Genomic DNA, 288,358 nt, shown 5'->3' with positions numbered 1-288,358 from the left:
TCATGACCCAATTTTCAGACCTCACTATTATCGGCCCCCTTTCCATAAGAGAAGCCTAATATTAGGGAGCTTTGACGAAAGCTCAATTTCTCTTCGAAAGTTCGTTTTGCAAACACCTCCTCTTCAGGGAAGAGAGGAGTATTTCCCAATTCCCATTCAGGTAAGGGCCAAGCCTGAGTCTCTCTTTTTGGGGAAAAAGAGAGGAGAATTTTCGTCGCGAATGTGTTGAGCCAGATTTCAAATACTCACTTTCACCAAGGATTTCAAGAAAATTTTGTCAAATTTGTCAATCAATTGTTGATTTCAGAATATTTATTACACTAATCTCTATCTCAATTTACCTTCAGCATCACTTCCAAAAGAGTGAAGCTTTTGCGAAAAGGGATTCAAACCTCAAATTCTTTCTATTGGCCGACCGAAAGGATGAAGGATAAGTCCTCGATATGGCCAGAAAAGAAGATTCAATGTTATTGAAAACCATAGATGATCGATATTGATCGCAGTCGATGGCACATCTTTAAAGGCTATTCTTGCAAGGATGAGGCAGTAGAAATATCTGAGCGCTAGAAAAGAGAGCATTTACCCAAGCCCCGTTTCCTCAAAATCACCTAAGCCGCAATTAAATATCCGCAAAAGGAATCTCTCACCTGTCGTCAAGATGAAGGCGAATTAGGCGAGTAGACCCCCGGGGCCAAAGAAGATTCGAAACATCTCCAAGATGACGGAGTTTGTGACGGATCCTTCCAGGGAAAGTCCAAAGCACTGTCGAGATGAAGGCAGATGCGATGAACCTCTCGACAATCCCTAAAAGATATTTAATTTCAGCTATCGCCCAAAGATCTCCGAACCCATCATCCAAGAAGGATCGAAACATCTCCAAGTCGGAGTTTGTGACGTACCCTTCCCAAAAGAGAGAAAGAGAGGAAAAAGAAAGAGAGAAAAAGTAAGAGCATCTCCAAAATGAAGGAGAATATAGCCAAAAAAACTCACAGAGAGCCAAAAGAGTGCAGCAAGATTGTCATGAGAGAAGCCCCCGTGATATCAAACTGCCAGATTTATCAAGAATCCTCTTTAACCTTGTGAAATTCTATTATCAATACTCTTTCATCAATTGCTTTCATAACATCAAATTCTCTTTCCTGCTCATATCAAGGAAATTGATAGCTTCCTTGAAGAAGGTCAATTGCGAGCAATTTGGATTTCAAATCTCGATTCTACGAAGTGAACCTTGCTTGGAGGTAATGCTTTGGGTAGAAGAGAAAGAATATCTTTGCAAAAATGTGCAACATTTTCAAAAATTTTGAATCAACAACATAATTCCCAACATTTTGACAATATTTTCTAGCTATCCTAACGTAAAGTGAGAGCTTGATGTCTGTTTTCAATGCATCCTGACACCAATTTTTTAAATCCCTCCTAAGGACTTGATTCCTTCCCTTCTTTGAGAGCATGAACTCTCAGATTGCACACTTCCCTGTGTCCCCACTGTCCCACCATAGACAGTCCCATTTTGGTTCGAGGTCAAACCACTGATCATTTCCCGCAAAAGGCAATTTCAAAAGCTGATTTTAGTCTCAGCAATGAGACGCCCAAAACCAATCCCTTTTCAAAGCTTTAGGGACCCCATTTTCCTTCCTTTTGCAAAACCCCTGTCGGATTTACTGTGCAAAATCCGAAGGTTCCATCATGGTCTCTTCCTTCGAGGATTCCATTTCATTTTTCCGCCCAATCAGGATAAGGGTACAAACCTGAGCCTCCATCGAAGAGGTATTTCATTTTCTGCCCGATCAGGATAAGGGTACAAACCTGAGCCTCATTCAAAGAGGTATTTCATTTTCCGCCCGATCAGGATAAGGGTACAAACCTGAGTCTCATTCAAAGAGGTATTTCATTTTCCGCCCAATCAGGATAAGGGTACAAACCTGAGCCTCCATCGAAGAGGTATTTCATTTTCCGCCCGATCAGGATAAGGGTACAAACCTGAGCCTCATTCAAAGAGGTATTTCATTTTCCGCCCGATCAGGATAAGGGTATAAACCTGAGCCTCATTCAAAGATGTATTTCATCTTCCACCAAATCAGGTTAAGGGTACCAACCTGAGTCTCATTTCAATGAGATATTTCATTCCCCCAATCAGGTTAAGGGTCAAACCTGAGCTTCGTTCCATGCGAGGTATTTTTGTCCCATGCAGGTTAAGGGCAAAAACCTGAACTTCGCTCTCATGGAGCAAATCTTTCCTCTTCATTCTTCGCTTCATATCTACCATCATCTTCGGGCTAATTTCATCACACCCAGTCAGATCCTTCTAACTGAGGCATTTATATATATATAGCCCAAATTTGGTGTGTTTTCTTTGCCACTAAGCTCGGCCACGAGCCGGCTTAGTAGCAAAGAGGGGCATCTGTAAACACCCCAAATTTTCACTCACCTCCCTGACATTTTCACCAAACACCATCATCCAGCCTTTGAAATCGTCGGAGGGCAAAATGGTCATTTTCTGAGCCCGGACCTTGCAAAAGTCCAAATTTCATCTGGAACTCTCAAAATCTCTCTATTTTTATCTCAGATGTTCAAAATTTTATTCCTGACAGGCGACAGGCATCTCCAAGTCTTGGTTCAAGATTCTATTGCATAAGACATGACATTGCATATCATTGCATGAGCATTTCAAATCACTGCACTGCATAGCATGTCATTTCGAGGTCCAGAACTCTTGATTTCAAAATTTTCAATCCAGATTAGAATTTCAACTATTTTTAAAATCGATTTCAAAACCCTGGGTCTTCAAAATTATCAATTCTTCCCATTTTACCCCCAGGGCTCTGAATTTCAAAATATTTCCTCAGGAATACAATCTGGATAATTTTCAATAAATTTCTACTCAGATTTTGCCTTTTGTCAGCTATTTCAAATATCTCCCTTTTACAAAATCGCCCTACAGGGGCCAACTCTCTCCAAAAAATTCTGTTTTACCAATTAGGCCAAATTTTATGAAAATTCCAAAAAGAGGTTGTTGTTTTGTCCTTATTTCAATAAAGAAGCAATGTGGGACCCACATTGAGGTGGTGTCACACAAGCTTTTCTTTTGAAAATTTGAATTTTGAAAAACCCAAAAATATAGGAGCCTTGTCCCCTGGATTGATGCCACTTGTCCTTTCTCTGTCCTCCCATTTACCTGCCATGTGTCAGCATAGGGTTCACCTAGAATTGACGCCACATGTGTCATTTCAAAGAACACCAGGAGATGCCAAGTGTCATAGGTTGTCCTGTCTAGAAAAGTGGAGTTTGTCTCCTCTGAGGTGGCACCACTTGAAGTGTGTTTCCTACAGGTGACACGTGTCAACCCCTCCTTCCTTCTAGAAAAGTAGCCTGACACATGTCCTCTCCCTATTTTTTTCAGAAAAGTAGGAGACATTTGTCACTCCTAAATTCCTACAAAAAAGGTAGGCTTGTCTCCTCTGAGGTGGCGCCATCTGGAGTGTCTCCTGCAGAGGACATATGGCAAGCTCTCATTTCCTCAGAAAAAGCAAGTGCCATGTGTCATTTTCTGCTTTCTTCAGAAAAGCTAGAATTCAAATATTCAAAAATCCCCATAGGTGGCGAAAATCAAGAACTCCTACCTTTTTCATCCTGTCTGAGATGGCGCCACATGGCTTGGCCCACCTTCTCTCCCCTCTGCCACGTGTCATTCTCTGCTTCTTTCAGAAAAAGTAGATGACACATGTCTTCTCCCTACTTCTTTCAGAAAAGTAGGAGACACATGTCACTTCTGGCTTTCTTCAGAAAAAGCAAACCATTCAAAATTCAAACAAGGCACTAGGTGGCAAAAATCCTGAGCTCTGATTTTTCCAGATGGCCTGAGATGGCGCCACATGTCCCTTTCCCTCCTTTTCCTCCCTCTTGCCATATGGCATTGTAGGAGCCACCCTGAGGTGGCGCCACATGTCCATCCTCCATTCCTCTAGGGCCAACCTCCATTTGAATTTCAAACTTCCCCCTGAGGTGGCGCCATTTGAGAAAGCCTCTCCAGACAGCTGACACTTGTCCGCCACATGTCCAGATCTCCTTTCTCCAGAAAAGGTAGAATTCAAATTCCTCTGAGGTGGCGCCTTCTGAGCCCACTGCTCTGACCTTCTGACATGTGTCAAACACCTTTTGAGGTGGCACCATTCCAGGACTCCACTTGGCTCCATTTTATTTTTTATTTTATTTTTAATAAAGGTAGCCCACCATGAGGTGGCGCCACCTGAAGACTCCCTACAAAAAGTGAATTTGAAATTCAAACTCCAAGAGAGCACCCTCTGAGGTGGCGCCTCCTGGGAGTTCCCTGCAGAGAGAATCAAGCAAACTTTTGAAAAATTCCAAATTCCCCCTGTTGAGGTGTCTCACCCACAAAATTTCCATTTTTTATTTTTCTCAAAAAATCAAAATAGCCTTTTGAGGTGGCGCCACCTGAGGGCTCTTTGCAGAAGACAAATTCGAATTTCAAACCCCTCAGATGACACCCCCTGAGATGGCACCACATGGAGGGCTCAGATCCAGCCTGTTTGAAATTCAAATTTTTTTCAGAAAATCTATAAAAACAAGGCTCCATGTCCATCAGAGGAAGATCATTTTTTTTTAGCTCTTGTGAACTTGGAAAATCCGACCTAGCTTTCCTAACATCTGATTTTGAACCTTGGAAATCGTGCCCCCTTTGGCGCATTGAAGAAGGTGGAGTAAAGTTCGTGCCGTGGCCAATCCGATTCCAACAAAGCTCGATTTTGGTGGACCATCCGAAGCCCGAAGCAAAGAACGAAGGAAGCTCGTGATAGCTGCCCCTTTCAAGAGCTTCTACGCTGCGTAACGAAGCAAGGTGCACTTCTTTTCCCCTTGATGTGATTCTATAATCCGAATTGGGAGTCGTTTGAAGAAAGAGCTCATCCGAGGGATGGATTGAGCTATTCTCATAAAACGACATATATAAAAATGTTTTGTTATGCTTCCTTGATGATTTTTAACATTCATATAGTTAGCTAGGTTTAATTTGCATTTTGTTTCATTCATTTAGCATATTTCATGAATTAATTAGGATTAATTTAGCCTTTATTTCAATTCTGCTTATTTTCAGTAGGTCTCTGTTTTTGTCAGTCAGTCCACACGTCATTTCATGCATTTGTTTTTTATTAAAAATCCCAACAAAATCACGGAATGCGCCCTTAGGTGTCCCTAAAATTTTGCCAAAAATTCGGAGCCATTTGAATTTGTTTACTGCGGTAAACATTCAAAATGGCAAGTCGGGTTTTGTTACCCGGGATACGTTTTGAAAATCATTTGCCGACTTGTAAAATCGAGATATCCCTCATGGGAGATCCGATTTTAGATCCGAAAGCTGTTCTGAACTCGGGAGAATGTCTAGTTTTTAATATGATTGCTCAGATTTTTCTGATTTTTTTTAATGTCTGAAAAAAATCTGAGATGTCGGTACACGTGTCAGAGCCTAATTTGGGCCTCTGAGATCTTGGATCGACTTAGGGCTATGGTTTCTCTTTGTGTGTTGCTCCAAATCCGAAACTGTAAAAAGTGAAAGTGGTGTCAGAGATGTCTTCTGTTTGAATCTAAAAGCCTGTAATTTTTAGAACAGTGTTGACTCCTTCTTCGGATTTTTCTTGTCAGCCCTCTGTTTTGCTACATTTGTCTGTCCTGTTAGTTTAGGCAGAAATAGTTATATTTTTATCTGTGTTTCCGTTGATCCAATGCCGAAGTCATAAACATGAAAGTTGTTCATGTAGGTGTCTTGCATAACTCTGATTAAGTTCATAAATTTCCATGGCCGTTTTGTATTTTTTTAGCATTTTACATCAGATTAGTGTGATTTTTACCTCTGTCAGAGTTAAATCCCTGTTATTGAACTCACCATGGCTCAAATCCCGAGGCTATAAAAACCAAAAATGTTCCATTTTGGGTCTTTTAGCAGTTTGCAAAATATCAGAAGTTTCCATGGTGTAAATCTTGCATTATCATATTAGGCATTGCATTTGGTTCGGATCCATAGGCAAAATCCATCATTTTTAGGACTTTCCTTGAATTTTAGCATTTAAAGCATATCATTTCGTGATTTTTAGCATTCTAGGTTGTTTATCAAAGTGTTTAGATGCTTCATACCGAATTTGGTGCAATTTGGAATCCATTTGAGGTTCGGATAATCCATAATACCAAAACAGGGTCCCGCAGGACCCGGATCCAAGTGAAAAACAAGCGAAAATCGTTATTTTTGATAAATTGCAAAATACCAAATTCTAATTTTACAGTCTTAATGTGTCTAGCAGCATGTCATCATATCGCTTACTGCATTTTATCATCATTTGATTCAATTTGAACTTCAAAATCTCAATTTTACCAAGTTTTCCTTCAAAAAACCCTGATTTTAAAGGTATAACTTTATAATTAGGGGTATTTTGGTTATTTTGACCACCAATTCCGAATTTCAAACTGTTTTTCACTGAATTCCCTGCATTTACATCATTTCAAAACATCAAGGAAGCATGAGAATAGGGTTTATATCCAATTAAATCCAATAATTTCATAATATTATTGGAAAATCTTGGAAAAACCCACATATTTGAGCTAACTTTATTTCAAGCTTGGCAGGGACATTCCAAAGAAGGAGTTGAAGTCTGCAAATTTCTTTTATTTCCTTTATTTAGTGATGTAATAATGTAAATTTTGGAATAAGAGATTTAATTTCCTGCTTAGACTAGGATGCATATCATATAGTTTGAATTTATGCAATATCCTGTTTCTATGATTCATGCATTTTATTTCAAAAGCACTATGGATGTTCACGAATGGCATGTGCACCAACTCTTAGGGAGTTGATAGACTCGGTGGGATCCATATTTACGGCCCTAGTCGGAATATGGACGAGACCCAGATCCATCATCTTTCTACTAGTCACATTGAGCCTACACTCTTAGGCTATCTTAAAATGCACATCATATTTCCAAAGTTTTCAAAATCATGTGCATCAAATCAACTAAATTCTGAACATATTCATGGCCATAGTCAGGATATGTGAAGGATTTATCTTGATTTAATGCATATTTTTCCAATAAATCTCTTAGAAAATCTTTTCAAAGTGCATTCATTCACTCATGTCATTTGCATCATGAAATCATTGATTTTCTCAAGATTTTCTCAAGAAAACTTCATTCTCAAGAAATCGATTTCTCAAGAAATTCTAAGGATTTTTCAAAATCGGTTTTCCAAAGACAAGTTTCTCCACAGTTTTCCCTGGAAAAAGTCATTTTTCCAAGATTTTCAAGAGAAGTGTCTTACCTTTTTCAAAGTCAAAATCGATTTTCCAAATATTCCAAGATTAAGATTCTCAGGATTTCAATTTCCCAAGCTTCAATTTTCCTTTTCCACAAGGGATTTCCAATGAATTTCCATCATTTTCCTAAGAAAATTCTCAAAGTCCAAGTTTTCCTAAGAAGTGTTTCCCTTTTCAAATGTTCACCCTTTTCTCAAGAATCACTTCTATTTTCCCAGGACTTCCAATCATTCATGATTTTCCCTTTATAAACTTTCTCGAGATTTCAAGTCTTTTCATCAGAGTTTCCTGAGAAATTGATTTTCAGCTTTTTCCTGAGAGAATCTTTTCAACTCCAAATATTTTCCAAGCATACATCATGTTTTCCCAAGCTGCATTTTCCAAAATCTCATAGCACATGCCTGAATTCTCTGTGCATCTAGGATAGAACATAACTTTGATAATTTAACTAAGTCAAGCATAGTTTTGGTCCTTGGTTCGATTACCCCTGTTAAAGGCGGCAGGAACGGTCGAACCTCGTACCGACAGGTCGAGCCCCATCCCATGGATTTTCCCGCAATTTTCAAAACGGAGGAGAGTATTTCAAAACATTTTCCAAAATCCGGTCAAGTTTGAAGCGCAAAAGCGTTTCTTCCTTTTTCTCTTCTGCAAGGAAGGGAAGACGGGGGAAAAATTTCGCGACGACAACAACTACATTGACAAAGAGCTTCTGGTGCCAAAGGAAGGAGAAGAGCAGCCTGCAGTTCCACCCGAACCATTTCCAAACCACTCAAAGAATTGAGAATGTCATAAGTTGTTCGCTTTCATCCCTTTTTTATCAGTCGCTTTATAGGGGCAAGTTAGCCCAAACTTTTGTGACTTTTTGGTTAAAATACTTGTAAATATTCAGTTTTGTTATCAACTTTTGCTTATCAATGAAATGTCAATTCTCTTTTTATCTTTGATATTCAATACTTCCTTCTTTTTGCCATACTGGAGCATTAAATTCCTTTTCTTTTTCAAAATGTAGAACAATCCTGACATCATTCATGAGAGAAATGATATTACCTATGAGGGTCTTTTAAAAATCATGAAAATTTTTCATATTTTAGTCCAAGCTCTTTCAAAGATCAACCCTCGTGTTGATCATCTTCTCCAAAAAAAAAAAAAAGGTTTTCAACCATTATATTCAAAGATCAACCCTTGTGTTGATCATATTTTCCAAAAAATTGGTTTTTGATAATTGCATTCAAAGATCAACCCTTGTGTTGATCATATTTTCCAAAAATTGGTTTCGAACCATTGCATTCAAAGATCAACCCTTGTGTTGATCATATTTTCTAAAAAAATTGGTTTCGAACCATTGCATTAAAAGATCAACCCTTGTGTTGATCATATTTTCTAAAAAAATGATTTCGAATCATTACATTCAAAGATCAACCCTTGTGTTGATCATATTTTCTAAAAAAAAAATTGATTTCGAATCATTATATTCAAAGATCAACCCTTGTGTTGATCATATTTTCTAAAAATTGGTTTCGAACCATTGCATTCAAAGATCAACCCTCGTGTTGATCATATTTTCTAAAAATTGAGTTCGAATCATTGCATTCAAAGATCAACCCTCGTGTTGATCATATTTTCTAAAAATTGGTTTTCAAATCATTGCTTCAAAAAATTAACCCTCATGATGATCTCTCGTGAATGATCCCCTTTCAAAGATCAGCTCTCGCGGTTAATCTTTCCTTCCCAAAAATGATTTTCTCATGTTCTTCTCTCGATTTAAAGATCCCACATACAGGCAGGATCAAATAAACTCTTTTTCTCAACTTTTATCAAATTTTTCATCTATCAAATCTTCTTTCAGTCTTATCAGTTTTATTCATCTTTATCAAATTTTATTAAATTGTATTCATCCATTTTTATTTCTTCTTGTCAATTCTTATTTCAAAAAATTTTACCCTTTCAGGTTAAGGGATAAACTTGATGCCTCCCTTCAATGAGGTATTCTTCTTTTCTCTTTACCCTTTCAGGATAAGGGATAAACCTGATGCCTCTTTCCCATGAGGTATTAAACCTGAAACCTCGTCCTACGAGGTCCTTCTTTCTTCAGGATAAGGGATAATCCTGAATATCTTTTAAAGCTTCCTTAATCTCTGCCAAATCTTTTCAAAATCTTTTTCTTTATCCAATTTTATCAATTTTATTTCTTTATCAAATTTTGTCAATTCTTTCGATTCTTTATCAAGCTTTTCATCAATTTTTGCCAAAATTTTATTCCTTTCCCATTCAGGATAAGGGATAATCCTGAAATCACTCATAGGAGCAACAATGCTACCTGTGAGAATTCCGTTACAAAGATAAATTCCATAAAAATTTCCTTGATTCTTCTCTTTTGTCAAATCTTCCATCAATTTCTATCTCTTCTCGTCATTTCTTTTTCAAATTTTATTTCCTCCCCAGTCAAGATAAGGCGGCAAACAGATCACATGCAAATAAATTCAGTCCTCGAGATGGTCATTCTCAATCCTAGATCCGGTCCTCGCACTGGCAAATTTTCAAAACTCAATCTTGATTAAAACTTTCTGTCAAAAACCCGAGTTTCGACTCAGGCTTCTCCTTTTTTGGATCCAATGCTAGCGTTGGAATGAATCATTTCTTTAGAAATTCGAGTTTTCACGACTCGGGTTTCTCTTTTATTTCTGAAGATCCGAGTTCCAGCTCGGGTTTTTCCTCTATTATTTCATTTGAAGTTCCGAGTTCTGAGTAGGACTTCCTTTTGAATCCAATGCTCACATTAGAACCAATCGTTGTGTCGAAGTTTTGAATTTTTCAAAATCCTCTTTTATCTTCTGATTTGAAGATCCGAGTTCCCACTCATATTTTTCCCTCTATTATTTCGTTTGAAGTTCCGAGTTCCGACTAGGACTTCCTTTTGAATCCAACGCTCGTGTTGGAACCAATCATTGCGTCGAAATTTCAAATTTTTCAAAATCAAAAATCTCTTTTATCTTTTGTTTTTGAAGATCTGAGTTTTCACTCAGCCTTTCCCCTTTCTTTCGTTTGAAGTTCTGAGTTCCGACTAGGACTTCCTTTTGAATCCAATTCTCGCGTTGGAACCAATCATTTCTTTAGAAATTCGAGTTTTCAAAACTCGGGTTTTCTCTTTTATCTTTTATTTTCTGAAGATCCGAGTTCCAGCTCAGGTTTTTCCCCTTTCTTTCGTTTGAAGTTCCGAGTTCCGACTAGGACTTCCTTTTGAATCCAATGCTCACGTTGGAACCAATCGTTGTGTCAAGAATTTGAGTTTTCCAAAAAAATTCTCTCTTATCTTTTATCTTGAACATCCGGGTTCCGACTCGGGTTCTCCCCTTTTATTTCATCTTCCTTTTAAATATACACGAGTCCCAACTTGGACTCTCTTCTTTTTCAAAAAAAAAAAAACCCAATTGCTAGGCGGGACCTTCTTCCAAAATCCAGCCTTCCGGCTAGTCCATTTCAAAATTTCAAGATTCAGGTTTATTCTTTCCCTCCTTCCCCTTCAGGTTAAGGGATAAACCTGATGCCTCTTGCTAACGAGGTATTTCTTTCCTTCCTTTCCCGTTCAGGATAAGGGGATAAATCCTGAAAACAGACCACATACAGTTAGTATGTGATGGTCCATTGAATTCAGAATTTTTCATTCCAATCTTGCTCATCTTCATAACCCAGTCCTCGCACTGGTTATTTCTCAAACTTTTCAATCATATGTTGAGCTCATTTGGAAAATTTGGTTCTCGCACCGGTAACTTTCTAAAATCAGTCTTCTGACAAAAGTCCTTCCTTCTACAAAATTCAAGTTTTTGACTTAAGCTTCCCAAAATTTGATGTATTTCCAAAAGATCCAACTTTTGTTGGTCATGTATTTCCAAAGGTTCTAACTCCTGCTGGTCATGTATTTTCAAAAAAGATTCAGCTTTTGTTGGTCAGGTATTTCAAACGTTCCAGCTTTTTGCTGGTCAGGTATTTGAAACGTTCCTGCTTTTGTTGGTCAGGTATTTCAAACGTTCCAGCTTTTGCTGGTCAGGTATTTCAAACGTTTCAGCTTTTGCTGGTCATGTATTTCAAATGTTTCAGCTTTCGCTGGTCATGTATTTCAAACATTCCAGCTTTTGCTGGTCATGTATTTCAATGGTTCCAGCTTTTGCTGGTCATGTATTTTCAAAATCAAAGATTGTAACTAAATGTCTCATCAAAATCTATATTGAGTGATTATTTCACAAAGAATTCGTGAAAACTTTGCCAATTTACTAAAAGCAATTGTTGATTCCCATAATCTACCTACACAAAAAGGATTTCCTTTGATTACCTTTGGTATTTCTTTCCAAAAAGGTGAAACTTTTTGCAAAAAGAGGTAAAATTCAAATCTTTTCCTGTTGATCAACCAAAAGGATGTAAGAAATGTCCTCGATATGATCAGTGAAAGAAATGTTCAACGATGTTGAAAAGCTAGAAGCGAATTGATATTGATGATGGCTATGGCGCATGTTTAAAAATTAGCTTTCTAGCAATCAGGCAGTGGACATATCTTGAGCTATAAAAAGAATTCACTCAACCCATGTCTTCACATTCATTTAAAGTTGCAATCAAATATCTGCAAAAGAGATCTCTCAACTGTCGTCAAGATGAAGACGAATATGCGAGCTAGACCCCCGGGGCCAAAGAAGATTCAAATCATCTCTAAGATGAAGGAGTTTGTGAAGGATCCTTCCAGGAAAAGTTCAGATCACCGTCGAGATGAAGGCGAGTGCGATGAACCTACCGACAAACCCTAAAAGATATTTGATTTCTGCTATCATCTAAAGACCTTTTTAGCCAATATCATCAATAGAATCCCTGAGATAAAAGAAGAATCAGAACATCTCCAAGATGAAAGAGTTTGTGACGTACCCTTCCTCGAAAAAGAGAGAAAAGGCAGGACATCCAAATGAAGGATGATGTGAAAAACCGAGAAAGTTCAGTGACTCAAAAAGAGTGCAAAAAGATCATCATGGGAAAACACCCAGATATCAAACTGCCAAAGTTGCCAGAAGTCATCTTTTCTGATGCAAAATTATTTTATCAATATCTCTTCACTACTTGCTTTTATGAAATTAAGAATATTTCTTCTATTCTCATATCAGGGAAATTGATAGCTTCCTTGAAGAAAATCATCAACGCTAAAATTTTAAATTTGACTCTTAAAAGACCAAAGAGTTAACCTCATTGAAGAAAATACTCTAAGTAAAAGAGGGAATATCTTTGCACATACGTGCACATTTTCAAGCGTTTGAATTAGCTATAATTTTATCTTATTGGCAAAAATTTTCTAGCTATTTTAAGAATGAAATAAACATTCAATATTTATTTTGATGCAACCTAGCGTTGTTTATATCTTTCAGAAGAGTTGTATCATTTAGTTGAAGTATCTCTTCCCGTCCCATCACGGTTTTCTCATTAAGAAATCCGTATGGTAGATCCCCACTCAGGTTAAAGGTCAAACCTGAACTTTCTGCGAAAGGCCATTGATTTCAAAAGCTATTTTAGTCTCAGCAGTGAGACGCCCCATTTCGTCCCCTTTTCAAAGCTTTAGGGAACCCTATTTTTCTCCTTTCGCAAAACCCCTCTCGGATTTGTCCATCCAAATTTCGAAGGTCCCATTATGGTTTCTCCATTTGAGAAATCCGTATGGTAGATTTTCCCCACTCAGGTTAAGGGTCAAACCTCAATTTTCTGCGAGAGTGATCATGCATATAATTCAGAGTTTATTAACATTTAAATATGCATGATTTTATAAAATAATGTTTCAAAAACCCAATTTTATGTTAGTTTTTGAGTAAATGTGCTAAAATGATTTAAAATTAGAAAATGCATGAAAAATAGTTTTATTTTACCTATTTTAGTTTTTGTAGTTGGTTTTAGTTTTTTTTAAAAATAAAAATAAAAAAATATATATAGAGAAAATAGTTTGATATTCATTTTAAGTATTTGTTTTTTTAGAAAAAGAAAAAAATATTATATAAATAAGTAGAATAGTTTTATTTTGAGTTCTTTTTAAATAAAAATAAAAATAAAAATAAAGTTTTGTTTGTAATTTTTTTGAAAAAAAAAATTCTAACAAACCGGTTTACACGGTTTGGTTTTTGATTTTTAAAAACTGAAAAAAATAATAGTAAACCGGCTGGAACCGGTTTGTGTTTTTTTTTTCAAAAAAAAAAACTGAAAAAAAATCTGTTACAAACCGGTTCAAACCGGTATGTTGTTTTTAAAAACCCCAAAAGCAGAAAAAATCGGGCGTCTCCTCACCCGGCTGAACCTTGTTCCTTTCCCCTCTTTCCCTCTCTTTTCTCTCTTCTCACCATTTTCCACCATCGCCGGTGGTTTCTGACCTCCTTCTTCCCCTTCTCCCTCTTGCTCTGTTCAAATCCAGCCGGCGGTGGTGGTGCTGCAGTCCGGCGACGGCGTGGTGTGGAGGCCGCCACTTCTTCCCTAATCCTTCCTCTGTTCACGGTAAGTTTTTCCAAAATCTTCCTCTTCTTCCTCCTTTTCTTCTTCCTCTTCTTCTTCTTCTTCTTCTTCTTCTTCTTCTTCTTCCTCCGATCTTCATTTTCTTCTTCTTTTTATTCCATTTATTTTGTGAAAAACGAAATAAAAATTGTAAAACGAGAAAAAGAAAAAAAAAATACAGTCAATAGAATCCGATATTTTCTGATTTTATTCTTCTTCTGATCTGTTTTTTTTCTTCATCTTCTTCTTCTTTTTCTTCTTCTTCAGATTACTTCTTCTTATTTTTTTTCAAATTCTTCATTCTTTTTCGTTATTCATTCAAGTTGCTGTGCCTTGTTTCATAAAATAAAAATAAAAAAAATGTGTGTAATTGTTTCCCTGTTTGTTTTCTTGTTATCTTTTCAATCGATGCTTTGTCATTTTATATTTAGTTTCTTTTCAAGTTTTATGTACACGATTTCCTGTTTGTGAATTCCTTAATTTTCTGTTTTACATATCGTAGATTTCTTTGTTTAATTTCCTATTTGATTAATTCTGTAATTTCCTGTTGCTTTTAATTTTTGAATTTCCTGCGTTTTTCCTTTGTAATATCCTGTTTGTTTTACTGTATACATTAGGTAATTTTCTGTTTTTTTTTAATTGTTTCCTTGTTTCTTTCTTTATTTTCAGCTTTGATTTTCTGAATTTTTTATTTCAAGTCATTTCCAGTTGTTGCAATTGTTAATTTCCTGTTTTTACTCATTGGTATTGTTTTTTTTCATTCTTTTCCAGTTGTAGTTTTAGTTTTGTTTTTACATTTTTCCAGTTTTCTTTTTATACTTTTAACTACTGTTTCTGTTTTCTTTCAATTCAGTGTAAATTCATGTTTTGTTTAAGTCTCTTTTGATTTCATGTTGAGTGTAAATTCAGTTCATTTTCTTGTTTTTGTTAAGTAAGCATTAGTTATTAGTCCACTAAATAGTTAGTTAATTGTTTTCTAATTAGTTAATTGTTTAGTAGATTTAATTAGAATTAGTTTTTCAATTGTAATTAGTCAATTAGATGTCTTTTATCATTTCTTTCATGTTCTAGCTTTGGTACTGCTCGTGTTTCTTTGAATTGTGCAGGATAGCACAGGAGTGGAGCGGAAGCGATTACGTGACATGAAGTACGAAGAATAAAGTCTTTTTACTTTTTAGTTTAGATTTAGGAATTTAATTGGGTTTGTAAATATTGCACTTTACGCCCTCTGCGAAGGGTATTCATTTGTTGTAATAGTTAGTTGTTTTTACCTTTTCTGAACATTTTTACATTTCAATAATTCGGCAATAAAGAATAGTTTAGATTTGTGTACTTGAATACGAAATATTCCCGTTCCCTGAGTTCGACCCGGTCTCATCCACTAGTGAGAACCGGTTTTTATTATTTGATGTCTGGTTTTCACATGTTTTTCATATAAAAATCTTTTCAAAATTACAACGATTTAAAAGAAGACATCAGAGAGGTCATTGATTTCAAAAGCTATTTCAGTCTCAGCAATGAGACGCCCCATTTCTTCCTCTTTTAAAAGCTTTAGGGAATTCTATTTTCCTCTTTTCGCAAAAACCCCTTTCGGATTTGTTCGGCCAAACTCCAAAGGTCCCATTATGATTTCTCCATTTGAGAAATTTGGATGGTAGATTTCCCACTCTGGTTAAGGGTCAAACCTGATCTTTCTGCGAAAGGCCATTGATTTCAAAAGCTATTTCAGTCTCAGCAGTGAGACGCCCCATTTCGTCCCCTTTTCATAGCTTTAGGGAACCCTATTTTCCTCCTTTCGCAAAACCCCTCTCGGATTTGTTCGTCCAAATTCCGAAGGTCCCATTATGGTTTCTCCATTTGAGAAATTCGTATGGTAGATTTCCCACTCATGTTAAGGTCAAACCTGAATTTTCTGTGAGAGGTCATTGATTTCAAAAGCTATTTCAGTCTCAGCAATGAGACGCCCCATTTCGTCCCCTTTTCAAAGATTTAGGGAACCCTATTTTCCTCCTTTCACAAAACCCCACTCGGATTTGTTCATCCAAATTCCGAAGGTCCCATTATCGTTTCTCCATTTGAGAAATCCGTATGGTAGATTTTCCCCACTCAGGTTAAGGGTCCAACCTGAATTTTCTGCGAGAGGTCATTGATTTCAAAAGCTATTTCAGTCTCAGCAATGAGACGCCCCATTTCTTCCTCTTTTCAAAGCTTTAGGGAACCCTATTTTCCTCCTTTCGCAAAACCCCTCTCGGATTTGTTCGTCCAAATTCCGAAGGTCCCATTATGGTTTCTCCATTTGAGAAATCCGTATGGTAGATTCCCCACTCAGGTTAAGGGTCAAACCTGAATTTTCTGCGAGAGGTCATTGATTTTAAAAGCCATTTCAGTCTCAACAATGAGACTTCCCATTTCTTTCACTTTTCAAAGCTTTAGGATTTCATAATTGTTTATTTATTTCAATTACTACTGGTGCGTGTATCCCTGGTATTTAAGATGTTGGGATTTCATAATTGTTTCAACTGGCTGAAATGCTACACATTATCTGTTGAAAGTTAAGATATTTCGGTCTCTGTTCCATTAGTTACTGATTAATTTTGACTAGCTTGAATGCCAAATTGGAGACCATTTTCAAGCGTACAAATAATTTGTGTCTCCTTGAGCCTGTTACCCTGGCCCAGATCAATTGTTTGGCCATGGGTTCCTTCAGATGCTTCACCCTTGTTTCTTATGAAGAAGAAGGTAAGTGGCTACTTCTCCTAGGTGATTTTAAAATCTTCCATTTATAGCTTGTAATCTGAATGTACATATTTAGCATACTCTATCTTATAGTGCCATTTAATTTTGAGCTCTCTTGTCTAATATGCAGTTTAGTCCCACATATCATTCTTCTTTCCTGAGGATTAATGTTATGTTGGTTTAACCAGTTGCATGGATAACTGTTTCGGTAACATGTTGATTGCAAGTCCTAGAATTATGTAACTCTACAGAAAGTTTCCTGTCTGGATGTATGATTTCAGGGATAACTTCGACTGGATTCTGGATCTGTGTCCTTTAAAAGGCATCATTCCAGAATATCAGTTGTATGGCTAGTTTGTTATGTTTATTGTATTACCTGGAGTGAGATCTTCGTGCTAGCTGCAATCTTATACTTGAATCAATTCAGAGATCGTTGGATATTAGCACCTCATGACTCTCTGTAACATAAAGTGGTTAAAATCAGATTCACACCTGGTTTGCTATTTTTGGCTTTCAATGCTTGATGTTTTTGGTGTAATCCTATTCTGAGGCTCACATCTCTATCATTTTGTCAGGAAAATTTGCATTTGATTCCATCATAGCCCACAACCGATCCCATTTGCTCAACTGTTTTCACACGAGTTTCTCTGGTTATGGAGAGAGGCATGTTTGATTGCAAGGCAAAGCTGGAGATAACTTGAAAGCCAATCTGTCTTCAGCTACCTTGTTTGCTTATGAATTACAGGCAAGTGGTTATTCCCTTGTAAATTCTGGTAATATCTACCCAGTCACTTTTTGCATATCCTATCACTATAGTGCGCCTCCCATTACAGCCACCCTGTACATTCACCATGCGTTACAGATTCTGTGATGGGGCATCAGTTAATTTCATTTTCCAGAGATAAATTCATAGCAACGCTTGATGGGCATCACTATTAACTGTTAAAAACTCTTTTCCTTATACTTGTAAAACAGGCGATTCCTTATTATTTAAAAGATTTTTTACTGTGGAATCATACTCCACATGCTTTCGATTTATGGTAAGCCCGTATCTGTTATAGTATTATCACAACTACATGGTTAGTGCTGTGTGAATTCATTGGGAATCCGACTGTCAAGAATGCTGGAACAAGGAGCTGCAGGTATGTATCAATTGCGAATTCCAATAAGAAATATATATCCTGGAGGTTTTGCCTCCTTGGGTATTTTCGCTGACTTTGATGTTACATTTTTTTCAATACTGCAACCCATTTGGTTTTGATTTGCTTCATAACTTCATGTTACATTAATTCCAAATATGATATTTGCGTCAACCCTGTATACTTCATTTTTTTTTGCTCCCTAATTTGAATTTAACTTATACATACCTTCTAGAATTTTCGTAAAGCATTGTCTTGTGTCTTATATTTGGTTGATTTGGTCTCTCAATTTTTAAGAAATTTGTTAGTGAATTGATGTTATGTCTTGAAGCATGAGTAATGATTAGCCTTTCCCATCTCTGCACTATTTCATATCCAAAGTATGGCTGGAGTGACTGCAATTGGTTGTTGGGGATTGTTTGCCCCTTTTCTTGCCAATGTTATATGATTATTCTCAGTTATATTCAGGAAATCTTGACAAGCCAGTGTGCCAATGAGAATCTTCAAATATATTCCTTATAACTTTCCAAATCTCACTGGAGGTGTTCGTTCTATTAAAGATTCCCATGAAGGGCCTGAACCTCCCTGAGCATTCAATGGCAATTGATGATTGAAAAGGGGGGGTTGCGTACAGATGGTTATTTAATCACCTGGATCCAGATGGTGCAAAGAAAATTCTCAAGGGAGTCCTTTGAAAATGGATTCATCAATTACTCCTTTAGTGCTGAATATCACAGTGGACTTCTTGTTTGTACAGAGGATTCATAAGGCTGACTCTTTTCCATCCACCTCCTCTGAAATTTAACATGTTCTGTTTATGAATGACTTGTTCGATCTAAGGTAAATCCCCACTTTGTAAGATTTTATCTTAAAATTCATTATGATTCATCATGAAGATATTAATTGTGCTGCTATATTGAGCCTCATCTGTTGTTTACACTGCTTACCATAGTTTCATGCTATGCCAAGGTTTCATTTGTGTGTTGGTTTGTCTTGCATATATACATTTCCACATTTAGTTAAAATACCTACTTGCAAGTTACACTGTTCACTATAGCTATGCATCCACTATTATCTGTCATATACAGCACCTGGTTGTCACATTTATCCTTCGGATATTGGTTGTGTAGTGCTCTGTAGATTATCATATTCATCTTCTCACATCACCTTGCATCTTTACTTCATAAACACCTTATATATATATATATATATATATATATATATATATATATATAGCACCATTGCAGCATAAGCCTCATCTCATTCCCATATAGATACAAGACATTATATAAACATCATTCTTGTCATTGAAATGTGAATATATGTATATACTTATTCCTCTTCACCAAGACATCCCACTTATGTATATACATATAGGTCTTTGATATGATATCTTCCGTTCACCTTGAGCTAACTTCATTTTGCAAGATTATAAATTCCCCTTTTCAAGTTAGATATTTTCCATCTCTTTAGAATTCATTCTCATAATGTAATAATTAGATGAAAATATTTACATTTCCTGTTCTAGATTAGAAGGAATGAGCATATAAACATCATTTGTTGCATCATTTTCCTTTATTTCAAAGTTTCACAAATGGGAACACCAATGACACATGCACCATTTCGTAAAAGATAATTAATCCTAAGTTGATGATTTACATCAATGGCCATAGTCAGATGTAAACAAAACTTAGAATTTTTATCTTTTATAAAATAACACTGGATCCACACTGGATCCTTTTCAAAATTCATCATATTTTCTTCAAATATTTTCCTCTTTTATCAGAGTTTAATTTAAAAATTAATTCAATATATATACTAATGGCCATAGTCAGGGTATATTGAGAGTTAATTTCATTTTAAACTCTATAAAAGCACCAAAAATGTATTTTATTCTTCACTTGAATTTAAATGTGGTTATTATATAATACATTCAATGACCATAGTCAGGGATGTATTATATCTTCAATCTCATTCTTAATTCATTTAAAGAATGAAATATGATTTTCAAAATCCAATTTCAAAATTATTTAGATTCATTCATCATTTAGGATAGAATTGCATCATATTTTCAAAATTTCCTTTTCAAAATTCCAAGTGATTCTTTTTCTTCATTTCTCAGATCAAATCTTATTTATGGATCCAAATTCAATTCTATCTCATTTCAAAAATTCAATTTCAAAGTCCAATTTGACTTTGAAAAATTCAAAATCATTTTATATTCAAATTTCAAACTTCCAATTCAATTCAAAATTCAATTTCAAAGTTCAGTTTAAACTTTGAAGTTTTTGATTCATCTTCTGATTCAAAAACAAGTTTATCTTCTTATATTTAAATTCAAAATCACAGTTTGAGATTGATTCTGAATCTCAAAGCTGGACCCTTCCTAAATTTTAAATTCAATCTGGGTTTTCAAAACCCAGATCCATCTTCGAAAGTCCCATTTGGACTTTTAGAATCTAAATCCAAAGTTAAATCCTAATCTCAACTTGGATCCAGATTTCCAAGCGTAATCTCCCCCTTTTGGATCTGAGACTTCAGATCCAATCCCCATTTAGGACCCTAGATCTAAAATTCAACCTCGTATGGGATCTCAAACTTCAGATCCAAAATCCATTTAGGATCTAGAATCCAATTCCATCTTGGATCTCAGACTTCAGATCCAAAATCTATTTTAGGATTCAGAATCCAACTTTACCTTGAATCTCAGACTTCAGATCCAAAATCCATTTTAGGATCCAGAAACCAATTCCATCTCGGATCTTAGACTTCTGATCCAATTCCATCCAGAATTCAACTTCATCATTGGAGCTCAGATTTCAGATCCAATTCCCATTTAGGATTCTAAATCCATAATTCAATCTGATCTTGGATCTCAATTCTATTTAAGATCCAAACTTTGGATTCAAATTCCATCTTGAATTACAGATTTCAAATCTAATTCTATTCCTAATTCCAACTTTTAAATCCAATTCCATTTATGATTCAGAATTCAACTTTATCTTAGATCTTAGACTTCGGATCCAATTCCACTCAGAATCCTAGAACCCGGATCCGATCCTATCTCGGATCTCAGATCCAGTTTCATCTTAGATATTGGACTTCAAATCAAAATTTCATTTTCAAAAACCAATTCCATTTCTTAATTTTATTTTGGATCTCTTAGAACTCCTTATTTCAAATTTAAAGTTAGAATTCAAATCCATTTTAAACATTCATCCAGGTTGAAAATCCTAATTCAAAATCCACTTATGACTTTGAAATTTTCTTTCTTCTCCTTTTATTTCAACTTCAAAAAAACATTCCTTTCAAAGCCCAGATGTATTTTTCCAAACTCTGATTATTCCAAAACTTGAAATTTTTAAGTTAGAAACCATTTCTTCACTCTATTCATCAGAAACACTTGGAGATTTCCAAAATCATTTTGAAAGAGCATACATCCTTACATTTGCACAAAGAATGATTCTTTGTGCATTTAGACTTAGGATAAATTCTTAGGTAATATTAAGACAAAGCAAAAGGCATGAATTCGACCCTTGGTTCGATTACCCCTGGTAAAGGCGCCAGGAACGGTCGAACCTCGTACCGACGAGCGAATCCCGTCTCCCAGTTTTCCCGCAAAATATTTCAAAACGGAGGCGAGTTATTTTCTTAAATATTTTCAAATTAAGGTCAAGTGAGACCCCGCAAAAGAGTTCCTCTTCTCTTCTTTCTTTTCTCTTCTCTCTTCTTTTCTGTCTTTTATTTTCTCCCTTCAAAAAGGAGGAAATAGGGATTAGAAAGGAAAAGAGAAGGAAGAGAACAAAAATATTACGAGAGGAAAATTTTTGCGATGATCACAATACCCGAAGAAGTAAACAAGAAGAACATAATCACTAACCAATCACATGCTGACTTACCTTGATTAGTTGCTTTGTTTTGTATATTAGAGTTGTATAATGTATTTTCTTTCCTTGTTTTCCTGGTTGTACGTATCGTAGTTGCCTTACATTGGTTATATGTTTTTTACTATCTCATCTTGATGCACCTAGCTTGTTTTGCTACTTTTGCTACTTTTGTACTTGTTGCACATTTCACATATATATGCTCATGCACACATGTACTTTGGTTGTATATTTTTAATGGTTCCATCATGATAGTTGTAGTTCTATTACGTACTTGTGATGCATATCTTAACTGCTATCATGCTTTATGTTTTCCTAAAATTGGTATATCTTGATTGGTTATCTCACCAACTCGCAAAAGTACCAACCCTATTTTATGGGGATACAGATGATGATTGATAGAGGTGTGATGATGTCGATGTGCTATGGAAGATTGGACCCACACTTTGAATTTTGGATATCTTGGTAGTGGTTTGGGGATCCTCTTGTTTTGAGAGACATTTTGTAAATGAAAGATGTATAATTTACTTTGTCTCATTTTGTAAAAACCCATTAGTAATGAAAAGTTTCTTGTTGTTGATCATTATGTAATCTACCCAAAATTTTCCAACTGATTTCCTTTATAGGTTTTTGCTTGCGTAATGTTTTAAAAAAAAAATCTTCCTAAAAATCTAAGGATTTTCCAAGTTGGGATTTTGGGGCGTTACAGTAGTAGCTTCCTAATGTTGTTCTTGTGGTTCATGCATGAATTAGCTGAGTATATACATGATGCATGTGATATCATTGTAATAGTCAGATAAATGAGGTGACCAATTAATCTTCTATAAGTGGCTGCATTTGTAACTAAATTTCCACTATGATCAAACTTCTTTTGTAGTTCCATGGGTATTTCTGACGTTTTGCTTCCAAAAAACTTGCCTCCATTAATAAATCAAAAACGTACTTCCTTTGATTAAGGAATATCCCCTGTCTTGACTGTGCCACCTCTATACCGATGAAATATCTCAACTTTCTTAGATTTTTGATGTGGAAGGTTTTGTCAAGAAGCTCTTTCAACTTTTCAATGGCCACATCATCACTTCATGATATAATAACATCATCTACACAAACTAAAATAAATATTTCCTGTCCATCATGTTTCTTGAAAAACAATGAGTAATCTGCCCGAGATTGTATGAAACCAAACTTGATATGAGTTAAAACTTTTCAAACCATTGTCTAGATGTTTGTTTCAGCCCATATAAAGATTTATTAAGTTGACATACTCGAGTTTCCCCTTGTCGATGATACCCAGGTGGCAACTTCATGTAAATTTCTTCATCAAAATCGTCAACATCTAATTGATGAAGAGACCAATTACTGTTGGCGGCAATGGATAACAAGCATCTCATAGTAATAAACTTGGCAACTGGAGCAAATGTGTCGTGATAATCCAACCCTTTTTGTTGGGTATAACCTTGCGCCACTAATCGAGCCTTGTATCGCTCTATACTCCCATCTGATGTGTATTTAATTTTATACACATATTTTGATCCTATAGCATGCTTCTTGGGAGGCAAAGGCATACGAGTCCATGTGTTATTTTCATTAAGGACTCGTAGCTTAGTGTCCATGGCAGCCTTCTATCTTTCATCCAATATGGTAGTAAGATAGTCCTTAGGTTATTCATGGGCAGAAATGGAAGCCAAGAAAACACGATGGGAGTTTGAGAATTTAGAAAAGTCTAAGAAAGAGACATGGGGTAAGAAAGAGACATGGGGTAAGAAAGAGACATGGGGTGAACATTTGAGACTTTGGAATTAGGCGACGAATGGCCATAGAGAAGGGCTTGGTAACAATTATAATTTGATAGATAAGTGGGTATGGAACGGGTCTGTTCAGACCACCGAAGCTCCAAATTAGTGTTGAGATCTTGATGACTATTATTACTAGAGTTTGAGCATGAACTCGGATCTTGAAAATCATTTTCAAAAGGATAATTTGAATGAAACATGTCCTCAATGGGTTTTGGTAAAATGACTTCATCAAATTGTATGAAAAAAATTTCAAAAAAATGTCTCCTTTAAAGGAAACACAGTTTCATGAAATACAAATCTCGACTAACAAAAATACTATTTGTTTCTAAATTGAATACCTTATACCCCTTTTGTCCAAAAGGATATCCTACAAAAATGCATTTCTTGACCTGAGTATCAAATTTATTTTTAAAACTATGACGCATAAAACATAAACAACCAAAATTTTTGAGATGGTCATATTTCGCCTTGGTGCCATAAAGGAGTTCAAGGGGTATATGGTTGTCTGAGGATGCAATGGTGGGAACTCGATTGATCAAATATGCAGCAATGAGAATTCATTTTTCCCATTTTTTTGTCGACATATTAGCTTGAAATTTAATGGCTTGAGCGATTTCCAATAAGTGACGATGCTTTCTTTCCACAATGTCATTTTGTTGGAAAGTTCTGACACATGAATGTTGATGAAAAATCCCATTTTCTCTCAAAATTTTTTGAATATCATGTGAAAAAAATTATGCTCCATTATTAGATCAGATTTGTGTCACATGTTTGTTAAATTGAACTTCTACCATTTTAATAAAATTTCTCAAAATTTCTTGCATTTGAGATTTATGTCGCATTAAATAAATTCATATTGCTTTGCTAAAATCATCGACGATGATTACAAAAAATGTGCCCCATTGAAAGATGCCACATTATAAGCTCCCCAAATATCAAAATGAACAACTTCAAAAATGCCTTGAGAATGACTTTCACTAATGGGAAAGGGCAGCAACATGAACTTGGCAAGAGGACAAATTTTACACACTTGTTTATTTTGCATCAAACCACAATCTTTAAATAAAGATTTTAAATGTAAATTAGAGACATGACCCAAACGCATATGCCATACATTCATATGATCCTTATTTACTAAGGTGGTAGCTACCACACCATCATCAAGAATATAAAGTCTCAAGCATTCTCTACCCGATTCAATCATCTCCTTCGTCTCAGGGTCCTATATTTTGCATGAGGAAGAAGAAAAGATGACATTATAATTATAAAATTGACAAAGTTTAGAGGTGGATATGAGATTTAACTTGAAGGACATAACAAATAACATATTATAAAGGGTAGGTTTTGGAGACAAAATGATTTGGCCAATATGAGACACTGAAGTGGTCGTTCCATTTGGAAGTTTGATAGGCTTGAGGCCAGTGTACTTTTTGACATTGATCATTAAAGATAAAGTGCAACACATGTGATTGGTGACTCCAGTATCTAAAATCCAACTGGTAGAATGGAAAGAAGAAAAATAAGAGATGTCAAAACCATAGATCTCGATCAAATATGATCAAGACTGGCACTCTATGCAAGCAAACTATCTTATTGACATATAAGTTTGCCAGGATTTCAAGGGATTGACTCATCTGGATGGGCAAAAAGTGAGCCAATTTGGTAAGTCTGTCCATTATTACCCAGATGGTGTTATGTTGTCTTCGGGTTTTGGGTAAACCCACCATGAAATCCATGGTAATTTTCTCTCATTTCCATTACGGGATTTTCATCTGCTGCAACATTCCACCGGGTTTCTGATGTTCGATCTTGACTTGCTGGCAAGTCAAGCACTTTGAGACATAACTGGCAAACTCAAGCCAATAAATAGAGTTATATCAAGCCATGATAGTATTGGACTCACAAAAATAAGCAATTAAAACCTAATTCACTTGACTTACCTTGTGACCTCCTATTTTTCGTCGCTCCACCAATACCTCATTGTAAGTCTCTAAACATTTTTGTACTTTTTGGCTATACGATATACTTGGACTTATCGGCTTCATCCAATAATTCTTTCTTTAATTTAGGGTCACTAGGGACCCAAAGTCGCTTTTGCATCTAGATACTGTCATTTTCTTTGAGTATGAACAATGAGTCTTCTTGTCGAGCAAGTGACTTAAGTTTCTCATATTAGGGATCCTCCTTCTGACTCTCAATGATTCTTGTAAGGATTTCAGGGCGAGCAGATAGACTGGACAACTTGATAGTTTCGCGTTTGTCATCAAACGACTTCTAATCTATAAAATCTTCCACAAATTTCCATCATTTTTCTATCAAACTGGCCAAAGTGCCACCCGCCTTGAGACTGAGAGAATCTTCTATGATGTTTGCTTTTCTCGGGTGATAGGAAATAGTAACCTCGTAGTCCTTTATGAATTCCAACCAACGCCATTACTGCATATTCAACTCATGTGATAATAGATATTTAAGGCTTTTGTAATCTATAAATACTTTAAACTGCTCTTTATATAGGTAATGTCGTAATATTTTCTGAGCAAAAACTATGGTTGCCAATTCCAGATCATGGGTCAGATAGTTTCGCTTATGGATCTTCAGTTGGCAGGATGTATATGCTATAACTTTACCATTTTTCATTAAGACTCTCCTCAACCCTGAACATGAAGCATCCGTGTACACCACAAAACCACCCTGACCAGACGACAAGGTCAATTCAGGGCAGTCGTAAGCCTCTTCTTTAGGGTTTAGAAGCCTTCCTCACACTTATCAGTTCATTCAAACTTGACTCCTCCTCTAAGGAATTTGGTCATAGGTAGGGCGATCAGTGAAAAGTCCTGAATGAACCTTCGATAATAACCTACCAAGCTGAGAAAACTTTGGATATCTCTGATATTTTTTTGTTGCTCCCAGTGCAATACAACCTCCACCTATATATTCAACACTCATTATCATGGTTCCTCAATAATTTATTATAAGAATTATATATTATTTCCAGGCATAATTATGAAAAAGTAGTTACCTTAGCTGGGTCTACTGACACTCCATCCTTCGAGATCATGTGGCCTAAGAATATAACCTTCTCAAGCCATAACTCACATTTAGAGAATTTAGCGAACAACTGATGTTCCCTAAGAGTCTCCAAAACAATCCTCAAATGACTCTGATGTTGCCCCATGTTCTCTTAATATATCAAAATATCATCAATAAAGATTATTATAAATGTATCTAGGTATGGTCTTAATACCTGATTCATCATGTTCATAAAGGTGATGGGAGCATTTATGAGTCCAAACGACATTACCACAAACTCGTAATGTTCATACCTTGTTCGGAAGGCCATCTTTGAAATATCATCATCCTTTATTCTAAGTTGGTGATACCTAGATCTAAGATCATTTTTAGAGAAAATCTTAGCCTTCTGCAATTGATCAAATAAGTCTTCAATACAAGATAGTGGATACTTGTTTTTAATAGTCGCTTGATTTAGCATATGAGAGTCTATGCATAATCTCATAGTCCCATCATCTTCTTCACAAATAGGATTGGTGCTTTCCATGGCAATACACTTGATCAAATAAAGCCCCATTCCATTAATTCTTGTAATTGTTTCTTTAACTCCTAGAGTTCCACTAGTGCAATGTGATAAGGTGCCTTGAAAATTGGTGTCATTCTAGGCACCAACTCGATATGAAAGTCCACTTTACGGTATGGAGGAAGCCCAAGCAATTCTTTCAGAAATTCATGAACTACTTCAAGTTCATTAATTGGTGTGACCTTTGGTTCTATCAAGGATACATTAACTAGAAAAACCTTACATCCTTGTCACATATATTTTTGAGCCTTCAACGCTGAAATCACTCAGTCCTTCACATTACGTCTTGAGAGCCTGAACTCTATTTTTGGCAATCCTGATCAAGTCAGCACCACTTTCCCTTGACGACATATAATGTTGGCATAATATTCATATAACCAATTCATACCCAATATGACATCATACTCAGTCATATCGAGTAGGATCAGGTCAGTAGGTAAACTCTGCCTGTCCAAAGATATTTATATGTTTGGTATATAATTTACACAAATGGAGTTATAACCAACATGACTATACACATCTAATACATGTTTTAATGGTTCAATGTTCACACCCAATTGTTTAGCTAAGTCTACGGATATAAAAGAATGTATGACACCACAATAAAAATGAACAAGTGCAGCATGACCATCAACTAACATTATACCTTGTACTAGGTTACTCTTCTCCAGATTCTCGACAGTGGTGGCATATACGCGTCTCGGCACCCTCTTATGGACATTCTGTTGTTGGTGATGTTGCTGTTGTTGAGGTGGTTATGGTTGTAGCTGCCCCCCTCTAGCGGTCCGCCTTTGCATGTCTGCTTTCTTTTTGTGACACTGACAAACATAATGACCTATCTTTCCACAGTAAAGACATGTACCTGTATCTCTAGGGCAAGGCTGCCCGTTGTGGAACCTGTTGCATTTCTGGCATGCTCGATTTTGATTCTAGTTTCGTTGTGGACAATCTCCTTTGTGCTACTTCTGCTTTTTTTGAGGGTAGTTGATGCCTCTTACCACCTTGGTACTACTGCTTGTGGCCTCTACTCTTACCCGATGACCTATTTTAATCCTTCTTGGACCTTTCTCACTCTTTATTCAATGTAGTGGCAGCTTCAATGGCGTCGTGGAAGGTCGATGCTCTACTAGTCATCACTTGATATCTCAGACCGTCCTTGAGCCCACGAATATACTTGGTCACCCTTGCCTTATCGTTGGGGAATAAGTTCGGGCAATACCTCTTTAGGGTTCGAAACTTGGTGGTATAGTCCACCAGGTTCATGCTTCCTTGTGTCAGCTCTAGAAATTCTTGTTTCTTTCGATCATGAGCATGCTGCGGAAAATATGTCTCCAGTAATGCCTTCTGAAGGACTCCTTAGAGAATAAGATTCATCCTAGCAAAATTGACCTCTCGAACTGTGTCCCACCATTTTCTTGCATCACCCTTCAGCCTATAGGTATTGAAGTTTGTTTGCCTATCTTCAGGTACAATACACGAAAGTTCAGTTTCTTCAATCCAGCTCTCAGCCATTTCTGAATCAGCCTTTCTAGAAAAGGTTGGTGGGTTGAGCTTGAGAATTTTTTTTATAGGTAACTGAGCCAGAGTTATGATATGCGCTGACAGTCGCTGCTTTCTTATTCTTGTTGCGCAATTGTGTATTCATCGCTTGAGCTAAGTCATTGAGGGCTTCCATGATGAAACCCCTCTGCTCCTACCATTTGTTGGCTGCACTCGCACTGGTATTGGCTCGATGATACATCTAGGAATCATTCCATCAAAATACATAATTTACAATCTATGAATTAATGTATATGTAGTATTTCTACAATCATTACAACTATTATATATATATATGTATATATATATATATTTATTTCTTTAAAAAAAAAACACAAGGTAAAATAAATAACTAAGGTGAATTATACTCACAAAGTGCTTGTTGGTCTGCTATATGACCATGATTCATGAACTTTTGTTCCCAGGCTCTGATACCAAAACTGTAACGACCCAAACCCGATTTTCAAGATTTTTTTTTTTTAAAAAATACAACGGACAATATCATTTCGAGCATGTCACAAGACAATCAAACCAATAACCATATTCTAATTACTAATGAAGGTTAATAAGTAATAAAGTATTAAGTTTATTATAAAAGTAGAAATATAAATAACTAAAATGTTTCAAGTTGTCCTAGAAACATCAAAAATTCTTGCATCATAGTCCCTACATCATCCTACAATCGCTCTGCATTACCTATTCATCACCTAAAATGATAAAATAATATGATCAGACAACAACTAGTCTGAGCAATAAGGCTTACTATATATGAACATATATTCAATGTAAGAAGGAAGTATGAAACTATGGATTATCAATAATTGAACTATGACATATCATGATATGATCAACTGAAAATTAAATAAAACAATCATTCTCATGTCTTAACTAACTGAATATCACAATAAACAATCAATATCAGGACCCCTTTCTAAAATATAAATAAACATACTTCATTACAAGCATGTTCGTGTACAACATATTGCAATTTCCTTATGAAGAAAGAACATAAATGATTAACTTAAGTTTCTCTTAAGTTATCCCACGGGTACTCGCAGGCTAAGACAATCATAATAGAAGAGAACACTCAGAGGTTTGTTATGTCATGTATTTTATTAACGTGAGCCAGTGGCGGAGCCAGAAATCAAGAATAGGGTGGGCATAAATGCTTAGTAAAAAATAAAAAAACTTAAAATCTAATTAAATATGCATGTTATTTAAAAAAAAAAAATATAAAACATAAACCCTAAATCTTAACGAACATCATTCATATATATAATAACTAAAAAAACCTTAAAATTAAAATCAAGCATATGAAATCAAGTTTAATGTTGATTTAAAAGAAAAAACAAAGAAATACCTAAATGCTAATTAAAAAAATAAACATAAAACCCCTAAAACCTAATGAAATATTCATGATTCGTGCTATTTAAAAACTATTAAAAAAATATTTAAAATAAACATCATTTACATATGTATATGCTAATTGGAAAAGAAAACCTTAAAATTAGTCATGTAAAATCATTCTTGATGTTGATTAAAAGTGAAAATGCAAAAATATCTAATTAAATAGTCATTTCATTTAAAAAACCAAAATCAAAGACTTAAATGCTAATTGAAAAAAAAACACAAAAAATCCTAATACCTAACTAAATATTCATGCAATTTTAAAAAATTAAATATAAAACCTAAATCCTTACAAATATCATTCGTATATGTAATAATTAAAAAAAAACTAAAATTTCAAGCTTATAACTAAAACCAAACACATGGAATCAAGTTTAATGTTGATTGAAATGAAAAAAACACAAAAATACCTAAATATTAAATTTTTTAGAGGTACATAAATGCTAATTGAAAAAAAGAGCACAAAAACCCTACAACCTAATGAAATATTCATGGGTCATGCTATTTAAAAAATAAAAACTAAATAAAAATTTTAAATCCTAAAAAGTTACCATTCACGTGTATATGTTAATTAAAAAAATTGAAAAGCTAATTAATTATTCATGCTATTCAAAGAAATAAATAAAAACCCTCAATCCTAACAAATATCATTTATAGTTTCATGCATAAGCTAATTGAAACAAAAAAATAACACAACCCTCAAAAATCTAATTAGAATCAAGCATGTGGAATCATGTCTAATGTTGATTGAAGAAAAATGCAAAAAGAACTAATAAATATCTATTTTATTAAAAAACCTAAATGGTAATTGAAAAAAAATACAAAAGTTTTAGAACATAATTATTGATATGCAACTATTTAGAAAAAATAAATAAATAACCTAAATCCTAAGTCCTAACAAACACCGTTATTAATTTTAAATGCTAATTGAAAAAACCAAAAAATCATGAAAATCTCTAACCCCAAAAAAAGTCACAAGAAGAAGTTCGGATGTCCACCATGATGAAGAGACCATTTGATGGCAGACGGTCGAGCGCAACCACGAACACAGGCCACGGCCTGAGCAAAAATTTAGAGAGAGAGAGGACTTGTGTAGTGGTGCCTCCGAACGGTGAATAGCCTGAGCCATCCTCTTGTATGGTGGTGTTTCAAGAGAGAGGTGGGGTCAAGAACGGGAGGGCAAAAAGAGAGAGGTGGGGTCGGGGGGCACATATTTGTGCCCTGGACTGTGTTTGTGCTTGGGTTTCTAGGGTGGGCGACCACCACTGGCTCCGCCACTGACGTGAGCGCCTAACTCAAATTGAAGTCCTAAGAGAGTAGTGTAATAGCCGAGAAAACCTCCCAAAAGGCCAAACAAACAGGATGCATGATGTCTTCTTTTATAATCGTTGTAATTTTGAAAAGATTTTTATATGTAAAACATGTGAAAACCAGCCATCAAATAATAAAAACCCGTTCTCACTAGTGGATGAGACCGGGTCGAACTCAGGGAACAGAAATATTTCGTATTCAAACACACAAATCTAAACTATTCTTTATTGCCGAATTATTAAATGGAAAATGTACGAGTAAAGTAAAACAACTAACTATTACAACAAATGAATACCCTTCGCAGAGGGTGTAAAAAGCGATATTTACAAACCCAGAATTAAATTCCTAAATTTTAAAATAAAAGTAAAAACAAACTTCTATCTTTATGTACTTCGTGTCACAGTTGCGCTTTAGCTCCACTCCTGTGCAATCCTACACAAATCAAAAGAACATGAGCAGTACAAGAGAAAGAAGTAGAAACTACACTAAACAAGACATACTAACTAAATGCTAAAAATTATGAAAGAACTCTAAATGATAACTAAAACTCTATTAATTTTGAATTATTTCAAGTCAATTAAGTAGTCTAATTGCAAAATGTTAAATCAAGCACATGCTAATGAATCAAATGCTACTAAACTAAATGCTAAACACTAATGTAAAGATCTAATACTAAACACCTAAGTAAACTTATGCTAACTATTTACAACTCAATAAGTCAATGCCAATTATTTCAATTAACTAACAACTTAACTAATTACCTAACTAACATCTAACATTATTACTCAAAACAATAAAAACCAGTAAAAATCAGTAAAAATCAGTAGTTAACAATCAGTAAAAATATAAAGATCAACAATTAACAATCAGTAAAAATCAAAAGAAATCAACAATCAGTGAATCACTTTGATCCAATCAGCTAGAAATCACACCAGGAATCCAATTGCTTCCAGAAAGTATTATCAGCAATAGAGATAGTAGCTTCAGCACTTAAACTGGATCCAGTTATTCATTTATACCGATCCACAACATAACAACCAATAACCGAACTTCTGTTGTAGAGCACTCCAGAAGGCAATTTCACAGCAACTATGAGGTGCCGACCAACTTTGATTGAATACCTACTAATTAATTGTGGTTAATTTTGATAAAGAGAGAACAGAAAAAAACTTTAGTTAACTCAGTTCCATTCACCAGAAATCAGGTACACGCACTGCCAAAACTCAACATTCACCGGAATAAGCTGTGATTCCGATTAACATTAATCGGATTCAAACACAAATCGTGATAGAAGATTAACAAAAAGAGGAATCACGATTATACTGAAACAAGAGATCCCAGTTGGAGACACTTCTGCAAAAGAGTTGATTCGTCCTCACGGTAAAGAAAGAGGGATTTCAGCAGTTCAAATGCATGCCAGAGTTCAAACAGATACGCCGGAGTTAGACACTCATCCATTTAATTTCCAGAACTCAGACAAATGCTCAAACATCAGATGATTGAGCAATATCACGACACTTCTCAGATGCTTCCAGACACAGCAACAATGTTGATCAAAGGTGAATTGTGACAGAGATCAAAGGTAATCCGGCTTATGCAAGGGATTCTGGCCAGCTACAAATCTTCACGGCTGGAATAAATCCAGTTCTCCGATCGATGCCAGAATTTTCAATCACAAGCATAACTTGAGCATCAATTGAGAATTCTTCTCAAATAACACTATCGATCGGGATCAGATTTCAATCAATATCAATCCAAATTTATTTTAAACACAGTAATCACTGGAAAAAAATGTGAATCGATCCAGATGATCGATCACATTTCTGTGAGATTGTGCTGACATCTGGCGGCAGATTTTAGATCAAAGGATCGATGGATTTTAGATCAAATTTCTGTAAAAATATTGAAATCCAATGGATGCACAAACTGATCAGATGATTTTTTTATTTCGAATTTTAGATTTAAGCAAACTGAAAACAATTTTTTTTCACTGTACGCACATTGCAATGCTATATGAAAATCTAAGAAAACAAACAAACAAAAGAACAAAAAAATGAAACAAAAATTATGCAGAAAATGAATCTATGAAACAATATTTACTATTTTATAACTATTGAATTAATCAGAATCCTAATCCTAATGCTTACATTTTATGAATTCAGATTACAAAATAGACTGGATCTATCGACTAATTTCATGAAATCAGATGAAAAAAACAGGAAAAGAAGAAAATTAGAATAAAAGGATAAGAAGAAGAAGAAAAGGAGGATAAGAAGAACTCATCGGAGGGGTTAGAAGAGAGGTTGGAATCCTCTCTCTTGCTTCAGCCGTTGTCAGAATTTTCCACCGGAAAGAGGATGAGAAAAAGAAGGGAAAATAGGGAGAAGGAGAAGAATAGGTAAGAAAAGGTGGAGAGGAAGGGGAAGAAGAGAGAGCTTAGGAAAGAAAGAGAAGACAATTTGGAATTCCCCCTACGTATCATATTTATAATTTTGAAAGTTTTTCCATAAGTCCATCTTATTTCAAAGAATTCCATTTTAAATCTTCAACTAAAGAAAACTTATTTGCAAAACAACTCAAAATGACTATGTTTTAGAAATTGTAAAACTAAGTCTATTTTAACTCTAATTTTTTTATGATTTTCGAAAACTAAACTACTACAATTATGTCAAACACTAAAATATGCATTAAAATGTAAAATAACACTATTTTTCATGCATTTTCTATTCTTATTTTATTTTAGCACATTTATTCGAAACTAACATAAAATTGGGTTTTTAAATCATTTTCTCATGGAATCATGCATATTTTTATATGAAATATCCCTAAAATATATGCATGATCAAATACCTCCATGCTTATGTTTTGCTAGTCCTCGATCAAACTAGAAAAATGCAAGAACTCAAAATATCACTTAACTCACTTTCGTAGGAATCACAGTTGCATTTAGCTCATGCAACAAGCCCTTTCAACCCCTGGGTTACCCCAGTGGACGAGTAAGGTCTCGTGAGGGTTTGCAGTGATGGCACCCACAAACATCTCTGTCATGTATGCATAATATTATATATTCTCATAAGCAGTAGTTAATTAAAGACTTTATTTTCACAAATATTTCCTGTTATTTCAAAATCAAAACATAATTAGAGTCTTTTATGTACCACCACAGAAAAAGAATTTCTTTCACTTTTCTAAAGATCACAATTATTTATGTTTTATTCTTAGAAATTCCAATAAAAACAAGTTATTATTTACTTATCCTCACTCGTATGTTTTCTGCACATGTTTTCTCAATCACACTTAAGCATTTGAACTTTCCTTTCTTTTTAAGCTCTTTTCTTTCTTTTTTCTTTTTTTTCTCTTTTTTCACGCTTTTTCTTTTTGCGCATTCATTCTTCTCTTATAGCTTGTGTGTGGTATGCTTTTATGCCTTGTGCAATGTCAATATCTTCTATACTTTTTCAATGCATACCAAAAGATATCAATTAAGACATAAAAGTGACTTCCTTCATTCACCTTTATAACGTGAGAGTCAAACACTTCAACTTGTATCTGTTCTCAGCTACTTAGGATCATGAAGTTTTCCACTCTCCTTTTCGAAATGGAATTCAAAAGTTTCAACTTACATCTAAGTCCCATCTACTAAGGATTGTGAAATTATCCAAACAACCTAACACATGCTCTTTTTTCTCTTTTGAGCTCATTTTTACGCTTTTGTTCATTTGCTTAGTTTTTCAAAAATACAACTGTGCATATTCATATTTATGATTCAAAATAAATTCTAACATGTATCTATCATCATTTCTCTGAAATTCGCATAAACAACCATAATTTTTAGATCCATGTCAGAAAAAAATTTCGTGGGGCTTAAAAATCCTCTAAAAACATCAGATTTGAAATAACATTCATATAAGTTCAAACTTTTTCTTTAAAAATCTACTTTTCATGAGAGATGTGTAAACATGTAAAAGAATGTAAACAAAAATATTCAAGGTGTGCAAACTACACCCTCCCCCATGCTTGAATGACACTGTCCCAGTGGCACTCCCCCATGCTTATATGAAACTAAGTGAATTCTCATGAGATGAAATAAATGAGAGAAAAGAGTAGAATGAACTGACATGAATTAAAGATGCACGTTCTATGAATGCAATGAATGCAATGTATACATGACAAAACATGAAACTCATAGAAAAAGATAGAAAAGGAAAAATAAAACCAAATAAACTCTACAAATCCTAAAAGCGAATGTAATACTGTACAGAATATGGGTTGCCTCCCATAAAGCGCTAAGTTTCACATCCCCAACCAAACGGATCTCTGGAAAAACCTTCATCGTCCATGAGATCAATGGACATGAAGTCAGGCTCAATGAGGCTCTCTATGAAAAATAGTGTCATCTGTGACACTGCGCACTGTGTTCCCATCCCGTCTACTTCTAAATGAATTGAAGTGCCTGATCCAACTCAAATCACCTATCTGATTCTCAAGTAATTTTAGGTGATCCTCTTCGAGTGATTCTTTATCCTCCTCCTGAGGTGGATCACTTAATAACCAAGCATATTCTGCTTCTACGAGGTCTTGAATGACATCAACCTCGAAAGAAGCCTCCTCAACAGCAGGCCCCATAGCAACACGAAAAATGTTCAGCCTCATCTTCCTATTTCCGAATGACACATCCATCACACCAGTGTGGCAATTAATGCACGCGTTGGCGGTAGCTAAGAAGGGGCGACCGAGAATAATAGGGGTCTGTTGTAGGTTATTAGCTCCCTTCATATCTAATATCACGAAGTCGACAAGGAAATAACAATCCTCCACCTTGACTAAAACATCTTCAAGTATCCCTCTTGGGACCTTGATCGATCTATCTGCAAGCTGAAGAGTCATAGGTGTAGGTTTCATCTCTTTCAATCCAAATTGGTAATAAAAGAAACCCAGCAAGATGTTAACACTTTCCCCAAGGTCGAGCAATGCATGCCCAACAGTGATGTTTCCTATGACACATGAGATGATAGGAGTCCCTGGGTCCTTGAGCTTAGGTGGGGTTTGGTGTTGCAATATTGCGCTCATCTGCCCAGTCAAATAAATCTTTTTCTGCACATGGGACCTCGACTTCCTTTTCTGCGTACAAAGCTCTTTGAGGAACTTTGCATATGGAGGGACTTGCTGGATAGCATCTAGTAAGGGGAGGTTTATCTGAACGTGCTTGAATATCTCAAGCATCTCTTGCATGTTCACTCCGAACTTATCTAATGCACTCGGCCTCTCTAACGCCTTAGGAAAGGGGGCTTTGGGAATGTAGGATGGTGAAGGCTCAAATGGAAGAACCTTCTCGCTTTCCTGAGGTAAAACATTAGGGACATACTGCTTCTCACTTATCTTCTCGCTTTCTTCTGCAGCCTCCCTCGCTTGGTACTGCTTCCCACTCCTAAGGGTTACTACTTGAGCCTGCTCTTGATGTGTATTTGTCAGATGCAAGCTACACATGGGTTCCTTTCCCTTAGGGTTGACAATAGGTTGGCTAGGTAGTGTCCCCTCACTTCGCTTGCTAAGCGCCTCGGCTAGCTGCCCCATTTGGGTCTCTAATTTTGCAATAGACTGGGTATGTGAGCTCAAAGCTTGCAAAATCTTATCCTCAAATGACTGACTATGCAAAGGCTCATGAGACTGGGGATGAGTATAAACAGGTTGGGCTGGGGGATTACTGGATCTCTGAAATCCAGGCGCATAACCGCCTTGATTGGGTTGACTCTAGGAAGGGTTAGGGGGTTGGATCTGTGAGTTGCGCCATGAGAAATTGAGATGGTTTCGCCAGCCCGGGTTATAAGTGTTGGAAAATGGATTGGGTGTGGGCCTAGCAAAGTTTTGCGCCATCTAAGCTTGCTCTTGGATAAACTCAGGGTACTGTGGCGCAACTGGGCACTGGAAGACATGGTGTGCAGGACTCGCACACAACGCGCACACCTGCATGGCAGGAGAGGGACCCAACAACAACTGATCTAATTTCTAGGACAATTGGTCTACCATGTTGCTCAACTCAAGGTTTATCCCTAACTCGAAAATGCCTGCCTTCTTAATGCTATCCTGTGCAGGTGCAGCCCTATCGAATCGTGAGGCTATCGCATAGTGCATCGAATTCTCGCTCAATGTCTCAAAAAGCGACCACGCTTCATCCTCACTTTTGAGCATAAGTGTGCCCCCACACGCGGCATCCACCATTTGATAGTTCTTTTCAGTAAGACCGTCATAGAAATATTGCAGCAGTTGCCAGCGAGGCACCTGGTGATGGGGACACCTGCGGAGAAGATCTTTCAATCTCTCCCAAGACTCGTGAAACTGTTCTCTCTCAATTTGAGAAAAACTAGTTATAGCTTTACGAAACTGATTCGTTTTACCAATTGGGAAGTACTTTTTAAGGAATTCGTGCTGCATTCCTTCCCAAGTAGTAATACGAACCGTCTCAAAAGATTTTAGCCAGTGCTTGGCTTTATCTTTGAGAGAGAACGGAAACAAAGTTAACCTCATAGCATCATCTCCAAAGTCGAGCAAATCTCAAGGAATTCGTTGAGATGACAATATGGGTCCTCATTGCTAAGGCTATAAAATGAAGGTAGCATTTGAATCACACTGACCTTTATCTCAAAATGGCTCGCTCCTACATCAGGTCTCGTGATGCAGGAGGCGGGAGTATACGTATTTGGCATGAAGTACTCTCTCAAAGGACAAATCAATTGATGATCGTCAGCCATTGCGTACACCTTGGAGTAGAACGGTGTAGCACATGTCCTAACTTTAGGTTTTCTACATAACTAACGCACTAAGCGGCCAAACCACGCAAACCACAAAGCGAGTAGACTAAAAACAACAAAAACTAAACAAACACCACGCAGTTACACATAACAGAGATTATGCAAAAGAAATATGAAATCTATGTGTATGGTACCAATCGTACACAGTCACCTCTAAGGGGATCCTAGTGGGTGGCCTGTGCAGAAAAGTAAGCTCAAACAATCTTCTATCTTTATGTACTTCGTGTCACAGTTGCGCTTTAGCTCCACTCCTGTGCAATTCTACACAAATCAAAAGAACACGAGCAGTACAAGAGAAAGAAGTAGAAACTACATTAAACAAGACATACTAACTAAATGCTAAAAATTATGAAAGAACTCTAAATGATAAGTAAAACTCTATTAATTTTGAATTATTTCAAGTCAATTAAGTAGTCTAATTGCAATATGTTAAATCAAGCACATGCTAATGAATCAAATGCTACTAAACTAAATGCTAAACACTAATGTAAAGATCTAATACTAAACACCTAAGTAAACTTATGCTAACTATTTACAACTCACTAAGTCAATGCTAATTATTTCAATTAACTAACAACTTAACTAATTACCTAACTAACATCTAACATTATTACTCAAAACAATAAAAACCAGTGAAAATCAGTAAAAATCAGTAGTTAACAATCAGTAAAAATATAAAGATCAACAATTAACAATCAGTAAAAATCAATAGAAATCAACAATCAGTGAATCACTTTGATCCAATCAGCTGGAAATCACACCAGGAATCCAATTGCTTCTAGAAAGTATTATCAGCAATAGAGATAGTAGCTTCAACACTTAAACTGGATCCAGTTATCCAGTTATACTGATCCACAACATAACAACCAATAACCGAACTTCTGTTGTAGAACACTCCATAAGGCAATTTCACGGCAACTATGAGGTGTCGACCAACTTTGATTAACTTTGATCAAATACCTACTGATTAATTATGGTTAACTTTGGTAAAGAGAGAACAGAAAAAAACTTTAGTTAACTCAGTTCCATTCACCAGAAATCAGGTACACGCACTGCCAAAACGCAGCATTCACCGGAATAAGCTATGATTCCGATTAACATTAATCGAGTTCAAACACAAATCATGATAGAAGATTAACAAAAAGAGGAATCACGATTATACTGAAACAAGAGATCCCAGCTAGAGACACTTCTGCAAAGGAGCTGATCCATTCTCACGGTAAAGAAAGAGGGATTTCAGCAGTTCAAATGCATGCAAGAGTTCAAACAGATACGCCGGAGTTAGACACTCATCCATTTAATTTCCAGAACTTAGACAAATGCTCAAACATCAGACGATTGAGCAATATCACGACACTGCTCAGATGCTTCCAGACACAGCAGCAATGTTGATCAAAGGTGAATCGTGACAGAGATCAAAGGTAATCCGGCTTATGCAGGGGATTCTGGCCAGCTACAAATTTTCACGGCTGGAATAAATCTAGTTCTCCGATCGATGCCAGAATTTTCAATCACAAGCGTAACTTGAGCATCAATTGAGAATTCTTCTCAAATAACACTATCGATCGGGATCAGATTTCAATCAATATCAATCCAAATTTATTTTAAACACAGTAATCACTGGAAAAAAATGTGAATCGATCGAGATGATCGATCACATTTCTGTGAGATTGTGCTGACATCTGGCGGTAGATTTTAGATCAAAGGATCGATGGATTTCAGATCAAATTTCTGTAAAAATATTGAAATCCAATGGATGCACAAACTGATGGATGATTTTTTTATTTCGAATTTTAGATTTAAGCAAACTGAAAACATTTTTTTCACTATACGCACATTGCAATGCTATATGAAAATTTAAAAAAAAAAAAAACAGAAGAACAAAAAATTGAAACAAAAATTATGCAGAAAATGAATCTATGAAACAATATTTACTGTTTTATAACTATTGAACTAATCAGAATCCTAATCCTAATGCTTACATTTTATGAATTCAAATTACAAAATAGACTAGATCTATCTACTAATTTCAGGAAATCAGATGAAAAAACATGAAAAGAAGAAAATTAGAATAAAAGGATAAGAAAAAGAAGAAAAGGAGGATAAGAAGAACTCACCCGAGGGGTTAGAAGAGAGGTTGTAATCCTCTCTCTTGCTTCAGCCGTTGTCGGAAATCTCCACCGGAAAGAGGATGAGAAAAAGAGGGGAAAATAGGGAGAAGGAGAAGAATAGGCAAGAAAAGGTGGAGAGGAAGGGGAAGAAGAGAGAGCTTAGGCAAGAAAGAGAAGACAAGTTGAAATTCCCCCTACGTATCATATTTATGATTTTGAAAGTTTTTCCATAAGTCCATCTTATTTCAAAGAATTCCATTTTAAATCTTCTCCTAAAGAAAACTTATTTGCAAAACAACTCAAAATGACTATGTTTTAGAAATTGTAAAACTAAGTCTATTTTAACTCTAACTTTTTTATGATTTTCAAAAACTAAACTACTACAATTATGTCAAACACTAAAATATGCATTAAAATGTAAAATAACACTATTTTTCATGCATTTTCTATTCTTATATTATTTTAGCACATTTACTCGAAACTAACATAAAATTGGGTTTTTAAATCATTTTCTCATAGAATCATGCATATTTTTATATGAAATATCCCTAAAATATATGCATGATCAATGCACCTTTAGCTTCTGCAGAAGAACTTAGACCTACCACCTATGACAAATTGGTAGTCTGGGTTACCTAACTATGAGGACTAGGACCAACGAGCCATTGCCCTTGAAGCTAAATAACACGTCCCCGGTGTTGTATACTACTTACCCTCTCCAAGGTAAGCTCGAGTCTGAGTGAGTTACTTATCTTATTATTTTTTTTTTGTTACCTGGCCTCTCATGGAGTTCAACATGTTTTGAACCCAATAGCTCAATGTTACAAGTACTCCCACAGGCAACAGATGATACAATCGTAGGAGCATGATCCCAGAGATTCCCACCTTAGGTAGGTAGATTGTCAATTCAAATTATTTATACCTTTCCACTCAGTGTAATCCGGTACATTTGAAGTATTGAGCACAAGTGCTTTGATGCCTTTAAACCAGTCAGGCAAACATTACAGTTATATTTATTTGTGTATTAACTTTATAAAACCTGAGGTGCCAATATAGAACCCTGTAAACACCCCAAATTTTCCTTATACATTTTCAGATACCCCCTTTCAGCAGATGCCAATCCCCTTAGAAGTCTAGCCCTAGGTCGATCCAAGTTTAGGCATCATTTCACTCTATTTCATCAGGAAAATTATCATTTTACCCCTAGGTCACCTTAGATCCTTGCTAGTCAAAGTCGACTAAGCTTATTTTTAAGTTCAGAACAGTTAGAATGTGAGTCATTTCTAGCTCATCTGAGCTCACGATGAGCGAATTCTGTTCATTTTTTACCATTTCGACTAAAATTGGTTCATTTTCTGAGAAATGAGTTCATTTTCTGAGAAATGGGTTCATTTTTAGCCCGAATTGTAGCCAATTGTATCCGAGTTAGTTTATCCCAGTCGACTCTATCTCCTTGAGTCTAGTTTGAGCTCACTAGGAGTTTAAGTGGCCCAGATCTAGTTCAATTCCACCTTCCTCAGTCTCGGAGTCCATTTTATCCCATTTCAGCTGAAATTGAGCTAAATTAAGTCAATTGAGCTAGTGTTTGAGCTTCAGATTTAGTTCATCTCAGTATTACTGATCTGTATTCCAGCTCAAACCCAGTTCATTTTCGTAACTCATTTCACTCCAGTGATCATTTCTTCAAAAATTGTATCGTTTCTCAATCATCTGATCCAGGAGTTTAGTTGAGTCAGTGTTTTGTCACTTCATTTGAGTTCTGAAACCCTAGAACCCAGTGTAAACCAGTTCAAACCCCAGTCTTCAGTGTCATTCTTTGCCCTGCAGGGGCAAAATCATTTCTCAAGATCATTTTATTTAGTTTATCAATTCTAGTTGGTACAATTGCTGATCAGGGTCCGGTACCTTAAATCCTTCATCAAGGGTTTGCATTTAGGCATATCATTTTATGTTATTTCATATCACTTCATGACATTTCATCTCATTTACAAAATCCAGCATTCTGGTTTTCCAAAACCTTCAAATCCAGATTCGATTTTAAAACTTCTCTTTCGAAATCAATTTCGAATACCTGGGTTTTAAATCAACATTTTGCCATTTGTTAACCCCCAGGATCTTTATTCCAAAACATTTCTTTTAGAAAGCGATCTGGATTAATTTTAAAACCAATTTTTAACTGATTTTAATACTCAGATGAGACCCATCTAGGTGGTGTCACTTCTGGACTCCTTCATTTCTCAAATTTCTTAAATTTTAGAGTTTTAGTTGACCTAGGACTTTGTCTTTTTACTTTTTAAACTCTTTTCAAAACTCCATTTTGGTTTTAAGCCAGAGGCAGTGTAACGCCCCGGATTTCCAAAATGAAGCTAAGTTAAAATTTTCATGAATTTCTTTTTTTTTTTCATTGCAGCGGAACTTAGAAAAGCTTTTAGCAGCGGAATAAGACGATAATGAGTCGTCAGTTTTAGAAGACCCCGAGCACGTTGCAGGTATGTGGCCAAGCAACTCATTGACCACCAAAGTGTTCCATTTTATCGAAAACCACTTGTTTATTACAACAACACTGCTTAGAAAAGCAGTATAGGTTCAATAAAAGGAAGCAGTACAACTCTGTCTAGAGAAACCCTGGAACTTGATGCCGCCTTGCTCCGCATATCGCCACGCAGGTTCAACACCTGAAATCCCCATTAAACGGGGTCAGAACCACTGATGGTCTGGTAAGTAGGCAAACACCTATCTATTCAACTCAAGTAAATGCATAGACCACTCAGGGTCGCAGTTCGTAATACGACGCTCAAGCCTCCATGACTTAGCGTATATCGCAAAAGCCTCATCAGGGCTATGAGTTGAACATCCACGCAAGTCGTCATGACTTCGCATAAGCCTCTTCAGGGCTGTGAGTTAGAATAACCTCTTAAGTCTCTACGACTTAGCCTTGACTTCCTCAGAGTCACGAATGGATGTCTAGCTCAAGCCTTTATGCTTGGCACATCCGTATCCTACGAATCTAAGGACAGCTCTCCGAGCTTCACTTAGTCGTACGGATATCAATGGGGTTCTTTCCCAATCGGTCCAGTAGTATACCGACCATGACACCTTCACAAAGGTTATGCAGGACTGACTCAACAACGTCATCCACTCATACATTCAAAGTAGCGTTGTACCTAAGCTAATGCTTTGTTTCGATAATTGCACCTCCCCCTGGGCTTAGGGGACTCATATCTGGGCGACAACGCGACGATCTGGGGGTTGATTATTCTATGTATTTTAGATACCCCAGAGGCCTGTTGACCCCATCCCCCTAGTAGGACGGTACAACATACCGGAAGAGATCCTTACTAGGTATCTGAATGCATTCTGCTACTGCAGTAGTTGGGTTCAATCCTTAGATATTTAAGGATAACCACGACCTCCATACCTCTGAGTGACGAAGGCCATCAATGAACTCTATCAGGTTCGGGTGAAATATATGTCACTCAAGGCTGCGCCATCACCGTCTTCCTCGGTGAGAAATTCTGAAAGGGGCCTGCCAGTCTTACAATTACTTGACGAACATTGCATGCCTATAGGGCAGCCTTTGAGAAGTATGTACCCGACCCCAATCAACCACACGGTTTTCACCGTGGAACAAAGGTTTTATTCATATGCATGCTTAACTCTGCTCTCGGCACTTCGGCCTTGACGAGCACTTCACCTCTTTCGGTGGAAACAACACACTCCGGCTCAGCGGCCCTTACGAGTCTGGTTGTCTGATAATTCTCAATGAGCATGCACATGACTCGATCTCTACGGATCGGCTACTCGGCGTATTTTTACGCAACGAGCTCAGGACCTTGTCAAGGCGCTACCACTACTTTGGCGCAACGGCTCTTACAAGTATGATGCCCTTGCAGGTGTCAGGGAGACGAGTCATTCTGACATCGTTCCAACAAAGGACATCATTGTGCCACTTAACTGGTTTTGGCAGCTCTTCTGCCAACCATTCTGTCAACACCTTCTCTGCTCTATCGGCAGTGGTGCGACGAACCTTTCTACATCGTAGAAGGCGTTCCATAACTGGGTAGCACTTCTGCTACGTTCTTTCTGAGCCATTCTTAGCTCCTTCAGGAATTTCAGCAGCACTTTCTCTTTTTTACGGAGAAAGCGTGCGTTTCTTTTATCCATTTCAGCGGCATCTCCCCTCTTTGGTGCGAAATCGCTACGCTTAACTCGGGAAATGGATGCGCACCGTTGTGCGTACTTTGCATCCATCAAGGTTGCAGGAACCTTGGGCCATAGCCAGGCCATACGTAATTGATTTAGTCTTTACGTAAATAGCATTTTGCCAAAAGGCGAAGCCTTTCCAATAGAGGCTTCATTCGTCAAGCAGAATCTTGTACGAGGAGCGGTAAGGGAATCGCATGGGCGATTTTAGAGTTGATTTCCATTTGAACGCTCACTTACGCGCCATATATGTAATATAAGCAGAAGCCTGTGCTTTATACAGCGGCGGCGTAAAGGAAATGCATATACTATTGTTCAGGGTGTGTAACTGAACGAAATATTCTACATATATAACAAAGCAGAAGTCTTGGCATCGTTCGACACGACGGCGTAAGTAAATGCATAATCGGAAGTGCAGTAATCGGAAGTACAGAAAGCAGGGAGCCTTGGCATCATACGACGCGACGGCAAAGGTAAATTACATGGCCTGTGCGATATAAGACGCGTCGGCAGTATCAGCATATATACACCTAGATCTGTATCCAACGATAGTTACGAGGCGAGCGAGTGAACACCAAAGTGTCCTAGAGGGCTCAACCAAGAACTAGGGTGAGATACTATTTTGAAGAACGCATATACTGCGTATTCGAACATATATATCCGACGATAGTTACGAGGCGAGCGCGTGAACACCGAAGTGTCCTAGAGGGCTCAACCAAGAACTAAAGCAAGATACTACTTCAGAAAGTATATGCTATATACAAACAATCAAATACTTGAGAGAGATGGTTTAATGAAGTGAACTTACTTCAAATCGTGGAAGAAACGGCTCCGGGTTGCTTCGTTGGCTTTGAGCCTTCCTTCGAGAGGTCAGGCTAAGTCAGATGAAGCTGACTTAGTTGAGAAAGAGGTAGAGTAGGTCAAGCTACTCAACCTAAGTGGTTTGAACCAAAAAGGGTTCGGTCCAAGTCAACTGGGTTCAGCAGGTTCGAACTCAACCCAAGTAGGCTAAGTCTGGGTTCAGAAATCCAAACCAAAAGTTGGACTAAAAAGGACTTTGACTTTGACTTCCAACCCAACTAGGTTCAAGTCAAGTCAACTGGGTTTGAGCTAGGTCAGGTGAGTTCAGACCTAGGTCAGGTGGGTTAGGACCAGGTCAGGCAGGCTCAGGCTAAGTCAGGCAGGCTCAGACCAGGTCAGGTGGGCTAGGCTAGGTAGGGGAGGTTTGGAAAAGGAGGAGAGAGAGAGGGCTAGACGATTTTTCAAAGGAGAGGGGCTCCTCTATTTATAGATTCTGAAACTTGAGCCCCAAGTTTCAGAATTTCCATTTTAGTCCATAGCTTTTTCAGAAATTCCTTTTGATCTTATCCATCTGACTGTTTGATCTTATCCATCTGACTGTTTGATCTTATCCATCTGAGATATTTCCATGAGATATTTTCGTGGGTCCCACCGGATATTTTCTGAAGAATATTTATGTGGGTCCCACCAACATTTTCGTGGGTCCCGCAAAAAAGTTGAGTTTTCGGCATTTTTTCCGAAAAATTCTGAGTAGGCCATTATCTTCGTATTTATGCAACTAAGAAAGTTGGCTCGCAGGAATCTTTTGATTTCGAGCAGAGAGGAAGTTATGATCTCTAGAGCGTTTGAGCATATATTCGTGAAGATACGAATATCCTAAGTATATCTGGGTCGCAGGAATCGGTTCGATTCGCTTTACGGTAAAAATGCTATTTTTCACTGAAGAATGCCTCAGGAATTTATTCAGAGTTATCTGAAAAATTGCGGGTCTTACATCATTACCCCCTTAAAGGAATTTCGTCCGCGAAATTCAGTTAAGAGTACTAAGTGCGTAACTCGGGATATTTCTCCCATATGTTAGATTCATAATGTTGTTCACTTAGTTCAACATCGTATTTATTTCAATCATTACGTCATATCATGATTCCTGATCAATGAGGTATGTTTCTCATATTTGAGTTCAAATTATGCTACAACCACGATAGTTTATTGAATCAATGTTCTTCCAATCGGCTATTTAACATAGCCATCTTGTGTAACTATTTCATACACACAGATCATTCTTCTAGAGATTAACCATATTGGAATAAGTCCCCTGTCAGACTACCTGGTATTGGAAACGTACCTCCTCACAGGTTCGCCTTCGTCAGACTTACCTGATATTGGATCAGTACACCCTCACAGAATCATACTAGCCAAGCTACTGGTTTTAGAACATATACACTCGCACGGAGCTGTATACCCTCACAAGCTCACTCTGGCTAGACGATCTGATCTTGAATATGTAAAACCTCACAGGACTCTCTTCTTGGGAACAATTCCTTGATGGTTTATTTTATTAAGTGACTTTTATCGTTCTAATTACGCAAACTTAATTTCTCAATCATGGGGTCTATAGCCATCAACCTTTGGGCATAAGCACTTAAGATTTTATTTTGACAAATCCAAAATTTCTTTAGAGAGCAAGGATACATATCGATCCAGATGACCGTACACAAGGTCATAAGCCACTTGTCTCAAGCATTCATTGGATCTTGTCTTTCAATCGCTTTTTACCCATTACAACTCTATCTATCAAGGTATCCAGATTCCTTGATATGGTCATCATTCGTGAGTTGTTCGGCTATCACCGCATAGACACGACCTGCCACAGGTTTCTGCTCTATTCTGGATAGTGGCAGTCGTTGTTGTTGTATTTGTTGAGAGGGTCCTCCAGATCCCATATTTCTTCGTTGAAGATCTGAGGCCTTCTTGCGGCATTCGCTTACACGATGCCCTGGTTTGCCGCAATACAGGCAACCTCCCGTATCGCGAGGACAAACCCCTCCGGGATGATCTGAGCTACACCTTGGGCATCGAAAATTAGACTGTTGGTAGAGCTGATTGGCTTCTACCATCTGTAATGGCCGCTCGGCCGGTGGAGTAAAGTTGTTGTCTTGAAAATTCCTCTTATAAAAAGGTGGTCGTGAGTCCTGGCCACCTGGTAACGTCCTCTTATTGTTCCGACCATTAACTATGGGCCTCTTTGCTATAATCACCTTAGATCGCGCCCAATCCTCGCTAATCTTTGAAGATGCTGCTACAGCAGCTTGAAAAGTCGAGGGCATACTTGTTATTACACGAGATCGCAACCCTTCTTGCAATCCATTTATATATTTATCGGCCCTTTCTTGGTCAGTATCGAATAACGTGGAGCAATATCGTTCAAGGTTTTGAAATTTAGTGGTATAGTCCATCAGACTCATAACACCTTGCTCCAATTCCAGAAACTCCATCTTCTTCTTATTTCTGGAGTGTATCGGAAAATAATTATCCAAGAAAGTTCTCCGAAAATCATCCCAAGGGATGACTTCAAGCTTAGAGAACTGGATTATCTTAGTGGTATCCCACCACTTTCGTGCATTATCCTTCAGCCTATATGTGCCGAAGTTAGTCTTTCTATCCCCTGGTACTCCCAATACCAGGAATGCACGCTCCGTCTCTTCGATCCAGCTTTCTGCGAGCTCTCGATCGGCACTACCAACGAAAACATGTGGGTCGAGTTTGAGGAACTTTTCATAAGTCACTCCTCCTAGATTCTCATTGCGAGGTGGGGCTGGTGCTTGCCTTGATTCATGAATGGTAGACACAAGCCTGTTGAGTGTTTTCAGCAGGAAGCCCTGTGTATGGGACTCCTCACTCGGCATGGTTCTCCTCGTCCTAGGAGCCATTTTATCTATTCACACAAATACACCCAAATCAGAGAAAGTATAAAATTTATACTTACAGTGCGATACCGCAAACACGACGGATCTTGAACCAGGTTTCTCAGACTCATGCTCTGATACCATTTCTGTAACGCCCCGGATTTCCAAAACGAAGCTAAGTTAAAATTTTCATGAATTTCTTTTTTTTTTCATTGCAGCGGAACTTAGAAAAGCTTTTAGCAGCGGAATAAGACGATAATGAGTCGTCAGTTTTAGAAGACCCCGAGCACGTTGCAGGTATGTGGCCAAGCAACTCATTGACCACCAAAGTGTTCCATTTTATCGAAAACCACTTGTTTATTACAACATCACTGCTTAGAAAAGCAGTATAGGTTCAATAAAAGGAAGCAGTACAACTCTGTCTAGAGAAACCCTGGAACTTGATGCCGCCTTGCTCCGCATATCGCCACGCAGGTTCAACACCTGAAATCCCCATTAAACGGGGTCAGAATCACTGATGGTCTGGTAAGTAGGCAAACACCTATCTATTCAACTCAAGTAAATGCATAGACCACTCAGGGTCGCAGTTCGTAATACGACGCTCAAGCCTCCATGACTTAGCGTATATCGCAAAAGCTTCATCAGGGCTATGAGTTGAACATCCACGCAAGTCGTCATGACTTCGCATAAGCCTCTTCAGGGCTGTGAGTTAGAATAACCTCTTAAGTCTCTACGACTTAGCCTTGACTTCCTCAGAGTCACGAATGGATGTCTAGCTCAAGCCTTTATGCTTGGCACATCCGTATCCTACGAATCTAAGGACAGCTCTCCGAGCTTCACTTAGTCGTACGGATATCAATGGGGTTCTTTCCCAATCGGTCCAGTAGTATACCGACCATGACACCTTCACAAAGGTTATGCAGGACTGACTCAACAACGTCATCCACTCATACATTCAAAGTAGCGTTGTACCTAAGCTAATGCTTTGTTTCGATAATTGCACCTCCCCTTGGGCTTAGGGGACTCATATCTGGGCGACAACGCGACGATCTGGGGGTTGATTATTCTATGTATTTTAGATACCCCAGAGGCCTGTTGACCCCATCCCCCTAGAAGGACGGTACAGCATACCGGAAGAGATCCTTACTAGGTATCCGAATGCATTCTGCTACTGCAGTAGTTGGGTTCAATCCTTAGATATTTAAGGATAACCACGACCTCCATACCTCTGAGTGACGAAGGTCATCAATGAACTCTATCAGGTTCGGGTGAAATATATGTCACTCAAGGCTGCGCCATCACCGTCTTCCTCGGTGAGAAATTCTGAAAGGGGCCTGCCGGTCTTACAATTACTTGACGAACATTGCATGCCTATAGGGCAGCCTTTGAGAAGTATGTACCCGACCCCAATCAACCACACGGTTTTCACCGTGGAACAAAGGTTTTATTCATATGCATGCTTAACTCTGCTCTCGGCACTTCGGCCTTGACGAGCACTTCACCTCTTTCGGTGGAAACAACACACTCCGGCTCAGCGGCCCTTACGAGTCTGGTTGTCTGATAATTCTCAATGAGCATGAACATGACTCGATCTCTACGGATCGGCTACTCGGCGTATTTTTACGCAACGAGCTCAGGACCTTGTCAAGGCGCTACCACTACTTTGGCGCAACGGCTCTTACAAGTATGATGCCCTTGCAGGTGTCAGGGAGACGAGTCATTCTGACATCGTTCCAACAAAGGACATCATTGTGCCACTTAACTGGTTTTGGCAGCTCTTCTGCCAACCATTCTGTCAACACCTTCTCTGCTCTATCGGCAGTGGTGCGACGAACCTTTCTACATCGTAGAAGGCGTTCCATAACTGGGTAGCACTTCTGCTACGTTCTTTCTGAGCCATTCTTAGCTCCTTCAGGAATTTCAGCAGCACTTTCTCTTTTTTACGGAGAAAGCGTGCGTTTCTTTTATCCATTTCAGCGGCATCTCCCCTCTTTGGTGCGAAATCGCTACGCTTAACTCGGGAAATGGATGCGCACCGTTGTGCGTACTTTGCATCCATCAAGGTTGCAGGAACCTTGGGCCATAGCCAGGCCATACGTAATTGATTTAGTCTTTACGTAAATAGCATTTTGCCAAAAGGCGAAGCCTTTCCAATAGGGGTTTCATTCGTCAAGCAGAATCTTGTACGAGGAGCGGTAAGGGAATCGCATGGGCGATTTTAGAGTTGATTTCCATTTGAACGCTCACTTACGCGCCATATATGTAATATAAGCAGAAGCCTGTACTTTATACAGCGGCGGCGTAAAGGAAATGCATATACTATTGTTCAGGGTGTGTAACTGAACGAAATATTCTACATATATAACAAAGCAGAAGTCTTGGCATCGTTCGACACGACGGCGTAAGTAAATGCATAATCGGAAGTGCAGTAATCGGAAGTACAGAAAGCAGGGAGCCTTGGCATCATACGACGCGACGGCAAAGGTAAATTACATGGCCTGTGCGATATAAGACGCGTCGGCAGTATCAGCAGATATACACCTAGATCTGTATCCAACGATAGTTACGAGGCGAGCGAGTGAACACCAAAGTGTCCTAGAGGGCTCAACCAAGAACTAGGGTGAGATACTATTTTGAAGAACGCATATACTGCGTATTCGAACATATATATCCGACGATAGTTACGAGGCGAGCGCGTGAACACCGAAGTGTCCTAGAGGGCTCAACCAAGAACTAAAGCAAGATACTACTTCAGAAAGTATATGCTATATACAAACAATCAAATACTTGAGAGAGATGGTTTAATGAAGCGAACTTACTTCAAATCGTGGAAGAAACGGCTCCGGGTTGCTTCGTTGGCTTTGAGCCTTCCTTCGAGAGGTCAGGCTAAGTCAGATGAAGCTGACTTAGTTGAGAAAGAGGTAGAGTAGGTCAAGCTACTCAACCTAAGTGGTTTGAACCAAAAAGGGTTCGGTCCAAGTCAACTGGGTTCAGCAGGTTCAAACTCAACCCAAGTAGGCTAAGTCTGGGTTCAGAAATCCAAACCAAAAGTTGGACTAAAAAGGACTTTGACTTTGACTTCCAACCCAACTAGGTTCAAGTCAAGTCAACTGGGTTTGAGCTAGGTCAGGTGAGTTCAGACCTAGGTCAGGTGGGTTAGGACCAGGTCAGGCAGGCTCAGGCTAAGTCAGGCAGGCTCAGACCAGGTCAGGTGGGCTCAGGTGGGCTAGGCTAGGTAGGGGAGGTTTGGAAAAGGAGGAGAGAGAGAGGGCTAGACGATTTTTCAAAGGAGAGGGGCTCCTCTATTTATAGATTCTGAAACTTGAGCCCCAAGTTTCAGAATTTCCATTTTAGTCCATAGCTTTTTCAGAAATTCCTTTTGATCTTATCCATCTGACTGTTTGATCTTATCCATCTGAGATATTTCCATGAGATATTTTCGTGGGTCCCACCGGATATTTTCTGAAGAATATTTATGTGGGTCCCACCAACATTTTCGTGGGTCTCGCAAAAAAGTTGAGTTTTCGGCATTTTTTCCGAAAAATTCTGAGTAGGCCATTATCTTCGTATTTATGCAACTAAGAAAGTTGGCTCGCAGGAATCTCTTGATTTTGAGCAGAGAGGAAGTTATGATCTCCAGAGCGTTTGAGCATATATTCGTGAAGATACGAATATCCTAAGTATATCTGGGTCGCAGGAATCGGTTCGATTCGCTTTACGGTAAAAATGCTATTTTTCACTGAAGAATGCCTCAGGAATTTATTCAGAGTTATCTGAAAAATTGCGGGTCTTACAGGCAGTCTTTTCCTTTATCCATTTCCTTCATTTTGATCAAAATCTTAGAGTCTCAATCAGACCAGGACTCTGTCCCAGAGTTTCAGTCAGATTAGAACTTTATCTTTCATCTCTATTTTTACCTATTTTCAACAAAATCAGTCAAATTCTCTCTAAAGAAATCAAAATTTTAGAGTTTCAGTCAGATTAGGACTCTATCTCAGAGTTTCAGTCGGATTAGGACTCTATCTTTCATTTCTATTTTTACCTATTTTCAAGAAAATCTTTCAAAATCTTTTGAAAGAAGTCAAAATTTTAGAGTTTTAGTCAGATCAAGACTCTCTTTCAGAGTTTCAGTTGGATCAGGACTTTAACTCTGACTTCATTCCTGAGAAAAGCTTTTAAAAACTTCTCCATTTATCTTTCAAAAAATCAAATTTCAAAATTTTAGGACTTTATTGTAGAGTTTTAAAATTCTGGGACTCTATTCTAGAGTCCCAGTTAATTAGGACTCCAACCTTGGTTTCACCTTTTCGTTTATTTTTACCAACCTTTGAGAAGACCTTTCAAAATATCTTTGTTTGCCTTTCAAAAATCAAAATTTAAGAGTTTTAAAATTCTAGGACTCTAGCTAGGAGTTTCAGTTAGTTTAGGACTCTAATTTTCTCAAATTTTATCCTTTGCTTTTATTCTCATCTGTTTCAAAAACTTTTTTTAACCTTTATTTTAACCTGTTCAAAAACTCAGATGTGGGGCCCACATACCAGACGCCACATAAGAGATATTTTTCATTCATCTAGGATTCTAAAGGACTTAGAGTTGTGATTTTCACCTTTTGTTTTAAACTCTTTTTGAAAATCTTGTTTTTAACACTTGTATTTTCAGATTTTCAAAATTATTTTTTGAAAAAACAAGTGGGGCCCACATTAGGTGGTGCCGCATTTAAAAGTATTTTGGTTAGCTTAGGATTAGCTAGTGTCCTAGTTAGGTTAGAATCAAAATCGATTTTAAAACCTCACTTTCATTTTAGAATTTTTAAACCTTGTTTTTAGTTTTTATTTAAAGCTTTAAAAAACAAATGTGGGCTCACTGTAGATGGCACCACATTTGAGAAGGTTTTAATTCAATTAGGACTCAATTAGGTTAATTAGAGTCTAATTAGAAAGGTTGAAAAGTCAAACCCAGCTGGAAAAACCGCCTACCTTAATTAAGCCAATTAACAAAGTTTTAAACCAACCAAAACACTTTCTAATTAATGTTTTGAAAAATCTATTTAAAGGAGCTCTAAGGGGGTCGACCCCCTCATTAGCACTCTCTCTCTCCTCCAGCAACCTCTCCCCCTCAAGCTCTTCCTTCCTCCATTGTTGCAGCTTCCTCAAGGTAAGTTCTTTTTCTTTTACTTTTTTTTTTATGTTTTATGCGATTTCACCATAGCCCCCCATGCATGCATTTTTTTTTTTAATTTTTTTGTTCAAATAACCATGTAAACGATTCAAGAAAGCAATCTACAGATCACCCATGATCATCTACATGTTTTTTATCCATTAAAATCATTGGTATAATGCTCATTATGCTAAACGCCAGAAAAAGATCGAGATTCGACTGTTCGATGGTCGAATCCATCTTTTAGAGGCCAAATCAAATCCCAACCATGTTTTTCCTAAATTTTTTTTATTTCACCATGCTCATGTTTGTTTTACTCATTCAAGCATCAAATCCAAATTCGTTAAGTTATTTATAAGTTTTTCTTTATTATTTTTCATGTTTAGATTAGGGTTATTCATGCTTTATCGATAATGTATGAATCTCGATTCTGGGCACGCAGGAATGACATTATTTCATGTGTGTTTTTCTGTCAATAAATCCTATTTTTTTTAGGGTTAAACCGTATATGTGCTAGTGACTTTACATAAAAAAAAAATTGGATTATTTTGAGTTCTGTAACCCTGGTTTCTGATTTTTTAACCGTGAAAATGCTACAGGCAATTGGGAACAACTTGTCGAGGTGATATCTCTCTCATCGGAGATTTGATTGACGATTCGTAAGTTACAGTGTGTTACTTATGATGTCTAGTATATCATGTAAAAGTTTTAAATTTTTCTATGGTCGTTTACTATTTTTCCTTTGCCAGAAATTAGAATCTGTTTCAAAGTGACCGTTATATATCGTTTAAGCCCTAGTTCAATTTGCATGAATCGTATTTCCCTAACTGGAGGTTCGATCAATGATTTCTAAGAAGTCATAAATTCAGCAACATGTCTAGTTTTATCAATATAATTTATATAATTTTTGAACTCTGTATGCTATTTTTAATTAAGCCAAAATCAGAACTGTATTTTTTTGGAGCCGTTATGTATTCGCCAGATTAAGCGTATATTGCCGGAACGATATCTCCCTAATCGGAGATGATTTTTCTGATATGAAAGGAAATAATTTTGTTTATCTGTCTAGTTTCTTCATATAAAATTTTACAGTTTTTCGTTATTGTTTGATACCCGATCGGGTCTAACACAGTGACAGATACATGCCTGCAGGCAAAATCACATATTTTTAGGTTTTTATTTAATTTTTATATCAAAATAATACCATAAATATATATTTTTATTGCACTTTAATTTTAGGTTTACTAGAAGTATCCATATCTATTTCTACAGATTTTGAAATTCATTTGATGTATTATTTAGTTAAATCATAAAAACACGATACCCGCGGAATCCCGATTCAACTAAAACATGGGCAAAAATTAATATTTTTATGATATTCCGAATTTCTCATGAAAATTTTTATGTTTTTAGGGTTTGATCATGTTCATAATCATACTAGGGTGCTCCACAACTGATTTGGTGCTAATTTGAATCATTTGAACCCTAAATTAAGAGTTTTACAAAAATCTTTTCTGAAAACCTTGATTTTAAGGCCACAGTCTTGTTTTCAGGGGCATTTTGGTCATTTTTCTTAAATATCCTAATTTTAAGGTTGTTTTATTTTATTATTTATTCAATTTTGCATCATCTTTTATTATGTTTATATCAAGGAAGCATGAAGAAAGGCTTATATCCGGATAAATCTAGCAATTTCTAAATATTACTAGATAAATCCAGAAAAAACCAATATATTTTCACTAACAAGTTTGCTAGTTTTGTAGGGACATTGAATATTGTAGTTTTTTATTTTATTTTATTTTTTTAAATTTATTATTGATTTAAATTATAAACTTTGAAATAAAAATTTAATTTCCTGCTTAGAATAGGGCTGCATTGCATATAGTGTATTTTTTTTAATAATGTTAATGTGTGATGGATGATGATTCATGCATATTCAAATTTATCATGGTCTACACGAATGACGCGTGCACTAGATTATAAGAACTTGATAAACTCGATGGGTTTCGTTTTTGTGACCATAGTCAAAATTCGAACAAAACTCAGATTTATCATCTTTTTTTAAGCCACAAATGGCCTACACTCTTAGGCATTTTCAGAAATCGTAGCATACTTTCCAAACTTTTCTAAGTATTTTTCCCTTTTAGAATCAAATGAGATATATTCAATACGTATTCGTGGCCATAGTCAGGGATATGTAAAGAATTTATTTTATCTAAGTTTTATAAGGCACAAAAATCTCTTTTTCAAATGATTTTCCATAAATTCTTCAAAAAATATTTTCTCAAATTGCATTCATTTATTCATCTAGGTTAGATTGCATCATAGAAGAACTTTCACAGGGCCACACGCCGATCCCTCTTGATGTATTTTCCAATTCCATCTCAGAAATCGATTTTCTTAAAATCTCTAAGTTTTTTTTTTCGAAATCGATTTCCTCATAACATCAAAATTTCTCAGAAATCGATTTTTTTTTCTTCAGAAATATTTTTCAAATGTCATTCACGATTTTCAAGTTGTCCTTTCTCCAAGTATTTTCCAAAATTTGAAGCATACATCATGTTTTCAATATGCATTTTCTAAAGTTCATAGCACATGCATGATTCTTTATGCATTTAGGAATAAAACATCGATTTAGACAAGTTGAGCAAAACAAAGCACATAATTGATTATTGGTTTGATTATTCCTGGTTATGGTGCTAGGAACAGTTGAACCTCATACCGACAGGCGAGTCCCATTCTTCGGAATTATCCTGTATTTTAAAACAGAGACGAGTTATTTTCCATTTTTTTTCAAATATCAGTTTGACTTGCAAAAGTAAAATTTTGCAATGATAACAAACTCTCACTTCCTTTTGTGTGAAATCCCTGATTTGACAACTCATGTGCCTGCATCAAATTATTTTCACACCATCTACAAATAAAGTTATAACCCATGCTTGCATGCACACGATATCTCACCCAACCCGCAGGCTCGGTTATGAGTTGGTTCTTTGAGAATTTTAGGTAAGTTTCATTCCTCAGTCAATCACACAAAAGCAACTGTATAAATTCATACCAACCGTCATTGCATAATGCATAATTCCATTCACTCAGTCTGGGAATTAACACTTTATGTGAGCAGGGCACACAAATTCAGTCCCATGCATTAGCATGTTTATAAATAGGATTTGACCATTGGCATTGTGTATGGTTTACAAGTTTTATTGGCAAGAACTTAAAGAACACACTACTCTACATTCTATGTATATTTGAAAATTTTTATAAGAACAGTTTGCAGAGACTTTTAAAAGCAAACCATACATGTAACGATACTATCATTGAAAATTTTTCCAACGGTATGCACGCAGTTTGCAGTTGTCACCGAGTGATAATTTCAGAGGAAAAACATGCAGACCCCATTTATTATGACATAGATTATGGATAATATAACGACGTCCCACAAATAAATGTTTCATCACTAATGAGCAGGACAGGAATGAACAGACTATTCACAGATTTCTACCTCCGAACTTACAAAAAAATCAACTACGCAGACATAGATTTTTAATCATGGAATCTAACATCAAAAGCACAAAATTTTACAACTATGCAATCAACGATTTCTGTCATTGACCTTATCGCAGAATTAGTTTTCTATCAATGAACTCAATACAGAATAATAATTTTCGTTATTGATCTTAAAGCAGAATTTATTTTCTGTCACTGAGTTTCTTACACAGTCATTCGATCATTGAACTTAACCCAGATATGTTTAATGGCAATATGTAAGGTTCTACATGATATCCGTTTTAATTATTTCAGGAAGCAAACAAACACAGACTTTTGTTCATGGCTTGATGCAGAAACACGCTGTTGCATACACTCAGTCCTAAATTTCTGTTTTAACATGCTTATACCCAGAGGCGGAGCTGGGGGGGGGGGGGGGGGGGGGGCAGGACTGGGCTGTAGCCCAGTCCTGCCTCCCGAAACAGTTAATTTTTTTTTTTAAAAGCCCAGTCCTAGCCCAGCCCTGATTCCATATGAAATAGTTTTTTATCCATTTTTTTAGCCCAGTCTAGTCCTAGCCCAGCCCTGACTGCAGCAAATAGTTTGATTTGTCCATATGAAATAGATTTTTATTAATAATTGTAGCCATTTTTTATTTTATCTCAAAAAAAAAATTTTTTGGGGCGCTGCCCCCGAACCCCCTACTATCACACCAAAAATTTTTTTTTTGCTACAACCCTGTTTGCCCCCCTCACATCAATCCTAGCTACGCCACTGCTTATACCTAAAATTTTCTAATGTGAACCCACAGGCACCAAATTCCATTATTGGATTCACGCAGGGGCTGATTTTAATTATTAAACCTACTTTGAAAATAATGACTAATGTAACATGCAGGTCTTGAGTTTTGTTTTACATTGAACGTTATGTAGAAAATGTCTATTGAAACATACAACCATCGACTTTTAGTCATGGAGCTAAAAGGGAGCAACATGAAAAAAATTGTTGACCTTTGTTTCTGTAGTTAAGTTAGCACAAAATACTATTAACAATGTAATTTCGCAGCTCTTTTTCAAAACTTAAACAGCAGTCATTTTTTTTTGTCCCGAACTTTAAGATAGAAGACAAATTCTGAAACATAAAAATGTAGACATCTATATTTGATATCAAAGCTAATCACAGGAAATCTATATTAATGTAAAAACGCAGAACCCTTTTTTAGAAACTGTGAAAGGGTTAGTTTAGTCATGTATTCACAACCCAGAAAGTTAAGGTCTTATCTGATTATTCAGATTTTTCAGCATTTACTTATTGTACAGCGATTAAGTAAACAGATTAAAAGAATATACAAGTATTGATGCTGTCATTGAATCAACAAAACACAGAAAATAAAGTCATACTAAATCACCAGAATGCGCAGAATCGCTAATCCATTTCATTGCCTTTTTCATATATATAGTGCAGCCTTGAGTATTAGAACATAGAGCAGCATAGAAATCCTACCTTTTTAGCTGCTTTTTTTCTCTCTGTCGTTAGTGGCGTAGCTAGGATTGATGTGAGGAGGGGGGGGGGGCAAACAGGGGTATAGCAAAAAAAAAAATTGGTGTGATAGTAAGGGGTTCGGGGGCAGCGCCCCCAGAATTTTTTTTTTGAGATAAAAAAAAATGGCTACAATTATTAATAAAAATCTATTTCATATGGACAAATCAAACTATTTGCTACTGTCAGGGCTGGGCTAGGACTGGATTGGGCTAAAAAAATGGATAAAAATCTATTTCATATGGAATCAGGGCTGGGCTAGGACTGGGCTTTTAAAAAAAAAAAAAATTTAACTGTTTCGGGAGGCAGGACTGGGCTACAGCCCAGTCCTGCCCCTCCTCAGCTCCGCCTCTGTATGTAGTCTCGATTATGTACATGAATTTGGTTATAAATATATATTTCTAACCAGCCGATCATGTACATGAATTTGATTTCATATATACAGTCAGTCGATTATGCACATGAATCTAGTTATAAATATATATTTCTGACCAACCGATCATGTACATTAATTTGATTTCATATATGTATTTAGAGCAGTCAGTAAATCATGTATATGAATCTGATTTCATATATGTATTTTCTATAGTCAGTCGATCATATACATAAATCTAATCTTAAAAACATGTATATTGTCAGTCGATTATGTGCATGAATCTAGTCATAATATATATATTTTAGTTCATTAATCATGTGCATGAACTTGAGCATATATGTATTTTTCAGTTAGTCAATTATGTGCATGAACCTGATGCATATATATGTATTTTTCAATAGTCGATCATGTGCAACTTAATGCTTATATATGTATTTTCAGTAGTCGATCATGTGCATGAATCTGTACATAAATATATATTTTTGCAATTAATCCATCATGTGCTTGAAGCTAATCATAGATATATGTTTTTTGTTAGTCGGTCATATATATATGAATCTGATCATAATATATATATATATATATATATATATATATATATATATATATATATATATATATATATATATATATATATATATATTACTGTCTGCAGATCATGTGCATGAATCCAATCATAAGTAGCTAACTTTTCTGTTAGCCGATCATGTACATGAATCCAATCATAAGTAGCTAACTTTTTTGTCAGCCGATTATGTGCATAAATATATATACTTTGCTGTCACCCGATTGTATGCATAATTATATATACTTTGTTGTCAACTGATCATATGCATGAACGTGATCATAGTCTACTGCTCATATGCATAAATTTGATCATAAGTAGATCATTTGCATGTTTGCTAATCATGTGCGTAGATCTAATCATAAGTAGATCATTGGCATGTTTGTTGATCATATGCATAAAACTAACCATAAATAAATGTTTTCATGACTGCTGGTCATATGCATAAATCTGATCTTGAGTAGATCATTTGCATGTTTGCTAATCATATGTATGAATGTGATCATATATAGATAAGTCTGCAAGCTTTCTATATACATGTGTATGTGCTTGGTTAAATGCATGTTCTCTTTTTATGTTGTGAATATGCATTGTGAACATAAATTTGTGCATCTATGCGCATTTTATATCCACTGAAATTTTGCAATGGCATGAATTATTTTTTAGATTTATTAGTGGTTGTATGTGAACCATTGTGGGGGAGCATTGTTGCTCATGTGCTATTGAAACTGTTTATGTATTGCAAAACGATTTCTGAAAATTTAATGGTTATCCAAAATTAATCACACTATTGAATTGTTTAGGCAAAGGCCCAAAATTGTTATTACATATGAATTTGCATAATTGTTCATGTGTAAAGAACTTGTTATTGATTAAAATGGTTAAAGAGACCAAACAATGTAATAATGATCTTTCTTGATGTCCCTTTTATAGTGTGGGAATCTTGAATGACGGTTGTGAGGGACCATGAGGATACTAAAACTCTGTGTGCAATTGTGTCCTCAAGAACTCGATGAGAGGTTCATATTTTTTCTCACGGTTTTAGGAAGCTTTAACTATTTTTCTTGAGGTTGTTGTTGTTGACTCAACTGTAGTTATTGGTATATCAAGAAAATGACGTTAATGATTGTGGATTTTTATTGATGTCCTAGTATTGGGTGATGATCCTTAATATTCTGATAAATGGTGAGGATTCCTGATATCAGTCGGAGAATAAGTATAAAACTCAGTGATTAAAATACAAATTATGTATTAAGCTATAACTGAGAACTGCCTTAAACCTCAGAAACTTTACCCGTTTTGAGTATCCGCGGGTTTGGAAGAAAAAGTAGAAATTAAATTTGTATGCATTTAATAGGGATATGCATGCAAAACTATTCTGATAAATAACTTAAGAAGTTATTCATGCACGTGCATTGATTCATGTATCTTTTATTGTGCAACATTAGTTTCATGCATTCCTTAATGTTTGATTTTGCATGATATTGTTGAATGCTCTAATGGTAAGTTAGTTCTGAAAAATTATTGCTTGTGATTTTCTCTTAAATTATGCTTGATTTAATTTATGTCATTTCCTTACTGCTGGATTTTTAGAAGAATTCAAACGAGGACTTTAGTTCTTACATGTTTTCTAAAACTGTTTTTCTGACACAGAGGCTCAGTGACGTGCAGGATTGGCTGGCTGGAAGACTTGAGGCTTTGTAACTTGGTGGCTTGGGTTCTGACCTGTGTGCAGGATTTCATTGAGTCAATTTTATATTTTGAACTTTTTGACTTATGGATTAAATAAATTAAGTTCAATTTATTGTTTTAAATTGACTCTATGCTTAGAATGGTTTATGAAATATATATATTAAATCTATGTTGTATCTCTAGTCCTTGGCAGGTTTTCTACAATTGTTTAAAAAAAATCATAATTTTTCGAAGGTCAGTTGGGGTCGTTACAAAGTTGATATCAAAACTTAGAATAAGATTACTTGGGGATACCAATATGTCTTTGGAAAAAATAGTTGGTATCAGAGCTAGTCTAAATCACCACCATACAGGTCATAAACTCCTACTCCAGAAGTAGTCTCTACATCCTTGGTAAGAGCTATCTTGTGAAATTTATTTTCTTACAGTCTTGAAATTTGAAAATTTTAATTTTTGACTTTATGGATAATTAAACTTAAATCAATGTGTGATGATTTAAATCATATGTTTAATATGATTGTGTTGTTGTACTAGGATCAATCCTAAAGAGGTAGGCTTGATCTAGTTGTGCAAAGTTTACTAATAAATTCTGGTTGAATTCTTTTATAGATAGTCTTGATCCACAAACTAGCAAGAGTAGAGGAACTTCTTGATGAATGCCCTCAACAGTTTGACTGAGACTATGACTACTCATATCTAGGGGTGGCAATCGGGTCGGGTTGGTGGGTCAGCATACCTCAACACAAACCCGACCCGTTTATTAAACGGGTCGACTGTGGCAAACACGAACATGACCCATTTATTAAACGGGTAACCCGACACGACACAGTTAACCCGCTTAATAAATGGGTCGGGTCGAGTAAACAGGTTGGCGAGCTGTCAGGTCAGTTTCAGGTAAGGGGGTAAACTGGTTGGCGGGTGGGTAGGGTAAACACATTGGCAGGTCGGTTGGCGGGTCAGGTCAGGTTTTGCTAAATGGGTAAACGGGTCAACGAGCCACTACCAGGCAGTGCTACAGTCCCTGTCGTCCATTTTCGTCGGGAAAGCCACCGGCTCCACCAGACGTCACCATCATCTCTGAGGCCGCGAAGCAGTCACTGAAGAGGAAGGGGCTCCACTTCCCACCCTGGCAAAAGCCTGAGTACATGCGCGCCAAATGGCTCTCCCCCTACGAGCGGACGAAGTTGAGCCAGGGCGAAGAGGAGAAGAAGGCTGCCACCACCATCGTCGTGAAACCCTCCGGACTCTCTACTGAAAGTGCACTAGGATCGAGGCAACGAGCACTAGAGGAGGGGTGAATAGTGCTTTTAAAAATTTCTGCGGAATATTGAATGATTTTGCAAATCTCAAAGCAAACACATAAAGAACACAAGATTTTATCCTGGTTCGGTCAAACCCGACCTACATCCAGCCCCCAAGCAAAACCCGCTTGAGATTTTCCACTATCAACCTTGTAAACTATAAGATCACACAGACCATAACCGGTCCCACTTTGAGTAACAATCCTACTGAAAGCAAACAACTCCTTTACACCAAGGAGTCCTTCTTTTTACACAAATAAAATAACAACTTACAATACAACCTATGAGCCTTCCTTTTGAATGCAAATGAGATGCAATTGGCTTTTGAGGTTGTTGAAACACTCTACTCACGAATTCACTATCTCTCAAAGTGATTTGAGTGAAAAACTGAAGTGAAAATATCACGTGAGTGAGAAAACAAATACTTGAATGAATAGGAGTGAAAAGCAAGAAGTAATTCAATATAATTCTATTGAATTTTATTGTTTCTCTGTGTTTTTTAGTGTAAAATGCACTCATATTTATAGTTAAAAGATTCCATACGTTGAGAGTATGAAAGGGTGTCAAAACAGTCCATTTCGAACGATCAAAACGTTTGAAAAATAAAAAGACACGCCTTTTTGAAGTTTCAGGAAAACAGCAAAATTGGTCGACTGAAACATCAGTTAGTCGACTAATAGTTAGTTATTAGTAGACTGACAGTTATCGTCGGTCGACTGATCTGTTAATCGAGCCGTTTGAAAATCTGAACTTTTGAAACTTAGTCGACTGGAGAAAAGTTAGTCGACTGATAATATCATCAGTAGACTGAAAAACCTTTTAGTCGACTGCTGCTAAAATCTTCTGAAAAACAAACATTCTGTTCGGTCGACTGATAAAAAGCATTAGTCGACTGCTGCTAAATTTTCAGAAAACACATGTTCTGTTCAGTCGACTGATAAAACCATTAGTCGACTGCTGCTAATTTTCCAGAAAGCAGACATTCTGTCCAGTCGACTGATAAAATCTTCGGTCGACTAATTTGACAAGAATGACTTTTTAGAAAATATAGCACGAAAGGATTAGTCGACTGATAAGTCTATTGGTCGACTAATAAACATGAAAATTTAAGAAAAGAGTTTTCTAAAAAGATTTTCAAAAGAGTTTCTTTTAGAAAAGTTTTTCTAAAGACTTTTAAGGTGAAATGCAACCTAAATATGCACTCTAAGTAAGGCTCTTACAAGAATCTAAGACTTTTAATGAATTAAACATTTGCACACTAGTCTTCAAGGATTCTTCACCGAATTCTTCAATTTCTTCATAGCCTTAGCTAAAATGCAGTTGATTCTACTTGCTCATCATCAAAACCTTGTACATGAAGTATCATGTATGGCTTCATTGTCGTAACAATCTCCCCCTTTTTGATGATGACAAACTTAATCAAAGATGAAGCATTTAGATGCATAGATGGAGATTTTACTCCTATCAATATGCTGCAAAACATTAAAAGTTAGCACATTTAAAGCACATATATCACATATTGATTGGTTTGCATTTCCATTAATCATTTCTTCATGCATTTAGAAATACATTCATTCAAAGCTTTCTTTTTCTCTTAATTTTGCATTTCTCATGCAAGATCTCCTGTAATGTAATTGCTATCATCTTTTTCTCAAGATCTCCCTGCAATTTCAAAGTAATGCTATCTTTATCTTTTTCTCCCCCTTTGTCAGAATCAAAAAGAGTAAGGGCAAAAATAGCATAAGCAAAATAGACTTTTAACTCGTATCTCTATTTTAAAACACGGCAAGAGAGTTTCGGCGTGTTTTGAAGATGCACCAGTCACTGCAAGAGGAGTCCGGCGTTTCAAGATCACGGCCAGAAGATTCCGGCGTCTCCCTGTTACGGTAAGAAAATCCCGGCGAAGATGGAGTCGAACGGCACTCCGAGGGTTTTTCGGAAGAGAGAGAGGCAAGAGAGAAAGAGGGGTTTAAGGGTTTCGTTTTTAAGAAAAACGAAAAGGTACGAAGTGAAACGATGCCTCATTTTTTTAAAAAAACGGGTTTTAAAAACAAATCCAAGGGGTGTCGGGTCCCTTCACTTAATTTTTTTTTTTTTAAAATTTAGTCGACTAAAACTTTATCGGTCGACTAAAAAGTGCAACTTATTCTAAAAATATCATCAGTCGACTAGAAATATATCGGTCGACTAATATGGTGCGATACATTCCAAAATATAAAACACTAGTCAACTAGAATTTTATCGGTCGACTAATATAGTGCGATTTTGAGATTTTGTTCAAAAATCAGTATTTTTATAAATCCAAAAATGAGCAAATACCTAGTTCTCTCCTAATTCTCATAAAATCTTCATTTTTAAGAGGTTTAGTGAAGATATCAGCATGTTGTTCTTTAGTGGAAATAAAATTTAACGAAATATCTCCTTTTAACACATGATCTCTTAAAAAATGATGTCTAACTTCAATATGCTTAGTTCTTGAGTGCTGAATAGGATTTTTCGAAAGATTTATAGCACTAGTGTTATCACAATAAATAGTTGTTGTGGAGTAATTCAAACCAAAATCTTTTAAGGTCTGTTTCATCTAAAGTACTTGTGAACATGCTAAACTAGCCGCTATATATTCAGCTTCAGTTGTTGAGAGTGATACTGAATTTTGTTTTTTACTAAACCAAGAGACTAAGGAATTTCCCAAGAAATGACAAGTTCCACTAGTACTCTTGCGATCAGATTTACGTCCTGCAAAATCTGCATCACTATATGAAACTAAATCAAAGGAAGATGATTTTGGGTAAAACAAACCGAAATCTGAAGTATCTTTCACATAACGAAGAATTTGTTTTACTGCAGTTAAATGAGATTTCTTTGGATAAGCTTGAAATCTTGCACACATACAAACACTAAACATAATATCAGGTCGACTAGCTTGAAATCTTGCACACATACAAACACTAAACATAATAGAGATCCGATCATACCTCTGTAGAGCTTAGTATCTACACTTTTACCATTTTCATCTTTATCAAGAGAAGTAGTTTTACTCATAGGATTCCTTCTTGATTTCGATGAGTCCATCCCAAATCTCTTGAGAAGTTCTTTTGTATACTTAGCCTGATTGATGAAGATTCCTTCTTCAGTTTGCTTTATTTGAAGTCCAAGGAAGTAGTTTAATTCGCCCATCAAGCTCATTTCAAACTCTTTCTGCATAGCCTTAGCAAATTCTTTACAAAGAGAATCATTAGTAGAACCAAATATTATGTCATCAACATAAATTTGCACAATAAGAATATCTGAATTAAAATGTTTAATAAATAAAGTGGAGTCTACCCGACCAATGGAAAAACCAGATTGTTCTAGAAAATTTCGTAGTCTTTCATACCACGTTCTTGGTGCTTGTTTGAGTCCATACAGAGCTCTTTTCAATTTGTAGACCTTTTCTGGATATTTCTCATTTTCAAAGCCTGGAGGTTGCTCTACATAAACTTCTTCATTGATGTGTCCATTTAAGAATGCACTCTTAACATCAATTTGATATAACTTGAAGTTCATGTAACTAGCAAAAGCAAGCATCATACGAATTGACTCTAATCGAGCCACTGGTGCATAGGTTTCATCAAAATCTATGCCTTCTTCTTGATTATAGCCTTGTGCCACTAGCCTTGCTTTGTTACGAATGACTTCACCATTTTCATCCAACTTATTTCGGAAGACCCATCTTGTTCCAATTATTGGATGATCCTTTGGTCTATCAACTAGATCCCAAACATCATTCCTAGTAAATTGGTTAAGTTCTTCAGACATGGCTAAAAGCCAAAATTCATCATCATATGCCTCATTGATATTCTTTGGTTCTAATTTAGATATGAAAGCAACATTTGCAATATATTTTTCTAACTGCCTTCTAGTTTGGACACCACTTTTTATTTCACCAATAACTTGTTCATGTGGATGATTAGGAACTTCTTTCCAAACCGGTTGAAGAGGAATATTTTCTTGAGAAGTACTCTCTATCAAGGGTTCTTCTTGAAGTATTGCTTCTTCTTCTTCGCTTAGAGGAATAACCTGCTCACAATTCTCATCAAATGCAACATGTAAAGATTCTTCAATAGAAGATGTTCTTTTATTGAAAATACGATATGCTTTACTTCTAGAAGAATATCCAAGAAATATTGATTCATCTGATTTTGAATCAAACTTATCAAGATTATCTTTGGTATTTAACAAGAAACATTTACTACCAAAAATTTTGAAATATGAGATCTTTGGTATACGATCATAATACAATTCAAAACATGTTTTATGTAAAATTGGTCGAATAAGAACACGATTTAAGACATAACATGTTGTATTAATTGCTTCAGCCCAAAAATATTTTGGTAAATTTTTATCTTGAAGCATGGTTCTAGCACATTCTTGCAAAGTTCTATTCTTTCTTTCAACAACTCCATTTTGTGGAGCCGCTCTAGGAAAAGCAAAGTTGTGAGAGATACCATGTAAATCACAAAACTTTAGAAAAGATTCATTTTCAAATTCACCACCATGATCACTACGAATTTTAATAATAGATGTAGATTTTTCATTTGTAATTCTTTTACAAAGTTTAGAAAATTCTGAAAAAGCATCATTTTTGCTTTTTAGAAAAATCACCCATGTAAACCGAGAATAATCATCTACTATAACAAAAGCATACTTGCTACCATTCAAACTTTGAATTCTAGATGGTCCAAATAGATCTAAATGTAAAAGTTCAAGAGGACGTTTTGTTGAAACTATATCTTTTGCTTTAAAAGAACTCTTGATTTGTTTACCCGTTTGACAAGCATCACATAAGTGATCCTTTTTATATGGTATTCTAGGTAGGCCTCTTACAAGATCATTCTTGGATAATTTTGAAATAATTTTAAAGTTAACATGTCCAAGTCTCTTATGTCATAACCATTGAATTTCATTTGAAACAATAAGACATTTTTCATTAAAAGAGGGTAATTCATCTAGATATAGTTCATACACATTGTTTCTTCTTTTACCTTTAAAAATGATCTTTTTAGATTGAAAATCAGAAATTAAGCATAAATCATTTTTAAAAGAATCATGAAAACCTTTATCACATAATTGACTAATAGATATTAAATTATGCTTTAAACCATCCACTAAAAGAACATTTTCTATCAAGGGAAATTTTGGATTACCAATATTACCAATACCTATCACTTTTCCCTTGTTATTGTCACCAAAGGTGACGGTTCCTCCATCCTTATTTTGGAGGGTGAAAAATAACTCCTGCCTTCCACTCATATGTTTGGAATAGCCGCTGTCCAATATCCATTTGCTCCTTATGTTGTGTACCTACAACAAAATCAGAAAACAGAGCATTTGACCCCTTTCTATTTTTGGGTCCATGAGAGTTAGTCTTAAAAACCCATATCCTTTTGGATTTTGGTTTCCTTTGATAATAAATATTCTTTCTATAAAAGGATTTAGAATAAACATTTCTAGAATAATCATTTCTAGATGCATTTCTATTAGAACTAGAAAGTTTAGTTTTATGAACAAAAGGTTGAGAATAATGTCTTTGATTTTTCACCACATAGTTTGGTCTATTTTGAGTATCAAAGAAGCTATATCCCAATCCGGTTTTACTAACCGAGCATCTTTGAGAACCAAGAAGTTTTTCTAGATTCTCTTGACCATTTGTGAATTTGGTCACTATAGAAAGAAGATCATTTGACTTTTCTTTAAGACTAGATATTTTCTTTTGTAAGAGATTGGTTCTAACTCCAATTTCTTTTATCTCAATTGCTTGGCAAGAATTTTCCTTCTTGAGATCTTCTATTTCTTGAAGTAACACTTTATTTTGAGAGTCAAGAGTTAAATTTTCAGTTTTTAACTCTTTATTTTTAGAACTAAGACTCTTAAATTTGGCATATAAATCATTAAATGCTTCAAATAACTCATCATAGTCAAATTGACTTACCGAATCTTCTTATGATACAAAACACATGTTGGCGACTTCTTCATTTGGTTCTTCATCGGAAGAGGAGTCACTATCATCCCAACATGATTGAAATGCCTTTTTCTTCTTGAATTGGTCCTTGGGCTTGAATTTGAGAAGAAGACAATCTTTCTTGATATGTCCTGCCTTTTTGCAGTTAAAGCACTTTACTTCATTGGGAATGGAAGAATCTGCTTTCTTTGCCTTTCTTTGATATCTTTCCTATTTGATGAATCTTCTGAATTGCCTTGTGATGAGGGCAATATCTTCATCTTCTTCAGAATTTTCTAAGTCAGAAGTAGCCTTAAAAGCAAGAGATTTCTTTTTAGGCTCTTCTTCTTGTCTGTCTTGAAGTTAGACCTTATATGCCATTAGGTTACCAACTAAGTCTTCAAGAGTGAGAGTATTGAGATCATTTGCTTCTTCAATAGCAGTGGTTTTTCTCTCCCATTCAGGAGTTAAACACCTTAGAATCTTTCTGACTAAATCCACTTGTGAATATTCTTTTCCAAGGGATTTCAAAGTGTTAGTTATATCGGTCATTCTAGTTACCATGTCCGATATAGATTCATTTTGCTTCATTTTGAACAATTCAAATTTATGAACTAAAGAAGCAATTTTAGATTCTTTTACCTTTGACGTACCTTCGTGTGTTACGAGAAGAGTATGCCAGATTTCATTAGCTGTAGAGCATTGAGAGATGCGATTGAACTCTACCTTGTCAACTCCACAATATAAGGCATTCATTGCCTTGGCATTAAGTGAATCAGTCTTCTTTTCATCATCGGTCCATCGGCTAAAATCAGTTGATGGAGTTTGGTACTTTTCTGAAACAACTCTCCAGATATCGAGATCTATGGATTGCAGGAATATTGTCATTCTTACTTTCCAGTATCCATAGTTTGTTCCGTCGAAGAGAGGAGGACGAACAGAGGAGCTTCCTTCTTTGTGCTGAGATGTTGTAGTTGCCATGCTAGATGATGGTCAAATCAAAGTAATAGCAAACCTTGCTCTGATACCAAATGAAAGTGCACTAGGATCGAGCCAACGAGCACTAGAGGGGAGGGGGTGAATAGTGCTTTTAAAAATTTCTGCGGAATATTGAATGATTTTGCGAATCTCAAAGCAAACACACAAAGAACACAAGATTTTATCCTGGTTCGGTCAAACCCGACCTACATCCAGTCCCCAAGCAAAACCCGCTTGAGATTTTCCACTATCAACTTTGTAAACTACAAGATCACACAGACCATAACCGGTCCCACTTTGAGTAACAATCCTACTGAAAGCAAACAACTCCTTTACACCAAGGAGTCCTTCTTTTTACACAAAAGAAATAACAACTTACAATACAACCTATGAGCCTTCCTTTTGAATGCAAATGAGATGCAATTGGCTTTTGAGGTTGTTGAAACACTCTACTCACGAATTCACTATCTCTCAAAGTGATTTGAGTGAAAAACTGAAGTGAAAATATCACGTGAGTGAGAAAACAAATACTTGAATGAATAGGAGTGAAAAGCAAGAAGTAATTCAATAAAATTCTATTGAATTTTATTGTTTCTCTGTGTTTTTGAGTGTAAAATGCACTCATATTTATAGTTAAAAGATTCCATACGTTGAGAGTATGAAAGGGTGTCAAAACAGTCCATTTCGAACGATCAAAACGTTTGAAAAATAAAAAGACACGCCTTTTTGAAGTTTCAGGAAAACGGCAAAATTAGTCGACTGAAACATCAGTTAGTCGACTAATAGTTAGTTATTAGTAGACTGACAGTTATCGTCGGTCGACTGATCTGTTATTCGAGCCATTTGAAAATCTGAACTTTTGAAACTTAGTCGACTGGAGAAAAGTTAGTCGACTGATAATATCATCAGTAGACTGAAAAACCTTTTAGTCGACTGCTGCTAAAATCTTCTGAAAAACAAACATTCTATTCGGTCGACTGATAAAAAGCATTAGTCGACTGCTGCTAAATTTTCAGAAAACACATGTTCTGTTCAGTCGACTGATAAAACCATTAGTCGGCTGCTGCTAATTTTCCAGAAAGCAGACATTCTGTCCAGTCAACTGATAAAATCTTCGGTCGACTAATTTGACAAGAATGACTTTTTAGAAAATATGGCGCGAAAGGATTAGTCGACTGATAAGTCTATTGGTCGACTAATAAACATGAAAATTTAAGAAAAGAGTTTTCTAAAAAGATTTTCAAAAGAGTTTCTTTTAGAAAAGTTTTTCTAAAGACTTTTAAGGTGAAATGCAACCTAAATATGCACTCTAAGTAAGGCTCTTACAAGAATCTAAGACTTTTAATGAATTAAACATTTGCACACTAGTCTTCAAGGATTCTTCATCGAATTCTTCAATCTCTTCATAGCCTTAGCTGAAATGCAGTTGATTCTACTTGCTCATCATCAAAACCTTGTACATGAAGTATCATGTATGGCTTCATTGTCGTAACATCTACCACCAGATTTTTTAATGAGTTTGAGTTGCGCTTTAGCGACAATCTCGGCCAGGGAAAGGATGCCACTGGTGGTGGTGGTCAGATGAGGGTGGTGGTAACGAAGTGGATGCCGCCGGTGATCAAGCTGAAGAGTGCCCACAAGGAATGCAAGATCGTCGCCGGATTAGCCTCCGTTCTCCGAGAGAAACCCTAAATCCCTAATCAAGTATTCAAAAGAAAAAAGGACCCAAAGGTAAATGGGTAAAAGGGTTGGCGGGTCGGGTTCGGGTAAACGGGTTGACCCGCCCGCCTAACCCGTTTATTGAACGGGTCAGATGGGTTGGCATACCCCTAACACGAACCTGACCCGTTTAATAAACAGGTTAGGTGGGTCGACCCATTTATCACACGAACCCATTTAAGCCGAATCTGAACCCGCCTAAGAAGCGGGTTAGCGGGTCGTGTCAGAAATTGCCACCCCTACTCATATCTAGTCGCATAATGTGCAACCCATGACGTGTGTACACCGTGCTTCAGTTGTGACAGTGAATACTGGTGTAGTGACATACAAAAAGTTTCTGAAGTTGGATACGCCAACTTTCTTTGGAAAGGCCGAACCTGAAGCCAATGAGGGCTGGGTCAAGGAGACTAAGTGAGTATTTTGTGTCTTACCTATGCCGAAGTATCGACATAATGATTTTGACACGTACCGTTTGAAAGGCGATGCCAAGAAATGGTGGGACACCCTACACAGGGTAAAGTACGCAATTGTTGAGACTATCTTTTGGGAGACCTTTTGAGAGGAGTTCCTAGCGGCATACTTTCCCTCCTTCGGCTGAAAAAGAATGCAATAACAGTTCCTCGAGCTGACACAGAGGAACATGAGTTTAGTAAACTACACCACCAAATTCAGGAGCTTGGAGCAGTACTAACCCAACCTTTTCGCTGATGATAAGGCTAGGGTAGTCAAGTATGTGCGAGGTTTCAAGGATGGGCTTTAGGTTCTGGTGATGACTAGTCATCCTACGACGTTCAACAATGCCATTGAGTTGGATTCCATTCTAAATGAGGAGTGAGAGTGATTCATGGGCGGGCAGTTAAAGAAAGGTGCTAACGGTAATGGTGTAGCACAGAAGAACTCACTTACGGGTGGCAATATGCAAAGAACAAAGAATAAGAGGTAGAAGGCCCAACAGGGGAACCACCAAAGTCATCCTCAATAGAGATAGCAGCAGGGGAAGACTTAGTCAGCGTGCAAGAGATGCCACAAGAGCCATTCTCTCGGCCATTGTCCTCTCTACAAGGGGGTCTGCTATCAATGTTATCAACCCAGACATGTTGTTCAGTAATGCCCGAACAAGCCAACAGTAGGCATAGAGGAAGACTAATGGGTGAGTATACACTACCACGACTACAAAGCAGAATGATCAGACCAACTTGATCAACGGTATTATCATTGTTGTCGACTATCTTGCACATGTTATGTTTGATTCGTGGGCAACCCATTCTTTTATATTCTCTTCTTTTACCAGATTGCTTGATATTATACCATCTAATTTAGAGAATGCACTAGATATTATGTCTCCGATGGGCATGTCCACTTGATATAGGAAGTACCTTACTGCAGTCCGAGTAGTCATTGAAGGACATGAGTTATCTCTCGACCTTGTCATACTCGAAATAACATTTTATGACATCATTGTGGGTATAGATTGGTTGTCTCGGCATAATGCGACTCTTTAGTGTTGGGGTAAGAAGGTCTGCTTGAAGCACCCTGATCTGTTAGCATTGGTGTTTCAGGCGACTAGGTCAGTGGGTGAGGTGAAGATCATATCTGCAATGAAGATCTTGAAGTACTGCAAGCAGGGTTGTGCGGTGAGACACCTTTTGTAAAACCTGTAAAATTTTGGTAATTATCAAAATAAATAAGTGTTAAAATTCTTTAAAATGAATATGATAGTATGATATAGATTTGATCCAAATAGATCTTGAATCCGAATAAGATCAAAATGATCTAGTAATTGGATTAAGTTAGGACGAGTGGATTCAAATCCTTGATGGATCTGAAATCCAATTTCAATTCAATTGGATCTCAATGGATCCAAATACGATCGAATCTTAATCAAGATCCAAAAATCTAGTTAGAGAGTTCAGAAGATCTAAAGTATATTTTAGATTTAACTCGAATTTGAGATCTGAATCCCAACCCGATTGCAATTGGATCTCGATGGATCGAAATATCTTGTGTTCCCTATTCGAGAATCGAAGAGCAATTAATGAAGTTTCGTAGGTGTGTAAGAAAAGTTGAGAGAATCTACTTAGGAAAGGCAAAGCTGTTTAGGGAAAATGCCAAACAAGCGTTTATCTAAATTGATTCAAACAAAACATACAACAAAATGGAATGTGGCGTAGTGGATTTGACGCAGGTTCAAATCTCACCATGCTCACATACATGTTTTTGAGAAAAACATGTTCTCTTTTTGACAAAAACACATAGAGGCTTAGACGTGCATAAATAGTTTAACAGATACACTAATTACAATGAAATAAAACTTAGAGCAATGGTGGGGTTTATTGCCCCTTTGGGGACCAACCCTGGTTTGAAACCCCCCGTGCACATGGCTTTTTTAGCACTTTGGCATTTCAAACTTAAAAACAAAATGCGAGCTAAAGCTCCTACATTTTTGCTAAATCAAAAGGTTGGTGGTAACGTGGAGAGTTACCACTTGCCAAAAGAATCTTCAAGAAGCTAAAATTTCTCCCCCTTTTCCACCATTTTAGGGGAGCCCTCACTACAAGAGTAGGAAGGGTACCACAAAAGAAAAGAAAAGTGGTTGAAAAATCAAATGTTCCATTAAAAAAGAAGGGAAACATAGGTAATGTGAGTAAGAACTTTAGAAAAATAAAGGAAAATCGTGCATGGGCTGGACGGTTTCCACCTTTCTTTCAAAATTTTTTGAAGACCTAATTAAGTGGAGTTGAAATAGGAGAGGAGCCTTTTTAGAAAATCGTGAACCACGATTTGCTCCCTCATCCTCTCTCCCTCTCTCTTTTCTCTTATCCCTCTCAAGAGCCACCATCAGACTCTCTTTCACGTTGGGAGAAACTCCAGCCAGAGATCTAAGGAAAACCCCAAAGCAAGCAGTACCAGTTTTTGTCAAAGCACGGTTCGTCGAATTAAGGTAAGGGGTATCATACCTATATGCATGTGTTCGCTGCCATGTAGTACAAGTAGGCTGCAATACTTTTCAAATATATGTGTGATGACATCCATTTCGGTTATGGTCTTAACCATGGATGACGAGAACTCGTGTCCAACTTTGAGAGTGGGTGTATTGTCTTTATTGACACACATATAAAAAAAATATATAATAATAATAATTTAAAGCATAGGAAGGTCCATGTGCTGAGATGAATGTGTAAATCCAAGAGGAATCATGGATCTGAATATTCAAGAGATCGTGAATAATTTTTGCAAGAGGTCAATCCAAATACCCAGGTGGAATCAACATCCTTATGTAGGTCAGAATTCTTTATGCATCCACCTATATGTTCTAAATATGGATATGCCTAGTTGTGCAGGTTTGATCAAGTGGCCATAGGTTAACCTAGATCTGCCATACGACAACATGTTTATGTAGATCATATCATAAATCAGCCTATGGATATACAATTTCATTTTCTCTCATACATGGACATCTATAATGGAGCATGTAAATAGTTATTTATTCATATTGTACATCCGTATGTTTATATAGCTCTAAGCACACGCCAGAATATTCATATAGATCTGATCATGAACCGGTGAATGTGTGTAAGGTTTAAGTTTCATGCATATACGTGTAATCTCAAGCATGTAAAGGTCTGATTATTCCTGTAGATCTAATTATATAGTTGTGTGTCCATATAGAATTAATTACACAGTAGTAAATTCTTGTTGATAGGTTCATAAAACAATATATTTGTGGATGCTTATAAATTCTGCAAATGCAGAGGAATGTATATATGAATATGTGAATCTGGTTTCATTATAATTCTCATGTGCAACTATCCTCATGCAAAGGTCGACATATTCATATGAATCTAGTTATTTCTGTGTATGCGAATATATATTTATTCATGTGACTCTAATTAGTTTTGTCATGTGCATATGAATACACAAATGCCTGTATATCAGTTCCCAGTGAGCAATAAATTTCTATTTGTCAGTCTAGGGCCAAGGAAGTCGGTTCTGTCAGGTCAGGTGTAATGACCTATGTTGCCATCGTCCCATACAATGAGAATTGTTAAGAAAATGTGAGTGGTATGTATAACCTGATAGTAAAGTGGCTACCTTGATATTTGCATGATTATAAACATGGTTGGGGCACGATGGTACTAATCTTTAAAACCTGATGATACTCTAGTAAGGGTCTGCCTAGCTGAGTTTGACATGACATCATTTTCCTTTGTCTGGTAACCAGATAAATCATCTGGGTGCACCACCCTGCTGGTGTGCCTATTTTTCAAGGCTGCAACAATCCTACCAGTGGCTGTCGTAACTCAGCTTGCCTTTCAAAAAAATGCAAATGTTGTTACATGCCTATGAAAAGAGTATTATATTGCTATTGAACTTAGGCAAATGATGAAAAATCATTTATGATGTTCATTTCATTTATAATATTGTATGTATCATCTTAATTCACATGTGAATGTCATGATCATGTCCAGTGTATGGACTGCATGTTGTTAAATAAATATTTTTGTTACAGTTATGGTATCAGAGCAGGATAAGAATATATGGTTCATGGCTTTCCAGCGACCCTACAAGAGCTTTGTAAGTATATAGTATTTTAATTAAGTTTTTATTGCTTGAAGAAATTGATTTGTTGCATGAATATAAAAAACCTAGATATATTACTAGGAACACTATTAAATTTATATTGTGGTCAAGTTAGATTAAAAAACTTATGATAGTTTGTATGCTCGACTAGATGGCTTGGGAAGCTAGGTGTGACGATCACCTTGATTCACTAAACAACCTAACTAAGGTTGTGACACAATAAGCTACCACAATGACAAGTCAGGATGAATAATGAAGAATCTTTAAATAGTGAACTAGAACAAATATATTATAAAACCCATGAAATTTAAGGAATTTTAAATGAATGAAAGTGAAGCATTTATGTGAAATAATAGGATTCTGTACTATGCAATACACTTTTTATGACTTGAGGGTTACAAGAACGAACCCGGTAATGAACACTAGAAAAGAGTATTTGGATCCAGACCTTAGCGAGATCCGATGATCCGATCCAGTTTGCGAGGCCAAATAAGAAAAATTTGATCGTTCCAGGATGATAGCGTGAGATCCGAAACACATTTAATGTGAGAGAGTGAAAGATTGGAACAAATGGGAGAAAAATTCACATGAAAACGGGAGAGATCCATCAACAAGGAAAACGTCTCAATAAGACATAAAGAGAATTTTTTGGCAAAAATAAACAAGTGATGATTGTAAACACCCCAAATTTTCCTCATCCATTTTCATACACATCCCTCGTATGAAGGTCAACCCTGGTAGTTCAGTGTAGGAGTCCAACCCTGAGTCTGTCTTAGAAAATTACCATTTTACCCACTTTTATTAAGAAAATTACCATTTTACCCTAGGTCATCCTAAAACTTCAGTCAGTCAGAGTCAACCAAACTCATTCTCAACCTCAGAATAGTTAGAATATCAGTCATTTCAAGCTCATCTAAGCTCACAATGAACAAACCATTTTCATTTTTTACCATTCATGCCAAAATGGGATCATTTCTTAAAAAATGAGCTCATTTCTCACTTAAATCCAAGCCAATTGTCTTCAAGTCAGTCATTCCCAGTCAGTCGTATTCCTCTGAGTCTAGCTTGATCTCACCAGGAGTTCAAGTGCTCCAGTTTCAGTTCAAAACCATCTCCAAGTGTCTAGAAACCCATTTTAGCACATTTCAACTCTTTCAGCTGAAATTGAGCTGAGCCCAGTCAGTTGAGCTAGTGTTCGAGCTTTAATTTTAGTTCATCTCAGTATTACTGATCTTTATTCCAGCTCAAACCCAGTTTTGGTCTGTAATTCACCTCACTCCAATGACCATTTCTCACCATTTCTCTAAAAATAATAGTATTTCTTGACAATTCAGTCTGGGAGTTCAGTTGAGTCAGTGACTTTTCAGTCCAGTTGAGTTCTGAAACCTTAGAATCCAGTTTATTTCAGCTCAAACTAGCTCAAACCCTAATTTTCAGTGTCACTCTGGCTCAGCAGAGACAAAAATCATTTCTTGAACCATTTTGCCCATTTATGTCAAAATTATCATTTTCTGAACTGGTACAACTGTCAATTGGGGTCTAATATCCAAATTTCTTCATCCAGGGTTAGCATTTTGCATGGCATTTCATATCATTTCTCATCATTTCAGCATATTTTATTTTATTTTCGAGATTCAGAACTCTAGTTTTATAAATTCCAATCCAGATTGAGTTTTAAAAGTTTTCATAAATCAATTTCAAACCCTGGGTTTCCAAAATTGATATTTTTACCCTCAGGTTTCTAAATTTGAAAATATTTTTTCGAGAAAATAATCTGGATTCTTTTCAAACTTGGTTTTTCAAATTCTAAACTGGATTTGCTTCGCAACGGGGTATAGAACTTCAAATTCTGAGCTTGTTTCAAAAACTGCCAAAAATAGCTCATTTCGTCCAAAATTTTTCTAAAAGACTATTCGACCCCTCTGGTCTTCAAAATGAATTTCGAAATTGAAAATGGGCCCACTCTGAGGTGGCTTATCTATTTGTATTTTCTTTTAATAAAAAAAAATAAACATTTCCTTTTACTATGTTTTTTTTTTATTTTACCATTTTTTTAATTTTATTTTTATTATTTTTATTGAAAAGTGGGACCCACAAGCGGGGTCGACCCCCCTTTCCCCCTTATTTCCTTTTCTTTCTCCCTTTCTCCTTCCTTTTCCTTCTTCTTTTCCCTTTTCCTTCTTTCTTTCTTTTCTTTTCTTTTTCTTTTTCCTTCTCTCTTCTTCTTCTTTCTTCCCTTTCTTTCCCTCTTTCTCATTCACGTATCACTCTTTCTTCCCCTTTCTTTTCTTCCTTTTTTAATCCTTTTCTTTTCTTATTTCTTCTCCTTTTCTTTCTTTCTTTCTTTTCCTCCCTTTCTTCCTCTCTTTATTACCTCCTCTTTCTATTCTCTAAGCATCCCACTGTTGAGGAATCTCTCGCTCTCTCTCGTTCTCTCAAAATTCCTTATCACCTTCTCATTAGATCTCAAAAAACCTAGGTCTATCTCTCATTAAAACCTAGGTTTGGTTTTAATTTCAACTAACAAGACACCTACGGTGGAGCCTCTCTCATTTTTCAGCCTATCTACCTCTCTCTCACTTGACGCCTAAGGCAAACCTCCACAGTTGGAGCCTCCTCTTGCCTTCCTTTGGTTCGAGCCACATCAACCAAATGGTTCCCACCATTGGTGTATCCCTTCCAACCTTCAGTAGCACCTTCGGTTGGTGCTTCCATTGCAGCCGCCCATCTCTACCAGCCACCTTCAGCAGCATCCTCAAGTTGACAGCAGCTCCATCATCACCTCGAGCTCCAAGATAACCACCTCCTTCTCCTTCAGCCAGTTCCTACCCAAGCCCAAGGCAAGGCCTCCTGCTACTGTAACCTCCTCCATGATTCCAGTATGAATGCGGTTTAAAACCGGATTCACCTAATTGCAAAGGTGATTTCATAGGGTTATAATATTGACTAAGGATGTACATGATAGAGGGATCCATCCGATGGATGGATCGGGTCCCCTAACACCATTAGCCAAAAGCAAATATAAATCATGCCCCCCCCCTATTGGATTTGTTTTATTTTTATATTTCAATGTTAAGTATTGCATTTAGGACAATTTATTATTTCATAACACTCAATATTGCCTTCATTAGTGTCTAACTTAGGATTTCATTTTTTATGCAGAGTCTAGTTATGATTTCATGTAAGATTTTTCGTTCAAAATCCAAAAAAATTCATTTGTAAATGCCTCTGTTTATTTGTGAGATCTTGCCAAAATTTTGGATCATTTGGGTTTTGGAACCCTCTCTAATAAATCGGATTCCAAACTGGGTTTTAAATTCTTTAGAATTTCCAAACCTCTCTTTAGCAGAGTTGTCAGCCCGAGATCTCCCAGAAGGACGGTCCGAATCATTCCCCAAAAAATACTGTAGCTCCCTTTTTAAACCTATTATTTTTTTGGATTTTTCTAAAAAGAACCAGTCTCTTCTAAAAATCGGATTTCATGCCCCTTGTGAAAATCTTGATTTCTGCTTGTTAGGGTCTAGACCGACACTAATCGGCTGTGACACTTCAATCCGTAGGTCGAATGTCAAAATCTTCAACAGTGGAGTTGTTCCTAGTGAACTCCTTTGTCATTTCCCAGAATCTCAGAATTTTTATGGTTCAGATTCATAGTTTTCCAGATTTTACAAATTCAGTAGCTAAATCCCTATTAGATAGATTTTATCAGAATTAGAGGTCTGAGAAACCTCTGTGTCCATCCAATGCGTAGGTCCAATGTAGAGACAATAAAAATAAGAACTGTTCCTCTGTGTGTCATGGTCATCCTCCTAAAATTTTAGAGGTTTTGGCTTCTTTTTACCATTTGTCTGCTAATTTTTGTGAAAACCTATCAATCTGCCTTAAGTCCTAGAGTCGCCGGATTTTGATCTGACTTGCCGGAGCTGTCAAGCTCTGACCATAGGTCAAAACCAAAATCTGTAAAAAACAAAAAACTTTTCCTAGCTGTCCTCTATCACCCCATAAAATTTGGAGAATTTCTATAGTAGATTAGTACCCAAAATGCAGTTTTCATTAGGTTAGATTTAGAATTTTAGGCAAAATCTTGATTTTTAAGATTTTTAATTAATTTTCATATTAAAGAAAATAAAAAAAATAGATTTTTGAGTTCCATTCTGTTTTTAGGGTTAGTCTAGATGTCCATACCAAATTTGAGCCAATTCCAAGTTCATTTGCTCTGTGTGTTAGTTAAACCTTTAAATTCAAAGGCAAAAATCAAGCGAAAATCAGGTTAAATTCAATAATTTGTGATATTTTCATAATTTTAGGGTTTTTTTCATGTAAATAAGCATATAGTATCATATTAGGGTCAATTTCAATATCATTTGCATTTCACATTCCAATTTTTTGCAAAATTTATTTCAGAAAACCCTTGCTTCAAGGCCATAGTCTTGTTATCCGGGGCATTTTGGTCATTTTGACCTCAATTTTGAAATTCCAATCTTTATATCTCTAACTTTTCATGCATATCATCATATTATGTTTCATTTTATTTCATTTGTGTTTCAAATTTCCAAATTTTATAAAAATTCTTTTAGAAAACCCTGATTTCAAGGTCATCAGGGGTATTTTGGTCATTTTTACTCTAATTTCAAATTTCCAAGTTTATTTTTGAATTTTATTACTTATTTCTTATGTTTATATCAGGGGGGTATGAGTTGGGTTTATATCTGAATAATATTCGATAATTTCCAATATTTTCGGATAAATCTAGATAAACCTACATTTCTATGCTAACATATTTTTCTAGTTTTACAAGAACATTCAAGAAGAAGACTTTTATTTATTTACTTTATTCAATTCAATGTAATATCAAAGTTGTAATATTTGGAATAAGATTTACATTTTCTGCTTAGAATAGGGCTGCATTGCATATAGTTTGATTTCTGCGAATTTCAATATTTGATATATCATTCATGCACATTTTTCCAAATCCACTATGGTTGACACGAATGACACATGCAGAAGCTCTTAGGGAGTTCACAAACTCGATGGAATTCATATTTATAGTCATAGTCAGAATACAAATGAAACCCAGATTTGTGATCTTCGTATTAGCCACATTCAGCCTACACTCTTAGGCTAACTTCAAAAATACACTGCATTTCTCAAAATTTCAAAAAGGTTTTCCCAATTCCTCAAAAAAAACTCTTTCAAATTCATATTCATTCATTTATTCAATTTGCATCCTTTTCAAACTTGTTTCCCAATTTCAATTCAGAGAAATCGATTTTCTCAAAATCTTCTAAGTCTTTCTCAGGAAGTGATTTTCTCAGAACTATGAGTTTTCAAATGATATTTCAAAATATTTCCCAAGTTCAAATTATGATTTTCTAATGTTTTAACATTCTCAATATTATTTTCAAAGTTCAAAAACCGATTTTCTCAAAGATCTGATTTTTCTGAGAATCCATTTTCCATTTCAAGTCATTTTTCAATGAACTTCTTGACTTTCCCAGAATTCTCAAATCTTTTTTAGAAATCGATTTCCTCAGAAAAGCAATCCAAATCTCAAAATCGATTTTCTCAAAGTTCAAGTTTTTCTAAGAATCCATTTTTCATTCAAGATTCATTTTCAAGGCAATTTTTGATTTTCGATGAAATTCAATGATTTTCCCAAGTATTTCTCAAGCATATTCCAAGTACATTTCAATTTTCCAAGCAAACATCATTTTTTCAAAACTTGCATTCTTTTCAAAATTCTATAGCACATGCCTGATTCTCTGTGCATTCTAGGAAAATAAAACATGATTTAGATATTTGAGTCAAGTCAAAACACACATTTGATCCTTGGTTCAATTACCCCTGGTAAAGGCGCCATGAACGATTAAACCTCGTACCGACAGACGAATCCCATTCCACGAAATTTTCTCACAAATTTTCAAAACGGAGGTGAGTAATTTTTGAAACCAATTTCAAAACTTTGGTCGAGTTTGACTCACAAAATTGTTTCTCTCTCTCGCAGAGGGAGGAAAATTTTTTTGCGATGATAACAGGTTTGGCGACCGAGATGGGACCTGTCTTTGCCTGATCAATTATGTGCTTTGACTTAGCTCAATTATCAAAATCGTGTTCTATGGAATGTCAGCTTTACTTTATGATATCATGTGAACCTCAGAGCCTAGACTTGAACCTATCTGACATGGATTGCATGTAGACTAGGCATAGTTTGGTAGGACTAATTAAGGAGAATTATTCATGCTCACTTAGACTTAGGTCTGAAATACAACACTTCTCAATCTAGGATTTGCTTGAGAACAATGTTTGCTTCTTCAAAATTTTCAAAAATCTATCTCTTTAGGATTTTAGAGCCCTCTGTTTGTCTGCATATGATCATTTTTCAAAAACCACCCCACCTATGTCTACCCGGTCTTCATGTTGCTGGGCTTTCTTTTAGAACCATAGTTCGGGACAAAGCCACACAACTTGGACACTTATTTGGGCTAACGCCCCCCTGCCACGTACCAAGAACCATAGTCCAATGTATATCGGCAGACACTCAAGGATGTTGGGAAAACACAAGCCTAGAACCGGAGATAAATTTTTATGCCATGTACTTCGGGTTCGACTCAAGTATATCGGCATAGCATGATTGGACACAACTGATCTAAGCTTAGAGTCAGGATTAGGGTCCTACAACCATTTTCAAAATTGATGCATTTAGAGTCAGCTTCTTAGCGAATGTTGTATGTGCATAATTGTTGGTGCAAGATGTAATTGAATACATTCTCCTTTATTTCTCATTTTCCTTTTATTTCTCTTTTACATCATTTTTCAAATTTCATCTATTTTTTTAACAGTTTTATCAAAACCCTAGACGAATTTCAAAAACCTCGTATTTTTCTTCAAAAAGTCCAGGTGATTTTCTTTTTCCTACCTTTCCTATGGATCTCAAATTTCCAACCTCATTTTGATCCTACCTGCAATTTTTCAAAAGACCATATATCTTTCTTCTATTTTCTCCAAATTTTCAATCTTTTTGTCTATCTGCAAAATTCTTCACCTTATTCTCTTCATACATTCCTTGATCATTGCAGTGGAAATTGTCTATCCACCTCTCTTTTTGCTCTCTTTTCAAGCCTTTTTGTGGATTATTTTTGCCAAGAGGTATCTCTTTCTTTCAAAAATGGCATTTTTCTTCGTGGTTGATGACCTCGCGTAGATAACAAGTCATATCTCGGTTGTTTATTTCCTCTCACAGAATAGCAACGCAATTGTCGTGACTCCAGCGATAACCCAATCCCTGGTAAAGGGATATCTTTCAAACTATCAACCAAATTTCAAATCTTCATCCATTGTTGTTCTTCTATTCTCTAAGTCATTGCCTTCAAGAATTTTGCCTCATTCTAATCATCCTATTTGTCTTACAGAGAGTTTTGGCATCGTAGAATGGTTCAGAACAGATCCGGGAAGAAAACAGAGTCGCCTCAGCACCCTAGTAGTGGCAGCGAGCAATAAATAAATTCACTACCATCTGCCAGGAAACAAAATCAACAAGCCAATGATGATGTTGATCCCCAGATATATGCCATATTTCAAAAGATGATGAACAAGATGATGGCAGAGCAAGTAGGGGCCTGTTTCGGCAAGATTTCTACCAAGAAAAAGATCAAGGTCCGAACATTGAAGAAACAACTAAAGATATCCAAGAAGCGTATCCAACATGAGGATACATCTGATGAAGCAGAATCAGGAGGTGACACCGATGAAGAGTGTGAGGCTCAACAAGCTTCTTAGAAGATGACTCAAGGGCAGGGGTCAGTCAATAAGCTAAAAGATCAGTATGTTAATGACTCTGACTAGTCACAACTCAAAGACGTGGTCAAAATGGTTAAGGATCTACAAGCCCACAACAAGGGCAAAAAAGTCTTCACAAGCGAAGATTTCTATGATGGTTTAGATGGAGATGACAACCTAGAAGATCTTCCCCACAAATTTGTCAAATTTGATGGGACTGACGATCCCTAGGCTCACCTGGCTATGTTCTTTGCAGAATGCAATTGATTTAAAAGAGACAATCGTGCTTTGTTTAAGTGTTTTTCTCGCAGCCTGGAGGGCACAACTGCCAAGTGGTACTCCAAGTATATCAATCCAATCAAGCTACAGGAGTTTGATAAAGTGGTCAATCTATTCATTGAGCGATTCCTTTTCAACACTGAAGCCACTGTCAACGCTGAACCATCTCTACAATACCAAGCAAAGGGATAATGAGAAAGCTAGAAACTTCATCTGCAGATGGAGAGGCACTTGTAATAAAATGAGAAATCCTATCTCAGAGGAGCATGCACTCCAGATTATTCTGAAGAATTTCTCACAGCCTTTAAGAGGTCTTATCTCCACCTCGCCTTCCAAATCTTTCATTAAGCTTACTGAACGGGTCGAGTGGCTCAAGATGCGAATGGAGAATGAGGTCTATGATGGCATCACCCTCGTCAAGAATAATCAAGATTCAAAGAAGAAGACAAATTTCACCTTCTCGGCCAATGCCGGCCGCAGTGACGACAAAAATAGCAAGGGCAACCAGACAGGCCACAAAGAAAAGTCTTCAAAGGAGAATGAAAAATTGAGTCAACAGAAAAAAAAGAAAAAGCTAGATGGTTGGAATGACGATCGCCAGTTTACTCCTCTTGAGCAGTCTCTCTATGAAATCCTTGAATATATGTTGACCAAAGAAATGGTGTAGCTCCCAAGAGCCACAGATCCTCCCACGATCATGGAAAGATTCATGGACCAGTTCTGCAAATTCCATCGGGCAGTAGGACATGATACTAACCATTGTTTTGCCTTCAAGAACAGTGTTCAGGATTGCATTGATAAGAATCTTCATGTTGAAGATGAAAAGAATGACCAGTCATCCTGATTGAGCTTTTTCCTCAAGAAGCTGACAGTGCCAGCACTTTCCCATTTCTCATCTGGCTTTATTATTTTAAAATGATGATGTAATCCCGTTTGTCTTTCCTTAATTTGTCATTTTTTCTTCAATGCATTAATAAAATTACCAATTTTTCTCATAATCTTGATGTCACATTTTGTTCTCCTCCTTTGCAAAATATTCTTTCATAAGAAGTGATCATCTTCAGAGTCCCTCCTGAATCGATCAAAAGTCAATTGCTTTGTTAACTTCGGAGAGCATTCTTCGAGCGTCAATTATCTCCCTTTTATCCAAAATTTCCTTCCCCTATTACACTATGGCATTTTTCTTGAAAATTTATTTTTTTCAAAATGTTTTGTATGCAGGCAAGATCAAACAAATCTCCCATTTTGCACGCATGTGCACCCATTTACATCATTTTGCATACATTTGCATTTGCATGCATTCATCTGCATTCATTTGCATCAATTTGCATTTGCATCAAGCTTCCCCGCTCAGGTTAAGGAATAAACCTGAATCATTTTTTCATGACTTCCTCAAAATGCTCTTCAAATTTATTTTGTCCCCATTCAGGAAAAGGGGATAATCCTGAAAGCAAACCACATACAACTGAACTATGATGGTCCATTCAAAGCCCACAAGTTGAACCCTTTGTTCTTAATCTGTGATCCTTAGCTGAACCGATGTGATCCCTAGGTTAAATCCCTATGGAATTGATAGTTCATAGGTCAAACCCCTACGGAACCGATGTGACCCTTAGGTTGAACTCCTTTGGGATTGATAGTTTGTAGGTCGAATCCTTGCCAAAACCAATGTGATTTGTAGGTTGAACGCCTGTCAAACCAATATGGTTCTTAAGTTGAACCCCTTTGTGAACCAAAAGCCCTTCTCAACCCCGGTTCTTAGGTTGAACATCTTTTGGAACTAATCTCATTGTCAAAAATTCAATTTGTAGGTTGAAGTTCTCCTGATCCACGTTCTTAGGCTGAATCACTATTGAACCCATGTTGTTCCCAGTGAACCAATGTCGTTCTCAATTGAACCAATGTCGTTCTTAGGGTGAATCCCTATTGAACCCATATTGTTCCCAGTGAACTAATGTTGTTCTCAATTGAACCAATGTCGTTCTTAGGATGAATCTTTATTGAACCCATGTTGTTCCTAGTGAACTAATGTCGTTCTCAATTGAACCAATGTCATTTTTAGGATGAATCCCTATTGAACCCATGTCGTTCCCAGTGAACAAATATCGTTCTCAATTGAACCAATATCGTTCCTAAGCTGAATCCCTATTGAACCCATGTTGTTCCTCGGGAACCAAGGCCATTCTCAATTGAACCAGTGTCATTCTTTGACTGAATCCCTACCGAACCCATGTTGTCCCTAGTAAACCAATGATGTTCTTGGTTGAACCGATTCGAGTTCTGACTCAAAATTTTTTTCCTTTAAATTCTAATTCGTGGAGTCTCTCCTTTAGGGAAAGGAGAGAAGAAATTTTGTCATGGATGCGTTAAGTCAGACTCCAACACTCGCTTTCACCAAGGATTTCAAGAACATTTTGCCAATTTATCGTCAAATGCTTAACAGCTGTATGACAGGCATACTGTAAACACCCCAATTTTTTTTTTTAAATCTTTTAAATATTCCCTTTCTGCCCCTAAATTCATTTTTTGAGCAAATGAGTCATTTCAAATCTAAATTCCAGTTCATTTCTCTATTTTTTTTGAAATTAAATTCATTTCATATGTTTAAATTGATTTCGGATTTGGATTCATTGTCCAGATCCAAATCTAAGTCTCCTTGTTCAAATCTTAAAATAAAATTACAAAAAATACCAAAAATAGTTTTTAAATAGCTCGGACAGTCCCTCCGACATCTGTGTGGATCCATCACGTTGTATTTCTCGATTCGAGTTTCAAAAACTCGAACATTTTCTAAAAACTCGGGTCCAAACCCATTTTTGAAGAAATTTTCCCGAAATAGCTTTTTAATCTCGGAAAAATTCCCTTTTTGTAAATATTTTTGCAAAAACACAAAAAAATTAGTTTTAATCTTTGTTTTCTCGTGAAACTTTAGGATTTTATCCTAAAAATACAAAAAAAAATTGAAAAATAAACTAAAAACCAAAAAAATTAGAAAATTTACGAGAAAAACAAATGAGTTTTTAAAATCATCTTTTACTAAAAACCTCATTTTAGAAAAAACACCTTTTTGAAAATCTCTTTTTGAAAGGGCCCCTTTTCGTAAACTGGTGGCTTAGGGTTTTTCCTTCGTAAGAGAGGAGAGGGCGGCGCCTTTGAGGGAGGAGAGTCTTCCTCCATGGCCGACCCCCCCATGTGCAACCTTCATCTCCAACCCTACATCACCAACGAACCGGCTCAAAGCCGATCGATCTCCAACAGCCCTTCCCTCTCGATAAAGGATTCTCGATCTCCCCTTTCCTATTTAACAAACCTTTTTTTTCCTTTAGGGCATTGCTCCTTCACCTCCCCATTGGCCTCTTCTTCTTCAATCCATTCGCTTTTCACCCCTCCATGTGCCTTATTCTTCCTCTCCTTCTCTCTTCTTCCCCTCCCCTTCCCGGAAACTGAAGATCGACCACCACTTTGAAGTTCAAGCTGCAATCTAGAGAAGCAACAACCCTTTCTCCCTATGAACTCTCCCCCTTTGAGGCTACGGAAGAAGCCTCCTTCTCTTTCCTTCTGACTTTCTACAAATAGGGAATTTGTTGATCAGTCCTAATGCAAAATATAACGATGTGGGATGGATACATCGGAAAATTTTAAGTATTCCTACCATCTTTGCTGGGATCTACATTATGAAAGCAGTTCGGGACATGACGTTGTGTCATCTGGACCCAAAGGGGAGTCTCCTGCAACAAGAATACCAAAGGCACTTCTCCTCCTTCAATTAAAGCAAATAACCAGATTGCAGTAGCAGAAGTTATCAAAGCACCACTGTCTATGCCCCTGTACCAGCCTGTTGGTCCCACATTACCTGTCGCATCACCAGCCACCACGTCACTATGAACTCAAATGGTGGGAGAATCCATTACAAAAGTTGAATGGAGATTGAGCTGGAGTTCTGCGGGCAGTTGATTGTCACCACAATTTCTGCTGGAACCAGACTGGATGGCATCTCATGATCACTCTTCTGTAACATCCCACCTATCATAATCCTTGCATATTAACGGTGAGTATTTACTTCCACTTTCCTGTTTATTCCCATTATATCCAACTCTGTGAGTTTTTATATGTCATCAAGTGCTGAGGATGAGGGTATATAGATAAAATGTTGTATCTATGAGCTCAGACCAATATATGATGGTGACTCTTTGGTAAGTCGATTTGCTTAGACTGCCCTGCTAAAATGAAATCTAGTTGCTGAGAGTAGTTGATAATATGAATTCGAATCTAAAGTGTCATCCTGTGGTATGAATCCAAGCAGCACGACAGTGCTTGATGCGTGTTCGATTCCTGATAGAGCCCACTTAATGAAATTCAAGTTGGTGAAAACCAAGCCATCAGGATATCCCCTTTGTGGTTTTGTTTTAGCAGAAAGTTCAGGAGACGTGAATTCAATCTACAGCCTGGAGACTGGATGGATACTGGTCTTCTACATATGAAAGGCATGATATTGATAACAGGTGGATGTGCTTGAGTCAGGTAAGTGAAATAAATTTTGGGACTCATGGATTCCTCCAGATGTTATCCCCAGATAGGTAAGATTCAGAATGGACATTTATCTCTTTGGTAGTTTTTTTTTTTCTTCTTTTTCTTCATTATTATAATAATTTCATAAGGATTGCCTTTATTTTATTCTATCTCTTATGAAGCTTTAGGCTTTTAATATGTTCACTATGTCAAGACTTGTAATATTTAAACTGTAGATTGTTCACAAAATATGCTTAAATATCATTGGCTGTTGGATTCAAACATACGATTGATATTGGGTTGTTGAATATGAATTGGAATTTGCATCTTGCATGTCTCATTCGATTGGTGTTGTTGGTTCAATCCGGTTCATGCCCTTGACACGGACTGTTATACTTTTTCACATAGCTGAACGACTCAATTCTGTGTCAATCAGTTCAAATCCTCCAACCGTCCCCTGTTAACATTATTCAAATCATTATCTCCTATCATAACACCTTTCCACCATCACAGACCCCAGCTATTTACACTGCCCCACTTACCACAGCCTGCATGTATAGTCGTCTCCATTACCTACTATGTGCTTCCATTAGCATTTCACCTGTACATTTTTTTTTCTCTTCCACAATTGGGTTCATCCGCATTTTCCATATAGATACCCACACATGACTTTGTCATTTTTCTACCCATTACATCCATCATTAACCGAAAAGGACCTTGGAGAAAGCAGTCTTGTCATCAAGGAAGGAGTTCCAGATCTATTACTGTCAGGAAGAGAAGAGTTGCCGAACTGATTTCATAAAAAAAAAAAAAATCGATTTCAGCTAAGGGTGGTCATGTGAAATACAATTATACAGGTTTGCAAAAACTCTTTAAGTGATCTTGCAGGTAACTCATTAGGTCATTGTGCTAGAATATATTGATTTGAGATATATATCACCATTACCTACAGCTCATTAGTTCATCTTCTCTCTCATGCTATGTGTATCTATATATATATATATGTATATATACACTTATACATATGACATCTGCATGTATATATATGTATGTAGAGGCATATACATCATATCTTCTATCTTTTCATCATTCATATCTTAATATATGAACATTTTCTTAGATATCAACATGATATGTGCCATTTTTCTTCTATTTTCATACAAATCCGTTTGTTTTGCAGAAATTAGGTAGAAAAGGGATATGTTCTTTTTCTTAGCTTAGGAGTTATAATTTCTATTTCAAATTCAGATTTATAATAGCTGGATATAATGAGAATCATCCACATTTCCTGTTTTAGATAGAATGAATGAGCATTGTTAATATCATAAATTGTTTATTTTCATGTTTCCATCTTTATTTTCCAAAATCTCACAAATGGTGAAACACGAATGGCACGTGCACCATTCCGTAAGAGGCAATTAGTCCTAAGTTGATGATTTACATCAATGGCCATAGTCAGGATGTAAACAAGACTTAGGATTTTTATCTTTTACGAAATAACATTGGACCCACACTGAATCCTCTTCAAAAATCATCATATTTTCAAATATTTCTTTCTTTTATTAGAGTTTACCTTAGAATTAATTCAATATATATACCAATGGCCATAGTCAGGGTATATTGAGAGTTAATTTCATTTTAAACTCTATAAAAGCACCAAAATGTATTTTATTCCTCACTTGAATCTAAATATAGATTATTATATAATACATCCAATGACCATAGTCAAGGATGTATTATATCTTCAATCTTATTTTAATTCATCCAAAGAATGAAATAGCTTTTCAAAATCCAATTTCAAATTCTTTAAATTCATTCATCATTTAGGATAGAACTGCATCATGTTTTCAAAAATTTCTTTTTCAAAACTCCAAGTGATGTAAATATCTTCCTCAACCTATCTTCAATTCTTATAAAATCCAATTCATCCTTTCATTTTCAAATTCAATTTCATTTTCAATCTCAAAGTTCAATTTAAACTTTGAGATTTCGAAGTCATTTTTACATTCAAATTCAAATCAGATTTCAAAGTTCAATTTGACTTTGAAATTCCAAATTTATTTTATATTCAAAACTCTAACTCAAAGTTCAATTTTAACTTTGAGACTCTTGATTCATCTTCTAAATTCCAAACTCAAACTTCAAAAATTCAAGGTCTAATTTGACTTTGAAATTCGTTTGTATATTCAAATTCTAAATTTCATTTTCCAAGTTCAATTTAAAACTTGGAAGTTCTTGATTCATCTTCTGAATTTAACTCCAAATCCATTCTAGGATCCAGGATTCAACACTCATATTGGATCTTAGACTTCAGATCCAAATTCCATTTTAGGATCCAGGACCCAATTCCACTTTTGGATCTCAGACTTCAGATCCAATTTCCTTATAGGATCCAGAACCAATTTCACCTTGGATCTCAGACTTCAGATCCAAATCCATCTTAGGATTCAAAGTCCAACTCCACATTTGGATCTCAGATTTCAGATCCACTCCATTTCAGGATCCAGGACCCAAAGTCCATCTTGGATTCTAAATCTCGGATCCCATTCTGTTTAGGATCCGGAATCCAATTCCAATTCTAGATTTCAATTCCATTTTTGGATCTAATCTGAATTCCTTAAATCCATTTCCATTCTTAAATACCATTTGATTCTCTCAGTCCATTCCAAATTTCAAAACTTCAAAAATCTAAATTCAATTCCATCTCAAGTATTCATTTCCTTTCCTAAATTCAGGTTCAAATTCAAAGTTCATTTTTTACTTTGAAACTTCATTTCCTCTCATTTCAAAGCTTCAAGTCATTCTTTCTCATTTATTCCTCCAACCCTGATTTATTTCAAAGACTCAGAACTTCTCTGATCTATCTCAAAGTTCTAAGTTAGATTCAAACCTTTCTTCACTCCCTCATCAAGTTCGTCTCAGAATACTTGGAAATTTTCAAAACACCTTTCAAAAGAAGCATACATTCTTGCATGGCACAAGCATGATTCTTTGTGCATTTAGGTTTTAGAATAGATTCTTAGATTATATTTAGGCAAAGCAAAAGGCATAGATTCGATCCTTGGTTCGATTACCCCTGGTAAAGGCGCCAGGAACGGTCGAACCTCGTATCGACGAGCGAATCCCGTCTCTCCATTTTTCCCGCAATATTTTCAAAACGGAGGCGAGTTAAATTTCTAAGTATTTTTCAAATCAAGGTCAAGTGAGACCGCGCAAAATAGTTTATCTTCTCTCTCTCTTTCTTTCTTTTCTCTTCTCCCTTTCTTTTCTTTCTTTTATTCTTCTCCCTTCAAAAGGGAGGAAAATAGAGGTTAGAAAAGGGAAAGAGAAGGAAGAGAGAGAAACTAAGAGAATAGGAAAAATTTTGCGATGATCACACATACGGTGCTGGGCATTGGTGGGATAGTGAATGTAAGGGCTACTATGCAACCAACAATTGCTGCAAAGGTGAACCGTGGCAGCTGATGAGTAGTGTAGTAGGTGACTGTTGTGCAAGTTGTAGGATCTACCAATGGTATCATGGTTGTATGTGGTAAATGAAGACAAGTGCTACAGGGGAATTTCCAGGTTTTATAACTAACAAACATGAGGTAGGGCAGTAGAAAGTGCAGATACACGCTATAATAATGGTAGGAAATGGTTGTAATGGAGGGCTGTAGCAGGAAGTCTGTGATGGTGAACAACATTAATACTAGCTGGGATGTGAAGGCGGAGACTGTACAAGCTGTGTACAGGGGATAGATAACAACGGGGGTAACATATGAGGAAAGTGAATTGTAGCCAACCGAGAGGTTACATATGTGGGTTTTATGCAAATGCTAGACTGAGGACCGCAGATATGATAGGGATGTATTTAGCGCCTGAGCGAGGAGTTGGTGCCCTGCGCTTGTGCTAAAGGTGTGGTTAAGGCTGTGGGTAAATGATGGGGGGCACTGAATAGAGATGACATGATGCAAAGTGTAGGTTGTGCATTGATGAAGGTGAAATGGACTGTGAAAATTTACAGTTAATAATGTTGTAATGTTGTTTGAGAAAGGTGACAACTATGGATGTAGTGGATTGTGTTCAGGTGAGTGATAAAATGGCCATGAAGGTTTTAATAGGGATGATTGTGGAAGATAGAAGAAGGAGGTGTCAGGATGAATGAAATGGCAATTGTTATGACAGACGATGTGCATCTGTGATAGTGAAATGCAATAGGTGGTGGAGAGTGGTGCACCTGCTAAAACTACAATCAAATAAGATATATTTCTATGGAATGCGGTGGTGTGTTGAAAAAGGTATGAAGAACACAAGTATAACAAAGATATGCCACATGATAACTTTATCATGATTGAGAATCGAGGACCTGAGGTGATTCCTCCATATTACCCTGTTTCAGATGTGAGCTTCAGTGATGTGGAATATCACTTTCTTTCTTCTGTAGGAGAGAAACATACCACATTACTGGATATCATGTTGAGAGGGAGGTCTCAAAAAGTTTCCTGGAAACACTTCAAGCATACATCAATAGATTTTTTTTTTTACATCATTATCATCTAAACAAACACATAACTCCATAGCAAGAAAGGGGCCATAATCAAATGAATTCTCTACTCTAATGAAACAAAATGGTATATTAGAAAATTTTAATACATCACCTGCAACTCGTTCCTTTGCTGAAAAGGGGATTAGTGTACATGTACTGGGAACATATATTTACCTACTTTACTGTGAGCCTTCTGCAATGACATTCTAAACAAAAGATATCAGATTTTTTTTTTTTGCAACTCTGCTTGTTGCCTTAGTGAACATGTCGAACACCCACCTCAGATCACCTTTGTTATATGGACCGTTGGTTTAGAGGACAATATGTTATCCTATCATGAACAAACCCTGGAGAATTACATCGTTGAGAGGCTCTATTCCATTATGCAGATAGTTTTCTGCATCTACGACCTTCTAGGATTTTATACAGGCCAAGAATTATGATGCTTTATAGGTGTTGGAAGGGAGTAAGTACAGTGAAATGCATTAGATCAATCAATAAAATGATGCAGAATAATAATGAAAAGAAAAGGAAAAAGATTATTCAGATGAAAGGAAAAGGCGTGTAATAGAAAATCAGTAACGCAAGTGGCATCCAACTGATATTTCCAAGACAGATCTGAAGCAAATGACAATATGGAAGCCTTCCATTGGATTAAGCAGGTTGCTTACAACAGGTCATGTGTGGCTATATTAAGCCTTTGGACCACCAATCTGACGAGTTCATTGTTTGGCACGATCCACTATGGATTATTATACAAAACTTGTTGGGAGAGGTGGATCAACATTGAGAAACTAAACAACGACTCGGGTAAGCAACGATATTTGCCATATTGTTGACAATCGAGACCATTAAATAGTGCCAAAAAAAAAAAAGAATGTAGTTGAACCAGATCTTTCTATATATAAAAAAAAACGAACTGCTAAAAGGAACTACACAATGTTACTGATGATGGGATTATCGTTCCTGAGTAAATGGATTGCCGAGTGGGTCCGCAAAACCCCAAATCGTCATTTACAGAGATGCGATTTTGGAGAATGCCTATTGCTCAAGGCGATTTCAATCATTTCAAGTTGCAAATTGCCGAGACCCACAACAGAACAATGCAAAAATTTACAAATAAGGAATGACAACAGGGGGGTTGAAATGGTAAACTAAAAAAGAAAAAAAGTGATCTATGAGGCAATATAAACAGGAATTTACTTCTATATGGATTAAGGAAGTCCTGATAAAATAAATTATGAAATTGAAAATGAAATGTTGGGATGAGGAGGTCCCGTTGATTTTGCACGAGATGGGCTGGAATTGCTATAAGCAATCCAACACCACCTATTGTGCGTTAATGGAATTGAAGACAAAAAAGACTAAAGGGGATGAGGAAGTATTTTACTTGTCTGTAATTCCGCGGAGATTCAGATTTCCTGCCTTTTGCAGAGGATTCAAGTTCTTTTAGGCAAATATAGAAGTGATGCCTTGGAGGGGAATCATTCTTCAGTTTTTATCTGTGATTCCGCTGATCGATCCTCCACTGGTTGAAGAGGAAGCACCAGAGAGGTGAAGCATCGATTGATGTTGTTCAAAGTGAAATGGCTCCCAGGTGAACGAGTGATGTCGGATGAATCAGAAGCGGGTGCCCGATTATGGATGCGGAAGAGAGAAAACCGGATGCTCGAAATGAAGAAGGGGAATGGATGCTTCGAGAAGGTGGATGAAGTCGATAATGGATATTGCGATGATGGTGGGTTGTAATGGATGCTCCAGCAGAAAAACCGATGATGGATGATCGTAGGAGGGGACTAAGTACCTCTTCTTAAAGAGCGAGTGGAAGGCTCCCGAAGGTGGTTCGTTGGAGATGAAGGATGGAGAGAGATGAGATTTGTTGGAGATTGAAGGTGGAGAGAGATGAGGGCTCCGTTGGAGATGGAGAGCGATAGAGGGAGAAACTAGTTATCGAAGGGTGGAGAGCGAGCCCGCATGAATCAGCCGTTGTAATTTTTCCTCTTTTCAAAAAGAGGTCCCCTTTTTAGGGAATTTTTATAAAAATGGTTTTAAAAATGAGGTTTTCGGCAAAATGGCTTCAGAAGCTTGAAAGTCATTTGTTTTTCTTGTAGCTTTTCTCAATTTTTTTAGTTTTTTATGTTATTTTTCCATTTTTTTGCAGTTTTTAGAATAAAATCCTAAAGTTTTACGAGAAACTAAAGGTTAAAACTAATTTTTTTGTGTTTTTATAAAATATTTAAAAAAGGAGTTTTTCTGAGAACTCAAGGCGATTTTTGAGAAAATTTCTTCAGAAAATGGATTCATGTCTGGATTTTTAAGAAATATTTGAAGTTTTACAACCTCGAACTGAGAAACATGGGGTTGGGGATCCAACAGAGTGCCAGATGAATTGCTCGAGCCATTTAGTATCATTTTTGTTATTTTTGTAATTTTAATTTGGAAAGCGGACAACAGGGCTCAGATTTGGGTTTAAAACACTGGGTTCTGACCTAGAGTTGAATTTGAATATATCAATGTGGAATTCAATCCAAAAATCTGAAGGAAGACTGAAATTTAGCTTTAAAATTGCTTTGATTTTCTCAGAAAATGGAACCGGGGGCAAAAAGGTCATCTTTGCAAATTTTTGAAAAATTTGGGGTGTTCACAGATAGGTAGAAGAGTTACGCCGATAAGAGACGTCGCGAATTGTCTTTTGATGTTGGAGACATGGTTTTTGTCAGAGTTTCATCGACAAAGAGCGTGTTTCGTTTTGGAAAGAAAGGGAAGTTGAGTCCGAGGTACGTTGGACCGTTCGAGATCGTGGCAAGGATTGGTGAAGTGGCATATCGTGTCGAGTTACCTCCACAATATGCTCACATTCACAATGTGTTTCACGTGTCGATGCTCAGGAAGTACATTCCTGACCCATCGCATATCATTCGTTACGAAGATGTGGACGTGCAGGAAGATCTGACCTTGTCAGAAAGGCATATCGAGATTATTGATCGACGAGATCAAGTTTTGCGTACCAAGACTATTCTATTAGTTAAGGTACGTTGGCAGCACCATGGCATTGAAGAATGCATATGGGAACCAGAAGCGAGCATGAGAGAGACGTATCCAGAACTTTTTGTAACCTCCTAAGAGTGATTTCGCGGATGAAATCCTTTTTAAGGAGGGGAGGATGTAAGATCCACGATTCTAATTTTGATGTATATTGTGTAATTATATGGGAATCGATGAATTCTTATGTTTTGGCAACTTCTAGAGTTTTGCTTATTTTGAGAACTGGGTTAATCACGTATATTTATGTAAAAAGAGCGATTTCAAAAAATCTAGACTGAATCAACCTCTGAAACTCTTAGGGTAAGTTTGGAATAAGGCTGTAGGGATACACCCTGAATTTGAGATCCGAACGACGAAAGAACCTCGTCAGTGCATGTGAATTATGAGTTTCGACCTAATTTTGGACCTGAAACTTAGAACGCTTAATTTCAGCGAACGAGAGGTGATTTCCTCAAGAGGCAACATCCGTTTTATGTTAATTAAGGTTATAAAGAGAACTAAATAATTTGTTGGAATTAAATTATCATTTTGATTCATTAAACAAGCATTTTCTTATGACATACATGGTATGCGGGTTTTGTTTTTGGATCCGGGGCACATAGCTGATCCAAGATCCATGGACAACCCCTATAGTGGACTTCCATGGCCATGGTTGACCAGCTGGACAAAGGCTGACCAGCTGGATGGCGATTTTGAAAAAGATCTTGCATGGATTTAAGCTTAGGTCTTCATTGGCCATGTGTCTTTCCAACACCCTCATGATGAAGCCTAGGCTCCATCATGAGGGGTGCCATTTTAAAAAAAGAGCCATGGGGCTGGCGCCCCATGGCAGGTTTGTTATAATTTCAAAAGCTTTTGAATGCTCAAAGTCGATTGGGCTTGTGGTGTGGCAGCCAAGGGCGCCCCCTTGTAAAATTTCAAACTTTTAATGGCTTTTAATGATGGCGTTTTTAAAATTCTTGCAAAGCCTTTTGGAAGAATTGACATGCATTGGTTGTTGGGGGGCGTGGAGCTCCCCAACCCTTCATCTTGGAGGGATCAAATCCCAGCCGTCCATCCCTAAAGCAACTTCTACAAAAACTTTAGAAAAAAATGGGCCCCCTCTCTAGTGGGCGATTTTTCCAAACTTTCTCTCTCCCAAATCTCCTCTCTTGTCCTCTTGTCTCCTACCTACAACCGTGGGTATCTCTTAGAGTAGAGGGCTGCTACCTATCTTCTTCTCCAAGCTGCTAAGGTGAGGAAACATCTTTCAATGCTCTCTTTATTCAACATGAAGCCAAGGTTGAGAACGCACCTATGTGTGCAAGCTCCTTCGGTGGATTAGAGTAATGAGATCTTTACAAAGTTTTTCCATGGGTTATTGTTTCGTATTGGCTCATGTGAAAGGATTTTATCTAGTCCACCATGTTTTCTTTTTTTCCTTGGATGCTTGATTCCACGTTTGGCTTCCAATACATGTTATGTCATCTTCTTACTTCTCCTTTGTTTTTGTTATTATTCTTCATTCTTGGTGAAGTCGATTTTGAAGTGGCTGTTTACCATTTCTTGTGCTGGATAAGTTGAGTTGCTGGGGCGCGCTGGATCGAGCTGGGCTCGTCCAGCATGCTCCCAGCTTATGGTGCATGCAGTGGGTACCTGCCAGTACCGTGGGAGCCTTTCAGCCGGCAACGCCCAAATGGATCAGTTCGGCGCTGTGGGTGCAACCTAGTCCCAACCAATGGGACTGGTGCTACAGCCGCGGGTAGCCTGGAACATAAGGTGCTCCAGTCTCCACCTTCCTTCTAAGGGAAAACCATGAACTTCAAAATGGAAAATATATATATATATATAGATATAAATTTTATCTTTCTTTTACCTTGTCTGTTCTCCTCTCTTTCTTTGGTCTTGTTGGATTATGTTTGCGAGTTGGGACCGGCCCATGGCAGGCGCCCAACTCCTTCCTTTCATTGGGTGTGAGCCTTAGGCTCTTGCCCTAGGTGTTTGTGTTGGCACGGTCTGGTCATATGGACCAGACCCATCAGCCGTTCACGCTGAACCGTGGAGGGGCTGGTGTTTTTCTGTTGGCCCGTGAGCCCAGCCTATGCTGCACACAAATGTTTTTTCTTTTTCTTTTTATTGTATCTTGTTTCATTATTTTCATGGGGTTTAGACCTGGCTAGGTGCAGGTCTGAACTGGGGGTTCAGACCAGCACCATAGCCTGGTTCTAACCTGCTGTGCAGCGTGAACCAGTCCAGTCGATCCCCTTGGCTAGAGCTGGGTGCACACTGCACGGGTGCGGTGCACCCCTAACTTTCGTTCTAGCCTGAGGGTGCAGACCTGAACCTCTTGGCAGCCCAGCTAGTACCTAGTGCTAGCCGCAGCTCCACCATGTTGGAGCCAGGAGCCGGCCATGAGTTGATGGACACCCTGGGTCTTTTTCCTTTCGGTTGAACCTTGTAGGGCATGGTTTGAATTGAGCAATTCAGACCTTGGCATGGTCCAGCAGCTGTCGAGTCCAAGGGACCAGGCACTCCGAGCTACCGTGTTACCCTTGTTAGGGGCTGGAATCAGCCCAACCGAACCTTTGTAGTAGTTAGACCAGAACCCTTTTTGGTGTGGATGTGGCAGCGGAATCCGATGGACCAGTCCCATATCCTAGTTGCAACCTTTTGGCAGCAAGTGTTTGGATCCAGATATGGGCACACTTGCAACCTCATTCATGCCACTATTGTGGCTATTGACCTTCTTCGCTATTAAAAATCAGTCCAAGCTTACTTAGAACCGAACCATAGTGGGTTCGGGCTAGCCTTTGATTGGCACCACACCCTTTTCGTTAGTCGGTTAAGGTTTTTGGCATAAGTATGCATGCCTCGAGTTTCAAAGAGTTCGATATATATATATATATATATATATATATATATATATATATATATATATATATATATATGTGTGTGTGTGTGTGTGTGTGTGTGTGTGTATATGTATTTTGGTGCCAATAAATATTTATGTACGTGTACATATATATGTGTGCATGTAAGGTCGTATCTTATGGAGTGCAAATGAAATGGGAAACACGTATGTAAATATATATACATATTAGTATAGTTAAGTACACACATACTTGTCAAAACACTTAAATGTTCACTTCGATATGACCGTATGAACACGCGACACTCTGGTGTCCCGTCCTTGTGTTTTCCTTAGTTGTTTCCACTTTCTGAACCAGGTGGGAGTCACATATTGTGGCTTTGTGTTCGTTTTTGGCAAATGGTTTGTTGCGGGTCCGTGGGTGCGGCATCCCGAACCGTGGACATGCCAATGTAATACCCATTAGACGAATTATTTCTGTATCACCTTCGACACGTAAGTGTGTCATGTTGCGTAAGACCCTTATGCCCTGAGTTACGTACAATGCCTAGTTAAAGAACCCCGACGAATATAATTGCAAATCCACATATTTGGAAACTTCGTTGAACTACTAGTGTAGTTGAAATATCCTAGCTTCGGGTCCGTAGGCGCGACACTCATACCGTGGAAGTAGCTAATGTTGTTCCCATAAGACGGAATATCCAAGATTCGCTTCAAACACCTAAGTGTGTTGAACCACATGTAATGGTCTTTTGTGTCACAGTTGCATCTTCCCTGCAACAGCAGCGATCCACCTTGGGAAAACCAATGTTATTCCCATTGGACAGGATGATTGGTTTCAAACACTTGAGTATGAAAATTATAGATGAATGCAATCATAACACTAAAGTATGCAATATAGTGCAGTTTAATATCATGTGATGCCTCTGTTGTTTATACTTGTGCAAAAGATAGAAACATGTGATATTCCTTCACCTTGCACTTAGCACATCCTGACACTGTTATTGAGTAGTGCGTACTCTGAGGAGATACATCACTGAGGCATTGGTAAGCGCATTAGGTGCACTTACCTTATGAAATGAAAATAAAGAAAATTGAACACCATAGGGTATGAATATTGAAATGTTTTGCTGTGGGCTCAGTTGGAGTCTTCGGGTAGTGGCATTTGTGTTGTGTGGACTCTTGTGTGATATACCCTAAACGGAAACAAAATAATATGGTGTTTTGACTGCTTTCACGAGCGGGGTGCTCCATTGGCCATGTGAGGCTGAGCACGTGGATGGGCAGGCCAAGTCCTCGTTTTGCGTACCCTACAGGGACTAGGAGGCAGATTCCTCGTTGTGAGGTATGATTGAACATGAGCCTTAAGAAAGATAAACCTGCTTCGCGCCATTCACAAAATGGTTCACCTTGGGAGAGGGTGGATGGTACAACCCTGAGTGACTTGTCATTACTACGATACGTGTTTGATAGGAGCTGTAGCGTCCTTTGGCCTCCAGTCACTCAGAGTCAGGGAGGTTGAGTTTGCCTTCTTAGGACCTCACTATTGCAGTAGTATGGATTGCAATCCTTGCCTATGGAAGTGTTTTCTCCTAGCCATGTGCTGCTCGCATGAGGTTGACTCGGTCTGCAGCTTCCCCGGTTACCACACTAGATTTGTAATAACAGACGCCGGGTGCTTGTCTCACAGAATATGAGGTTTCCTTCGTGTACCCGAAGGAGTAATCAGAAGAACTTAAAGACTAACCAATCAGCTGACTTACTGTAGTTGCTACTTCACTTGTGTTGTGGGCTTTACTCCAGTTGCTTTACTTGCTTCAGTTGTTACTTGATTACCTTGCTGCCCAGTACTTGTTATGGTTGTTACTACTTTGAACACTTAATTTACAGTTACTGTTGCTTCCTTAGTTATTAGTTGCTCAGTTAGTTGCTTTAGCCACTTGCTTTCTCTGTTGCTATAGCTTGTTGACTAGTACTTGTCACTTTGCACTTACCTGACATAGGCACTTACACTTGTTAGCTTTTCCTGCTTTTCCAGTGTAGATGGTAAATATATATACATGCTTGTGGTTGTTTCTTCACCACCTCGCAAGAGGACTGACCCCGTTTTATGGGGATGTAGGTGACGAACAGGTGTAGTGCGGATGCGATGATACACGGTGGAGGCTCGGGGGACCCACACACTTGACTGCAGTTCCTGTACCTGGTGGTTTTTGGCTTTTGGTTGTTGTTGGGATAAATTCCGGGTTTCGTACCCTTTGTACTTACATTTGTAAACTTTTTAAATTGATGGGGTGTTTCCCCTTTTTACTTCATCGTTACACTTTTGTACACACCGTTGGTTACACTGTTTTCACTTGTTGCACTTATCTGTGGTGGTCGCCCAGACTTGCGGCTTTGTTGTATTTTTTCCACAACTGCTTTCCACTGATTGTTTTTCACTTAAACCCTTTTCAAAAAAAAATTTATCGTGGAAATTCCAAGTTTTCCAAAGTCGGGGTTTTGGGCGCCACACTCTGGCTCGGCAGAGACAAAAATCTTTTCTTGAACCCGACTTACGGCAAGATTTTGGAGGCTCTCCAAAACCTGACTCGAGGCGAAGAGGCCCTGAGTGGAGCTATGCGACATTTGGCACGTAATGTGCATATGTTGGCACCTCTATGTGCCAGGTGTTTGGAAGATCACGCGGAGCAGATCTGTCCCCGTGAGTTGGCTGAGTGCCCCTACTTACTCTTCGTGGGCATGTCGTAGAGGAATGTCAGACGAAACAGAGGGATGAGCTCTGGAAGACCAATGTGGAAGACATCAAGGATGTGTCTTCGGTCTCTAGACCATTGGTTATGGAAGTGGATAGTTAGGACAGAGAAAGGCGTGGAGCGATCGATTCTTCCCAATATTCTCCTGAATCCTACCCCTATGCTGTTTCTTCAGAGTATGTGTCACTGATTCTGAGGGAAGTCCAAGAGATCTCTGACACGCCGCTGAGGAATGTTGTTTCTCCTCCACGTGTTAGGCCGAGGCGCTATGGTAGTCGGAAGGACTACAACGACTTCTACACCAACAAAACATGAATTTGTGATGTGATGTTTAGAAACACTAAGTCAGTGTTTCATTTTGCTTTGGTCGTGTTAAGTTGTTGGCAGTGTTTGTTTAACCCTATCTTGATGAAGGGTACTTCTGTAATGTCTTAGTTTCCCTATTAATAAAATATAAATTTTCCTATTTCTGAGCAATTATTGGTTGCTTACGCATAGATTTTTGCGTATTTAGATGGCATGGCGAACCAGATGTGACGATCTTATGGAGACTCTGAACAACCTTACCGAGGTTTTGGGTCGACAAGCAGAGACTATGAGGAACATGGGCGAGCACCTCCAGTAGGCTGCTCAGGGACAGGGAACACCTGCCCAGGTTCCTGTTGCAGCAGTCCCATACAAGCAGTTTATGAGCTTGAACCCTCCCTCATTTGATGGGAAGTCGTCGCCAGAAGCAGCCGAAGATTGGATCAGAGAAATAGAGCATATTTTCCGTGTGTTACAAGTCGGCGATGATCGGAAAGTAGATTTTGGGACATATCGTCTCAGGAAGGATGCAGAGAGGTGGTGGGCGACCACCTGGGAGATAAAATTCGACAACCAGCCTGTAGAGTGGGACCAGTTCGTAGAGGCGTTCTACGCAGCCTATTTTCCAGCTCACGAGAGGAGCCGAAAGATGTTGGAGTTTCTTGACCTCCAACAGGGTAGTTCTTCTCTTTCTGAATATGTCACGCGATTTCGTAGCCTAGAGAGGTTTTGTCTGCACCTATACATGACAGAAAAGGAGCGAGCTCCTAAATTTGCTCAAGGTCTTAAGCCAGTCTTACGGATGAAGGTGTACACGCGTGCACCTACGATGGTCGATGAGGCTTTAGAGACAACCTCCTTGCTTGAGTACGACTGGACCGAATCACAGAAGACTCCCGCACCACGTCAGCAACAGCAGAATCCTGGCCAAAAGAGTTGGCCAAGGAAGAGGCATTTTCAGAAGAACCATGGTGTAAGGAAGTTTCATCCTCAGTCAAAGAAGCAGCGCAACAACAACAACAACAGTAACAACCGCCAGATTCAGTATCAGAACCGTAGACCCCAATACCAACAACGCCAGCAGCCACAGCAGAAGCAGCTTACCGCGGCCAGTTATCCAAAATGTACCATAGATCATCCAGGGCGACCTTGCCACGGGACACTGGTAGATGCCTTTATTGCGGAAAGATGGGTCATTATATCCGAGTTTGTAGAAAGAAACAAGCGGATGACCAGCGCAGGAATACGCCGAGTACTTCACAGCCGACACAGCAGCGACAGCCCGCTACACAACAGCAGCAGCAACCGTATCCACCGAAGCCAGCTAACCAGAAGGTCATTGCCGGTCGAGCATACGCGGCAACAGTTGAGCAAGTGACCAAGGTAGAATTGGTCCAAGGTACGATTTCTGTAGCCGGACATAAAGCATTTACCTTGTTTAATTATGGTGCTACTCATTCGTTCACAGCAGCTAGATTTGCTCGTACCTTACCTTTGGCAGTCGAATTCTTGAATTTTCCGTTGGAGGTTCGCACTCCAACTGGAGAGCAGTCTTTTTGTGACTCGTATATCCCGAACATTGAGGTGTCAGTGGCAGGACAAAACCTGTTAGCTGACGTTATCCAGTTAGATATGACCGAGTATGATGTGATTTTGGGCATGGATTGGCTTTTCGAGTACCATGCTCAAGTCTTTTGTCGGGAAGGCAAGATCATTCTTTTTCGGCCTGATCGTCCTGTTTGGAGATAAAGCTTCCCCGACCTCTGCGCAATAGCCATATGATATCTTTTTTCAAGGCTTAGAAGTATCTGTGAAACAGGGGTACTGCTTTCTTAGTCAGTATTGCCCCAGTTGAACCTGAGATGGTTTTGATCGATGACTTGGATGTGGTCTGAGATTTTGTCGATGTGTTTCCTGAGGAGCTACCTGGGTTACCTCCGAGGCGAGAGATCGAATTTAGTATCGAGTTGATGTCTGGAACGACACCAATTTTCAAGGCACCATACCATATGGCTCCAGTGGAACTTGAAGCGTCAGTTAGAAGAACTTCTCAATCAGGGGTTTGTTCGACCTAGTGCTGTTTGTACAGAAGAAGGATGGATCCCTGAGGTTGTGCGTCGATTATCGGATGCTCAACCAGGCGACAATTAAAAACAAGTATCCTTTACCAAGGATCGAAGATCTTTTCGATCAGTTGCAGAAGGCGAAGGTTTTCTCGAAGATTGATCTCAGATCGAGCTAGCATCAGCTTCGTATCCGAGGGGATGATATTGCGAAGACAACTTTTTGAACTAGATACGGGCTGTATGAGTTCGTGGTGATGCCTTTTGGCCTCAAGAATGCGCCAGCAGCGTTCATGGATTTGATGAACCGGATCTTTCATCCATTTGTGGACTCGTTTGTGATAGTATTCATCGATGACATCTTGGTCTACTCAGAAAATCCAGAGCAACATCGAGAGCATCTGCGGATTGTTTTGAGTACTCTTCGTGAGCATCAGTTGTTCGCCAAATTCTAAGTGCGAGTTTTGGCTCAAGCGGGTCATGTTTCTTGGCCATGTGATATCGAAGGACGGAGTATCCGTCGATCTGGTGAAAGTCGAAGCAGTTCTGAGCTGAAAGCAGCCTCAGAATGTGTCTGAGATTCGTAGTTTTCTTGAATTGGCTCATTGCTATCGATGTTTTATCCAAGACTTTTTGAGGATCGCTTTACCTTTGACGAAGCTGTTACGTAAAGGTGTTAAATTCGTGTGGAACATTTCCTGTGAGGAAAGTTTCCAGATCTTGAAGACGAAGTTGACAACCTCGTCGGTGTTAGCTTTGCCCTCTGGTAGAGGTGGTTTTGTGGTGTACACAGACACCTCTGGTACCGGTTTAGGTTGTGTGCTTATGCAGCATGGCAGAGTGATTGCCTATGCCTCCAGACAGTTGAAGACTCACGAGTGAAATTATCCGACGCACAATTTAGAATTGGCAGCAGTCGTGTTTGCTTTGAAATCGTGGCGACATTACCTTTATGGGGAATCGTTTGAGGTCTTTTCAGACCACAAGAGCCTCAAGTATTTGTTCTCTCAGAAGAAGCTGAATATGAGGCAACGACGATGGCTTGAGTTTATCAAGGACTACGATTTCACGTTGTCTTATCATCCTGGTAAGGCGAACGTTGTGGCGGATGCGCTTAGCCGCAAAGCGAGTGGTGTTTTGGCTAGTCTGGTGTGGAACCAGAAGCTTATTGAAGAGTTCGTAACCTGGAAACATTTTTCTGTTGGTGATGGTTCGATCAGATTGTATGGTCTGACCATCCGATCTGAGTTTTTGCCGAAGATCGTACTAGCTCAATGGCAGCGTTCGTTTAAGAGATCGCCTTTGGGTTCCAAGCAACCCTGAGCTGAAGAGAGAAATTTTTGACGAAGCTCATATGTCGAAGTACACGATTCATCCGGGAGGAACAAAGATGTTCAAGGACTTACAACGGAAGTATTGGTGGCATGGCATAAAGCGAGAGATAGCAGCTTATGTGGCAAGGTGTTTGACTTGTCAGCAAGTCAAAGCGGAACATCAGCGTCCCGGTGGCACCTTGTAGAGGATTGAGATCCCTCAGAGGAAATGGGAGGATGTTACGATGGATTTCGTGGTAGGTTTACCACTGTCTAGGCATAAACATGATGCGATTTGGGTAGTTGTGGACAGACTCACCAAGTCTGCCCATTTCTTGCCGATCAAGATCAGTCAGTCGCTTGAAAGTTTAGCTGACTTGTACCTTAGAGAGATCGTTCAATTGCATGGTGTGTCGAGATTTATCATTTCTGATCGTGATCCCCGATTCACTTCGCGACTGTGGGGTCAGTTGTAATCTGCTTTGGGGACGAAGTTGAAGGTTAGTACAACCTTTCATCCTCGGACGGATGGACAGTCTGAGTGGGCAATTCAAACGTTAGAAGATATGATGCGTGCTTGTATGCTTGATTGGAAGGGTGAATGAGATTCACACCTATGTTTGGTAGAGTTCGCATATAACAATAGTTACCACGCTAGTATCGGGATGGCCCCGTATGAAGCGTTGTATGGTAGACCGTGTCGATCACCATCTTATTGGGACGACATAGGTGATAGATCGAGAGAAGTGTCCATTGTTCTTCAGCACTACACGCAACAGGTGCAGAAGATTCGTGAGCGGTTGAAGGCAGCACAAGATAGGTAGAAGAGTTACGCCGATAAGAGACGTCGCGAATTGTCTTTTGATGTTGGACACATGGTTTTTGTCAGAGTTTCGCCAACGAAGAGCGTTTTTCATTTTGGAAAGAAAGGGAAGTTGAGTCTGAGGTACGTTGGACCGTTCGAGATCGTGGCGAGGATTGGTGAAGTGGCATATCGTGTCGAGTTACCTCCACCATATGCTCACATTTACAATGTGTTTCACGTGTCGATGCTCAGGGAGTACATTCCTGACCCATCGCATATCATTCGTTACAAAGACATGGACGTGCAGGAAGATCTGACCTTGTCAGAAAAGCCTATAGAGATTATTGATCGATGAGATCAAGTTTTGCGTACCAAGACTATTCTGTTAGTTAAGGTACGTTGGCAACACCATGACATTGAAGAATGCACATGGGAACCAGAAGCGAGCATAAGAGAGACGTATCCAGAACTTTTTGTAACCTCCTAAGAGTGATTTCGCTGATGAAATCCTTTTAAGGAGGGGAGGATGTAAGATCCATGATTCTAATTTTGATTTATATTGTGTAATTATATGGGAATCGATGAATTCTTATGTTTTGGCAACTTCTAGAGTTTTGCTTATTTTGAGAACTGGTTAATCGCGTAATTTTATGTAAAAAGAGCGATTTCAAGAAATCCAGACTGAATCAACCTATGACACTCTTAGGGTAAGTTTGGAATAGGGCTGTAGGGATACACCCCGAATTTGAGATCCGAACGACGAAAGAACCTCATCAGTGCATGTGAATTACGAGTTTCGACCTAATTTTGGACCCGAAACTTAGAACGCTTAATTTCAGGGAACGAAAGGTGATTTCCTCAAGATGCAACATCCGTTTTATGTTAATTAGGGTTATAAAGAGAACTAAATAATTTATTGGAATTAAATTATCATTTTGATTAATTAAACAAGTATTTTCTTATGACATACATGGTATGCGGGTTTGGTTTTTGGATCCGGGGCACATAGCGGATCCAAGATCCATGGACGACCCCTATAGTGGACGTCCATGGCCATGATTGACCAGATGGATGGCTATTTTGAAAAAGATCTTGCATGGATTTAAGCTTAGGACTTCATTGGCCATGTGTCTTTCCAACACCCTCATGATGAAGCCTAGGCTCCATCAAGAGGGGCGCCATTTTCAAAAGAGAGCCATGGGGCTGGCGCCCCATGGCAGGTTTGTTATAATTTCAAAAGCTTTTGAATGCTCAAAGTCGATTGGGCTTCTGGGGTGGCAGCCAAGGGCGCCCCCTTATAAAATTTCAAACTTTTAATGGCTTTTAATGATGGCATTTTTGAAATTCTTGCAAAGCCTTTTGGAAGGCTTGACATGCATTGGTTGTTGGGGGGTGTGGAGCTCCCCAACCCTTCATCTTGGAGGGATTAAATCTCAGTCGTCCATCCCTAAAGCAACTTCTACAAAAACTTTAGAAAAAAATGGGCCCCCTCTCTAGTGGGCGATTTTTCCAAACTTTCTCTCTCCCAAATCTCCTCTCTTGTCCTCTTGTCTCCTACCTACAACCGTGGGTATCTCTTGGAGTAGAGGGCTGCTACCTATCTTCTTCTCCAAGCTGCTAAGGTGAGGAAACATCTTTCAATGCTCTCTTTATTCAACGTGAAGCCAAGGTTGAGAACGCACCTATGCGTCCGAGCTCTTTCGACGGATTAGAGTAATGAGATCTTTACAAAGTTTTTCCTTGGGTTATTGTTTTGTATTGGCTCATGTGAAAGGATTTTATCTAGTCCACCATGTCTTCTTTTTTTCCTTGGATGCATGATTCCACGTTTGGATTCCAATACATGTTATGTCATCTTCTTACTTCTCCTTTGTTTTTGTTATTATTCTTCATTCTTGGTGAAGTCAATTTTGAAGTGGTTGTTTACCTTTTCTTGTGCCGGATAAGTTGAGTTGCTGGGGCGCGCTGGATCGAGCTGGGCTCGTCCAGCATGCGCCCAGCTTATGGTACATGCAGTGGGTACCTACCAGTACCGTGGGAGCCTTTCAGCCGGCAACACCCAAATGGATCAGTTCGATGCTGTGGGTGCAACCTAGTACCAACCAATGGGACTGGTGCTACAACCGCGGGTGGTCTAGAAAATAAGGTTCTCCAGTCTCCCCCTTCCTTCTAAGGGAAAACCATGAACTTTAAAATGAAAAAAAAAAATATATAGATATAAATTTTATCTTTCTTTTACCTTGTTTGTTCTCCTCTCTTTCTTTGGTCTTGTTGGATTATGTTTGCGAGTTGGGACCGGCCCATGGCAGGCGCCCAACTCCTTCCTTTCATTGGGTGTGAGCCTTAGGCTCTTGCCCTAGGTGTTTGTGTTGGCACAGTCTGGTCCTATGGACCAGACCCATCAGCCGTTCACGCTGAACCGTGGAGGGGCTGGTGTTTTTCTGTTGGCTCGTGAGCCCAGCCTATGTTGCACACAAATGTTTTTTCTTTTTTTTTATTGTATCTTGTTTCATTAGTTTCGTGGGGTTTAGACCTGGCTAGGTGCAGGTCTGAACCGAGGGTTCAGACCAGCACCATAGTCTGGTCTGAACCTGCTGTGCAGCGTGAACCAGTCCAGTCGATCCCCTTGGCTGGAGCTGGGTGCACACTGCACGGGTGCGGTGCACCCTTAACTTTCGTTCTAGCCTAAGGGTGCAGGCATGAACCTCTTGGCAGCCCAACTAGTACCTAGTGCTAGCCGCGGATCCACCATGTTGGAGCTAGGAGCCGGCCATGAGTTGAGGGGGACCCTGGGTCTTTTTTCTTTCGGTTAAACATTGTAGGGCCTGGTTTGAACTGAGCAGTTCAGACCTTGGCATAGTCTAACAGCTGTCGGGTCCAAGGGACCAGGCACTCCAAGCTACCGTTTGACACCCCCTTTTCCTTTAGACCTGCCGGGTTACCCTTGTTAGGGGCTGGAATCAGCCCAACCGAACCTTTGTAGTAGTTAGACCAAAACCCTTTTTGGTGTGGATGTGGCAGCGGAGTCCGATGGACCAGTCCCATATCCTAGTTGCAACCTTTTGTCAGCAAGTGTTTGGATCCAGGTATGGGCACACTTGCAGCCTCGTTCATGCCACTATTGTGGCTATTGACCTTCTTCGCTATTAAAAATCAGTCCAAGCTTACATAGAACCGAACCATAGTGGGTTTGGAATAGCCTTTGATTGGCACCACACCCTTTTCGTTAGTCGGTTAAGGTTTTTGGAATAAGTATGCATGCCTCAAGTTTCAAAGAGTTTGATATATATATATATATATATATATATATATATATATATATATATATATATATATATATATATATATATATATATATATATATATATATATATATATATATGTGTGTGTGTGTGTGTGTGTGTGTGTGTGTGTGTATGTATTTTGGTGCCAATAAATATTTATGTACGTGTACATATATATGTGTGCATGTAAGGTCGTATCTTATGGAGTGCAAATGAAATGGGAAACACTTATGTAAATACATATACATATTAGTATAGCTAAGTACATACATACTTGTCAAAACACTTAAATGTTCACTTCGATATGACCGTATAGACACGCGACACTCTAGTGTCCCGTCCTTGTGTTTTCCTTAGTGGTTTCGACTTTCTAAACCAGGTGGAAGTCACATATTATGGCCCTGCGTTCGTTTTTGGCAAACGGTTTGTTGCGGGGCCGCGAGCGTGGCATCCCGAACCGTGGACATGCCAATGTAATACCCATTAGAGGGATTATTTCTGTATCACCTTCAATACGTAAGTGTGTCATGTTGCGTAAGGAAGACCCTTATGCCCTGAGTTACGTACAATGCCTAGTTAAAGAACTTGACGAATATAATTGCAAATCCACATATTTGGAAACTTCGTTGAACTACAAGTGTAGTTGAAATATCCTTGCTTCGGGTCCGCAGGCGCGGCACCCATACCGTGGAAATAGCTAATGTTGTTCTCATAAGACGGAATATCCAGGATTCGCTTCAAACACCTAAGTGTGTTGAACCACATGTAATGGTCTTTTGTGTCGGAGTTGCATCTTCCCTGTAAGAGCAACGATCCACCTTGGGAAAACCAATGTTATTCCCATTAGATAGGATGATTGGTTTCAAACCCTTAAGTATGAAAATTATAGATGAATGCAATCATAACACTAAAGTATGCAATATAGTGCAGTTTAATATCATGTGATGCCTCTGTTGTTTATACTTGTGCAAAAGATAGAAACATGTGATATTCCTTCACCTTGCACTTAGCACATCCTGACACTGTTATTGAGTAGTGCGTACTCTGAGGAGATACATCACTGAGGCATTGGTAAGCGCATTAGGTGCACTTACCTTATGAAATGAAAATAAAGAAAATTGAACACCATAGGGTATGAATATTGAAATGTTTTGCTGTGGGCTCAGTTGGAGTCTTCGGGTAGTGGCCTTTGTGTTGTGTGGACTCTTGTGTGATATACCCTAAACGGAAACAAAATAATATGGTGTTTTGACTGCTTTCACGAGCGGTGTGCTCCGTTGGCCGTATGAGGCTGAGCACGTGGATAGGTAGGCCAAGATCTCGTTTTGCGTACCCTGCATGGACCATGAGGCAGATTCCTCGTTGTGAGGTATGATTGAACATGAGCCTTAAGAATGATAAACCTGCTTCGCCCCATTCACAAAATGGTTCACCTTGGGAGAGGGTGGATGGTACAACCCTGAGTGACTTGTCGTTACTATGACACGTGTTTGACAGAATCCGTAGTGTCCTTTGGCCTCCAGTCACTCAGAGTCAGGGAGGTTGAGTTTGCCTTCTTAGGACCTCACTACTGCAGTAGTATGGATTGCAATCTTTGCCTATAAGAGTGCTTTCTCCTAGCCATGTGCTGCTCGCATGAGGTTGACTCGGTCTGTAGCTTCCCTGGTTACCACACTAGATTTATAATAACAGACGCCGGGTGCATGTCTCACAGAATGCGAGGTTTCCTTCGTGTACCCGAAGGAGTAATCAGAAGAACTTGAAGACTAACCAATCAGCTGACTTACTATAGTTGCTACTTCACTTGTGTTGTGGACTTTACTCCAGTTGCTTTACTTGCTTCAACTGTTGCTTGGTTACCTTGCTGCTAAGTACTTGTTATGGTTGTTACTACCTTGAACACTTACTTTACAGTTACTGTTGCTTCCTTAGTTATTCGCTGCTCAGTTAGTTGCTTTAGCCACTTGCTTTCTCTGTTGCTATAGCTTGTTGACTAGTACTTGTCACTTTGCACTTACCTGACACAGTCACTTACACTTGTTAGCTTTTCCAGTGTAGATGGTAAATATATATACATGCTTGTGGTTGTTTCTTCACCACCTCGCAAGAGGACTGACCCCGTTTTATGGGGATGTAGGTGACGAACAGGTGTAGTGCGGATGCGATGATACACGGTGGAGGCTCGGGGGACCCACACACTTGACTGCAGTTCCTGTACCTGGTGGTTTTTGGCTTTTGGTTGTTGTTGGGATAAATTCCGGGTTTCGTACCCTTTGTACTTACATTTGTAAACTTTTTAAATTGATGGGGTGTTTCCCCTTTTTACTTCATCGTTACACTTTTGTACACACCGTTGGTTACACTGTTTTCACTTGTTGCACTTATCTGTGGTGGTCGCCCAGACTTGCGGCTTTGTTGTCTTTTTTCCACACCTGCTTTCCGCTGATTGTTTTTCACTTAAACCCTTTTCAAAAAAAAAAATTCTCCTGGAAATTCCAAGTTTTCCAAAGTCGGGGTTTGGGGCGCCACACTCTGGCTCGACAGAGACAAAAATCTTTTCTTGAACCATTTTGCCCATTTATATCAAAATTATCAGTTTCTGAACTGGTACAACTGTCAATTGGGGTCTAATATCCAAATTTCTTCATCCAGGGTTAACATTTTGCATGGCATTTCATATCATTTCTCATCATTTCATCATATTTCATTTTATTTTCGAGATCCCAAACTCTAGTTTTATAAATTCCAGTCCACATTGAGTTTTAAAAGTTTTCAGAAATCAATTTCAAACCCTGGGTTTCCAAAATTGATATTTTTACTTTCAAGATTCTAAATTTGAAAATATTTTCCCAAGAAAACAATCTGGATTCTTTTCAAACTTGGTTTTTCAAATTCTGAACTGGATTTGCTTCGCAACAGGGTATAGAACTTTAAATTCTGAGCTCATTTCAAAAACTGCCAAAAATAACTCATTTCATTAGAAATTTTTCTAAAAGACTATTCTACCCCTCTGGTCTTCAAAATGAATTTCGAAATTGAAAATGGGCCCATTCTGAGATGACTTATTTGTTTGTATGTTCTTTTAATAAAAAAAATAAACATTTTCTTTTACTACATTTTTCTTTATTTTACCATTTTTTTATTTTTTATTTTTATTGAAAAGTGGGACCCACAAGGGGGTCGACCCCCCTTTCCCCCTTCTTTCCTTTTCTTTCTTCCTTTCTCCTTCCTTTTCCTTCTTCTTTTCTTTCCTTTCCCCTCTTTTTCTTCTTTCTTTTCTTTCTTTCCCTTTTCCTTCTTTTTTTCTTTCTTTCTTTCCTTTTCTTTTTCTTTTTCCTTCTCTCTTCTTCTTCTTTTTTCCCTTTCTTTTCCTCTTTCTCATTCATGTATCACTCTTTCTTCTCCTATCTTTTCTTCCTTTCTTCTTCATTTTCTTTCCTTCTTTCTTCTCATTTTCTTTCCTTCTTTATTTCCCTCCCTTTCTTCCTCTCTTTATTACCTCCTCTTTCTTTCTATTCTCCAAGCATCCCACTGCTGAGGAATCTCTCTCTCTCGTTCTCTCAAAATCCCTCATTCCCTTCTCATTAGCTCTAAAAAAACCTAGGTCTATCTCTCATTAAAACCTAGGTTTGGTTTTAATTTCAACTAACAAGACACCTACGGTGGAGCCTCTCTCATTTTTCAACCTATTTACCTCTCTCTCACTTGATGCCCAAGGCAAACCCCCACCATTAGAGCCTCTTCTTGCCTTCCTTTGGTTCCAGCCACTTCAACCAAATGGTTCCCACCATTGGTGTATCCTTTTCAACCTTCAGTAGCACCTTCGGTTGGTGCTTCCATTGCAGCCGCCCATCTCTACCAGCCACCTTCAGTAGCATCCTCAAGTTGACGGCAGCTCCATCATCACCTCGAGCTCCAAGATAACCACCTCCTTCTCCTTCAGCCAGTTCCTACCCAAGCCCAAGGCAAGGCCTCCTGCTACTGCAACCTCCTCCATGATTCCAGTATGAATGCGGTTTAAAACCGGATTCACATAATTGCAAAGGTGATTTCATAGGGTTATAATATTGACTAAGGTTGTACATGATAGAGGGATCCATCCAATGGATGGATCAGGTCCCCTAACACCATTAGCCAAAATCAATATAAATCATGCCCTCCCCCTCCCTTTTGAATTTGTTTTATTTTTATATTTCAATGTTAAGTATTGCATTTAGGACAATTTATTATTTCATAACACTCAATATTGCCTTCATTAGTGTCTAACTTAGGATTTCATTTTTTATGTAGAGTCTAGTTATGATTTCAGGTAAGATTTTTCGTTCAAAAATCCAAAAAAATTGATTTGTTAATGCCTCTGTTTATCTATGAGATCCTGCCAAAAGTTTGGATCAGTTTGGGTTTTAAAACCCTTTCTAGTAAATCGGATTCCAAACCGGGTTTTAAACCCTCTGGAATTTCCAAACCTATCTTTAGCAGAGTCGTCGGCCCGAGATCTCCCATATGGACAATTCAAATCATTCCCACAAAAATACTGTAGCTCTATCTTTGAACCTATTATTTTTCTGTATTTTTATAAAAGATCCAGTCTCTTCTAAAAATCAGATTTTCACCTCCCTGTGAAAATCTCGATTTCTGCTTGTCAGGGTCTAGACCGACCCTAATCGGTTGTGACGCTTCAATCCATAGGTTGGATGTCAAAACCTTCAACAGTGGATTTGTTTCTAGTGAACTCTTCTATCATATCCCAGAATTTCAAAAATTTTAGGGTTCGGATTCTTAGTTTTCCAGATTTTACAAATTCAGTATCTAAATTCTTATTAGATAGATTTTATTAGAGTTAGATGTCTAATAAACCTCTATGTCCATCAAATTTGTAGGTTCAATGTAGAGACAATCAAAAGCGGAACTGTTCCTCTGTGTTAGAGTCATCCTCCTAAAATTTTAGAGGTTTTGGCCTCTGTTTGCAATTTTTCCTTCAATTTTTGTGAAAACTTGTCAGTCTGCCTTAAGTTCTAGAGTCGCCGGATTCTGATCCGACTTGCTGGAGCTATCAAGCTCCAACCATAGATCAAAACCAAAATCTGTAAAAAAAAAAACTTTGCTTAACTGTCCTCTATCACACCATAAAATTTGGGGAATTTCTATGGTAGGTTAGTACCCATAATTCAGTTTTTATTAGGTTAGATTTAGAATTTTATGCAAAATCTTGATTTTTAGAATTTTTAATTAATTTTCATATTAAAAATATCAAAAAAATAGATTTTTGAATTTTATTCTGTTTTTAAGGTTAGTCTAGGTGTCCATACCAAATTTGAGCCAATTCCAAGTTCATTTGCTATGTGTGTTAGTTACACCTTTGAATTCAAAGGCAAAAATCAAGCGAAAATCAGGTTAAATTCAATAATTTGTGATATTTTCATAATTTTAAGGTTTTTATCATGTAAATAAGCATATAGTATCATATTAGGGTCAATTTCAATATCATTTGCATTTCACATTCAAATTTTTTGCAAAATTTATTTCAGAAAACCCTGGCTTCAAGGCCATAGTCTTGTTATCAGGGGCATTTTTGTCATTTTGACCTAAATTTTGAAATTCCAATATTTAATTCTCTAAATTTTCATGCATATCATCATATTGCATCATATTATGTTTCATTTTATTTTATTTGATTTTCAAATTTCCAAATTTTATAAAAAATATTTTAGAAAACCCTGATTTCAAGGTCATCAGGGGTATTTTAGTTATTTTTACCCCAATTTTGAATTTTCAAGTTTATTTTTGAATTTTATTACTTATTTTTTATGTTTATATCAGGGGGGTATGAGTTGGGTTTATATATGAATAATATTCGATAATTTCCAATATTTTCGGATAAATCTAGATAAACCTACATTTCTGTGCTAACATGTTTTTTTAGTTTTACAGGAACATTCAAGAAGAAGACTTTTATTTATTTACTTTATTTAATTCAATGTAATATCAAAGTTGTAATATTTGGAATAAGATTTACATTTTCTGCTTAGAATAGGACTGCATTGCATATAGAGTGATTTCTGCGAATTTCAATATCTGATGTATCATTCATGCACATTTTTTCAAATCCACTATGGTTGACATAAATGACACATGCAAAAGCTCTTAGGGAGTTCACAAACTTGGTGGAATTCGTATTTATGACCACAGTTAGAATACGAATGAAACCCAGATTTGTGATCTTCATATTAGCCACATTCAGCCTACACTCTTAGGCTAACTTCAAAAATGCATTGCATTTCTCAAAATTTCAAAGGGGTTTTCCCAATTGCTCAAAAAATTCTCTTTCAAAATCATATTCATTCATTCATTCAATTTGCATCATTTTCAAACTCATTTCCCAATTTCAATTCAGAGAAATCGATTTTCTCAAAATCTTCTAAGTCTTTCTCAGGAAGTGATTTTCTCAGAACTCTGAGTTTTTAAATGACATTTCAAAATATTTCCCAAGTTCAAATCATGATTTTCCAATGTTTTAACATTCTCAATATTATTTTCAAAGTTCAAAAATCGATTTTCTCAAAGATCTGATTTTCCTGAGAATCCATTTTTCATTTTAAAAGTCATTTTCCAATGAACTTCTTGACTTTCCCAGAATTCTCAAATCCATTTTAGAAATCAATTTCCTCAGAAAAGCAATCCAAATCTCAAAATTGATTTTCTCAAAGTTCAAGTTTTTCTGAGAATCCATTTTTCATTCAAGATTCATTTTCAAGGCAATTCCTAATTTTTGATGAAATTCAATGATTTTCTCAAGTATTTCTCAAGCATTTTTCAAGTACATTTCAATTTTCCAAGCAAACATCATCTTTTCAAAACTTGCATTCTTTTCAAAATTTCATAGTACATGCCTGATTCTCTTTGCATTCTAGGAAAATAGAACATGATTTAGATATTGAGTCAAGTCAAAGCACACATTTGATCCTTGGTTCAATTACCCCTGGTAAAGGCGCCAGAAACGGTTGAACCTTGTACCGACAGGAAGATCCCATTCCATGAAATTTTCTCACAAATTTTTAAAACGGAGGCGAGTAATTTTCAAAAACCATTTTCAAAACTTTGGTCGAGTTTGACTTGCAGAATAGTTTCTCTCTCGCAGAAGGAGGAAAAAATTTTTGCGATGACAACAATGGTGTGGTGTAGTGGTAGGATGCACGGTTGTGGGGAACTACAACCCAAGTTCAAAACCCACGGTGTGCCCACGTAGAAAAGAAAAATGTTGCCTTTTTGTATAAAACCCGGAACTGAACAAAAAGAGGTTAAATACAATTTTATCCACATACTTTGCAACGAAATGAAGGATATCACAAGTGGTGGGGTTTGTTGCCCCTTTGATGGAAGACCCCGGTTCGAAACCCCATGTGCATAAGAGTAACTTCAAATGGGCTACGTAGGAATGGTAAAAATGTAAGAGTTGGATAAGCCTACAATTTTGGCTTTTTCCACTTAACTTTAAAAAAAACTAAGGGGAATCCCATGTGACATGGAAGAAAGGTACCATTAAAGAATAAAAAATGGAAGTTAGAGAGAATTGTGCTAAAGGGAGGAGAGGGCAATTTTGAAAAAAAATAATGCACCCACCAAAAATGTGGGATAGGGTAGAGATTTGAAGTTTTGAAATTTTATAACTCCCCCTAAGTAAGAGGAGTTAAAATAGGGTAGCCCACTTTGGACGTCCCATACTCTCTCTCTCTCTCTCTCTTCCAACGTTTCCTATTCCTTCTTCTTCTCCCACCGTGAGTGTGGACCTTCATTGCTGGACATGTGGACTCCATTGTCGAAGTGGTGTGCCACTCCAACGAAGAAGAAATAGTGCAGTCGTGCCATCGTGAGACTTCAAAGAGGTAAGGGGCATTTTATTTGTGTGTGTGTGATCAGAGTTTTGTGACCCAAATGCGGTTAACACCCCATCACTTCCCTCTTGACGGTACAACCAACATGGGTAGCGTGTTCACCATCACAAGGGTTGCGAATATGGGTGTTGAACCCCTACTCATTGTAGAACCATGTAAGGAGCGTTACTTTTGTATGTAGTGTCCGATGTCTTATAGTACAACCATGCTACAACACCATCAATTTGATTCGATCAACACCATCTACATGTGCAGGAGTTTGAGGTTCCGAGGCCCGCTCATGTATGGGCTGCACCTTTTATTTTTCTACATGGTAATACCAAAGGTTCAGCCAAGGGCTTTCGCTATGGCAGATGAAAGGCCTCCATGACATCTCCTTAAGCAAACACGCAGTCTAGTGCTGGACTGTGAACCCCTCCCTCTACAATGTTCATGGTGGGGGAATACGTTGGGTATTTTGTTTTTCAAAAAAAAAAAGGAAGGGAGATCGCTGGACTCTAAGTCCAATGTTCAGCCGAATACCCACGTATTACATGGCCCTGGTCGTCCGGGAAAGTAAGGTTGAGTTTGGCCTATCAGACGTTGTCAACGTGTTGTTACTAAACCTGCCTTATGGTGTCGTGGCTGGAGCTGATATATATTACCTTGGACGGTTAGCTAGCCGTGAGCTCTTGAACAACATCAACCGTAGTTAAACAAGGTAGTACACCCATGAATGACTGCAATGCACTGACGGTGCACAGGGAGAGTTAAATAACAACCCACAAACTAGACTACACACACACTATTTGCTTGTCTAGTGTATTAAGGAGATATTAGTTTGTTGTTGTATGTCACTTTAAACTTTAAAGTATTGCTTTTATATGTGGTTACTGTCTCTAAGATATTAATGAGCAAAATAAGATAATGCCTCTGGTTCAATCGAAAATCTTACTTCATAATATTGTGTTCTTGGGAGCTTGTGATTCGAATAATTTATTAACATGGGTGTGTGGGAATGGAAAAATGGAAGACGCTAAGGGCTGGGTATGAATCAGTCTTGTTTGCTGCTGAAGACATCTACTAGTGTGGTCTGAGCAAACCATGTTGCTTGACCTGGTCTAACCGGACCTGGGTGGGTCTGGTCTGTGCCATCATGACTGACCAGAGTCGTGAACCAGTTCGCAGGGCAGCACACGCTGCTCCTATTGCTGCTGACAGCACCGTCTGTGCCAATGGCCCCATTGACCCTGTTGGCGAGGTCTGCACTACTTGTGCCTGCAGCCATTCGGGTCCTATGGGGGTTGCAAAGAGGTAGAGCACCTGTTGTTTGCTGACTGGGCCTGCATCCAGTTGGCTCTATACAAGTTGGTCAGTCTAGCGTTTCATTGATGATGTAGTGCATCGGTTGCTGGCCTACATGGCCAGCTTTGAAACCACAGTCACCTTGAGGGCGCTGCGACTATGTCGCAGGCCACCACCTGGAGAGTGGCGGCAGACAAACAGGGGTCTGTCGGAGTTAAGTAGGGATATGTGAGGATGCCACAACTACTTGGGCAGTGCAGCTCAGCAGTGTTCTACACTTCTCGGAACGCTTGATGGAGCCTCACACATGCAAGGGTAATACACCAGACCGAATGGTTCTGCTCTGATGTCCTTTTGAAGAAGTTGTATTTTTTAAAAGATTTTTAAATGAAATCAATGTGAAAACCAGACATCAAATAATAAAACCGGTTCTCACTAGTAGTAGAGACCGGGTCGAACTCAGGGAACGGGAATACTTTGTATTCAAACAAGCAACTAAACTACTCTTTATTGCCAAAATGAAAAATTACGAGAAAAGTAAATCTAATTAACTATTACAACAAATGAATACCTTACGCAGAGGGCTTAAAATGGTTTTATTACAACCCAAATTTAAATTCCTAAATTCTAAAAGAAAAGCAGAAAGTCTTTTTTGCTTGTACTTCCGTGTCACTTGTTCGCTTATGCTCCACTCCGTGCTATCATGCACAAATCAAAAGAACACGAGCAACACAAGATACTAATAGAGACTACACTAAGCAAAATATACTAATTGAATGCTAAAACAATGAAAAATAATGTGAAAGAAATGAAATGACAAATAAAACTATACTAAACCTATAATGCTAATATATGTAAACTAACTACTAGCTACTAACATGAATGAATGTAAAGTAATATTACTAAACACCTAATTAACAATGCTAATTATTTCAAATCAACTAAGTAATCTAATTACAAAACAACTAATAGCTAACTAATCCCTTAACTAACAACTAACAGTTTAACTACATTGCATCAAAAATTTCCAAAAATCACCTAATAGTAAATCTTTGAATTGATTTAAGAATTCTATATGTAGCATTTCATTAAAAACTTAGTAACATTCAAATCATACTAGCTAGAATTTCAGATATTCAGCAAATTGAAATCCAAAGATCAACACTTAATCAATAGTAAATTTGAAATTCAGTTTGATCCATAGATCAACATTTCATCAATCAGTTAATAGCTCTAGATATTCACAATAACCCTTGCCGAAAATCAGAGAATAGTAACCCTCAATTTTTAATGATTTCCAGCAATAAAATGTGGGATGCCAATGATTTCTGGCCCGTAATTAGTGAAAACACAATGCTCAGCCAGATCTCACTGGACCTCACCATAGCACAGTAAACACGCAACGCTCACCGGAAAACTTCAAATCAACATTCGTCGGACATCGGATTTTTGTCAAAGATCAGTGAAAGCACTCAGAAATTGATAACAGTTGACGGGAATTACTGATCAGCTTTAAAATTAAAACTCGCCGGAAAAACACGGTAATCACTAATTCAAAAATCAGTAATCTCAACATTCACATCAGATTCAGACATATGATTGAATCAGTATTCACCAAAAATTAGGTAAACGATAAATACAGAACTCAGCTCAGCAGTGATTGAAACAACATCAACGTTGATCAAAAGCAAATCCTGACAAAAATTTCAACAGCAACCATCCTCCACCAAAAACAGCAACAACGTGAGAAATCTTCACAATAAATGTGAAGTTTCCAGCTTAAGTAGGGGATTTTGACCAGCTATCCACGGTAGATCCAAAGAATTCAAGTTTCACGGCAATCTACGGCAGATCCAGAGCTCCGATCGATACCAGAAATCTTGATATCCAGATGATCCAGATGATCAAAGTAACAAAATCACAAATCTGTCACCAAAGAAAAAATAAAAATTGATCCAGATGATCGATCAAATATTTGTAGAAATATGCTGAAATCTGGCGACAGATTTCAAATCAAAGTATCGATGAATTTCAGATCAAATTTCTGTAAAAAAATATTGAAATTCAACAGATGCACAAACAAATCTGATGATTGAAATCTGATGTTTTCTCCGGATTTCAGATCCAAGCAAACCAAAAACAAATTTCACGGCTACCGGATTTCTGATTTCACTATACGCACACTGCAATGTTGAAGGAAAAACTTTAAAAAAACAAACACACAGAAAACAAACATGAAATAAAACTAATGCACAAAATGAATCAATGAAGCACTATTCTAATGAAAAGGAAATGTGCAAAAAACTCAGATGATAATGCTAATGCTACATATGATAAATTCAAAATGTAACATGGAATTGGAATCACACATGCCATCTACTAATTTCAGCAAATCAAATTAAAGAAACAGAAAAAGAAGAAGAAGAATAAAAGAAAAGGAGAAGAAGAAGAGGATAAGAAGAAGAAGAAGAAGAGAAAAGGACTTCTCACTCTTGATTTGGTTGAGAAGAGAGTTGGAATCCTCCTTCTTGCACCGCCGCCGGATTGCATCACTCCACCGGAAAGAGGAAAGAGAAAAGAGGAGAAAAAGAAGGAGAAGGAGAAGAAGAGGTGGAGAAGAAGGGGAAGAAGAGAAGGGTGTTGCAAGGGAGAAGACAAGCCTTCCTCTCCTCTATGTATCATATTTATAAATTTGGAACATTTTTCATAAGTTCTCTTTTTTTTTTAAAAAAAAATCATTTTGAAACCTCTCCTACAAAAAGTTATTTAGAAAACACCTCATTTTGACTATGTTTTTCAAAAATCTAAACTAACTCTATTTTAACTCTAATTTTTTTATTATTTCAAAAACTAAAACTACTATATTAATGACAATCACTAAAATATACACTAAATTACAAAATAAAACTAATTTTCAAACATTTTCTATTTTTTAATCATTTTAACACATTTACTCAAAACTAGCATAAAATTGGGTTTTTAATACGTTTTCTCGTGAAATCATGCATATTTTAATATGAAATAAACCCTAAATATATGCATGATCATGCTCCATCTGAACCGGGGCGACAAGAAGGTCGCAGTTTCCGGATCGCGCACCCTCATGGTGGAAATTACAAAGCCACGTCGAGTTTAGAGCCCATTGAACCGGAAAAGTGCCTACGGTTTCACCAAACCATGGTCTAGGCATTTTTAAAATATATATATATATATATATATATATATATATATATATATATATATATATATATATATATATATATATATATATATATATATATATATATATATTGTCATGGGACCAAGCCCATTTGCCACATGGATGACATCATTTGTGGGTACGAACGCGTACACCATAGCTTAGGAGAAATTATTTGAAATGTGGTTTTCGAGTCGAGCCGTGTTTCGAGAAATGCTATTTTTTATGGTGCTTATGGCACCTAGACTCAAAAATGAATGCAATACCTATGAACCCAGGGTTGGGTTCAGGATTTTAGAAATCCTCTGTGGTGCGATGGCTCGCACAGAAAAAAAAAATAAAAGTAAAATGAATGCCAAATCATAAAGTTGTGAGGCTCTAGGTACACCTGAAAGATGGTGTATTTTACCAGATCCCTCGTGGTGCGATATCTCGCACGTGATTATAAAGAAAAGGTTAAACGAAAACATAAACATAAAACCTTCGAGATTTTGGGTACACCTGAAAGACGGTGTATGTTACCAAATTCTCTGGGCTCTGGGTATACCTGAAAGACGATGTATGTTACTGGACCCGTGGTCTACCTTAGAGAGGGTAGGTGGTATAAGTTTTGTGGACGTTCTTGTTTCCGTGAGGGCTAGGGGTCTCACCGGGTCCCCAATCTGCGAAGTTAGGGGGGCCAGGTCTACCAATGTGTCCTAGGCGGTAGATCCAAGTCTTCTACAAAAGTGTTAAGGGTGCATCCTAATACTTGTTTTAGCCACTGGAGAGTTCTCTCTCGGTCACGAACCATCCCTTTTGGATATCTGTATGGCTAGTCATACGGGTTATTAAATAATAGACCCCCGTATGGTCTCGGTTCACTACGAGGTCTATGCCTATACGTACCCATAGGGTAAGAGTAAGATAAACATTAAAATAATTAATTTGTCTAGAAACTAAATTCTGAGGCATTGTGATATTATTGCTATTAAACTGTAATACTTGTAGAACAAAAGAATTCATGCTAATATGACATATTCACCTATAGTCTAGTTAGCTCTTGCACTGTATCATGAATTAAAAACCATGTTCATTTTCTTAGACTAGTGTAAACTACATTCTAGCTATAACTGTAAATGTTGCACATATTTGTACACAGGACACTGAGCACCACATATAAATATGATGCTTCTTACGCAGACAGGAGAGTCTGACCCTTCTGCTTTAAATGTTTTTCAGGTAGTGAATGAATTGGAGCATCGGGGCATCATTCTGGAATGGGTCAAGAGATCTTCTTTATTCAGTGTTTTGGTTATGTTAAACTCTGATCAGTATAGTTACTTTTATTAATGTAATTGACATTTTGATGGATGAATTCAGTATTTCTCTATATCTCACCTGCAATGTGCCCAACTCTTTGCCTTTCCCAATTTCGTTGTTTCAAAAAAAAAAAATTATCCAAAATTTCACTTTAAAAAGTTGGGGCATTACAACTTTGGTATTGGAGCATACTAAATAATTAGAGATCTTGGCTATTCCAGCGACCACGATGACTCTGTAAGTATGGTATAATGTGATTTTAGTTACTTAGAAGTAAAGTAGTAAACTGTATACTATAATTTTTATGGAATTATATATCGAGGTTAATAATGATTTCATCCTTGTTTAATTGGTTGTCTACATAGACGATGTGGTCGAACCGCTTCAATGATATAATGCAAATGCTGCAAAGTCTGGCCGAGGTGGTTGGCCAGTAGGCATCGACAATACAGCAAATGGGCACCAATCTGCACCAGGTGGCCCACAAAAAGAGTTCAAATGGTAGGGCTATGTCCTACAAGAAATTCATGGACATAGACCCTTCTGCTTTCTCTGAAAAGACGAAACTGGAAGCGGCCAAGAGTTGGATTTGGAAGATTGAGAGCATCTTCAGCGTATTAGAGGTACCGAAGGAGCGACAGGTGGATTTTGGGACTTATTGTCTCAAGGACCATGCAGAGAAATGGTGAGAAACAACCAGAGCAGTCAAGTTCCAGGATGGTCTCATATCATGGACTAAATTCGTGGAAGTTTTCAACGCTTCCTATTTTCCTAAACATGAAAGGGCGAAGAAGATGCAAGAGTTCTTGGACCTACAGTAGGGTGAGATTCCTCTAGCCGATTATATCACTAAGTTCCACAGTTTGGAACACTATTGTCCAAACGTGTATACATCGGACGAGGATCGAGCAATGAAGTTTGCTCGAGGCTTGAAGATGGGCCTGATAAACCGTCTATACACTCGAGGGCCCAAGAACCTTGATGAGGCTATTTAGGTAAAAAAAAACAAAACCATTACTCTTTGTATTATAAGTTGAGGAAAATTTATAAATATAATATTGACTATCATTTAGTAATGACTTGCCCCCGCCTGTCCCAGATACGCAGGATGCAACTCTCCTTGATGATCATTGGAAGGAGGGACATAAGTCGCAGAAGAACAAAATCGGGGTTCAAAAACTCGAATCCAAGAAGAGTTTTGGTGGAAGGCGATTCCATCCTCCAAACAAGAAGCCAAGGCATGAGAGCGGCGCAGAACCCAGGTCAGGACCGAATCAAAGGTGCCAGAAGTGTAGCTATTTCCACCCAGGACAGCAGTATACCCATGAGACAGGAGAATGTCTCTACTACGGAAAGACGAGGCACTATATCAAGGAGTGCTGGAAGAAAATGGCAGACGATGCACGACACGGGACTGGAGGACCGCAGCCTTAGCAGCATCATGCACCACCACCGCAGTCATAGGCGGCCCCACGGCGCATAGCGGGATGCATTTATCCCACCACAACTGATCAATTGGAGAAGGGGGACTTAGTACAAGGTACCGTGTTTGTTTCGGGCCAAGCTACCCTTGTTTTGTTTGATTGTGGAGCTTCCCATTCTTTCATTTCGGTTAATTTTACAAAACAACTTAGAATTCCCACAGTCACTGAACCATGAATTATTAGTATACAACCCCATAGGGTTTAATGAAATCTGTGTGAATTATATGCCGAAAGTAGAGGTTATGTTAGGGAATCACAATTTACTTGCCAATTTGATATTACTCGACATGACCGAGTATGATATCATATTGGGAATAGACTGGTTGTTTGAACACTACGCCAAAGTCCTCTATAGAGAAGGAAAGGTTATCCTGTCTTGACCCAATATGTCAAAAGTTGAATTCTGTCTGGCAAGGCCAGGTATACACAAAAGGGTTATTTTGACCCTAAAGACTCAGAAGTATCTCCATCGAGGAGACATGGATTTCCTAGTTAGCATGATCGGAGGTGAAACGAAGCCGACTCCGATTGAGGATCTGGAGATCGTTCACGATTTCACCGATGTGTTTCCAGAGGAACTCTCTGGACTTCCTCCCAGAGGGAAGTCGAGTTCGGGATTGAACTAATGCTGGGTACGAAGCCAATATCAAGAGCACCCTATCGGATGGCACCAACAGAGTTAGAGGAACTGAAGAAGCAGTTGCAGGAGCTAATGGAGCATGGTTTTGTGCGACCGAGCATATCTCTGTGGGGAGCGTCGGTTCTGTTTGTAAAAAAAAAGACGGGTCTATGAGGCTATGCATAGACTACAGAATATTGAACCAAGCGACTGTGAAGAACAAGTATCCTCTACCTCGTATTGAGAATCTATTTTATCAGTTGAAAAGAGCAAAGGTCTTCTCTAAGATCGACTTGAGGTCATAATATCACCAGTTGAGAATAAAGGATGAGGATATCCCTAAATGAGCATTTCAAACCAGATACAGGCATTATGAGTTTGTGGTAATGTCATTCGGACTCACTAATGCCCTAGCTGCATTCATGAACCTGATGAATCGGGTATTCAGGCTATACTTGTACACTTTCGTCATCATATTTATTGATGACATACTTGTATACTCGGAGAATGCGGAGGAACACAAGGGACATTTGAAAATTGTTTTGGAAACCCTCCAGACACATTAGCTATATGCCAAGTTCTTGAAATGTGAATTTTGGCTTAAAGAAGTCATGTTTCTTGGGCATGTGATCTCGAAGGACGGGGTCTCAATGGATCCTACAAAGGTGGAGGCTGTGATGAATTGGTCACAACCAAAGAATGTTAGCAAAATCCGAAGCTTCCTAGGATTAGTTGGCTACTATAGACGATTCATTCAAGACTTCTCCCGAATCGTTATGCCAATGACAAAGCTCTTATGGAAATGAGTGAACTTCGAATGAAACGAGAAGAGTGAAGAAAGCTTCCAAACCCTTAAAGCTAAGCTTACCACAACTTCAGTGTTAGCCTTACCATCTGGAAGTAGAGGATTCGTGGTGTACACTGACGCTTCTGGTACTGGACTGAGGTGTGTACTAATGCAGCACAATAAGGTCATTGCCTATGCATCCTGATAACTAAAGACTCATGAGAGGAATTACCCCACTCATGACCTAGAGTTGGCGGCCGTGGTTTTCGCTTTGAAGGTTTGAAGACATTATTTATATGGGGAACAGTTCAAAGTCTTCATCGATCACAAAAAATTGAAGTACCTGTTCTCACAGAAGGAGCTCAATATGCGGCAGAGAAGATGGCTCAAATTCATAAAAGACTATGAATTCACATTCTCTTACCATCTCGAGAAAGCGAACGTGGTCGTAGATGCCCTTAATCGCAAGGCTGAAGGAAATCTGGCCAGTTTGGTAAACATAGGTTGGAAGATGATTTGTGAGTTCACAGAATGAAGGCCTTTCTCCGACGATCAAAGCATACTTAGGATGTCTAGCCTGACAGTACGATTGAAACTGCGAGGGCGGATCATGGTAAAGCAAAAAGAAGACTCACAGTACGGGAAGATAGAGGCATTGGCGTTGCAAGAAGATACCGCTTTCCAACACAAAGAGGATGGAAGTATATGGTTTAAGGATCGACTATGGGTGCCTAGCGATCCAGAGACCAAAGAAGAGTTATTGGCAGAGACACATAAGAGCAAGTACACCATTCACCCGGGCAGTACCAAGATGTTCAAAAATCTACAACATAGGTACTGGTGGAATGGAATGAAGCGCGATGTTGCAAGATACGTTGCGAAGTGTTTGGCATGTCAACAAATAAAGATTAAGCATCAAAGGCTGGGAGGAACAATGCAGTTGATGAAAATTCCTTAATGGAAATGGGAACATATCACAATGGATTTCGTGATGGGGTTACCATGAACCCGAAAGAACCATGACGCTAATTGGGTAGTGGTTGACCGACTCACTAAGTCAGCACATTTTCTACCAATGATGAAGGGTCAGTCACTAGAGAGCTTGACCGACCTATATATCTAGGAGATAGTATGACTATATGGGGTGCCAGTCTCGATCATTTCTGACAGAGACCCTCGGTTCACCTCACGACTGTGGGGGCAGTTACAAAAGGCATTGGGAACTAAGTTGAATTTTAGCACTGCCTTTCATCCACAAACCGACGGACAGTCAGAAAGGACCATACAGACACTGAAAGACATGCTACATGCATGTATGCTGTATTGGAAAGGCGAATGGGACACCCATGTGGTACTAGCGGAGTTTGCCTACAACAATAGCTACCATGAAAGTATCGGCATGGCGCCTTTCAAAGCACTGTATGGGCGGCCTTGTAGGTCACTAGTACACTGGAATGAAGTTGGCGAAAGAGTAGTTGAGTCTCTAATTATGCTTCAGTATTACATAGAGCAAATACAGAAGATACACAATCATTTTAGAGCAGCACATAGTCGACAGAAAAGCTATGCGGATCAGCGATGCGGAGAGCTTAGTTTCGAAGTGGGAGATGTAGTGTTAGTCAAGATATCGCCGACCAAGAGCGCTTTCAGGTTCAGAAAGAAGGGGAAATTGAGTCCTAGATACGTTTGAACTTTCCCGATATTGGAGCGAATCAACAAGATAGCATACTGAGTTGAGCTACCCTCTCAACTTGCTAAAATCCATAATGTATTTCATGTATCGATGTTGAGGAAATATATTCAAGATCCTTCACATGTGATTCAGTTTGAGGACATCAGTGTGCAGGAGGATCTGACCGTAGAAGAGAGACTGGTCGAAATCATGGATCGCAGTGAGCGAGTGATGCGAAACAAGATCATCCCATTAGTCAAAGTTGTTACGACAATGAAGCCATACACGATACTTCAAGTACAAGGTTTTGATGATGAACAAGTGAATCAACTGCATTTCAACTAAGGCAATGAAGAAAGATGACAAGAATTAAAGAATTTGATGAAGAATCTTTGAAGACTAGTGTGCAAATATAAAATTCATTAAATGTGTTAGATTCTTGTAAGAGCCTTACTTAGAGTGCATATTTTAATTGCATTTCACCTAAAAAGTCTTTAGAAAAACTTTTCTAAAAGAACCCTTGATGAAAATTGTTTTAGAAAACTCTTTCCTTAATTTTTCATGTTTATTAGTCGACCAACAGACTCACCAGTCGACCAACATTTTTGCGCCAAATTTTTTTAAGCTAAAATGTCAACTTTTTGAATTAGTCGACTAATCAACTCTTAGTCGACCAGACACAATATTTGTTTTCAGAAAATTTAGCAGCAGTCGACTAAAGGTTTTATCAATCGACCAGACAAATCGAATGTTTGTTTTCAGAAAATTTAGCAGCAATCGACTGAAGGTTTTATCAGTCGACCGGACAGAATGTTTGTTTTCAAAAAATTTAGCAACAGTTGACTGAAAGGTTTTTCAGTCTACTGAAGATATTATCAGTCGACTAACTTTTTCTTTAGTCGACTAAGTTTCAAACTTTTGATTTTCAAACAACTCTGTTAAACATATTAGTCGACCGACGATAACTGTCAGTCTACTAATATTTGATTTCAGTTGACTAACTACTATTCCATTCAACAAATTTTGTCGTTTTTCCAGAAACTTTTAAAAGGCGTATCTTTTTATTTATCAAACAAATTGACCATTCAAAAGTCACTGTTTTGACACCCTTTTATACGCTCAACGTATGGAATCTTTCAACTATAAATATGAGTGCATTCTACACTCAAAAACATCGAATCATATCGAATTACATTGAATTACAAAGATTGAATTCTTTGCTTTTCACTCCTATTCATTCAAGTATTTGTTTTTTCACTCACTTGATATTTTCACTCCAGTTTTTCACTTAAATTACTTTGAGAGACAGTGAATTCGTGAGTTGAGTATTTCAACAACCTCAAAAGCCAATTGCATTCCATTTGCATTCATAAGAAGGGCTCGTAGGTTGATTGTAAGTTGATTATTTCATTTTTCTGTAAAAGGAAAGGACTCCTTGGTTTAAAGGAGTTGTTTGCTTTCAGTAGGTTTGTTACTGAAAGTGGGACCGGATTTGGTCTGTATGTTCTTGTGATTACACAAGGTTGATAGTGAAAATCTAAAGCGGATTTTACTTGGGGACTAGATATAGGTCTGGAAGATAGAACCAAGATAAATTCTTGTGTTCTTTATATGATTGCTTTGCGAATCTCAAAATTCTTCAAAATTTCAAAGATGATATTTAAAAGCACTATTTAGCCCCCCCCCCCCCCCTCTAGTGCTCGTTGCCTCAATCCTACAACACTTTCATTTGGTATCAAAGCAATGTTTGCTATATTTTGATCTTACCATCATCTAGCATGGCAACAACATCATTTCAGCACAAAGAAGGATGCTCCTCTGTTAGTCCTCCTCTCTTCGATAGAACAAACTATGGATATTGAAAAGTAAGAATGACAATATTTCTACAATCCATGGATCTCAAAATTTGGAGAGTTGTTTCAGAAAAGTACCAAACACCATCAACTGATTTCAGCCTATGGACCGATGAAGAAAAGAAGATTGCTTCAATCAATGCCAAAGTTATGAATGCGTTGTATTGTGCTGTTGACAAGATAGAGTTCAATCGCATCTCTCAATCTTCTACAACAAATGAAATTTGACATACTCTTCGCGTTACTCATGAAGGTACGTCAATGGTAAAGGAATCTAAGATTGTTTCTTTAGTTCATAAATTTCAATTGTTTAAAATGAAGCAAAATGAGTCTATATTGGACATGGTAACAAGAATGACTGATATTACTAACACTCTAAAATCCCTTGTAAAAGAATATTCATAAGTGAATTTAGTTAGAAAAATCCTAAGGTGTTTAACTCCTGAATGGGAGAAAAAAACCACAGCAATAGAGGAAAGCAAATGATTTAAACACCCTTTCTCTTGAAGATTTGGTTGGCAACTTAATCGCATATGAAGTCCAACTTCATGATAGACAAGAAGAAGAACCCAAAAATAAATCTCTTGCTTTCAAGGTCATTTCTGATTCTAAAGATTCAGAATAAGATGAAGATATTGCCCTCATCACAAGGCAATTCAAAAGATTCATCAAAAAGGGAAGAATTCAAAGGAAGGTAAAGAAAACTGATTCCTCCAATCCTAATGAAGTTAAGTGCTTTAACTACAAAAAGGCAGGAAACATCAAGAAATATTGTCTTCTTCTCAAAATAAAGCCCAAGGACCATTCAAGAAGAAAAAGGCATTTCAAGCAAGTTAGGATGATAGTGACTCATCTTTCAATGAAGAATCAAATGATGAAGTCGTCAATATGTGCTTTATAACACAAAAAGACTGGGTAAGTTAATTTGAGTATGATGATTTATTAGAAGCATTTAATGATTTATATGCTGAATTTAAGAGTCTAAGTTCTAAAAACAAAGAGTTAAAAACTAAAAATTCAACTCTTGACTCTCAAAACAAAGTGTTACTTCAAGAGATAGAAGATCTCAAGAAGGAAAACTCTTGTCAAGCATCTGAGATAAAAGAAATTGGAATTAAAACCAATATCTTACAAGAAGAAATATCAAGTTTGAAAGAAAAATCAAATGATCTTCTTTCTATAGTGACTAAGTTCACTAATGACCAAGATAATCTAGAAAGACTTCTTGGTTTTCAAAGATGCTCGGTTAACAAAAATGGATTGGGATATAACTTCTTTGATACTCAAAATAGACCAAACTATGTGGTGAAGAATCAAAGACAAAATTCTCAATCATTGATTCAAAGAACTCAATTTTCTAGTCATAATAGAAATGCATCTAATCATGGTACTTATAAAGCTTATAAGCCTAGACATGATTATTCTAGAAATGCTAAATCCTTTTATAGAAAGAATATTCATTTTCAAAGGAAACCAAAATCCAAATGGATATGGGTTCCTAAGACTAACTCTCATGGACCTGAAAATAGAAAGGGGTCAAATGCTTTGTCTTCTAATTTTGCTGTAGGTATACAAAATAAGGAGCAAATGAATCTTGGACAACGGTTGTTCCAAACATATGACTGGAAGGCCGGAGTTATTTTACACCCTTCAAAGTAAGGATGGAGGAACCGTCACCTTTGGTGACAATAATAAGGGAAAAGTAATCAGTATTGGTAACATTGGTAATCCAAAATTTCCCTTGATAGAAAATATTCTTTTAGTAGAAGGTTTAATGCATAATTTATTATCCATTAGTCAATTATGTAATAAAGGTTTTTACATTTTTTTTAACATGATTTATGTTTAATTTTTTATTTTTGTTCTAAAAAGATCATTTTTAAAGGTAAAAAAAGGAATAATGTATATGAACTTTATCTAGATGAGTTACCCACTTTTAATGAAAAATGTCTTATCGCTTCAAATGAAATTCAATGGTTATAGCATAAGAGACTTGGACATGTTAACTTTAAATTAATTTCTAAGTTATCCAAGAATGATCTTGTTAGAGGCCTACCTAGAATACCATATAAGAAGGATCACTTATGTGATGCTTACCAAATGGGTAAATAAATTAAGAGTTCTTTCAAAGCAAAAGATACAATTTCAACAAAGCGTCCTCTTGAACTTTTACATTTAGATATTTTTGGACCATCTAGAATTCAAAGTTTGAATGGTAGAAAGTATGCTTTTGTTATAGTAGATGATTATTCTCGATTTACTTGGGTGATTTTTTTAAAAAGCAAAAATGATGCTTTTTCTGAATTTTCTAAACTTTGTAGAAGAATTACAAATGAAAAATCTACATCTATTATTACAATTCGTAATGATCATGGTGGTGAATTTAAAAATGAATCTTTTCTAAAGTTTTGTGATTTACATGGTATATCTTACAACTTTGCTTTTCCTAGAGCGGCTCCACAAAAGGAAATTGTTGAAAGAAAGAATAAAACTTTGCAAGAATGTGCTAGAACCATGCTTCAAGATAAAAATTTACCAAAATACTTTTGGGATGAAGCAATAAATACATGTTATGTTTTAAACCGTGTTCTTATTTGACCAATCTTACATAAAACATGTTTTGAATTGTATTATGATCCTATACCAAAGATCTCATATTTCAAATTTTTTGGTAGTAAATGCTTCTTGTTAAATACCAATGATAATCTTGATAAGTTTGATTTAAAATCAGACGAAGCAATATTTCTTGGATATTCTTCTAGAAGCAAAGCTTATCGTGTTTTTAATAAAAGAACATCTTACATTGAAGAATCTTTACATGTTGCATTTGAAGAGAATTATGAGCAGGTTATACCTCTAAGCGAAGGAGAAGAAGTCATACTTCAAGGAGAACCTTTGATAGAGAGCACTTCTCAAGAAAATATTCCTCTTCCACTGGTTTGAAAAAAAGTTCCCAATCATCCATATGAGAAGATTATTGAAGAAATAAAGAGTGGTGTCCAAACTAGAAGGCAATTGGAAAAACATATTACAAATATTGCTTTCATATCTAAAATAAAACCAAAGAATATCAATGAGGCTTGTGATGATGAATTTTGGCTTTTGGCCATGTCTGAAGAACTAGGCATTTGCTCATTATTAGACTTATATTTTTTTTGAAATTTAGTTTTACTTGAAAAATTTTAAGACTAACATTTTTCTTGAACTTTGTTTACTGTTATTGTTTTGATAAAACATTACTTTTCATGAACTTTGATAATTTCTGGGTTGTAATATTTTGAACTTGAATTTGCATTTTTGCTTATACTATGACTGCACTTACTCCTTTTGATTATGACAAAGGGGGAGAAAAAAACAAACATGAAAATTGAATAAGAAAGCATTGAAAATTGCATAAGAACTTGATACCAATTTCATAAAAAAAATAGAAATGCATGAAGTAATGATGAAAATGCAAAACAATCAATATATATATATATATATATGCGTTGATTGTGCTAACTTCTTATGTTTTGCAGCATATTGATAGGGGGAGTAAAATCTCCATCTATGCTTGACTAGTTTGTCATCGTCAAAAAGAGAAAGATTGTTATGACAATGAAGCTATACAGGATACTTCAAGTACAAGGTTTCGATGATGAACAAGTGAATCAACTGCATTTCAGCTAAGGCAATGAAGAAAGATGACAAGAATTAAAGAATTTGATGAAGAATCTTTGAAGTCTAGTGTGCAAATGTAAAATTCATTAAATATCTTAGATTCTTGTAAGAGCCTTACTTAGAGTGCATATTTCAATTGCATTTCACCTAAAAAGTCTTTAGAAAAACTTTTCTAAAAGAACCCTTGATGAAAATCGTTTTAGAAAACTCTTTACTTAATTTTTCATATTTATTAGTTAACCAACAAACTCACCAGTCGACCAACATTTTTGTGCAAAATTTTTTTAAGCTAAAATGTCAACTTTCTGAATTAGTCGACTAATCGACTCTTAGTTGACTGGACATAATGTTTGTTTTCAGAAAATTTAGTAGCAGTCGACTGAAGGTTTTATTAGTCGACCAGATCAATCGAATGTTTGTTTTCAAAAAATTTAACAGCAGTCGACTGAAGGTTTTATCAGTCGATCGGACAGAATGTTTGTTTTCAGAAAATTTAGCAGCAGTCGACTAAAAGGTTTTTAGTCTACTGATGATATTATCAGTCGACTAACTTTTTCTTTAGTCGACTAAGTTTCAAACTTTAGATTTTCAAACGGCTCTATTAAACACATTAGTCGATCGACGATAATTGTCAGTCTGCTAATATTTGATTTCAGTCGACTAACTATTGTTCCAGTTGACTAATTTTGCTATTTTTCCTGAAACTTTTAAAAGGCATGTCTTTTCATTTTTCAAACGAATTGACCATTCAAAAGTGACTGTTTTGATACCCTTTCATACCCTCAACGTATGAAATCTTTCAACTATAAATATGAGTGCATTCCACACTCAAAAACATCAAATCCTATCAAATTACAAAGATCAAATTCTTTGCTTTTCACTCCTATTCATTCAAGTATTTGTTTTCTCACTCACTCCAGTTTTTCACTCCAGTTTTTCACTCAAATTGCTTTTAGAGACAGTGAATTCCTGAGTTGAGTATTTCAACAACCTCAAAAGCCAATTGCATTCTATTTGCATTCATAAGAAGGGCTCATAGGTTGATTGTAAGTTGATTATTTCATTTTTCTATAAAAGGAAATGACTCCTTGGTTTAAAGGAGTTGTTTGCTTTCAGTAGGTTCGTTATTGAAAGTGGGACCGAATTTGGTCTGTATGTTCTTGTGAATACACAAGGTTGATAGTGAAAATCTTAAGCGGGTTTTGCTTGGGGACTAGATGTAGGTCTGGAAGACCGAACCAGGATAAATTCTTATGTTCTTTGTGTGATTGCATTGCGAATCTCAAAATTCTTTAAAATTCCAAAGACGATATTTAAAAGCACTATTCACCCCCCCCCCTTTAGTGCTCGTTGCCTCGATCCTACAACACTTTCAAAAGTAAGATGAAGACGTCATGGTTTAGAAGAATGCACGTGGGAACCAGAAGCAATAATGAAGGACAAGTACCCTCAACTGTTTGATTGATATGTGTCACGAATTTCGCGGACGAAATTTCCTTTTAGAGGAGAAGGATATAAAATCCGTGAAATTTAAGGAATTTTAAATGAATGAAAGTGAAGCATTTATGTGAAATAATAGGATTTTGTACTATGCAATACAATTTTTCTGACTTAAGGGTTACTAGAATGAACTCGATAACGAACACTAGAAAAGGGTATTTGGATCTGGACCTTAGCAAGATCCGATGATCCAACCGGGTTTACGAGGCCAAATGAGAAAAATCCGATGGTTCCAGGATGATAGCGTGAGATCCGAAGCACATTTAACATGAGAGAGTGCAAGGTTGGAACAAACAGAAGAAAAATCCACGTGGAAATGCGAGAGATCCATCAACAAGGAAAACGTCTCAATAAGACATAAAGAGAATTTCTTTGCAAAAATAAACAAGTAATGGTGTGGTGTAGTGGTAGGATGCACGGTTGTGGGGAACCACAACCCAAGTTCAAAACCCATGGTGCACCCATATAGAAATGAAAAATGTTGCCTTTTTGCATAAACCCAGAACTGAACAAAAAGGGGTTAAATACAATTTTATCCACATACTTTGCAACAAAATGAAGGATAACACAAGTGATGGGGTTCGTTGCCCCTTTGGTGGAAGACCCCAGTTCGAAACCCACTGTGCACAGGAGTAACTTTTTGCATAAAAGGGATACATAGGAATCGTAAAAACATGAGAGTTGGATAAGCCTACAATTTTGGCTTTTTCCACTTAACTTTTCCAAAAAGTAAGGGGAATCCCATGTGACATGGAAGAAGGGTACCATTGAAGAATAAAAAATAGAAGTTAAAGAGAATTGTGCTAAAGGGAGGAGAGCGCAATTTTGGAAAAAAATAATGCACCCACCAAAAATGTGGGATAGGGTGGAGATTTGATGTTTTGAAAAATTATAACTCCCTCTAAGTAAGAGGAGTTAAAATAGGGTAGCCCAATTTGGACGTCCCATATTCTCTCTCTCTCTCTCTCTCTCTCTCTCTCTCTCTCTCTCTCTCTCTCTCTCTCTCTCTCTCTCTCTCTCTTCCAATGTTTCCTATTCCTTCTTCTTCTCCCACCATGAGTGTGGACCTCCATTGCTAGACGTGTGGACTCCATTGTCAAAGTGGTGTGGCGCTCTGACGAAGAAGAAATAGTGCAGTCGTGCCGTCGTGAGACTTCAAAGAGGTAAGGGGCATTTTATTTGTGTGTGTGTGATCGGAGTTTTGTGACCCAAATGCGGTTAACACCCCATCACTTCCCTCTTGACGGTACCACCAACATGAGTAGCGTGTTCACCATCACGAGGGTTGCGAATACGGGTGTTGAACCCCCACTCATTGTAGAACCATGTAAGGAGTGTTACTTTTGTATGTAGTGTTCGATGTCTTATAGTACAACCATGCTACAACACCATCGATTTGATTCGATCAACATCATCTACATGTGTGGGTGTTTGGGGTTTTGAGGCCCGCTCATGTATGGGCTGCACCTTTTATTTTTCTACATGGTAATACCGAAGGTTCAACCAAGGGCTTTTGCTATGGCAGATGAAAGGCCTCCATGACATCTCCTTAAGCAAACACGCAGTCTAGTGCTGGACTGTGAACCCCTCCCTCTACAATGTTCATGGTGGGGGAATACGTTGGGTATTTTGTTTTTTCAAAAAAAAAAGGAAGGGAGATCGCTGGATTCTAAGTTCGACGTTGTGAACACCCAAATTTTCCCAAAAATCTAAAAATTCCCTTTTTGCCCCTGTGTCTCTTTCTTTGAATAAATCAAGTCAATTTTTAATCAAATTTCCATTTATTTCTCGGATTCGCTGGAATCCGAACTCAATTTTCATCTCTAACCCAATTTTTGATCCAAATCGAATATCTGGATCCAATTATGATCTTGAATCTCTTATTTCTCAAAAAAATCAAAAATTAATTTCTTCCTATTTTCTCGAGGGTTTTTTTTCTCAATTCAAGGTCCAAACCCAATCCAAAATCTGAATTTTAAAGCTTTATAAAAAACTCTGGATCCAGATCCATTTTGAAACAATTCTGTTATTCCAAAAGCCTCATTTTGTAAAAACTTCAAGATTTTAAATTAAGTATTTTCAAAAAGACCTCGTGTGGATCCCATCTTCTAAAAACCTCTGGTTTTCCCTCGCGTTCCTGTCACATTTTTTCTCAAAAACATTTTTTTTAGAAAAACAACTTTTTCCCTCTTTTTGAAAATTTTTGTAAAAGAGCCCTCGCTTGCAAAAATTTGGAAAGAGAGAGGGACCCGTTTTAAAAATTTTTCTAACGGCCCTTCACCCTCTCTCGATCACGAGCTCTCACCTTCCTTAGCCATCTGATCCCCAACTATTCCTTCCCCTTCTCGAATCTTCCCCAACGGTCGATCCCTCTCTCTTTCTCTCTCCCTCGAACTCTCTCGCTCTCTCTCAATTCTTCACTTTCTGCTTATAAAAAGAGGCTTCCATCTCCTCATTCCCGCATCACCGTCACCCCTCCATGCTTCTTTCTTCACGATCTTTTTCCCTCTTCTGATATTTTTCCCTCTAGGCTACTGAAGAGACCGCTTCTTCACCACTGCACCCCTCTTCTCTTTACACGACCGCCTCTTCACCCCTCCACCCTTCTGAGTCTTCATCGCCTCTTCCTGATCCCCTCCTCTTCTTCTGCATCTTCTTCTTTCTCTTATTTTGCTGGCTTTCCCCCAACTAGCTGAAGGACATCAGCCATCTCTACAGTCAAGCTACGAATCAGATTCATTTCCAACTTTCAGAGGAGATGTCATCACTCTATTAGTAAAATCAAAATCGATCTTACAACAGAAGCTCTGCCAAGAAACTCTATCATGCAGCAGCGATACTCAGAGAAGGTGTTCCTCTCCTCCTTCCTTCAGAATTCTAGTAATCCTGTGAGTACTCCTTTTTCGTTTACGATTTTCTTTTAAGTATTTCTCATTCGTCGCCCCTTTTTGAAAGCACCATAGGTAGCATCGTGTTTCCTATAACAACATTGATCTACCTGCGTGCTATAGCAATGGAATCCACAGATTCCAACACCTTTTTCCCTTTTGTTGCAAATTTTGTTTTCTTCAATTTGTTTAACCTTCAGTCCTTTTTTTTGTAATTAGTTACTATGTCCTTGTTGCTAGAGATAGTTTATCTAAAGTTTGATTTATCAAAATTCTCATCGATCTGTTTGAGGTTTCAGGATCCATGTTTGCCATATTTTCCATACATTAGCAGTTGGGTCATTCTTTAGCGTCATTATGGTCACCTCTGTTCATAGCTTCAATTTAATATCGATCTTCGCATTTGCTTTCTTCATCATATCATTAGATCAATTTTGTTTCAGTATTTGTATACTTTAACTACTATACCCATTTTATTTTATCGTCAGCATTTCATCTATGCATATAGTTCCCATTTCATCTGCATCATTGCATATGCATTCCAACATCACCTACAGGATTAACCTACCCTTTTCTATCCTCAGTTTTCATTTCTTTTTATGGTTCTAGCATTATTTCTGTTATCCTTCTGTTTTAAATTTGATTTCATCAAGCTTTATCCTATGTGCCTTCCTATATACTATATTAAATTCGCATCCTGCCCACCCACCCCCCATTAACATTTGGACTCGATCCATGGTGGGAGTTGTGTCCTCAGCCACATTCACCATCGTCATCTGCATTTTCCTCTTGTTGTTGTTTCATCAAATGCCTATACACGTGGTTTACCCACTTCAATGACATGCATCTGCTATGAGATGAACTATCCTTTTCATATATGTTCATAACATCATATCAGTACTTTCAGCATTCATATGTGTTTTACTTCATCGTAAACATAGCCTAATACATGACACATTTTTGTTTGTAGCAGTCAATATCGTTTTCTCAGTATTGTTCATTTTAATTTTACCACAGCATCCCTTTGCATCACCCCTTTCATCTATATATATATATATATTCTTTTTCTTCCTTTTCAACATGAGCATTTGTTATCTGGGGCATTTCATTTTTGCATTTGATCTGTGCCATCATCGATTTACATATGGTAACTCTGACCCAAGTGTCATTACAGCTTGTAAACAATGTGTTGTGTTTATTGGGTCTCATTTTGCACTACCGGTGTTACAGATTTTATTTTTCCTTTATATTTGACTCCAAGATCATATGCCATTCAGGAATTTGTTTGGGTAAAGTCTAGGATGCATTGACGTTGACTGTTACTCATGTTGCAATGGTGTTAGTTTTGTGCTAGCTTGAGAGAGAGATAAAGATTAGGCATTCGATATTTCTTTTATTGTGTATCTATGTCTCTATGTGCCATATTGCAGCCATTAAATTTTTTTTTTTTTCAAAAGCAGTTGTGGGTTAATCTCTAGCTCAATTTTCTTTTTTTTTTTTGTGTAAGACATTCTATAAATCTTGATTTTAAGAATTTCCAGATCTTAGTTATTGTCTATGAGTTCTTCCTCAGCATTCATCTTTCTTTTGATATTCTTTTATGTCTGATAATGTGCTGAGTGTCTGCACTTCATAGTCGTCAGTGCAGGACCAGGAGGAAGTTGGATACATTAACAAGGAAGTGGGATATGATATATGCTCTTGGAATGTGTAACTGAAATGTAATTCATTCACTTGTATCTCACCACTCATCAAGTGATGCTTGAAGGTCATTTGCATCATCACGTAATGGCTTCTGTAACTATATGTTTGTGTCAATCCTTGGTTTATACACTTCCCATCTTTTTTATTTATAGGTTTCACCTAACACGTTTTGCTTTTCCCCAATATCTTGGTGTATATAATCTGAATTGTTTTATCATCAAAGTTATCAAACACACTGTTTTAATTAACAGGGCTCTTCCAAACAAAGATGTCCACATTGTCAGAATGCCTAATTGATAGTCCTACAAAAGGTCCTCACATAAAACTCATCTAGAAAAGTTTTGATGATGTTCTAAAATCAGAAAATTTTCATGTATTTTTATAGGAGTGCAATCTACAGTTTCAACCATGAGTAGTCTGGGTAACTTATATGTATGGATTCATGTCCTATATCGAACTCTTTCTTTGCTATTACCTTGTATTGATTTCTTTTAGGCTCTGTTTTATATTTCTGCATTCATCGTGTAGATTTTCCACTTTTCCTAGACCTCGGACTTCATATTTTTTCATTAATTTTCTTTTACTATTAATTTTCATCTGCGTTTTGCTACCTCTGCAATAATTTCTTCAGTACATACTTTCTGTATATATGTCGTCTGTATATATTGCATCATACATAACTAAGCCCCAGCTACCTCTCCATCTCCTACAATGAAATTATGATTTTCTAAGATGTTTTAGATCAATGTCTCGATTCACGGTGTTATTACTACATATATTTGATGAATATTTTAATCAATGTAATCTTGAATCTGATTTTCCTTTAATTTGATTTCCTGGTTCATGATTGATATCCAATTTACATTTGAACTTCTATTAATATCTTATTTCCTATGCCATTTTGACAATCATCTTACATTCCTCGTTTGTGGTTTCCTGTTATACTTCAATCTTCGATCTCCTATTTTAGGGAATTTGATCTTTTGGCTACAATTCTGACAACATGATCCTCTGTGCTTAACATGACCCTACCTGTGCACAACCACCACAACAAACATACAATCTCCCTCTGCAACATATGACTTCCACCAGCTACAACACCTCAAAATTCCTAACACCCACAGTTGTTGACATCGCAACACCTAGACCTCCCTATTATTCCATTGTGCATTCACAGCACAGCAGCCCCATGGGCTGTTGTGATTTTCTGTATTCACGCCTACATTATCACCCTCAGCACCTTATTATCTCTACACCACCATTGGTATATATCCCATTGGCATCCCCTTTACACCTGACTGTATATCACTGGTTGCCTCTTCATTCCCTACAACAGTACATCCATACAATACTTCATTTTATGCATGCTTGCAACTCACGTATGTACCTACCACCATCCCTTGTATTTCTACCATTTACTCACTTCCTGTAGACAAGGCTACATCCACTTACCTTCCCCAGCCGTATTTATCCTGTTACTTCCTACACATCTCACTAACCATAGCTACAGTGCTTTTTGCAGCAATATAATATACTCTATCAATGCACTGCAATGTCACCCATCCACTCCTACAACACCAAATACCATTGTAGTATCACCTATACTCACATTATATATCTTTGTTGCACTTGTGTTCTTTAGCACTGCATCTACATTGCTCATGCCTATCTATTACATTTCCTCAATATCCAGCACCTATTGCAGCATACATGCAGTTTCACCACTTCTTATCACATTGCTATCATTGGCAGTATATCACTTTTTTGCCACCACCAAACAGTACCCCACTGCCCATGCCACTTAGTTTATTTTCACCATACCGCTCCTATATTTTCACATTGTACATTCCCATCAATATCCACCCTGCCCATACATGTTCATGTGCATATTACCACCGACTACATGCATCTCATATTGTATTTTCACATGGCACATTTCCATCGATATCAACTCTGGCCATGCATGTCCATGTGCGTATTACCATTGAATATATCTCTCATATGCGTTTTAAATCTATTCCATCATTGGCACCCTAAGTTCAATATGATATTTCCTTCTATAGGCACCTCTCATCGTGTGCTAACTTAATTTTTGCAGGAAATACAGGGAAAAGTGTTATTCTCCTTTCTAGCTTAGGGCTTTATTATTTCAATTTCCATCCAATATTGTAATAGCTAGATATAATGAGAATTCTTTACATTTCAGTCCTAGATTAGAATATATGAGCATGCCTATATCTTAAAAATCATTTGTTTTCATATCATTTTTCTCCTTTATTGCAAAATTTCACAAATGGGAACATGAATGGCACGTGCACCAATTTATAAAAGGTGATTAAATCCTAAGTTGACGATTTGCATCAATGGCCATAGTCAAGGTGTGAACAAAACTTAGGATTTTCATCTTTTATGGAATAACATTGGATCCACACTGGATCACTTTTCAAAAATCATCATATTTTTAAATATTTCTTCCTTTATCAGAGTTTAACTTAAAATTAACTCAAAATATATATCAATGGCCATAGTCGGGATATATTCAGAGTTAATTTCATTTTAAACTCTATAAAGACACCAAAATATGTTTTATTCTTCACCTGAATTTAAATATAGATTATTATATAATACATTTTATGGCCATAGTCAGAAATGTATTATATCTTCAATCTTATTTTAATTCATTTAAAGAATGAAATATGCTTTTTAATATCTGATTTTCAAAATTCTTTAATTCATTCATCATTTATGATAGAATTACATCATATTTTCAAAATTCTTTTTCAAAATCCAAGTGATTTTCTTTAAATATCTTCTTCACCTCTCAGATCAATCTTCAATTCTCATTTGTAAATTCAAGATCTCCTTTCTATCCTCAAATTTTATCTTATTCGAAAGATTCAAACTTCAATTTCAAAGTCCAATTTGACTTTGAGATTTCAAGGTCATTCCTATATTCTCAATTCAATTTCCAATCCAAATCCAATTTCAGAGTTCAAATCAACTTTGAAATTCCAAATTCATTTCCAGGATCAGGATTCAATTTCAAATTTAATTTAATATTCAAAATCAAATTTCAAAGTTCAATTCAACTTTGAAATTTCCAGATTCATCTCCTGATTTCAAAATTCAAGTTTGAAGATCAAGTTTCATTCTCTATCCTTCTTTTCAAATTTTAAAAGTCGATTTAGGATCTCACAAATCCGAATCTAAGTTCCATCTGGATCTCCAAAATCCAATTCTATCTTCAAATTTCGGTTTGATTTCTCAAATCCAATTTCAAGTTTCATCTGGATTTCCAAAATCCAATTCTATTTTTCAAAGTCTATTTGGATTTCTCAAAATCCAATTCCATTTTCAAAAATCCATTCCCAAATCCAGATTTTCGATCAATATCCTATCTTGAATTCTATATTTCAAAACCAAAATCTATTTTTAAATCTCATCTGGGTTTCTTAAAATCCAAAGTTCTATTTCCAAAATCCCTTTGGACTTCTTAGATCCATTCTATTTCTAAATTCCTCTGATCTAAACACATAAAATCTAGAATTCAGTTCCTTTTTCATAAATTCATCTAGATTTCCAATTTCACCTTTCAAATTTCAAAGTTCCAGATTCAATCTCCATTTCAAAATTCTATTCTCATCTTCAAAATTCTATTCCAATTTTCTATCTTTAATACTGAATCTTCCTTCTTCCAAAACAAACCTAAAGTCATTTTAAGTCTTTTTGATCTCAGATATGATTCCAACTTCAGAATTTTGAAGTTATCTTTCTCAAAACTCAAGTTTATTCTAAACTTCGAGTTTATACTCAAAAATCAAACTTTTCTAAATCAATCTTGACCCTTTTGGATCATTTTTCCAAATATCTTCAAATCTATTTCAAAACCACTTGAAAAATCTCAAAATTTCTAAACTATTTACTCAGAAGCATACATTTCCGCATTTGCATTACACAACCATGATTCTTTGTGCATTTCTAGACATAGAATAAATTCTTAGATAAAAATTAGGCAAAGCAATAGGCATAAATTCGATCATTGGTTCGATTACCCCTAGTAAAGGCGTCAGAAACGGCCGAACCTCGTACCGACGAACGAATCCCGTCTCTCCCTTTTTCCGCAAATATTTTAAAATGGAGGCGAGTAATTTTCAAAATCTTTTCAAAATCAAGGTCAAGTGAGACCTTTGCAAAAGAGTTTCTCTCTCTTCTTCCTTTTCTTTTCTTTTCTGTCTTTTACTTCCCCTTTAAAAAGAGAAATAGAGGCTAGAAAGGAAAAGAGGAGGAAAAGAGAGAAGAATACAGGAGGAAAATTTTTGCGATGATCACAAGCGTTCAGCCGAATACCCACGTATTACACGACCCTGGTCGTCCGGGAAAGTAATGTTGGGTTTGGCCTATCAGACATTGTCAACGTGCTGTTACTAAACCTGCCTTATGGTGCCATGGTTGAAGCTGATATATATATATATATATATATATATATATATATATATATATATATATATATATATATATTACTGTAAACACCCTAAATTTTCACTCACCTCCCTGGCACTTCCACACAGTCATCGCAACTAGTCCTCCGAGATCTTCAGAGGGCAAAATGGTCAATTCTGAGCCTGGACCTTGCAAAAGTCTAAATTTCATTGCCAATTCTCAAAATTTCTCTGTTTTGACTCAGAATTCACTTCCAGTCACGAATTTTCAAAGTCTTACTCATGTCAGAAGACCGAAATCTCCAATTCTTCATTCAGAATTGAATTCCCGGAGACATGTCATTGCATTTCATCACATAGCAATTCATATCACTGCACAACATGTCATTTCGAAATCCAAAACTCTTGTTTTTAAAATTTTCAATCCATATTCGAGTTTTAACTCTTTTAAGATCGATTTCAAACCCCGGGGTCTTCAAAATTGCCATCTTTTCCCATTTTAACCCCCAAGACTCTGAATTTTAAAATGTTTTCTCAAGAAAACAATCTGGATGCTTTTGATTTTCAAATTTTATAAACTGGACCGGTTCTGCCTAAAGGAGTGGACGAGGCTCGGAACTTAGAATTTTTATTCCAAATTTGCAAAAAGGGCTTTGAATTTTATAAAACCTCTTTATTTACCCTTTTTATCAACAATTTCAAGTCGTTTTCATAAAAGTGCTTTGAAAAGCACTCTTTTTTAAAAAATTTCATAGTTAGGTCAAGTATTAGTTTATAATTGCTAATTAGTTTAGAGTTTTATGAAAATTTCAAAAAAAAAAGGTGTTAAGTTTTGCTTTTCCCTTTTTAAGTCTGTGTTTTTGAATTCCAACCAATAAAAAGGTAATATGGAGTCCACCCTGAGGTGCCGCCACATTAGCCCTCCTTCAGAATTAGGCTTTTATTTTTAGCTTTTGAAAAGGCCCAGAAAGGAGGAGCTCCCTCACCCTGAGGTGGCGCCACCCTGAGGCACCTTCTCAAAATTCAAATTCCATGGGGCTCACTCTAAAGTGGTGCCACCTTGGATCTTCTTTAAAGCTAGGTATTGTTTTAGTTTTTTCAAAATCCTAAAAAAGAGGAGTCGCCCCTCCAAAAAAATAAAGATATTTTTTTATTTTAAAAAGAAAATGTGGAGCCATCCTGAGGTGGCGCCACAATAGGTTTGCTTTCTATTAGGTTCTAGATTTTTGAAGAAAGCCTAAAAGGTAGGAGCCACCCCTCTTTGAGGTGGCGCCACCCTAAGGCAATTTTTGCCATTTTGCTTTGTTCAAAACCATGTGGAGCCCACCTTGAGGTGGTGCCTCAATTGAACCCCCTTGAAATCAGCTAGGTTTTGAAAAGTTTTCAAAAAGCAAAATCGCCACTTTTTGATTTCCTTAAAGGTAGGTGCTTTAGCTAGGTTTTAGGAAAAGCAAACAAAAATTCAAAAACTTTCAAAAAGCAAAATTGCCCCCCTAAGGTGGCACCTCTCTAGAGCCCTCTTTCCATTTTAGTTTTGTTTTTCTCATTTTATCGAATAACAAAAGTGTGGCCCCACCTTGAGGTGGTGCCACATTGAGAGCCTCTTCAGAAAAACAAGCAAAAATTTCAAAATTCAAGTAGTTCCCAAGAGCATTCCTAAAAGTTATGCAAAGTAAACTTGCTTTTTGCTTTTCCTAACTTGTAGCCCATGTTTTTTTAACCCCCCCTAGCCGACCCCTCTAGGAATCCATCCATCATCCATCAACTACCATATTTTTTTGAAGGCCCTCTAGCCATCAACCAACATCTCTTAGGAGCTCCCATCTTCCTATCTTGATCTCTCTATCACACGACCCCCTTTGGTCCTTCTCCTTCCATCACGTGTAGCAGCCTTCCTCCATCCTTCTTCCTTCAACCAAACATCCAAGGAACACCAAAGTACCCAAGGAGCCGACTTCCATTGTTGCTATCACTATCAACCGGCGTACAAGAGCATCAAGGTAAAATCTCTATCTATTTTTTCTCTTCTTTTGTTTGCTTTCTTCATGTTCTTATTGCATAAATTTTCGTTTTATAGCCAATCTTCATGAAATGAAACATGAGATCCATTTTAACACTGGTTTCACAATGATGCAAAAATCACATTGTGAGTTTTGACATCCAAGAACCGTGTAATAGGGTGATTCATCCAATCAATGGATTGAATCCCCTATTTCAATGGTGAATATCAAATGTGTTCGACCTCCTTGAATCATCTGCATCATAGCATCATCAATACACATGCCTAATGTTTTTAGTATTTAGCTAGTAACATTTTTTGTGAGTTATTTTGCATGTCATTTGTTTCTGTTTCATTTCTATAGAGTTCTGGTTTTAGCAGTCAGTCCACTCGTTATTTCATGTTCGTATTTTATTCAAAAAAATCCCCCAAAAAATCATATAATATATGGATGGTTATTTCTGATATTCTGCAAAAAATTCGAAACCATTTGAAATCATTTGCCTTATTCAAAGTTTGAAATATCGAACCAGGTTTTAAGGCCAGAAAAAAGCTGGATATATCTAGACCTGGATTGAAAATTTGAGATCTTCCTCATGCGAGATTCGATTGTAGATCCAAAAAATGCAACAGTCTCGAGATTCAGTATAGTATTTAATCTGATTTTATCAGATTTTTTAGAAATATTTTATCTCCTATCACAAATTGAAAAGCAGGGGCCACGTGTCAGACCCTGATACGAGTCCTTGGAGCTCTAGATCGACTTAAGTCGATCATAGTTCTCAATCCATAGCTTTAAAGCAAGGGCTGTAAAAGGGGAAATTCATGTTCAAGATGTCTACTATTGGAGTCTAAACTTTCATAATTCTTAGAATAGATTTAAAGTCCTTTTAGTAATTGTAAAGTCAGTCTGCAGTCTCGTTGTTCATTCCTAACTCTCTGATTCATGCACCTAGTATCGTATTTAAATTTCTCTGTCAATGGATCGAATTCCAAATCTATGAAAATGAAAGTTGTTTATTTATGTGTCAGCAGTATCCTCCTAAATTTTCAGAAATCTTGATGCATATTACTATTTTTTATCTGTTTTTGTAGAAAATCCTGTTAAATTCCTGCATATCAGAATTGAATCCATGCTACCGAAGTCACCGTAGATCAAATCCCGAGGCTGTAAAATCCAAAGTTGCTTATTTTCATGTCTGTAAGCAGCCTGCAAAATATCATATATTTCTATGGTGAATTACTCCGTTATTGTGTTAAATACCTCGTTTAGTTCGCGTCCGCAGGTGAAATTTGCATGTCTTAGTACTTTACTCCATTTTTTGCATTTAGGTAATACCATAGCATGCATTTTTTATTCTATTTTGTTCCTGAGAATAATAGGATATTTCATGTCAAATTTGGCATGAATTTGAAGTCATTTGATATTTGGTTTAGCCGTATCATTAAAACAGGGTCCCCCTGGACCCCGATTCATGCAAAAAATAAATGAAATTCAATACTTAAGCCGAATCCTAAAAAGTTCTTTCTGATTTTATAGTTCTATCATGTTTAGCATCATGTCATCATATTCCATTTTCGATTTTATCATCATTTGATTCAATTTGAATTTCAAAATTCTCAAATTTCAGCAAAATCCCTTCAAAAATCCTAATTTTAAAGGTATAACCTTGTTAGTAGGGGTATCTTGGTCATTTTGACAATAATTCTGAATTTCAAATCTTTATTATCCTATTTTCTGACATCTTCATGATTTCAAATCATATTCATATTAAGGAGGCATCAGATTGGGTTTATATCTGGATAAATCTGATAATTTCTAGATATTATCGGAAAATTCTGGCAAAACCTACATGTCTATACTAATCCAATTTCTAGTTTTGCAGGGATATTCAGAAGGAGAGGTTAAAATTCTTATTTTTATTTCCTTTATTTCAGTGATGTAAATGTAAAATAACTATTGGAATAAGAGTTACTTTTATACTTAGACTAGGGTGCATAGCATATAGTTTACTTTATGTAATATCCTGATGTGTGATTCATGCATTCACTTTGAAAACCACTATGGATGAAAATGAATGGCACGTGCACCAACTCTTAGGGAGTTGATGAACTCGATGGAGTCTGTATTTATGGCCATAGTCAGAATACAGACGAAACCTAGATTCATCATCTTCGTATTAGTCACACTGAGCCTACACTATTAGGCTACCTTCCAAGGATCACAACATATTTTTGTTTTTGCAAAAAGTTTTGGAATTAAATAAGTTAAATTCCAAGTATATTTGCGACCATAGTCAGGAATATATGATGAATTCACCTTGCTTTAGTTCTAAGATGCATCTTTCAAATGATTTTCTCAGAATTTCTTGAAACGTCTTCAGAAAGTTGCATTCATTCATTCATTCTAGCTTGCATCATGGAATTATATGCATATTCTTTTGCTTTTCTCAAGAAAATCCCATTTCAAGAAAATCGATTTCTCAAGGATACCCTGAAGGTCCTTTAAAATTTTCTTAAGATTTGAATTTTCAATTCTAAAAAGGGGTTTTTCCAAGATTTCTCAATGATTTTCGAAAGTCAACTTTCAAATCCTCAAAGTGGAATTTCTTAGAAAACACCTTTTCCCATAAAACCTTTCTCGTAATCTCTTTCAACTTTCCAAGAAATTTTAACTATTTTCCAAGTCCAATGTTTGACTTTCCAAATGGCATTTCCCAAGACAAAGAAATCAATTTCTTTTACATCCTCAGAGTTTCTCAAGATTATTTTCAATCAAAATCCTTTTATCAGGGTTTCCTTAGGAAATTGATCCCCCTTTCTACTCAGAAACATTTTCCCCCAGATATTTTCAAAAGCATACATCATATTTCTCAATGTGCATTTTACAAAATTTCATGACACATGTCTGAATTCTCTGTGTATTTAGGCTAGAACATCAATTTTGGTAATTAATTTAAGCTAAGCACTCTTTAATCCTTGGTTCGATTACCCCTGGAAAAGATGCTAGGAACAGTCAAACCTCGTACCGACAGGCGATCTCCATCCTATGGATTTTCCTGCTATTTTCAAAATGGAGGCAAGTATTTTCAAAACGATTTTCAAACTTTGGTCGAGTTTGACTCGCAGAATGGTTCCCCTCTCTCTCGCAGGGAAGGTAAGAATTTTGCGACGATAACAATTACCTTAGACGGTTAGCTAGTCGTGAGCTCCTGAACAACATCAATCGTAGTTAAACAGGGTAACACACCCATGAATGACTGTGATGCACTGACGGTGCACAGGGAGAGTTAAATAACAACCCACAAACTATAACCTACACACACGCTATTTGCTTGTCTAGTGTATTAAGAAGATATTGGTTTGTTGTTCTATGTCACTTTAAACTTTAAAGTATTAGTTTTATATGTGGTTACTATCTTTGAGATATTAATGAGCAAAATAAGATAATGCCTCTAGTTCAATCGAAAGTCTTACTTCATAATATTGTGTTCTTGGGAGGGTGTGATTTGAATAACTTATTAACATGGGTGCGTGGGAATGGAAAAATGGAAGACGCTAAGGGTTGGGTATGAATCAATCTTGTTTGCTACTGAAGACATCTACTAGTGTGGTCTGAGCAAACCATGTTGCCTGACCTGGTCTAATCGGACCTGGGTGGGTTTGGTTTGCGCCATCATGACTGGCCAGAGTCCTGAACCAGTTCGCAGGGCAGCACACGCTGCTCCTGTTGGTGCTGACAGCACCGTCTATGCCAATGGCCCCACTGACCTTGCTGGTGAGGTCTGCACTACTTGTGCCTGCAGCCATTTGGGTCCTGTGGGGGTTGCAGAGGGGTAGAGCACCTATTGTTTGTTGACTGGGTCTGCATCTAGTTGGCTCAATACAAGTTGGTCGGTCCAGCGTTTCATTGATAATGTAGTGCATCAGTTGCTGGTTGACATGGCCAATTTTGAAACCATAGTCACCTTGAGGGCGCTGCAACTATGTCGCATGCCACCACCTGGAGAGTGGCGGCAAACCAACAGGGGTCTGTCGGGGTTAAGTAGGGATATGTGAGGATGCCACAACTGCTTGGGTAGTGCAGCCGAGTAGTGTTCTACACTTCTCGAAACGCTTGATGGAGCCTCACACATGCGAGGGTAATACACCAGACCGAATGGTTCTGCTCCATCTGAACCGGGGTGACAAGAAGGTCGCAACTTTCGGATTGCGCACCCTCATGGTGGAAATTACGGGGCCACGTTGAGTTTAGAGCCCATTGAACTAGGGAAGTGCCTACGGTTTCACCAAATCATGGTCCGGATATATATATATATATATATATATATATATATATATATATATATATATATATATATATATATATATATATATATATTGTCATGGGACCGAGCCCATTTGCCAGATGGATGACATCATTTGTAGGTACGAACGCGTATGCCATAGCTTGAGAGCAATTATTTGAAATGTGGGCTTCGAGTCGAGCCGTGTTTCGAGAAATGCTATTTTTTATGGTGCTTATGGTACCCAGACTCAAAAATGGATGCAATACCTATGAACCCAGGGTTGGGTTCAGAATTTTGGAAATCCTCTGTGGTGCGATAGCTTGCATAGGAAAAAAAAAAGTAAAAGTAAAATGAATGCCAAATCATAAAGTCGTGAGGCTTTGGGTACATCTGAAAAATGATGTATGTTACCAGACCCATCGTGGTGTGATAGCTCGCACGTGATTATAAAAAAAAGGTTAAATCATAAAGTCGTGAGGCTTTGGGTACACCTGAAAAATGGTGTATGTTACTAGACCCCTAGTGGTGCAATAGCTCGCACATGATTATAAAGAAAAGGTTAAATGAAAACATAAACATAAAATCTTTGAGATTCTGGGTACACCTGAAAGACAGTGTATGTTACCGAATTCTCTGGGCTCTTGGTACACCTGAAAGATGATGTATGTTACTGGACCCATGGTCTACCTTAGAGAGGGTAGGTGGTACAAGCTTCATGGACGTTTTTGTTTTCATGAGAGCTAGGCGTCTCACTGGGTCCCCAGTCCACAAAGTTAGGGGGCCAGGACTACCAATGCGTCCTAGCCGATAGATCCAAGTCTTCTGTAGAAGTGTTAAGGGTGCATCCTAATACTTGTTCTAGCCACTGGGGAGTTCTCTCTCGGTCATGAACAATCCCTTTGGATATCTGTATGGCTAGTCATACGGGTTATTAAATAATAGACCCCCGTATGGTCTCGGTCCACTACGAGGTCTATGCCTGTGCGTACCTACAGGGTAAGAGTAAGATAAACATTAAAGTAATTAATTTGTCTAAAAACTAAATTATGAGGCATTGTGATATTATTGCTATGAAACTGTAATATTTGTAGAACAAAAGAATTCATGCTAATATGACAGATTCACCTATAGTGCAGTTAGCTCTTGCACTGTATCATAAATTAGAAACCATGTTCATTTTCTTAGACTAGTGTAAATTACATGCTAGCTATAACTGTAAATGTTGCACATATTTGTACACAGAACACTAAGCACCACATATAAATATGATGCTTCTTACGCAGACAGGGGAGTTTGACTCTTCTGCTTTAAATGTTTTTCAGGTAGCGAATGAATTGGAGCATCGAGGCATCGTTCTGGAATGGGTCAAGAGATCTCCTTTATTCAGTGTTTTGGGTTTGTTAAACTCTGATCAATATAGTTACTTTTATTAATGTAATTGACATTTTGATGAATGAATTCAGTATTTCTCTATATCTCACCTGTAATGTGCCCAACTCTTTACCTTTCCCAATTCCGTTGTTTCAAAAAAAAAATTATCCAAAATTTAACTTTAAAAAGTTGGGGTGTGTTATCGTCGCAAAATTTTTCCCGTCTTCCCTTCCTTGCGGGAGAGAGTGGAAAATGCTTTCGCGATTCAAACTTGACCAAATTTTTGGGAAATTGTTTTGAAATACTCGCCTCCATTTTTTAAAATAGCGGGAAAATCCATGGGATGGGGCTTGACCTTTCGGTACGAGGTTCGATCGTTCCTGCCGCCTTTAACAAGGGTAATCGAACCAAGGACCAAAATTGAGCTTGACTTAGTAAAATTATCGAAATCGTGTTCTATCCTAAATGCACAGAGAATTCAGGCATGTGTTATGAGATTTTGTAAAATGTAAGTTGAAAAAATATGATATATGCTTAGAAAACATTTGGAATTGAACAACATTTCTCAGAAAAAAAGATGGAAATCAATCTCTCAGGAAACTCAGATGAAAGAATTTGGAAATCACTAGAAAGTTTATGAAGTTTTGGGAAAATCGTGAATGGATGAAAGTCCTGGGAAAATGGAGAAGGTTCTTGAGAAAAGCTGAATATTTGAAAAAGAAAATATTTATCAATAAAACTCTGACTTTGAGAATTTTCTTAGGAAAATGATGGAAATTTTATATGAAAGCTCTTTGGGAATGGAAAATCAAAACTTAGGAAATTGAAAGCCTGAGAATCTTGTCTTTGAAATATCTGAAAATCAACTTTTGTTCTTGAGAAAGATGAGAAATTCATTTTGAAAATGAATCTTAAGAAAATAACATTTTCAGGGAAAATCACGGGAAAACTTTGACTTTGGAAATCCAATCTTCGAGAATCTTCATAGTTTCTTGAGGAATCGATTTTTCAAAGAATGAAAATTTCTTGAGAAAATCATGAGAAAAGCAGATGATGCCATGATGCAGATGATTTGAATGAATGAATGCACTTTGAAAAGATTTTCTGAGAAATTTATTGGAAAAATGTGTATTAAGCCAAAGTAAATTTTTCACATATTCTGACTGTGGCCATGAATATGTTCAGGGTTTATTTGAGTTAATTCACAATATTTTGAAAAATTGGAAACATGATGTGCATTTTAAGATAGCCTAAGAGTGTAGGCTTAGTGGGACAAGTAGAAAGATGATGGATCTGGGTCTCGTCCATATTCCAACTAGGGCCGTAAATATGGACTCCACCGAGTTCATCAACCCTCTAAGAGTGGGTGCATGTGCCATTCGTGTACATCCTTGGTGATTTTGCAAAATAAGATATATGAATCATAGAATCAGGATATTGTAGGAATCAAACTACATGAGATGCATCCTAATCTAAGCAGTAAAAGTAAATATTATTCCAAGTTTGATTGTCACATCTCTGACATAAGTCAAAATAAATAAAATAAAAAAAATACATGGTATAAAAGAATCAACATCCTCCAGATTTTCCTCTAGCGGCATGAGGGCTGTAGGGATCACCCCAAGAACATGGCAACCACCATCAGAAACAGTCTTAGCAATCAGAACCAAAGAAAACCCTCAATCGACCTCCCCCTCCCCTTTAGAATATGATCAATGGCTAGGCTGAAGAAAGATAAGAAGCAGTTGCTGGGCTGAAGTGGAGGTGAAAATGTTGGCTCTCCTGCGATTGAGCTGAAGAAGGGGATGGACAACAGTTGGTTGGGCTGAAGGAGAGGTGAAAATGCTGTTGGAGATGGAAGAGAGCTCTACGCTGAGAAGGAAATACCTACAAAACCGAAAAAAAACAATCAATCGGCTTCCTCTTTCTGTGAATCAATAGCCTTCCTTTTAAAGAATTTTGAGCCCCTTTTCAAAAAAATCGCAGCCCCCATTCATGAGGTTCTGTTACATCTTTTGAAATTTGAAACAACCTTTTTCAAGAGGGGCGCATCCTATGTTTTTCAAAATTTCGTTTCATTTACCTAAGTTTTAGGTAAAATGAAATTTATTTATTGTTTTTTTTTAGGGAAGTTCGACTGTGCCATTTAAGGCTGCTTCCTTTTAAAAAAAAATCTTATGCAAGCAAATAGATAAAAAAAAATAAAAAAAATGAATAGTGAAATAAATGAGAGGCTTTTATGGAAATGCCACCTCAACCCACTTTTAAAATCCTTTTGAAAAATAAAATTTTATTTTGTTTTGGCAAATCTTTTATTTTCAATTGGGGTGCCACATGTGTGTGGGCCCACTACTAAAAAATAAATAAATAAATAACATTAAGAAATTAAAAAGAAGAATTTGCCAATTGGTGCGATCTCCGGGTGGGTCCCGCTTGAAAACAAGAAACTTACTTGAGAATCTGAGTGTGATGCTATTTTAAAGGCGGGTCCCGCTCCATTTATTTGAAAATAAAAAGCAGAAGAAATAACTTCTTTTTTGGTATTTTTATAATATGAGATAAAACTTTGTTTGTTTTCAAGAATTTGGAAAAAAACTTGGTTTTTCAGGGCAAAAATATGGATAAAGTAAATGTAAAAACTTTTGTAAAGAGATTTGAAATATTTTTGCAAAAAGTTTTGAGATAAAATCTTTAAAATCAATATCCAAATATCCAGATTGTTTTCCCTGAGAAAAACTTTTGTAATTCAAAGTCCTGGGAGTAAAACGGGAAAGATTGGCAATTTTGAAAACCTAGGGTTTTGAAATCATTTTTGAAAAGAGTTAAACTCGAATCTGGATTGAAAATTTTGAAATCTAAAGTTTCTGGACCTCGAAATGACATGATATGAAATGTTCATGCAATGCTATGCAAAGACATGTCCTATGAAATGTCATTCTGAATGTAGATTTGGAAATTCTAACTTCTTTTCAGGAATAGGATTTTGAAAATTTGCAATTTGAAGATGTCTCTGAACCTAAATATAGAAATTTTTAGGCTCAAGAATGAAATTTTAGACTTTCTACAAGGTTCAATCTCAGAAAATGACCATTTTGCCCTTTATTGATTCTAAAGAACTGAAATGTGCTGATTGATTGAGATATCAGGAAGGTGAGTGAAAATTTGGGGTGTTTACAGATGCCCCTCTTTGCTACTAAGTCGGCTTATGGCCGAGCTTATTGGCAAAAAAAACACACCAAATTTGGGCTATATAAAAATGTCCCAGTTAGAAGGATCTGACTGGGTATGAAGAAATTAGCCCAAGGAAGATGGTAGATTTGAAATGGAGAATAAAGAGAAAATAGATTTTCTCTGTGAGAGCGAAGTTCAGGTTTTTTTTGCCCTTAACCTGGATGGGACAAAAAATGCTTCGTATGAAACTCAGGTTTGACCCTTAACCTGATTGGGGAATGAAATATCTCATTGAAATGAGATTCAGGTTTGTACCCTTAACCTGATCGGGTGGGAAGTGAAACACCTCATTGAATGAGGCTCAGGTTTGTACCCTTATCCTGATCGGGCGGAAAATGGAATACCTCATCAAAGGAGGCTCAGGTTTGTGCCCTTATCTTGATTGGGCAGAAAATGGAATACCTCATCAAAGGAGGCTCAGGTTTGTACCCTTATCCTGATTGGGCGGAAAGTGAAACACCTCATTGAATGAGGCTCAGGTTTTTACCCTTATCCTGATCGGGCGGAAAATGGAATACCTCATCAAAGGAGGCTCAGGTTTGTACCCTTATCCTGATTGGGCAGAAAATGGAATACCTCATCAAAGGAGGCTCAGGTTTGTACCCTTATCCTGATTGGACGGAAAATGGAATACCTCATCAAAGGAGGCTCAGGTTTGTACTCTTATCCTGATTGGGCGGAAAATGGAATATTTGGAAGGTGAATAAGACAACTTTTCTTGAAGAGGAACGAGGTGATGGAAATGGAATTGTAAGAGGCAATCTTGGAAGATGGTCAAGACGATCCAGTGAATTTTTCATCAGTGTGAAATATGAATATGGTAAGGAGTAAGACGACTGTTTTGACAACGCGAAAGATGGATATGTCAATCTTCTGACAAGAATAAGGTAAGTCTTTCGGCAACGCGAAAGACAGACAAGGCAAACTCTTTCAAGGAAGAGTAAGGCAACTCTTTTGACAACGCAAAAGATGAATAAGGCAATTTTTCCAACGAAGAATAAGGCAACTCTTTCGGCAATGTGAAAGATGAACGCAGGCGATCCAAAGGAACAAGGCGATTCTTTCGATAACGTGAAAGATGTCAAAGGCAATCCAAAGGACCAAGGCGATTCTTTCGACAACGCAAAAGATGACAAAGGTAATCCAAAGGAGCAAGGCAATTTTTTTTTCGATAACGCGAAAGATGACAAAGGCAATCCAAAGAAACAAGGCGATTCTTTCGACAACGCAAAAGATGACAAAGGTAATCCTTTCGGAGAGAAGGCTAATCTTTCAACAATGTGAAAGATGATTAAGGATATCCTTTCGGAGATAAGGCTAATCTTTCAACAATGTGAAAGAAAACAAAGGAAAATCTCTCGAAGGGGTCAAGATGCATCAATATGTACATCAAGCTCTCACTTAACGTCAGGATAGCTAAAAAATATTGTCAAAATGTTGAAAATTTTGTTGATTCAAAGTAGTTGAAAATGATGCTCATTGTTGTGAAAATATTCCTTCTTTTCTACCTGAAGTATTACCTCCAAACAGAATTGACTTCATAGAATCAAGATTTTGAATCCAAATTGCTTGCGATTGACCTTCTTCAAAGAAGTTATCAATTTCCTTGATATGAACAGGAAAGTGAGAATTTAATATTATGAAAGCAATTGATGAAAGGATATTGATAATAGAATTTCACAAATTTAAAGAAGATTCTTGATAAATGGGACAGTCTGATATCCTGGGAGCTTCTCTCATGATAATCTTTCTGTACTCTTTTGGCTCTCTTGGGTTTTTGCTACATTCTCCTTCATTTTGGAGATGTTCTGACTTTTTCTCTCTTTCTTTTTCCTCTCTTGCTCTCTTTTGGGAAGGGTACGTCACAAACTCCTTCAACTTGGAGATGTTTCGATCCTTTTTTGACGATATTGGCTCATGAGTTAGAGATTTTTGGATGATAGCGGAAATTAAATATATTTTGGGGATTGTTGGGAGGTTTATCGCCTCTGCCTTCATCTTGACAGTGCTTTGGACTTTCCCTGGAAGGATCCATCACAAACTCTGTCATCTTGGAGATGTTTCAAATCTTCTTTGGCCCCGGGGGTCTACTCGCTTAATTCGTCTTCATCTTGACGACAAGTGAGAGATCCCTTTTGCGGAGACAGGGCTTGGGTGAATTCTCTCTTTTTCCAGCGCTCAGGATATTTTCACTGCCTCATTTTCACAAGAATGGTCTTTAAAAATGTGCCATTGACTGCGATCAATATCAATCATCTATGGCTTTGCAAAAACATTGAATCTTCTTTTCTGGCCATATCGAGAATTTATTCTTCATCTTTTTGGTTGGCCAATAGAAAAAATTTGGATTTTGAATCCTTTTTCACAAAAGCTTTGCCTTTTTGGAAGTAATATTGAAGGTAAACTGAGGTAAAATTTTGTGCAATAAAATTCTAAAATCAACAGGTAATTGATTGACAAATTGACAAAGTGTTCTTGAAATCCTTAGTAAAAGAGATCGCTTGACATCCAAGTTGACACATCCTTGAGCTGGTGCTCAATTTTGAAGGTAAATCCAATACGAAGTTGGAATTTTGAATGTAAGTCCTGGCATAACGCTGGATTTGAAGATAAACCCAACTAAGAAGTTTGGTTTTGAAAGAACATATGAATCAGAGCTTTCAAAAGAAAGCTAGGAAGTTTGGTTCTTAAGGAAAGAACATTCAGGTCGAAACCCAAATTTTCAAAAGAAAAATTAGACCACTCAAACTTTGAAGGAAAAAAAATTCAAGTCGAAACTCAAATCTTCAAAGGAAAGTTGGGAGGTTCGAGTCGGGGCTCGAATCTCGAAGGAAAATTGAAAAGCTTCAGATTTTGAAGAAAACTCGAGTTAAAACTCAAATCTTCAAAGGAAAGAAGGAAAGTTCGAGTCAGGGCTCAAATATCAAAAGGAAACTGGAAAGTTTAGATTTTGAAGGAAAGAAGACTTGAGTTAAAAACTCAAATCTTTAAAGGAAAGTTGGAAAGTTCAAGTGAGGGCTCGAATCTTAAAGGAAAATCTTTAATCAGAAGATTGAATTTTTGAAAATCGATAGTGCGGGAGCTGGGATTGAAAGTTTTGAGAATGTCCAGTTCGATGACTGGATTATTTGACTTGCAATGAAAAAGACTATCATATTTAGATGTATGTGGTCTGATTTTCAGGATTAACCCCTTATCCTGAACGGGGATATGAAAATTAGAAAATCATGGAAAATGATTCAGGTTTATCCCTTAACCTGAAGGGGAAGAAAATGGATGCAGAATTAATGCAAAATGAAATGCAAATGCACATGAAATGTAAATGAATGCAAAATTAATGCAAGTGGGTGTATATACATGCAAAATGAGAGATTGGTTTATCCTGCCTGCATACCAGATGTTTTGAGGTAAAGATAGATTTTTCAAAAAAATGCCCCAGTGCAAACTAGAGAGGAAAATTTTGAATACAAAGAAGGATAATCGAGGAATAAGGTGACAGGCTTCTTGATTGAGAGACATCCTCAAGGTCATTCCTCACAAGAGACATATTGTGAAAAGGAAAGAGACGCAAATAAAATGGTGCCAAACTATTGGAAAATTTAATAATTTTATTAATGCTTAAAAATCGAGGAAAGGAAACAAAATTATATTATCCCTTTGGAATGATAAGAGCAAAATGAGAAGTGAGAAAGTGTTTGCACATGGGATCTTTAAAGTAAAAGGAGAATGTTATTTTGAAAGTGAGAAATCATTTTGGAAAAAAATCAACTGCAAGGTTGATTTTGAAGAATGATCAGCGTGAGAGCTGATCTTTGAAAGGGGAATCAACACGAGGGTTGATTTTGAAGAGAGATCATCATGAGGGTTGATTTTGAAAACGAATTGGTTTAACACTAATTTTGTAAAGAAAATCAACACACGGGTTGATTTTAAAGATAATGGTTCAAAATTAAATTTTGGAAATTAAGATCAACACGAGGGTTGATTTCGAAAATGAATTGGTTTGACACTAATTTTGGAAAAGAGAATCAACACAAGGGTTGTTTTTTTTTTAAGATAATGGTTTGAAACCAATTTAAGAAAAGAAGATCACTGCGATGGTTAATTTTTGAAAAAGATTGGGCTGAAATATTAAAGTTTTGGGTGATCATAACGAAGATGTTTTTAGAATTTTTGTTTTTAAATTTCGCGATTTTTTGAAAAACCCTCATAGGTAATTTCATTTCTCTCATGAATGATGTTGGGATTGCCCCTCATCTTGAAAAGAATGTGAATTTAATGTGGCTTAATAGAAGCCGATGGCAAAGAAGGTTTTTTTTTTAACAAAAAAGGTGCCCTAATGGGGCAAAAGAAAGGAGTATGGGATGAAGAAAATTGACATTTTATTGATAAGCAGAACTGATAACAAAAAGACTGCATATTTATAAGCACTCGACCAAAAGGTTGCAAAAACTGGACTGACTTGCTCCTACGAGGTGATTGGCAAAACGAAAGGAAGAAAGCAGGGAACTTTGACATCATCAACTTTCTGAATGATCTAGGAAAGGCTTGGTCAGAATGGTCAGCTCGTCTTCTTCTTTAGCTTCAGCGAGGAGGCTCTTGTCAATGCAGTCTTGAACAATATTTTTGAAGACAAAACAATGATCGATGTCATGCCCTATTGCCCGATGGAACATGCAGAACCGATTCATGAACCTTCCCATGATGGTGGGAGGAGTTGTGGCCTTTGGGAGCTTTACTAATCCCTTGGTCAACATGAATTCAAGGGCCTCTTCGAGTGTTTGTTTGAGAGGAGTGAACACACGATCATTACTCCAATCTTCACACTTTATCTTTTCCTTTTGTGGAAAGTTGGGCTGAGATAGCTTGCTATTCTGTTTTTCCTCTCGATCTGCATGGTTGCCCTTACTACTTTTGTTATCATTGCGGCTGATGTTGGCGGAGGAGGCGAAATTTTCCTTTTTCTTTGAATCTAGATTGTTCTTGACGAGAGTGATACCATCGTAAACACCGTTTTCTATTCCCATCTCGAGCCATTCGGCTCATTCAATGAGTTCAATGAAAGACTTGGATGGTGAGGTAGAAATGAGACTCCTCAAAGGCTGTGAAAAGTTGTCGAGGATCAGTGATAAAGCATGTCTCTCTGATATAGGATCCCTCATTTTGTTGCAGGTCTCTCTCCATCTGCGAATGAAGTCCTTGGCTTTTTCACTATCTCCCTACTTCAGATTACAGAGGTGATTTAACGTTGGTAGCGCTTCAGTATTGAACAGAAATCGCTCAATGAATAGATTGACCACCTTATCGAATTCTCGCACCTCGATTGGATTGATATGCTCGGAGTACCACTTGGCGGCAGTGCCTTCTAAGCTACGTGGAAAACAGAGAAATAGGGCTCTATTGTCTCTCTTGAATTTGGAGCATTCGACGAAGAACATGGCGAGGTGGGCTTTAGGATCACTAGAACTGTCGAACTTGATGAATTTACGAGGCAGATTTTCCAAATCTTCGTCTCCTTCTAGGCCATCATAGAAGTCCTCGCTGGTGAAGACTTTCTTGCCCTTGTCACAAGCTTGCAGGTCTTTAACAACTCTGGCCATTTCTTTGAACTGTGTCTGCAAGAGATTTTCTGCAACTTGACCTTTTGATTTGCGACTCCTCCTTTGTTCTTGGCTATGTTTCTGAAATGCCAGAGGTACCTCATATTCTTCCTCAGTGTCTTCCACTGATTCTGATTCATCTAAAATTTCTTCTGGCTGAACTTGCTTCTTGGAAGTCTTCTTATCCTTGTGCCCGTGGAACTTCTCTCTGAATGGATTCTTTTCTGAACTGGTCCCGGGCCGTTCATCATTTTGGTCATCATTTTATGGAACATGGCATACATCTATGGGTCTATGCCATTATCCTCTTGCTGCTGATCTTGACTTCCGGGGGGATCCATTTCTCCTTTTGAGGCTGAGGGGTGACGTGGTTCTTCTTCCTGACGTTGTTCTAACCATCAAATGTTGTGGATGCTCTCTGCAGGATAAAGTCTTGATTAGACCCTGAGGGAATTTTTGGATTGGGAGGAAAACGATTATTGACGATATGGTAGACAATTGGAAGAATATCCCATTACTAGGGATGAAATTGCCGCTGAAATCACGATAATTGTGTTGTTATTCTTTGTAAGAGAAATAAACAACGAAAAATGTGCCTTGTTACCTAGGCGAAGTCGTCAACCACGAGGAAAACACCATTTTTTTTAAGGAAATAGATATCTCTTGGAAAAACAATCCGTAAACGGATTTAGAATAAGGAGAAGGCAAGTGGGTAAACAATTTTCACCGCAATAATCAAGGTATGCACGAAGAAAATAAGATGAAGAATTTTGCAAATAGACAAAAGGATTGAAAATCCAATAAGAGAAAACATATGATTTTAAAAAATTGCAGGCAGGATGAAAATGCAGTTGGAAATTCGAGATCCAGTAGAATGGAAGAATGAAAAATCACCTGAAGTTTTTGAGAGAAATTAGATGTTTTGGGAAAATCATTCAGGGTTTGAAAAAAATAAAAGGAAAAGATGAAAAATATGGGTATTTGAAAATATTTTTGGGAAAAATGTAAGAAAATAGAGGTAATATACAAACAATCACATCCTGCACAAACATTTATGCACATATAGCACTCCCTAAAAGGCTGACTCTAGATGCATCATTTTAAAAACAGCTGTAGGACCCTAATCCTAACTCTAGGTTCAGATCATCTTTGTCCAATCCAGTTATGACGATATACCCGAATTGAAATCCGAGGTACGTGGCATATAATCTTAACTCCAGTTCTAAGGTAAGGTTTTCCAACATCCTTGAGCGCCTACCGATATACTTTGGACTGTGGCCCGCGGTACGTGGTAGGGGGGTGTTAACCCAAATAATTGACCCAGTTATGAGGCTCTGTCCCGAACTAGGGTTCTGGAAGAGAGCCTAGCAACGTGAAGACCAGGTAAAAGTAGGTAAGTGAGGTTTTGGAAAAATGAGCACATGCAAGAAATAGAGGGCTCTAAATCCTAGAGAGATAGAATTTAAAAACCTTGAAGAAGCATATATTGTTTGCATTCAGATCCTAAATTGAGGAGGGTTGTGTTTAGACCTAAGTCTATGTGAGCATGAAAATATCTCCTCAATATAGTCCTACCAAACCATGCCTAAGCTATATGCAGTCAATGTCAGCTAGGTCAGAATCTAGGCTCCTAAGTTCGCATGATATCAAAAGAAAAAGAGCTGACATTTTGTGAACACAGCTTCAATAATTGAACTAAGTCAAGCACAATTTTGATCAGACAAGGACAGGTCCCATCACGGTCGCCAAACCTGTTATCGTCGCAAAATTTTTCCCGTCTTCCCTTCCTTGCAGGAGAGAGAGGAAAATGCTTTCGCGATTCAAACTTGACCGGATTTTTGGGAAATTCTTTTGAAATACTCGCCTCTATTTTTTAAAATAGCGGGAAAATCCATGGGATGGGGCTCGACCTGTCGGTACGAGGTTCGACCGTTCCTGCCGCTTTTAACAGGGGTAATCAAACCAAGGACCAAAATTGTGCTTGACTTAGTAAAATTATTGAAATCGTGTTTTATCCTAAATGCACAGAGAATTCAGGCATGTGTTATGAGATTTTGTAAAATGTAAGTTGGAAAAATATGATATATGCTTAGAAAACAATTGGAGTTGAACAACATTTCTCAGAAAAAAAGATGGAAATCAATCTTTCAGGAAACTCAGATGAAAGAATTTGGAAATCACCAGAAAGTTTATGAAGTTTTGGGAAAATCGTGAATGGATGAAAGTCCTGGGAAAATAGAGAAGGTTCTTGAGAAAAGCTGAATATTTGAGAAAGAAAATATTTATCAATAAAACTCTGACTTTGAGAATTTTCTTAGGAAAATGATGGAAACTTTATATGAAAGCTCTTTGGGAATGGAAAATCAAAACTTAGGAAATTGAAAGCCTGAGAATCTTGTCTTTGAAATATCTGAAAATCAACTTTTGTTCTTGAGAAAGATGAGAAATTCCTTTTGAAAATGAATCTTAAGAAAATAACATTTTCAGGAAAAATCACGGGAAAACTTTGACTTGGGAAATCCAATCTTCGAGAATCTTCATAGTTTTTTGAGGAATCGATTTTTCAAAGAATGAAAATTTCTTGAGAAAATCATGAGAAAAGAAGATGATGCCATGATGCAGATGATTTGAATGAATGAATGCACTTTGAAAAGATTTTCTGAGAAATTTATTGGAAAAATGTGTATTAAGCCAAAGTAAATTTTTCACATATTCTGACTGTGGCCATGAATATGTTCAGGGTTTATTTGAGTTAATTCACAATATTTTGAAAAATTGGAAACATGATGTGCATTTTAAGATAGCCTAAGAGTGTAGGCTTAGTGGGACAAGTAGAAAGATGATGGATCTGGGTCTCGTCCATATTCCAACTAGGGCCGTAAATATGGACTCCACCGAGTTCATCAACCCTCTAAGAGTGGGTGCATGTGCCATTCGTGTACATCCTTGGTGATTTTGCAAAATAAGATATATGAATCATAGAATCAGGATATTGTAGGAATCAAACTACATGAGATGCATCCTAATCTAAGCAGTAAAAGTAAATATTATTCCAAGTTTGATTGTTACATCTCTGACATAAGTCAAAATAAATAAAATAAAAAAATACATGGTATAAAAGAATCAACATCCTCCAGATTTTCCTCTAGCGGCATGAGGGTTGTAGGGATCACCTCAAGAACATGGCAACCACCATCAGAAACAGTCTTAGCAATCAGAACCAAAGAAAACCCTCAATCGATCTCCCCCCCCCCCTTTGGAATATGATCAATGGCTAGGCTGAAGAAAGATAAGAAGCAGCTGCTGGGCTGAAGTGGAGGTGAAAATGTTGGCTCTCCTGCGGTTGGGCTGATGTGGAGGTGAAAACGCTGGCTCTTCTGCGGCTGGGCTGAAGTGGAGGTGAAAATGTTGGCTCTCCTGCGATTGGGCTGAAGAAGGGGATGGACAACAGTTGGCTGGGTTGAAGGAGAGGTGAAAATGCTGCTGGAGATGGAAGAGAGCTCTACGATGAGAAGGAAATACCTACAAAACTGAAAAAAAAACAATCAATCGGCTTCCTCTTTCTATGAATCAATAGCCTTCCTTTTAAAGAATTTTGAGCCCCTTTTCAAAAAAATCGCAGCCCCCTTTCATGAGGTTCCGTTACATCTTTTGAAATTTGAAACAGCCATTTTCAAGAGGGGCGCATCCTATGTTTTTCAAAATTTCGTTTCATTTACCTAAGTTTTAGGTAAAATGAAATTTATTTATTGTTTTTTTTTTAGGGAAGTTCGGCTGTGCCATTTAAGGCTGCTTCCTTTTAAAACAAAAATCTTATGCAAGCAAATAGATAAAAAGAAAAAAAAAATGAATAGTGAAATAAATGAGAGGCTTTTATGGAAATGTCACCTCAACCCACTTTTAAAATCCTTTTGAAAAATAAAGTTTTATTTTGTTTTGGCAAATCTTTTGTTTTCAATTGGGGTGACACATGTGTGTGGGCCCACTACTAAAAAATAAATGAATAAATAACATTAAGAAATTAAAAAGAAGAATTTGCCAATTGGTGCGATCTCTGGGTGGGTCCCGCTTGAAAACAAGAAACTTACTTGAGAATCTGAGTGTGATGATATTTCAAAGGCGGGTCCCGCTCAATTTATTTGAAAATAAAAAGCAGAAAAAATAACTTCTTTTTTGGTATTTTTATAATATGAGATAAAACTTTGTTTGTTTTCAAGAATTTGGAAAAAAACTTGGTTTTTTAGGGCAAAAATATGGATAAAGTAAATATAAAAAATTTTGTAAAGAGATTTGAAATCTTTTTGCAAAAAGTTTTGAGATAAAATATTTAAAATCAATATCCAAATATCCAGATTGTTTTCTCTGAGAAAAACTTTTGTAATTCAAAGTCCTGGGAGTAAAATGGGAAAGATTGGCAATTTTGAAAACCCAGGGTTTTGAAATCAATTTTGAAAAGAGTTAAACTCGAATCTGGATTGAAAATTTTGAAATCGAAAGTTTCTGGACCTCGAAATGACATGATATGAAATGTTCATGCAATGCTATGCAAAGACATGTCCTATGAAATGTCATTCTGAATCTAGATTTGGAAATTCTAACTTCTTGTCAGGAATAGGATTTTGAAAATTTGCAGTTTGAAGATGTCTCTGAACCTAAATATAGAAATATTTAGGCTCAAGAATGAAATTTTAGACTTTCTGCAAGGTTCAATCTCAGAAAATGACCATTTTGCCCTTCATTGATTCCGGAGAACTGAAATGTGCTGATTGACGGAGATATCAGGAAGGTGAGTGAAAATTTGGGGTGTGCGTTACATATATAATCTAATTTTTGTTGCTATTTATGTTCTTTGGTTATAAATATGAATATTTTGGATTTAAATTTCAATTGGATGATTGTAAGTCTTAACACTTAGATTTGACTAATTTAAATTCTTATAATCTTATTTATTGATATATAAGATTTGACGAAGGTAGAATTCACTCATTCAAAAACTGATCATGAATCCAACACCAGACTTTAATCGAATCCTGTTAGGAATATTAGATCTGACGAATCAAGATTAGATATGCGTTGAACACTAAATCATATCTGAGTCAATTGATATCTTTAGGTCATATATCATTTCCTACTAAATAAAGGCTATGCCACTATGGATTCAGAAAGGAATTTTATATATCCTGAATAAGACTCTACACACTCTAAACGAGACACGTGGTTCAAATTTCAATTTATTTTAAAGTTTTCATTTGAAATAATACACATACTACGGTCCATTGTATAGTGATAAGGATACCACAAGGATGAACATTATAAAATTTTGCATAAGTCATAAATGAGAATATTATTTATTAAAAAGGGACAAGCTTCTCTTCTTATAGTATTATAACTAACGATAAAAAATAATAATAATAATAAAATAAAATAAAGCACATATATTGGATCTTTCAAATTACTTGAGAGATTTTCATTGGATAACATACGAGAAAAAACCAAAATTTTAAAATACAAGAAAGATACTCCAGTCTAGTTGTTTAGTCCTTGTAATGAATTTTGAGGGCATAATTCTTTTTTTAGGGGGAAAGGATAAAAAAACTGCAAAATTTTGGTAATTACCGAAATAAATAAATGTTAAAATTCTTTAAAATGAATACAACAGTATGATATGGATTTGATCCAAATGGATCTTGAATCCGAATAAGATCAAATGAATCCAGTAATTGGATTTAGTTAGGACGAGTGGATTCGAATCCTTGATGGATCCGAAATCCAATTTTAATTCAATTGGATCTTAATGGATCCAAATACGATCGAATCTCAATCAAGATCCAAAAATCTAGTTAGAGAGTACATAAGATCTAAAGTGTATTTTAGATCCAACTTGAATTTGAGATCCGAATCCCAACCCGATTGCAATTGGATCTCGATGGATCCAAATATCTTGTGGTCCCTATTCAAGAACCGAAGAGCAATTAATGAAGTTTCGTAGGTATGTAAAAAAAGTTGGGAGAAACTGTAAACACCCCAAATTTTTCCAAGTTCCAAAAATTATCCTTTTTGAGCTTGGGTCCCACCTTCTAAGTCATTCAAAAGGACAATTGAGTCAATTTCTAATCATTTTTCAGATTCACTTCCTTGTTGAAGATTCAAAATCCAAATTTATTTTCTATACTAGACCCAACCTCAGATCCAGATCAGACATCCAAATCCAATTCTGAGCCTGATTCTTCTATTTTAAATCCAAATCTAAAAATCTAAAATCAATTTTCTGTATGGCTCAAGTATTTTCATTCAGATCTAATCTCTATTTAGATCCACTCCTCTCATTTTTTCTCAGTTCGAGATCCAAACTCGATCTTTACTCAAAAACTTGGATCCAGATATGTTTTTAAAATTTAATTTTTAAAATTAATTCTTCTATTTCAAAAGCTCTCCTTTGCAAAATCCTCAAACTTCAAATTCAATATTCTTAGCAAAATCTTTCAAAACTCCATCTGGATCTCGTCTCCTAAGTCATTTGCATTTTTATAATATTTTAGATTTTTTTTGAAAAAAAGGGTAAAATTTCAGAAAGTGAATTTAGGTTAAATAAGAAGGGATTTTTGAAAAATTTTGCAACTAAAGCCTTCTTTTTAAAATTTTAAAAAAATCTAGAAGGGGCAATCTGAAAATTTTGAAACCGGCCTCTCCTTTATAAACCCATGTAAAGGAGAGGGAAAGAGAGGTCGATCTTTCAAAAAAAGGTAAAAACCAAGCTCTCCCCCTTTCTCCCTTTCTGGTTTTTTTTTCTTCTTTCCCTCCTCTCTTCCTCTCTTTCTCTCTTCTCTTTCCCCTTTCTTTCTTCTTACCCTTTTTTTCTCTTTTCTCACGGCTAAAGAGGATCGACCGGCAAGAGCACAAGGAAGAGGACTCCCTCTCCTCTCTTCTCAATCTAATCAAAACTAGATCTGTAAGTATTTCTTCTTCTTCGTCTTCTCCTTCTTCCTTTTTCTCCACTTCTTTCTCCCTCTCATTAGACGATCTGGGATTTTTCTTCTCTGTTTTTCTTTTTACTATTGCATCTTTGCATAAGCATTTTACTAATTCATCAGGTCTCATACTTGCATTTACTTTCTGCTCACCGATCATCACCTCTATTAGCATCTTAATCAACTTGCATTATAGATTCTTTCATTCATCCGATATCTCAGCATCCATTCATCCTCATTGCATTATATAATTTCATATGCATCTACGTTATTTGATCCGCATCAAGCATCCAAGCATTTCGCCCTATCCTCCCCATAGATTTGTGTATGTTCTGTGTGTTCATTTAATCGATTTCATCATTCTGCATTATCTGTCATTAAGTAGCAGCATTACCACATGCTCATAGCATTTCATGTTCTCATAATCATTTGCGTCAATTTCCTATTTCATTCACGCTGCACAATTCTATAAAATATTTCATCTTCATTGCATTTTTTTTTCTTATTTGCTTCCTCATAGCATAAGCATCTTGTAATCTATAATTGCAGCAGATTCTGTGTGTTCATTTAATTGATTTCATCATTATGCATTATCTGTCATTAGGTAGCAGCAATACCTCATGTTCATAGCATTTCATGTTCTCATAATCATTTGCGTCAATTTCCTATTTCATTCACGCTGCACAATTCTATAAAACATTTCATCTTCATTGCATTTTTTTTTCTTATTTGCTTTCTCATAGCATAAGCATCTTGTAATCTACAATTACAGCAGATTCGATCCAGAATCCGCCTCATACCATCGATCATTCATTTATCGCATCTCATTTGATGTTTTGCAATTGTTGTTTGTTTATTCCATTTCCTGCTTTAGCATCAACATCTACCCTATTTGATTACATAATTTGTATCCCTTTTTTTCTGTTGTATCTCATCAACAACATCGATCATTTGAGCACTGCTGAGCATTAGCATATTCACATCGCAAGTCATCTCATAGAATCAACTCAGCATCTCGTCATGGATTTCATGGATTCGTTCCAGCATTTATATTTGATTTGTCGTAAAACCACATATGATTTCACTATGAAATCCTTTAATTTCACCGTGAAATCCTTTATTGTGTTTGATTTTACTGCATCACCTTCATTCACGACATCATTTTATTCCCACAACACTTCATTCACTGCATCCTCCTTTCACTTTAGATTTGTTGCATTCTACATATATTAGCATTTGTTTCAGCATCATATCATATATCATTTAGTCATCTCTGCAACATCTATTCATTGTGCATTAGCTTTTCTTTCTTTCATTCATTGCACGGTATTGCCTATGTATCGGCATTCTCTCTACAACATAGCACCAAAATTTATTGTACCTGATATAAAGTTAATGTTTCACTACATTTTTACACTTCATTAATGCATATTCCATTTCTTATTTCATAACATCCTTACATTTTATTACAGCATTTTTACATTCCACCTGCATCTTTGCATCTCATCTTAGCATATACATATGCATTGTATTTTAGCATATGCATATGTATTTCATTCTAGCATATACATATGTATTGCATTTTAGCATATGTATATGCATTTCATCTTAGCATATGCATTGCATTTTAGTATATGCATATGTATTTCATCTTAGCATATGCATATGCACTTCATCTTAGCATATACATATGCAATGCATTTTAGCATATGCATAGGCATTTCATTTTAGCTTATGTATATGCATTGCATTTTAGCATATGCATATGCATTTCATTCTCAGTATAATTGTGTGTGTTTCATTCTCAGCATGCCGCATATGCATATGCATTTCATCTTATGCATTTTGCATATTATCCATGTTATATTACTTTCATTTTACTCTGCAATTTTATTTGTTATATTCAATCTTTTATTTCTTGCCATTTAGTAGTTCTTAATCATAATTTTCATCTTCTTTCAATCTTTTATTTCTTGTATCTCGTATCTTTTTGCTTCGTATCATCTTGTGTTTTGCCGAAAATGCAGAAGATATTGGTTTCTCTTTTAGATTAAGAAATTTTAATATTCAGTTTTAATTTGGGGTTGTAATAATTTCATTTAATGAGAATTTATATTTTTGTACATAGATTAGAATGGATGAGCATGTAGTTGTATTTTGAATCTTCATAATTGATTGTGATATTTTATTTTTATTTTTCAAAAGGGCACTCTGGTGAAACACGAATGACACGTGTACCATTCTAATAAGAGGTAAATAATCCTAAGTAGACGATTTCATATTTGTAGCCATAGTCAGAATGCGAACAATACTTAGGATTTTTATCTTTTATGGAATAAAATTTGACCTACACTTTAAGTTCTTTTCGAAAAACAACATATTTTCTAAAATTAATTTCCTTTTTCTTCCTCTATAAAAATTTGAAATATAAATTAATTTGAGATACATTTGTAGACATATTTGTGAATGTATTAAAAAATAGTTTTGTTTTAAATTATGTAAAAATACAAAATCACCATTTAAAATAAAATCTTTTGAATTTCTTTTATTAAATACATTCATCATAAAATTGCATCATTTCATTATTTCTCATTTTTAAATTATTTTAATATCTCAAATTTCAAAATATTCCAAGTGAGTTTTGAAATTCATTTTAAAAAACTTATTTTCAAAATAAACTTAAATTTATTTTCAAAATCCTGAGTTTCAATTTCAATTTCAATTTCAAATTCTAATTTCAAATTCAAATTCCAAGTCCAATTTCAATTTCGAAATCCAATTTCAAAGTTCATTTATAAATTCCAAATCTAAATTTCTAAATTCATTTTTAAATTCCAATTTTAAAATCCAATTTCAAATTCTAATTTCAATTCTAAATTTCAATTTCCAAATTCATTTTCAATTTCAAAGTTAAATTTCAATTTCAAAATCTAAACTTAAATTTTAATTTTTAAACTTCAAATTCAATTTTAATTTCAAATTCAATTTTTATCTCAATTTCCATTTTTATTTTCCATTTCACATTTCAAATCTCAGTTTCCATTTCGAATTTTACTTCAAACAGTTTTCGAAAGTCATTTCAAAATACTTTTAAATATTTTTCAAAGTGTATTTTCAATTCAATTTTAAAATTCACTTAGGATTATAATATTTTCTAAGTATTTTCAAATCAAAATGATTCTAAAGCATACATCATATTTTAAACCTTCATTTTTTAATGGTTTATCGCATAAGCATGATTCAATATGGATTTAGGATTTTAAAATAATTTCTTAGTAAAAAATAGGCAAAGCAAAAGGCATTGATTCGATCATTGGTTCAATTACCCTTGGTAAAGGCACCAAGAATGGTCGAACCTCGTACCGACAAGTGAGTCCCTGTTTTCCATCTTTTTCAAAAATGGTGGTGAGTTATTTTCTAAAAAGATTTTTCACTCAAAAATGTTGAAATGCGAAAGGATCCCGTAAAGGGAAAATTTTGTATGGATACAAAAGTTTGGCGACTGTGATGGGACTCGTCTTTTACTCTATCAAGTTAATTCCTTTGACTTGTCTAAATTTTACTAAGTTATTATTCTTCAAATGTCAGCTTCATTTTCATGCAGCCTTAGAAACCAAGAATCAAACCCAACTGATATTAATACATATAGGATTAAGTATGGTTTGGTAGGACTAAATTGAAGAGATTTCTGCATGTTCACTTAGACTTAGGTCTAAAATACAACTCTCCTCGATCTAGAGATTGAATGCAAACAATGTATGCAAGTCTGTGCTTCTTTATGATTTTCAAAATTCTATTTCTTTAGGACTTTGCATTAGAGCCATCTGATTTCTTGCATGCTTGAATCATATTTTCAAAACATCCCCACCTATATTGTCTTGGTCTTCACGTTGTTGGGCTTTCTCACTAAACCATAGTTCGAGAAAAAGCCTCACAACTGGGCCACTTATTTGGGCTAATACCCCCTACCATCTACTAAGGGCCATACTCAAAAGTATATCGGCAGGCGCTCAAAGATGTTGGAAAAACCATTACCCTAGAACCGAAGAAATTTCTATGGCACGTACTTCAAGATTTGACTTGGGTATATCGACATATCATGATTGGATTCAGATGATTTAAACCTTAGAGCTAGGATTAAGGTTCTACAAGCCCTTTCAAAAATTTGCATATTAAAGTCAGCTTCTAGGGAGTGCTATTTTGCGCATCATTTCTTGTTTAGTTTTGCTTTTTAATGTGGATGCTATCTTATAACCCTCATTTATTTCTGGCATTTCCTTATATTTTTAAAACTCTAAATATTCCTTCTAAAATTTCCCTTTATTTTTGAAAATCCAGGTGTATATTTCCTTCTTTCTTGATTTCTTCAGATCAATTTTCTAAAAACCCTAGAAATCCTTTTCTAAAAATTCTTCTCTATTTTCCAAAAACTCTAGGTGATTTTATTTCTTTTCTACCTTCTAAATCTTGAATTTTCAAACTTATTTTGATCCTGCCCACTATTTTTCTCAAAAAAACCATGTATCTTTTTCTCTCTTTCCTTGTCTACTAGATTTTAATTGCTATATTTTCGATCCTGTTTTCATCAATTTTCTATTCTTTACCCTTCGGGATAAGGGATAATCCTGACATCATTTATGAGAGTGATAAGATTACCTATAGGGGTTTGTTCTGAAATCATAAATTTTTGAAATTTTTTGCAAAATCTCCATCATGATCACTGAGAGTTTTCCAAAGCAATGGTCTTTTTCAAAACCATGAGTTGAGTATTTTTGTCAAAGATAATTTTTACCAATCTTTTTTTAGATCAATTCCTGGGTTGAGACTTTTTCCAAAATTAGTTTTGAGCTGGTCATTTCAAATCAACCCTCGTGTTGATCTTCTTTCTTCAAAACTGGATTCAAACCAATCATTTTGACTCAACTTTCATGTTGATCTTCTTTTCTTCAAAACTGGATTCAAACCAATCACCTCAATTTGATATTCTTTTTTTCAAAATTGGTTTTCAACCAATCATTTCGAATCAACCCTTGTGTTGATCTTCTTTTCTTCAAAACTCGTTTTGAACCAGTCATTTCAAATCAACCCTCTCATTGATTTTCTTTTACCAAAATTGGTCTTAAATCAGTCATTTTTAAATCAACCCTCTTATTGATCTTCTTTTACAAAAACTGGTTTTGAACCGGTTATTTCAAATCAACCCTCACGTTGATCTTTTTTTACAAAAACTGGTTTCAAACTGACCATTTCAAATCAACCCTCGCGTTGATCTTCTTTTTCCAAAACTGGTTTTTGAACCGGTCATTTCAAATCAACTCTCGCGTTGATCTTCTTTTTCTGAAACTGGTTTTTGAATCAATCTTTTTCAAATCAACCCTCGTGTTGATCATTTTTCAAAATCAACCCTCGTGTTGATCATTTTTCCAAATCAACCCTCGTGTTGATCATTTTTTCAAAATCAACCCTCGTGTTGATCATTTTTCAAAATCAACCCTCGTGTTGATCATTTTTTTCAGAATCAACCATCGTGTTGATCATTTTTCAAAATCAACCATCGTGTTAATCATTTTTCAAAGTCAACCCACGTGTTGATCATCTTCTCAAAATTATCTCCTGGGTTGATCCTTTCTATCAAAAGAATTATATTTTACCGGTCTCTTTCAAAATCAACTTTTGGGTTAATCCTCTTCCCAAAAATGAATTTTTACTAGTTTTTCAAACTGAACTTTCTCATCTTACTTTAAAGATCCCATATGCAGGCAGGATCAAACAAAATCTTTTGCCAACAATTCTTCATCAATTTTCAACAATTTTCATCAATCTCCATCCTTCCCATTCAGGATAAGGGATAATCATGAGACCATTCATAGAAGTAACACAATTCTCTATAATGGTTCATTCAAATTGTGAATCTTCCTGAGCCCAAAATTTTTACAAAAATATCATCATAATCATAAAAAATTCTCAAAGCACCAATATTTTGCCAAATTCAACTTACAAGTCAAAACCCAGTTCTCGAGCTGGCCATTTTCAAAAAAAAAAATTGATCATAGATCAAATCATTTTCTAAACCCAGTCCTTGCACGAGTCATTCTCAAATCCGATTTTTAAGTTATCCAACTTCCAAGTTGGAAAAGTTTGCCTTTGAAGATCCGAGTTTCGACTCAGACTTTCTTTCAACTTTCGAGTTGGACTAACTCTCCTTTGAAGATCTGAGTTCCGACTCGGACCTTCTTTTAAATTAGTCTAATTTTCCTTTGAAAATCCAAGTTCTGACTTGGACCTTCTTCCAAGTTAATCTACTTCTCCTTTGAAGACCCTAGTTCTAACTCAGGTCTTTTTTCAAGATCAAATTCTCCTTTGAAGATCCGAGTTTCGACTCAGACTTTCTTTCAAGTTAAAACTAATTTTCCTTTGAAGATTTGAGTTATGACTCAGACCTTCTTTCAAGTTAATCTAATTCTCCTTTGAAGATCTGAGTTCCAACTCGGACCTTCTTTCAAGTTAATCTAATTCTCTTTTGAAGATCTGAGTTTCGACTCAGTCCCTCTTTCATCTAAATCTCCTTTGAAGATCCGAGTTTTGACTCAAACCTTCTTTCAAGTTGATCCAATTTTCCTTCAAAATTCAAGTTCCAACTCGGACTCTCTTTCCAAGAAACGAGTTTTGACTCGTACGATCTTTTTGAAAAATGAGTTCTGACTTCGACAATTTCCTTCAAAAATGAGTTCTGACTCAGACGATTTCTTTCAAAATTGAGTTTTGACTCAGACTTTCTTCCAAAAACAAATTTTGATTCAGACTTTCTCTCAAAAATGAGTTCCGACTCATACTTTCTTTTCAAAAATCTAACTTTCGAGTTAGACTCTCTTTCAAAATCCAGCTTTCGAGCGGGTCGAACTCCCAAAATTCAACTTCATACTTAGTGTCGTGTTTTATAATCAGACCTGCAGGTCAACCGATTTTATCAACTTAAAAAAAAATTCAACCATTAGGTTACAATTTTGCCAAAATATCAATCATTTTTCAAACCTTCAGATTATAATTTCTCAATATCAATCATTTTTCTGACCTTCGGGTTGTAATTTTTGCCAATGATGGACTTTCAAAATTCAACTTGGCCCAATATCTTAATCAACAAATCTTGCTTGAGAAAAACCCTTCCTTACAGGGAGAGTTCGAGAGGAAGGTGCCTATGTGGTCAAAGAAGCATTACCCCATAATGCATATCATTTGATCATTGCAAATGGGGTGGAATTGTCAGATCCTATCAATGCTTTACATTTGAACAACTTTTATACCTAAAAAATCAATTTTATCCTTTGTATTCTTCAAAGAGCCTTTTCAATAACAAGGATCTTCTATTATCCTTTCTTCTAAACATTCTTCTCCCACTACACTGTAGCATTTTTTTTATTATCATATGCAGGCAAAATCAAATCAATTCTTCTATCATCAATTCGCTTCAAATTCTCTTTATCTTCCCATTCAGGATAAGGGACAATCCTAAAACATTACTTTCGCCCATAACATCCTATGGACATACAGGATTGAGAGGGTTTTTCACCATCAATTTCTGTCATCTCTTGATCAGCATCTTTTGTACCCATTCAGGATAAGGGATAATCTTGAAACATTATTTTCACCCATAACATTCGACGGACATACAGGATTAAGAGGGTTTTTCACCATTAATTTTTATCATCTCTTAATCAGCTTCTTTTTTACCCATTCAGGATAAGGGGTAATCATGAAAGCAGACTGCATACAGTTAACTATGATGGTCTATTGAATTAAGAAATTTTTATCAAGAATCTTTATTTTCCAAATTCACCCGGCAAGTTAAATCCTTTGCAAAACCCAATCCTCGTGCTGGTTATTTCTCAAAAATTTTGATCATAGATTGAGCCCATTTACAAAAACCAATCATTGTATTGATTATCTTTCAAAATCTCAATCTTAGATCCAACCTATCTTTCAAGGTCAGTCATCGTACAAATCTCTTTTCCTCAAAATTGTTGGTTTTAGGTTGAATCGCTTCTTGAACCAATTTCTTTTTCAAAATTGTGATTCTTAGGTTGAATTCATTTTTTTGGAATCAATTTCTTCCTCAAAAACATGATCTCTAGGTTAAATCATTTCCGATCTGGTCTTTCATTAAGATCCTAGCTTAATCAATCATTTTCAGATCTTTAAGTCAACTAATTTTTGCAATCAAACCTTTGGGTTACAATCTTGTCAAATGTTAGTCCTCCTAAATCCAACTTGTAAAGTTGGTCTGCTTTTCTTGAAAGTTTCGAGTTTCGACTCAAGCTTCTTGAAAGTTTCGAGTTCTGACTCCGTTTTTCTTTCAAAAATCTAAACTTCTAAATTGGACTTTCATCAAAGGTCCCAACTCTCGCTAGTCAATAAATCAAAGGTTCCAGCTTTCGTTGGTCAGTAAATCAAAGGTTCCAGCTTTCGCTGGTTAGTAAATCAAAGGTCTCATCTCTTGTTGGTCAGTAAATCAAAGGTTCCAGCTCTCGCTGGTCAGTAAATCAAAGGTTTCAGCTCTCACTGGTCAGTAAATCAAAGGTCCTAACTCTCGCTGGTCAGTAAATCAAAGGTTTCAGCTTATACTGGTTAGTAAATCAAAGGTTTCAACTTTCGCTGGTCAGTAAATCAAAGGTCCTAGCTCTCATTGGTCAGTAAATCAAAGGTTTAAGCTCTCACTGGTCAGTAAATCAAAGGTTCCAGCTCTCGTTGGTCACTAAATCAAAGATCCCAACTCTCACTGATCAGTAAATTAAAGGTTTCAGCTTACACTGGTCAGTAAATCAAAGGTTCCAACTCTCACTGGTCTTTAAATCAAAGGTTCCAACTCTCGCTGGTCAATAAATCAAAGGTTCCAGCTCTCACTGGTCAGTAAATCAAAGGTTCCAGCTCTTGCTGGTCAGTAAATCAAAGGTTCCAGCTCTCACTCATCAATAAATCAAAGGTTCCAGCTCTCACTGGTTAGTAAATCAAAGGTTCCAATTTTCACTGGTCGGGATTATTAAAATTCAGTTTTCACTGGTCGGGATTATCAAAATCCAGTTTTCACTGGTTGGGATTATCAAAATCCAGTTTTCACTGGTCGGGATTATTGAAATTCAGTTTTTACTAGTCGAAATTATCAAAATCCAATTTTTACTGGTCGGGATTACCAAAATCTAGTTTTCACTGGTTGGGATTATCAAAATCTAGTTTTCACTAGTCAGGATTATCAAAATCCAGTTTTCACTGGTCGGGATTTCCAAAATCTAATTTTCACATTATTTCTTCCAAATTTTAGCCAAAGGTCCCATCAAATTCGATGTTGAGTAATTGTTTCATAAATGATTCCTGAACATTTTGCCTGTTTAATGAAATTAATTATTGATTCCAACATTTTACTGCACAAAAGAATCACCTCAGAATACCTCTAGTATTCTTTCAAAAAAGGTGAAGCATTTTGCGAAGATAAAATTCAAATCTTTTCTCTGTTGATCAACCAAAAGGATGTAAGAAATATCCTTAATATGATTAGTAAAAAAATATTTAATGATGTTTGAAAAGCCAGAAGCGAATTGATATTGATCATAGCTTTGGTGCATTTATAAAGACAATCCTTCTGGCAAGAAAGGAGTGAAAATATTCTGAGCAATTAAGAATCCAGTCAAATTTCCCAATAAAGCAAGTATAATTGATTATCTGCAAAAGGGATCTCTCAACTATCTTCAAGTTGAAGACTGATATGCGAGTTAGACCCCTGGGGATAAAGAAGATTCAAATCACCTTCGAGTTGAAGGAGAGTGTGACGGGTCCTTCCAGAAAAAGTTCAGATCATCGCCAAGTTGAAGGTCGATGCGATGAACCTCTTGACCAGCCCTAAAAGATATTTGATTCATACTATCAAAAGATTTCAATCGAGAGAGACATCTTTATCAATTTCTAGGGACAAGGAAGACCCTGATCATCTCCAAGTTGAAGGAGTATGAAGTGTTTTTGTAGGAAAAATTAGAACATCTCTAAGTTGAAAGTTGATGTGATGAAATTCTTGCCAAACCCCAACGAAAGAATTCATTTTTATGTCTCAAGAAGTGCAAAAAGTATATCTCAGATATCAAACTGTCAAAATTGCCAAGAATCACCTTTTCTTATGCGAAATTCTTTTATCAATATCTTTTCACTACCCGCTTTCATGAAATTAAGAATATTTTTTCTCTCTTCATATCAAGGAAATTGATAGCTTCCTTAAAGAAAATCAACAACATTAAAATTTGAATTCGACTCTTGAATCCATGGAGTTAACCTCGTAGGAGGAAATACTCTAGGTAAAAGAGGGAATACCTTTTGCACATATGTGCACATTTTCAAACATTTGAATCAAATACAATTTTATCTTATTGGCAGAATTTTCTGACTATCCAAACATGAAACTGTTGAGAAACTCTGTTTTGATGTCACATAATAATACACTGTCGTATTTGATTTTATATGATATGATAATATGTCCTCTTGAAAAATGTTATATTATGACTGAATATGTTTTGCCATAAATCTAACGAGTATTTGATGCAAGGATATCTCACCCAAAAAGGATGGAGACTTCCTATTCAAGTACAACTAGTGCAATCATACTCCTTGAAGAAAAAGCTTGATGAGCCATGCATTCCTAAAGATCAACTGAAGAGATTGGCTACCTCAAGATGAAGACTTTTTTCTTCTTTAGAGTCATATGTAACAGAACCTTCAAGAACATGCATATTGCATATTACATACTCATTCATAAAACTATATCATAAAAGTATATGATAGTTTCAAAAAGCTCCTTTTTGAAAAACTAATAATTGTACCTTCTTACAACCCTTTATGAAAAAGGTATTTTGACATGATTTCAAAATGTAATAATTGTACCTTACATCATATACAAGACAACATGAAAAGAAATGTAGAAAAAAGACAAAACATGAAATCGGCTACATAAAGAAAAACAAATATAATATGTTGTTGAAAAGACTCTAGTTACCTTCTTTAAAGAAATGATTTCAAATATGGGTAAAAGACAAAAACATGAAAATCGGCTACACAAAGAAAACAAATATAATAAAGTTTTTGAAAAGACTCTAGTTACCTTTTTACAAACCCATAGAATGTCGACTTACTTGAAGTCATCATTCTCTTTATATAGCATTAAATACCTCCTGTAAGAAATCCTTGTTAATATCCTCCTAAAGAATGTCGACTTTCTTGTAGTCCTCATTCTCTCTGAAGACTTTGAAAACCACAACATAAAGAAAACACTTGACATGACTATGTACAAATAAATATCTCAAAACACTCAGTGTACTTACACTCATTTAAAGTAAAGAAGTACTTATGTACCTCAAATCATTAATTAGAATAAAGACAAAACTACAATCCAACGTTCAATGTACTATTGTAAGACATAGACTTTTTACATAAATTATGTATTACCTAAAACAATTACAACGACTAGTGTACCCTATATTTTACTTTTATGGAAAAAGGCTTTCTCGAATTTCTCTAAAGATGTTTTTGAAATGACATAACATTTCACATTTCAAAAAGGCTACGATTTCAAAATGTAACGACTACTTTTTAAAAAAAAAAGCTATATAAACACACTCAAATAAACTATTCAACATGAAATGGACGTGTGAGCTTACAACGAGAAAAATTCCTATTCATCATTTGAAAAGAGAGCCTTGAAAAAGAAAGAGAAAAAGAAAAGAAAGAAAAGAGAAAAAGTCAAGTATAGCTCTTTGACAAAGAGTATCTTTTGAGTGACAAACAGAACATTCTGAGAATCCTTAATTCGTGCATTCATATCATTCTGAAGGTTCTATAGGAAGTATTGTAACTTTCTGTTATTCACTGTATTCCTTCTTTGTTGAAAAAAGTAGACCTCTGTGTAAGAGGGTGCGCCCTTCTCTGTTGATAGAAGAAGACCTCTGTGAAAGAGGGTGTTGTCCTTCTCTGTTGAGAGAAGAAGACCTCTGTGGAAGAGGGTGTGCCCCTTCTCTGTTGAGAGAAGAAGACCTCTGAGGAAGAGGGTGTTATACTATTTATCCGGTGACTCAGATGTTATAGTGGAAAGCTCAAGTGGTTTGCTTGGGGACTGAATGTAGGTCTGGGTATTGACCGAACCGGTATAAATTCTGTGTTTTATGTGTTGTGCCTTATTGCCTGATTATTTTATTTTATCGATCTTTATTGAATTTCACTATTCACCCCCCCTCTAGTGGAATTTCATTTGGTATCAGAGCAGGTTTGTTGGTTTCGACATAACAAGTCTTCCAGCACAAATGGCATCTACCTCTTATGCTCGTGATATTGAAGGTCAACACGCATCTCATCCTCCTTTCTTCAATGGCTCTAACTATGGATACTGGAAGTGCAGAATGACTATATTTCTCAAATCCATAGATTTTGCTGTATGGAAAATGTTGAGCATCCATACACATCTCTATCCGCAGACTATAACTTATGGTCTGATAAAGAAAAGAAAATGGCAAACCTAAATGCAAAGGCTATGAATGCCTTATATTGTGCCATTGATCAGAACAAATTCAATAGAATATCTATATGTGAATCTGCATATGATATTTGGCATTCTTTGGAGGTTATTCATAAAGGAACCAACAAAGTAAAAGAAGCCAAAATCTCATCTCTTGTCAAAAAATATGAGTTGTTCAAAATGAACAAAGATGAACCCATCACAGAGATGTTTACCAGATTCACCAACATCACCAACGATCTGAAATCTCTGGGTGTAACATATTCCCAGACAGAAAAGGTGAAGAAAATCTTGAGATCTCTCACAACTGATTGGGAGAAAAAGACTACAGCTATTGAAGAAGCTCAAGATTTATCTAAGCTAACTCTGGATGACTTAATAGGCAATCTTATGGCCTATGAAGTCCACATGAAAGAAAGAAGGGAAGAAGAACAACCAATAAAGAAAACTCTAGCCTTCCCAGCTCTATCTGAGAATGAAGACTCAGATAAAGAATCTGAAATTGCGCTACTAACCAGAAAATTTCAGCGCTTCATGAGAAGGAACCGGCTTCTAAACAAGCACAAGGAAAGAAAAGATCCTAAGGAAGATCCCATGTGCTATCAGTGTAATAAGCCAGGTCACTTGAGGCGTGACTGTCCCCTTCTCAAAAGAAAGTCCAAGACCGAGGAACCAAAGAAGAGGTTCTTCAAGAAAAAGGCTCTGCATGCTCAATGGGATGACTCAGAACCATCCACCAGTGAAGAGTCAAGTGATGATGAAGCCGAAACTGCAAACATGTGCTTCATGGCAAACGAAAGCTCTGTAAGTAAAATTTCTGATTTTTCCTTTGAAGATCTTCTAGATGCTTTTCAAGAACTATTTGAAGAATCTAGAAAATTAAGCTTCAAAAATAAAACTTTAAAATCTGAAAATTTAGAGCTTTCCCAGAAAAATGAAAAACTCAATAGTGAAAACTCTGAGTTGAAAAAGAAAAATCTTCGTATTACTTCTGAAATCTTATCTACTAGCTTCAAGACTAAAAATCTGCAAGTAGAAATTTCAGAATTAAAAAGTAAAACTGAAAACCTTATGAAAACGGTTTTCAAGTTTACCAAAGGAAAAGAGAACTTGGATAAACTCCTATCTTCTCAAAAAGTCTCTTTCTACAAGAATGGTATTGGCTACTCTCATTTCAACAAGCCTTCTTGTATGAATCAAAAGACCACTTTTGTGAAAAGTTGGTCTGAGCCAAATAAGGAGTATTATAATGTTAATTCTTTTAACTCCTCTAAGGTTGTAGACAAACCCAAATCCAAATGGATATGGGTTCCAAGGTCTAACAAAAAGGGACCCGATTGGGTACCAAAAAGAAATTTTACTTGATGATTTGCAGGCTCCAAATAAGAAGAACAGATGGATTCTAGACAGTGGATGTTCAAAACACATGACTGGACATTCAGACCTCTTTGCTGTTCTTCATAAAAAGGAAGGAGGAACCGTCACCTTTGGAGATAACAACAAAGGTTTGATAATAGGTATTGGTAATATTGGAAATATAGATAAACCTCTTATCAAAGACGTTCTCCTAGTTAAAGGCTTAAAACATAACCTTTTAAGTATTAGTCAAATGTGTGATACAGGTTATAATGTTAGCTTTAATCATAATGCTTGTCTTATAGCAGACACCAACGAAAATATTATCTTAAAAGGTATAAGAAAAAATAATATATATGAACTATACCTAGAAAACGTCACAGAACATTGTCTCATAGCTAATAATGACTCTCAACATCTATGGCACATGAGAATGGGTCATGTCAATTCTAAATACATGTCTAAATTAGCTAAAGATAAGTTAGTACGTGGGTTACCCAAAATATCTTTTAAAAAGGATTATTTTTGTGATGCATGTCAATTAGGAAAACTGTCAAAATCATCTTTCAAATAAAAAAATATCATTTCAAGCAAAAGACCTTTAGAGCTTCTCCACCTGGATTTTTTTGGTCCTTCTAGGATAGCTAGTCATAATCACAATAAATACGTTTTTGTCATTGTAGATGACTACTCAAGATTTACTTGGGTGACATTTTTGAAAAACAAAAGTGATACGTTTTGTCAATTTGAAATTTTATGTAAAAAATTACAAAATGAAAAATCTTGTTCTATTGTTAAAATCCGTAGTGACCATGGAGGAGAATTTGAAAATGAGCTTTTTGAAAATTTTTGTAACTTGCATGGTATTTCTCATAACTTTGCCTTTCCTAGAGCTGCACCTCAAAATGGTGTAGTAGAAAGAAAGAATAGAACCCTTCAGGAATCTGCTAGAACTATGCTCCAACACAATAATCTTGCTAAATCTTTTTGGGCAGAAGCTGTTAATACTGCATACTACATAACAAATAGAGTTCTCATTAGACCCTTATTAAATAAAACTCCATATGAACTATTCTATGACAGAACTCCAAGAATAGACTATTTCAAAGTCTTTGGTTGTAAATGTTTTATCCTAAACACAAAAGATAGCCTGGATAAATTTGATGCTAAATCCGTTGAAGGCATATTCTTAGGATATTCAAGTCATAGTAAAGCATACAGAGTTTTCAATAAGAGTTCTAATACTATTGAAGAATCTATGCATGTTAGTTTTTATAAATCTATTGATCAATCTGTTCATAAGCAAACTAACGATGATGATGTTGAAAGTACAGATTTATTTTTAGATAACACAGCTAAGTCTAATGAAGATGATCATCAAAGAACATTTGTCGATATCAAAGATCATCCTCAAAAGCAGATTTTGGAAGAACTGACAAAGGGGGTTCAGACTAGAGCTCAGCTTGAACGAATTGCAAATATGGCATTCATTTCTCAACTTGAACCAAAGAAGATTGATGAAGCCATCATCGATGAGTTCTGGATGCTAGCCATGACTGAAGAACTGAATCAATTTCAAAGGAATGAAGTTTGGGATCTTGTACCAAGACCAAAGGATCATCATATCATTGGGACAAGATGGATCTTCAGAAACAAGCTAGATGAAACATGTAATGTTATAAGAAACAAGGCAAGACTAGTAGCTCAAGGATACAACCAGGAGGAAGGTATTGATTTTGATGAAACATTTGCTCCTGTTGCTAGACTTGAATCTATTATAATGTTTTTAGCATATGCAAGCTATATGGATTTCAAATTATATCAAATGGATGTTAAAAGTGCTTTTCTAAATGGTTTTATAAATGAAGAAGTTTATGTAAAACAACCTCCAGGATTTGAAAATGAACAATATCCAGATCATGTTTTCAAACTCAAACGTGCTTTGTATGGTTTAAAACAAGCACCTCGTGCTTGGTATGATAGACTTAAAACCTTTTTGTTAAAAACTGGTTTTTCTGTAGGCAAAGCAGACTCTACATTATTTGTTAAAATAGTGAATAATCATACCCTAATTGTTCAAATATATGTAGACGATATCATCTTTGGATCTTCTAACAGCACTCTTTGTGAAGAATTCTCTAAGTCCATGCAGAAAGAATTTGAAATGAGTATGATGGGAGAACTCACCTACTTTCTTGGACTACATATTAAGCAAACCAAGGATGGAGTTTTCATCAATCAATCTAAGTATGCTCGTGAACTTCTGAAGAGGTTCAACATGAACTCAATTGCTTCAAAAACTACTCCTATGAGCACTACTACTGTTTTGGACAAAGATGAAGATGATAAGTCTGTTGATACAAAGGTATATCGAGGTATGATAGGATCACTTCTCTATTTAACTGCTAGCCGTCCAGATATTATGTTCAGTGTTTGCTTGTGTGCTAGATTTCAGTCAAATCCAAAAGAATCACATCTTAAGGTTGTAAAAAGAATAATGAGTTATTTAAAAGACACAATTGATTTTGGATTATTCTATTCAAAATCCTCTACATTTGATTTAATCTCATACAGCGATGCTGACTTTGCTGGAAGTAAATCTGACAGAAAAAGCACAAGTGGAACATGTCATATGCTAGGGCACTCTCTTGTATCATGGTTCAGTAAGAAACAAAACTGTGTATCCTTATCAACTACTGAAGCCGAATACATTGCTGCTAGCCTAGCCTGTACACAAGTTATCTGGATGAAACAAACCTTAAAAGATTTTGGTTTAAATTTTGAAAATACAACTATTTTCTGCGATAATACTAGTGCTATAAACTTATCTAAGAATCCTATTTTATATTCACGAACTAAGCACATTCAAATAAGACACCACTTCTTAAGAGAACAAGTCTTAAACAACATAATTAAACTCGAATTCATACCCACTAATCAACAGTTAGCAGACATATTCACTAAACCATTGAAACATGAAGACTTTACACGAATTAGAAGAGAACTAGGAATATGCAAACTAAGTGACTTATAATCTAATCACACTTATAATACCTCTTATAAGTTTTGTTAAAATCTTATTCTAAAAGTTTTTTTTTTCTTCTTATCGATCTTTGTTAGTCAAACTAGGTTTCCATATTCACGTATACTCTAAAACTCTTATAAGACACATTTTTTATGTCTTTCAACTTGTCATCTTTCAAGTACACATCCATTATGACTCCTTGTCCTATCTCCTTTCACTCATATCCATAAAAACTAATTATATTAAAAGCTATCATTGTTCACATCACTCATCTCATAACTCCTTTATTATTTTTGTCCTTTTGTGAAAACTTCTCTTACGATAAATTGATTCACCTTCAACATAATAACATAATTAGTTTATGAAAAATCTTGCCTTTCAAACTTTTAGTTAAAATCGGATGATTATTTTTTTTACCTTCTTCTAAAGATCTAGTTACTATGTTCTCATGTAAACTTTTCACTATATCATTTGATATCTCATATATTACATACACTCTATTATATCTCACGTAAATTTTTACTATATCATCCTTTATATCATAGCCTAAAGAACTATCTATTATCATCTCTTCATATTCTACATCTTTTATAAAAAGTATTGTAAAAACACTTGTACTCCACTCATTAGTACGTTATTCTCTCTCTCTCTCTCTACATTATACGAAGCTCCTTTTCATCCGTGACCATGACTCTCTCATATATTTCTCTCCAATCGAGACCCATTAAAATCTTGTCCTTTATTTTTTTTGAGTACCTTTAGTACTTTCTCTCTCTCATACAAATTGAGTCTCCATTCTTGTCAAACCGAGTTTGTGACTCCTTTTAAAACTTAACTTTATTCTCTATGAACTTCCTCAAATCAAGTTTCTTTAAAAATATGTTTATCAAATAAACAATAATTCATGTCAATCATAACTTTATGTCTTTTATCAATCATGATTTTTTATTACTTCCTATCCTACTCGAAAATCCATATATGTCATCTCACTCCTTCCACACATATCCATAAAAATATTTCTTATATAAGCAATTATTACTCTTCATTCATAAATATCTTTTTGTCTCATCACTATTCATAGTCAAAGTGTGTCCCTCTCATCTTTACGTATACTCATAGAAATCACAAATGTGAAGACTCATTAATCATGACACATTTTTTTAAGGCATTCTTTTCTTTCCAAAATGTCATATCTTTCAAACCACATATCCGTATCATCCTTCTTTATGTCTAGTCATTCTTTTTCCACACATATCAAAATATATATGTATTATTGCCTCTCACTCTCTCATCTTTGTTTACCTTATTCCAAAATCACTCTTCACGAATTTGGAATGCTTCCATCTCAAGTAATATCATGTAGTAAAAGTTGTTTGTTTTATTAGGCCATTATTTTGTTCACTCTCTTCAATGTGTCACTCCATTCATAACATTTCTCACTACTCGATACACTCTCCCATAGTATATTTGTTCAAATCTATGTCCTTCTTAACCTACATACCAATATGATACACTATCTTTCACCATTGATTTGATTTGTCATTCACAAGTCTCTTATTTTACAACTCACGAATTTCCTTATTCAAACTATAATCCAAAAATCATTCACTTCCTTTGTCATTCAATTATTGTCACAATTATTTTCTCTCTTCTATTTAATCGATTGGTTCATTCCTCACCAATACCACTCGAAGCTCACTATCTTCATACATACTCTCAAATTCCTTCTCTCTCAACTTACTTTTGCAATGGCATTCTCTGGCACATCCGACTTACTCCAAGCTTCGGAGTTGAGATTTCCTGATCTCGTTCACACTTATCACTCCATAAAATCTTTGACCATCCTATCAGGCAGCTTGATTCACCTTGAAGCCTTTCCAGCATTTGACTTACAAACTTCTCTTTCTGAACTTATTCATGTTCTAGCCTCTCCAAAACAAATGCCCATCTATCCTCACCTTATCAAAGTTTTCTACACCAACCTTTCTATCGACCATGATCACTCTTCTATCACTTCCATGATACATGAAAATTTTTTCTCCTTTGACATATCTCAGTTAGGCAATATTTTGAATATTTCTTCTTACGGTATTGAACTTCCCAACATTGTTCTTCTCGACCACTCTGTGTTTCAGAAAATCCTCCTCTCCACTCGCTCCACTCACTTCCCATGGCATGAGAGCAATCTCCAACCTCATGCTCTATTGTTGTCCAAAATTCTTTCCTCCAATATCGTCCCCAAGTCGCCCTCCAGGGGATTTATTGCAAATGAAGTCTCCCTTCTTCTTTATGCCATCTTCTCTGCCTTTCCCATCAACTGGTCCAGTGTCATCTTCCACAACATGATCAACTTTCGTTCTTTTAAGTCTCTTCCCTTCGGATACTTCATCTCACTCATTCTTGAATTCTTTCAGATTCCTCTTGCAACCGATGTCGTCTACTACTCAAACAATTTAATTGATGACTCCTCTCTTCATGAAGAAGAGTCCTCCCCTCTAAACTCTGACGACGAAGGCCCTCAAGAAGCAGATCAAGCAGCAACTTCTGACCTTGACATCTTCACAACTATTGTCAATATTCAGAACACCCAGGATCTCCTTCTGAAGAATCAAGCTTCACTACAACTCGGCCAAGATGCATTACTCCAAAAGTTTCACCCTTCCTCCGGCTCAAAATAAACTTTTTTTTTTTGGTCTGTAATATTTATTATTGGTCTGCAATGACTCTCTTACTCTGATCCCTTCCTTTTTGTCTATGACAAAGGGGGAGAAAACCTGTCTCCATTATTGGAGAAATACTCTCTTTAAACATTTTTCCAATATTTTATCATATTATTATTTCTATGCATAATGTCTTTTTGACAGGGGGAGCATATTTTGTCATCATCAAAAAGGGGGAGAATGTTGAGAAACTCTGTTTTGATGTCACATAATATAATACACTGTCGTATTTGATTTTATATGATATGATAATATGTCCTCTTGAAAAATGTCATATTATGACTGAATATGTTTTGCCATAAATCTAACGAGTATTTGATGCAAGGATATCTCACCCAAAAAGGATGGAGACTTCCTGTTCAAGTACAACTAGTGCAATCATACTCCTTGAAGAAAAAGCTTGATGAGCCATGCATTCCTAAAGATCAACTGAAGAGATCGGCTACCTCAAGATGAAGACTTTTTTCTTCTTTAGAGTCATATGTAACAGAATCTTCAGGAACATGCATATCGCATATTACATACTCATTCATAAAACTATATCATAAAAGTATACGATAGTTTCAAAAAGCTCCTTTTTGAAAAACTAATAATTATACCTTCTTACAACCCTTTATGAAAAAGGTATTTTGACATGATTTCAAAATGTAATAATTGTACCTTACATCATATACAAGACAACATGAAAAGAAATGTAGGAAAAAGACAAAACATGAAATCGGCTACATAAAGAAAAACAAATATAATATGTTGTTGAAAAGACTCTAGTTACCTTCTTTAAAGAAATGATTTCAAATATGGGTAAAAGACAAAAACATGAAAATCGGCTACACAAAGAAAACAAATATAATAAAGTTTTTGAAAATACTCTAGTTACCTTTTTACAAACCCATAGAATGTCGACTTACTTGAAGTCATCATTCTCTTTGTATAGCATTAAATACCTCCTATAAGAAATCCTTGTTAATATCCTCCTAAAGAATGTCGACTTTCTTGTAGTCCTCATTCTCTCTGAAGACTTTGAAAACCACAACATAAAGAAAACACTTGACATGACTATGTACAAATAAATATCTCAAAACACTCAGTGTACTTACACTCATTTAAAGTAAAGAAGTACTTATGTACCTCAAATCATTAATTAGAATAAAGACAAAACTACAATCCAATGTTCAATGTACTATTGTAAGACATAGACTTTTTACATAAATTATGTATTACCTAAAACAATTACAACGACTAGTGTACCCTATATTTTACTTTTATGGAAAAAGGCTTTCTCGAATTTCTCTAAAGATGTTTTTGAAATAACATAACATTTCACATTTCAAAAAGGCTACGATTTCAAAATGTAACGACTACTTTTTAAAAAAAAAAACTATATAAACACACTCAAATAAACTATTCAACATGAAATGGACGTGTGAGCTTACAACGAGAAAAATTCCTATTCATCATTTGAAAAGAGAGCCTTGAAAAAGAAAGAGAAAAAGAAAAGAAAGAAAAGAGAAAAAGTCAAGTATAGCTCTTTGACAAAGAGTATCTTCTGAGTGACAAACAGAACATTCTGAGAATCCTTCATTCGTGCATTCATATCATTCTGAAGGTTCTATAGGAAGTATTGTAACTTTCTGTTATTCACTGTATTACTTCTTTGTTGAAAGAAGTAGACCTCTGTGTAAGAGGGTGTGCCCTTCTCTGTTGAGAGAAGAAGACCTCTGTGAAAGAGGGTGTTGTCCTTCTCTGTTGAGAGAAGAAGACCTCTGTGGAAGAGGGTGTGCCCCTTCTCTGTTGAGAGAAGAAGACCTCTGAGGAAGAGGGTGTTTTACTATTTATTCGGTGACTCGGATGTTATAGTGGAAAGCTCAAGTGGTTTGCTTAGGGACTGGATGTAGGTCTGGGTATTGACCGAACCGGTATAAATTCTGTGTTTTATGTGTTGTGCCTTATTGCCTGATTATTTTATTTTATCGATCTTTATCGAATTTCACTATTCACCCCTCTCTAGTGGAATTTCAGAAACAAATACTCAATGTCTATTTTGATGCAATCTGACATTGTTTACCTATTAAAAAAAAGCTTGCTTTATTCATTTTCCCAATTGCTCTTACAACATCGTATTTCCTTTCCTTTTAGGTTAAGGGTTAAACCTGAATCTCATTTTTTGAGGTATTTTCATCCCATCCAAGTCAAGGGCTAAACCTGAATTCTTCTGCATTTCAAAAGCTTATTTTGCCTCAATCTGTGAGACATCTTCTACATTTTCCCCTTTTCAAAAGCTTTAGGGATTATATTTCTACAACCTCACTTCGTGAGGAATATTTCTCAAGCCAATTTTCTTTCTTCTCAATTTGGTGTGTTTTATCTTTGTCACTAAACTCGGCTTTAAACCAGCTTAGCAGCAAAGCGGGGCATCTATAAACACCCCAAATTTTCCAAGTTTCAAAAATTATCCTTTCTGACCTTGGGTCCCACCTTCTGAGTCATTCAAGAGGGCAATTGGATCAATTTCTAGTCATTTCTCGGATTCACTTCCTTGTTAAAGATTCGAAATCCAATTTCATTTTCTATACTAGACCCAACCTCGGATCCAGATCAGACATCAAAATCCAATTCTGAGCCCGATTCTTCTATTTTTAATCCAAATCTAAAAATCCAAAATCAATTTTCGGTATGGCTCAAGTATTTTCATTCAGATCCAATCTCTATTTGGATCCATTCCTCTCATTTTTTCTTAATTTGAGATCCAAACTCAACCTTTACTCAAAATCTCAGATCTAGATCTATTTTTAAAATTTATTTTTTAAAATTAATTCTTCTATTTCAAAAGCTCTTCTTTGCAAAATCCTCAAACTTAAAATTCAATATTCTTTACAAAATCTTTCAAAACTCCATCTAGATCTCATCTCTTGAGTCACTTGCATTTTTATAATATTTTAGATTTTTTTTCGAAAAATAAAAAAGGGTAAAATTTTAGAAAGTGACTTTAGGTTAAATAAGAAGGGTTTTTTGAAAATTTTGGCAACTAAAGCCTTCTTTTTAAAATTTTAAAAAAATCTATAAGGGGCATTTTTGAAAATTTTGAAACCACCCTCTCCTTTATAAACCCATGTAAAGGAGAGGGAAAGAGAGGTCGATCTTTCAAAAAAAGGAAAACACTAAGCTCTCCCTCTCTCTCCCTTTTTGATTTTTGTCTTCTTCTTTCCCTCCTCTCTTCATGTCTTTCTCTTTTTCTCTTTCCCCTTTCTTTCTTATTACCCTTTTCTTCTCTTTTTTCACGGCTGAAGAGGATCGACCGACAGGAGCACAAGGAAGAGGACACCCTCTTCTCTCTTCTCGATCTAATCAAAACCAGATCTGTAAGTATTTCTTCTTCTTTATCTTCTCCTTCTTTCTTTTCTCCTTTTCTTTCCTCTTCTTTTTCCCTCTCATTAGACGATCTGAGATTTTTCTTCTCTATTTTTCTTTTTACTGTTGTATCTTTGCATAAGCATTTTACTAATTCATTGGGTCTCATACTTGCATTTACTTTCTGCTCACTGATCATCACCTTCATTAGCATCTTAATCAGCTTGCATTGTAGATTCTTCCATTCATTCGATCTCTCAGCATCCATTCATCCTCATTGCATTATATAATTTCATATGCATCTACGTTATCTGATCCGCATCAAGCATCCAAGCATTTCATCATATCCTGCCCGTAGATTTGTGTATGTTCTATGTGTTCATTTCAACGATTTCATCATTCTATATTATCGATCATTAGGTATCAGCAGTACCTTATTTTCATAGCATTTCATGTTCTCATAATCATTTGCATTAATTTCCTATTTCATTCACGCTGCATAATTCCATAAACATTTCATCTTCATTACATTTTTTTTTCTTATTTGCTTCCTCATAGCATAAGCATCTTGTAATCAGTAATTGTAGCAGATTCGATCCAGAATTTACCTCATACCATCGATCATTCTATCATTGTATCTCATTTGTTGTTTTGCAATTGTTGTTTATTTATTCCATTTCCTTCTTTAGCATCAACATCTACCCTGTTTGATTATATCATTTGTATCCTTTTTTTTATGTTGTATCTCATCAACAACATCGATCATTTGAGCACTACTGAGCATTAGCATATTCACATCGTATGTCATCTGATAGAATCAACTGAGCATCTCATCATGGATTTCATGGATTCGTTCCCGCATTTATATTTGATTTGCCGTAAAACCATATCTGATTTCACTGTGAAATCCTCTGATTTCACTATGAAATCCTTTGCTGCATTTGATTTTACTATATCACCTTCATTCACTGCATCATTTTATTCCCACAACACTTTATTCACTGTGTCATCTTCATTCACTGCATCATTTTATTCCCACAACATTTCATTCACTGCATCCTTCTTTCACTTTAGATTTGTTGCATTCTGCATGTATTAACATTTGATTCAGCATCATATCATCTATCATTTAGTCATCTCTGCAACATCTATTCATTGTGCATTAGCTTTTCTTTCTTTCATTCATTGCATAGTATGGCCTATGTATCGGCATTCTCTCTACAACATAGCACCAAATTTCATTGTACCTGATATAAAGTTCATGTTTTGCTGTATTTTTACACTTTATTAATGCATCATTCCATTTCTTGTTTCACAACATCCTTACATTTTATTACAGCATCTTTACATTCCACTTGCATCTTTGCATCTCATCTTAGCATATACATATGCACTGCATTTTAGCATATGCATTTCATTCTAGCATATACAAACGCATTGCATTTTAGCATATGCATATGCATTTCATCTTAGCATATGCATTGCATTTTAGCATATGCATAGGCATTTAATCTTAGCCTATGCATATGCATTGCATTTTAGCATATGCATATGCATTTCATTCTCAGCATGCCGCATGCATATGCATTTTATCCTATGCATTTTGCATATTATCCATGTTATATTTCTTTCATTTTACTCTGCAATTTCATTTGTTATATTCAATTTTTTATTTCTTGCCATTTAGTAGTTCTTAATCATAATTTTTGTAATTTTCATAATTTTCATCTTCTTTTAATCTTTCATTTCTTGTATCTCGTATCTTTTTGCTTTGTATCATCTTGTGTTTTGCAGAAAATGCAAAAGATATTGGGTTCTCTTTTAGATTAAGAAATTTCAATATTCAGTTTTAATTTGGGATTGTAATAATTTCATTTAATGAGAATTTATATTTTTGTACATAGATTAGAATTGATGAGCATGTAGTTGTATTTTGAATCTTCATAATTGATTGTGACATTTTATTTTTATTTTTCAAAAGGGCACTCTAGTGAAGCACAAATGGCACGTGCACCATTCTAATAAGAGGTAAAAAATCCTAAGTACACGATTCACATTTGTGGACATAGTTAGAATGTGAACAATACTTAGGATTTTTATCTTTTATGGAATAAAATTTGACCTATACTTTAGATCCTTTTTTTAAAACATCATATTTTCTAAAATTAATTTCCTTTTTCTTCCACTATCAGAATTTGAAATATAATATAATTTGAGATACATTTGTGGTCATAGTCATGAATGTATTAAAAATTAATTCTATTTTAAATTCTATAAAAATACAAAATCACCTTTTAAAATAAAATATTTTGAATTTCTTTTATTAAATACATTCATCATAAAATTACATCATTTCATTATTTCTCATTTTCAAATTATTTAAATATCTTAAATTTCAAAATATTCAAAGTGATTTTTGTAATTCATTTTCAAAAACTTATTTTCAAAAAGTTATTTTCAAAATAAACTTAAATTTATTTTCAAGATCCTGAATTTCAAATTCAATTTCTAATTTCAATTCCAAATCTAATTTCAAATTCTAATTTCAATTTCGAAATCCAATTTCAAAGTTCATTTATAACTTCCAAATTTCAATTTCTAAATTTATTTTTAAATTCCACTTTTAAAATCCAATTTCAAATTCTACTTTCAATTTCCAAATTCATTTCCAATTTCAAAGTTAAATTTCAATTTTAAAATCTAAACTTAAATTTTAATTTTCAAACTTCAATTTCAATTTGAAATCTCAATTTCAATATCAATTTTAATTTCAATTTCAAATTGATTTTTATCTCAATTTCCATTTCAAATTTCAAATCTCAATTTCCATTTTGAATTTTACTTCAAATAGTTTTCTAAAGTCATTTCAAAATATTTTTAATCATTTTTCAAAGTATATTTTCAATTCAATTTCGAAATTCACTTGGGATTATAATATTTTCTAAGTATTTTCAAATCAAAATGATTTTAACGCATACATTATATTTTAAACCTTTTTTTTTTTTAAATTCATAGCACATGCATGATTCAATATGCATTTAGGATTTTAAAATAATTTCTTAATTAAAAATAGGCAAAGCAAAAGGCATTGATTCGATCCTTGGTTCTATTACCCCTGGTAAAGGCACCAAGAACGGTCGAACCTCGTACCGACGAGCGAGTCCCTGTTTTCTATCTTTTTCAAAAATAGAGGCAAGTTATTTTTTAAAACGATTTTTCACTCAAAAATGTTGAAATGCTAAAGGATCCTGCTCAAGGGAAAATTTTGTATGGATACAAAATCCACTTGGGAAAGGCGAAGCCGTTTAGGGAAAATGCCAAACAAGCGTTTATCTAAATTGATTCAGACAAAACTTACAACAAAATGGAATGTGGCATAGTGGAGAGGCTCGTTACCTCTTAGGGATTTAACGCAAGTTTAAATCTCATGATGCTCACTTACACGTTTTTGAGAAAAACACGTTCTCTTTTTTATGAAAATGCATAGAAGCTCAGATGTGCATAAATAGTTTAACAAATACACTAATTGCAACAAAATAAAACTTAGTGCAGTGGTGGCGTTTGTTGCCCCTTTGGGGACCGACCCTGGTTCGAAACCCCCCAGGCACATGGCTTTTTAGCACTTTGGCATTTCGAACTTAAAAAAAAAATGAGAGCTAAAGCTCCTATTTTTTTGCTAAATCAAAAGGTAGGTGGTAATGTAGGGAGTTACCACTTGCCAAAAGAATCTTCAAGAAGCTAAAATTTCACCCCCTTTTCCACCATTTTAGGGGAGCCCTCACCACAAGAGTAGGAAGGGTACCACAAAGGAAAAGAGAAGTGGTTGAAAAATCAAATGTTCCATTAAAAGGGAAAGGAAACATAGGAAATGTGAGTAAGAATTTTAGAAAAAAAAAGGGAAATCATGCATGGGCTGGATGGTTTCCACCTTTCTTTCAAAAATTTTTGAAGACCTAATTAAGTGGAGTTGAAATAGATAAGGAGCCTTCTTAGAAAATCGTGAACCATGATTTGCTCCCTCATCCTCTCTTCTCTCTTATCCCTCTCAAAAGCCACCATCAGATTCTCTCTCACATTGGGAGAAGCTCCAACCAGAGATCTAAGGAAAACCCCAAAGCAAGCAGTACTGGTTTTGTCAAGGCACGATTCGTCGAATTAAGGTAAGGGGTATCATACCTATATGCATGTGTTTGGTTCCATGTAGTACAAGTAGGTTGCAATACTTTTCGAATATATGTGTGATGACATCCATTTCAGTTGTGGTCTTAACCATGGCTGACGGGAACTCATGTCCAACCTTGAGAGTGGGTGTATTGTCTTTATTGACACATATATAAAAAAAAATATATAATAATAATAATAATTTAAAGCATAGGAAGGTCCATGTGCTAAGATGAATGTACAAATCCAAGAGAAATCATGGATCTGCATATTCAATAGACTGTAAATAATTTTTGCAAGAGGTCGATCCAAATACCCAGGTGGAATCAGCATCCTTGTGGAGGTCAAAATTCTTTATGCATCCACCTATATGTTCTAAATATGGATATGCCTAGTTGTGCAGGTTTGATCAAGTGGCCCTAGGTTAACCTAGATCTGCCATACCATAACATGTTTATGTAGATCATATCATAAATCATCCTATGGATATACAATTTGATTTTCTCTCATACATGGACATCTATAATGGAGCATGTAAATAGTTGTTTATTCATATTCTACAGTTGTACGTTTATATAGCTCTAAGCATACAACAGAATACTCATATAGATCTGATCATAAACGAGTGAATGTGTGTAAGTTTTAAGTTTCATGCATATACATGTAACCTCAAGCATGTAAAGGTCTGGTTATTCCTGTAGATCTAATCATATAGTTGTGTGTTCATATAGAATTAATTACACAATAGTAAATTCCTGTTGATAGGTTCATAAAACAATATATTTGTGGATGCTTATAAATTCTGCAAATGTAGAGGCATGTATATATGAATATATGAATAGATATGTGAATCTGGTTTCATTATAATTCTCATGTGTAGCTATACTCATGCAAAGGTCGGCATATCCATATGAATCTGGTTATTTCTGTGTATGCGTATATGTGAATGTATATTTATTCATGTGACTCTAATTAGTTTTGTCATGTGCATATGAATATGCAAATGCCTGTATATCGGTTCCCAGTTAGCACTAAATTTCTATTTGTCAGTCTAGGGCCAAGGAAGTCGATTCTGTCAGGTCAGGTGTAATGACCTAAGTTGCCATTGTCCCATACAATGAGAATTGTTAAGGAAATGTGAGTGGTATGTATAACCTAATAGTACAGTGGTTGCCTTGATATTTACATGATTATAAACATGGTTGGGGCACAATGGTACTAAACTTTAAAACCTAATGACACTCTAGTAGGGGTCTGCCTAGCTGAGTTTGACATGACATCATTTTCCTTTGTTTGGTAACCAGATAACCATCTGGGTGCACCACCCTGCTGATGTGCATATCTTTTGAGGCTGCAACAAGCCTACCACTGGCTGCCGCAACTCAACTTGCCTTTCAAAAAAATGCAAATGTTGTTACATGCCTATGAAAAGAGTATTATATTGTTATTGAACTTGGGCAAAGGAAAAAAAAAAATTTTATGATCATTTCATTTATAATATTGTATGTATCATTTTAATTCACATGTGAATGTCATGATCATGTCCAGTGTATGGACTGCATGTTGTTAAATAATTTTTTTTGTTACAGTTACATAATTAAGAAAGAAAAAATAACTATAGGGGGCATGATAGTATAAGATTGAAACTGAGTATGCAGAACCCTTGAGGTGCCATAGGGGCACTTATGATACTAATTGATTCACATATAAATTGAATTGTGATTGCATGCAAATGTTATGACATGTTTTGTGTTGATTGATTTATGCTTGTTCTACAAAAAATTGCATAATAAATGACATTTTTCATGCCATGATCATGTGAAAGCTCAAAACCGAGCTTGCGGTCTTGCGAGACCATTGTAGTGCCATATGAGTAGTTATGAAAAGTTGTACTTGAGACATGCCATTTGAATGCATGGTCAGTGGGGTATGAAAAGTACACCCGAGCTTAGAAATGAAACTTTAAAATGTTGTAAGTACTTAGCTTAGAGTTAAGCCAAAATTCTGAGAAATTATGGTTGATGCCTATGGAGCATTCGATGGGTAATGTCCATACACTGAGATCACCCCGAGTGTGGGTTGGGATTTTGGAAATCCCTTGTGGTGTAATGACTTGCACAAAAAAATAAATAAGAATGAAAAATATACACACATAACCTAAATATGGGATTCTGGATATACTTGAAAGATGGTATAAGTTACCAGTTTCCCGGGATACTGGATATACCTAAAACTGGTATATGTTACTGGTTTCTCAAGGCTTTGGTTACACTTGAAAGACAGTGTATATTATCAGACCCATGGTCTACCTTCGAGAGGGTAGATGGTTATGATCATCGCAAAATTTTTCCTCTCGTATTCTTCTCTTCCTTCTCTTTTCCTTTCTAGCCTCTATTTTCCTTTTTGAAGGGGGAGAATAAAAGATAAGAAAAGAAAAGAGAAGAGAAAAGAAAATAAGAGAGAGAGGAACTCTTTCTTGAAGGTCTCACTTGACCTTAATTTTGAAAAAACCTTGAAAATTACTCGCCTCCGTTTTGAAATATTTGCGGGAAAAAGAGAGAGACGAGATTCGCTTGTTGGTACAAGGTTTGACCATTCCTGACGCCTTTACTAGGGGTAATCAGACCAAGGATCGAATTTATGCCCTTTTGCTTTGCCTAAATATTGTCTAAGAGTTTATTCAAAGTCAAAAAAATGTACAAAGAATCATGCTTGTGAAAATGCAAAGATGCACGCTTTATGAGAAGAATAATTCAGAAATTTTTGGGATTTATCCAAGTAATTTTGAAATAAACTTGAGAATACGGTGAAGAAATGGTTTTTGAAAGTTGAAGTTTGACTTGAAATGGATATAAACTCAAAGTTTAGAATCAACTTGAGTTTTGAGAAAGACATCTTCGAAATTCTGAAGTTGGAATCATATCTGAGATCAAAAGACTTGAAATGATTTCAGGTTTGTTTTGGAAGAAGGAAGATTCAATATTAAAAATAGAAAATTGGAATAGAACTGCGAATGGAATTTGAAATGGAGATTGAATCTGGAACTTTGGAATTGGATTTAGACTTTGAAATTTGAAAGGTGAAATTGGAAATCTAGATGAATTAAAATGGAATTGAATTCTGGATTTTAGGTGTTTAGATCAGAGGAATTTGAAAATAGAATGGATTTAAGAAGTCAAAAGGGATTTTGGAAAATAGAATTTTGAATTTTAAGAAATCCAGATGAGATTTGAAGATGGACTTGAATTGGATTTGAAATCCAGAACTGGGAATGGATTTTGAAAATGGAATTGAATTTGAGAAATCCAGATAGAACATGGAATTTGGAACTGAATTTTGGAAACCCAGATTAAATTTTGAAAATAGAATTGGATTTGAGAAATCCAGATGAAATTTAGAACTGGAATAGGATTTTAGAAATCTAGATGGAATTTGAATTTGGAATTGAATTTGGAGTTAAAACATAGACTTGGATATGAAATCAGGATTTCAAATTGAATAAGGAATCTGGAATTCAAATTGGATATGGAATCTAGAAGTTAAAATAGACTTGGATATGAAATCTGGAATTCAAATTGGATATGGAATCTGGAATTCAAAAATGGATTTGAATTTGAAAATTGAAGTGAATTCGAAATTTCAAAGTCAAATTGGACTTTGAAATTGAATTTTGAATCTTTGAAATGAGATAGAATTGAGAAGATGAGTTTGGATTTATAAATGAGAATTGATTTGAGAAATGAAGAAGGTATTTTGAAGAATTATCTCAAAATCACTTAGATTTTGAAAAAGAATTTTGAAATGTGATGTGATTCTATCTTAAATGATGAAATGATGAAATCAAAAAAAGAAGAAAAAGAATGTTTGAAAATTGAATTTGAAAATCATATTTTATTCTTTAAATGAATTGAAATAAGATTGAAGATATAATACATTTTTTACTATGGTCACAAAATATATTATATAATAGTTATATTTAAATTCAAATGAAGAATAAAATATATTTTGGTGCCTTTATAGAGTTTAAAATGAAATTAACTCTCAATATATCCTGACTATGGCCATTGATATATATTTTGAGTTAATTTTAAGTTAAACTCTAATAAAGAAAGAAAATATTTAAAAATATGATGATTTTTGAAAAGGGATCCAGTGTGGATCCGATGTTATTCCAAAAAAGATGAAGACCATAAGTTTTGTTCACACCTTGACTATGGCCATTGATGCAAATCGTCAACTTAGGGTTTAATCACCTTTTATTAGAATGGTGCACGTGCCATTCGTGTGCCCATTCGTGAATTTTTGAAATACAAGAGAAAATGGTATGAAACAAACATTTCCAGAAGATATATATGCTCATACATTCTAATCTAAGGATGGAAATATAAATTTCTCATTATAATCTGGCCATTACATTGTTGAAATTGCATTGGAATTCAAATTCCTAAGTTAGAAAAAGAAATTCAATGATTTATAACTTTCCTGCAAAAATAGAGTTGGTGAGATGTGAATATAAGAAGAAAAATGGAATGAAGCCATGTTACAAATGCAAATACACATGTATTATCCTAAGTTGCTGGAAAGATAAAATATACATGAATATCTATCTATATGAGAGAGAGATGTGCAATGCTTTCAAGCAAAATGTGAATTTGTATACGTTTGCCTAAGGTATGGTGCCAAAATGCAAGTAGGAATTACTCATGTGAGCCTAAATTACCTATATTCAAAAGGAGTATACTACCCTTGGAAATATTTCAGTAAGTGTATAATGAAGTACATGCAGGGATATGAAGAAATTGTGTACAAGTGATGACAAGGCATAGGTTTGTAAGAGGTGACCTATGTAACATACAGGCAACGTATGAGTGATAAGATAGTGCGTAGGGCTGCTGGTAATGCTTGTGAAGATGTGGAAGTGGTAGTGATTGAATGAAGGTTGTGTAACAGGTGGAGGAGGGACAACAAAGTGGTGGTAAAAAGGGAGGTCATGCTGTAGAAGAACATATTGTAGATGTGGGTTAATGAACAAATATGCAACAAGGGGTGGCCTTGTTGCAATGGGATATGTTACTATGGGTAGATATAAGGTGGAATGTAGGATAGACAGTGGTGTATGCCGAAGGTGATCAGTACCTTGGTGGGTGCCTAAAACAGAACCAAAAAGAAAAAAAGTGCATGTGTACTGCTATGAACATCAAAAGGGTGAGACACAGCAGTGCATTGGCACTGCTGTGAGCATGTGAGAGACTACAGGAATTGGGTTGGTAATAGTTCGATTGGACGAGCTAAAGGGACCATTGCAGCCCATTGGGCTGTTGTACTGGAGTGTTGAAATGGGGATGGCAGGTATTGTATGAATAGTGACTTTTGCAGGTGGAAGATGAATGGGAACTGAAAGTGGCAGGTAAGGGGCTATGTGACAGGTGAGTTAAGTGTACAGGCTGGTGAGGTAAAGGGTAGCAAATGAAGTGTATCACTGGAAATTACGATAAAGATGAAGTAATGTACAAATGCAGCAAGTAAAAGAAAAGGCACTGATGTTGTGTAATGAATGCAGGTGACAACGAAGGGGGAAACTTCAGTGAGTGATGTCATTAGGGGTGAGAGCATGTGCAGATACCTTCAAAACGAGTGGAAGGCCACCCTGATTTCCAAACAAAGGACACCCACGATAAACCCAACAGCAACAAGAGCCATTCAGATAAACTACAACTCATGGGCATGCTTGGTGACCATTAAGCCATAACGACCTCTTCCCTTGGATCTCATTAGCAATCCAAAACCCCTTTGATATTCTGTTCATATATATTGTAAAAGCCATTTTGTAACCTGCAAACACTATCTTAAGGCCTAGTACATGAATTACTATAGCCATCTCCTACAATTGTGGATGATCTTGCAAATTTGAAAGGGGCTAATAGTTTTCCAATCACTCCATCCAGGGAGAAAGCTGATGTTGTCTCTGTGGTGACACCATGATAATGGACTCTACATGCCATCGAAAGATAGCCATTTCCAGCGCCGGCCTTGAAGTTGGAACTACCGATACTGTAGGAAGTATGAAACTACCTTTCTGCTGTGGATTGTGAAGATGATTACAGGGGCTAGAACACAGGAGACATTAATTAACTTGGTTCTGAGAGTTATAACAACTAATCATACCTAACTACGATGGGATGAAAATGGTAACTTTAATATATATCAATTAGTGAGGTGGCTTAACAAGGATAAGGAAAAAAAAAGACAATAACTCTAATGCTCATCAATTAGAATTGACATTGATAAAGATAGAAAACAACTCTAATGTATATCAATCAAAATTGTCAGGGATAAAGATTGAAAACAGCAACTCTAATGTATATCATTCAGAATTATGGATTAACAGAGATAAAGAGAGAGTTAAAATAAGAGAGTGAAGAAAATTCATGGCTACCGTGGAAGAGTTGCTGATCAGACCTAGGTCTCCTAGGTGAAAAAACTCTTACGCTTCTTTCTTATAGGATTTGCACCATCAAATGTCAAACCACTAGTTTCCTCTGTGAGGACTATCAGCACCCCAAGACATTAAAACTACTCTATACCACCTAGTTAAGACCACACCAGAAAATGAAACAAATCGTGAGGCATACTCAAAGCTCCAATGTGCAATACCTGTAGAATTAGCTTCTGCAGCTTCCTGAATATCTCTGAAGAATATGGAAGTTTTGCAGAGGAATCAACTAGGGAGCTGTGGCGGTTACCATGGCCTTCGTATGAATTGGAATGAGAAATCCAGATATATCAGCTTTGATCGACACTGCTTGATTCTTTTAGCATTGTTGATCAGATACTCAAGAGAATCAATGTTGACAATTTAGCTGGTATGACCAATTGTGCTAGTGGACAGAGATTCTTCAGCAACTCTCATGGTCATGACGAAATAGACGATACAAGAGGTAAGCGTGAAGAAATGAGTGTTGTGTATATGTGTATGGGTAAATGCCACTGTGGAAGATTAATGAAAACTCATGATGCAAATGGGGTTTAATGAACACAACCACACATGAGGAAGTTCTGTAAACATAATATGAATGGGTTACAAATGATAATGATGCCACCAATCAGATCGATGGAACAACAACACATAGGGCAACCGAGAATCCCAATAAAACAAATGTAACACATCACACTGAAAATGAATATCAGACATTGTAAAAAAAAATGATGCCAAGGAGGGTCGAATGGAGGGACTAGAGTAAATCGCAAGCTGCTAAATGAGCGAGGATATTCACGGAAGATAATAAAGTGTTTTTAAACAAAAGTGCAGAAAGAAAACCAGATCAATGCATTAACATAAAGAACGGAGATATAGCACTGAGTTAAATCTGGGGCTGAAAATTCGACGCTGGAAGACCCATTAGATGAAATGCATTATAATATTAAAAGGAAATGGAAAGGAAGATAATCACTACATCAAAACAAAAAATTAGTTATGCATAGATCGAAAAATAAGAAATCATGAAAAATCAAAAGAAGATTCAGAAAAAAAAATTACAGGAATGGGATTGGAAGTCAGATAATTGAAATAAGAGAAGAAAAAAAATGAAATTAAGAAGTAAAACATCATGATAGAGATCGAAATATGAACAAGGGATCAAAATCAGAAGAAAAAAAAATAAAAAAATTAGGCTATAGATGGGGAATTAAAAATCAAAGGGGAAAATTGAAACTGAAAAGAGGAATTAAAATAAACTCAGAAACTCAAAATTTAGGTGAATCAATGATGCCATTGCGAGGCATCATCGGCTACCAGCATGTAAGGAGAAATAAAAAAAAATAAAAAAAAAATCGAGGGTCCAACGTAAATTTGAAACTGAGATGAATGTGAGAAATCAAATTGCGAATGAGAAGCTACGTATAAACAGATAACGAAACAAAAACAAAGAAAATCTAATAAACATAAAAAGGAAATGTGGGAACAGATGTTCCGTTACTCTTGCATAGGGGTGGGTGATATCGCATAAGCATCTCAATGCCACTACTGGTGCATTAAAAGGGGCAAAACAAGAAAAATTAAAACAAATCAGAGGAATCAGAAGGAGTGGAGAAGCTCTTACCGGATTGCTTGGGATTCCTGAAGCAGAGTTGACTTCCTCCAGTCGATGGGGAAAGAAACCAAAAAAAGAAGAAGAAGCAGAGAAGAAGGACTGAAGCAGAGGGAGAAAAGGAGAAGAACGCAAGTGGAGGGGTAAAGAAGCGATGCTGAAGAAGAAGAAGATTGTATGCTTATATAGACAGGAGAGGAGCAGGGTCGAGAAGGAGGAAGATCGGTGGGTGGTTGGAGATGAACGGGAGAGCGAGAGAGAGAGAGAGAGAGAGAGAGAGAGAGAGTGGCTTTCATAACAGAAAGTCGTTGCCAGGCATTTTACAAAAACGGGTTTTATTTTTAAAGTTTTTTTTTTCAAAAAGGTGGTTATATTTACGAGGTTTTTTCAGAGAAGGGGATGAAGCTATTTTATAACATTTTTCTTTTGCATCTTTGAAAGAGAAACTTAAATTTATGAGGAATCAAAGAAGGATTCAAAAGATGGGATCCAGACGAGGTTTTTGAAAGATTTTTATAAAATATTCGTTTTGAATTTTTTAAGTTTTTCTGAAATAGGGTTTTTCATAAAATATATGGTTTATTTCAGAAAATGATCCCCGAAATGGATTTAGATCCAAGATTTTTAGAAAATACGAATTTTTTGATCTCAAATTGAGATTGGATTTAGATAAAGTATCCGAGAAGATTCAAAGATTCGATTTTTTTTTAGTTTTTGAACAATAAGAGATTCATATTCAAAATTGGATCCAGATATCCGATTTGGGTCAAAGATTGGGTCAGATATAAAACTGAGTCTGGATTCTAGTGATTCCGAGAAATGAATAAAATTTTGATCAGAAGTTGATTTGATTATTCAAAAGATGTGAGTCAACGACAAAAAGAGAATTTTTTGATTTTTTTGGAAAATTTGCGGTGTTCATAGATGCCCCTCTCTGTTGCTAAGCCAGTTGTAAGCCGAGCTTAGCGGCAAAGAAAACACACCAAATTTTCTTCTAAAAATGCCCCAGTTAGGAGGTCTGAACTGGGTGTGAAAGAATTATTTTTGTAAAACATTATTCTCAGGTTTGATACCTTATCCTGAAAGATTTTGGGAAGAAACAAAATCCTCGAGAATGAAAATAATTTGGACAGAAGAAAATGAGGAAATCGTGATAGGACTTTGGGATGGATATCCAGAAATGATAAAAAGGAGAGATTTTGAAGAAGTCTCATGGCTGAGACAAAATAAGAATTTTTGAAAAGACTTAGGTTTAGCCCTTAACCTGGATGAGACGAAGATATTTGAAAAACCACGATGGGACATTTTTGAAAAATACCTCATGAGACGAGGTTCAGGTATAATCCTTATCTGAATGGATATACAAAGCATGAATTCCTTGATGGGGAAGACCATGATGGGACTGGGAGAAATACCTCACCAAAATGAGGCAACTCTCTATGAAAAATATAAACAATGCTAGGTTGCATCAAAATAGATATTGAGCATTTATTTCATTTTTGGATAACCAAAAAATTTTGCCAATAAGATGAAATTGTAGTTGATTCAAATGCTCGAAAATATGCACGTGTGTACGAAAAGATATTCTCTCTTTTTACCTAGAGTATTTCCTCTAAAATGAGGTTAACTTCCCAGATTCTAGAGTTAGATTCAAATTTTTATGCTGTTGAGTTTCTTCAAGGAAGTTATCCATTTTCTTGATATGAATAGAGAAGAAATACTCTTAATTTCATAAAAGCAAGTAGTGAAAAAACATTGATGAAAGGATTTGGCATAAGAAAAGATGATTTCTGGCAATTTTAGCAGTTTGATATCCTAGGGCTTTTCCCATAATGATCCTTCTGTCACTCCTTTTGAGACATTGAGCTTTCTTGGGTTTTTGGCGAGGAGTTTATTACATCATCCTTCATTTTGGAGATGTCCTGACTTTTCTTTTTTTCTAGGAAGGGTACGTCACAAACTCCTTCATCTTGAAGATGCTCTGATCCTTCTTTTTCTCAGGAATTATACTGATGATATTAGCGCATTGGTCAAAATCTTTAGATGATAGCTGAAATCAAATATCTTTTTAGGGTTTGTCGGGAGGTTCATTGCAGTGGTCTTCATCTTGACGGTGATCTGAACTTTTCCTGGAAGGATCTGTTACAAACTCCTTCATCTCGAAGATGATCTAAATCTTCTTTGGCCCCGGGGGTCTAGCTTGCATATTCGTCTTCATCTTGACGACAATTGAGAGATCCCTTTTGCAGATATTTGATTTGTAGCTTAAATGAATGAGGAGATATGGATTGAGTGAATTCTTTTTATCGCTCAGGATATTTCTATTGCTTGATTGCCAGAAAATCATTTTTAAACATGCGCCATAGCTATTATCAATATCGATTCGCTTCTAGCTTTTCAACATCATTGAATATTTCTATCCCTAATCATACCAAGGATATTTCTTACATCCTTTTGGTTGATCAATAGAGAAAAGATTTGAATTTTACTCTTTTTCGCAAAAAGCTTCACCCTTTTGAAAAGAATACTAGAGGTAATCTGAGGTGATTCTTTTGTGCAATAAAATATTAGAATCAACACATTTTTAGCAAATTGGTAAAGTTTTCGAGAATCCTTTGTGAAATGATCACTCAATATAGATTTTGATAGGACCTTTAGCTGAAATTTAGAAAAAAAAACATGAAACATTGGTTTTATTAGACAATATTGGCTCAACAGGGACTCAACCTAAGTGCCGCAAAGAATATTGGATCCATAGGAACTCATCCTACAGACTGATTTTTTGAAAAATGAAGTTAGTTTATTAGGAATTCAACCTAAGAATTGTAAAAGAATATTTGACCAGTAAGGATTCATCCTACAAATTAAATTTTTGAAGAATGAATTTGGTTCAATAGGAATTCGACCTGAGAACCGCAAAAGAATATTTGATTTGTAGGAATTTAACCTACGTACTGAAATTTTGAAAAATGAATTTTGGTTCAATAGGAATTCAACCTAAGTACCGCCAAAGAATATAGATCAGTAGGAATTCAACCTACAGATTGACCTTTTGAAAAATGGATTTGGTTCAATAGGAATTCAACCTAAGAACTGCCAAAGAATATTTGATTAGTAGGGATTCATCCTACATATTGAATTTTTTGAAAAATGAATTTGGTTTGATAAGAATTCAACCTAAGAACCACAAAAGAATATAGATCAGTAGGAATTTGACCTACTAATTGAATTTTCGAAGAATGAGATGGGTTAAGAAGGAATTCAACCTAAAGATCGACTGAAGGAAAATTGGTCAAAAAGGAGTTCAACCTAAGGGCCTTGATCAGTAGGAATTCAACCTAAAGATCAACTTTTTGAAGGAAAATAGGTTCGATAGGAATTCAACCTAAGAACCTCGGATCAGCAAAAATTCAACCTAGAGATTGAATCTTTGAAAAATGACATTGGTTCAAAAGGAATTCAACCTAAGAACCTCAGATCAGTAGGAATTCAACCTACAGATCGAATTTTTGAAAATGACATTGGTTCAGAAGGAGTTCAACCTAAAGGTTGCGGATCAGTAGGAGTTCAACCTAAAGATCACTGATCAGTAGGGGTTCAACCTAAAGATCGACTTGGAATGGACTGAAAGGAGTTCAACCTAAGGATCGACTGAAAGAATGGTCTTAAAGGGGTTCAACCTAAGGACTGCGGATCCGTAGGAGTTCAACCTAAGGATCAACTGAAGGGATGGTCCTAAAGGGGTTTAACCTAAGGATTGCGGATCAGTAGGAGTTCGACTTAAAGATAGCGGATCAGTAGGAGTTCAACCTAAAGATCGACTGAAGGACTTGTCCTAAAGGGGTTCAACCTAAGGACTGCGGATCTGTAGGAGTTCAACCTAAAGATCACAGATAAGTAGGAGTTCAACCTAAAGACAACTGAAGGAATGGTCCTAAAGGGGTTCAACCTAAGGACTGTGGATCAGTAGGAGTTTAACCTAAAAATCGCGGATCAGCAGGGGTTCAACGTAAAGATCGACTAAAGGAATGGTCCTAAAGGGGTTCAACCTAAGGACTGTGGATCAGTAGGAGTTCAACCTAAAGATCGCGGATCAGTAGGGGTTCAACCTAAAGATCGACTGGGTTGAGAAGGAATTTTGGTTCAAGAAGGGATTTAACCTGTGAGCCATATTGGTTTGATAGGGGTTCAACCTACGAACTATCGATTCTATAGGGGTTCAACCTAAAGATCACAATTTAAGAACGAAGGGTTCAACTCGTGGGTTGAATGAACCATCATAGTTTAGCTGTATATGGTCTAATTTTCAGGATTAACCTCTTATCCTGAACGGGGAAGAATAAAATTTGAGAAGAACTGATGAAAAAAGATAGAAATTGATGGAAGATTAATAAAAATGGAGAAAATTTGATAAAGTTGATAAAAAATTATCTTCAAAAAGAATTCTCATAGGTAGCATTGTTGCTCCTATGAGGAGTCTCAGGATTATCCCTTATCCTGAATGGGAAAAGAATAAAAATTGACGAAATTTATAAAAGTTGATTAATTAAATTAGTAAAGATTGATAAAAAATAAAGATTGATAAAGAATTGACAAAGATTGACAAAGATTGACAAAGGTCTGGTAAAAATTGGTAAAATTGATTGAATAGTTGATAATGCTTGAAAGATGATGAAAGACTTCAGGACTATCCCTTATCCTGAAGGAAGAAGAACCTCGCGGGATGAGGTTCAGGTTTATCCCTTAACCTGAGCGGGAAGATTCAGGTTTATCCCTTAACCTGAGTGGGAAAGAAAGAAAGGAATACCTCATGGGAAAGAGGCATCAGGTTTATCTCTTAACCTGAAAGGGTAATTGAAATAAGAATTTACAAGAAAAATTAATAAAATCAATGAAAAATCAATAAAATTGATAAAGATGAATAAAAATTGATAAGACTGATAAAAATTGACAAATGAAAAGAATTGATAAAAAATGAGGAAAAGAGTTTGCTTGATCTTGCCTGCACGTGGGATCTTTAAAGTGAGATGAGAATGTTCATGAGAAAATTATTTTTAGAAAGAGGATCAACTGCGTGGTTGATCAACACGAGAGCTGATCTTTGAAGAAGAATCAACACGGGGGTTGATTTTGAAGAGAGATCAACATGAGGGTTGATTTTTTGAAAACAATGGTTCGAGACCGTTTTTGAAAAAGGAAGATCAATGTGATGGTTGATTTTGAAAAAGGTTGGACCAAAATTTTAAACTTTTGGTGATCATGACAAAAATTTTGCAGAAAAATTCATGATTTTGAAAAACCCTCATAGGTAATTTCATTTCTCTCATGGATGATGTTGGGATTGTCCCACATCTTGAAAAGAATATGAATTTGATGGCAAAGAAGATTTTGAAGTGTAAATGTAATTTTAACAATAAAAGATACCCCAATATGGCTAAAGAAATGAGAATTGAACATCAAAGATATGAAGGAGATTGACATTTCATTTATAAGCAAAATCGATAACAAAGACTGAAATATTTACAAGGACCTTGACCAAATGGTCACAAAAGACTCGGGCTGACTTGCCCTCACAAGATGGTTAGTAAAAGAAATGGAGGAAAGCAGAAAGACTCTAGCATCATGAGTTTTCTGAATGATCTGGGAAAGGCTTGGTCAAGACAGCGGGCTGCTCTTCGTCTTCGTCCTCTATCAGAAGGTTTTTATCGATGCAGTCCTGGATGATGTTTTTGAGAACAAAGCAGAGTGGTGTGTCATGCCCCACTACTCGGTGAAACTTGTAGAACTGCTCTTTGAACTTGCCCAAGATTACTGGAGAATCAAAAACTGTTGGCAGACGGATCATGTTTTTCGTGAGCATATATTCTAGAACCTCCTCGAGTGTCTGTTCCAAAGGGGTGAACTCATGGTCGGGATTCCAGTCCTTGCGCTTTGGTTTTTCCTGATCTTTCTCCCGCTGCTGAGGATTGGATTGGGAATGCCTATTATTGTTGAAAAACTTCCCTTTCACTATAAGAAAATCGTGGATTAGCGATGACTTATATCCATCGTTAATCCGTCGCTAAGTCGTCGCTAAACTGTTTAGCAATGGATTAGCAATGGATAGAGGCCATCGCGAATTTTTGCTCGCTAATTAGCAGAAAAACTTATCTGTCGTTAATTCCGTCGCTAATTTGTGACAGATTAGCGATGGACATTATCTGTCGCTAAATTTAAAAAAAAAAAATAAAAAAAATGATCTCTGTCGCGGTATTTCGGCAGCAATAAGTCAGACTTATACCGCACCTGACAGGCATTGCACAGAACGATCGCTCTGCCTCGTCGCCAGACTCGTATCATCCTCCGTGAACCGGTGCTCTCCGGCATCGCCGTCCTTCGTGAACCGGCATCGTCGTCCTCTGTGAACCGGCGTCGCCGTCCTCCATGAACCGTCCTCCGTGAACCGATGCTCTCTAGCGACGTCCTCCATGAACCGGCGCCGTCATCTTCCGTGAACTAGCATCGCCGTCATTTTCCGTGAACCGGCGTCGTCGTCCTCCGTGAACCGGCGTCGTCGTCCTCCGTGAACCGGCGTCGTCGTCCTCCGTGAACCGGCGCCGACGTCCTCCAGCGATCGTCGACCATCCTCCGGCATCGGCGTCCTTTGTGAACCGGTGCTCTCCGGCGTCGCCGTCCTCCATGAACCGGCATCGTCATCTTCCGTGAACCGGCGTCGCTGTCATCCTCCGTGAACCGGCGTCGTCGTCCTTCGTGAACCGGTGCCGACGTCCTTCAACGATCGCCGACCGTCCTCCGGCGTCGCCGTCCTCCACTCTTCAACGCGCTCTTCGACATCGCCGTCCTCCGAAGAAGTCGGTTTAAATCGAGCACGATCGATTTAAATTTCGAACGGGGAGAGAGGGAAAATTTTGCGCTCGGTTTAAATCGAAAATTAGCGGGGGATTTAGCGAGGGAATTTTTCCGTCGCTAAATCCCTCGCTAATTAGTGATGGATTAGCGATAGAAAATTTTCCTCGCTAAATCCCTTGCTAAAATGTTTTTCTTGTATTGAGAATTAGCGACGAAACAATTGTTGTCGTTAATCCATTGCAAATTAGCCATAGATTAGCTAGAGAAAACTTTCATCGCTAATCTGTCGCTACTTAGTGACGGATTCATGAAGAAAGTTTTTTCTAGCTAATCCGTTGCTAATTTGCGACGAAAAAAATCTGTCGCAAATTTCCGTCGCTAATTAACATTTTTCTTGTAGTGTTTTTGACCTCTAGATCCTTCTGAATTGTTGCCATGATCATTCTTGTTACCCTTGTTGTCGGATGAGGAACTAGCAGAAAGAGTGAAATGGGCTTTCTTCTTTGCATCTTGACTGCCCCTTGCCAGGGTGATACTGTCATAGACTCCATTATCCATTCCCATCTCGAGCCATTCAGCTCGTTCAATAAGTTTGATGAACGACTTTGATGAGTAGGTAGAACTAAGGCTCCTGAGAGGTTGAGAGAAATTGTTCAGGATGACCTGGAGTGTGTGCTCTTCTGAGATGGGGGTTCTCATTTTGTTGCAGGTATCTCTCCACCTTCGAATGAAAACATGAATCGCTCCTCAAACAGATTAACAACCTTGTCAAAATCTCATAGCTCAATGGGGTTGACGTGTTCTGTGTACCACTTAGCCGCTATACCTTTGAGACTGCGCAGGAAGCATAAGAAAAGAGCATGGTTGTCTTCACTGAATCTGGTACACTCTGCGAAAAACATTATAAGATGAGCTTTTGGGTTGCCAGATCCATCAAATTTAATGAATTTTCTGGGGAGGTCTTCCAAGCTGTTGTCCTCATCTAAACCAAGGTAGAATTCTTGCCTGGTATATACTTTCTTTCCCTTATCTCGGATTTGTAGGTCATTGACTATCTTAGTCAGTGCTTGGATTGAATCTTCTACCGGGATTCCCTCTCTAGGCTTGTTCACTGACTCAGGCTCTTCTGCCACCTTCTTGGGTTGTCGCAGATGTCTTGGTATGAATACAAACTGCTCTTCTTCAGAATCCTCTCCTGCCTATTCTGTACTCTCAGAGGTGTTGTCCTGCTGGATTTTCTTTTTGCTGATCCTGACATGCTTTTTCAATGGCTTTCTTTTGATCTTGTTTTTAGAAGATGTTTTCTTCGAACCTGCCGTGACCTGTTCAGACATCATTTTCGCCATCATCTTTTGGAATATTTTGTACATTGTTGGATCATCATCATCTTCTTCTGAGTCATGTCCTCTGGATAATCTGGGAGAGTTCACTTCCTCTACATCACTATCATTGCGCTATTGAGCTGCTTTCCTTCCTGCTCTTGTTTGAACCATGATGAAATGTCAATGTTTTTTGGAGAATAAAGGTCAATGTTTTCTGGAGAATAAAGGAAGGGTTCAGATAAAAACAACAACAACAACAACAACAACTACGCCTTCATCCCAAAACAATTGGGGTCAGCGATATGAACCAAAAAAGAAATTCATTTTGGGTCTTCCACATGAATCCTTTTCCTCCAATCATTTCTATCCAACGCCATGTCCTCGGTGAGGTTCAAAGCATTCATATCCTTTCCTATCATCTCCATCCAAGTCTTCCTAGGCCTACCCCGACCTCTTTTAACTAATATATTTTCCCATTTCTCCAACCTTCTAACTGGAGCATCATTAGGCCTTCGCCGAATATGTCCAAACCACCGTAAACGATTCTCTCGCATCTTATTTTCAATGGGTGCAACACCTACCTTCTTACGTATCTCTTCGTTCCGAATCTTATCTTTTATTGTATTTCCACACATCCATCTAAGCATCCGCATCTCAGCTACACTCATTTTTTGAATATGATGTCTCTTGGCAGCCCAACATTCCGTACCATATAGTAAAGCGGGTCTAATAGTCGTCCTATAAAACTTTCCCTTCAACCGCAATGGCATTCTACGATCGCACAGCACTCCAGTAGCACTTTTCCATTTCATCCACCCAACCTTTATCCTATGATTTACATCTCCATCAATTTCTCCATACTTTTGAATGATGGATCCCAAATATTTGAAATAATCATTAACCGGTATATCTTGCTCACCAAGCTTCACTACACTCCCATCACTACTTCGTTGCTTACTAAACCGACATTCCATATATTCAGTCTTACTCTTACTCAACTTAAAACCTCTAGCTTCCAATGTCTGTCTCCATAATTCTAACTTAGCATTAACCCCAGCTCTAGACTCATCAATCAAAACAATATCATCAGCAAACAACATACACCACGGTTCAGATAGTGAAGGAAAATTTTTAAAAGTTTTGAAAAGAGATTTCCTAATGAAAGAGATTTTATATGAAGAAGATATAATATACGAAGAAGAGCATTTTGAAGATGGATGACAAGACTTGAATATTTTGAAAAAAATTATAGGAAGGATCAAAAGAATTGAATAAATCAGAAGAGAAAAAAGAAAAATACACCTGGACTTTTGAAAGATAGAGGAAGACTTAAAAGAATGTCCAGGGTTTAAAAAAATTTATGAAAGAATAAAAAATGAGAAATATACAATCCTGGATTTTGAAAAATAGAGGAAATTTTGAAACAAATATCTAGGGTTTTGAAAAAATGAAGTAGAATAGGATTTTACAAGATAATATCCACAAAAAGAATCTGAACTATACAAGCAATGATGCACAAAACATCACTCCCTAGAAGCTGACTCTAAATGCAATATTTAAAAGGTTGGTAGGACCTTAATCCTAACTCTATGGTTCAGATCATCTGATTTCAATCAAGGTATGCTGATATACTCAAGCCAAAGCTTGAAGTACGTGGCATAAAAATATTTCTCCTGTTCTAAGGTAATGGCTTCCCAACATCCTTGAGCACCTACCGATATACCTCGAACTATGACCCTTAGGTACGTGGTAGGGGGGCGCTAACCCAAATAAGTAGTCCAGTTGTTAGGATCTCTCCTGAACTATGGTTCAGTGAGACAACCCAGCATTCGAAGACGAGGACAATATAGGTAAGGATGTTTTTGAAAATATGTTCAACATGCAAGAAATCAGATGGCTCTAATGCAAGTCCTAAAGAGATAGAATTTAAATGAAGAGGAGCATACACTTACATACATCGTTTGCATTCAATCCCTATAATTGAGGAGAGTTGTATTTTAGACCTAAGTCTAAGTGAGCAAGGAATAATCTCCTCAATATGGTCCAACCAAACTATTCTTAAATCCTATATACAGTATGTCAGCTAGGACATAGTCTAGGCTCCTAAGGTTTGCATGGAAATGAAGCTGACATTTGTAGAATAAAGACTTAGAAAATATCAAAGCAAAAGGCAAAAATTCGACCAGACGAAGAGGAGTCTCATCATGGTCGCCACTTCTGTGATCATCGCAAAATTTTTCCTCTTGTATCCTTCTCTTCTCTGTCTTTTCCTTTCTAGCCTGTATTTTCCTTTTTGAAGGGGGAGAATAAAAGATAAGAAAAGAAGAGAGAAGAGAAAAGAAAATAAGAGAGAGAGAAACTCTTTCGTGAAGGTCTCACTTGACCTTAATTTTGAAAATACCTTGAAAATTACTCGCCTCTGTTTTGAAATATTTGCGGAAAAATGAGAGAGACGAGATTCGCTCGTTGGTACAAGGTTCGACCGTTCCTGGTGCCTTTACCAGGGGTAATCGGACCAAGGATCAAATTTATGCCCTTTTGCTTTGCCTAAATATTGTCTAAGAGTTTATTCAAAGTCAAAAAAATGCACAAAGAATCATGCTTGTGAAAATGCAAAGATGCATGCTTTATGAGAAGAATAATTCAGAAATTTTTGGGATTTATCCAAGTAATTTTGAAATAAACTTGAGAATACGGTGAAGAAATGGTTTTTGAAAGTTGAAGTTTGACTTGAAATGGATATAAACTCAAAGTTTAGAATCAACTTGAGTTTTGAGAAAGACATCTTCGAAATTATGAAGTTGGAATCATATCTGAAATCAAAAGACTTGAAATGATTTCAGGTTTGTTTTGGAAGAAGGAAGATTCAATATTAAAAATAGAAAATTGGAATAGAACTGAGAATGAAATTTGAAATGGAGATTGAATCTAGAACTTTGGAATTGGATTTAGGCTTTGAAATTTGAAAGGTGAAATTGGAAATCTAGATGAATTAAAATGAAACTGAATTCTGAATTTCTGGTGTTTAGATCAGAGGAATTTGGAAATAGAATGGATTTAAGAAGTCAAAAGGGATTTTGGAAAATAGAATTTTGGATTTTAAGAAATCCAGATGAGATTTGAAGATGGACTTGAATTGGATTTGAAATCAAGAACTGGGAATGGATTTTGAAAATGGAATTGAATTTGAGAAATCCAGATGAAACTTGGAATTTGAAACTAAATTTTGGAAACCCAGATTAAATTTTGAAAATGGAATTGGATTTGAGAAATTCAGATGAAATTTAGAACTGGAATAGGATTTGGGAAATCCAAATGGGATTTGAATTTGGAATTGAATTTGGAGTTAAAACATAGACTTGGATATGAAATCAGGATTTCAAATTGGATATGGAATCTGGAAGTTGAAATAGACTTGGATATGAAATCTGGAATTCAAATTGGATATGGAATTTGGAATTCAAAAATGGATTTGGATTTGAATTTGAAAAATAAAGTGAATTCGAAATTTCAAAGTCAAATTGGACTTCGAAATTGAATTTTGAATCTTTTAAATGAGATAGAATTGAGAAAATGAGTTTGGATTTATAAATGAGAATTGATTTGAGAAATGAAGAAGGTATTTTGAAGAATTATTTCAAAATCACTTGGATTTTGAAAAAGAATTTTGAAATGTGATGTGATTCTATCCTAAATGATGAATTGAAAAAAAGAAAAAAAGAATGTTTGAAAATTGAATTTGAAAATCATATTTCATTCTTTAAATGAATTGAAATAAGATTGAAGATATAATATATTTTTTACTGTGGTCATAAAATGTATTATATAATAATCATATTTAAATTCAAATGAAGAATAAAATATATTTTGGTGCCTTTATAGAGTTTAAAATGAAATTAACTCTCAATATATCTTGACTATGGCCATTGATATATATTTTGAGTTAATTTTAAGTTAAACTCTAATAAAGGAAGAAAATATTTAAAAATATGATGATTTTTTTAAAGGGATCTGATGTTATTCCATAAAAGATGAAGACCATAAGTTTTGTTCACACATTGACTATGGCCATTGATGCAAATTGTCAACTTAGGGTTTAATCACCTTTTATTAGAATGGTGCATGTGCCATTCGTGTTCCCATTTGTGAATTTTTGAAATACAATATAAAATGGTATGAAACAAACATTCTCAGAAGATATATATGCTCATACATTCTAATCTAAGGCTGAAAATATAAATTTCTCATTATAATCTGGCCATTACATTGTTGAAATTGCATTGGAATTCAAATTCCTAAGTTAGAAAAAGAAATTCAATGATTTATAACTTTCCTGCAAAAATAGAGTTAGTGAGATGTGAATATAAGAAGAAAAATGGAATGAAGCCATGTTACAAATGCAAATACACATGTATTATCCTAAGTTGCTGGAAAGATAAAATATACATGAATATCTATCTATATGAGAGAGAGATGTGCAATGCTTTCAAGCAAAATGTGAATTTGTATACGTTTGCCTAAGGTATGGTGCCAAAATGCAAGTAAGAGATACTCATGTGAGCCTAAATTACCTATATTCAAAAGGAGTATACTACCCTGGGAAATATTTCAGTAAGTGTATAATGAAGTACATGCAGGGATATGAAGAAATTGTGTACAAGTGATGGCAAGGCATAGGTATGCAAGAGGTGACCTATGTAACATGCAGCGTATGAGTGATAAGATAGTGAGTTGGGCTGCTGGTAATGCTCGTGAAGACGTGGAAGTGGTGGTGATTGAATGAAGGTTGTGTAACAGGTGGAGGAGGGACAACAAAGTGGCGGTAAAAAGGAAGGTCATGTTGTAGATGAACATACTGTAGATGTGGGTTAATGAACAAATATGCAACAAGGGGAGGCCTTGTTGTAATGGGATATGTTACTATTGGTAGATATAAGGTGGAATGTAGGATAGACAACGGTGTATGCCGAAGGTGATCAGTACCTTGGTGGGTGCCTAAAACAGAACAAAAAAAAAAGTGCTTGTGTACTGCTATGAACATCAAAAGGGTGAGACACAGCAGTGCCTAAGCATGTGAGAGGCTACAGGGATAGGGTTGGTAACAGTTCGATTGGAGGAGCTGAAGGGACCATTGCAGCCAATTGGGCTGTTGTACTGGAGTGTTGAAATGGGGATGGCAGGTATTGTATGAATAGTGACTTTTGCAGGTGGAAGATGAATGGGAACTGAAAGTGGCAGGTAAGGGGTTGTGTGACAGGTGAGTTAAGTGTACAGGTTGGTGAGGTAAAGGGTAGCAAATGAAGTGTATCACTGGAAATTACGATAAAGATGAAGTAATGTACAAATACAACAAGTAAAAGAAAAGGCACTGATGTTGCGTAATGAATGCAGGTGACAACGAAGGGGGAAACTTCAGTGAGTGATGTCATTGTGGGTGAGAGCATGTGCAGATACCTTCAAAATGAGTGGAAGGCCACTCTGATTTCCAAACAAAGGACACCCACGAAAAACCTAGCAGCAGAAAGCGCCATTCGGATAAACTGCAGCTGGTGGGCATGCTTGGTGACCATTAAGCCATAACGACTTCTTCCCTTGGATCTCATTAGCAATCCAAAACCCCTTTGATATTCTGTTCATATATATTGTAAAAGCCATTCTGTAACCTGCAGACACTATCTTAAGGCCTAGTACATGAATTGATATAGCCATCTCCTACAATTATGGATGATCTTGCAAATTTGAAAGGGGCTAATAGTTTTCCAATCACTCCATCCAGGGAGAAAGTTGTTGTTGTCTTTGTGGTGACACCAAGAGAATGGACTCTACATGCCATCGAAAGATAGCCATTTCCAGCGTCGGCCTTGAAGTTGGAACTACCAATATTGTAGGAAGTATGAAACTACCTTTCTGCTGTGGATTGTGAAGATGATTACAGGGGCTAGAACACAGGAGACATTAACTAACTTGGTTCTGAGAGTTATAACAACTAATCATATCTAACTATGATGGGATGAAAATGGTAACTTTAATATATATCAATTAGTGAGGTGGCTTAACAAGGATAAGGAAAAAAAATAGTAACTCTAATGCACATCAATTAGCATTGACAGAGATAAAGATTGAAAACAGCAACTCTAATGTATATCAATTTGAATTGACAAGGATAAAGATTGAAAACAGCAACTCTAATGTATATCAATCAGAGTTATGGATTAACAGAGATAAAGAGAGAGTTAAAATGGGAGAGAGTGAAGAAAATTCATGGCTATCGTGGAAGAGCTGCTGATTAGACCTAGGTCTTCTGGGTGAGAAAACTCTTACGCTTCTTTCTTACAAGATTTGCACCATAAAATGTCAAACCACCAGTTTCCTCTATGGGGACTATCAACACCCCAAGACCTTAAAACTACTTTGTGCCACCTTGTTAAGACCACACCAGAAAATGAAACAAATCATGAGGCATACTCAAAGCTCCAATGCGCAATACTTGTAGAATTAACTTCTTCCGCTTCTTGGATATCTCTGATGAACGTGAAAGTTTTGCAGAAGAATCAATTAGGGAGCTGGTGTGGTTACCATGGCCTTCGTATGAATTGGAATGAGAAATCCAGATGTATCAGCTTTAATCAGTACTGCTTGATTCTTTTAGCATTGTTGATCAGATCCTCAAGAGAATCAACGTTGACAATTTAGCTGGTATGACCAATTCTGCTAGTGGACAGAGATTCTTCAGCAACTCTCATGCTCATGACGAAATGGACGATATAAGAGGTAAGCGTGAAGAAATGAGTGTTGTGTATATGTGTATGGGTAAATGTCACTGTGGAAGATTAGTGAAAACTCATGATGCAAATGGGGTTTAATGAACACAACCACACATGAGGAAGTTCTGTAAACATAATATGAATGGGTTACAAATGATAATGAAGCCGCCAATCAGATCGAAGGAACAACAACATATAGGGCAACCAAGAATCCCAATAAAACAGAGATAACACAACACACTGAAAATGAATATCAGACATTGTAAAAAAAATGATGCCAAGGAGGGTCGAATGGAGGGACCAGAGTAAATCGCAAGCTGCTAAATGAGCGAGGATATTCACGGAAGATAATAGAGTGTTTTTAAACAAAAGTGCAGAAAGAAAACAAGATCGATGCATTAACATAAAGAACACAGATATAGCACTGAGCTAAATATGGGGCTGAAAATTCGATGTTGGAAGACCCATTAGATGAAATGCATTACAATATTAAAAGGAAATGGAAAGGAAGATAATCATTGCATCAAAACAAAAGATTAGTTATGCATAGATCGGAAAACAAGAAATCATGAAAAATCAAAAGAAGATTCAGAAGAAAAAAATTATGGGAAAGGGAATGGAAGTCAAATAATTGAAATAAGAGAAGAAAAAAAATGAAATTAAGAAGTAAAACATCACGATAGAGATCAAAATATGAACAAGGGATCAAAATCAGAAGAAAAAAAATTAAAAAATTAGGCTATAGATGGGGAATTAAAAATCAAAGGGGAAAATTGAAACTGAAAAGAGGAATTAAAATAAACTCAGAAACTCAAAATTCAGGTGAATTGATGATGCCATTGCGAGGCATCATCGACTACCAGCACGTAAGGAGAAATAAAAAATAAAATAAAATAAAACTGAGGGTCCAACGTAAATTTGAAACTGGGATGAATGTGAGAAATCAGAATGCGAGTGAGAAGCTACGTATAAACAGATAACGAAAGGAAAACAAAGAAAATCTGATAAACATAAAAAGGAAATGTGGGAACGAATGTTTCGTTACTATTGCATAGGGGTGGGTGATATCGCATAAGCATCTCAACGCCACTACTGGTGCATTAAAAGGGGCAAAACAAGAAAAATAAAAACAAATCAGAGGAATCAGAAGGAGTGGAGAAGCTCTTACCGGATTGCTTGGGATTCCTGAAGCAGAGTCGACTTCCTCCAGTCGATGGGGAAAGAAACCAAAGAAAGAAGAAGAAGCAGAGAAGAAGGACTGAAGTAGAGGGAGAAAAGGAGAAGAACGCAAGTGGAGGGGTGAAGAATCGATGTTGGAGAAGAAGACTATATGCTTATATAGACAGAGGAGGAGAAGGGTCAAGAAGGATGAAGATCGAAGGGTGGTTGGAGATGGACGAGAGAGAGAGCGAATGACTTTCGTAACAGAAAGCCGTTGTCCGGCATTTTACAAAAACGGGTTTTATTTTTAAAGTTTCTTTTCAAAAGGTGATTATATTTACGAGGCTTTTTCAAAGAAGGGGATGAAGCTATTTTATAACATTTTTCTTTTGCATCTTTGAAAGAGAAACTTAAATTTACTAGAAATCTAAGAGGGATTCAAAAGATGGGATCCAGACGAGGTTTTTGAAAGATTTTTATAAAATATTCTTTTTGAATTTGTAAGTTTTTCTGAAATAGGGTTTTTCATAAAATACATAGTTTATTTCAGAAAATGACACCCAAATTGGATTTAGATCCAAGATTTTAAGAAAATATGGATTTTTGGATCTCGAATTGAGATTGGATTTAGATAAAGTATCCGATAAGATTCAAAGAATTGATTTTTTTTTAGTTTTTGAACAATAAGAGATTCAAATTCAGAATTGGATCCAGATATCCAATTTAGATCCAAGATTGAGTCAGATATAAAACTGAGTCTGGATTCGAGTGAATCCGAGAAATGAATGAAAATTTGATCATAAGTTGATCCGATTATTCAAAAGATGTGAGTCAGGGGCAAAAAGGAAATTTTAAGATTTTTTTGGAAAATTTGGGGTGTTCACAATGGTACAAGCTCCGTGGGACAGTTACATTTTTGTGAGCGCTAGGTGTCTCACCCAATCCCCTGTCCTCAAAGTTAGGGGGCCAGGACTACCAATACGTCCTAGGTGGTAGATCCAAGTCTTCTGTAGAACTTACCAGAGTGCATCATAATTCTAGTTCTAGCCATTGGGGGTACTCTCTCGATCACAGACCGCTCCCTTTGGACCTCCGTACGGCTAGTCATACAGGGTATTAATTAAAAAAAAGGTATAACAAACCCCCGTGTGGTCTCAGTCCGCTACGATGTTGAATGCCTGTGCGTACCCACAGGGTAATTAACAAGAGAAACATAAAGTCATTACACTTTTAAAAGTCTTTAAGTATACACACAATGCTTGATGTTGCGTTTGTTATAATATGATTGTGATTCATTTATGTGATGCATAGCTTATTCATGCTTTCCTTAATATTGCAATTGTTATAGTATAAAGGTGATTTCCTTCATGTGATGTGTAGCTTAATAATGTTTTTCCTTTATATTCAAATGGTTATAACATTCATTCATATGATGCATCTCTCATTAATGTTTTCCTTTAGGTACTAAACAATGAGTTGTTTTGTATTCGGTGAATCTCATGGAACTTACATGAATTTTATCAGTTCATATCATTATTTGAATGTGTTGCACATATACTTGTACACATGACACTGAACACATTCATATTGATATTATGCTTCTTACTCAGACGGGGTGTAGTCTGACTCCATCTGAATCATTATTTTTCATGAAATAGATAAAGATATCGGGGCAATTGCGGTAGTCACTACGGACAGTGCCATGAAACCATATCTTCTTTGGATGTCCTGAGGAACTCTAACTTTAAATTTGTTAATTGTATTATTTATGACTTGTAATATATTTCAAGGCAAGGCTTTAATGTGCCTAATGAGATTGAGTTTGTGTTATCACTTGTAACCCGCCCAAATTATTTGACCGAGGGATTAATAAAATATTTCTGCTGTGGATTTAAGAAAAACAAAATTATTCCAAAATTTTTGAGTTAAATATTTGGGGCATTACACCTTTAGAGTAGTTGAACGTGGTCCATGAGTTTTTTGATGTCTTTCTAAAGAACTTACCAGGTTTGCCACCTCACAGAGGGATCAAGTTTTCAATCAAGCTAGTGCCTGGCACGACACTAGTCTCTCAAGCTCCATACCGTATGGCACCTGCAGAGCCTGTTGAGTTAAAGAAGCAGCTACAATAACTTCTTGACAAGGGTTTTATCAATCCAAGCATGTCACCTTGGAGTGCACCAGTATTGTTTGTCAAGAAGAAGGATGGATACACGAGACTAAGCATTGGCTACCACATGCTGAATCAGGTCACCGTGCAGAATAAATATCCTTTGTCTAGGATTGACGACCTATTCGACCAGTTTTACATGGCTACAGTGTTCTTGAAGATCGACCTCCGTTCAGGGTACCATGAGTTATGAATCAAGGTAGAGGATATTCCGAAGACAATGTTCAGGTCCAGTTACGGGCATTAAGAGTTCTTGGTAATGTATTTTGGACTCATAAATGCCCCTGCAGCATTTATGTACTTGATGAATCGAGTCTTCCAGTTGTGGCTGGATCAGTTTGTCATTGTGTTCATTGATAACATTCTGATATATTCTAAGAGCGTGGAGGAGCATAGAGAGCGTTTGAGAATTATGTTGTAGACATTTAGGGAACATAAGCTTTATGCTAAGTCCTCCAAGTATGAGTTTTGGCTCGACAGGGTGATGTTCCTCAGACACGTTATATCAGAGAAGGGTGTTGAGGTAGATCCAGCCAAGATAGAAGCAGTGTTGTCTTGGGAGCAACCGAAGACAATGCTAGAGATTAAGAGTTTTTTGAGGTTGGTAGAGTATTAATGTTGATTCATCCATGATTTCTCACATATAGCTACCCCAATGACGAAGCTACTACAAAAAGGGCTGAAGTTTATTTGGTCACCTCGATGCGATGAGAGCTTTCAGAAGCTGAAGAAGAGGTTGACCTCAACTCCACCCTGCCTTCTAGGTTAGGAGGGTTCATAGTATATAGCGATATCTCGGGGATCAACCTGGGTTGTATCTTGATATAGCATGGGAAGGTCATCGTTTATGCTTCTCGACAGTTGAAGGTGTATGAGAAAAACTACCCTATGTACGACCTCGAGTTAGCAGTCATTATCTTTACATTAAAGATTTGATGCCACTACCTATATGGGGAGAAATTTGAGGTTCTATCTAACTATAAGAGTCACCAATATATTTTCACACAGAGAAATTTGAACTTGAGGCAACACAGGTGGTTAGAGTCCTTCAAAGACTATGAGTTCACCATCGCTTATCACCCTAGTAAAGCAAATGTAGTGACAAATGCACTGAGCATGAAGACATCAGTTATGACATCTAGCTTGATTGGTCAGAGTCAGGACTTGCTTGAGGAGTTTGTCAAGTGGTAACCATTTGCAGACAAAGTCAGATGCATCCTTTGTGTAAGGATAAGGGTGCAACCCGAGATTATCAATCACATTGAGGAGCTTCAGTCAGCCGATTCAAACTTTGAAAAGTTATGCGAGAGTTTTCAAAATCCAAATGCACAGTTTCATCATGAGAAGGACAAAACTATCATGTTCAGAGACAAATGGTGGGTTCTGAAGACACTTTAGGAGGAGCTAATAAGTGAGGCCCATAAGTCGAAGTATTTTGTTCATCCTAGTAGCACCAAGATGTTCAAGGACCTTCAAAGAACATATTTGTGGAACTGGATGAACGGGACATTGTAGAATTTGTGTCTCGATGTCTTACTTGCTAGCAAGTTAAAATCGAGCACTAGAGACCTGGTGGACTACTGCAGCCTTTAGACATCCCTGAGTGAAAGTGGGATGACATATTGATGGACTTCATCATGGGTTTGTCGAGGACCCGTTGTCAGTATGATGTCATCTGGATTATAGTTGACAAACGGATGAAGAGTGCACATCTTTTGCCAATCAGAGTGAGTGAGAGTTTAGAGAGTCTCACAGATTTGTATATTGATGAGATTGTTTGACTTCATGGGGTACCACTTTCTATCATGTCAGATCAAGATCCTTGTTTCATGTCTCATTTATAGTGTCAGTTGCAGATAGCCTTGAGTATCGAGTTAAAGTTCAGTACGACTTTTCACCCACAAACCGACAGGCAAACAGGGCATACGATCTAAACTCTCAAGGACATACTTAAAGCATGCATGATTGATTGGGCAGTGAACTGGGACAAGCACGTGAAACTTGCAAAGTTTTTATACAATAACAGTTATCATGCTAGTATTGGTATGGCCCCGTATGAAGCTCTGTATGGTAGACCATATAGATCTCCAGTGTGCTGGGATAAGGTTGGAGTGAGAGCAGTGGAGTCTCAAGAGGCGATCTAGCACTATTTAGATTAGTTGCAGATGATTCACTAGCGATTAGTTGTAGCACAGAGCCGACAAAAGAGCTATATCGACTGACGACATAGGGAGCTTAGCTTTACAGTAGGCGATCACGTGTTTGTTTATGTATCGCCTATGAAGAGTGTTTTCAGGTTTGGGAAGAAGAAAAAGCTTAGTCCTTGGTACATTGGACCTTTTGAGATCCTCGAGTGAGTTGGCAAGTCAGCATACCAAGTAGCACTTCTGCCTCAGTTTTTCTGGATCCATAATTATTTCTACATCCCGATATTGAGAAAGTATGTACCCGATCTTACACATGTTATTCAATATGAGGCAGTCAAAGTACAACTAGATTTGGCAATAGAAGAGAGACCGGTGGAGATTGTGAATCGCCAGGAGAGGATACTTCGGAGTAGGACGATTTCATTTGTGAAAGTGTGTTGGCAACATCATAGGCTAGACGACTACACTTGAGAGCCTAAGACCGATATAAGTGAACATTACCCACATTTATTTGATACGTCATAATTTCATGGACAAAATTCTTTTAAGGCAGTAGGGATGTAATATCTCATAATTTTTTTATAATTTTTAAGCTCAAAAATATAATTTTAAATTAAATCTTTATATTTAACATAAAAAAAATTATGGAAAATATTTGATATGGGATGACATCAACTTGGCTCTCGACATGGTCCAAAGCCCACTAACAAGATTTATACATATTAAGAAAAATCTGTGAATTTATTTGTTTTTAACCTTTAAATTTAAGCAAAATTTAGGTTAAATTCAGGCAAAATTCGATAGCAAAATTGATCTAAGAATATAGTTAGATCCATTTTGAAATGTAGATCTCATAGGAGATCTGTTTTATCGAAATCGAATATCAGTTGGTTCAAAAATACATTTTTCTAAATTGATTGGCCTCTATTTTTGGGTCTTTTTTGGTTTGGATCAGACTTGACCCCTTCTGTTGGACCAATGTTAATATGGATCTGGAGCTAGTTCAGGATTCATATTGACTAGAACCCGGTCTAAGTTGAGATCCAATTGAGATTGGATATGGATTTGGATCATGGGTCCAACCTGGATCCATAATCCATCCATGCCATTTTTAAAACTAGAATAAATTTAAAACGTTAAAAACAAATACATGATTTTAAAGAGTAGAGATGAGGTAGAGTTCTACCTGAGGTACAACTCTACCCCACTTAGTTGTCTAGAAGGGGGAGTCCCCCTCCCCCCCCCCTTAAATATGAAACATTTTACATGATAAACAAAATAAAAATAAAATAAATATATATGATAATGTTTGTTAGAGATAGAGTTCTACCATAGGTAGAACTCTACCCCTAAAGGTCTAGAAGGGGGTGTCACCCCTTCTAGAGACATTCTTATATTATAAAAAGGGTTGAGAATCCCCCTCTCTCTCTAGAAATCATCTTCTAGAGTGAGAGAAAGAGAGAGAGAGGAAGAGAAAAAAAGAGAGAGAAAGAGAATGTGAGTTGAGGGAGAGAGAAGAAAAGAGAGGAAAAAGAGAAAAGAGAAGAAGAAGCATCATCTATGATTTTCCCTCCTTCCTCTAGTTTTTCGTAAGATCAAGAATCAAGATATGAGTTTTTCTCTAAATTTGGATGGGAAGGGAGTTACTGTAAGTTGATTCAAGCATAGGTTTAGATAAAACAAAATCTAGTCATAAGCATATATATATATTATTGTTTGTTGATCATGCACATGAATCTGGTCATATGCATATTTATTTTTTTGTCAGTCGATTCATGTGCATGAATTTGATATATATATTTTAGATCATGTATTTGAATCTAATATATATATATATATATATATATATATATATATATATATATATATATATATATATATGAGATTCAAATATATGATCTAATATGATCTGAAATATATATATCATATTTAAACACATGATCTGAAATATATATATATTTAAACCATGTATTTGAATCTAATATATATATATATTTCAGATCATGTGTTTGAATATGATATATAAATATATATTTCAGATAAGGTATTTGAATCTCATACATATATTTCAGATCATGTGCTTGAATATGATATATATATTTCAGACCATGTGTTTGAATTTCATATCTATATTTTTTAGTCTGCTGATCATGTCTTAAAATCTGATTTCATATATGCAGTTAGTCGATTGTGTACATAAATCTGGTTATAAATGTATATTTCTGACCAGCCGATCATGTACATGAATTTGATTTCATATATGTATTTTATGTAGTCAGTCGATCATGTATATGAATCTGATTTTAAATACATGTATGTTGTGAGTCAATCATATGCATGAATTTAATTATCACATATGTATTTTTTAGTTTACTGATCATGTGCATGAACCTAAGCATATATATGTATTTTTCAGTTAGTCGATCATGTGCATGAACTTAATGCATATATATATATATATATATATATATATATATATATATATATATATATATATATATATATATATATATATATACTGTCAGCAGATCATGTGTATGAATCTGATCATAAGAAGCTAACTTTTCTGTCAGCCAATCATGTACATAAATTTAATCAATAGTAGACTTTGTTGTCAACTGACTATGTGCATAAGTATATATAATCTGTTGTTAGTCAATTATGTGCATAAGTATATACTTTGTTGTCAACCAATTATGTGCATAAGTATATATACTTTGTTGTCAGACGATCATATGCATGAACTTAATCATAGTCTGCTGATCATATGCATAAATTTGATCATAAGTAGATCATTTGCATGTTTATTAATCATGCGCATAGATTTGATTATAAGTAGATCATTGTCATGTTTGCTTATCATATGCATAAAACTAACCATAAATAGATGTTTGCATGATTGTTGATCATATGCATAAATCTGATCATGTGCATAAATTTGATCTTGAGTAGATCATTTGCATATTTGTTGATCATATGCATAAATTTGATCATAAGTAGATCATTTGCATGTTTGTTGATCATGCGCATAGATTTGATCATAAGTAGATCATTGTTATGTTTGCTTATCATATGCATAAAACTAACCATAAATAGATGTTTGCATGATTGTTGATCATATGCATAAACCTGATCATGTGCATAAATTTGATCTTTAGTAGATCATTTGCATATTTGTTGATCATATGTATGGATTTGATCATATATAGATAAGTCTGCAAACTTTCTATATACATGTGTATATGCTTGGTCAAATGTGTCTTCTCTTTTTTATGTTGTCATTATGCATTATGAACATAAATTTGTGTATCTATGTGTATTTTATGTTCACTGAATTTTTGCAATGTCATTAATTATTTTTTAGATTTATTAGTGGTTGTATGTAAACCACTCTGGGGGCCTATGTAGGCCAGGAGCATGTGTTGCTCATGGGCTATTGCAAAATTAATTCTAAAAATTTATTGGTTTTCAGAATTAATTACATTGTTGAATTGTTAAGGCAAGAGATTAAAATTGTTATTGCATGTAGATTTGCATAATTATTATTGTGCAAAGAACTTGTAATAGATTAAAGTAGTAAAAGACACCAAACAGTGTAATAATGTTCTTCCTTGATGTCCCTTTTATGGTGTGAGAATCTTGGACGACGATCGTGGAGGACTGTGAGGATACTATTATCATCGCAAAAATTTTCCCCTCTCTCTTGCGAGAGAGAAATGAATTTCGTGAGTCAAACTCGACCAAAGTTTTGAATTTGGTTTTGAAAATTACTCGCCAACGTTTTGAAAATTTGCGGGAAAATTCTGTGGAATGGGATCCGTCTGTCGGTACGAGGTTCAACCGTTCCTGGCGCCTTTACCAAGGGTAATTGAACCATGGATCAATTATGTGCTTTAACTTGACTCAAATATCTAAATTATGCTCTATTTTTCCTAGAATGTGTTATGACAATGAAGCCGTACATGATACTTCAAGTACAAGATTTTGATGATGAGCAAGTGAATCAACTGCATTTCAGGTAAGGCAATGAAGAAATGTGACAAACATTGAAGAATTCGATGAAGAATCTTTGAAGACTTATGTGCAAATATTAAATTCATTAAAAGTCTTAGATTCTTATAAGAGCCTTACTTAGAGTGCATATTTCGGTTGCATTTTAGCTAAAAAGTCTTTAGAATATTTTTTCTAAAAGAACCCTTCATGAAAATCTTTTTAGAAAACTTTTTTCTTAAATTTTCGTGTTTATTAGTCGACCAATGGACTCACCAGTCGACTAATTCTTTCGTGCCAAATTTTCTAAACAAAATGTGATTTTTGTCAAATTAGTCGACTAATGACTTTATCAGTCGACCGGACAGAATGTCTGTTTTCTGGAAATTTAGCAGCAGTCGACTAATGATTTTATCAGTTGACTGAACAGAACATGTTTTTTCAGAAAAGTTAAGCAGCAGTCGATTGAAAGGTTTTTCAGTCTACTGATGATATTATGAGTCGACTAACTTTTTCTCTAGTCGACTAAGTTTCAAATCTTCAGATTTTCAAACGGCTCGATAAACAGATTAGTCGACCGACGATAATTGTCATTCTACTAATAGCTAATTATCAGTCGACTAACTACTGTTCCAGTCGACTAATTTTGTCATTTTTTCCTGAAACTTTTAAAAGGTGTGTCTTTTCATTTTTTAAACGTTTTGATCATTCAAAATGGACTGTTTTGACACATTTTCATACCCTCAACGTATGGAATCTTTCAACTATAAATATGAGTACATTCTATACTCAAAAGTACTGAAATTCAATCAATTTGAATCAATTACTCTTCGCTTTTCACTCATATTCATTTTCTCACTCACGTGATATTTTTTACTTCACTTTTTCACTCAAATTCTTTTGAGAGATAGTGAATTCGGGAGTAGAGTATCTTAACAACCTCAAAAGTCAATTGCATCTCATTTGCATTCATAAGAAGGGCTCATAGGTTGTATTATAAGTTGTTACTTGTTTCAATTTTTTTTCAAAGGAAGGACTCCTTGGTTTAAAGGAGTTGTTTGCTTTCAGTAGGTGTGTTACTGAAAGTGGGACCAGATTTGGTCTGTATGATCTTTTAGTTATACAAGGTTGATAGTGAAAATCTCAAGCGAGTTTTGCTTGGAGACTGGATGTAGGTCAGGAAAGACCAAACCAGGATAAATTATTGTGTTCTTTGTGTGTTTGCTTTGCGAATTGCAAAATCCTTCAAAATTCTGCAGACAATTTTTAAAAGCACTATTCACCCCCCCTCTAGTGCTCGTTGGCTCGATCCTACTGCACTTTCATTTGGTATCAGAGCAGGTTTGCTATTATTTTGATTTGACCATCATCTAGCATGGCAACTACAACATCTCAGCATAAAGAAGGATGTACATCTGTTTGTCCACCTCTCTTCGACGGAACAAACTATGGATACTGGAAAGTGAGAATGACAATATTCTTGCAATCCATGGATCTTGAAATTTGGAGAGTTGTTTCAGAAAAGTACCAAATGTCATCAACTGATTTCAGTCAATGGACCGATGAAGGAAAGAAGACTGCTTCACTTAATACCAAGGCTATGAATGCATTGTATTGTGCCATTGACAAGGTAGAGTTCAATCGCATCTCTCAATGCTCTACAGCAAATGAAATCTGGCATACTCTTTTGGTGACTCATGAAGGTACGTCAAAGGTAAAGGAATCTAAAATCGCTTCTTTAGTTCATAAATTTGAATTGTTTAAAATGAAGCAAAATGAATCTATATCGGACATGGTAACAAGAATGACTGATATCACTAACACTCTGAAATCCCTTGGAAAAGAATATTCACAAGTGGATTTAGTTAGAAAAATCCTAAGGTGTTTAACTCCTGAATGGGAAAGAAAAACTACAGCTATTAAGGAAGCAAATGATTTAAACACTCTCACTTTTGAAGATTTGGTTGGTAACTTAATGGCATATGAAGTTCAACTTCAAGACAGACAAGAAGAAGAACCCAAGAAGAAATCTCTTGCTTTTAAGGCTACTTCTGACTCTGAAAATTCAGAAGAAGATGAAGATATTGCCCTTATTACAAGGAAATTTAAAAGATTCATCAAAAAGGGAAGATTTCAAAGAAAGCTAAAGAAAGCGGATTCTTCCAATCCAAATAAAGTCAAGTGCTTTAACTGGAAAAAGGTAGGACACATCAAGAAAATTTGTTCTCTTCTCAAAATCAAGCTCAAGGACCAATTCAAGAAGAAAAAGGCATTTCAAGCATGTTGGGATGATAGTGACTCCTCTTCCGATGAAGAATCAAATGAAGAAGTCGCCAACATGTGCTTTGTAGCACAAGAAGACTCGGTAAGTCAATTTGACTATGATGATTTATTAGAAGCACTCAATGATTTATATGCTAAATTTAAAAGTCTAAGCTCTATAAACAAAGAGTTAAAAACTGAAAATTCAACTTTTGACTCTAAAAAAAAAGTTTTACTTTAAGAGATAGAAGATCTTAAGAAGGAAAACTCTTGTCTAGCATTTGAGATAAAAGAAACTGGAATTATAACTAATACAAACAACAACAACAACAACTACGCCTTCATCCCAAAACAATTGGGGTCAGCGATATGAACCAAAAGAGAAAATCATTTTGGGTCTTCCATATGAATCCTTTTCCTCCAATCATTTCTATCCAATGCCATGTCCTCGGTGAGGTTCAAAGCATTCATGTCCTTTCCTATCATCTCCATCCAAGTCTTCCTAGGCCTACCCCAACCTCTTTTAACTAATATATTTTCCCATTTCTCCAACCTTCTAACTGGAGCATCATTAGGCCTTCGCCGAATATGTCCAAACCACCGTAAACGATTCTCTCGCATCTTATTTTCAATGGGTGCAACACCTACCTTCTTACGTATCTCCTCATTCTGAATCTTATCTTTTATTGTATTTCCACACATCCATCTAAGCATCTGCATCTCAGCTACACTCATTTTTTGAATATGATGTCTCTTGGCAGCCCAACATTCCATACCATAATGTAAAGCAGGTCTAATAGTCGTCCTATAAAACTTGCCCTTCAACCGCAATGGCATTCTACGATCGCACAGCACTCCAGTTGCACTTTTCCATTTCATCCACCCAACCTTTATCCTATGATTTACATCTCCATCAATTTCTCCATACTTTTGAATGATGGATCCCAAATATTTGAAATAATCATTCACCGGTATTTCTTCCTCACCAAGCTTCACTACACTCCCATCACTACTTCGTTGCTTACTAAACCGACATTCCATATATTCAGTCTTACTCTTACTCAACTTAAAACCTCTAGCTTCCAATGTCTGTCTCCATAATTCTAACTTAGCATTGACCCCAGCTCTAGACTCATCAATCAAAACAATATCATCAGCAAACAACATACACCATGGTACATTTTCTTGAATTGATCTCGTAAGCTCATCCATCACTATCGCAAATAGGAAAGGGCTTAAAGCAGATCCTTGATGTAACCCAACCGTTATCGGAAAATTGGTTGTCACCCCTCCACAAGTGCGGACATTGGTTACTACTCCTTCGTACATATCTTTCATTATACTAATGTACTTGAGAGAAACACCTTTCTTCATCATTGTCCACCAGAGAACGTCCCTAGGTACTCTATCGTATGCCTTCTCTAAATCAATAAAAACCATATGCAAATCTTTGTTCCTCTCTCTATATCTTTCAATAAGTTGTCTAAGAAGATGTATAGCTTCCATAGTTGATCTTCCAGGCATAAAACCAAATTGATTCTCCAATATCATGACAACCTTCCTCAACCTAGACTCAATCACCCTCTCCCAAAGTTTCATAGTATGACTCATGAGTTTTATACCACGATAGTTTGTGCAATCTTGTATATCACCCTTGTTCTTATATAAAGGCACCAAAGTACTCTTCCTTCACTCATTAGGCATCTTATTTGTTCCCCAAATCAAGTTAAAAAGATTTGTCAACCATTCTAAACCTTTCTCTCCCAAGCATTTCCAAGCCTCGATAGGTATACCATCTGGGCCAACTGCCCTTCTTGAATTATAACCAATCTCTTACAAAAAGAAATAACTAGTCTAAAAAAAAAATCAAATGATCTTCTTTCTATAGTGACCAAATTCACAAATGGTCAAGAGAATCTAGAAAGACTTCTTGGTTCTCAAAGATGCTCAGTTAATAAAACCGGATTGGGATATAGCTTCTTTGATACTCAAAATAGACCAAACTATGTGGTGAAGAATCAAAGACAATATTCTCAACCATTTGTTCAAAGAACTAAATTTTCTAGAAATGCATCTAATCATGGAACTTATAATGCTTATAAGCCTAGACATGATTACTCTAGAAATACTAAATCTTTTTATAAAAAGAATATTTATTATCAAAGGAAACCAAAATCCAAATGGATATGGGTTCCTAAGACTAACTCTCATGGACCCAAAAATAGAAAGGGGTCAAATGCTTTGTCTTCTAATTTTGTTGTAGGTACACAAAACAAGGAGCAAATGAATATTGGACAGCGGTTGTTCGAAACATATGACTGGAAGGCCGGAGTTATTTTCCACCCTCCAAAATAAGGATGGAGGAACCGTCACCTTTGGTGACAATAACAAGGGAAAAGTAATATGTATTGGTAATTTTGGTAATCCAAAATTTCCCTTGATAGAAAATGTTCTTTTAGTAGATGGTTTAATGCATAATTTATTATCAATTAGTCAATTATGTGATAAAGGTTTTCTTGTTTCTTTTGAACATGATTTATGCTTAATTTCTGATTTTCAATCTAAAAATATCATTTTTAAAGGTAAAAGAAGGAACAATGTGTATGGACTTTATCTAGATGAGTTACCCACTTTTAATGAAAAATGTCTTATTGTTTCAAATGAAATTCAATGGTTATGGCACAAGAGACTTGGATATGTTAACTTTAAAATTATTTTCAAGTTATCTAAGAATGATCTTGTTAGAGGTTTACCTAGAATACCATATAAGAAGGATCACTTATGTGTTGCTTGCCAAATGGGTAAACAAATCAAGAGTTCTTTTAAAGCAAAAGATATAGTTTCAACAAAACGTCCTCTTGAACTTTTACATTTAGATCTATTTGGACCATCTAGAATTCAAAGTTTGAATGGTAGCAAGTATGCTTTTGTTATAGTAGATGATTATTCTCGATTTACATGGGCGATTTTTCTAAAAAGCAAAAAATGATGCTTTTCTGAATTTTCCAAACTTTGTAGAAGAATTACAAATGAAAAATCTACATCTATAATTAAAATTCATAGTGATCATGGTGGTGAATTTGAAAATGAATCTTTTCTAAAGTATTATAATTTACATGGTATATCTCACAACTTTGCTTTTCCTAGAGCGGCTCCACAAAATGAAGTTGTTGAAAGAAAGAATAAAACTTTGTAAGAATGTGCTAGAACCATGCTTCAAGATAAAAATTTACCAAAATACTTTTGGGCTGAAGCAATAAATACATCATGTTACGTTTTAAACCGTGTTCTTATTCGACCAATTTTACATAAAACATGTTTTGAATTGTATTATGATCGTATACCAAAGATCTCATATTTCAAAATTTTTGGTAGCAAATGCTTCTTGTTAAATACCAAAGATAATCTTGATAAGTTTGATTCAAAATCAAATGAATCAATATTTCTTGGATATTCTTCTAGAAGTAAAGCTTATCGTATTTTTAATAAAAGAACATCTTGCATTGAAGAATCTTTACATGTTGCATTTGATGAGAATTGTGAGCAGGTTATACCTCTAAGCGAAGGAGAAGAAGTAATACTTCAAGAAAAACTTTTGATAGAGAGTACTTCTCAAGATAATGTTCTTCTTCAACCGGTTTGGAAAGAAGTTCCCAATCATCCACATGAACAAGCTATTGGATAAATAAAGAGTGGTGTCCAAACAAGAAGGCAATTAGAAAAATATATTGCAAATATTGCTTTCATATCTAAAATAGAACCAAAGAATATCAATGAGGCTTGTGATGATGAATTTTGGTTTTTGGCCATGTCTGAAGAACTTAACCAATTTGCTAGGAATGATGTATGAGATCTAGTTGATAGACCAAAGGATCATCCAGTAATTGGAACAAGATGGGTCTTTCGAAATAAGCTGGACGAAAATGGCGAAGTCATTCGAAACAAAGCAAGACTAGTAGCACAAGGCTATAATCAAGAAGAAGGCATAGATTTTGATGAAACCTATGCACCAGTGGCTTGATTGGAGTCAATTCGAATGATGCTTGCTTTTGCTAGTTACATGAATTTTAAGTTATATCAAATTGATGTTAAGAGTGCATTCTTAAATGGACACATAAATGAAGAAGTTTATGTAGAGCAACCACCAGGCTTTGAAAATGAGAAATATCCAGAAAAAGTCTACAAATTAAAAAGAGCTTTGTACGAACTTAAACAAGCACCAAAAGCGTGGTATGAAAGACTACGAAATTTTATAGAACAATCTGGTTTTTCCATTGGTCGGGTAGACTCCACTTTATTTATTAAAAATCTTAATTCAGATATTCTTATTGTGCAAATTTATGTTGATGACATAATATTTGGTTCTACTAATGATTCTCTTTGTAAAGAATTTGCTAAAGCTATGCAGGAAGAGTTTGAAATGAGCTTGATGGGAGAATTAAACTACTTCCTTGGACTTCAAATAAAGCAAACTGAAGAAGGAATCTTTATCAATCAGGCTAAGTATACAAAAAAACTTCTCAAGAGATTTGGGATGGACTCATCGAAATCAAGAAGAAATCCTATGAGTACAACTACTTCTCTTGATAAAGATGAAAATGGTAAAAATATAGATACTAAGTTCTACAGAGGTATGATCGGATCTCTATTATACTTAACTGTTAGTCGACCTGATATAATGTTTAGTGTTTGTATGTGTGCAAGATTTCAAGCTAATCCAAAGGAATCTAATTTAACTGTAGTAAAACAAATTCTTCGTTATTTGAAAGATACTTCAGATTTTGGTTTGTTTTACCCAAAATCATCTTCCTTTGATTTAGTTTCATGTAGTGATGTAGATTTTGCAGGAAGTAAATCTGATCGCAAGAGTACTAGCGGAACTTGTCATTTCTTAAGAAATTCCTTAGTCTCTTGGTTTAGTAAAAAGCAAAATTCAGTGTCACTCTCAACAACTGAAGCAGAATATATAGCGACTAGTTTAGCGTATTCATAAGTACTATGGATGAAACAGACCTTAAAAGATTTTGGTTTGAATTACCCCACAACAACTATTTATTGTGATAACACTAGTGCAATAAATCTTTCGAAAAATCCTGTTCAGTACTCAAGGACTAAACATATTGAAGTTAGACATCATTTCTTAAGAGATCATGTGTTAAAAGTTGACATTTCGTTAAATTTTATTTCCACTAATGAACATGCTGATATCTTCACTAAACCACTTAAAAATGAAAATTTTATGAGAATTAGGAGAGAACTAGGCATTTGCTCGTTTTTGGATTTATAAAATGCTGATTTTTGAACAAAATCTCAAAATCGCACCATATTAGTCGATCGATAAATTTCTAGTCGACTGATGCTTTAAAAATTTTTATAGAAGGAATCACACCTTATTAGTCGACCGATAAAACTCTAGTCGACTGATATTTTTAAAATTTTTAAAAGGACCTGATACCCCTTGGTTTTTAACGCATCGTTTCATTTTTATGCACCTTTTCATTTTTCTTAAACGAAACCCTTTGAAAAACGAAACCCTCTCTCTCTCTTCCGAAAAACCCTCGGAGTGTCGTTCGAACCTCTTCTCGCCGGAATCTTCTCGCTATGACAGGGAGTCTCTTGACTTTTTGCCGGAATCCTCTTGCCGTGACCGGTGCCTCTTCAGTCCTCGCCGGAATCCCCTTGTGGCAGCCTCCTCTCACCTGTCGTCATCCACCGCGGACTCCTCTTCGTCTCTTCCCTCTTGCCTAAAATCTATGGAGAATCGACATCCCTTTTCAGTGGGTTGTTACTATTAATTATTTTGGCCACTACCAACGAATTTGAAGGCACATCGTTCACTTTGCACAAAGTGTTTCTGTTGCACGACGACGAATATCTTCCTCCCGCCGGACGTCATTTGGAAGCCGACATCAACACCATCTTCAACTGTTCCTCTCAACAACTGTGTTGATCAATCACTCTCTGCAATTGTAAATTTTTAGGTGAATTTGTTTCAACCATGCCTCGTCAGAAGACTGCATCAACAAAAGGTTCTCCTCCTCCTACACCTCCAGCAAGACATGGATTTTCTCTCAGACTACTCTGAAATCCTCTTTTATATGATACTTTTGGATCGATTTCTGCACTTCCTATTTTACCAGGCCGAAATGTCCTCTTTCATCTGTTTTCTCGTTACAAAATCAGAGAATTATTTCCAGGTATTTCACATCTTTTTGATACCTATGAAGAGCCCCTTCATTATCCTTTTCTGATCCACTTGTTTTACATAAATTTACAAATTGATCATGAAACTTGAATTCATTCCTCTCTTGTTCGCGATGTTGAAATTGAGGTTGGTTCTAAAATGCTTGGACAAATCCTAGAAATTCCACCTTCAGACACTCTTTTCAATACTATTGAACTTAATGATGAAAGAATTTTTGAACAAATTCTTCTTCCCGGTGCACCTCATTGCCCTCCTTTAAAAAATACTAATCTTCAAACTCGTGCACGCATTGTTGGACGAATCCTTGCCCACAATGTTCTACCTAAAACTGATTCTTTTGATTACTATTTCACAGATCTCTCTACGACTCTTTATTTCTTATTTGGAAATATTTCTGTAAATTGGGCCAATGTGTATTTTACTAATTTGTGAAAACAAAAACCATTTCTTCCTTATGGATATCTTCTTATTCGTATTTTCAGACATTTCAAAGTTCCCTTAACCAATGAAAAATATATTGAGCAAAAGGAGTTCTTTGATCAAACTATTTTTAAACGAATGAAAATTAAATATCTGCCTCCTTTAAACTTTGATCAAATTGAACCATCTGAACCATCAATTTCTGAACCCTCACCATCTTCTGTGACACATTCATCTCAAGCAAAACGAAAGAAATTTTCTACTAGTCAAGACGATGATGAAGTTTTGCAGCGACTGGAAGCTTTGGAGCTGCATCAACACACTTTTCGTGAAGATGTGACTCAACAACTTTCTTCGATTCAGAAAGATATTACTGCAATCAAGGACTTGCTCAACTCACTTTTTTGATCTTTGTTTTCTGTCTTTATTGAACTTTGATACTTTATGGGTTGTAATATTTTGAACTTGAATTTACATTTTGCTATTTCTGCCCTTACTCTTTTTTTATTATGACAAAGGGGGAAAAATAATAGAAAAAGATAAAACTTGCATGAGAAATATGAGAGATTAAGAGAAATAGAAAGAATTTGCATGAGAAATTAAGAGAAAAAGATAGCAATTGCATATTGCATCATGACATGGAAATTATATCATGTGAAAGCATTGAAAATTGCATTTATGAAAAAGTTTTAAAAATGCATGAAGTAATGATGGAAATGCAAATCAATCAATATGTGATATATGTGCTTTGAATGTACTAACTTTTAATGTTTTGCAGCATATTGATAAGGGGAGTAAAATCTCTATCTATGCATCTAAATGCTTCATCTTTGATTAAGTTTGTCATCATAAAAAAGGGGGAGATTGTTACGACAATGAAGCCGTACATGATACTTCAAGTACAAGATTTTTATGATGAGCAAGTGAATCAACTGCATTTCAGCTAAGGCAATGAAGAAATGTGACAAACATTGAAGAATTCGATAAACAATCTTTGAAGACTTATGTGCAAATGTTAAATTCATTAAAAGTCTTAGATTCTTGTAAGAGCCTTACTTAGAGTGCATATTTCAGTTGCATTTCAGCTAAAAAGTCTTTAGAAAAACTTTTCTAAAAGAACCCTTCATGAAAATCTTTTTAAAAAACTCTTTTCTTAAATTTTCGTGTTTATTAGTCGACCAATAGACTCACCAGTCGGCTAATTCTTTCGCGCCAAATTTTCTAAACAAAATGTGATTTTTGTCAAATTAGTCGATTAATGACTTTATCACTCGACCGCACAGAATGTCTGTTTTCTGAAAATTTAGCAGCAGTCGACTAATGATTTTATCAGTTGACTGAACAGAACATGTATTTTCAGAAAAGTGAAGCAGCAGTCGACTGAAAGGTTTTTCAGTCTACTGATGATATTATCAGTCGACTAATTTTTTCTCTAGTCGACTAAGTTTCAAATCTTCAGATTTTCAAACGGCTCGATAAACAGATCAGTCGACCAACGATAACTGTCAGTCTACTAATAGCTAATTATCAGTCGACTAACTACTGTTTCAGTCGACTAATTTTGTCATTTTTTCTGAAACTTTTAAAAGGTGTATCTTTTCATTTTTCAAACGTTTTGATCGTTCAAAATGGACTGTTTTGACACCTTTTCATACCCTCAACGTATGAAATCTTTCAACTACAAATATGAGTGCATTCTACACTCAAAAGTACTGAAATTCAATCAATTTGAATCAATTACTCTTTGCTTTTCACTCATATTCATTTTCTCACTCACGTGATACTTTTCACATCAGTTTTTTACTCAAATTCCTCTGAGAGATAGTGAATTTGTGAGTAGAGTATTTTAACAACCTCAAAAGCCAATTGCATCTCATTCGCATTCATAAGAATGACTCATAGGTTGTATTGTAAGTTGTTACTTGTTTCAATTTTCTGTAAAAGGAAGGACTCATTGGTTTAAAGGAGTTGTTTGCTTTCAGTAGGTGTGTTACTGAAAGTGGGACCAGATTTGGTCTGTATGACCGTGTAGTTACACAAGGTTAATAGTGGAAATCTCAAGCGGGTTTTGCTTGGGGACTGGATGTAGGTCGAGAAAGACCGAACCAGGATAAATTATTGTGTTCTTTGTGTGTTTGCTTTGCGAATTGCAAAATCCTTCAAAATTCTGCAGACAATTTTTAAAAGCACTATTTACCCCCCTCTAGTGCTCGTTGCCTCGATCCTACTGCACTTTCAGAATGCACAAAGAATCAGGCTTGTGCTATAAAATTTTGAAAAGATGCAAGTTTCAGAAAATATGATGTTTGCTTTGGAAAATTGAAATATGCTTGAAAAATGATTGGAAAAGTGCTTGAAATTGGAATTCCTGGGAAAATCATTGAATTTCATTGGAAATCAAAAATTGGATTGGAAAGTGATTTCTCAGGAAAACTTGAACTTTGGAAAATCGATTTTGAGCTTTGAATTGCTTTTCTGAGGAAATGGATTTGAGAATTCTGGGAAAATCAGGAAATTCATTGAAAAATGATTTTTTTGAAATGGAAAATGGATTCTGAGGAAAATGGGAACTCTAAGAAAATGGATTTCTGAAAACTTGGGATTTTTGAAATTTAAGAATTTTAAAACATTGGAAAAACTTGATTTGAACTTAGGAAATGCTTTGAAATCTCATTTAAAAATTTAGAATTCTAAGAAAATCCAATCCTGAGAAAACTTGGTAAATCCTTGAGAAAATTGATTTTCTTGAAATTGGAATTGAAAATGAATTTGAAAATAATGCAATTTGAATGATATGAATGAATGAATATGAATTTGAAAGAGAATTTCAATTAAGGAATTGAGAAAACCTTTTAAAACTCTGAGAAATGCAATGCATTTTTGAAGTTAGCCTAATAGTGTAGGCTGAATGTGGCTAATATGAAGATCATAAATCTAGGTTTCATTCGTATTCTGACTATAGCCAAAAATACAAATTCCACCAAGTTTATAAACTCTATAAGAGCGTGTGCACGTGTCATTCATGTCAACCATAGTGATTTTGAAATAAATGTGCAAGAACCAAACATCAAATATTGAAATTTGCAGAAATTAAACTGTATGCAATGTAGTCCTATTCTAAGCAGAAAATGTAACTCTTATTCCAAATTATTACATTGCTTTTTACATTGAATTGAATAAAATAAAGAAATAAAATAACTAAGCCTTCTTCTTGAATGTTTATGCAAAACTAGAAAACAATGTTAGCACAAAAATATAGGTTTTTCTAAATTTATCCGGAAATATGAGAAATTATCAAATATTATTCAGATATAAACCCAAATTCATACCCCATTTGTTATAAACATAATAAATAATGAATAAATTTCGAAAATAAACTTGAAAATTCAAAATTGGGGTCAAAATGACCAAAATGCCCCTGATGACCTTGAAATCAGGGTTTTTTGAAAGAATTTTTGTAAATTTTAGAATTCTGAAAATCAAATGAAATAAATCAAACATAATATGATGAAATATGATGATATGCATGAAAATTTATGGAATTAGAAATTGAAATTTTGAAATTATGGTCAAAATGACCAAAATACCCCTCATAACAAGACTATGGCCTTGAAACCAGGATTTTTTGAAATAAATTTTGCAAAAATGGAAAATATGAAATGCAAATGAAATTAAAATTAACCCTAATATGATATGACATGCTTATTTACATGAATAAAACCATAAAATGTCAAGAATATCATAAAATATCAATTTTAATTTGATTTTCGCTTGATTTTCGCTTCTGAATTTAAAGATAAACTAACATGTAAATAAAATGAACTTGGAATTAAAACAAATTTAACATTGACACCTAAAATAACCCTAAAAACATAATGGAGCTCGAAAATCTATTTTTTTTTTTTTTAATATGAAAAATAGCTAAAATCCTAAGAAAATCAAGATTTTGCCTAAAATGCTGATGCTAAAGGGGATTTTGGATATCAAACTTCCATAAAAATGTCCCAAATTTTATGAGGTGACATAGGACAATAAGGCAAGGATTGTTTTCTTTTACAATTTCTGGTTTTGACCTATGGTCGAAGTTGTACAGCTCCAGCAAGTCGGATCGGAATCCGGCGACTCTGGGATTTGGGAGAAACAGACAGGTTTCGGTAGAAAATGTGAGAAAAATAGCAAACAGATGGAAAAATTGTGGAAAAATGTCCCTGACAAATATAGGAAAATTTGTCCCTTTTGCATCATTGAGATTCGGGTTACGGTTTGGAAAAAGGAACACTGTTATCAGATACCCGAATCTCTGAAATTTATGGATATTGGAATCTGTCAGATAGAAAAGAAATTTACAGGAAAAATACTGAAACAGTTCCAAAAATCCCCAAATTTTGGAAAATGACAGTAAAATATGTTAGGAACAACTTTTGTGTTGAAAATTTTTGCAGACGGGCTACAAATTGAACGCACTCGGTGCATTAGAGTCTATCTATACTCTGATGAAGGAAAATCAAGATTTTCTCAGGGGGCGGGGAAATCCGATTTTTGACAGAGGTCAAAACTGCTTGGAAAAACCTTAAAATTTCCAGATCATTATTAGATTCAATTATGAATCCACTTTGATTTTTGGAGGACAATCCGGATCTCCCACGAGGGTGGTGTTGGAGGTTCTTGTCTGCTAAAGTAGAAATTGAAAGTTCAGAGAAGTCCAAAAGCCGAATTGGGATTTGATTTTTAAAGTAGGATGGTATTTGTCAAATCAATCTGCATTTTTTACATGAAATCCCAAATTCATAAGTACATCTATCACGAAAAACTCAGAAATTATAAACAAAAATTTGAACATGAAATCATAGTTGGACTGGACACCCGAATCAGCCTGTACGAACTAAAAAACATATGTTAATGAAACTATTAGAATTAATATCGAACAACTAAATGCAATACGTATGATCCCTAGCACATGTTACCTATATGAGAACATTAAAAATAAAAACGAAGATGAACAGGGCATATGAATCATAGTTTTTCTTTTTTTTAGATGTGGAAGGAATGATCTGATCCATGCATCAGACAGATCTTTTCCTTTATGCAGCCTTAGCAACCAAATCAAAGGCATAGGTTTATGAAATAAAATCAAACGTGTGAATCCAGCTTGGGACTGGGTTCACAATGATATTTTTATGAAAAGAAGGAATATGAAGAAAAAAAAAAGAAAAAATGATTTACCTTGGGTTTGTGCTTGCACCGGTTGGAGATGGCATGTGATGGCTTAGAGTCAAGAGCTGATGAGAGCTGGTGGATTGGAGGGACCGACTACTTGGAAATGGCTGTGGCTGATTGAAGAAGGGCTGCAACAAGGTTGCAATGGTTGCTTGGAGGTGGCTGCTAGAAGATTGAAGGTGTTGTGCTAGTCGAACGGGTCGTGGAGAAGACTGGACTTAAAGGGATGGAGGCTTCAAAGGGGCGCCGACTGGACTTGAAGGGATGGAGGCTTCAAAGGGGCACCGGATGGAGCTTGAACTGGCTGGGGGGAGCGACTGGTGGCTGTCGGCTGGAGCAGGGAGCCTGGGGGTGGCTTTATTGGCTGGAGATGGGGAAGCTTGGTGGAGCTTCAATGGCTGGAAGTTGCAGCAAAGGGGAGAGAAAGAGAGAGTTCAAGGGAGAGAGAGAGAGAGAGAGAGAGAGAGAGAGAGAGAGAGAGAGAGAGAGAGAGACGTTAGTTGAGAAATTCCCTCAGTCTCTTTTTTTTTACCTTTTTATCATAACTTAGGTTTTGATTTTTTCAAAACCTAAGTTTCTAATACTATTACATGAAGGAAATCCACGTGAATGGCTGCAGCCTTGTGCCTTTGAAAAAGATGGAAAGGAGGTAAGGAAGAAAGGGGGGAAGGAAAAGGAAAGAAGAGAGGAAGAAGGAAAAGGAAAGAAAGGGGAAGAAAGGAGAGGGAAAGAAGAAGAAGGAAGAGGCTGGAAAAGGGTATACGTGAGTGGAGGGAGAGGAAAGAAAGAAAGAAAGAAAGAAAAGAAAAAGGAAGAAGAAAGGAAGAAAAGAAAGAAAGAAGAAAAAGAAGAAAGAAAGGAAGGAGGAAAGGGAAAGGAGAGGGAAGAAATGGAGGAAAAAAAAAGAGGGCTAGGGTGGTCGACCCCCTTGTGGGTCCCACCTTAGGTAAAATAAAATAATAAAATAAAAAATAAAGAAAATAAAGAAAATGTGATTTTTTTTCTATGTAAATTAAAATAAAAAAATGCAAATGGATGGACCATCTCAGAGCGGGTCCAAATTCCACTTTTGAAACTCATTTTGACGATTAGAAAGGTAAAATAGTCTTTTCAGAAAATTTTCATACAAAACGAGCTATTTTTGGCAGTTTTTGAAACGAGCTCGGATTTTGAAGTTCAATACCTCGTTGCGAAGCAAATCCAGTGTAGAATTTGAAAATTTGAGTTTAAAAGAAATTCAGATTATTTTTCTCGAGAAAATATTTCCAAATTTAGACTTCCGAGGGTAAAAATGTCAATTTTGGAAACTCGGGGTTTGAAATTAATTTATGAAAACTTTTAAAACTCAATCTGGATTGAAATTTATAAAACTGGAGTTCTGGACTTCGAAAATGAAATGAAATGTGATAAAATTTCATGAATTGTTGAGAAATTATATGAAATGATGAGAAATGACATGCGAAATGCAGACCCTGAATGAAGAATTTTGAATGTTAGACCCCGATTGGCAGCTGTACCAGTTTAAAAAGCATAAAAACTGATAAAATTTGCAAAATGGTTGAAGAAATGGTTTTTTGGACTCTACTGGATTAGAGTGACACTGAAAATCAGGGTTTGAGCTGAAATGAGTTGGATTGAGCTGGGTTTTAAAGTTTCAGAACTCCAATGAACTAACAATGGTACTGACTCAACTGGACTCTTCGACTAAATTTTCAAGAAATACTGCCATTTTTAGAGAAATGGTACGGAATGGTCACTGGAGTGAAGTGAATTATGATCTTGAGCTGGGTTTGAGCTAGAACAAAGGTCAGTAATACTGACATGAACTAAAATCAAATCTCAAACACTGAAAGAGCTGAAATGGACTAAAATGGGCTTCTAGACACTTAGAAATGGTTTGGAACTGAAACTAGAGCATTCGAACTTTTGGTGAGCTCAAGTTAGACTCTGGGAAATATGACTGACTATGAATGACTGACTCGGAGACAATTGGCTTGGATTTGAGTGAGAAATGAGCTCATTTCTGAAGAAATGATCCCATTTTGGCAGGAATGGTCAGAAATGAAAATGGCTTTCTCACTGTGATTTCAAATGAGCTTAAAATGACTGATATTCTGACTATCCTGAACTGACCAATGAGCTTGGTTGACTCCGAATGACTGGGGTCCTGGATGACCTAGGGGTAAAATAGTAATTTTCCTAGTGAAAATGGGTAAAATGGTGATTTTCTGAAACTGACTCGGGCTTTGACTCCTACACTAACCTAACAGGGTTGGCACTGCACGAGGAGGGTTATTTGAGAATGGATGTGGAAAATTTGGGGTGTTTACAGATACTAAAACTTTGTATGCAATTGTGTCTTTAAAAATTCGATGTAAGGTTCATGTTACCGGCCACGGTTTTAGGGAGCTTTCAACCACTTTGCCTGGGAGTGGTATTATTGACTTAGTTGTAATTATTGGTTTACCAAGAAAGTAGTGTTAATGGTTGTGGATTTCTACTGATGTCCTGACATTAAGTGACGATTCCTAATATTCTCATGGATGGTGAGGATTCTTGACATCAGTCGGAGAACACGTATAGAACTCAATGATTAAAATACAATTTGTGTGTTCAACTATAACTGAGAACTATCTAGAACCTCGAAAACTTTACCCGTTTTGAGTATCTGCAGGTTTATAAAGAAAAGTGAAAATTAAATTCGTGTGCAATTAATAGAGACATGCATGTAAAAACAACTCTGATAAATAACTTAAGAAGTTATTCATGCATGTGCATTAATTCATGCATCATTTATTGATCAACATTAGTTTCATGCATTTTTTAATGTTTGATTTAGCATAATATTGTTAAATGCTCGAATAGTAAGTTAGTTTTGATAAATTATTGCTTGTGATTTTCTCTTAAATTATGCTTTATTTATTTTGTGTTATTTCCTTATTATTGGATTTTTAGAGGATTTCGTACGAGGACTTAGGTTGTTACTCATTTTCTAAAATTGTTTTCAAAGATAGAGGCTCAGTGATGCACGGGATTGGCTAGATGGAGGACTCGAGGTTTTGTGACTTCGGTTCTGACCTGTGTGTAAGATTTCTTTGAGTCAATTTTATATTTTAAACTTTTTGAGTTATGGATTGAATAAATTAAGTTCAATTTATTGTTTTAAATTAACTTTATGCTTGGAATGGTTTATGGAATGGATATATTAAATCTATAATGTAGCCCAAGTCCTTGGGAGATTTTTCGTAGTTGTTTAAAAAAAACCATGATTTTTTTTAGGGTCAGTTGGGGTCGTTACACTAGTAAACTACTCTTTATTCTCGCTAATATCAGAAGATAAGCGAACATATGTTTTTGTGTACATCGATGATGTAATCATCACGGGCAATGATGAAGAAATGGTGAGAAAGTTGAAAGATTTTCTTGATAGATCTTTTCATATTAAAGATCTTGGAAATTTGAATTTTTTTAGAATTGAGGTGGCTTGATCCAAGAAAGGTATTTTCTTGAATAAAAGAAAATATACACTTGAGTTGTTAAAAGAGGTTGGACTTCTGGGATCCAAACCGAGTGAAACATCAATGGAATCAAACCATAAATTGGATCACTCTTGAGAGGTTATTAAAGATCTGACATCTTATAGAGGACTCATTGGGAGACTCATATACTTGACCATCACACGACCAGATATCACATATGCGGTCCACATTTTGAATCAATTCATGTAAGGTATTTTGCACTAGGAGGCAGCAATGAAACTCGTAAGGTATTTGAAGTCTGCACCAGGACAAGGAATTTTGCTTGAGTCAGAAGGAGCTTTTCAATCTATCTTGTTATGAGGATTTGAATCGGTCAAGATGTCCATTCACTTGAAGATCAACTACAAGGTATTGCACTTTCCTCGGGGCATCACCTATTTCCTAAAAAACTAAGAAGCATACCATAGTATGTCGTTCATATGCTGAAGCAAAATATTAAGCCTTGGCAACAAGTACATGTGAAGTTACTTGGCTAAGATATTTACTTAATGATTTGGGAATTCCATAAAATAAACCTGCAGAAGTATTTTATGACAATCAATAAGCAATGCACATAGCAGCTAATCCAGTTTTTCGTGAACGGACAAGACATTGAATTAGATTGCCATTTTGTGAGAAAAAAATTACAAGAAGTTATGTGCACTAAGTTCGTTCCCAGCAAAGATCAGAAGGCATATATATTCATCCAGGCAGTAGGGTGTGACCAGTTCATCCAATTAGTAAACAAGGTGGGCACAATTAACCCTCAAAGGCCCATCTTGAGGGGGAGTGTTGAAGATCATGCAGATCCAGTGGATCATGCATATTCAAATGGATGAAGAAATCGAAGGTTGCTGAAAAGGAAATGAAGATCACGTAAGTTGGCACGTCTATCTTAGCCAGCTATAGAAAGCCATAAATCAAAGAATGTAGTAACTTGTTTTTGAATTTGTAAATTTGAATCCCTACAATTGAGGGATTAGTTTTGCCTTGTATTTTCCTATTTAACCTATTGTATCTCACATGGTAAATAATATATAATTACCACATTGAATCAAAATTTTCTCATCTCATGCCCAAACGAGTTTCAACATACTCCCGAGCTCTCGCTAATGCAGTTAAACAAACAACTCCAAAACATCAAGAAAGGCGCTCGTTCTATTGACGAGTACTTTCAAAGAGCGAAGATGATCTGTTACTAAGGTTAATTCTTTAGAGAATTTTTCTCTTAGTCTACCTGTTACTAAAGAGGAGATTAGTGTTGCCCTTTTCCAAATGAATGGTGACAAAGCCCCACGTTTTGATGGGTTCTCTTCGTGTTTCTTCCATACATTTTGGGATATAGTGGGTGATGACATTAATTACCAAAGCTATCCAATTTTTTTTTTTGCGAAAGGTCGTATTATTCGTAAGCTTAATGCCACTCATCTCTTCCTCATACCCAAATTGTCAAATGCTGCTTCCTTTCAATGATTTTTGGCCCATTGCCCTTTGCAATGTCCTTTTATAAGATCATATCAAAAGTTATAGTTAAACCGTATGTGCCCCATCCTCACTCGTATCATTTTCCATAACTAGGGAGCCTTCTTACAAGGCCTGTCTTTCCATGAAAGCATTTTACTTGCCCATGAGATGATCAACTCGATTGTTTTTCATAATATTCCTTCTGTCTGCTTGAAAATGAACATGGCTAAAGCCTATAATCGGGTCAATTGGGGTTTTCTTAAAAAGGGCTTGTCCCACTTAGGATTCAATCTGGGATGGATCAAGAAAATCATGGTGTGTGTTTCTACTACAAATTTTGTGGTTCTGCTTAATGGTTCTCCCAGGGCTAACTTTTCTAGCTCTAATGGGATTCGGCAAGCAGAGCCTCTATCTCCTTACCTGTTTCTTGTGGAAATGGAATGTCTCAAACAACACATACAACAAGCAGATCTTATTGCTAACTAAATCTATAGACCACCTATTATTCTTCAATGTCGTGATTATGTGACTTTCATCATGTTCGCTGATGATGCACTATTTTTCTACAAAGCTAACCATTCCTCTGTTAGCCATTTCAAAAATATTTTGGTGGAATTTGAGCATTGTGCAGGGAAGAAAATCAATCCGGCAAAATCCCTGTTTTATTTCATTTACTGTGAAACCAAACACTATTCAACTACTTCAGATTGTTTTGAGCTGGAGCCTTGGTACTCTTCCTTTCAAATACCTTGGGCTCCCTTTGTTCTATGAAAATCTCCAAACTGAATGGTGTCCCGAGTTATTGGCTAAGTTAAGGAACAAATTAGATGGGTGGCGGCAAACTTCATTGAATTTTATCATTTAGATTGCCTACGCCTGTCACAAAAGGGTTGAAAAAGGATCTTCAGTTACTTCCTTTGGTCAAGAGTGGGACCCATTCCAAAGATGCATCTCATCAAATGGAGTCAAATCTGTTAGCCCAAGTTGGAAGGAGGGCTTGAAATTCGACCGCTTGGAGAGGCCAATCAAGCAAATCTAGCCTACCTTGGGATTCAATGTATTATCTCTAAGTCTCTCTGGGCGCGATTCATGCAAGGTATTTAACCTCAAGAAAAGGAGTATATAGTGCTATAAGACTTCATCTAAAGGCTCTTATGCATGGAAAGGCCTTCACTGGGGCTGGCGTCGCATTGCAACAAAAGTTCGATGGAAATTCGATAATAGGGCTCATGCAAAATTCTGGACTACTCGTATTATTGAATCAGTCACCCCACAACAATATGGGCAGAATTTCTTTAATTTGCACCTATCAGTAACTTAAGTCCCCCTATCGATTTTTTACTTATGCAGATTCCTTACTCTGGAGGAATTCGGAGGCTTCGCATGTCACTCGCAACCAGTTGTGGGAGGAACTGCGGACTAAGTTTAATGTAGAGGGTTGGAGACAAGATATCTGGCCTAAAAACCATCTTCTAAGAGCAGCATGGACCATGTTTCTTGCTTGTGAGAATAGGCTTCTTACTCAAGATAGCCTCCAAAAGCTTGGCATTCCTCTGGTTAATAGGTGCTCTCTTTGTTGCGCTGGGGAATAAAGTAACTTGCATTTACTTCTCTTCTGCCTTGTTACATGCATGCAGATTATGGACCAACATTTTGAAAAAAAATTGGTCGATCCAGAAGACTACAACATTTGGTTATCGTTGAGTTACAATGGTGGTTTCGAGTTAAATTTCAAGAGGATTGATTATAGACCTGCTGGTGGCTTATGTTTCAGTTAGTAGTTTGGCATATTTGGAAACTGCGGAACAGACTCCTCCATACAAATGATTCTCTGAATGAGATCTCAGAAATACACATCCTCTAGCAATCTTGCATTGAAAACTTCCAAAAAGACAAGTGGCCCCCTAGTCAGTGTTCTGCCATCTCTTGCTGGTGTCCACATAACATCATTGCCAATCGTTGGACCCCTCCCCAGGAAAGCGACTATGATATCCAATTCCTATCTCAAATCGATGGTAACAATGCAATCAGTGTCAGGCCATTTTGTTGTGCTAGGCGCCTATCACAATCTGGAGGGACCCATGTCTCAAGAAACCCTTCTTCTTGCAGATCTGCTTCGGTTTGATTCACGATGCAGGGCACCAAATCGAGGTGCACTCCACCAATCAATCTTGGCTTGCTCACATGAAGGGCATTTAGGAAGGCAGAATCAGGCTTTCGGGCAATGCTTCTCAATCGAGATCCAAATTAGATCATTGTGAGTTTAGATTCAGGGATCCTAATTTAATAGTGTGTTCGCTTTTGAATTTTATTTTGAAAGATAGGGACTATGTCATATGGAATGATAAGCCACCTGATTGGCACTTTGTTTCTCAACCACATTAGGTAAGGGGAGCCTTAATCTCTCGGCTTGATTATAAAAAAAAAAAAGATATAGTTTTAAATTCACAATTTATGCACAATGATGTTCTATATGTTCCTGAAGTTACTCAGAATTTACTTTTTGTAAATAAATTCTCCGGAGATAACCAAGTTATATTTAAGTCTCACTCAATTTTTTGTTGGGTTAAAGATCAGGTAATGGGAAAAGAAATCATGTGGGGGAAGGAGTGATCATGGGTTGTACCAGATCAAGTTGTCGATTGGTCAAAATAAGGAGGCCTGTGTTGAAGAAAGAACAAGTATAAATCAATGGCATCAGCGTTATGGACACCCAGCCTTTCAGATAGTAAAACAAGTTGTGAATCAGTTTGGCTTGTCATTTTTCTATAAAGTAAAAAATAATGTTTGTGATGTGAGCAAGGCAAGGGTCACGTCTTGCCTTTTTCTTTAACTGAGTATAAAGTGTATAGACCTCTAGACTTGTTAATTATGATGTTTAGGGCCCAACTCCATGTGTTCTAAGATCCTTGAATCTCAAATATGAGGACCTCTCATATTTGAGATACGAGGCTTTCACACACATAAAAGTAAAATATAGCAAAGAATAATAGAAGGAATGTAAGGGTAAGTTTGGTTTGCTGGGTCACATGTGACTCCAAATCAAATTTGATTTAGAATCATATAAATCATAATCACAAGAGGCCCTTGATTTTGATTCACTTGAATGAGAAAACAACTTTCATTAACAACTCTTAAGTCACCTTTGCAAATGAGAGTTGATTTCTCACGGCTCTTTTTCTAAGTTTGGTTAGCCAATGACAGTGAGATTTATTCTCTTGTTTTCATGAGTCTGAATCTCATGAGACGTAACCAAACATGCCTATAAACTTTTCTATCATACACTAAGCCAGTACATCAAAGGATTTTTAAATAAAAAATGTCCTCACGTAATTTTACCAAACGGCTTCTATTCATTTCATTCATTTTTCTTACTTTCAGTGAAATATCTTCAAAGGCACGTCTCTTCTTAAATGGTCACATTTATCCGTTCTCCTCGCTGTTTGTGTGTCAATGCTTGCTTAACCCTTTAGTAAAGTGAATAACCCAATCAAGGCTTACTTAATTTACCATTTTCTATATATTTTTACAGGTGTAATGAAAATATGCAAATTAATCATGAAACTGGTTTTTAAAGTTTATTCTAAATCTACAGATGTGATCTAATGCCTGATTTTATAGGATTTAGCTCTTTGGATTGTCTGATTCCAATGTGGGTAGGGTTTTTTAGGGTTTGAAAAATTACTGGTTACAATTTTCATAAATATTCAAGCGTCAAAAAAAGCATATTTCCTTTCAGAAATACATGATCCCTTCCTAGTAAAACAACCATGCTCGACATAATTACTATTTTAAATTTGCAAAAATATCTTGTTTGAGTGGTTGGTTCGCATATTTCAGTTTGCATGTCTAGTTGGAAAATTCTAGAAGGCATATCCCCCCTTTTTTTCTGCAACAAATTAACTTATTCTCTTCCCTATGGAAACACTTATTGACCATTTCATTCAAACTTAAATGTCTCTTTGTATCACTCTCTAGATGCATGATCGTCTTTTCTAAAACACACTCACACTGGAAAATAAAGAATCGATTTAATGTGGTTCGGCAGATTATGCCTACATCCACGACCCCACCTCTCTTCTTCTCCCAACTTCAACGTGAGGAATAGGTTTATTTATATGCAAGACCTTTACAATTCAATAGAAGTTGTTTACGTACAAATAATTTTCTTAGAAGGTTTTTGAATTGGTTACTTTAGAAACCTTATAATTAGAGAGTTCTACATCATTGGTGACTCTCTTGATTGCCTTTTCTCCATTTTCCATATCTTGAGTTTGCTTGGTCAACAGGTTGGAATCCTCTAGAATTGGACTTGATCACAATCATCTTAATGTTTTCTATCCTTTAATATCCCCCTCAAACTCAAAGTTTTGGAATCCATATCTTGAGTTTGCTTGGTCAACATGTTGGAATCCTCTATATTGGATCACAATCACCTAAAAGATGATGTGTTTGACAACAAACTGCTTCTTGATAACACGATCCTGAACAAAATGAATCAATTTTGACGTGCTTGCTTTTCTGATGAAATATTGGATGTACAGTCATATATATATATATATATATATATATATATATATATATATATATGGTGCTAATATTATCACACCATAAGGTAGGAGGAACATTTTGAGTAACTCCCAAGTTCCTTTAGAAGATACTAAACCCACAAGAGCTCTGCTATAGCATTTACCAAAACTCGATATTCATCCTATGAGCTTGAACATTCGACCGTGCTTCGTTTTGTAGAGCTCTAAGATAGTATATTTGGTTCAAAATAAATATATACTCAATCTGCATTTGAAAACGTTGATAAATCAATCTGTGTTACATGTTGAATCAGGATACCAAAATGAATAGTATGCTTAACATATCATAAGATTTGTTTCACTGTTGTCTAGTGATCAACAGTAGGAGATGCATGAACTGATAGACTTTGCTAACAACATAAGTCAGATCAAGCTTGGTTAATGTAAGATACAGAAAAGCCCCAATCATACTCCCATAAAGAGTAAGATCATGAAAACTTTCTCCAGAACTCACAGAAAGGATACCTAAACTCGACATGGAAGTTGTTATAGGATTGGCACCCATCATACTTGCTTTCTCAAGAAAACTCAAACTATATTTCTTTTGAGACAAGAGCAAGACTTGCTTAATATGTATTGCCTTTATGCCCAAGAAGAAATGAAGTTCACTCGAATCTTTAAGAGAAAATCCATTTCTCGTTCACTCAATACTTGAGTTGTAGAATTTTTTGTAACAAGAATATCATCAACATAAACTACACTATAAGGAACTATCTTTCCTTTGTGAAAAACAGAGATATGTCAATGCATGAATTGAAGAATCTTATTGAGTATAAAACATTACTTAAGTGTAGGGGTGTCAACAGGCCTGGTTTACCTGGACCCAAACCAAACCAAATCCTATAGGGTTCAGGTATGGCGATAAATAATAAGATCTGATTAAGACCCAGGATCAGACTTGAAAGTCCGATTAATACATATACTCGAGTATAGTTTATGAAATTTTATACCAGACTCGGACCTGAACCGAGTTCCGATTAAGACCCATAAATTTTCAATGTAAAAATGATAAAAAATATGGTTTTACCAGGTATGGTTAGGGTCTAATTGATGTAGTTCTTATCGGGTCTGAGTATGGTTTTTCTTATAGTGGACTCGATTAGAACCGGGTCTGAACCTGATAGCATACCTGAAAATTGGGTCAAAGTCCGGTTTCACTTGGGTCCGAACCAAACCCGACCCCTTGACACCCCTACTTAAGCATTGATACCAAACCCGAGTGGCATGTTTTAGGTCATACAAAGCCTTGTGAAGCCTATATATGTGATGCAAAAACTGTGGATCTCAAAAATTCGTTGACTAAGTCATATAAACTGCTTCATTGAAGTCACCGTTTAAGAATTCATTGTTGACATCCAATTATCTAATGACCCTGTTATGACTAATATCAATAGTAAGAACAATACGAACAATAGTGAGCTTAGCAACAAGGGTAATCTATCTCTTCTTCTTTGTCATACACTAACTACACATTGTACCTTTCTAAGGTACCTCCAACTCTTTTTTTTTTTTGCCTTTAAAATTCATTTACACTCAATAATGTGATGTAATGGAGAGGGTGGTTGCAAAATCCACAAAATTTTTTGCATGCATGGCCTCCCTCTGGTTAGAGTATTGGTAGCTTGTTGAAAAGTATGAGGTTCATGGTAACTTAAATAGATCTTGGGAATGCGAGTACCATCTTGAGACCTAGTCATCGTATGATATGTGTGAGAGCAGCCGCAAGAACATCTGAAGACACAGGACTAGGTCTATCTAATTGTTGAGGTTCAAGAATAGGATAAATAGGTTCAATGTGAGGATTTTCAAGTTGATCTATTTGTTAAGGCATGGTCTACGTCTAGTTCACGAGTTTGGACTAAGGGTATGGTTATGGGCAAGGAGATTGGTTTGGTTGGTGAAGAGATTGATTGGATTTAGACTGAGATTCCTGAAATGAGAATTGTGTTTCATAAAAAACTACATTTCTATACATGATAATTTTACCGGTTTCAAAGTTGAGACAAAAATAGCCACAACGTGTGAAAATGTATTTGACAAACACATGACATGTCCAATTTATGATCATGGTAAGGTCTTAAACTTGAGTAACATGCACAACCAAATACTCAAAAAAGAAAATTAGGATTTTACTTAAACAAAATCTCATGTGGGGATTTGTTCCCATCAACATATGAAGGAAATTGATTTATTAGAAAAATAATAGTGCTAAAAGCATAAAACCAATGTTTAGTAGAAACTCTTTGCTTGACTCAAGAGGCACAAACCAATATCTACAACATATTTGTTCATGTGTATGCGGACATGACATGATGTCCAATGCCACTACTGCATAAGAAAGAATCAAGAGCTTGATTCTCTATAAGTGCTTTAAATTGAGAAAAAACATGCTCAACATCGTATTTGTATCTCATTATAAAACTCTAAGTAAACTTAGAGAAAGCATCAACAAAGATAACATAATACCAATACTAATAACTGGCACCAAACATCATAATAAACCAAGTCTAAAGGGCACGTTTGGAAGAGAGAAAAACTCTCATAGGTAGGAAAGTTTTGTCTTTGAGACTTTTTGACATGAGAAGTTTTCTAAAAGTTTTTGCTTGTTTGTGTAGCGTAAAAAAAATAGAGTGAAAAAATGAGAAAGAGGAGAAGGGTGGTGGCGAGATGGATGGTAGAGAGTGTAAAAATAATTTTTGTTTTTTTTAGTAGAAAACATTCTTCCACCCCCTCGTGAATGAATGTATCTTATAAAAAAAATGTACTTTTTAGAAAAAACCTCTCAATGAAATCTTGTTTGGAAGGGTATAAAATTCATACAAATCTTTCATTTTGCCTCACTTTTCCTAGTCTTTTTTGCTTCTGCCCTAAATGTCCACTATATGCTCATGTAAAGAAAAAGGCCTTAAATGTCCCCTTTATGCTCAATTAAAGAAAAAGGCAAGGACCAGTGAGGTGGTATCCCATGTTGTAAGCAAGCTGAAGGCCCAGGTTCGAATCCCTCGGTCACATCGTGCTTAATAGATATATGGTAGGGGTATGCTTAACCCCAGCTTGCCCTTAGAAAAAAGAAGAAGAAAAAGGCAAGGCATTACCTTTTCTGACGTCACAAACATACTTTTTTAACTTTACTAAAAAATGGCAAACCAAACTGACTAACTTGTTTTTTCATCAAAGGGTTGAGTGTCCAAGAGGCTAATATCGTTATTGATTAAGCACATCCCAGGCATTGGTCCCTTCACTTGGGTATCAATGGCTTTCGTGGCCGCCCATGTCATACAACATCATGCGGATATGGTGTGGGCACCAGATAGGATCATTATCATGACGTTTGCGAATAAAGAAATGAATAATATATAAAAATGGTATAACTTTAAAATAAAAATAAAGTATCCGTGTGATAAATGTCATGAATAACTCAATTCTTTATTTCTGCCCGCTCGATATCACAGATACACAACATTATAACCAATCATAACGGGAGTGCAGCTGGTCAGCCTTGGATTCCGTTTGGCAGCCTGAACTAGGGATGGCAATGGACCAGGGGAAAATGGGGCTTGCCCCACCTCACTCCGTTTGGACCGAGGATGAAGGGCATGAAACGGGGATGATGGAGGCTGGGATGAAGGTTAAAATCCATTCCCATACATACAGGAATGGAGGCGGAGATGGACTTATGCTTTCCCCCACCCCACCCCATATCCAATCCTTTTAAGGGAAGACAATAGGCCGAGGGGAAACGGGGCCCACCCTACCTCACCTCCATTTGGACCGGGGATGGAGGACATCAAATGTGGATGGAGGCAGGGACGGAGGTTTAGGTTTTGAGATGCGATAAGGGTGGAGACCTTGTCCACTGCCCCGACCCCGGTCCATTCCCTTTTTTTTTTTTTTGCTATCATGAATGGAAAGGTTGTCTCTTAGAGGGTCTGACGATTTTTGTTTTAGAGCCATTCAAGTTTCAGATAACCAGCATCTACACTGCAAAAATTGAACGCGCCACCCCCCCCCCCCCCACCCCCCACCCCACCGTGTTCTGGCAGTGATCAACGACATCTGCCTCTGACCTGATGCGAAATCTCAATTGTAATCTTATGATACCAGAAACTGAAGAAAAAAATTAGCTGAATTTACGCTTCAAATTCTCAAAGATATGAGAGCCAAGGATCACTGTCCCGACCACCCCCCCATGTCAGGCGAATAACCATGAATTTTCATTCAATTTTTGAATTTCATATCCACGAAGATGCGACGTGTGCTTGATGTCACATCAAGTCTCCGAATCCAAGGTAATCAAACGCACCCTTTATGAAACCACCGACGGTTTTCTTACCAAAGCGTGTAATTTGTTTCTGTTCTACTGTCACCAATCAGTATCTCACAAAACAACATTGCATAAGATGCCAATGGAACTGCTCCACAACCTATCTCCGAGCTGAAAGCCTGCAAGTTTACACCATGATAACCAGTATTTTAAAAAGAAAAAGTCAAGGCCTTGTTTGGAAACTAGTAGTTGGAATATGAAGTGGGAACTGCCAAATCCTGGATTTAACAGCTACCACATCCAAAAGGTGGTAGCTATGGATTTCATTCTTTACTGTAAATACAAAGGTGGGAGGACCTTACTTCCTATCCCAAATGAATAAACACCCATCCCAGCTACCAGTTTCCAAACGACCACCACAAAGTATTTTGACAAAGTTTTTGCCAAATGCATTAACTCCCATCACAGCTCCTAGTTTCCGTCTAAATTATTTGATATACGTCAACGCGATGAGAGAGCGAGAGTTGGCAAAGGATTGAAATAACTAGGATTTTGGGCTCCATTGACACCCAAAATCATGGGAAGCTAAAGGTATCCATTTGGGTGAATGAGAAAATTCATCTTGGATTCTTTGCGCTCTCATGGTACATGATTATCTTATCTGGACAAAATGGTATTATTCTATTATTCAAAAACCATATACATATATGCACGTCACAATCCACTGATTCAAAAGTTGATCCCCACTAAATAAACGCGGATTAGATTTACCAAAAAAGAAAATAAAAATAATTCTAGATCGGCATAGCAAATATATATACCTGACAGGAAATTTTGACCATTCGAGAGTTGCCAAGGATATTTATGACAACTTGGTGTCCAGACGGGGGAAAGTTGGCCTGGGAAATACACCAGTGATTTCTTACGGTTATGGAATCACCACTACCTGCTGTCTACTAACAAACAAACGATCTGAAGCTAAATCTTGAGAATCGTAGCCCAGTACGATAATCATTCCCTCATTTCTCAAAAGCAGTGTTGGTACCAACCATGCATTTGGTAAGTAGGTGGACATCCTAGCAGTTTCCTGTTTGATGTGTCACAATTTCCACACGTCCTGAGATTATTTTGATAGGCAAGTTGGGGTCTAGTCCGCCCTGAGATTCGAACCGAGAACCCTTGGTTATGATAGTGCAACTTCCCCGTATGTAGGCTACCTCATTCGATCTCTTACATTTATTGAGATTGTCACTTGATCACAAGAAGATGGAAGATTATGCGTTTTTTTGTCTTACTTTGTCGCGCGAATAAGATTAATCATCATAACCATAGTTATCAAAGTAAGAAGTGTGCGAAACGCAAAGTGAGAATGGCCTGTTAAAGAAATGGTTTAATATGTGGAGAGTGGATAATGTAATCAACTAAGTACTGCCATAAAAGATAAATAAAGCCTATGTTAGTACATCTTTTAAGCTTTTATGGCAAATAATGTGTATAATATATGAAGGCTTTGATAATAAAGGCTTTTACTTTTGGAAGATGATGCAATTTATACATATCATAAAAAGTTCATTTTCAATATCAAGAAACTCAAATTTATATTATTTTTAGAAATGAGTTTACTATGCTGATCGAGTTTCATGCTTTCAAAGTGAGCCGCCCAAGGAGAGGGCTCAAAGCCTAAGGCACTCAGCTTAATGATCTTAAGGGTTGGGGGTACACGTCTTTTGCTGTAAGGTCATAGTTGCAGGCTCCCTGATAGGTTAGAAAGAAGTGACTAAGGGGTTCTTTTCTTTTTGATGACCAAAGAATCCTCATTGAGAACCTAATCACTTAATCAGCCTGCTCCCTGCAAGGTAAAACTTAAAACTTTAGGTTGAGGACATGACAACTCGGCCTTACATGTCCCAATCATATGTGATAAAGCAACAGCAGCCCCTATGTGCCACCGAGATTGGATCTTGAGCCTTCAGCTTGACACAGACCCTGCTAACCACATGAGTAACCACTGCAGTGATAGGTTTTCCCTAGTCAAATATAAAAGAAAAAAGAAAAACCGTGGCCATAACATCTTAGGTGCTGTTGATGAATGGTGCAATACTCTTATTTGCTTTCAAAGATAAAAGAAAATGGTTCTGGTTTAGGTGCATAATCTGATTTGTTCTGTACGCATCTAATTATCACTAAACAGTTTCTTCAACGAAAAATAATTAAGATCCATGATATTATTATTATTATTATTATTATTATAGAGGAGGCAGATTACGACACGTGGACCCATAAACATAGCCCTCCACTCGATAAGGACAGTGGTAGCCTCGCTTTTTGACAATGGTACCTTTCCACTAAGTTTTTGGTGAATGATATTTATGGGTGATGATGGCATGACGAGAAGATATCATGTGCATCATTCATCGTCATGGGCATACCATCCATGTACCATGCCATGGGCATCCATGTACCATGCCATGGGCATGCATTCATGCACCATCATCTGGATTCTTGAATCGTGGGGTACTAATATGGGAATGCAACGCTCTACCTAACGACAGCGTGTCAAAGTGTAGAGGGATATGAGTCGGATTCAAATTAAAACATTATCGGTATCACGTCAGTCTGGTCGTGAAGGTTGGTGGGTTATCACATCCCACCAATGCCTGACCCTAATCATGCATCGTATTAGCTGAACATTATTGATCAGATGGACTTAAAATTAACTAAAGTATCATTAGAAAGGATATATTTTCTTTTTTGAAAGAACATTAGAAGGGCCAAAGCAGGTTATATGTTTCCCCAAAACAGGCAGGTGCCTGTTCTCGGGTCTTAATGAGCGCCACGTATGTAAGCATGTGGGACTCATTTCCCCATGTGTGTCGACATCACTTAGCATCGAATCCGATGTGTTTGCAAAGACCTAAGTACCTTTTTCCACCATTAACGCCATAAAATGATATTTTGAGTAAAGAACATAAATGTCTTTTCACCAGAAAGGGTTATCTCTTATAGTTCTGAATCACTCTTTGATGATGCACCATCTGCTATAACAGGAGCTCTCTTTGACGACACAGCCTTTGACGTTGTATGCTGCAGCGGGAGCACCCTTTGTTGTCGTCTGCTGCCACCGGAGTACCCCTTTGTTGTCGTCTGCTACCGCCGAAGTACCCCTTTTTGTCGTTTGCTGGAGCGGTTTTGAAGCACCGTTGCCACCATCAGCTGCATCTACCTTGTAAGACCCAAAAATTTTCTGAGAAAATTATTCGATACAAGATAGAATTTCATAATGTAATTATCTATGTATTTGTACATAAATATGTATATGCATATATTTGTGCATGTACATTTGTATATAGATATATATATACGAATAAATGTATATCAGAAACCCCAATGCGGATATATATATATATTGAAATAAATGCATACACATGCATATTTCAATGCATTGGTCATCAAAACCCTAAGTTTTATTCGAATTGCATAAGATCAATCGGATCTCAAATCAAAGAATTTAAACGATGTTAAAACCCTATCATTTTATGTATGTTAATAAAGAATGTAATTTTAAAAGAGGTATGGGTTATACCAGAGTTGGTCTTTCACGAAAAACAATAACTTAGATTATATTTTAAAATTTGGGTTATATTTGACATTTGTCGCATTTTTCCTTCGTAAGTGAGCTTAGGACTATGTAAACACCCCAAGTTTTTACCCTCATCCATTGCTTACATTTCATATGTCACTGCATATCATTGCATGCATTCGACATATCATTTCATTGCATTGCATAACATTGCATGTCATTGCATCTCATTATCGAGATCCAGAACTCTTGTTTTCAAAATATTAATCCAGATTTGAGTTTTAAAAACTTTTCTTTCGAAATCAATTTTAAAACCTGGGTTTCAAATCGACATTTTTGCTATTCGCTAACCCCTAGGATCTTATATTTCAAAATGTTTTCCTCAGAAGACAATCTGGATTCATTTTAAACTCAATTTCAATTGATTTCAATTCTCAGATGAGACCCATGTAAGTAGTGTCGCTTCTGGATTCCTTTATTTATCGAAAATTTTAGAGTCCTAGTTAGATCAAGACTCTGTATTTTCATCTTTTTGAATCTTTTTAAAACTTCATTCTGATTTTAAACCAGTTGTGGTCATATCCTTACCCATTCTCGTCATTTTGGCCAAAATTTCAGAATCCCAGTCCAATCAGGACTCTTTTTTCAAAGTCCTAATCGAATCAGAACTCTATTTTTTACTACACTTTTTACCTGTTTTTTAGAAAACCTATCAAAATCCTTTGTTTTTTGCCAAAATCCTAGAGTCCCAGTCGAATTAGGACTCTTTCTCGGAGTCCTAATCGAATCAGAACTCTATTCTGATTTCGTCTGTTACTTCTGTTCTTCACTTGTTTTTAAAATCTTTTCATCTGATTTTCAAAATCTTCCATTTTAGCCAAAACTTTAGAGTTTTAGTCATATTAGGACTCTTCCTCAGAGTTGCAGTCAGATCAAGACTCTATCTTTCATCGTTATTCTTACATGTTTTTAATCAAATCTTTCAAAATCTTTCAAAGAGAAGTAAAAAACTCAGAGTTTTAGTTGAACAAAGACTATGTTTGAAGAGTCCTAGTTGAATCAGGACATTGACCCTGATTTCAATTTTGAGAGAATCTTTCAAAAAATCTTTTATTTATCCTTTCAGGAATCAAGATTGTTATACCTTTATAATGGAATTTCAAAATTCTGAGGTTTTATCGCAGAGTCCTGATCGAATCAGAACTATATCCCAGATTCCTGATCGAATCAGGACTCTATCCAAAGTTCATTTTCTCACTTCATTTTCACTGGTTTTCAAAAGCTTTGTTTAAATCTCATCATTTGTTTCTCAGAAAACCAAAAAATTTTAGAGTCCTAGTCGAATTATGACTCTTCTTCAGAGCCCTAATCAGATCAGGACTCTGAACCAAGCTTCAATTCTATCTTGTTTTCACTTGTTTTTTGAAATTCTCTCATTCGTTTTCTTAGAAAATCCAAGATTCTAAGAGTCCTACTTCAATTAAGACTCTATCCCAAGAGTCCCAGTTGGATTAGAACTCTGTTTTGATTTCAATACTTGTCATTATTTTCACTATTTTTACAAGTTCTTTCATCTGTTTTTCAGAAAATACCAAAAAAATCTAGAGTTTTAGTCTGATCAAGACTCTGTCCCAGAGTCCTAATCCTGTTAAGAGTCTGTTCTAAAGTTTGTTTTTACTTTCTTTTTCATTCATTTTCATTTGTTTTTCAAAACTTAGGTCATCTTGCAGAGTTCAGTTAATTCAGAACTCTATTTTGGAGCTTCGGTTAAGTTAGGACTCTAACCCTGACTGTATTTTCTGACTTATTTTATCATTTTTTATAAAATCTTTCAAAAATTTCTTCATTTGGCTTTTAAAATCTCAAAATCTCAGAGTCTTAAAGTTTCAGGACTCTAGCCTAGAGTTCTAGTTCGCTTAGGACTTTATTTTCAAACCTTTGAATTCCATTTGTTGATTTTAACCCCTTTTCAAAGCTATTTTCAATCTTTATTTCAAAATTTTCAAAACTTTGATGTGGGGGCCACCCAGTTGGTGCCATATCTAGGAGAATTCTAACCTAGTCAGAACTCTATGCGATTTCAAAATTTTAAATCTCAAAATCTATTTTTGAATATCTTTTGAAAAACCTCTCATTTTTATGTTTTAAAATCGTTTTTTGAAAATTCAAGTGGGGCCCACTCTGGGTGGCGCCACATTTGCAAAAGTCAGGGTTAGTCATAGTTCTAGTTAGTTTAAAGGTTAGGAATCTATAAGAATCCAAACTTGATTTTAAAAATCATATTTTTTTACTTTAGATTTTAACCTTGATTTTAAAGTTTTAAATTAGGGTTTTTTTAAAAACGCCAAGTGGCGCCACATTTGGGAAGTTCCCTAAAACATTTAGAAGTTTAATTGGGGTTAGTTAGGGTCCCTTTAGGGTTAGGAAACCACAAAAAATCATCCTCCCTTGGTGGTTTTAAATAGAGTTTCAAAAAGTCAAAGTTAGGTATTAATTAGTCCTAATTACATGGGTTTTGAAAAAACTATAAAAAGGGGTCTTTAGAGGGGTTAAAAGAGGCTCTTTTCTCTCCCCAAATTCGTGGCCTCTCTCTCTCTCCTCTCTACAGCCCTCTCTTTCCTCCTTTCAGCTGCATCCATCCAAGGTATATTTTATTATTTTTTTTATGTTTTTATTAATTTTTTTCCTTATTTTACCATGATTTCACCATGGGAGTCTTTGGTTTCATGGATTTAACCATGGAATCCATCCAAGAACCTCAAGTTTGGTCCACGAAGATGATCTAACCTTGTTTAGTGCTGTATTTTGAGATTCTAATCCATTAGAAACATTTACATTATCGTTTTTCATGTTCTTAACCAAAGAAACATGAGATTTATCCGTTAAATGGATTAAATTCATGTTTTCAAAGGTGAAAATAATTTCAGCCATGGATTCCCTGTGTTTTATTATTTTTTTTATCATATCAATGTTCATTGCATGTGTTCCAACATTAAATTTATTTTTGTTTTGCTGTTATATATATTTTTATTGTTTTTCATTGTTAAATCATGTTTTTTTAATGTTTTATTGGATTTTCATGTGTTTTGATTCTAGATCTGTGAAAAGCATGTTATTTCACATTTAAATATTTGTTATAAATTGCTGATTTTTTTATATGTGATACATGAATATGTTATTGAATCTCTGTAAAAAAATCAGACATTTCGGGATTCGGAAACTCTGTTAATAAAATATAAAGTCAAATCGGGATTTCTGTTGATTAAAATCATTGTTCAAATTCAAGCATAACTTGAAGATGCGTTATTTCTTTCATTCGATATCCGATTTGAGATCTGTAAAGTGAAGTAGATTTGTGTTAATTCCTAGTATTTATTGTAATTTTCCTGTATTTTTATATATTTTTTTATTATTTTTTCTTTATCAGAAAGTCAGGTTCATGTTTTGAAACTTGTTCTGATTTAGAAAAACCCTAATTCAACTTGTGGTTATCATAGATCCTTAACCGTAGATCCAATTCATGATTTAAAAAAAAAATTGAATATTTTTTTGTATATTATTCACTTCTGAAATCTCAGAAATTTTTAATAAAGTTTGCTATTTTTTTCTATATTTGCAACCAAAAGTGCTTGTTTTAATCAATTTTATATTCATTAAATTTAAGTCCAAATTGCCGAAATGATATCTCCCTAACCATAGATGATTTTTTAAATCTGTAAAAAGGAGACTCTTTGTTTTTATGTCTACTATTGCTCTGTAAATTTTGAGGAATTTTCATGGTGAATTGCCCCTGATTCGGGTCTGACACTAAAACTGGCATGTGACTATGGGTAAAAATAGCATATTTTAGGGTTTTAATGCAATTTTTGAACTGGAATAATGTCAAAAATATATTTTTATGATTCCAATCCAATTTTAGGGTAATAAAAAGTGCAGGTGACGATTTTTATCAATTTTGGAACCCATTTGATGCTTAGATGAGCTAAATTGCAAAACATGGTGCCCGCAGGATTCTGAAACACTGCCAAAATCATAATTTTTGTGATATTTTTAGTTTTTTATGCATAAGTTCATGTTTTTAGGGTTTGTTCATGTTTATAAGCATACTAGGACACTTCATAGTTGATTTATCTGCTATTTGATTTAATTTAAATCCTAAACCCAAAGTTTTTACCAAAATATTTTCTAAAAACCTTGATTTCAAGGTCATAGTCTTGCTATCGGGAGCAATTTGGTCATTTGACCTCAATTTCGAAATTTTAAACTTTGGTTTTCTCATTTTTAATAATATCATATCATCTTTGGTTCAATTTATCCTCATTTGAATTTCAAAAGTTGTATTTTATAAAATATCTTTCTCAAAACCCTGGTTTCAAGGCCATAGTCTTGCTATCAAGGGTATTTTGGTCATTTTGACCCCAATTTCGAATTTTCAAATATCATTTTCATATTTCTTTAATTTAATTTCTTATTTCATTATGTTTATCTCAGGGAATCATGAAAAATGCTTATATCTAGCAAAATCCAGTAATTTCTAGATATTAATGGATAAATCTAGAAAAGTCAACATATATTTACTAACAAGTTATCTAGTTTTGCAGGGATATTGAAGACTTTACTTTACTTTAATTTTCTTTATTTAAATTCAATTAGTGATGTAAATTAAATGTAAACTTTGGAATAAGAATTTCAATTTCTGCTTAGATTAGAATTTGCATTGCATATAGTTTGAACTTTGATATATAACTGTTATGTTTGTCATTCATGTGTATATTTTTACAAATTCACCATGGTCTACACGAATGACACGTGCACTAGCTCTTAGAGAGTTGACAAACTCGGTGGAATTCGTATTTATGGCCATTGTCAGAATATAAATGAGACCCAGATTTGTGATCTTTGTATTAGCCACATTCAGCCTACACTCTTGGGCTAACTTTAAAATGCACTGCATTTCTCAAAAATACAAAAGGATTTTCTCAATTCCTCAAAATCATGTCTTTCAAATCCATATCCATTCATTTCATTCAATTTGCAAATTCCAATTCCAATTCAAAGAAATCAATTTTCTCAAAATTTCTCAAGTCTTTCTCAGAAATTGATTTTCCCAAAACTCTGAGCTTTCAAATGGTATTTCAAGTATTTATCAAGTTCAAATCATGATTTTCTAAGTTATATATTCAATTTCAAAGTTTAAATTTAGAAAAATCAAGTTTTTTCAAAGTTATTTGAAATTCCTTAGAAATCGATTTTCACAAAACACTTGGATTCTTTAGAAATCAATTTTTTTTTTCCCAAAAAATATTCTTTCACCATGATTCAGGATTTTCCATGTAACAACTTTTCCAAGATTTTTTCAAGTATTTCAAATATTCAAAGTAAACATCATGTTTTCAAATTTGCATTTTTCAGAAAATTCATAGCACATGCCTGATTCTTTGTGCATTTAGGAAATAGAACACGATTTAGACAAGTTGAGCAAAGCTAAGCACACTTTTGATCCTTGGTTCAATTACTCCTGGTAAAGGCGTCAGGAACGGTTGAACCTTGTACTAACAGGCGAGTCTCATTCTTCGGAATTATCCCGCATTTTAAAACGGAGGTGAGTTATTTTCAAAATCTTCTTCAAAGGTTAGTTTGACTTGCAAAAGTAAAATTTTGCGATGATAACAGGTTTGGCGACGGTGATGGGACCTGTCTTCGCCTGATCAATTGTGCACTTGACTTAGTTCAAATTGTCAGAATCTTGTTCTATGGAATGCCAGCTTTTACTTTCTGTTATCATGTGAACCTAGGAGCCTAGACTTGAACCCAGCTGACATGTATTGCATATAGACTAGGCATGGTTTGGTAGGACCATATTGATGAAGAAATTTTCATGCTCACATAGACATAGGTCTAATATAACCTTCCTTAATCTAGGAATTGTATGAAAACAATGTTTGCTTCTTCAAAAATTTCAAAATCTCTATCTCTTTAGGTTTTAGAGCCTTCTGATTTGCTTGCATGTGCGCATGTTTTTAAAAACCACCCCACCTATCTCCACTCGGTCTTCACGTTGCTGGGCTTTATTCCAGAATCATAGTTCGGGACAAAGCCCCACAACTGGGACACCTATTTGGGTTAACACCCCCCTGCCACGTACCAAGGGCCATAGTCCAACGTATATCGACAGGCGCTCAAGGATGCTGAAAAACTTCAACCTAGAACCGGAGAAATTGATTTTATGCCACGTACATCGAGCCTCAGCTCGAGTATATCGACATAGCATGATTGGACACAGCTGATCTGAGCCTAGAGTCAGGATTAGGGTCCTACAACTCTTTCAAAATTGATGCATTTAGAGTTAGCTTCTTAGGGAATGTTGTATGTGCATAATTATTTGTGCAGGATATATTGGAATGCCTTATTTTATTTTCCTTTTATATCATTCTCCAAATTTCATCTATTTTTCCAATAGTTTTATCAAAACCCTGGACGATTTTCAAAAACCTCATATTTTTCTTCAAAAAAGTCCATGCGATTTCCCTTTCCTAACTTTCCTCTAGATCTCAAATTTTCAACTTTATTTTGATTCTGCCTGCTATTTTTCAAATTTTAAATCTTTATCATCTATTTTCAAACTTTTTCATATCTTCTAGTGTATATCCTGATTCTGTTTCTAAAATTCTTATTTACCTTTTCACAATAAAATCTCTTTTCAAAGAGATATCCTTAAAAAAATTAGCATTTTCTTTTATATTCTAATTATTTATTCTTCCCCATGGAGGAACAACATAATTGTCGCAAATTTTGTGATGACCCAATCTTTGGTAATGGGATATCATTTTTTGTCTACCTGATTTCTTCTTTTGTCCAAATTTCTTTCAATTCATTTTCTAAATATCTCATTTTTAAGTTCTCCTATAGCCTTTTTTATTCTTTCTTTCCAGTTACACTAGGGCATTATTTTGAAAATTGTCTTCAAAATATCCTGTATGCAGGCAGGATCAAACAAATCTCTCATTTTGCATGCATGTGCACCCATTTTGCATTCATTTGCATATATTTGCATCAAATTCATGTTCCCCTTCAGGTTAAGGGATAAACCTGAGTTACCCATTCAGGATAAGAAATAAATTCTGAGACCCGTGGCATTTGTCTAGGTCATCATGAGGGTGAAGATTGAAAATCTCATATCACAATCATCAAGCACTTTCTAAACACCAATCTTTTTCAAATTCGACCTTCGGGTTGAGTCTTTTATCGAAACTGTTTTTACCAGTCAACCTTTGGGTGAAGCCTACTTCCTAAATTCAATTTTCACTGGTCGAGCTTTCTAAATCCAGTTTTCACTAGTCGAACTTTCTAAATTCAGTTTTCACTGGTCGAACTTCCTAAATCCAGTTTTCACTGGTCAAACTTTCTAAATTCGGTTTTTACTGGTTGAACTTTTAGAATCCAGTTTTCACTGGTCGAACTTTCTAAATCCGGTTTTTACTGGTCGAACTTCCTAAATCCGGTTTTTACTGGTTGAACTTTCAAAATCCAGTTTTCACTCGTCAAACTTTCTAAATCCGGTTTTTACTGGTCGAACTTTCTAAATCCGGTTTTTACTGGTCGAACTTCCTAAATCCGATTTTTACTGGTTGAACTTTCAGAATCCAGTTTTCACTAATCGAACTTTATAAATCCGGTTTTTACTGGTCGAACTTTCTAAATCCGGTTTTTACTGGTCGAACTTTCTAAATCCAGTTTTTACTGGCCGAACTTTCTAAATTCGGTTTTTACTGGTCGAACTTCCTAAATCCAATTTTTACTGGTCGAACTTTCTAAATCCTGTTTTTACTGGTCGAACTTCCTAAATCCGGTTTTTACTGGTCGAACTTTCGAAATCCTGTTTTTACTGGTCGAACTTCCTAAATCCGGTTTTTACTCGTCGAACTTCCTAAATCTGGTTTTCACTGGTCGAACTTCCTGAATCCAGTTTTCACTAGTTGAACTTTCTAAATCCAGTTTTTATTGGTCGAACTTCCTAAATCTTGTTTTCACTAGTCGAGCTTCCTAAATCTAGTTTTCACTGGTCGAACTTCCTAAATCCGATTTTTACTGGTCGAACTTCTTAAATCTATTTTTTACTGGTCGAACTTTCAGAATCCAGTTTTCATTGGTCGAACTTTCTAAATCCGGTTTTTACTGGTCGAACTTTCTAAATCCAGTTTTCACTGGTCAAACTTTTTAAATCCAGTTTTTACTGATTGAACTTCCTAAATCCGGTTTTTACTGGTTGAACTCTCTAAATCCATTTCTTACAGGCCAAACCCTCTAAATTCGTATTCACTGGTCAGACTTTTTCAAAACCCAGTGTTTGTGCTGATACTTTTTAAAATCCAGTGCTCGTACTGGTACTCTTCCAAAATCCAGTGCTCGTGTTGGTACTTTTCTAATTCCTGTTTTACTGGTTGAAACTCTTAAATCTGATTTTGTTTTCTTCCTAGTCAATGTTTCCAAACCCAAATTATATTCATCTAATTTTCTTTCCTTTAAAATGTCTTGAATTGGTCTAGAAGATCCGAGTTCTGACTCGAATTTTCTTCCAAATCCAATTCAGAATTGGTCTAGAAAATCCGAGTTCTAACTCAAATTTTTTTCGAAATCCAATTCATCTAATTTTCTTTCCTTCAAATGTTCTGAATTGGTCTAGAAGATCCAAGTTCCGACTCGAATTTTCTTCCAAATCTAATTCAAAATTGGTCTAGAAAATCTGAGTTCTGACTCAAATTTTCTTCCAAATCCAATTCACCTAATTTTCTTTCCTCCAGATTCTAGAATTGGTCTAAAAGATCCGGGTTCCGACTTGAATTTTCTTCCAAATCCAATTCAAAATTAGTCTAGAAAAAATCAGAGTTCCGACTTGAATTTTCTTCCAAATCCAATTTGCTTAGCTTTCCTTTAAAAGTTTAAACTTCTACTCAAATTTTCCTGCAAATTTAGCAATTGGTCTAGACGATTTGAGTTTCGACCCGAATTCTCTTTCAAAATCCAATTCATCTAGTCTTTCCTTGAAGATTTGAATTCTGATTCAAAGCTTCCGACCGAACCCAGTTTTCCACCGGTCTGGTTAAATCCAATTTTCAAATTGGTCTTTTATGAAATCCAACATCGCCTTCGTTGCTTTACCAAATCTTGTATTTGTATTGATAATCTTTCAAAAATCCAGTGCTCGTACCGATAATCTTTTAAAATCAGGTGCTCGTACTAGTACTCTTTCAAAATCCAGTGCTCATACTGGTAATCTTTTAAAATCCAGTGCTCGTACTGGTACTTTGTCAAAGTTCAGTCTTCATACTCGTCGCAACATAAATCTCACACTGGGGTTCAGACTCAATGTTAATCTTCAGATCTGCTAACCAAACAATCTTTGTTAGACCCTTGGGTCATTCCAGTCTATCAAGCATACCTTCGGGTCATCTATTTTGTTAGTCAGACCTCCGGTCATCAAATTTTTAGCAAGCGAAACCTTTGGGTTAACAGATTCTATCAAAGTCAATCATATATGTTAGACCTTTGAGTCATATCCAGCAATTATAGTCTTTCAAGATTTAACCTTTGTGTCAAATTCCTCCGCCAACTAGCTCAAAATCAATTATTAATCATTTCTCTTGCGAGGGACCCTTTTTTCCAGGGAGAGTTTGAGGAAGCTCATTCTTTTCGCATGTCTTTATTGTTTGTTCGTTGAACCCCTTTTTCTAGGGAGAGTTTGAAGGGACTCGCACTTCATGAACAGTTTGCAAAACAATCTTTATTGTCATACAAGGAACCCTTTTTCCAAGGAAAGTTTCGACGGAAGCTCGTTCTCCTTGTAACCCTAAAATATCTTTTGTTAGGCCACCCCCGTCATCGAGGACCCTTTTTCCAGGGAGAGTGTGATGGACTCGCTCCTCTATGATATCCTTCCAACCTTTGTTAGCGGCCCCCTTTCCATAAGAGAAGCCTAGAAATAGGGAGTTTTAACGAAAACTTTATTTCTCTTCGAAAGTTCATTTTGCAAACACCTCCTCTTTAGGGAAGAGAGGAGTATCTTTTTGTTACCCGTTCAGGTAAGGGTCAAGCCTGAGTCTCTCCTTTGGGGAAAGGAGAGGATAATCTAGCCACGGATGTGTCGTTTAGATCTCAACGATTTCTTTCACTAAGGATTCCAAGAATATTTTGCCAATTTGTCATAAAAAAATAGTTGTTGATCTGAAAAATCTTTTATTGCACAAAAAGAATTACCTCAAGTTACCTTTAGTATTACTTCCAAAAGAGCAAAGCTTTTGCGAAGAAGGATTCAAAATCTAATTTTTTTCTATTGATCAACTGAAGGGATGAAGAATAAATCCTCAATATGGCCAACGAAGAAAATTCAATATTGTTGCAAAGCCATAAGTGATCGATATTGATCGCAGTCAATGGCACATTTTTAAAGTTCATTCTTGTAAAGACAAGGCAATCAAAATATCCTAGGTGATAAAGAAAAATCCATTCAATTCCTATATCTCCTCAATCATTTAAGCTGCAATTAAATAGCTGCAAAAGGGATCTCTCAATTGTCGTCAAGATGAAGATGAATTATGCGAGTTAGACCCCCAAGGCCAAAGAAGATTTGGATCATCTCTGAGATGAAGGAGTTTGTGACGGATCCTTCTAGGAAAAGTTTAGATCACCGTCAAGTTGAAGGTGAATGCGATGAACCTCCCGACAAACCCTAAAAGATTTTAATTTCAGCTATCATCAAGAGATCATCAGCCAATGAGCCAATATCGTCAATATAATCCCTGAGGTAAAGGAGGATCCGAACATCTCCAAGATGAAGGAGTTTGTGACGTACCCTTCTAAGAAGAGAAAAAAAGCTAGGACATCTCCAAAATGAAGAATGATGTAATAAACTCCCCAGAAACCCAAGAGAGCTCCAATTCTGTCAGAAAAAAAAAGAGTACAGGCAGAAAGACCATCATGAGAAAAGAATCCCAGGATATCAAACTGCCAAATCTACCAAGAATCTTCTTTAATTTTGTGAAATTCTTTTATCAATATCCTTTCACCAATTGTTTTTACAATGAGAATTCTTTCTTTTTCGTTAATATCAAGGAAATTGATAGCCTCCTTAAAAGAAAGCCAATTGCAAGTAATTTGAATTCAAATCTTGATTCTACGAAGTCAAGTCCAGTTGGAGGTAATACTTCAGGTAGAAAAGAGGGAATATTTTTCATATAAATATACTTACATTTCAATCATCTTTTAATCAACTACAAATTTTATCTTATTGACAATCTTTTCAAGTTATCCTGACATGAAGTGAGAGTTTGATGTCTATTTTGATGTATCTAGGCGTTGTTGTTATCTCTTTTAGGATCGGATGACAGGAGTTGTCCAAGATCCTTCCCTTCTTGTTTTGATCTGAGTGCCTGGGCTCTCAGATTCACACACTTCCCTGTGCTCCCCACTGTCCCACCATAGATAGTTCCCGTTCAGGTTAAGGGTTAAACCTGATTTTTTTGCAAAAGGTTATCTGTCTTAAAAGCCATTTTCAGTCTCAGCAATGAGATGCCCAAGATCAATCCTTTTTCAAGCTTTCGGAAACCTCTTTTCTTCCTTTTGCAAACCCCTCTCGGATTTATTGTGCAAAATTCGAAGGTCCCATCATGGTTTCTTCATTTGAGAATTTCGTTTGTCGCCCCTCTTCAGGTTAAGGGTTAAGCATGGGCCTCGTTTTTCCATGAGGTATCGCCCCCCTTCAGGTTAAGGGTTAAGCATGAGCCTCGTTTTTCCATGAGGTATCGTCCCCTTTCAGGTTAAGGGTTAAGCCTGAGCCTCGTTTTTCTACGAGGTATCGTCCCTTTTCAGGTTAAGGGTTAAGCCTGAGCCTCGTTTTTCCATGAGGTATCGTCCCTTTTCAGGTTAAGGGTTAAGCCTGAGCCCCGTTTTTCCATGAGGTATCGTCCCCTTTCAGGTTATGGGTTAAGCCTGAGCCCCGTTTTTCCATGAGGTATCGTCCCCTTTCAGGTTAAGGGTTAAGCCTGAGCCTCATTTTTCCATGAGGTATCGTCCCCTTTCAGGTTAAGGACCAAGTCTGAGCCTCATTTCGGTGAGGTAAATCTTCTTCTTTATTCTCCATTCCATATCTATCATTACCATCAGAGCCAATTCCTTCATACCCAGTCAGATTTTCCTAACTGAGGCATTTTTTATAGTCCAAATTTAGTGTGTTTTTCTTTGCCACTAAGCTCAGCCTTCAACCGGCTTAGTAGCAAAGAGGGGCATCTGTAAACACCCTAAATTTTCACCCTCATCCAGTGCTTACATTTCATATGCCACTGCATATCATTGCATGCATTCAACATATCATTTCATTGCATTGCATGTCATTGCATCTCATTATCGAGATCCAGAACTCTTGTTTTCAAAATATTAATCCAGATTTGAGTTTTAAAAACTTTTCTTTCGAAATCAATTTTAAAACCTGGGTTTTAAATAAACATTTTTGCCATTCGCTAACCCACAGGATCTTATATTTCGAAATATTTTCCTCAGAAAATAATCTGGATTCATTTTAAACTCAATTTCAATTGATTTCAATTCTCAGATGAGACCCATGTAAGTGGTGTCTCTTCTGGATCCCTTTATTTATCAAAAATCTTAAAAAATTCAGAGTCATAGTTGAATCAGGACTCTGTATTTTCATATTTTTGAATCTTCTTAAAACTCTATTCTGATTTTAAACCAGTTGTGGTCATATCCTTACTCATTCTCGTCATTTTGGCCAAAATTTCATAATCTCAGTCCAATCAGGACTCTTTTTCCAGAATCCTAGTTGGATCAAGACTCTTTTTCCAAAGTCCTAGTCGGATCAGAACTCTATTTTTTACTACACTTTTTACCTGTTTTTTAGAAAACCTATCGAAATCCTTTGTTTTGGCCAAAATCCTAGAGTCCCAGTCGAATTAGGACTCTTTCTCGGAGTCCTAATCAAATTAGGACTCTATTCTGATTTCGTCTGTTACTTCTGTTCTTCACTTTTTTTTTAAATCTTTTCATCTAATTTTCAAAATCTTTCATTTTAGCCAAAACTTTAGAGTTTTAGTCGTATTAGGACTCTTCCTCAGAGTTGCAGTCGGATCAGGACTCTATCTTTCATCGTTATTCTTAACTATTTTTAATCAAATCATTCAAAGAGAAGTCAAAAACTTAGAGTTTTAGTTGAACCAGGACTCTGTTTGAAGAGTCCTAGTTGGATCAAGACTCTGACCCTGATTTCAATTTTGAGAGAATCTTTCAAAAATCCTTTTATTTATCCTTTCAAGAATCAAAATTGTTATACCTTTATCACAGAATTTCAAAATTCTGAGGTTTTATCCAAGATTCCTGATCGAATCAGAACTCTATCCCAGATTCCTGATCGAATCATGACTCTATCCAAAGTTCATTTTCTCACTTCATTTTCATTGGTTTTCAAAAGCTTTGTTTAAATCTCATCATTTGTTTCTCAAAAAACTAAAAAAATTCAGAGTCCCAGTCGAATTAGGACTCTTCTTCAGAGTCCTAATCAGATCCGGACTCTGAACCAAGCTTCAATTCTATCTTGTTTTCACTTGTTTTTTGAAATCCTCTCATTCGTTTTCTCAGAAAATCCAAGATTCTAAGAGTCCTACTTCAATTAAGACTTTATCCCAAGAGTCCCAGTTGGATTAGAACTCTATTTTGATTTCAATACTTGTCATTATTTTCACTATTTTTACAAGTTCTTTCGTCTGTTTTTTCAGAAAATACCAAAAAAATCTGGAGTTTTAGTCTGATCAAGACTCTGTCCTAGAGTCCTAATCCTGTAAGGAGTCTGTTCTAAAGTTTGTTTTTGCTTCCTTTTTCATTCCTTTTCATTTGTTTTTCAAAAATTAGGTCATCTTACAGAGTCCAGTTACTTCAGGCATCTATTTCGGAGCTTCGGTTACGTTAGGACTCTAACCCTGACTGTATTTTCTGACTTATTTTACCATTTTTGATAAAATCTTTCAAAAACTTCTTCATTTGGCTTTTAAAATCCTAAAATCTGAGAGTCTTAAAGTTTCAGGACTCTAGCCCAGAGTCCTAGTTCGCTTAGGACTTTATTTTCAAACCTTTGAATTCCATTTGTTGATTTTCACCCCTTTTCAAAGCTATTTTCAATCTTTATTTCAAAATTTTCAAAACTTCGATGTGGGGCCCACCCAGTTGGCGCCATATCTGGGAGAATTCTAACCTAGTCAGAACTCTATGCTATTTCAAAAATTTCAATCTCAAAATCTACTTTTGAATATCTTTTGAAAAACCTCTCATTTTTAAGTTTTAAAATCGTTTTTTGAAAATTCAAGTGGGGCCCACTCTGGGTGGTGCCACATTTGCAAAAGTCAGGGTTAGACTAGGGTTAGTCATAGTTCTAGTTAGTTTAGAGGTTAGGAATCTATAAGAATCCAAACATGATTTTAAAAATCATATTTTTTTACTTTAGATTTTAACCTTGATTTTAAAGTTTTAAATTAGGGTTTTTGAAAAACGCCAAGTGGCGCCACATTTGGGAAGTTCCCTAAAACATTTAGAAGTTTAATTGGGGTTAGTTAGGGTCCCTTTAGGGTTAGGAAACCACAAAAAATCATCCTCCCTTGGTGGTTTTAGATAGAGTTTGAAAAAGCCAAAGTTAGGTATTAGTTAATCCTAATTACATGGGTTTTGAAAAAACTATAAAAAGGTTTCTTTAGAGGGGTTAAAAGAGACTCTTTTCTCTCCCCAATTTCGTGGCCTCTCTTTATCCTCTCTACAGCCCTCTCCTTCCTCCTTGCAGCTGCATCCATCCAAGATATATTTTATTATTTTTTTATGTTTTTATTAATCTTTTTTCTTATTTTACCATGATTTCACGATGGGAGTCTTTGGTTTCATGGATTTAACCATGGAATCCATCCAAGAACCTCAAGTTTGGTCAAAGAAGATGATCTAACCTTGTTTAGTGTTGTATTTTGAGATTCTAATCCATTAGAATCGTTTACATTATCGTTTTTCATGTTCTTAACAAAAGAAACATGAGATTTATCCGTTAAATGGATTAAATCCATGTTTTCAAAGGTGAAAATAATTTCAGCCATGTATTCCTGTGAACACCCCAGATTTTCCAAAAAATCCAAAATTCCCTTTTTGCCCCTGACTTCTCTGAATCATCAGGTCAATTTTTAACAAAAAATTCCATTCATTTCTCGGATTCGCTGGGATCCAAACTCACTTTTCCTAACCCATATTTTGGAAGAAATTTTCCAAAAATAAAGCTCAAATTCTCAAAAAAGCCTTCTTTGGTAAATATTTGTGAAATTTTATAAATGGTCTAGAAATCTCATAAGTTTTTAGAGTTTTGTTTTCAAAAAATACAAAAAATAGAAAATTTCGAAGAAAAAGAGCAAAAAATCAATATCCCAAGAAAAGAACAAAAAAAGATAGGAAAATAAAATAGAAAATACAAAAAGTTCTTAAAAACCACCTTTTTGAAAAATCATTCTTTTGATAAAATCCATTTTTTTTAAAAAGCTCGTTTTGGAAAAATCAATAAAATTGAAGGGGGTGTTGAAAAAGGAAAAAAAAAACCCTAAAGTCATGCTTTCAGAAGAGAGGATGCCTCTCTTGAAACCCTCCTTTTTTAAAACATTTCTTACAAAAAAATAGTTTTAAAACCTTTGTTCTTCTAGTTCTAAAGTTTCTATATAAAAATATCGAAAGTCTTTTAAAGCACCTTTTTGGAAAAAATCGGGTTCATATGAAAACCCTTTCTCTAAGGGGTCTCGATTTGGAAAATGTACGATATTAAAAGGGGAGGGCCACTGAAAATCTTTTTTTTAGGGTTTCTCTTTGAGAAACCTTCACAAAGAGGTCGGATGGTCGGCGTCTCTCTCCCTCTCTCTTTCTCTCTCTCTCGAAACCTCCCTCAACCATCGATTGCCAACAGCTTCATCTTCCTCAAACCCTCCATCTCCGAACCCCCTTTCCATCACCCTTCATCTTCAACCGTCTTCCCTTTCACGAACCTTCCTCTCCTTCCTTAAAAGGAGGCACGTAGGGCTCTTTCCAAACACTACCTCTTCACCCTAGTACCCCTCTTTTATGATCATTTTTCTTCTTCCCCTTTTTCAACTTCTTTGATCCTCCTTCACCCTTGACATTCTCCATCACGCGGGAGATCAACCCTCCAGCAATCCGTAGTGAAAGACCTTCATGGTAGAAGAGGAGCCTTGATTCCAATGCTTTAATCCTACAAAAGTCATGACGGGTACCCTCTTTCCTCTTATTTCCTTTGAGTTTTTTTTTGTAATTTCTTTATTTTTGACACCATCAACGCACCTGTTGTAGCATTGGTCTACTTATCGCATCACTAGCCTACACACTGCAAGATCAACAGAGTGTCACTCCAACAATCCCTTCAGTGATCCCTAGATTCCTCTGATCTTTCGATTGAATGATTATTCATTACTTGACTTTCATACTTTGTTCTCGTTATCTGTTTATGTATGCTTTCTTACTCACGTTCTCTTTTTATATTTTCCTTTTTTTTTTATCTTTTGTGATTCCCCTTCATTAGCATACCACAGTCCGCTCCCGGTTTCATTCAGCTATTCCACTTGTGTTTCGATCACTTTCCTTTACATTTCATTCTGTGTCTTTCATTACAACATTCCCTTCCATCCGTTGCTTTCAATTACAGTTTAAGCATTTTTGCTGAAAGTGTTTTATGATTTTACTATAGCTGGTTTCATTGAACATACATGGCATCTGATATCTTGTTTGTTTTGCTGACTGTAGTCCTGATCTGATTTCTTTGTCAACTTCACTTTTTTTTTATCATGACTATCGATCTTAAACTACCCATTCATTTTGGCCTACTTCATAGCATTACATTATAATTCCTAAGCATCATCACGTAACTTGTATCTCATGTTTAGTGCAGCACAAGCCTCTGTCCCCTCCATTCGTGTTTACCAAAACCCAGGAAGATCACCATAGCCCTTACAGACTTTTGATTTGCCAGCGTTCTGTTTGCCAAACCTTAACATCCCTACATTCCTAGTCTTTGCATTTTTTTTCCTTTTTTTCTTTTTTTCTTTCTCTATTTATTCTCATTTTGATCTCTCATCGATACCTCATATCCATTGATGTCTTCCATGTGTTACCTCAACTAATAAAGTTAGGAGCCAAGAGCTCACGATGTACTGTTTAAAATGGTAATATATTATTAGATCCAAAATTCTAGGGTCTTTTGGCTGAATTACTCCCTTTCTTTTGCTATATCAGATTTATTTCCCTGCAACTATTATGATATTCTGAGGAAAGGATGAATGAATTTTTTTTTTACTTGACTGCCATATATCATATTTTGTAAATCCCCTTGCGTCATGTCCATCTAATGCTTTCTTATAAGTTAACATCAATTTAATTTCAGTGTTTTGATTGATATTTTCATCACATTTTTTTTTGTTATATATAAAGCTTCTGTAATTGTTGTTCCACGGCATCTTGGTGAGGGTATTGTCATATTCCATTGTTGCACATTACAAAAGCATTCTTTTCCCAAAAGCACCGTCCCACTGGTTGTAAATTCCATTGTCAAAAGGGATGCCCAGCTTCGATTTACAATCCAACTCTTCGGATCCCTCTTCTCCTTTTAGCATCCAGTTTGGGATATGCCATTATGTAATCTTTTTTAGGTAAGTTTGTGCTCTCTCTTTTATCCTTATACTTTTGATTCTCATGTGATTTCTACCCATCAAGTTGGGATATGAGATTTTGAAGATGGCAGCAAGGAGAGTTCAGATTAGACAGGTATTCCATTTGATATCCTTTTTCTCAATTTTCAACAAAACAGAGCTTGGATGTAATTCAGGTGTTCAACTCCAGCCAGCTTCATCATTGACCAAAACAAAGCCCACTTGATTCATAGCAAGTGACTCCAGCACTGCTTGCATATGAAATTTCAGTTGGATTCACAACCCCTGCAACCAGTCATTTGAGATTAAGCAAGGACCAACTCGTCAGGTAGGTTCTTTATATTGCTGAGCATCGCTAACTAAGTTTCGTTAACTAGGTTTGTTGTTATTGTTGAGTTTAACAAATTTTTCTTTTTACTAATTATTAAACTGATTTCCGTCATGATTTCTACTGAGTTTCAATGTAACTTTTACTGATTAGTTAATTAGATATTGTTAGCTGTTAATTAAGTAAACTATTAACCATTAATTAAGTAAGTTGTTAGCTGGACAGTTAAGTAACTAGCTGGCCGTTAGCTATTTCGTAGTTAGAGTACTTAGTTATTTTATAATGAGATTTAATTAGTTCTTTTGTTATCAGTTGATCCCATTATTTAGATGATAAATTTACTTAGTAATTAGAGTACTCGGTGGACTTACAATGATTAACCCTCTATGTGATGCCCCCAAGGCATATTGGTCCCTGTACATATTTCATTACAGCTTCTGCTGCAAATACACATTTTAAACAACACTAGTCATTCCCATTTCTGCTAGTTCAGTATAGCATTACGTTATCATCCTCCGCCACTAAACTTCCCTACAATCCCCTGCTGCTGCCACCTATCCCGCATCACCACCAGCTGTTTGTTGCCGAAGTCACATATTGCAGGCTTCCTGCAAGTGTTCCAGCTACCTCCCTCCTGTTAACACCCTGCTACATGTGCATCTTTCACTGCACCATCTGCTGCAAAAATACACTATTCCTAACATTTCACACCCACACTAACTTCGCTTCCAGCACAACCTCACAGCACCGCCTTTGTTGCCACAATTTCTTCAAACACCTACACACCCTGCATCTCATTCCTGCACGCCTATAGTAGTATCTAGCACTGCTGTGGCTCTCATTCTGAGCACCTACAACCATATTAGGCACCGCTGTAACTTTCATCTGCCCGCAGCAGTGCCAAGCATTGTTGTGGTTTTCCATATTTTCAATCAATCCCACTCATTTCGTGACCTATACTGTCACCAACATTTAGGTACACCTACAACCATTCACCATACCCCTTTTATATACTTTCCACTTATCCGCGGCAACTCAATACAACATCAAACATCACTTGGCAATCTTCCATCAGCACACACTTTCCCCGTTATATGCATTGTCACATTTAATTTTCCATGAAAACTTAGGATGCCACTCTTGCTTTGTAGATAGGTATGCTTTCATATATACAAGTATGCTAGTTCTTTAATAAGACATTCTCTTTCCTGTAATGTTCATGCTAACTCTGTTTTGTAGAGGTATATGGGGAATTTAGATCTTCCCTTCTTAAAGTTAAATATTTCTCCGAATTCGTGTAATAGTTAGATCATTAATGAGAATAGTACATTTCAATCCTAGATTAGAATGTATGAGCCTATATTTTTCTAGAACTACTTGATTTCATATTATTTTCATTTCATAAATGGGAACACGAAAGGCACGTGCACATTTCCATAAAAGGTAATTAAATCCTAAGTTGATGATTTACATCAATGACCATAGTCAGGATGTGAACAAAACTTATGATTTTTATCTTTTATAAAATAATACTGGATCCACACTGGATCCCTTTAAAAAATCATCATATTTTTCAAAATACTTTTCTTTTTTTATCAGAGTTTAACTTAAAATTAACTCAAGATATATATCAATGGCCATAGTCAGGATATATTGAGAGTTAGTTTCATCCTAAACTCTATAAAAGCACCAAAATATGTTTGATTCTTCAACTGAATTTAAATGCGATTATTATATAATACATTCAATGACCATAGACAGGAGTGTATTATATCATTAATCTTATTTACATTCATTTAAAAAATGAAATATGATTTTCAAAATCCAATTTCAAAATCCTTTAAATTCATTCATCATTTTGGATAGAATTGCATCATATTTTAGAAATCCCCTTTTCAAAGTTCCAAGTGATTCTTTTCTTTATTTCTCAGATCAAACCTCATTTATGAACCCAAATTCAATTCTATTTCTCAAGATTCAAAAAAATTCAATTTCAAAGTCCAATTTGACTTTGAAATTTCAAAATCATCTTGTACTTCAATTTTCAGCTTCAAAATTCAAACTTCAAACTTCAAAGTTCAATTTAACTTTGAAATTTTTGATTCATATTCTTATTGAAAATCAAGTTGTATCTTCTTACCTTCAAATTCAAAATCAAAGTTTGAGATTGATTCTGAATCTCAAAGCTTGACCCTTCCTAAGTTTTAAATTCAATCTGGGTTTCCAAAACTCAGATCCACCTTCAAGAGTCCGATTTGGATTTTCAAAATCCAAAACCAAAGCTAAACCCAACTCCACTTTTTAGATCTCAGATTTCAGATCCAAAAATCCATCTTAGGATCCAGAATCCAATTTCATCTTGGATCTCAGACTTTAGATCCAAAATCCATTTTTAGGATCCAGAATCCAACTCCATCTTGGATCTTAGACTTCAGATCCAAATTTCATCCCAAACTTTAGATCCAAATCCGTTTTAGGATCCAGAACCCAAATTCCACTTTGGATCTCAGACTCCAGATCCAATTCTATTTTAAGATCCAGAATCCAATTCCATCTTGGATCTCAGACTTCAGATCCAAATTCCATTCCAAAATTTCGGATCCAATTCCACCTTGGATCTCAGATTTCAGATCCAATTTCCGTTTAGGATTTTAAATCCAGAATTCAATCTCATCTTGGAGTTCAACTCTGTTTTAGAATCCAAACTTCTTCAAATTCCATTCTGAATTCCAAATTTCAAATCAAATTCTATCTCCAAATCTAATTCCATTTTTTTATTTCAGATTTCAAAATCCAAGTTTATCTTGATTCTCAAAAATTCAAAAACCAATTCTATTTTTTTAATTCTATTTTCTCACCCTAATTTCAAACTTTACTGAAATTCAAATTACATTCCAAATTCCATCTCTATCCTGACTCAAAACTCTAATTCAGAGTCTATTTTATGACTTTGAAAATTCCTTTCTTCTGCTTTTTTTAACTTCAAAAACATTCATTTCAATGTCCTGATTTATTTTTTCAAACTCTGATTATTCCAAAACTTGGAGCTTTAAAATCTTAAGTTCTGAGTTAGAAGCCATTTCTTCATTCTATTATCAGATTCATCTCAGAAACACTTGGAGATTTCCAAAAATCATTTTTTGAAAAAGCATACATCCTTGCATTTGCACAAGCATGATTCTTTGTGCATCTAGACTTAGAATAAATCCTTAGATAATCTTTTAGCAAAGCAAAAAGGCATGAATTTGACCCTTGGTTCGATTACCCCTAGTAAAGGCACCAAGAACGATCGAACTTCGTACCGACGAGCGAATCCCATCTCCCATTTTCCCGCAAAATATTTCAAAAACGGAGGTGAGTAATTTACTTAAATATGTTCAAATCAAGATCAAGTGAGACCTTCGCAAAAGAGTTTCTCTCTCTTCTTTTCTGTCTTTTTTTTTCTCCCTTTAAAAGGGAGGAAATAGAGACTGGAAAAGAAAAGAGAAGGAAGAGAGAAACCACGAGAGAGGAAAAATTTTGCGATGATCACAGGTTTGGCGACCGTGATGGGACTCGTCTCCTTCTGGTCGAATTTGTGCCTTTTGCTTTGCTTTAATCTTATCTAAGTCTTTATTCTTCAAATATCAGCTTCATTTCCATGCAAACCTTAGGAGCCTAGACTCTATCCTAAGCTGACATCATTGCATATAGGATCTAAGTACGGTTTGGTAGGACCATGTTGAGGAGATTATTCCATGCTCACATTAGATTTAGGTTTGAAATACAAACTCTCCTCAATTCTAGGGATTGAATGCAAAACAATGTATGCAAGTGTATGCTTCTCTTCATTTTAATCTATCTCTTTAGGACTTGCATTAGAGCCATCTGATTTCTTGCATATTGAACATATTTTTGAAAACATCTCTACCTATATTGTCCCGGTCTTCACGTTGCTGGGCTGTCTCACTGAACCATAGTTCGGGAGAGAGCCTCACAACTGGGCCACTTATTTGGGTTCGCGCCCCCCTACCACGTACCTAAGGGCCATAGTCTGAGGTATATCGGTAGGTGCTCAAGGATGTTGGAAAACCATTACCTTAAAACCAGAGAAATATTCTTATGCCACGTACTTCGAGCTTCGGCTTGAGTATATCGGCGTATCTTGATTAAAATCAGATGATCTGAACTTTAGAGTTAGGATTAAGGTCCTATGAGCCTTTTCAAAATTTGCATTTAGAGTCAGCTTTTAGGGAGTGCTATTTTGTGCATCATTGCTTGTATAAATTGATTCTTTTTGTAGATATTATCATGTAAAATCCTATTATAAAAACCCTGGATATTTGTTTAAAAATTTTTCCTATTTTCCAAAATCCAGGATTGTATATTTCTCATTCTTTATCCTTTCATAAATTTTTCAAAACCCTGGATATCCTTTTTAAAGTCTTCCTCTATCTTTCAAAAGTCCATGTGTATTTTTCTCTTTTCTTTTTGATTTATTTAATTTCTTTTGATCATGCCTGCAATTTTTTCAAAATATTCAAATCTTGTCATCTATCCTAAAAAATATGTCTTTAAAATTCTATCTTCCCATCCAAGATCCCTTTTTGAGAGATCTCTTTCTTTAAAATTTTCTTTTACTATCTCTATTCTTTTCAAAAAAATCTTGGATCTGAACCCTTCATTTATTCGTCAAAAAATACCAACATTCCAATCATGGTTTAAACGAGAGCAGGGAGAAGGGCAGCTCAACAGCACAATGACAGCGAAGTGGAAGAGATGAACTCTTCCAGGTTATCCCGAAAACATGATTCAGATGAGGATGATGTCGACCCGGCGATGTATAAAATCTTTCAAAAGATGATGGCAAAAATGATGTCCGAGCAAGCTGGGGCAAGTTCAAAGAAAACATCCTCTAAAAACAAGGTCAAAAGGAAGCCAGTAAAGAAACATGTCAGGATCAACAAGAAGAGAGTTCAACAGAATAGCACCTCAGAGGGTTCAGAATCAGCAGGAGAAGATTCCGAAGAAGAGCAGTTCGTATTCGTCCCAAAACATCTGCAACAGCTCAAGAAGGCGGCAGAGGATCCTGAATCAGTCAACAAGCCTAAAGATGGGTCCCAGCGGAAGACTCAGTTCAAATATTGACGAATATGGTCAAAGACCTACAGATCCGAGATAAGGGAAAGAGGGTATATACCAGACAAGACTTCTACCTTGGTTTAGATGGGGACAGCAGCTTGGAAGATCTCCCCCGAAAATTTATTAAGTTCGATGGGTTCGGCAATCCAAAGGCCCATCTCGCGATGTTCTTCGCCGAATGTGCCAGATTCAATTAAGACAATCGGGCCCTTTTCTTGTGCTTTCCTCACAGCTTAGAAGGCGTAGCAACAAAATGGTACGCAGAGCATATCAACCCCGTCAAACTGCAAAATTTTGACAAAGTTGTTAATCTGTTTGTGGAAAGATTCATGTTCAACACTGAGGCACTACCAACCCTCAATCACCTATACAACCTGAAACAAGAAGATAAGGAAAAGGCCGTGGATTTCATTCGAAGGTGGAGAGATACCTGCAACAAGATGAGAACACCCATTTCAGAGGAGCACACGCTTCAGATCATCCTGAACAATTTCTCTCAACCTCTCAGAAGTCTCATTTCCACTTACCAATCAAAATCATTCATAGAGCTTATTGAACGAGCTGAGTGGCTCAAAATAGGGATGGACAATGGTAATTATGAGGGCATCACTCTTGTCAAGAGTGGTCAAGACCTCAAAAAGAAGGTGAATTATACATTCTCAGCTAACTCTGGGGGCAGTAGCAGCAAGGATAGCACGAACAAGCAGATGGGGCAGCGAAAGGAACCCTTCAAGAAGAATGACAAGCCAGTTCCAGCCAAGCAGAAAGAAAAAATAAAACGTGAAGGTTGGGGTTATGATCGCCAATTCACTACTCTGGAACAGTCCCTCGAGCAAGTTCTGGAATACATGTTGAGCAAAGATATGATTAAACTCCCGAGAGTTGTTGATCCCCCGGTCTCCTTGGGAAAATGGAAGGACAAGTTCTGCAAGTTTCACCAAGCAGTGGGGCACGACACAGAGCACTGCTTCGTCCTAAAGAACATCATCCAAGATTGCATTGATAAAAATCTTCTGATAGAGGACGAAGAAGAAGAACAACCCGCTGTCCTAACCAAGCCTTTTCCGTACCACTCCAAGAACTAGAGATGCTGAAGTTTTTCTGTTTTTCTCCTTTCTTAGCAGTCGTCTTGTAGGGGCAAGTCAGCCTCAGTCTTCTATGATCTCTTTTTTATCACTTGTAAATGTCCAAGTTTTGTTTTTCAGTCATTACTTATCAATGAAATAGCAATTTCCTTCATATTTTTTTTGATGTTCAATTCTTATTTCTTTCACCATATTGGGGCATCTTTTATTAAAAATTACATTTACACTTCAAAATATTCTTTTGTCATCAAATTCCCATTCTTTTCAGGATAAGGGACAATCCCGACAATCCTCCATGAGAGAAATGATATTACCTATGAGGGTATTTTAAAATCATAAAAATATGAAAAATTTCTGCAAAATCTTCGTCATAATCACCAAAGATTCAAAACTTTGGGTCCAATCTTTCAAAAATCAACTCTTGTGTTGATATCCTTTTCAAAATTGGTTTTAAAACTATTGTTTTCAAAGAATCAACCCTCATGATGATCTTTCTCCAAAATCAATCCTGGTATTGATCCTTCTCCAAAAAGTTTAGCTCCCGTATTGATCATTCTTCAAAATCAACCTCACGGTTGATCCTCTTTCCAAAAAAAAATTTCTCATAAACATTCTCATCTCATTTTAAAGATCCCACATGCAGGCAGAATCAAACAAAATTTTTTCTCAACTTTTTCATTTATCAATCTTTATTAGTTTTATCAGTTTTATTCATCTTTATCAATTTTATCAATCTTATTGATTTTTCATCCATTTTTATTAAACTACCCTTTCAGGTTAAGGGATAAACCTGATGCCTCTTTCCCATGAGGTATTCCTTTTTTCTTTTCATTTCCCACTCAGGTTAAGGGACAAACCTGAATTTCCCGCTCAGGTTAAGGGATAAACCTGAACCTCGTCCCGCGAGGTCCTTCTTCCTTCAGGATCAGGGATAATCCTGAAGTCCTTCATCATCTTCCAAGTATCTTCAATTTTTCTACCAAACTTTATCATCTTTGTCAATCTTTGTCAATTCTTTATTTCCGGTTCTTTATCAATTTTATTGATTCTTTATCATTTGTTATCGATTCTTTTAATTCTTTATCAACCTTTTATTAAATTTTGTCAAATTTGTCAATTTTATTCTTTTCCCCTTTCAGGTTAAGGGATAAACCTGAATCATCTTCCCTAATTTCTTTAATTTTCATCAATTTCTTAATTTTCTTTTTATCTTTTTCTTTTAAAGATTCGGGTTCCGACTTGGGTCTTCCTTTTATCTTTTCTTTTAAAGTTTCGAGTTTCGACTCGGGCTTCCCTTTGGTTCTAATTGGACCAATTGTTTTCTTTTATCTTTTCCTTTTTAAAGATTCAGGTTCCGACACAGGTCTTCCTTTTATCTTTTCTTTTGAAGTTTCGAGTTCCGACTCGGGCTTCCCGTTTGGTTCTAATTGGACCAATCGTTTTCTTTTATCTTTTCCTTTTAAAGATTTGGGTTTCGACTCAGGTCTTCCTTTTATCTTTTCTTTTGAAGTTTTGAGTTCCGACTCGAGCTCCCCTTTGGTCCTAATCCTCGCATTAGACCAATCATTTTCCTTAAAAATTCGAGTTCCAAAAACGTGGGATTTCTTTTATCGTTTCCTTTTAAGATTCGGGTTCCGACTCGGGTCTTCCTTTTATCTTTTCTTTTGAAGTTTCGAGTTCCGACTCGAGCTTCCCTTTGGTCCTAATCCTCGCATTAGACCAATCATTTTCCTTAAAAATTCGAGTTCCAAAAACTCGGGTTTTCTTTTATCTTTTCCCTTTAAGATTCGAGATCTGACTTAAGCCTTCCCTTTTATATTTTTCGTTTGAAGTTCCAAGTTCCGACTCGAACTTCCTTTTGGATCCAATGCTCGTGTTGGAACCAATCGTTGTGTCGAAAATTCGAGTTTTCCAACTCAATTTTCATTTTAATCTTTTATCTTAAAGATCCGGGTTCCGACTCGGGTTTTCCCCTTTATATGCTCCATCTTCTTGAATATCCGAGTTCAGGTTTATTCTTTTTAAAATCCCTTCATTCCCGTTCAGGATAAGGGATAATTCTGAAACCATTCATAGAAGCAGCACAACCTTCTATAATGGTCCTTTTAAATCCAGTCTAACACTGGTCCTTCATCAAACCCAATTCTCATATTGGTCCTTCACCAAATCCAATTCTCATATGGGTCCTTCATCAATTCCAATTCTCGCATTGGTCCTTCATCTAAACCAATTCTCACGTTGGTCCTTCCAAATCCAGTCCAACATTGGTCCTTCATCAAAATCCTTCAAAATCCCAATGATTATCATTGGTCCTTCATTCAAAATTCCAATGTGTATATTGCTCCTTCAAAATTCCAGTTTTACACTGGTCCTTCAAAAATTCCAATGTTTACATTGGTCCTTCCAAAATTCCAATTTCATAAATTGGTCCTTCAAAATTCCAGTCTTACACTGGTCCTTCAAAATTCCAGTCTTACACTGGTCCTTCAAAATACCAATGTTTACATTGGTCCTTCTAAAATTCCAGTTTTACACTGGTCCTTTAAAAATTTCAATGTTTACATTGGTCCTTCCAAATTCCAATTTCTCAAAATTGGTCCTTCAAAAATCCCAATTGGTCCTTCAAAATTCCAATATTTATATTGGTCCTTCAAAATTCCAGTTTTATATTGGTCCTTCGAAATTCCAATTGGTCCTTTATCAAAATTCCAATGTTTACATTGGTCCTTCCAAATTCCAATTTCTCAGATTGGTCCTCCAAAATTCCAGTTTTACACTGGTCCATCAAAATTCCAATGTTTACATTGGTCCTTCGAAATTCCAATTTTCTCAAATTGGTCCTTCAAAATTCCAGTTTTACACTGGTCCTTCAAAATTTCAATGTTTACATTGGTCCTTCAAAATTCCAATTGCTTAAATTGGTCCTTCAAAATTCCAATGTTTACATTGGTCCTTCCAAATTCTAATTTTCTCAAATTGGTCCTTCAAAATTCCAGTTTACACTGGTCCTTCAAAATTCCAATGTTTACATTGGTCCTTCCAAATTCCAATTGCTCAAATTGGTTCTTCAAAATTCTAGTTTTTACATTGGTCCTTCAAAATTCCAATGTTTACATTGGTCCTTCAAATTTTCAATTTTCTCAAAATTAACCCTTCAAATTTCCAATTTTTCAAATTCATCCTTCAAATTCCAGTTTAACATTGGTCCTTTACCAAATTCTTTTTTCAAGGTTCTTTACCAAAATTCTTTTACCGAGGTCCTTTACCAAAATTCTTTAACTTAACCTTATTTTTATGTTGATCATGTAAAATCTAGTTTTACTGATCAAAATTGCTAAAAAATAAAAAATTTCAGCCCTAGGTCTTATCGAAATCCGTATTGAGTGGTTATCTCACCAAGGATTCTCGAAAATCTTGCCAATCTGCTAAAATATATGTTGATTCCACTATTTTATTGCACAAAAGAATTACCTCAGATTACCTCTAGTATTCTTTTCAAAAGGGTGAAGCTTTTTGCGAAAGAGAGTAAAAAATTCAAATCTTCTCTCTGTTGGTCAACCAAGAGGATGTAAGAAATATCCTTGGTATGATTAGCGAAAGAAATATTCAATGATATTGAAAAGCCAAAAGCGAATCGATATTGATCATAGCTATGACGCATGCTTAAAGACGACTTTCTGGCAATTAGGAGGTAGAAATATCCTGAGCACTAAAAAGAATCTACTCAATCCATATCTCCTTATTCATTCATTTAAGCTTCAATCAAATATCCGCAAAGGGGATCTCTCAATTGTTGTCAAGTTGAAGACGAATATGCGAGTTCGACCCCCGGGGCCAAAGAAGATTCGGATCATCTCCAAGATGAAGGAGTTTGTGATGGATCCTTCCAGGGAACGTTCAGATCATCGTCAAGATGAAGGCGACTGCGCTGAACCTCCCGACAAACCCTAAAAGATATTTGATTGTTGCTATCATCTAAAGATTTTTTACCAATGAGCCCATATCACCAGTATAGTTCCTTAAAAAAAGAAGGATCAGAGCATCTCCAAGATGAAGGAGTTTGTGATGTACCCTTCCCCGAAAAAGAAAGAAAAGTCAAGACATCTCCAAAATGAAGGATGATGTAATGAACTTCTCCGAAAACCCAAGAAAGCTTAATGTCTCAAAAAGAGTGCCAAGAAGATCATTATGGAAAAGTCCCAGGATATCAAACTGCCAAAATTGACAGGAATCATCTTTTCTTATGTGAAATCCTTTCATCAATGTCTTTTCGTTGCTTGCTTTTATGAAATTAAGAGTATTTTTTCCCTATTCATGTCAAGGAAATTGATAGGTTCCTTGAAGAAACTCAACAACTTTAAAATTTGAATCTTACTCTGAAATCCAGAGGGTTAACCTCATTGAAGGAAATACTCTAGGTAAAAAGAGGAAGCATCTTTCTCACATACGTGCACACTTTCAAGCATTTGAATCAACTACAATTCCATCTTATTGGCAAAATTTTCTGGTTATCCAAAAATGAGATAAATGCTACATATATATTTTGATACAACCTAGCATTGTATATACTTTTTAAAGAGAATTGCTTCATTCTGGTGAGGTATTTCTCCCAGTCCCATCATGGTTCTTCCCATCAAGTAATCCATGCTTTGTGCATCCATTTTAAATAAAGGTTATACCTGAACCTCGTCTCATTTCAAAAATGTCCCATCCAGGTTAAGGGCTAAACCTGTGTCTTTTCAAAAATTCTTATCTTTGTCTCAGTCGTAAGACTTCTTCAAAGATCTCTCCTTCTACCATTTCGGGATAATCATCCCAAAATCCCATCACGATTTCCTCATTTTCTTCTGTCCAAATTATTTTCATTCTCGAAGATCTCGTTCTCTTCCCCAAAACCTCTTCAAGGTAAGGTACAAAACCTGAAAAAATAAAGCTTTTCAAAACCAATTCTTCCACACCCAGTTCAGACCTTCTGACTGGGGCATTTTTAGCAAATTTGGCGTGTCTTCTTTGCTGCTAAGCTTGGCTTAGCAGCAAAGAGGGGCATCTGTGAACACCCCAAATTTTCCAAAAAATCTAAAATTCATTTTTTTACCCCTAACTCACTTTCTCTGAATAATCGGGTCAATTTTTAACAAAAAATTCCACTCATTTCTCGGATTCGCAGGGATCCAAACTCACTTTTCCTAACCCATATTTTTGAAGAAATTTTCCAAAAATAAAGCTCAAATTCTCAATAAAGCCTTCTTTGGTAAATATTTGTGAAATTTTATAAATGGTCTAGAAATCCCATAAGTTTTTAGAGTTTTGTTTTCAAAAAATACAAAAAATAGAAAATTTCAAAGAAAAAGAGCAAAAAATCAAAATCCCAAGAAAAGAACAAAAAAAGATAGGAAAATAAAAAAGAAAATATAAAAAGTTCTTAAAAACCACCTTTTTGAAAAATCATTCTTTTGATAAAATCCATTTTTTTTGAAAAGGCTCATTTTGGAAAAATCAATAAAATTGAAGGGGGTATTGAAAAAGGAAAAAAGAAAACCCTAAAGTCATGCTTTCAGAAGAGAGGATGCCTCTCTCAAAATCCTCCTTTTTGAAAACATTTCTTACAAAAAAATAGTTTTAAAACCTTTGTTCTTCTAGTTCTAAAGTTTCTATATAAAAATATCGAAAGTCTTTTAAAGCACCTTTTTGGAAAAAATCGGGTTCATATGAAAACCCTTTCTCTAAGGGGTCTCGATTTGGAAAATGTACGATATTAAAAGGGGAGGGCCACTGAAAATCTTTTTTTTAGGGTTTCTCTTTGAGAAACCTTCGCAAAGAGGTCGGATGGTCGGCGTCTCTCTCCCTCTCTCTTTCTCTCTCTCTCGAAACTTCCCTCAACCATCGATTGCCAACAGCTTCATCTTCCTCAAACCCTCGATTTGGAAAATGTACGATATTAAAAGGTTGGGGGCACTGAAAATCTTTTTTTAGGGTTTCTCTTTGAGAAACCTTTGCAAAGAGGTCGGATGGCCGACGTCTCTTTCTCTCTCTCTTTCTCTCTCTCTCTCTCTCTCTCTCTCTCGAAACCTCCCTCAACCATCGATTGCCAACAGCTTCATCTTCCTCAAACCCTCCATCTCCGAACCCCCCTTCCATCGCCCTTCATCTTCAACCGTCTTCCCTTTCACGAACCTTCCTCTCCTTCCTTAAAAGGAGGCACGTAGGGCTCTTTCCAACCACCGCCTCTTCACCCCAGCACCCCACTTT

Source organism: Nuphar pumila, chromosome 11, assembly GCF_984573655.1.
Source record: "Nuphar pumila chromosome 11, dmNupPumi1.hap1.1, whole genome shotgun sequence".
NCBI lineage: Eukaryota > Viridiplantae > Streptophyta > Magnoliopsida > Nymphaeales > Nymphaeaceae > Nuphar > Nuphar pumila.
Note: the sequence above shows the minus strand (reverse complement) of the source record.